The sequence below is a fragment of the Pan troglodytes genome, chromosome 16 (genome assembly GCF_028858775.2).
Source record: "Pan troglodytes isolate AG18354 chromosome 16, NHGRI_mPanTro3-v2.0_pri, whole genome shotgun sequence".
In the NCBI taxonomy this organism is placed as follows: domain Eukaryota; kingdom Metazoa; phylum Chordata; class Mammalia; order Primates; family Hominidae; genus Pan; species Pan troglodytes.
Window position 1 is genome coordinate 82891918 of NC_072414.2, and position 288358 is coordinate 83180275.

General features: G+C 41.8%; 1 protein-coding gene across 9 annotated transcripts; it reads left to right on the top strand.

Annotated features, from left to right (window-relative positions):
• The first annotated feature begins 9495 nt into the window (after positions 1–9495).
• On the top strand, positions 9496–211347 carry SV2B (synaptic vesicle glycoprotein 2B). Of its 9 annotated transcripts, none has more exons than XM_016927459.4 (14): positions 9523–10049; positions 38440–38527; positions 135570–136412; positions 161534–161714; positions 162084–162235; positions 168143–168276; positions 170034–170123; positions 176836–176946; positions 177809–177897; positions 178691–178855; positions 191747–191880; positions 194042–194242; positions 199550–199709; positions 202397–211347. In XM_016927459.4, the coding sequence occupies exons 3-14, from the start codon at positions 135962–135964 to the stop codon at positions 202578–202580; spliced, it is 2052 nt and encodes a 683-aa protein (XP_016782948.1). In that variant the 5' UTR covers positions 9523–10049; positions 38440–38527; positions 135570–135961; the 3' UTR covers positions 202581–211347. The 9 variants fall into 9 exon arrangements, with proteins under 9 accessions (XP_054523936.1, XP_016782948.1, XP_016782947.1 ...); XM_016927461.4 differs by lacking the exon at positions 9523–10049 and adding an exon at positions 10225–10782; XM_016927460.4 differs by lacking the exon at positions 9523–10049 and adding an exon at positions 11126–12004.
• The last annotated feature ends 77011 nt before the right edge of the window (positions 211348–288358 follow it).

The window sequence follows — 288358 nt, forward strand, 5'->3', positions numbered from 1 at the left end:
CTCGGCAGAAACTCTACAAGCCAGAAGAGAGTGGGGACCAATATTCAACATTCTTAAAGAAAAGAATTTTCAACCCAGAATTTCATATCCAGCCAAACTAAGCTTCATAAGTGAAGGAGAAATAAAATACTTTACAGACAAGCAAATGCTGAGAGATTTTGTCACCACCAGGCCTGCCCTAAAAGAGCTCCTGAAGGAAGCACTAAACATGGAAAGGAACAACCGGTACCAGCCACTGCAAAAACATGCCAAATTGTAAAGACCATCGAGGCTAGGAAGAAACTGCATCAACTAATGAGCAAAATAACCAGCTAACATCATAATGACAGGATCAAATTCACACATAACAATATTAACTTTAAATGTAAATGGGCTAAATGCTCCAATTAAAAGACACAGACTGGCAAATTGGGTAAAGAGTCAAGACCCATCAGCAGGCTGTATTCAGGAAACCCAGCTCACGGGCAGAGACACACATAGGCTCAAAATAAAGGGATGGAGGAAGATCTACCAAGCAAATGGAAAACAAAAAAAGGCAGGGGTTGCAATCCTAGTCTCTGATAAAACAGACTTTAAACCAACAAAGATCAAAAGAGACAAAGAAGGCCATTACATAATGGTAAAGGGATCAATTCAACAAGAAGAGATAACTATCCTAAATATATATGCACCCAATACAGGAGCACCCAGATTCATAAAGCAAGTCCTTAGTGACCTACAAAGAGACTTAGACTCCCACACAATAATAATGGGAGACTTTAACACCCCACTGTCAACATTAGACAGATCAACGAGACAGAAAGTAAACAAGGATACCCAGGAATTGAACTCAGCTCTGCACCAAGCAGACCTAATAGACATCTACAGAACTCTCCACCCTAAATCAACAGAATATACATTCTTTTCAGCACCACACCACACCTACTCCAAAATTGACCACATAGTTGGAAGTAAAGCACTCCTCAGCAAATGTAAAAGAACAGAAAATGTAACAAACTGTCTCTCAGACCACAGTGCAATCAAACTGGAACTCAGGATTAAGAAACTCACTCAAAACTGCTCAGCTACATGGAAACTGAACAACCTGCTCCTGAATGAATACTGGGTAAATAATGAAATGAAGGCAGAAATAAAGATGTTCTTTGAAACCAACGAGAACAAATACACAACATACCAGAATCTCTGGGACACATTCAAAGCAGTGTGTAGAGGGAAATTTATAGCACTAAATGCCCACAAGAGAAAGCAGGAAAGATCTAAAATTGACACCCTAACATCACAATTAAAAGAACTAGAAAAGCAAGAGCAAACGCATTCAAAAGCTAGCAGAAGGCAAGAAATAACTAAGATCAGAGCAGAACTGAAGGAAATAGAGATACAAAAAACCCTTCAAAAAATTAATGAATCCAGGAGCTGGTTTTTTGAAAAAGATCAACGAAATTGTTAGACCACTAGCAAGACTAATAAAGAAGAAAAGAGAGAAGAATCAAATAGATGCAATAAAAAATGATAAAGGGGATATCACCACCGATCCCACAGAAATACAAACTACCATAAGAGAATACTATAAACACCTCTACACAAATAAACTAGAAAATCTAGAAGAAATGGATAAATTCCTCAACACATACATCCTCCCAAGGCTAAACCAGGAAGAAGTTGAATCTCTGAATAGACCAATAACAGGATCTGAAATTGAGGCAATAATCAATAGCTTACCAACCAAAAAAAGTCCAGGACCAGATGGATTCACAGCCGAATTCTACCAGAGGTACAAAGAGGAGCTGGCACTAATCCTTCTGAAACTATTCCAATCAATAGAAAAAGAAGGAATCCTCCCTAACTCATTTTATGAGGCCAGCATCATCCTGATACCAAAGGCTGGCAGAGACACAACCAAAAAAGAGAATTTTAGACCAATATCCTTGATGAACATCGATGCAAAAATCCTCAATAAAATATTGGCAAACCTAATCCAGCAGCACATCAAAAAGCTTATCCACCATGATCAAGTGGGCTTCATCCCTGGGATGCAAGGCTGGTTCAACATACACAAATCAAGAAATGTAATCCAGCATATAAACAGAACCAAAGACAAAAACCACATGATTATCTCAATAGATGCAGAAAAGGCCTTTGACAAAATTCAACAACCCTTCATGCTAAAAACTCTCAATAAATTAGGTATTGATGGGATGTATCTCAAAATAATAAGAGCTATCTATGACAAACCCACAGCCAATATCATAGTGAATGGGCAAAAACTGGAAGCATTCCCTTTGAAAACTGGGACAAGACAGGGATGCCCTCTCTCACCACTCCTATTCAACATAGTGTTGGAAGTTCTGGCCAGGTCAATCAGGCAGGAGAAGGAAATCAAGGGTATTCAATTAGGAAAAGAGGAAGTCAAATTGTCCCTGTTTGCAGATGACATGATTGTATATCTAGAAAACCCCATCGTCTCAGCCCAAAATCTCCTCAAGCTGAAAAGCAACTTCAGCAAAGTCTCAGGACACAAAATCAATGTACAAAAATCACAAGCATTCTTATACACCAATAACAGACAAACAGAGCCAAATCATGAGTGAACTCCCATTCACAATTGTTTCAAAGAGAATAAAATACTTAGGAATCCAACTTACAAGGGATGTGATGGACCTCTTCAAGGAGAACTACAAACCACTGCTCAATGAAATAAAAGAGGATACAAACAAATGGAAGAACATTCCATGCTCATGGGTAGGAAGAATCAATATCATGAAAATGGCCATACTGCCCAAGGTAATTTATAGATTCAATGCCATCCCCATCAAGCTACCAATGACTTTCTTCACAGAATTGGAAAAAACTACTTTAAAGTTCATATGGAACCAAAAAAGAGCCCACATCACCAAGTCAATCCTAAGCCAAAAGAACAAAGCTGGAGGCATCACGCTACCTGACTTCAAACTATACTACAAGGCTACAGTAACCAAAACAGCATGGTACTGGTACCAAAACAGAGATATAGACTAATGGAACAGAACAGAGCCCTCAGAAATAATGCCGCATATCTACAACTATCTGATCTTTGACAAAACTGACAAAAACAAGCAATGGGGAAAGGATTCCCTATTTAATAAATGGTGCTGGGAAAACTGGCTAGCCATATAGAGAAAGCTGAAATTGGATCCCTTCCTTACGCCTTATACAAAAATTAATTCGAGATGGATTAAAGACTTAAATGTTAGACCTAAAACCATAAAAACCCTAGAAGAAAACCTAGGCAATGCCATTCAGGACATAGGCATGGGCAAGGACTTCATGTCTAAAACACCAAAAGCAATGGCAACAAAAGCAAAAATTGACACATGGGATCTAATTAAACGAAAGAGCTTCTGCACAGCAAAAGAAACTACCATCAGAGTGAACAGGCAACCTACAGAATGGGAGAAAATTTTTGCAATCTACTCATCTGACAAAGGGCTAATATCCAGAATCTACAATCAACTCAAACAAATTTACAAGAAAAAACCAAACAATCCCATCAAAAAGTTGGCGAAGGACATGAACAGGCACTTCTCAAAAGAAGACATTTATGCAGCCAAAAAACACATGAAAAAATGCTCATCATCACTAGCCATCAGAGAAATGCAAATCAAAACCACAATGAGATACCATCTCACACCAGTTAGAATGGCGATCATTAAAAAGTCAGGAAGCAACAGGTACTGGAGAGGATGTGATAGGAACACTTTTACACTGTTGGTGGGACTGTAAACTAGTTCAACCATTGTGGAAGTCAGTGTGGCGATTCCTCAAGGATCTAGAACTAGAAATACCATTTGACCCAGCCATCCCATTACTGGGTATATACCCAAAGGATTATAAATCATGCTGCTATAAAGACACATGCACACATACGTTTACTGTGGCACTATTCACAATAGCAAAGACTTGGAACCAACCTAAATGTCCACCAACGATAGACTGGATTAAGAAAATGTGGCACATATACACCATGGAATACTATGCAGCCATAAAAAATGATGAGTTCATGTCCTTTGTAGGGACATGGATGAAACTGGAAACCATCATTCCCAGCAAACTATCGCAAGGACAAAAAACCAAACACCGCATGTTCTCACTAATAGGTGGGAATTGAACAATGATAAGACATGGACACAGGAAGGGGAACATCACACACTGGGGACTGTTGTGGGGTGGGGGGAGGGGGGAGGGATAGCAGTAGGAGACATACCTAATGTTAAATGATGAGTTAATGGGTGCAGCACACCAACATGGCACAGGTATACATATGTAACAAACCTGCACATTGTGCACATGTACCCTAAAACTTAAAGTATAATAAAAAAAAATGTGATAGGGACACTAGAAGAAATATTACATGCTAATCTCTCTCAAGAACACAGACACAAAAATATTAAACTAAATATTATCAAATCAAATGCAATGATAATAAAAATATTACACCATGACAAAATGGGGTTTATTTGAGAAATGTAAGGTTGGTTTAACATTCAAAAGTCAGTCAAAGTAATTTGCTATATTAATCAAATGAAAGAAAAAAATACATATGGTCATCTCAGTAGATGCAAAAAAATGACAAAATTTAACACCCATTTATTATATGTTTCATAGCAATCTAACAGAAGAGGGAAGCTTTTAAATATAAAGATTAGAAGTATCTCCCCAAAATATGCCACTTTGGCATAAGGCTTATCTTGAGCTAAAGACAATTGGGGAAAAGCAGATACAAGAAAAACTCTCTGGCCTTTCCCTATTTTCCTAAAAGCAGGGCATACATATACATGAAAGTCTCCCCTCCACTCTCAACCAAGAACGCCAAAAGTAAATCACCAGATAGAAATGACTTTAGACCCTTATCAGCCTGGAGACAGCAGCAGAACATCTACATAACATGCTTAACTAGCATTTATCTACCATTAGTTTCCTGTATATTTGGCTTCCTACAGTTTCCTAAATTGTAGGAGACTCAAAGTCCTTTTCTTTTGTCTTGTCACTTCTCTAAAAATTTATTATTCTTTGTTGAAGATGTTGTATAAGATGGAGTTTGAAGCCATCTCTGTGAGAATTACTTATTTTCTGGGTATCCTCCAGGCATATGTAAGATATACATGTTAATAAACTTGTTTGGTTTTCTCTTGTTAATCTGTATTTTGTTTCAGAAGCCCCAGCCAAACATTTTAGAAGGGTAGAAGGGAACTTATTTTTCCTCCCCTATACACCTATGATTAGCATCATACTTATTAGTAAGAGTGCTTTCCCTCTGAAGTTATGACTAAGACATGCTGTTCATTATTACCACGTTTACAATTAACATCATACATAACCGTATGAAGATGCCCCATCCCCCAAATTTGAGAGTTAGACAATGATGCCCAGTGTCATCACTTTTATGAAAGGGCCTAGCTAGAGAAATAAGGCATGAAAAAGTTTATGTAGAAGATGTAACCATTGGAAAATAAAAAGTAAAATTGTCTTTAATCACATATATTCTGTACCTTAAAAATATCAAAGAATATATAAGCTTTTTTTGTTTTGTTTTGTTTTTGTTTTTTGAGATGGAGTCTTCCTCTGTTGCCAGGCTGGAGTGTCATGGTGCGATCTCAGCTCACTGCAACCTCCACCTCCCGGGTTCAAGTGATTCTCCTGCCTCAGCCTCCTGAGTAGCTGGGACTACAGGCATGTGCCGCCACACTCAGCTAATTTTTGTATTTTTAGTAGAGACGGGGTTTCACCATGTTGGCCAGGATGGTCTCAATCTCTTGACCTCGTGATCTGCCCACCTCGGCCTCCCCAAAGTGCTGGGATTACAGGTGTGAGCCACCGCGCCTGGCCTATACAAGCTGTAAAAATTAATAAGTGAATTTAGCAATTAAAAGGATATAAAATATAAGAACAATATATTGAAATAAGTTTTATTTTGATACTGATATAAGGTCAATCTAAAATTAATTATTTTTTGTATACTAGCAATAAGATTAAAAATGAAGTTATAGTACTATTTACAATAGAGTGAAAACATCAAAGATTTAAGCATGATACAACAAAACATAGGCAAGATCTATTCACTGAAATCTATAAAGTATTTCTGAGTGACATTAAAGAACACAAAATAAGTAGAGAGATATAAAATGTAAAATTATTGGGGGACAGTATTGCTAAGGTGTTCATTCTCACCAAATTGATCTATAGATATAAGGCAATGCCAATCAAAATCCCACCAGGGATTGTGTGCATAATTTGACAAGTTGATTCTAAAATTCTTGTGGAAAAGTTAAGGACCCGAAAGAACCAAGACAACTTGGAAGAAGAAAAAAGGTTGGCAAACATGATCAGATTTCTAGACTTATAATAAAGGTAACTAAGACAGTGTAGTGTTGGTGTAAGGACAGGTACACAGACCAGTGAAACAGAATGAAGAGTCTAGAAATAGATGCACATATAGATGGTCACTTGACTTATAACAAAGATGCTATTGCAAGCTAATTCATAAAGAATGGTCTTTTCCACAGTGGTTTTGGAGCAACTGCTATCTTGAAATAAAAGTAAAATTTCAGCCTACCTTATCCCATGCACAAATAGAAAATAAACTAAAATGTAAAGGGTAAAACAAAGGCTTGTAGAAGGAAAGAAACACCAGACAATAGATGCCCAACCCTGAGACAAAGAAAGATTTGTTAAACAAAACACACAAAAGCATTTGTCTTTTAATCACAAAAGAAAAAATTAATGTTGTGTGTCATTAAAATTAAGACAATAAAAATATAAGCCCCAAACATGGAGAAGATATTAAAATTACTATATCCAACCAAGGATTTATACCTAAAACAGAGAGAGTGCCTACAGATCAATAAGAAAAAGACAAAAAACCCAATAAATTGGTCAAAAGACTTGAAACTTTACAAAAGAATATCCAAATGGCCAATAAGCATAAGAAATTGCTCAACATTAGTAATCATCAAGAAATACACATTAAAACTATATCAAAGTTTTAACTTCAATGTAATTTACACTACACACAAGAATGGCTAAAATTAAAAGCACTGATAATGCCAAGTTATGGCAAAGAAATAGAACATCTGGAATTCTCAAATATTGCAGATGGGACTAGGACTGTAAACTGGCACAACCACTTTGGAAAACTGTTTGGTAGTACTGTATCTACTAAGGCAAAGTACTGTATCTATTTACTAAGGCAAAAACAGGCATTTACCTTGTGACCCAGCAACTCTATTCCTAGTTACATATTCAAAAGAAAAGAGCACATATGTCTATCAAATGTTCATAACAGGCTGTGTGCCATGGCTCACACCTGTAATCCTAGCACTTTGGAAGGCTGATGTGGGTGGATATCTGAGGTCAGGAGTTTGACACCAGCCTGGCCAACATTTCAAAACCCCGTCTCTACTAAAAATACAAAAATTATCCGGACTTGGTGGCATGTGCCTGTAATCCCAGCTACTTGGGAGGCTGAGGCAGGAGAATTGTTTGAATCTGGGAGGTGGAGGTTGCAGTGAGCTGAGATCATGCCACTGCACTCCAGCCTGGGCAACAGAGCGAGACTTCTTCTCAAAACAAAACAAAACAAAACAAAAACAAAAAAGAACAAAAAACAAGTTCATAGCAGCTTTATTCATCACAGCTAAAATCTGGAAGCAACTCAAATGTCCACTCATAGAAGAAGGGATAAATTGTGTTATATTCAGGCAATAGAATACCATACAGCAATAAGAAAAAAATGACCTACTGATATATGTAATGATATGGAAGAATCTCACAGACATTATTTTGAGTAAAAGAAGCCACACCCAAAAGAGTACATACTATATATATACTATATGACTCCATTCATGAGTAGTTCAAGAGCAGGTGATACTAATTGGTGCTGAAAAGGGTCAGAGTGGTGGTTACACCTAGGTGGAGGGTGACTGGTATTGCCCGGGAAAGAGCATAAAGAGACCCCTTGATGACAGGACTGTTTGCCACCTTAATCTGGATGGTGGCTATAGCAATAGATATTAAGCAGATACGATATTCTGGGTCCCTGTCCATATGAGGCAGACAACAGAGGCGTGCGTTCCTACAGCTTACATTCTCTTATGGAAGCCGGACAACAACTTTAGTAAGGCGTTGGGTGCTGTAGTAGAGGAACTAATGGTAGCTCTGGGCACATGGAGCAGGGAGAACTCAGGTATTTCGGGGATGAGGGAAGACTTCTTTGAGGAAGAGATGGCTCAGCTGAGAATGATAAGGCTTTAGGCAGAGGTAAGAGGAATGGGAGGAGGAGAACATTCCAAGCAGAGGGAACAGTATGTGCAAAGACCTAGAGGTGAAAGAGTGAGGCACGTCCAAGGAATTAGAAGTTCCATATGGCCAGAGTACAGGGGAAAAGATGAGGGTGGAGGGGTGAGGCTGTGGGGGTTAGCAAGTGTTTGCTTTCCAGCACTTAAATGTGATGTGTTAGGCTGGCGCTGTAGCGCGAGCCTGCATCCCAGCTTGGGAGGCTGAGGCAGGCGGATCACTTGAGCTCAGGAGTTCCAGACCAGCCTGGAGAACAGAGTGAGACTTCTACTCTACAAAAGGTTTAACAATTGGCCAGGAGTGGTGGCCCATGCCTGTAGTCCCAGCTACTTGAGAGGCTGAGGCAGGAGGATTGCTTGAGCTGGGGAGGTTGAGGCTGTGATCCAGCCACTGCACCACAGCTTGGGCAACAGAGCCAGACCCTGTCTCAAAAAAAAAAAAAAAAAAAAAAAAAATGGTTTCGGATTTTTCAAGGACACTGGGAAGCCATCACATGGTTTTAGGTAGGAAAGAGTCAAGATCAGATTTACATGTTGAGAAATGACTCCAGGAGCCTGAGAAGTTGAAGTCCTTGCGGGTGGTCCAGGTGCGAGTCGGCGGAGGCCCCAGCCAGGGAAGAGGCAGGGAGCTGGAGCGCAGGTCATTGACGGCAGCGAGAGTGGGGAGTCCAGCTGAAGACCTCATGATGGAGGATGTGCCCCATGGAGAAGAGGGGGAAGGCTCTTCCAGAACTGGCCTTCATTTTAGCCCTGTTAGGAAAGGAACGTAGCTTCGGATCCTAGAGGGGCCAGGCACCTGCAGTGTTGTGCTGTTTGAGTCCGCATCCGAATTTCCAGTGTCCTTTCCTTGCTCCTTACTTGCTCCTAGAAGGAGCCCTATGCTCCTAAAGAGTCTTTCGGTGCTAAGCCTTGGCAGTTTAGTTTGCTGAACTCTCGTCAGTGGAGTTAGCGGGTGGTGGTTTGGAAGGAGGGAGACAGAGGTGGAGGGCTTGTTTGAATGCACCAAGCCTTGCAGGCTTTCCTCCTCCCCGCGCTGGCCGGGTAGGTTCTTTTCAGCTCCTGATGAGGCAAACGAGAACAAAGCAGTCGAACAGCACCCATGATCGACGATACTTCGGGGGCGGCGTGATCAGAGGATTCCCCTTCCCGGGAACTTGCGTCTAGTCCTCTGACGCATCCTAGTTCGGAGTGGGTGGAAGGGCATGTGGAGTCCACAGCGCCCCCTCGCCCTAGGCGGGGTGGAGACAGCGAGACGACGCCCATGATCAGCTGGTTACAAAACTCGAGGAATAAGAAGTTTAATATTTATTGGTCTGCAAATCCGGAGACCTTGCGGCCTCACTGGTCCTCCTTCCCTCTGAGCTATCTCCACACCCAGCCTTCGATCAGAAGGAGATTTAGAAGCAGAGCTGCCCGCAGCGAATACTTTTCATGCCCGGGCCGGGAAGAAAGCGGGTTAGGATCTGATCCCGCTGAGTAGAGGACCCAGGAGCCTCCCGCCCCGAGTGCTCTGTAGTGCGGGGGCGCGCTGCGCGCTGCGCGCTGCGCCTGGGCGGCAGGCGGCGGCGGCGTGGGCGCGGTGATGCAGGTGTGACACCCGCCGGCGCCTGCCTCCGCCCGGATCGCCCAGCTCCGCGGTAGCCGGAGCTGCACGCGGGGCTGCCGGGGCGGACGCTGCTCTGCCTGCATCCGGAGGCGGCCGCCAGCGGATTTCCCACCCAGGTAGGGGACTGCGTTGCTCGCTGCGGTGCAACCGACCCAGCCGGGGCGCGGACCCCGCGTGCGCCAGGGCTCCCAGACTCGCCTGCCTGGGCTGAAATATACACGCTCGCACAGCTGAGTGCTGTTCATAGTAAATGGCACAAAAGACCGGAGAGTCTTGAAAAGCCGGCGCAGAAAAGCAAGGACTTGCCCGCTGCCTGGAGCTGTGCGCCTTTTTGAAAGCGGCCTCCCCAAGGGCTGTTTTAAAACCCTGTTTGAACTATTAGCGCCATAAGTAGTTTTGCAACTTATAAATGTCAGGCTGCTGGTATTTATAGCTCCGTTTCCATAAGCTTCCTAGCCGCTGCTTTTAGTTTCAGTTACATTCTAGTAGATAGATTTTGTTATTGTTGTTGGCTTGTTCTTAAAGAACAGAATTCAAACGTGCTTACACCTGGTGGCTCTTGGGGTTTGTGAGTGTGTATTTCTGTATGTGCAGGGCGCCCTCCGTGGGCGTGGGAGCCGTTTCTTAGGGACACAGAAGGATTTGTTTATGGACGGGTTTTAGCGCAAGGGAAAGAATGACTTGTTTTGCAGGGATGGGCTAGCAAATGCGTTTAGCCAGGGAGGAGCAAGGCACCGCTGTGTCTTCGGCAGACGGGTGGTAGAAATCTCTGCTGTCCAGGGTTCAGCAGGGCTGATGAAATACACTCCTTTATCCGGAAATTACAGATGCAAATTACTCCGTTTAAGGGTAACTTAACGTTGGTGTCTTGGGCTCTGATAAGAGCAGCCCCAGTGGGGTGGGGTGGGACGCTGGGGGATGCTTGCTGGCTTTCTAGCCCTTGGGGAGGTGAATGTGGGTGGCTTTGGGGCTCAGAGAGTGGCAGGTGAGGGGTAAGGAGGGTGCATGAGGGAGGACTGGGCACTGTAGTCGGCTCAGCGGTGGTTCTGGTCTATGCTGGTCTCCTCTGTGTTTCTGCTTCCTGCCCTTTCCAGAAGAGGTGACTTGTTCTGCTTGTTCCAGTTGGTGCAGTAGGTACAGGCTCGTTCTGCATCTTTCTTGAGTCAGCAAATACTTACTGGGCACTTAGTATTTGTCAGAGATGGGATTAGTCCTTGGGGATGCAGAGATGATGATAACAATGTCCTGGCTCCCTGAGGTTCACACCTGGTAGGGGGAGAAGCACTCGTAATCAGGAGGTGGATAAGTTCATGATGGTGTTGGAAAAGAGCAGTGAGAGCAGAGAGGAGGAGGAAATTGATAGTGGCAGTGATTAGTATAAAAATGAAGCCCTCATGGATTAGGCATGGCGTGGATTTCAGCAGGGACTGGGTCGCTCTCTTGGTTCTTCGGTCCGGGAGTGACCCACATGACTCTCCCACACCATTGCCATCACTGCCACTGGGTGGGCAGAGCTTTACAAGTCTCGGCTGGGCTGGTATTTGCAGTACGTGACTAGACCCCAGTAGACACAGGCTGACACCCAGAGAGGAGCACACGCAATACAAGTCAGACTTTTAATTTTTTCCTTTTTTAATGAATGGTTTTCCTGAATTCCAGGACTATGAAGGTTTTGAAGCAACACTTCACAAAGGCAGGGACTCTGGAAAATTCTGAGGGAGTTTCAGAGCAGATGAACTTCTGTCTGCTTCTCCCTGGGTCCCCGACCTATCTGTTCTTGTCCCAGCCCAGTTCGAAAGGAAAACTCTCCCTTGATTTTCCCTAAATGGGTGGAATAAGGGAAAACTAAAGCTGTTACTACCAGTCTTTTCTGGGAGATGAAAATCCAATCTCAAGGATGTTTCTTCCCGGACCAAAGCTGTGATGGGTGAAGAAAAATGATAGAATGAAAAGCTCTTGTGTTATGTATTTGCCAGAGATGTGTGTTACATGCGCCTACATCATCATTAAGGTATTTGAAAAGCAGCGTGCACTACAAGAAGCATGAGCGTGGATGCTCAAACAGACCTAGGTGAGTGTCTTGGGCAAGTTACTCAGCCCCTCTTTGAGCATTAGTTTCCTGATCTGTAAAATGGAGACAGTAATAGGATTCTTATAATAATTAAAGAAAAGATACTTTAAAATATTTACTCATTGTTACCCGATCATTATATATAACTTGCCTGGCACAAAGTAGGTGCTCAAGAAATGGCAGTTCATTCATTAAGTTCCTACTATGTGTCAGCCATTGCTCTATGTGTGGAGAATACAGACAAAAACAACCAAAAAAGCCCTCTCTCAAGGAGCTTAAATTAATGAGAGAGTGTGTGTATGTGTGTGTGTGTAAGATGATGGACAAATAAGTAAGTATAGAGTGTATCAGCTAATGAGACACTGTAATGGAGAAAAATAAAGCTGGCTGAGAGGACTGGGGAGTGCTGCCAGAGGGCAGGGTGGGGCTTGTTATTTATTTTTATACAGCTTGGCCAGGGAAGGCTTTTTGGTAAATGACATTTGACCAGACATCTGGGAAAGTGAGGGAGGAAGCCAGGGATTCTGGTAAATGACATTTGACCAGACATCTGGGGAAGTGAGGGAGGAAGCCAGGGGTTGCAGGCAGCACCTGCAAAACCCTGAGATAGGAGAGAGGTGTGTTCCCTAGAGACCCAGAAAGGAGGCCACGGAAGCTGCTGTTGAGTCAGACACCCAGGACAGCAGTAGGACCTGAGGTCATAGGGGCAACACGGCAGGTATTTGAGATATTGCCTCTTAGGATTCCTATTTGTCACTATGATGTATGTGCTGAGTTATTGTTTAAGGAACTGGATGAAATCCTAAACTCTGTGTTTAGAAGAAGGTTTGTTGGTAGATATAAGTACCTGTGGTCATTCAGAGCATAAACGAATGCAGGAAGCAGAAAGCATAGGTCTTTGCAAGGCAACAGGAAGCACAGGAATTAAGGACACTGTGGAACGCAACATTCAGATTTCTCCCATCCGGATGGAGGACTGTGTTTGTGCTTCTTTTGAATCTTAGTATTATGATTTTTTGTTTCCTTTCCCCCACACTAAAAGAAAAGGTCATCTTTAGCAAACAGGCCAGCAGTCCTTGCTAGATATTCTTTTTCCTTTGAGAATGAGAAGAGTTTCTATGATCATGAAAAAGTGTTGGGATCATCTGGAAATATGCTGACCTTCAGTGTACCATGAAATGCATTTACATAATATCATATGGCAAATTTATTTAAAGCCTCTATCTTATAGGCTTAACATAAAGATCAGTTTGCTGCTCTGCCCTTTGGAAACTTTATTCCTCTAGAGAAAACATGGTTTGGGCATTTGAGAGCCTCATCACTCAGCTGTCCTTGGTGCAGAAGGGCTACTGCAGTGTGTTCCATGGCCGGAAATGGGGCTGGATGCCTGAGAACCTAGTCAAAGTTTCTGTGAAATAGAATGAGGTGAGGCTGGGTCAAGGTCAGAGAGTCTGGCTGGGTGTCCCGGAGTCCACCTCAGAAGGCAACATTTACTTCTGTGAATTTCCCCCATCCAATATCTGGCTTTTAGTGTTGCTGCCTCAGAAACCTGATCTGTCTTTCCGGGCCACGTCACAGTGACCTTGTTCACCTGCATGCCAGCTTATTGATTTGCAGTGGTTGAGACACTGTGTGGCTTGGCTAGTGGGTCTTCTTCCTGCAGACCCCTGTCATGACAGCCAAATCACAAGGAGAAGGTCTCCTGAAGCACATTATTCAGAGCAAAGCAGCTTAGATGCGTACCCTAGGGACTGATTACATGCTTAAGGGCCAATCTTGCCAACGGGACTACAGACCAAACCACCCCTAAACTTAATGGCTTAAAACAACAGCCATTTCTTATTTTCTCACATGTCTCTTGGTTGGCTGGGTAGTTCTGCAGATCTGAGTTGTGCTTGCTTGATTTCAGCTGTGCTTGCTCATGTGATTTTGGTCTGCTGATGGAGTGTCTGAGGGCTGGCTGCTTTAGGATGGCCTCAGCTGGATGACTTGGCTCTGCTCCATGTGGTCACTCATCCTCCAGCAGGCTAGCCTGGCATGTTCACATGGTAGTGGCAGGAGGCCAAGAGAAAGTAAAAGATTGTATGGCCTCTTGAGGCCTAAGCTTATAACTGGCACTCCGTCACTTTATCTTTGTCTAATGACAAAATTAAGGCACAAGATAGCCCAGAGTGGAAAGTTAGGAAAACAGACTCCACTTCTAGATAGCAGGAGCTACATAGTCACATTGCAAAATGTATAGATACAGGGAGGGGAAGAATTGAGACATTTTGCAATCAATCAATCAATCAATCTACCATAGGGACCTGAATATTTATTTATTTATTTTTGAGATGGAGTTTCACTCTTGTTGCCCAGGCTGAGTGCAGTGGTGCGATCTCAGCTCACTGCAACCTCAGCCTCCCAGGTTCAAGCGATTCTTCTGCCTCAGCCTCCTGAGTAGCTGGGACTACAGGCGTGCACCACCATGCCCGGCTAATTTTGTATTTTTAGTAGAGATGGGGTTTCTCCATGTTGGTCAGGCTGGTCTCAAACTCCTGACCTCAGATGATCTGCCCGCCTCGGCCTCCCAAAGTGCTGGGATTACAGGCGTGAGCCACCACGCCTGACTGGGACCTGAACATTTAAAGTGCTATTGGCTAGATTTCCTTTTCTTCTGGACTCTGCTCGAATGGGCAGAGCCTGTACTTGCTCTTGTGACTGTCTCTTTTTCTGTGTTTCTGTGGTTGACCATCTAGAGAAGTATGTATCTTTAGATAATCATTCATTCACTAAATAAATATTTATTGAGTGGTCTCTATGTGCCAGGCATGTTATAGGAAGTAGACCCATCTCATGAAGCATTCATTCTAGTTGAGGGAGACAAATAATATGTAAGTAAATAATATATGTTTTATATCAGGTGATTAAGGAATGTTGAGCAGGGAAAGGAAGATGGGGGGTGCCTTGTTGTGTTGGAGTGGGAGGGTAGGGTAAAACGAAGTGTGGGTATTTTATGCAAGGTGGTCAGGGTGACATGAAGGAAGTGAAGGAGTGAGCCAGACAGTTATCTGGGGAAAGACATTTCCAGGTAGGGAGAACAGGTGCAAAGGCCCCGAGGCAACAGATAACTGGCATGTTCCAGGAACAGCAAGGTGGCTTATGTAGAAGGAACTGAATGAGACAGGGTGAGCGTGGGAGAAGAGATCAGAGAAGTAGCAGGGAGCCAGCTAATAGAAGGTCCTGTAGGGCCTTGTGTAGACTTTAGCCTTTATTTTGAGGAAAATGGGACACCACTGGAGAATTCTGAGCACAGGGTGCTATTAGCTGGTTTATGTTTTCCAAGGATCCCTTGAGCTTTAGAGCTTAGTGTAGACTCTTGGAGGATAAGGGTGGAAACAGGGAGATTAGTCAGGATGGTACTGCAGTGACCCAGGTGAGAGAGGGTGGTGGTTTGGACCAGGCTGGATAGTACTTAAAATGGTGAGAAGTTGTAATGCCAGCATTTTGGGAGGCCAAGGTGGGTGGATCACTTGAGCTCAGGAGTTTGAGACCAGCCTGGACAACATGGCAAAATCCCAACTCTACAAAAAATAAAAAAATTAGCCAGGTGTGGTGGCACATGCCTGTAGCCCTAGCTACTCGGGAGTCTGAGGTGGGAGGATCACCTGAGCCTGGGGAGGTCGAGGCTGCAGTGAGTCACGATAATGCCATTGTACTCCAGCCTGGAAAATGGATTGAGATCATGTCAAAAATAAATAAAAATAAAAAAAGATGGTGAGAAGTGGCTAAATTCATAAAGCAGGCAGGATGTGTGGATGAGTTAGATACTTAGAGTATGAGAAAAAGATGATGTAATTAATTTTGACCTAAGCAGCTGGATGGAGTAGCACTTTAGTGAGGTGGAGAGGAAACAGTGATGGGGTTTAATTGGATATCCAATAGGAGATGTTAAGTAGTTCATTGCATATGAGAGTCTAGAGTTCAGGGAAGAGTTTCAGGAAGGAGACATAGGTTTGAGCATCATTAGCATGTTATTTATTTTTCCATGAGCCAAGTCACTGCTGTATCACTAGTGCCCAGAATATTGTCTGGCACATTGTATATCCTCAATGGATATGTACTGAATGAGTGAATGGAACCACTTACTTACTAGAGTTGACTGCAAATCTTTGCTTTGGTGGATTTTGAAGTGTAACTCCTTGAAATTTCCTTTCTTTACAAGGTCTCATGGGAGCCTTATTGTGGATCTTATGCACTAAAAAGAGGCTTTAAATGTGAAGGCTCCAATCGCTTATATCATACGGAAAGCAACGTGTGGTGACAAGAAAGAAAGAGGAACAAGTGGAAACCAAAAAATAGCTCATATTTTCAAAAAATGAGAAAAGATCCTTTAGAGGGAGGTGGCTGAAATTCAGGGGTGTGATGTTCTTGGGTTATTATTGTACTGCTCTTAATTTAAGATGAGGCAGAAGCAAGGAAGAATCTTGAAAGGGGAGAATTTTATTTAAATCAATTTATGCCGAGTGTCACCAGCTTGCTTGCGAAACCCCACATCTACAGTAGCTTGCATAATGTGTTCCTGTTTATAAAAGGAAGAAATAGGGAATAGCCTTCATAGGAAAAGGGGAGGGCTGGAATGACTTCAGCCTCAGGCTGTGGGTGCTGTCCATTTTCTTCTCGTGGTGTGTCTGATTCTATATAAGTTTTGTTTGCAATGATGTTGGTGAAGGGAGTGAAACAAGAAAAAGCAGGTACTGCTATTGAAAGTGGTTGTGTGTGTGTGTGTGTGTGGGAGAGAGAGAGAGAGAGATGGAGAACGTGCCAGTGGTGGAGAAAAAGAACCAAATCCCAGAAGGAAGTGTGAGAAAGAGACACAAGCTGCCCTTCATTTTTACGTGTGGCTACTAGGCCTGACCACATGGGGCTAGGATGGAGCAGTGGGCTTTAGCATCAGACAGAACTGGGTTTGCACTCAGACTTCATTACTTTATTTATTTATTTATTTATTTATTTATTTATTTTTTTGAGATGGAGTATCCTTCTATCACCAGGCTGGAGTGTAGTGGCACAATCTCAGCTCACTGCAACCTTTGCCTCCTGGGTTCAAGCGATTCTCCTGCCTCAGCCTCCTGAGTAGCTGGGACTACAGGCGCATGCCACCACGCCCAGCTGATTTTTGTATTTTTAGTAGAGACGGGGTTTTACCATGTTGGCCAGGATGGTCTCGATCTCTTGACCTTGTTATCTGCCTGCCTTGGCCTCCCAAAGTGCTGGGATTACAGGCGTCAGCCACCGTGCCTCCTAACTTTCTGTTTTTTTTTTGAGACAGGGTCTCACTCTGTCAACCAGGCTGGAGTGCAGTGGCGTGAACTCAGCTCACTGCAGCCTTGACCTCCCGGGCTCAAGTGATCTTCCCATCTCAGCCTCCAAAGTAGCTGGGAATACAGGCATGCACCACCATGCCCGGCTAATTTTTAAATTTTTTTGTAGAGGTGGGATCTTGCTATGCTGCCGAGGCTGGTCTTGAACTCATGGGCTCAAGTGATTCTTCCACCTTAGTCCCCAAAGTGGTGGGATTATAGGTGTTAGTCACCATGCCCAGCCCAAGCTTCCTTACTTTCTAGCTGTGTAAACTTGAGCACATTATTTAATTTCCCTGAGCCTGGGTTTCCTCAGTTGTAAGGTGATGATGGTGGTGTGGTGTGGTGGTGGTGATGATGATGATGATAGTAATCATACCCAAGTGTTCTGCAGTCTCCTTCATGCTCCTGGACTTGGAACTATGTTGGTGTAAATATTGATTAAAGGATTACCATACCAGCTGAGGGACTTAAAGATTTTATGTGAAGGGAGAAATGAGAATTTGATGTTCACAGTGCCATTTAGAAGATTATTTGCATGGGGCCCATAATGTTCAAAATTAGACAAAGGGACAATAATAAAATGTCTAGCCTTATGGGCTAGACATTTCAAGGTGCCTCAGAGGAAAACTAACCTCCCTCCTCTGCAATAAGCCAATCTCCTTAGTTCAGTTCTGCAATGTCGCATAGTTTGTTGGAATTCCACAATGAAAATTTTGGAGTCATGTGTAGTATATAGATGCAGAAGCTTTCCTGTCTGATGCCTTTGTGGCTCCCACAGAATCCACTGCATGGTGTTCTTCTGGAAAGGTCTGTGGTTCTTCCTGTTCCAGGCACATAGTAGGCATACAATACGTATTTATTAGATACATGGTGAATAAATGCTGCTGTGGTTTCTCTGTTGGCTGTGGCTCTCCTGGTTGCTCCTCCCGGCCTGGGCAAGAGATCAGCAGGTAAGTGACAGTGATGAGCTAAGTCTTTGGCAGGTACTCAGCAGCTAATGTTACCCTCTCTCCACCACCCTCATGCCTTGGCTACCATTCTGACATCCCCTAGATCAAGAATCATATACTCAGCTTTCCCTTTAAGCCCCCAGTTAACATCGTCAGCAAAGCCAAAGCTCCCTTGCTGTCCTGACCTTTGATTACAGGTAACGCAACAGTGTCTCCTGACTTAGCAACAAAGACTCACACCATGGGTTCCCTGCTTCAGCTCCCACACAGAAGCCTGTGGTCCCATTAAGTCTTCCTGTTTTCTATACACACTTCTGCTCCACCCACCTCCTGTTCCCTTCAGTTGTTAGAGCTTGATTCTGTATGGGTTGGCAGGGGAGAGAGTAGCATTAATTTTCTTTTCACAAAAGTCAGTTGAAAATTCTCTCCTAACGGATGACTGTCTAGCCCCTCAGAACTGAACTTCTTCAGGAGGCAGATAGGCTACATCCTTCCTCCTGTGCCCATTTTACAGATGAGATATCTGAGGCGCAGAGAAAAGAAATGACAGGCAACAGTACCCTTGGAAAAGTGGATGCACAATCTCATTTGTTTCCTGCCAGCTCTGCATAGATGCAAGAGAAGGTAATTCTTCCAGACCGCTGGGGCCTTCTTGAATCATGGATGTCTGCATCCAGAAGCTGATTGTTGAATCACAGGTGTCTGGATTTGGAAGTTGACTGTTCAAACTGGGAGCTTGGTGCTGTTAAGTACTTCTTATGTCAACCCCAGGTGATATGTGTGTGGGCAGGAGCTCTAGGCTCCCAAAACTCACCTAGGTGTGATAGGTGTGATTTACAATTCTGTTTTCATGATCATTTCATGAGAGAAATCTGCAAATGAGCACTGCTAAGGAGATGGAACAGAACGCGTTAATGGATAAATGAGCTGTCTATCATTACTCCTGAGTGAGCGTGATTTGTTTTAATGAATATTTCACGGGCAGGTTCCTTTTCAGGTCCAGAATACGCTCAAGTCAATGAAGACCTTAATTGAACTGTAGGATCTTACAGTTTCAGAGCTCGAAGGGACCCTAGAAAGCGGGGAATCCAAACTTCTTATTATTCAAGGAAGGAAATAATTAAAAAAATTTTTTTGGTACATGTTCTTGCCCTGTTGCCCAGGCTGGAGTGTAGTGGCACAATCTTGGCTCACTGCAACCTCTGCCTCTTGGGCCCAAGCAATCCTCTCACCTCAGCCTCCCAAGTAGCTGGAATTATAGGCGTGTCCCACCATACCTGGCTAATTTTTTAATTTTTTGTAGAGACGAGGTCTCATTATATTGCCCAGGCTGGATTTCCCAAGCAGTCCTCCAGGCTTGGCCTCCCAAAGTGCTGGGATTACAGGCATGGACCACTGCATCCACCTCGGAAATAGCTTATTTGGGTGGATAAAAGAGCTGTCCGTCATTACTCACATTACAAATCACGCTCACTCGGGAGTAATGAGGGACAGCTCATTTATCCATTAACGTGTTCTGTTCCTTCTTCTTAGCAGTGTTCATTTGCATGTTTGTCTCATGAAATGACCATGAAAACAGAATTGTAATTTATAAGAAAAGAGGTTTAATTGGCTCCTGGATTCATATAGTAAGTTAATGATGGAGAGAGGGTCAAAGCTCAGGTCGGGGCTGTAGCAATGTTAAGTTTGTTATGAGAGGCCAAGAGAGAACAGGAAAACGGGGTGTGGGTCCCCTACACTGTCATGCTTAGAAACCCTCTGAAATGGCACAACTAGTTCTCCCAAGCAGGTGAGAGCCTGGTTAGGCCCCTCAACAGCCTCCTCTGATTGCTCAATCCTCTGGGATTTTCCCTGCCTGGCTCCCCGAGCCCAGGCCCAGTGAGGGTGGCTCCTGTGTTGCCTGCCATCCCGGCTCTATCGCACGCAGAATCTGACCGTGGCCTCTCGCCTGATCTGGGGTGCAGCAGATGGCGCCGAGGAATGGAGCCCAGCTGGCACGTGGGAGGCTCTGCGGGAGAGGAAGAGGCACCGTGGGGTGGCCTGCCCTAGGCAAAGTGCTGGGCCTGGGAGATGGGGCTGGAAAGGTCATGGGAATGTCGGGAGCCTCTGCCCTTGACCCTGGAGGGCTCAAGGAATTTAGTTCCACCCCTAGCACTATGACAAGTGACGAACACATCCCACACATGCCGGTGTAAGGGTCTGTGAATTAAATGCAGCCACTTTAATTTTTGTTTTTTAAAGCAAAGCATAAACATGAAGCTTTAAGGAAAGGAAAGCTATAGGGTAGCAATGTAAAGGCAGTAGCTTGAAACTAAAAGCAAAGAAGAGAAACTCAAATGGGACAATGGAGAGGTAGATGAGGAAGGGTATATGAAAACGGTGGGGTGCTGAGCCCGCTTCTCCTATTTCCCATGATGGATGAGGTCTTTTTTTTTTTTGGTGGCGCCGCCCACGTCTGTGGCAGAAAAGCTGTGCTGGGCTCCCACCCTCATATCACAGGAGTGGTGGCCGCCTGCTTCTTTGGTGGCTCAGCATGCAGCATCTTGGGGCACTACAGAGGGCTGTCAGAGGCCGGGCTAGTCCTATCAGGTTTCTCAGTTTTACCTGTGTCACTCCCAGGTTTATGTCTTGTTACTTTCGGCCCATTTCTTTAGACAAGCAAGGCCCCTGCTGGCTGGCTTGGCCTTCCAGTCAGTTCCTGGATTCTTGAGCAAACTCTTACTTTCTTGTGGTTCTTTGAGATGGTGCAGGGCAAAGAGCCCCAGAGCCTGTCTGCTTAGGGCTCTGCAGTAGGGGAGCTCATTAATTAATACTTAGAATACAAGGTGGGGAGGTACATGCTGAGAGAATTGGGGAGAGTGAGGCTGGAAGCCGTTGCTATTGCTGCATGAGGAAAGAAGACGGGGGGCCAGGCAAAGCTATTGGACAGGGGAGGGGATATTGTCTGATGAGCCTTGAAGGTTGGGCTGTTGTGGGGAGGATAGGGAATGGTTTCAGGAGAAGCATGTAGACCTGAAAATGCATGGTTGATTTTGGAACAATAGGGGTTTTGGTGTATTAGTCTGTTCTTTCATTGCTATAAAGAAATACCTGAGATTGGGTAATTTATAAGAAAAGAGTTTTAATTGGCTCATGGTTCTGCAGGGTATACAGGAAGCATGGTGGCATCTGGAGAGGCCTCAGGAAGCTTCCAATTATGGAAGAAGGCAAAGAGACAGCAGGCATGTCACATGGCAGAAGCAGGAGCAAGAGAGAGAGAGGGGAGGTGCCACACACTTTTAAGTGATTAGATCTCATGAGAACTCAGTCACTATTGCCAGGACAGCACCAAGGGGATGGTGCCAAACCATTCATGAGAAATGTACCCCCATGATCCTATTACCTTCCACCAGGCCCCACCTCCAACACTGAGGATTACATTTCAACATGAGATTTGGGCAGGGACACACATCCAAACTATGTCATCTGCTGTGGCCAAAACACGGGGTCTGAGGTGGTATTGGCTGGGGGTGGAGTGAGGGTTGGGTCGGGTGGGGATAGGGAGAAGGGGGATGGGGAGAAGTTTGGTGAGAAGTAGCAGGACGCCCACTAGAATCTCTTATGGGTTTAAATGTTGTCACCAGATGCGCCAAGGAGGAAGAAGCTCGAGAACCATGGTGATACAGAGGAGCTGGTTGTCTTGGCTCCTGAAATGCTCCTGCAAGTGGTGAGATCGCCGCTGACCTGTGCTTCAGCCACGATGTGTGGCCAGGTGTGAATTAAGCGGACCACAAGTTTGGTTTGGTCTTGGTCACAGATCTCCATCCAAATAGAGAAGCAGCCTTGGAAACTGTGATTGAAGTCTTGGAAATGCTCTGAGGCACAGAAAGATCCCAGAGGGCATGGAAAGCATTTAAGAAAGAAAAAGCTTTTAGGTTGTTGTTACCCAAAACAAATGGAGTGGAAAGTTCTGTTTGAAAAAGATGAGAGAGAAGCATGGGAATCAGGGAAGCAGGATTTGCCTGTATTTCTTGGGTAGTTACCTGGATTATATAGTTCTACCCATAACTCCTCAAAGACTCACTGATTAGGGGATTTTCCCGCTTTCTCTTTTTCCTCATCATTTTGGATACATTAAAGACATATTACAGACCATCACGAAAATAGGGCAAAGAAAAGGAAAACCTACTTATAATCCCCACCATTTATGTAGCATTTTGAATTCTACTCTTTCTCTTTTAGAGACAGGGTCTTGCTCTGCCACCCAGGCTGGATTACAGTGGTGCTGTCATGGCTCACTGCAGCCTCAAACTCCTGGGCTCAAGAGATCCTCCCACTGCAGCCTCCTGAGTAGCTGGGATGAAAAGGCAAACACCATCATTCCTGGCTAATTTTTATTAAATTAATTTTTTTCTTTTTTGAGAGATGGGGTCTCCCTATTTTGCCCAGACTAGTCCTGAATTCCTGGCCTGAAGCGGTCCTCTCACCTTGGCCTCTCCTAAAGCAGTGGGATTACAGCATGAGCCACTATGCCTGACCCAGATGTAATCATATTAAGTATGCAGTTTAGGAGCCTTTGGCAAAGACCAGTTGGCTTCATTTCCTCGTCCTCCTGGGCACATAGACTACATCTCCAGGCTTCCCTTGCAAGTGGGCGTGGCCATGTAACAGTTTTGTTGATGCGGTGAGAAAGGTGTGCTCTTCCAGGCTCCTTTTCATCTATTGGCTGCCCCTGCATGAGGCTGTCTCAAGTGCGAGAAATAAACTCTGCCTATGCTCAACTACACACATCTTAGAGTTTGTTTGTTGCAGTAGTTGAGCTGACTTTCACCCACACAGAAGCTGAAATTTCAATGAGCTATTTCTCATAAGCTTATGGGAACAAGTTGAGGATCCAGAGGCATGTTTCTTGATAACATAAAGATTAAAAGGTTATAGCTGGGCTGTTGGGTTGCCTGTAGCCTGGATGCTCTTTAATAGAGAAAACGACTGGGGTAAACATCCAGTTTTTTCCTGTGATGAATATACCAGGAGTATATACATCTGAAAAGGCTGAAGTTCAATATTTTCCCTTTTCTTCTCTCATTGTTTCTGACTTCTACAAAATAATAGGAATATGTTATAGAATCCCATATCATTTTTAAACCCAGAGGTTCTTTCTGATGCAGGTTGCATAGCCTCAGACAAGTTTAACTTCGCAGAGCCTCAATTTCCTGATCTTTAAAATAGTCGCAGTAAGGTCTATTTTCTGGGATTGTTGAGTCATTGAAGGAGATCATGTTTGTCAGTGCGTAGTAGGGTACATTGTGCACAATAGGTGCCTTCCCACTGGACTATAGATTCCCTGAGAGAAAGACTGTGCCACCTTGTCTACCACTGTAGCTCCAGTGTCTAACACAGTCCCTGGCACATAGTAGGTGCTCAATGGTTAATTATTTTCCAAACTTAAAGTGCCTTAAAGAGACCCCAGCTACTCGGGAGGCTGAGGCAGGAGAATGGTGCGAACCTAGGAGGCGGAGCTTGCAGTGAGCCGAGATCGCGCCACTGCACTCCAGCCTGGGCGACAGAGCAAGACTCCATCTCAAAAAAAAAACAAAAAAAAAAAAAAACAAAAAAAAAAAAAAAGGGAGAAACAATGTACCCTGGATTGGAGAACTGAGAAAGGTGTTAGAGGAACGTGGAGAGGGTCTGGACAGTCTAACACCTTAACCTTGAGGTGCTGGGAGGGTTAATCTATGAGTTCACCACAAGGGTGAGAGAACAAGAGTTTACACAAGAAGATGGGGAAACGTCCTATCTCTAATGTGTGTGCTTGGGATTGCTCTATATTTGGATGATAACTCTCTCATCTGAGGTTAATCCTCTTTGTCGGAGTCATCCAGCCAAGGGATTAACTGCTTTAAACTCCAGGCCTCGCTGGCCCTGACAATGTGAGCTTGGTGTTGCTGGCGCCCAGGGACCCAAGGGGTCCCGTTTTTATTGACTCAACACACAAGGTTCCTCTGTGGCTATTTAATCCCAGTCTCTTAATCCTATGGAGGAAGAGACTGAGGCCTAAGGGGGGAGGTAACTGTTTTCTTGCAGCAGCTTTATGATGAGAATCGCTGTTTCCAGCCTAGAGTTCTCTTCTGTGCTCTGTGCTAGGCTCCAGGGAAAGCTTCAGGAAAAGGGCCCTAGCTGAAAGAGCAGAAGAACGGGTCTCTGAGAGTGCTCGTGTATTGATAGAAATTCCATATTGTGTTCTGGGGAAGTTCCCACTCTGTCTGTCAAAAGCCCAGCCTGCTCCCTTGCTAATCAATGGGCTATTTGGAAACACGTCCCAGGGTCTGAGTCCTCCAGCCATTTTCTAGCTTTGTGTGCTCAGTTCATGATGCACAATCTAGGATGAGAGAGCCTAGCCCAACTGGGGTCACATGCCCATTCCTGAGGGCACCATCACTATGACTCCCAAGATGGCAGGTAGTGAGGAAAGGGGAGTTTCTTAAAGGAACACTGGAGAGTTGTTACTGAAAGAAGGGGACATAGGTCCTGAGCAGGCAAAGCCAACAGGTGTCCACTACACACGCTGAGCTGGCTTCTCTTGCTGAAATAAAGATTACAAAGTGCTACCTTTAAAGGAAAATTGGAGAGTTGTTGCTGAAAGAAGAGGACATGGGTCCTGAGCAGGTGAAACCCACAGACGTCCACCACACACACTGAGCTGGCTTCTCTTGCTGAAATAAAGATTACAAAGTGCTACCTTTGTTGGTGAGTGTTGACGACTTTGAAAGTGGGCTGTTTCTCCATCTCCCCTTCCTTTTTTTTTTGAAACAGAGTCTTGCTCTGTTACTCAGGTTGGAGTACAGTAGTGTGATCTTGGCTCACTGCAACCTCTGCCTCTCAGGCTCAAGTAATCCTCCCACCTCAGTCTCCTGAGTAGCTGGGACCACAGGCACCCACCATCATGCCTGGCTATTTTTTTTTTTTGTATTTTTAGTAGAGACAGGGTCTCGCCATGTTGCCCAGGCTGGTCTTGAACTCCTGAACTCAAGTGATCCACCCGCCTCAACCTCTCAAAGTGCTGGGATTACAGGTGTGAGCCACTGCGCCTGGCCTTCCTTATTTTTTTCTAAGGGGTTTCTAAGGGGTTCACATTTTTATAACTATCTCCTTGCTTGCCCTAGTCTTGCATTTTAAGAATTAAACTATGCAAAATTCAAAGATATAATTCTCCCTAAAATGCCTTTTACATTTATTTATTTATTCAGCAAATGTTTATTGACTTCTCATTGTATTAGGCATCAGAGTTAATGATAGGTAAGGAAAACGTGATCTCTGCCCTCAGGGTGTATAGTGTAGAAGTTTGTAAAGAAGCTTTGTTTCACATACACCTTAACAGAGTACATGCACACACATACACACACACATAAATATACATATATAATACATTATTATATGCTCCAGAATTTCTAGCTTGCTTATAATTTGAAGACCTTTAAGCCCAACTGCTGCTCATCAGAAGTCCTAACTTGGTTAAAGAAGGGGGTACATTGTTGAATCAAAATTATGAAGAACATTTTGCTAAAGAACATGACCTTGCATTCTCCCTGTGCATAGAACATCTTGGAAGTTGAAGAGTAAAAAATCCATCTCGGTGTCAAACTGCCTGCTACTCTGTTTTCCTAAAACCAGGAGGGAGTGGGTGGCCTTCATTTGTGCTGCTTCTGTTTGCAGGCTGTGAATGAGGACTGGCACCCCTGGCTGCTTTGCTGTTGTGTGTTGGTGTTTGAACACCGGTCAGCATATTGCTTTGCTATTGTCACATTATTTGTATAATCCCAGCAGCTGGCAATTGTGTAATAATTTTTGAGAGCCCCAGATATTTGCTTAGAGAGAATAAAAATAGGCAGAGAATGAGGTGTGCTCTGCATCCCGTGCAGAACGTTGTATGACTGCACTTCACAATGACAGGATTGTTTCTTGGTTAGAATTCCCCGTGGGACTTTCCCTACTCAAAGTTCAGAGAAGGGTCATGCATTCTGGAAGGGAAGCCTGTCTTATCCTCTTTGCATGCACTGACAGAGCTAGAAAAATTGCCTCAGCCCTTGCAGTCTCGTCAGGCTTGTACTGATAGGGAACTCATAAACGGCTGTATTAGTCTGTTCTCATACTGCTATGAAGAAATACCCAAGACTGGGTAACTTATAAAGAAAAAGAGGTTTAATGGATTCACAGTTCCATGTGGCTGGGGGAGCCTCACAATCAGGGAGGAAGGCAAAGGAAGAGCAAAGGCATGTCTTACATGGCAGCAGGCAAGAGACCATGTGCAGGGGAACTGCTCTTTATAAAACCATCATCTTGTGAGACTTATTCACTATGATGAGAAGAGCATGGGAAAAACCTGCCCCCATGATTCAGTTACCTCCCACCAGGTCCTTCCCATGACATGTGCGGATTATGAAAGCTACAATTCAAGATGAGATTTGGGTGGGGACACAGGCAAACGATATCAATAGTCACAATGGTTTTGAGCCTGAGGTCTGTACCAGTATGCAGACTTAGAAGAGCACAGAGCCACATCTTTGTCTCCTGCTTTTTGTTCCATGGTGGCAAGAGTATCGGTCTGGAGCTAGATTGCTGGGATTGAAGCTTGTCTCTTTCACTTACTAATTGTGCTAAAATTCTCTGCACCTCAGTTTCCTAACCTGTAAAACAAGGATAATATTAACGAGAATTCTATCTTACACACTTGTTAAAAGGAATGAATTAAAGGAGACAATACAGTGCTCAGCACAATGTTGGACATATAGCGAGGGTATTAATTAGCTGCTACTGTATAGCAATAATGCTGCCTAACAAATAGCCCTAATTATTGCAGTGGCTCATACAACAAACTATATTTATCTTACTTATGAGGTGGCCAGTCAACTGGGATTGGCTCTCCTTCATGCTGTAGGTCAAGTTCAGGTCTGCTCTAGGCGTCTCTCATCTCTCCACCAGATGCTACCAGCAGCTACCAGGGACATATTCTTCTCATTCTTCTCATGCCAAATGGCAGGAGGACATGAGGAATGTTAAACTGTCCTAGTACATTTAAAGCCTCTGCACTCATCATGTTTGCTAACATTTCATTGGCCAAGGCAAATGACATGGCCAAACCCAAACCCATGTCAGTAAAGTGCGAAAGTATACTCTTCTCACAGTAGAAGACATGGCAAAGTGACATGGCAAGAATGTGGATTATAATCATATTACATGGGAGAAAAGAACTGGGAGTAAAAATTTGATCTACCAAAGCAAGTTCCCTATGTAACAAGATGTTGAGTGGGACTTTTTTATTGCCCCGAATGGGCATTCAGATTGCAAAGCTAAAAATAAAGTCTTAGACACTCTATTTGTTAAATAACTGGAATTCCTCATGGCTTTCAAGAGGTATCAAAACTGGCTTTGGGACCCACAACTCTAAGCCCCTGGGTCTATGTAAGTAGAGGGATTAAAAAAAGTGGGTAGAATTTTTGAAATCTTGGCCTGTAACAAATACTAGCTTGAGGTGAAACACTTTTTGCTCCCCATAAAACCAAGAAAAGGGCCTCCAAGAGACTCCCTTATGGGGAGTGGAGATGCTTGCAAAAAGGGAGACAGGGTACCTTGCACCCTAGCTGGGTGTTTGCTGATCCATGGTTCTGGTGGAATGGAGTCTACTATTCAGGAGAGTGCTTTAGAGGGTTTGATGTGTGCCCTGGAGTTTGGGGCATAGAAGACATAGAGCCTGGTGCCTCTTCTAGTCTGGAAATTTTGGCAGGCAGCTGATTTAATGGAGTAGCCCATGCCAGCAAGAAAGATGGGTGGTAGTACAGTGCTAAGGGAAGAAAAGAACATTTTTTCCTTTGCATTCATTGAGGGCTTGGGAAGGTACAGAAAGCTCCACAGGAAGAAGCCTGATGTGTAGGGGAGGAGCAGGAGCCCCAGGGCTGTCCAGGCTCAATCACAAAAGGGGGAAATCTGCCTGGAGAAGAGGCTGGGTGTGTGGACAGCTGGAGGGTCTGAAGCGGGACCCAGCTGCCCCTTTCTGAGAGGCTCCCTACTGCCCAAGAGGGCCGAAGTGAGGCTGAACACTGTCTCAAGAAAACTGTATACACAGAAGCCACCACATCAGACAGCCCAGTCCAAACCAGAGCCATGCCAGGGAGGGACATCTCTCTGTCATCATCATCATAATAGCTCTTGCTGTGATTATGCCTCACTCATTCTTGTTTGAATGAACAAAATTAATCTGCCTCCTTCCTCCATTTCTGGTTCCTCTTCATAGCTTCTTGCCTCCTCTCATCGGCTCTGTGTGGAGACTTGCAATACTTTATATACTGGTGAATGAGCTGTCTCGGCTTGGAGGCAGGGCCTGTGGGGGTGGGCATCCTGGCTGATCCGCTTGGGGCTCCCGGCTTTTACTCCTAATCCTCAGCTTCTGTCTGGCCTGTAGCAGATGGAATCCTCTGCAGGATGCTTGGCCAGTTGCTCCACTTTTTAAAACAAGGCAGGGTCCAAAATACATAAATAAAATGCTGGCAGGGAGCATATCTTTGCAAGGAGCAAAGGGTTGGCATTTCTAAGGGAATAAGCTTTCCCCAACGGTAGGAGCTATCTTTTTAAGGATAAATCCTTTTCTAATTTGACAATCTTTTAGCTCTCAGGGAGATATTAAATAGCTCCAATGGATGAAGAAAGAAGTTAAGATTTCCTAAGGTACTTTGTCATTTGAGACGCGAGTACAGAGCTATGGCCAGCAATTCATTTGTTCTCATGCTTAGATCTGGGCCATTTGGTGACCTGCCTGAATTTAGCAAGTGACAAACCCCACTCCTGGCTCTGATTGTGTAAACTGATACAATACCCAGAGTGCGACTCGTTTCAAGCTTTGCGTTTGCCACAGATTTGGAAATTACCCAAATCTATTGCTGAAATTAGTGAATATTCAAGTTTCCATCCAGGTGGCTGGTTTCCTTATGCCTATTAACTTTTTCTTTCTGATTAGAAAGGTGGTATTTGCCATTGAATACAATTTGGAAAATAGGAAAACTTATAAATGATAGAGCTCTTCATTCATGCTGCCAAGTTGCATTGTAGAAAGCTTGTTCTAGTTAACCTGACAGCTAGCACTATGCATGTGCCCCTCAATGCATCTTTGTTTGCAATGAGTATTATCCTTAGAAGGAAAATAAAACATTGTCAATTTGTTAGGTGAGAAAATATTTTATTTTTCATTTATTTGATTGCTTATGAGATTGAGCACTTTTATTTATTGACTGATTGTATGTCCCCTTCTAAACATTGTTTTTCCATGCTGTATGTCCATTTTAAATTAAGCATTAGTGTTTTCCATATTTGTAAAAGCTCTGCATATATTGAAGATATTATTCTCCTTGTTACTCTCATGAGAAATACTTATAAGAAATATTCTCATAAGTGTTGCAGACATTTTCCAAAGCGATTTGCCTTTGATTTTGTATTTGTATGGTCTCCAGCCTGGGCACCAGAGCAAGGCTTTGTGTATTAGTCTGTTTTCACACTGCTGTAAAAGACTACCTGAGACTGGGAAATTTATGAAGAAAAGAGGTTTAATTGACTCACAGTTCCACAAGCTTAACAGGAAGCATGACTGGGAGGCCTCAGGAAACTTAAAATCATGGTGGAAGGTGAAGGGGAAGCAAGCACCTTCTTCCCATGGTGGCAGGAGAGAGAGAGTGAGGGAGGAAGTGCCACACACTTTTAAACCATCAGATCTTGTGAGAACACACTCACTATCATGAAAACAGCATGGGGAAATCTGCCTCCGTAATCTCATCACCTCCCACCAGGTCTCTCCCCCAATATTTGGGAATTATAATTCAACATGAGATTTGGGTGGGGACATGGAGCCAAACCATATTACTTTGTCTCTTAAAAATGCTTTGTATTTTAAAATAATAATAGAGGGCAGGCACGGTGGCTCACATGCCTGTAATCTCAGCAGTTTGGGAGGCTGAGGCAGGCAGATCCCTTGAGCCCGAAAGTTGGAAACCAGCCTGGGCAACAGGGTGAAACCCCATCTCTACAGAAAATACAAAAATTAGCCAGGTGTGGTGGCATGCACCTGTAGTCATAGCTACTTGGGAGGCTGAGGTGGGAGGATCACTTGAGGCTGGGAGACTGAGGTTGCAGTGAGCTGTGATCGTGCCACTGCTCCAGCCTGTGTGACAGAGTGAGAACCTGTCTCAAAAAAAAAAAAAAAAAAAGAAAAAGTAAAAGAAACATTTCACTTATAGAGAACTTAATACAATCTAGGCTTTGAGTTCTTTAAATTCAATATCTCATTTAATCCTTCCAGTTTTCTCAACATGATTCAGGTAGTAGATGGCAGAGCTGCAGCACCCACTCAAGACTTTCTGATTCTGAAGCCTGAACTGTTAACCTCTGCAGTCTATACAGTCATCCCCTCGCTTAAGATTTTTGCAAATTGTTTCCCATGGTTTAAGGTGGCAGAGAACTAGTCTTTTAACACGCAAATTTTTGGTCTTATGTTAGTAACTCGTTTCATTTTTTTTTTCTCTTTGAAATAAAAAAGTGTTAAGGTAAGGCTAACTTTGCTTGAAGTTTAGTGAGCACCGCTGATTTCGAGTCAAAGTTTTCTTCACCTCAGGCAAGTTTTTATCTAGTGCTATGGTTCTCAATCCTGGCTGTACTTTAGAATCAAGTGAGAAATTTATTAATTTTTTCCCCCTAACCCTCCTGAGAATACTTAAGCCAGAATCTCTAGGGATGGGAGTATAAATTGAATTTTTTAAAAATAAGCTGCCCAATGATCCTAATGTGCAGCCAAGACCCAGTGACAGAGCAAAGCTTCAATTATTATTACTGTTTCTATTGCTTTATTTTCCCATAATTCTTGGGTAGAATCTTGCTTCTTTTTCTTTCATGTCTATTATGTCATTATTTTTTACCTTTTTATATTTTTTTCTTTTCTGTCTGAAGGTAGACTTGACATTTGGGCAAACCGAGCAGGGCACCCATTAGCTGGAAGGGAAGAAAGCAGAGTTGGCTTAGAGATGAAAGCAAATAAGATCTGAACACCAGCTCTCTTGAACCACATGGGTGCTTATCTTGCCCAGGGAATTAATTCCTTTACACCACTCCTTTCCCCTTCGCACTCACCTGAAGAAACCATCTATTTATATATTAATAGTGTTTTTTTTTTTTTTTTTTTTGAGATGGAGTCTCGCTCTGTCACCCAGGCTGGAGTGCAGTGGCGCGATCTCGGCTCACTGCAAGCTCTGCCTTCTGGGTTCACGCCATTCTCCTGCCTCAGCCTCCCGAGTAGCTGGGACTACAGGTGCCTGCCACCACCCCCAGCTAATTTTTTGTATTTTTAGTAGAGACGGGGTTTCACCGTGTTAGCCAGGATGGTCTCGATCTCCTGACTTCATGATTCGCCTGCCTTGGCCTCCCAAAGTGCTGGGATTACAGGCGTGAGCCGCTGCGCCCGGCCCAATGGTGTTTTAAAAGTAATGCTTGCCTGTTGACTCCAGGAGTCTGACCCCAAAGACTGAACTCCCAATATGTGCTAAACCATCTCCCCTTTGGACTCCCACTATCTCAGCTACTAGAAATGTATTATCTCATCGATATATGTTCCATTAAAGCCAGGGGTGTCGTGGATGCAAGTACAATGAGTACAGAGTCAGATTCAGAGAAGGAGTTGATCAACGATATCCTCTCCCTCCTCCATCAAGAATTAAGTCATGCTGTACACAAATGGAGTCTCCAGACATCCTCCCTGGGGAAACAGTCTAGAAAGCAGGAATGGCTGGGGTTGATTTCCCTGTCTGAATAATTTTTAATGGCTCAGCTTTCTCCTGCTGGGTTGACTCTCTGATCCCTATGCCTTGTAAGCCATTTGGACACCACACCCTGCTTCTCCTTCGCTGCCAACATGCATGCTGCAGAGCAGACTCCCCCATCCTGGTTTCCTCTCCATCCTTTTTGCTGCTTCTAGTGACTGCTTTGTCTGAGTGATTTAACAAAACTGGACATCCCATTAAGATACTTTGCACCTGGGGCTCATCTTCCCCAACCATTTGTCTGTTCTTAGTCCTGTACTTTCCAAGACATCTATTGAAATAAGAGCTTGATCCTGGAGGATATTACATTAAATGAAATACGCCGGGCACAGAGAGACAAACACTGCCTGATCTCACTGATAAACGGAATCTAAAAAAGTTGAGCTCATCGAAGTAGAGAGTGGAATGGTAGTTACCAGGGGCTGGAGCGAGTGTGTTGGGGAGATCCTTGTTGGTCAAAGGATACTAAATTTCAGTTTGACAGGATTAATAAATTCAAGAGGTCTATTCTACAACCTGGTAGCTATAGTTAATAACAATGTATTGTATTCTTGAAAATCGCTGGTCAGGTGTGGTGACTCACGCCTGTAATCCCAACACTTTGGGAGGCTGAGGTGGGAGGATCACTTGAGCTCAGGAGTTTGAGACCAGCCTGGCCAACATGGCAAAACCCTGTTTCTACAAAACAAAGTACAAAAATTAGCTAAGCATGGTGGCGTGCACCTGTAGTCTCAGCTACTTGGGAGGCTGAGGTGGGAGGACCACTTGAGCCTCGGAGTTCATTAAAGCTGCAGTGAGCCATGTTCATACCACTGCATTGCAGCCTGGTAACAGAGCAAGACCTTGTCTCAAAAACAAAAAATTGCAAAGGGAGTAGATTTTGTGTTCTTATCATACACACATACACACACAAAAAGATAAGTCTGTGAGGTTTAGCTTGGTTTAGCCATTCCACGATGTATTCATATTTGAAAACAACATTTTATATATAACAAATAGACATAATTTTTATTTGTCAATTAAAAAAAAGAAATAAGAGCTTGAGGAAGATACAGTGTAGGTGGGCCATAAAACCACAGAGCCTGCACTTGGGTATCCCGGGAGAACTTAGGGAGACGGGATCTGGTTCCATTCATGCAGTAAAAACTCCAAAAGTGGTCCCTGTGCATACTGTGTGACTTATGGCACACAAATGGGGAGGTGTGCCTGAGGATTTGCATTTGCTGAAGGCCAGTTATTTGTCTAGCACTTTCTGAAGAGTAGACGTGAGGAGCGGTAGAGTTGTGATGCAGGTCTTCGGACTCCTCATGCACTACTCCTTTCTCTATTCTGGGCGTGTCTTCACTGAAGGTCTCCAGAGAGGAGCAAGGAGAGACTAATCGGGAACAGGCAGGATTTGCCAGTTTGGAAAAACCAGACAAGTGAACTCCAGGGGAGATGACCCTGGGCTCTAAGCACACTTGGTCTGTGTCCCAGGCATATCTATAAATTACTCCCTTACCTAGAAATCACCTGGCACTGTTGCCCAGAGAGGAGCCTTGAAGAGGTACCTAGAGAAAATATTCAGCTTGCAAGCTGCTAGTTCACAGACAGGCTTGAAATCCCTCAGAAAATACTTTGTCCGTGTCACCTTGTTGCACTCCTCATTATGGGAAAATCATCCTGGGTAGACAGCAAGGTGGGCAAACTGTTTTGGCTTGCTGGTACTGGTTTGCCATTCTTTTCTCACCACATTCATTAAATTATCAAAATTCTATAAGGATTTAAATGAATGTTCCAGCCTCAGGGCCCATCTGTTCACGCTATTTATTCCCTCGGGGAAGTCACGAATCTGTCATTTGCGATTTTAGTTTTTGTGTCTGCGGTGCCAGTGGTGTTTCCTTCTGTGAGGCACGACTTCCCAGGCAGGACTCTTGGGAGGATTGTGAAGCTAATGGCACCTCCTTCCTCAGGAAGTGAGACACCTGCAACCGAGTGTGAGGTGCAGCAGCCAAGAGCCAGTGAGGAAGAGAGCCTAGAGGGGGAAATGTGCATTCCTTACTTCACAAGACAGAATTTCAGGCCTGCAGAGGGATGGGGGACTTCCTTTAAGTCATCCTAAAACTTTCCACCATCCCCAAATGCCAAAAATACTTCTTCTCAAAGGAAGACTATTCATTTGCTGGGGCTGCTATAACAAAACACCAAGAAGCGGGTGATCTAAACAACAGAAATTTCTTTCTTTCAACAAATTTTTTTTTTTTTTTTGAGACAGAGTCTCACTCTGTCACCCAGGCTGGAGTGCAGTGGCACTATCTTGGCTCACTGCAACCTCCACCTCCTGGGTTCAAGCGATTCTTGAGCCTCAGCATCCCAAGTAACTGGGACTACAGGCATGAGCCACCACACCTGGCTAATTTTTGTATTTTTAGCAGAGACGGAATTTCACCATGTTGGCCAGGCTGGTCTCGAACTCCTGACTTCAAGTGATCCACCCGCCTCGGCCTCCCAAAGTGCTGATATTACAGGTGTGAGCCACTGCGCCCAGCCCAGAAATTTATTTCTGGTGGTTTTGAAGGCTGGAAGTCCAAGGTCAGGGTGTGGCCAGGGTTGGTTTCTACTCAGGCCCCTTTCCTTGGCTTGCAGATGGCTGCCTTCTTGCTACCTGTTCACATAGCCTTCCCTTGGTGCAAGCACCCTGGGGTCTCTGTGTATGTTCAGATTTTCTCTTCTTGTAGGGACACTAGTCAGATTGGATTAGGATCTACCCTAAAGGTCTCATTGTAACATAATTAACTCTTTTGAAAGGCTTTATCCAAATACAGTCACATTCTGAAGTTCTGGGGGTTAGGACTTCAGCACATGAATTTTGAGGGGACAGAATTCAGTGCCTAGCAGTACATGAGGGTATAAACACTTGTTGAGTTTCTATTCTGTGCCGGGTACTGCACTCATGACGTCACATGTTTTCTCATTTACTGAAAAGACTTTATAAATCATCCAACGGCGATCCCAGCTGGCCTTTGTATGATCATCATTCTGCAGTCAGTGCAAGGAGTGAGGCTTCCCTTAAGAACTTAGACATTTGGCCAGGCGCAGTGGCTCACGCCTGTAATCCAAGCACTTTGGGAGGCTGAGGCAGGAGGATCACTTGAGCCCAGGAGTTCAAGACCAGCTTTGGCAACATGGCAAAACCCTGTCACTACACAAAATACCAAAAAAATTAGCCAGTCATGGTGGTGCACGCCTGTAGTCCCAGCTACTTGGGAGGCTGAGGTGGGAGGAATGCTTGAGCCTGGAAGTTTGAGGCTGCAGTGAGCTGTGTTCTTGCCAGTGCCCTCTGGCCTGGGTGACAAAGTGAGACCCTGTCTCAAGGGGCAAAAAAAAAAAAAAAAAAAAAAAAAAAAAAATTCAGTCATTTAAAATTAGGGCATAAAGAGCAGAGTGAGAAAATAACGTCACCTTAAAGAGAGAAAAGGGTCCCCAACCCTACTGTACTTGAACCTAACTGAACTGAATATATTGGTAACAATAATGGTGGTGGTGATGATGATGATGATGATAGTTGATGTTTGTTGAGTGCTACTTTTGGCTGGGTGTGTGTTCTAAGTGCTTTAAATGGATTACTTAATAGTCACAAATCTAAAGAAAGAACACATCTAGCACTCTTAAGAGGGATTGGTCAGCTAAGTATGCAAAGAAAAAGGAGCCTCTCAGAAGGTGATGTTGGCACTGAGTTCCAAATACCACCTAAGAAAGACAGCATCTAGCTAACAAATTCAGGTATGAGGGTTCCTTTGGCAAGGCTGTGCCTACTGTGCACCTGAGGGCAGCAGGCTCTAAGATGGAGACCCAGAGCAGTGACTCATCTGCTTCTGCCTGTTCCAACTCTGTGTTCCTGAGCCTCCATCCAAATATGGGTTGACTTCCTGTGTTGGTCTGATAGGAGGTGCTGATCATGCCAAGATGAGGATTCTGTCTTACAGGTAGAGCTCTCCTTGCAGATAAGTAAAGTGACATTCTGGTTGATATATCCATCTGGAGATAATAGTGGGAGAGAGACCTGTGGCTGTAGGGTTGATGAGCCAGGTCTTTGGCTTGAGTTAGGGTAAGAGTCAGACCCTGGACTGGGATATTATATTTGTTTCCTATTGCTGCTGTACAGAAAAGAAAACTATAGACAAATACCTCCGATATATAGATACAAAAATCCTCAAGAAAAATACTAGCAAACAAAATCTAGCAACATAAGGAAGTGATTATACACCATGACCAAATGGCATTTATCCCAAGAATGCAAGTCTGGTTTAATGTTCAAAAGTCAATCAATGTAATATACCACATTAATGGAATAAAAGAAAAAACTTACACAGTCATTTTAATAGACAGAAAAACATTTGACAAAACCCAACACCTTTTCATAATAAAAATACTTAAACTAGAAATAGAAGGGAACTTCCTCAACCTGATAAAGGACACTTCTAAAAACCCCACAGTGAACAACATCATAGTTAATGGTGAAAGACTGAATGCTTTCCCTCCAAGTTTAGGAAAAAGACAAGGGTGTTCACTCTCACCACTTCATCATTATAGGACACATAGCATGGGCTTTGGAATGAAAGAACTTGGACTCAAATGATAGCTCCATCAATCACTAGCTGTGTAATTTTGGGCAAATTGCTTAACCTCTCTAAGCTTGGCTTAGTTTCTCCCTGTATACAATGGGATGATAATTATACCTACATTGCAGGTCTTTTTTTGAGGACTGAATGAATGTCAAGCTTCCAGCTCTGAGCTGGGCACAAGGTGGATATTCACAAAATGTTCTTTTTGCTTTCTTCCCTCTGGGATGCTTAGCTTCATCTTAGATAAAAGAGAAGGGTGTGGACAAGACAAGGTGGGGAGAGTGGGAGGCACATTTAAGCATTTTTGAGATACTCTAATTAACGGGCAGAGGCCAGGCTGGAAACAGATCAACTGTGCCCTTTGTGCGGCTGTTCCAGAACAAGCTCATTTTTGCCATGCCTTCTGCTTGGGACTGCCGGGAAGGCATCCTGTTCTCCAAGCCCCCGCACTGACGGCACTGTCCAGCCGCTCTTCTGTCCCTCAGCAGGAAGGCTCAGTAGGGGTTTAGAAAGCAGATTGTCCACACTGTCCTGATTTTGGGAAAGAAAAGCTCCTTCTATTGAACAAATAACCTTTTGGATGAGAAAGAAAAGAAATACTCCAGAGGCATGACAGTCACAGAAGGGGGCCAGGGACAGCCCAGAAGGTGTTTGTGTGTGCAGGGAGCTGAGATGCAGGGGGAAGTGTGGTGGGTGGAGGGCAGGAGGAGTGAGACATGTGGTCTCAGTGTTCTGCTGAGCTTTAGCATGCTGCCTCCATAGTGGAGTTAAGGTTTTAACTTGTGCATATTGGGGCATAGTAATAGTCCCAGGGGTTCGCCAGAATTTCTATGCTAATTTTGCAAAGCTATGCAGATTCAGGAGTAGTTCTTTGAGCTTTTCTTTTCTTTTTCTCATTATAAGCATTAAAGTGACATGCATTTTATGAACTGTGAGGAAACTTGGGATAAGGTCATGAAGAATGGCATTTGGTGCTCTGCAGAGAAAAACATCCCTCAGGTATTTGAACCTATTGCACTGGAGAAAAAGAGAAAAATATACCTGTGAAAGCTCTTATTATCATTGTCACGTTCATCCCAAGGACTCAAATTAAATCTGGGATTGTGCAGAAACTGTGTTTCCACCCTCTGGGGACAAATCCCATCACCAACTCAGCTCTTTGTGTAGCAGAGATTTTCAGTCCCTCCTGGGAGCTGTTTTCACCCTCTTCCACCAGTGAGTCATCCGCAGAGGCTGTTCTCCAAGAAGGTGGGATGGGAGAGCAGGAGGAGGTGTCAGAATGTGAAAGCTGTTCTGTTCTTTCCTTGACAATTATCTTTGCAGCTTGTTAGTAAGATTTTTCTTCAGAGTCAGAAAAAGTGAATGGACCAGGTACTCACCCAGGGTCTGATTCCACCCCGCAAGCCCTCACCTGGCTGAATATGAGATCCCTACATTGCTATTGGCGCTCAGAAAACAATATCCAAAAATGAAGGCCTCAGAAGCGAAAGTGTTTTTCTCCTCCCCGTCTGTCTCTCAGTCCCAGTCTCTCTCAAGGCTAGCCATAGAAACTAGAATCCTTCTTTCCCAGGGCAGATCATAGAAACCAGAATACTTTTTCCCCAAAGCCAGCCATAAAACCTAAAAATACTACTCTCACTTCCCTCTGCCTTTCTGTGTAAAACCTAGCCATAAAGAAATTATCTGACCAACCTTCTTTGACTATAGGTCCTAAGACTCTCAGTCCAGAGAGGGCCCTGCCCCACACCCAGAAGGAAGGAATGCTGCCCAGAGATGACCAGAGGAATCTATACAGGTAGGTCTTCTGGGTTTCCTCACTTAGTCATGAGCACTAGATCCTATCCTTTTTGTCCAATCATATTTCTCCATGGCTGTCTATACTTTGTTGAACCCATGCATAACAATGGCCAATTTCCCTTGTGTCTTTGGTTCTTCATTCTGAAGGCTCCCATGGATACACGTCAAATAAAGTTATATGCCTGCCTTCCAATTAATCTGCTTTTGTGAGTTGACTTTTTGGTGAAACTTCAGAGGGCCAGGGAGCCCTTGGCCCCTACATGGCCACGTGTAAGTCTTGTGTCCTGCTGCCTTTCAAACAGGAGTGAAATAATCCCAGTGACAGCGTATGTGTGAGATCCTTGGGATCAAGTCACTTCAACAAATATTTAACATGCCCTGGGGTAGGTACATGACACATTACAGAAATGAGTAGGTCAAAGATATCCAACCTTAAGAAAGTTAGAGTCAAGTGGGTTGAATACATGTGCATTTGCATGTATTTGCATTTCATAAATGAAATTTACCATTTCATAAGGTAAAGTGAAAGGAAGGCTTTGGCAAAGGTATACATAAAATGCAGGGTTGTGATGAAGGGGGAGAAATCAATTGTTCGGAGATGGAACTGGGGGAGGAGGGAGCATTGAGGCTGAGTCAAGTGCAATGGTGGGGATCAGCAAAGATGTAGTATGTCTTGGAAAAGCCCAGAACCGGAGTATGGCCCTAGTGCATGAATGAAGCTGCAAGGGTGGACAGAACCAAAACAGAAGGTCACATGTGCCCAGCACAGCACACTGGGCACAGACTAGGACTGCATCTGGTTGCCTCCAGATGGCTTTAGGGGCCATGCAGAGGACAGTGGTAGGCATGAGGGAGCCAGCGGAGGCTTCTTTGGAGGCGATCTGTTTGATGTGATACGGTCTGTGGATGGAGGCAGTATAACTTCGTGGCTTCTGGCCTGTGCCCTGGAGTTGGAGAGCCTGGATTAAAATCCCAGCCCTGCCACTTACTAACTGTGTGACCGTAAGTATGGTTTTCCTCAGCCTGTGTTTCCTCATCTGTAAAAGAGAGACAAGAAGAGTACTCACACGGGGATCTTGGGAGGGTTAAGTGAGATAATGCATGTAACACGCTTAGCTCAGTGCCTGGTCCTTGGCAAAGGCTCAGCAAAGGGAGCTGATATTAACAACCATTCCAAGGAGATGACCATCAACGCTAGGGGTGGATAAATTGGGAAGAGAGGGACGACAGGCCTGGGGCCACGTGGGCAGCTGTGGCCGGCATGCAGGTCAGGCGTGCCAAGGCCTGAACCTGAACAGTGGTAGGAGAAAGGAAAGGAGAGATGGATGAGATGATTCTTAATGCTGAGATGAAACGGCTAGGACTTGGCAAGTCTAGGAAGTGGGGCTGAGGAGAGTGAGAGGAGTGACACAGCTGAGGTTCCTAGGTTAGGGCAACTGGGAGAGAGGATGGGAGGAGTGTTGGAGGAATACTGAATTCCATATTGGGCTCTCTTGAGTGAACAGGCTCAGGAACCAATTGCAACTCAGGGACAAGGTCAGGGTTGGAGTTACGTGCTTGGCTAGGGCTGAAGCATCATGTGGCAGAAGTGGCTGAAATCATCCAGGGAGACAGAATAGAAGCAGAAGAGAAAAGTCTCATGCTAGAACCATAGAGAACATTTGCATTGAAAATGGAAGTGGAGGGTAAGGAACAGGGAATGAGAGAGAGAGAGAGAAGCAGCTGCATTTGGGGAGGAAGGAGAAGAGTCAGGAGAAAGCTGGTGTCAGAGATTCCAAAGCAGGAGGGGTCTGACCAAGTAGGTGTTCATGGAGGACAGGGACCAAGAGGAAGCTCCTGCGTGTCAGTCAGGATGTGGCTTGTGAGTCTTGCAGACATACTGCCTGCATGGAGGTGAGAAGAAGAGCTGCAGTCCTAGGGGCGAAGAGGGGAGCGTGTGGCGGTGCACGGTTCAGTGAGTCCTTCAAGATGTTCAGAGGTGAAAGCAAGGGGAGAACGTTGGCCAAGCTTGTAGGAAAGAGGATTAAAGGAAATGTCTTTAGGATGTGTGATATTTTAGTATTTTTACAGGGTAAAAAATGAGAGTGTGAGGAGAAGGAACTTGAAGATGCAAAAGGAGGAGATGGTTGATGGATCCAAGTTCAGGAACACATGGGAGGGTGTGGGGCTGAGAGCATTGGGGGGTTAGCCTTAGAAAAGGGTAGCTACGCTGTGGAGGGAGAGGAGGAGAAGGGAGTGGGTGAAGTTGGGAGACTTTCTGAGAGAAGGCTTTCAATGAACTAGCGAGTGAGGTCAGGAAGGGTTTTGGAGATGGGGGGAGATTCAGGGAAAAGATGTTTTCTTGTTTTTTTTTTTTTTTTGTTTTTGTTTTTTAAATAGAGACAAGGTCTCACTTTGTTGCCCAGGCTAGTCTTGAACTCCTGGGCTCATGCAATTCTCCTGCCCTGGCCTCCCAAAGTGTTGGGAGGTGTGAGCCACTGCACCCAGTCCAGGGAAAAGGTTTGGAACAGCCCTCATGGGGAATAAAACTAAGCACAACTAGGGGCATTGACAAGCAGGACTGGGGGTCAGTCGATTTGAACATCTGTATTGGGGGGGTTGGGCAGATAAGCACACATATATGTATACATATACACATATATGTTTGTGTGTGTATGTGTATATGTATATATTTTACTGTGAGTGTTTGGCAGCCTAAGTAATGGGCAAAAGAAAGTGGGTTTGCAGATTGGGTGCAGTGGCTCATGCCTGTAATCTCAGCACTTTGGGAGGTAAAGGCAGAAGGATTGCTTGAGGCCAGGAATTTGGCGTCAGCCTGGGCAACATAGTGAGACTCTATTGCTACAAAAAATTTGAAAAAAAACACGAAAAAGTGGCTGAGTGTGGTGGCTCATGCCTGTAATGCCAGCACTTTGGGAGGCCGAGGCAGGCGGATCACTTGAGGTCAGGAGTTTGAGACCAGCCTGGGCAGTACGGTGAAACCCCGTCTCTACTAAAAATACAAAAATTAGCTGGGTGCGGTGGCAGGTGCCTGTAATCCCAGCTACTCAGGAGGCTGAGACACAAGAATTGCTTGAACCTGGGAGGCAGAGGTTGCAGTGAGCCAAGACTGTGCCACTGTACTCCAGCCTGGGCCATAGAGTGAGACTCTGTCTCAAAAAACAAACAAATAAACAAACAAAACTTAGCCAAGTGTGGTGATGTCACCGGTAGAGGGTCATGACTGCAAGTTATTGAGGTTCTTGCTGTTTTGAACAAAGAATTGGACAAAAACGCCCAGCAAAGCAAAGAAAGAATGAAGCATCAAAAGAACGAAAGCAGGGATTTATTGAAAATGAAAGTACACTCCACAGTGTGGGCGCAGACCCCAGCAGCGGCTCAAGAGCCCAGCTACAGAATCGTCTCGGGTCCAAATACCCTCTAGAAGTTTCCCATTGGCTGCTTCATGGTCACCTCATGTAAATGAAGTAGTAGCCCACAATCAGTCTGATTGGTTGCAGAAAGCAGCCAACCAGAGGCTGAAGTGAAGTTACAAAGGTCACACACCTGTGCAAACATTGGTTGCAAAAACAATCAGGGGTTAGGGTGAAGTAAAGTTATACTTCTATGCAAATGAAGACTTGGCCTGCAATCAGTCTGATTGGTTGTGGACAGCAACCATTCAGAGGCTGGAGTGAAGTTACAAAGTTGCAAACGAAGACTGGACCCTCATTCAGTCTGATTTATTGCAGACAGCCAATTTTCCATCTGCTCTGCAGAAAAGGTCAAAGGGACCAGTAGCCTCTGGTCCTTTTGTTACTTAGGAGTGGAAAGTTAGGGTTTTCCTTTTGATTTAGTTCTAGGAAGTCGGTGTGAAACAGTTTAGGTTTTTTGCCTCCAGACCCTATTTCTCCTGCCTCAGTGGCACGTGCCTGTAGTCCCAGCTACTGGAGAGGCTGAGGTGGGAGGATCCGTTGAGCCCAGGAGTTTGAGGCTGCAGTGAGCTATAGTCGCACCACTGCACTCCAGCCTGGGCAACAGAGTGAGATCCTGTCTCTCAAAAAGAAAAAAAAAAGTGAGTTAATGTAGGGCTGAAAATTGTGCATGTCTCTGGTTCCTCATGGGAATTGGCGCCATTTCACTTAAGGCCAGTGCATAATAAGGGCTAAAAGACTAAAGACTATTGGGCATCTGTTGCGTGCCAGGCCTTGAGAGAAGTATGTTACCTCTGTTAGTTTATTTAATTCTGTAACACCCCCATGAGGGAGGCCACATCATTATTCACATTTTGCAGGCGGAGAAACTGAGGATCATAGAGATTAAGAGACTTCAATATGATCACAGCAAAGAATAAGCAGTGCAGGTGGAAACTGACACCAGTGCATTTGTAGGAATTAAGCATTTTCTCTTGCATCTGCTGCCCACAGCACAGACTGGGTCTCGGGGCTAATTAGACATGAAAAAACAGCATTTCCTGTTGGGGCTGATGCACTAGGAAGCAAAGGGTTTTGATGAAACAAACAAACAAACAAACAAAGAACAAAATTGAACTGCCATCCTCCTGTTTCACTACTCTGAGGCAATATGTGTGGGAACTTTTTCTTCCTTTTCCTTTTTTTTTTTTTTTGTTTTTTTTTTTGCTTGAGGTTCTCTGCTCAAATGCACTGGAATTGACAAATTCTAATGATAGCCTATTTTGGAGGGAGTGTTAAATTATTCAGAGGTAGGCACAAATAGCACATCTCTAGCTTCGACTTCCTGCTTGAACCTGCAGATGTCAATTTATTGAGCCCTGTGAGGGTCTGCAGAAAATGCCCGGGCCAGAGTGGGGACAGGCGGCAGGGCTTCCATCCACTGCCCAGGAGGCAGGTGCTCGCTGGCTGCTGTCTGGAGTCTGCAACTCCAAACTCTTTATACTTCCTGTCCCCAGGCAGCAGGGTCACTGGACACAGCTTGGCGCCATGGCAACAAAGTCCTTGACTGGGGCTTCTTCTGATTTCTCTTGTTCTCCCTTGCCTGGGTGTCAGTGAGCCTTCCAGGTACGCGATCCATGAGAAGCTGGAACTTCTGCAGTGCACTTATGGTGATCACATTTGGGGTTTTGCATACTCTGAGCTCGGAAACGTCCACATGCACATGAGGGCTTTTTGCAGAATGCTTAAAAAGTGAGGCATGTTGAGATATCTTAAAAGTAAGGTCCTCCTATGCCTCTTCACCACTTTCTTTCTTCTTTTTTTGAGATGGAGTCTTGCTCTGTCTCCCAGGCTGGAGTGCAGTGGCGTGATCTCGGCTCACTGCAACCTCTGCCTCCTGGGTTCAAGCAATTCTCCTGCTTCAGCCTCCCAAGTAGCTGGGATTACAGGTGTGCACCACCACGCCTGGCTAATTTTTGTATTTTTAGTAGAGATGGGTTTCACCATGTTGGCCAGGCTAGTCTCGAACTCCTGACCTCAGGTGATTCACCCACCTCCGCCTCCCAAAGTGCTGGGATTACAGGCGTGAGCCACAGGCCCGGCCTTCTCCACCACTTCCTTGTCATCACTCAACCTCTTCTTTCCCAGGGACCTCTTTGCATCTTCTGATAAGGATGTTGCTACAATTCAGAATCCATTCAAGACCGCTGGGATTCTAGGCCTTCCCTGTGGAAATACCTTGAGGGATGGACAGAGCCACAAAGTAGCTGCAACTAGGATGATTATTTAATTTAGGATCCAAACCTGCAAGAGAGTGAAAAGGGGGTGCTTTTTACAAATGACTCCAGGACACCCGGCGTGATCAGGCACTGTCTGGAGCAACCTGGGAAGGTGGCCACTCTGGAAAGAACACAGGCTCTGGAATGAAATGTTTTGCTTAACATTTAAGAACCTCAGCTTTTTCATCAGTTAAACTGACATCTACTTTTCATGGTCCTGTTGGAGTAACATATATGAAGTGCCAGGCACAATTCCTAACACATAAGTGTTCAATATTTATTAGCTCCTTTTCTTTAAAAAGCAAACAACCCCAATAAAAACAACAGCGACAACAAAAACTGCCCTGTACCAAAAAATCATTTCTGGGCTTCCAGCAGGTGGGATTGAGTCCCACCTATTTTCACAGCCTACCTCTTTCCCCAACCATTCGTTCTAATGCAGAGGTGGAATATTGCTTTCCCAGTCAACCATTTCCTTTTCTGCTCAGATGTTTCTGGTCTCTGTATAACAGTATTTCTCAACCTTTTTTTTTTTTTTTTTTTTTTTGAGACAGGGTCTTCCTCTGTTACCCAGGCTGGAGCACAGTACTGTGATCATTGCTCACTGCAGCCTAGACCTCCCCAGCTCACGTGATCCTCCCACCTCAGCCTCCCAAGTAGCTGGGACCCCTCTCCGCCATCATGAAATTCTAATACTACAGATATACCGTATATCTTTTTATGTACTGTGGCCCTTGAGAGGCCACAAACCATTGTGATATCTAAGATTGTTTTTCCTTCCCCTCAAAGAGCAGATTATCGCCCTTTTCAAAAACCAATTTTCATCCCGTTGGAGGCAATATCCACCCCTTTGAGAACGCTTGGCATTCAGCATGAATCTTTCACTCTTCCCACTTCACCTCAGATTCTCCCGTGTCGGGGGTGTCATACTTCTCAGTTGACAGCTACCTACATAGTGGTGAGGGGAAAAACCATGAAAAACAGTAAGAGGTACTTTTTGTTGAGCAAGTGCTTCATGGTACATTATCTCTGATCATCACAGCAATCTTGCAAGAAAATTTTCTTTCATGGATGAGAAAACTCAGGCTTGGAGGGGTAAGTCACCCATAACTGTGGGGTTGAATGTAAAACAGCGTCTGTCTGATATGAAAATCGAAACCATGACGCCATCCTGCCTGCTCATTCATAAAGGCCAGGGAAAGGTAATAGTAGAAGGAACCAGCATTTACTGAGCCGTTACTGTGTTTCTGAAACTCTGGTGCTTTACCTACTTACTTATTTCACATCTCTGCTTTGTGAAGTTCGGGGTATGTGCCTAGTTTTAGAGACAAAAGATGGGTTTGCAGTGATTATTTTTTCAAATTTCACATGGCTAGCAGTTCATGAAGGCTGAATTGTAACCCAGGTTTGCCTCTCCTAAAACTCCTCTCTGTTCATTACAAAACACAGCTCCTAGGAGGAAGTGCTGTTAGCCTTCACCTTGCAGGGGGGCAAGAGAACCACAGGATTGCAGCTTTCTCCCACTGCCTCTTCCCCAACACACACACTTGATTTTTTTTTGGCATGCGTAGATATGAAAATAATATAAAGTTAGATGTGAAGATAATATAAACCATAACATTCTGAAAATTTTGTGTACTTTACCACCTTCACAAAGTACTGCCTTCACAGACTCCTAGGGATCTGGGAATCCCAGATTAAATGCCACTGGTCTCTGATATGCCAAAGAGGGACCTGCTGGAGAGAACTTAGCAGGATGCCATTCAGGTGGGCATACTCAGATGCAGTGTAGCATAGCTATAAACCTCAGATTAGTCGGGAGAGAGCGGCCGACCTCAGCAGGTTGCTGGAAGGTTTGATGTAGGGTTGATGCATCTGACAGCCAGAATGTAAGGGGTCAGTTTGTGGGTGACTTACTCTCTAGGGGCCTTAGGTATATTCTTGGAGAGAGAACCTTTATTTACATGTGCCCGTCCAGCTAGTGGAGAACCAGTGGGAAGGCCCATGTGTCTCGGGTGCTTTGTCCCAGGGAGAGAACTGTGCGGTGGAGTAAGGCTCTTGACTCAGCTGTCTGCAAGCCCTTTACATCTTCATTTCATTACTGGCCTAATTTGCTGAGCCCTGACCTGACAGCCAGGTGGGGCCAACCATTCCATTCACACCCTGGAGCAAGGAAGCTCTAGGTTCCCCTAAGGCAGACTGCCTTTTTAGTTGTCAGCAGATCTGTCTCTTGGGAGCAGGAATGGGGTGGCTTCCTTCCCTCAGGGAGGAGGGGGTGGTGACAGCCGGGTTGACCAGCTCTCCTGCTGTGCCAAGAGGCATCTGAAGGCTGGCACATGGGATCCAGAGGTGGGTGGCAGTGATGAAACAAGAGGGCAAGCAGCTTTGGCAGGAGAAGCAAGAGGGCTCTGGGTAGCCAGCTTATTCCTGCTCTCCTGGTCAATGGCAACTTACCTTGACCGGGATTTTGGCAGATGAAGGAAAAACTATCTGCTCCTGAATGAAAATTTGATCCACGCAGAAGACAACCTGCAGGCAAAGCAAAAGCACTGGAATGTGATTTTTAGGGAAGAGTATGAACGATGCAACTTGTAAACCAGTTATTGGGGTGACTTGTAAGAAGCAGGCAGTCACTGAGCCTCAGTTTCCTCAGCTGGGAGGTGAGAGGGCCAGGTCACATAACCTCCAAGTCCCATGTATTTTTTCATGGTTGTTTAAATCTTTTAAATGGTTTTATTAAAAACTTAAATATGTCAGTGAAACGCTTCTCCAGTCTCCAACTACTAATCACCCCAGTTAATGAGTTGTTTAAGCCACCCTCATATTAGAGTCTACCCACCTCCATTGTTTTAAAAATTGTGTGATTCTAAATGTGAGATGGAAGATGAGGGTGGCTTCAAAGCATTTACCACAAAGCTATTATTTATTTTTAACTTACAATTAGATTTACAATGGATGAAGCAGTTAGCAAATCACTAGTGAGTAACTGTGTGTCAGGCATGAGGTGGAAGACAAATTACATGTATATTTACTTTCAGACTCAGAAATCTCACTTATTAGATTTTATTCCAAAACTACAGGACAAAACTAGGAAAATGTGAAATATATATATATATATATTTTTAATATATATGTATTTCATATATATATATACACACACACATTTGCACAGGTTATTAATTGTAGCCAACAGCATTAATTCATTGGAACACATCAAATATGTTTAACCTGTAGGTTTATAATGGTGCTCAGAATAGAACACCTCACTGGTCACTTTTGGAAGATACTAGGAAACCAACTTATTATTTTGAAAACTGGTAAATAAGAAGAGAGAATCAGGTGTTTACTTTGCCTTTCCAATACAAACTATATCTCAGGACAACCAAATGATAGATGAGGGGAATTTGCTCTTTATAGAAGTATTCCAGCTGACAAATGAAAAAACAGTGACAGAATTGGAATTCTGTAATCTGAATTACAGGGTCTAGGCAATAATTGCCAATGAGTGTTAACATCACATGAAGAAAGACAACAAGATTTTATATGTATCTTGATAGAAGTATCACAACACTACCTATGAAGTAGCCTTGATCCCAAAAACAAGACAAAAACAAAACCCAACAATAACAAAAACCAACCAAAGAAACCCTAACCTGAATCTGAGGTGGAGCATGTCCAATGGAGCTTTCTGCAATGATAGGAATGTTCTGTATCTGCACAGTCTAACGTAGTAGCCAGTAGTTACATGCATGTGTTGAGCACTTGAAATAAGACTAGTGTGACTGAGGAACTAAGTTTTAAATTTTGTTGAATTATAACTAATTTAAATTTAAATAGCCACATGTGGCTATTGGTTACTGTATTGGACAGCACAGTTCTAGATTGACCTATCAATTTATGGGAGACACAGGGGACAGAATAACATGTTGAATGACACCATAGGAATGCAAACAGCAAAACACATTCTATGAGAACTATAGTTGGCACTCTGCGTTCATGGATTCAACCAATAACAGATTGAAGATTTTTTTTAAAAAATGGATGGTTGCATCTGTACTAAATGGGTACAGACTTTTTTTCTTGTAATTATTCCCAAAACAATATAGTATAGCAAATATTTATATAGCATTTACATTGTATTGGGTATTATAAGTAATCTAAAGATGATTTAAAGTATACAGGAAGACCTGCATGCATGATATGCAAATACTATGTCATTTTATATAAGGGTCTTAAGCATCCATGGGTTTCGTTATCTGCAGGGAGTCCTAGAACCAATCCCTCATGGTTCCTGAGAGATGACTGTATAGGACAAACTATCTGGTTTCATCCACAAATAAGGCACAATGAATAAAAAAGAGATAGCTTGGGAAACATAAATTATTAAAGAAAGTGATATCAACCAATTATTAATACAAGGTATAGAGCGTCTATGGATTCTGTTTGAACAATTAAACCAGTGAAATTATGAGATGATTAGGGAAATGTGAACACTGATTGTATATTTAATGATGTTACAAAATTATCACTTTTTAGGTGTGATAATGGCATACTGATTATTTCAAAATAGAATCCTATTCTTTAAAAATTATGACTGATGTGCATATGGCTAAAATCATATGATGTTGGGCTGTGCTTCACAATCATCCAATGGTTGTGTGAAGGGAAGGTTGGAGAACTGGGTAGGGGTATAGATGATATGAGATTGGAATGAGTTGATAATTGTTCGAGTTAGCTGGTGGGTACATGGTAGTTCATTAAATTCTTCTCTCTCCTTTTGAACGTGCTTGCAAATTTCCACAATAAAATGTTAAAAAAAAAAAAGAAGTAAGGGAAACTTCCAAAGAACCTCTCTCTAACCCTAAATAACAACAGCCATAATATCAACAGCAGCAAAAATACCACCCTTGAGCTAAAACCAGAGCTGGGAAGTGGGGGCAGGGAGAGGTGTACAAGTAGCACCCAGAACAGAAAAGCAGGGTGAGGGCAAACACCGCTATCAATGCTGTAGTAAGGAGAGTAAGCCTTGGGCTAAGGGCACTAAGTTAAGCTGCAACCCCAGCTAAGGCGATCCCAGGTCTACAGTGTCCCTGGCTCTCAGAGAAGGCAAAAGCAAATTCTGTCTGAAAGAGAGCACCCTCCATTTAGGTATGTGGGATTCCTACGGATTAGGGTTAAGCAAATAGGAGCAAACATTAGGGTGACTGTAACAATTATCATCTAAACTGAGACACTTTTGAGGATGCAAGGAGGTACTAAGGTAATTAACAGGCATCAGTTGGTTGTAAAAGACATAAACTAAGATTGTCCTGGAGAAACCAAGCTATATGGTCCCTCTGGTAGCCAAGGAAGGGAGGAAGATCCGGCCACTGTGTTCCTAGAGTTTGGTGAGAGTGAGAGCCTGCGTCTCAGCCCAGATCATTTGGAAGTTGGGCTCATGCTCTAGGTCAATGATTCTCAAAGTGTGGTCCTTGGACCAGTAGCATCAGCATCACCTGGGAGCTTGCTAGAAATGCAGGCTCTTGGGTCCTGACCCAGACATAATAAATCAGAAACTCAGGGAATGGGCCCAGTAGGTGATTCTGATGCACCGAGTTTGAGAACCACTGGTGTAGGCAAACATTTCTGAGCTGTTGTCTATCCAGCTATTACCAAACATTCCGTGAGTATCACAATGCTCATTATTTTTCTTCAAAGTAATAGCAGCTAGGAACAAAGTTACATTTTCTCAAGCCTTAACATTTTAACAGTACCAGGTAATTCTATAAATAAAGTCTAATAAAAGTCATTCATCAATTATCCATTAAGAAGGATTTTAAAATAATAAAAATGCCTTTCAGCATTTTCTGTCTCAAAAGTCTAGTGCTTCTCCCAGAGGAGGAGAACAAAAATATCACCTTCTCAAAGGAAGCTTTAATTAGGTGTATATCTCTCCTGTGTGCCAATTCGTGGAGTTCCTCCAAATGAAGTTTCCACACACTTCTGGCTGCAACTGGCCCCTAGTTAGCACTAGCTCATTCATTAGGTCTGCTTCCATTTAACCCGAGGCCTGAGGAGTAGCCCATTGCTCTCCTCTTTGATCTCCTCCAACAGAGTGGAGAACATGTCTGATGGTCAGTTTTTCTTTCCACACTAGGCTTCCTGGACTAACCAGGACTGGGTGTGGGACATGTACTAGATACTTTTGTGGCTTAAAACACCACCTTCTACCAAAGGCATGCTTCTGTTTGTCTTGAAGAAGTTTCTGGCATGGCTCAGTGGCTGTTTATCACCTCTGTATTAAGGACAATAGGATGAGCCCCTGGTTGATTAGAGCCTTGCTGGGGGTTGATAAACACACACTGAGATAGAAGACTCTCTGTTTTCTTATGGCCACAGGCACCAAAGAGAAACCACACAGCCTCAGATGAACATATGTTAACACTAAGATTCTCCACACTTCCTCCAACTTCTTTTAAAATAGAACTGTTTTCATGATGGAAGCCAGAAGTGCTACAAGCACTCAGGTGGCAGGACTTATAGCTAAGAGTGGCATAGGACCACACTGTTTCTTAAACCCCACTTCTGGAACTGGCTACATTCTTTGGAGACCATTTTTTAAAAAGTAGCCCTTTCTTCCACCCCATTCCCACAGGATTTTCTTCAGTAGGTCTGCACTGAGGCCTGAGAAACTCCAATTTTGGAAGGGTTCTTAGGGGATTTCTGATGTACAGCTTGAGTTGGGAACTGCCGATGCTGAGTTAGAGCTATTCTAGCAAGGGCATGGAGTGTTTCCAGATTTTTGCTGGCATCATCTAGGGTGTCTTGCAGAGCAGGGCCTTGCTCTTCTTCAGGAAGACTTGGAGTTTTCAGGAGCATCTTAGTAGTTTAGCTTTCTAACCTGCTCCTAATCCAGGTGATAAGTGAGTTCATTGAGGTATCCTGGTCAAGGGTGCAGAGAGGTTCCCCTTTGAGGGCCAGCTCTGCCACTTACCATCTGTGAGACTTTGAGCAAGTTACCAAATTCCTGCGAGCTTTGCTTTGAATGTCTAAAGAGTGGTAAGGGTAATATCTACTTGAGAGGGCTCTTGTGAAGATTAAATGACAGAATATAAGTAAAATGCTTAGCCTATTGCCTGGCACACAGTGAATGCTTAATAAATCATTCATATTATTATTTTTTTCCTAAGGGTTCAAGCCAATAGAGTTGCCAAATAGTTTGGGTTTTGTTTTGTTTTTTTTTTTGGACAGAGGTCACATTTTGGCAACATCTTTTTCTGCTAATGGATATTACAGAAAGTTACATTCAGAGAGTTAGATGCTGTACCTGAAAGGGTGTATGTTTAAAAGACTGATACTGTCTGACAGGAATTGGCAGTAAAGAACACAGGGTCCCACAGTGGATCCTCAGAGCAAGGATCCTCAGAGCTCCTGAGCAGAGGCATGGCACAAAGAGAGCAGGGAGGCAGAGAGGTAAGATACACAGCTTTGCGGGAACTCATTTCAGCCTAGATGTTAGCTGGAGGCCCTGAACCCTAAGAGCTGGATATGATGGGATCACACTCCACTCTACACTCTGGAAAGGTCCAAGATTTCTTGCATTTCACAGGCATCTTCAAAAGTCCCCCTTGACTCTGACTTCTGCTGATTCTCAACCCCTGTTCCTGTTGCGTGCCCACAGCCTTGCTGTTCTCTCATCCTTCCCCTGTCTCCTCTCTTCTGTGCTTACTCTGTCCAGTTCACTTCAAATGAGGAACAATTTAATTACCTCTTTTGCTACCTTTTCACTTGCTAACTCATGCTGTCTGGGTGTCTGCTGCCTCAAGTGGCATTTCAAGATATTTTCCTGAACAAAGAGAACAACTTCCTGAAAAAAGTGGCAATGCTTGCTCTTAAGTAACCATTTATTTCCTATCTCCCTCCAAGCCTAAATATTTAAGTAATGAGATGCTGAGGAAATACAGGAATGCTCATGTAGGTGGTGTGTTAGCAATGGAGAGAACGACTAGATCAGGAGATATTTAAGAAATGGTAAGATCCTATGACAAATTGATCATAGAAGAAAAACAAACAGAAGGGGAAGGAAGGGAACTAACATTTATTGAATGCCTGTATCATAACAACAGCCCTATTCTATTAGTTTTATCCCAGCTTTCCAAGAAATGGAAATCAGAGGGGTCAAATAATGTGCCCAAGGCCACTCAGACAGTAAAAAGAAGGTCCAGGATCCAACCAAGGTGTGATTTAAAAACCTATATTCTTTGCATTGTATTCTTAATCACTTATACTTCTACCATAGAGGACAGTAGGGTCCATTCTAAACTGTGTTTAGTTCAACACTTATTTGAATTTAATTCAACAAGAAAATCATTTTTTATAAAAATAAAGTTTAGCATATACTCTTATATTTTTACAGCTTGCAATTTGAATCTTTGCATGCATCTTTCTTTCAACGGTTTTTTAGGTGCAAGTAGCAGAATCTGCTGCTGCTTCAGTGTAAATGAGGCTCCTCTTACTCACTTGTGACAGCACAGCCAGTGGCTGGGAGTTCGAGGGAGGCTGTTTCCCAACTGTTGGTGCTGTCCAGGGACAGACCGGGTGGGTCCACTCTCATGGGAGGTATTAATTAAGCAAAGACTGGAGGACGGCTTGGTTGGGGTGTTGCTGTGGGAATTTGGATTTGGATGGGAGGTACCCACATAGGGCTGTCCATAAGAACCGCTTGGGGGAAGGCATTTTCAAAATACAGATGCCTGGGTCCTATTAGAGACGATTCAGTATGTCTAGAATGGCTCAGAAGCCTTCCAAATATGTTCCCCAGTTGATTGTCATGCACACCCAGGTCTGGGAACCATTGAAACAGGTTGCCATTAACCCTTTTCCCATTTGCCCCGAGAAATGGGTGGCGCTTGCGGCGGCAGCATTTACCCTGAGATAAGTTTGTCACAAAATATCTCACTTTCATTGTTATTTTCACATTGCTCCAGTGTATTGACTTTGGAAACAAAAGACATCATTCTATCAATAGCATTCTGTTTTTAGTAGTGCTATTTCCATTTACAAAATATAGTAATTCTCGATCGCCGAAAGTGTCAAATCCCAGAAAACGTAGCATTCTTATGTGTGATGTTAACATCATTCTCGAACTGTTGTTGGGTGCAGACCCATTTGATGAATCCGGTTTTTCTGGAATAGATGATTCTGATGATTCAGACGATTCTGATGTTTGTTCTGTTTAGAAATAACTCCAAGAACAGTTTTTATATTTTATTTTCACATTGAAAATTGGTCAGATTTGCTTCAGCCTCGAAGAGCATGTTAATGCAAAATTAAATGAGCACTGGCAGTGAGCTGCACTGTTTTTTTCTAAATGGGTAAAGTGCCCTTCATCACTGGATTCTTTAGAGTCTGTCTTCTATTATGGGAGGGAGAGTCTTATAGCCTTTAAGACACAATGCTCTATTGATGTAGGCGGTGATAACTGGTCAAACATGATTCTGTTTCATTCTTGGAGAAGGTAGAATACTGAGCTCCTTTAAAATCTTTGGGTTATACATTCTCTTTGTAATGGAAAATGTTATTTACTCTAGTAGTACTTGTTGGTGATGCCACACATATTTTACTTTGAAGAAGCCAGATAATGTTTATACACCTGCAGGAACTAGCTAGAGGAATCAAGATGAGACTCCTAGCTGATATAAGTACTTACAAAAAAGCAGAAGGTTAAACACAGGACTGGAGTGGTTTGAGGAATGTAGCATTCTCAAATATACTTCTCCTTGGTGTGCTTGAAGCAGAAAAAGAAAACTCAAGGGATTTAGTAACAAATGTATATTTTCTGGACCTTGGGTAACATGCTGCCCAATATCTCTCCAGCTCTTGGGTTGAAACATTCATGATTTTTTTTTAAAAAAAGCATTTGCTTATTCTTCCCCAAATAGATGGATGCTAGTAATAAATAACGAAAAAATATCGAATGCCAGGAAAATGACATGCAATTTTTCCTTCCTCCTGCTATAATACTTTCTTAATAATTGATGTGTGCATCTTTTCTAGTGGTGAAAGACCTTTACTTAAAGAGAGCACATGTTCAAAGCTGAGAGACTTGCTGAGTTTGTGGCCAGCTCAGAGGCATTGACCACCAAACCATTTGCATTTCAACAGCGGGACAGCTCTCAGAAGAGGACGCAGGATAGAGACGCCATGCTTTCTCCACTTCTCTTACCTTATTCCATGGCACTCAGCCTTCCTTGGCAGCCAGCCTATTCCTCATTTTTAAGTAGGAGGGCTCTATAATTAACTCCAATCTATTTCTGCCGTGTTAATTAATGTGTGCATACAGAAGGTTGCTGTTTTCCTTAAGGTGTGATGAAGAGAACTGTTTTTTTTTTTTATGGAAGTCACTTAGAGCTTTAGCAGATGTAGCAATTCACTTTGAATAGCAAGACACAACAAATTCTTTTTTTAAACTTAATTTTTATTTTAAGTTCAGGGGTACATGTGCAGGTCTGTTATACAGGTAAACTTGTATCATGGGGGTTGTTGTACAGATTATTTCATCACCCAGGTTATTGAGCCTAGTACCCATTAGTTATTGTTCCTGATCCTCTGCCTCCTCCCACCCTCCATCCTCCAATAGACTCCAGTGTGTGCTTTCCCCCTCACCCATGTGTCCATGTGTTCTCATCAATTAGCTCTCACTTATAAGTGAGAATATGCAATATTTGGTTTTCTATTCCTGCATTAGTTTGCTAAGGATAAGGTTTCCAGCTCTATCCATGTTCCTGAAAAGGATATGACCCCATTCTTTTTTATGGCTGCATAGTATTCCATGGTATACATGTACCACATTTTCTTTATTCAGTCTACCATTGGTAGACATTTAGGTTGATTCCATGTCTTTGCTATTGTGAATAATGCTGCAATGAACATACATGTGCATATGTTTTTATAATAGAATGCTTTATATTCCTTTGGGTATATACCCAGTAATGAGATTGCTGGGTTGAATGGTATTCTTGTTTTTAGGTCTTTGAGGAATTGTCATACTGTCTTTCACAATGGTTTAAATAATTTACATTCCCATCAACAGTGTATAAGCATTCCTTTTTCTCTACAACCTCAGCAGTATCTGTTATTTTTTGACTCTTTAGTAATAGCCATTCTGACTGGTATGAGATGATATCTCATTGTGGTTTTGATTTGTATTTCTCTAATGATCAATGATGCTGAGCTTTTTTACACATGATTTTTGGCTGCATTTATGTCTTCTTTCGAAAAGTCTCTGTTGATGTCCTTTGCCCACTTTTTAATGACGTTGTTTTTTTCTTATAAATTTAAGTTCCTTATAGATGCTGGATATTAGACCTTAGTCAGATGGATAGTTTGCAAACATTTTCTCCCATTCTGTAGGTTGTCTGTTCATTCTGTTGATAGTTTCCTTTGCTGTGCAGAAGCTCTTTAGTTTAATAGGTGCCATTTGTCAACTTTTGCTTTTGTTGCCATTGCTTTTGGTGTCTTCATCATAGAATCTTTGCCCATTCCTTTGTCCAGACTGGTATTGCCTAGGTTGTCTTCCAGAGTTTTCTATAATTTTGAGGTTTACATTTACATCTTTAATACACCTTGAGTTAATTTTTGTATATGGTGTAAGGAAGGGATCCAGTTTCAATCTTCTGCATATGGCTAGCCAGTTATCCCAGCACCATTTATTGAATCCATTCCGCATTTCTTGTTTTTGTCACGTTTGTTGAAGATCAGATAGTTATAGGTGTGCGGTCTTATTTCTGGCTCTCTTTATGAACCAGTACCATGCTGTTTTGGTTACTGTAGCCTTGTAGTATGGTTTGAAGTTAGGTAGCATGATGCCTGTGGCTTTGTTCTTTTTGCTTAGGATTGACTTGGCTATTTGGGCTCTTTTTAAATTCTATATAAATTTAAAAAATTTTTCGAGTTTTGTGAAGAATGTCAACGGTAGTTTAATAGGAATAGCATTGAATCTATAAATTGCTTTGGGCAGTATGGCCATTTTAATGATATTGATTTTTCCTATCCATGAGGATAAAATGTTTTTTCATTTAGGTTTGTGTCATCTCTGATTTCTCTGAGTAGTATTTGTAGTTTTCCTTGTAGAGATCTTTCACCTCTCTAGTTAGGTATATTTTATTTTTTTGACACCACTAATTCTACTGGGTAAACTCTACCAGGGACTACAGTATAAAAAGTCATCCACAGACTCCCTCTGGGCTCTCTATGGGCAATGGAAAACAGTGAACAAAGTGGAAGGAACCTGTCCAATGACATTAGTCAGACCACAGTCTGAATCTGAACACCACACTATAGTGACTGTGTGATTTTTGGTAAGTCATTTCACCTCTCTGTGTCTTGTTTGCTCATTCATAAATGGCGCACAGAATGCCTCCTTTGATCAAGAGTGACTCATGCAATGTTTGCAAAGCTTCTGAGCCATATAACTCAATTCATGAGCCTACACGTTGGCTGTAAGCATTTATCCCATTAGACTAAGATCCTTGAGAGCAGAGATGATGTCTTATTTATGTCTCCAGTGCCTAGTAACAATAGGAACTCATATTTATTGAAAGACCAAAAAAATGAATTTGTCTTATTTGATTTTTAGCCTTAAACTCTTCACATGTCTGTGTCCCTAAAGGAATGTGAACGTATCAGCCAGAATTTCTCAACCCTGTTGGCAGAGTGTTGGCTTGCCAGTCCTCAAAGCCTACCACCTAGAATTACACTATCCCTTCCTGCATGGTCCTTCTGACCTGGGAGTCCTCTGGAGCTCCCTGAGATGTGGGGTGGATGCAAATCTCTGCAGAGATGCTGGTGTTCCAGCTTGCCCAGACGTGCCATGCAGCCACTCCCCTCTTGGGTCGTGTCATATCAGTGCCAGTGCCACAGACAAGCAGGCCATGAGGGACAGCAGGATTTTTTCCTGCTTTCAGAGACCTCTATCCATTCTTTGCTTCTGTGCTCCTTCCCCAGCCCAGGGGAATCTCTTTTTAGTCTGAGTGAGATCAACTTCCCTTTTCTGCTCTTTAAGGCACTCAGTCCATCCCTAGAATCTCTCTTTCCCGAAGGCCATAGGCTTTTGGAACACACAAGCCAGAAACAGTTTCAGGTAATTTATTTTCTGCTCTGCCTAAACCTCTGCTGGATATCAAACATGCAAGACTCATTACTTGCCTGAATCCGGGAAGGGAGAGTTAATATCTTAAAATATTATAGGTCTAGTGCCTAGGAGGAAACAATTAGATATTGGGGACTGGTCTTACCAGGGATGGCAGATGTTACAGGACTTTAGGGGATATTAATTCCTTATGATTGTAAGATGGTGAAACTCCAGGTATCATTGCAGCATTTAAGACAGGAAAAAGGATGGAAGAAACAACAGTTTTCTGTTTGTTCCCCACCCCGCACCCCCCCCACCTTTTTTTTTTTTTTGAGATGGAGTCTTGCTCTGTCGCCCAGGCTGGAGTGCAGTGGTGCAATCTCGGCTCACTGCAACTTCCGCCTCCCGGGTTCAAGCAATTCTTCTGCCTCAGCCTTCCAAGTAGCTGGGATGACAGGTGTGCGCCACCACACCTGGCTAATTTTTGTATTTTTAGTAGAGACGGGATTTCACCATGTTGGTCAGGCTGGTCTCAAACTCCTGACCTCATGATCTGCCTGCCTTGGCCTCCCAAAGTGCTGGGATTACAGACATAAGCCACTGTGCCTGGCCTGTTCCCTTTTAACAAGAAATGAAATAGCATTTTAGAGCCCCTCTGCCTCTCTGAGACTTTTAAAAATGTATCATTGACCAAGATTGGGTCACATAGCACAGGAAGCAGGAAAAGCCAACATTGGGTTTCCGGCCTCAATGTGGGGAGACAGCAAGTGAGAAGCGATGAGGCGTGCTGTTGGGTTAGCCCATCTTAGTCTGGGTTCCCCCAGAAGCAGATCCTGAAACAGGGCTTCAAAAGCAAGTGGTTTGTTTGAGTGTGAAGTAAAGCCTAGTAAAGCCATGGGAAAGTGAGATGAAAAGGAGAAGCCATGTATATAGCCTGGGTTCCCTGAAGAAACACAGTCAATAGGGAATATTTATATAAAATATACACATATATTATATATATGAAGAATTGATTCACATGATTTTGCAGGCTGAGAAATCCAAGATCTGCAGTTGGCAAGCTGGAGACCCAGGAGAGCTGATGGTGTAAGATCCAGTCTGAGTCCACATCTGAAGGCAGAAGACTGATGTCCCAGCTCAAAGACAGTCAGGCAGAGAGAATTCTTTCTTACCTAGCCTTTGTTGTATTCAGGCCTTCAATGAACTGGATAAATCCTACCCACATTGGGAGGGAGCCTTCTGCTTTACTCAGTCCACTAATTCAAATGTTAATCTCATCCAGAAACACCATCACAGACACATCCAGAATAATATTTAACCAAATGTCTGGGCACCCCATGGACTAATCGCATTGACCAGGACAGAGGGCATTTGTCAATTTGGCTACCAACGTGGGCAGCCAGCTCTTAATCCTGGTGGATTGACTTCAAGATCTATTGTAAAATATAGACTGGTCCTATCTCACTTTTACCAATCATTGGTTGAGGGCTGCTGGGGATTGAAATCCCTGTTACTCTGTCCTGCTCACGACCTGGCAGATGGGCTTTGGCCTGAGGATGCCTGCAGGCAAAGCAATGCAGGTGCTGGCCATCGGAAGTCTGAAGGTTGCTCTTTAGTAGTAAGATGAGGGGATAGGAGTGGGCACTGATGGTATCGGTGGCCCCAGCTGACAGGATCCACCCCACAGGGTATAGTAAAACAGTTGGGTGATCCGCAAATGCTTCTTGATCTTTTAAAAAATTAAAAGCTGGTGATTGATTCTAAGTCTCAGATGTTTTGACCTGTAGGACTTTATCTCAGAAGAGAAACTTGAGTTCTTAGGACATTTTCTGTGGGCACAACCTACCAAAGAAAGAATGAGGATCTTGTGAGGAGAATCTGAAGTAATTGAACTGTAGACTTTACAACCTGAATCACTGGGAGCCACGCTCTTAGTCTCTCCATCTTGGACATGGTTTGGCACTTAAAGGGAGGGCAGATCCCATTGTCTTATGTAGCTTTCAAATTCAACCTTGGCCAAGGTGGTGCTATCTGTTGTCCTCATGTGAGAAAACTGAGGCTCAGGGAAGGATTTGCCCAAGTCATCCAGCTGCAAACATCAGCATAGAACCCAGGGAAGCCTGACAATAAAACTGGTACCTGTTCCATGATACTTGCTGGTTCCCTCCCAAGAAGATGACCTTTCAAATGTGTCATAGAAATTAATAATGGTATAATTATATGCCACTTCTTGTGCTGACTCACATCCAGGCCAGTGGCAGAAAGTTCTTCTGATGGGTGTATGTAGCGCTGACCCTCTGATATCCTCTCTCTCTGTCTCTGTCTTTCTGTCTGTCTCTCTTTATTTATTTATTTTTTTGACAGAGTCTCACTCTGTCACCCAGGCTGGAGTGCAATGGCGCGATCTTGGCTACTGCAACCTCCACCTTCCAGGTTCAAGTGATTCTCCTGCCTCAGCCTCCCAAGCAGCTGGGATCCAGGTGCCCACCACCACGCCCAGCCAATTTTTTGTATTTTTTTTTAGAAGAGATGGTGTTTTGCCATGTTGGCCAGGCTGGTCTCGAACTCCTGACCTCAGGTGATCCACCCGCCTCGGCCTCCCAAAGTGCTGGGATTACAGACGTGAGCCACCACGCCCGGCTTCTGTCTGTCTCTCTATCACTCTTTGGTCAGGTGTATACAGCTGTTGGTAGGGTTTGGTGTCATATTCCTGAGTCAATCAAGTCAGCTCATGCTGGGCTGAACCATATTCTTGAGGTATTGATATTTCCTCCTGAATTATTAACTTTCAGGTAGCTGCTAATATCTGTGTTGGAAAAACATAAGTTGCAAATAAAACTTGGCTCTCTTTTGTCCTTCTGTTATTAAAATTAATACACACTTGGATTTGTTTGTGAATGCCCCTCTTCTTCTTTGGACTTGCTCCTGATCCCTAGCTCCTGCTGGGAGGAGGACCAGCTGTCCATATTTCTGCCCCAGTGTCTGCTTCCATAAGCAGATGGGTGGGCACAAATTGTAAGGAAACGAATTCCATCAGATTTTCTGTCCTGGGAATTTAGTTCTGAGGCTCTGAGAGACTGAAATAGTCATACTGTGGCAAATCATGCCACAAAATCATGTCTGAGCCTTAGATATGGGTGCAGAGGAGCTTCTAGTGAGCAGAGAGCAGGCAGATGCTTGTGAGGAAGCAGAGACAAGAGAACAGATGGCTCCATGGGGAAGGAGTTTTGAATTCTGCACCCCCACCCCTCTGCTCCTGGGCTAGACTTTCCTCCCCTTGCCTAGGAGACTCATATGATTATGATGAAAGAAACCCCCCTTACACGTGTAGCCTGGGAGGGGGCATGGGTTCCTTTTCATCCAGATGATCCTCAGTCAAGATGATTTAGGTGAGAGCCTGTGGGCCTTGACCATGGAGCTGCCTCACCATGAGCGTGGAGCTCTGCCCTGTGCTGAGATGGAAGACTAACAGTTAAGCACATGTGTGCACATTCAAGCCTGTGTGTCTATTCACAAAACTGATCAGGGCCAAAACTCCCCATTGAAACAAAACAAAAGCACAACCATCTGAAGAGAAAAACCATGTCATTAATGGTTACACAGAAAAATTGAGTCAAATTACCAGGTGGCTTCCATAGAAAAGTTAAACTGCAGCTTTATAATTTGGTCATAATATCCCCAGGGAGCCTGTTGTGATTTATTTGCTTGTTTATTTTAAAAGATAAACAGTACCACCAAAAGCCTGAATAACAAAAGTTAAATATAAACCACTTTAGCCTAATCAGCCCGAGACCACTAAGGACCAATCTACAGCCCAAGAAAGTCAGATTTATCGATCCATTTTCATGATGGAGGCTGCATGCCTGAAGGGCCATTGGACATCTCACCAAACACAGGGAAAGATAGAATTATTCTACAGTTTTCAAGAAGGCTAAAATTTAGGTAAAATGAAAATAAAGCTTAAAAGCAAAGCAGTGCTGGGTATAGAGGGGTCTGGACTGTAAATTGAACCCAGGCTCCCATTTCCTTGGAAATGACAAGGTTAAGGTAAATGTGAGTGTTTTCGTCAGAAACCCCTTATATGAAGCTTTGTATCTGGGCTGGAAATCAAAGCTGCTTCTCTGTGTCAAAGTGACTTAGGTCTTCCAGGCAAGAGTGAGATGGTTCATTCTTACTCATACAATTTCCAACAGTGAAGTTTCTGATAGTCACTGATTTTAGATATCAAGGCTTTTCAGGATGCAAGAAAACAGTAGTTACTCAAAGAAGGTTATTATGTGTGGTGTGTCCTTGGGAGAAATATCATTTCCTGGTATACTTTGCAAGTAGCTTTATCTATGTCTGTTATCCCAGCCTGATGAATGTCAGGACAAATGTTTATTTTGTCAATCTGAGTTAATTTTTACTCTTTTTTTTTTTTTTTTTTTTTTTTTTTTGCCAAAGAGTGAGCAGCAGCAAGATTTATTGCAAAGAGCAAAAGAACAAAGCTTCCACAGTGTGGAAGGGGACCCAAGCGGATTGCCCAGTTTTTACTCTTTAAAAAAATCGTTGAGGCTCTTTGCGAGAGAATGAGTCAATGTTCTTTGTTTTTTCAAGAACTTGTGAATAGATTTTTGTAAAACTTGTGAGAACTCACAGCTATTCTCTATGAACACACATGGTTAATGGTGTTTGGAGGAGCTGGGTGGGAGCTGCCAGCTTTGCTGATATCGCAGCTGGGATTTCCCAGCCTTGAGAGGTGGCATAACACAGGGCACTGTTCCCACCTTTGAGTCTCCTGGGCTTCACTTTCCTGATCTTTTTCCATATGAGGGAACAGGTATTATTATTTACTTAATTTTTAAGAAGTGAATTTACATCTTGTGCTTAAATAGATGCATTACAAAGTAAAGCTTTTAATCACTGCCATAACAGGAAAAACAGTATTGCTTTCATATATTCAAAGTAACCATAGGAAAGAAATTAAATGATACCTGGTATCACTTCTTTTTATCATCTATTGCTTGTCAAATTGTGTAAGATTGGCTTGTGTTACCTTTAAAAAAGGGAATGTGGGGTGAGGAAGATATTAGCAAAGGTCAGAAAGGAAACAGAAAGGAAAGAGGTTTTCTTTCTGAGCTTCCTTTCATCCCACAGCACGAACTAAGCCTTTCTCCATGATTAGAAAGATAAAAGAGTTAAAAAAGGAGACTTATACCATGTATCTTAGTCCATTTTGTACTGCCATAACAAAATACCTGAGACCGGGCAATTTACAAACAATAGAAATCTATTTCTCACAGTTCTGGAGGCTGAGGAGTCCGTGATCATGGTGTCAGCAGATTCGTGTCTGGAGGGGGAATCTCTGCCTCCTAGTTGGTGCCTTCCAAGATGGTGCTGGGTTCTCATGTGATGGAAATGGTGAACTCTGCCCTGACATGCAGAAGGGCTAAAGGGATGAATGCTGTGTCCTTATATGGCAGGAGAGATGGAGGGATCAGGCAGCTCTCTGAAGCCTCTTTTAGAAGAGCATTAATCCCATTCACAAGGTGGAGCCCTCGTGACTTACTTACTTCACCTCCACCTCTTAATACTATCACCTTAGGGGTTAAGTTCCAATGTATGACTTTTGGGGGGACAAATACATTCGAACCATAGCAGCAGGATTCACTATTGGAGCACCTCACATCATCTCTGGTGCCAGCGTGACTGTGTGTCCCACCCTTGGGAAACTAGCATTGCATCTCGGGAGCTCTGGCTGCTCGGTCACAGGCTCAGGATGGAATCAGGTGCCACCACGTTTTAGGTCTGTGACCTTGGGGCAGGCATTTAGCTTCCCCAAGGCTCAATTTCCCCGTCCCTCATGGGGATAGTAATTGTTATTACCTCTTATGATTGCTTTCAGGATTTAATGAGCTGATTCATGGAAAACTGTTAGCACCGTGTCTGTCATAGACAGTTTTCCACAGCTCTGAGCTAGGATGCTGAGATAAGCTTGTGTCATGCACCTGCCAAGGGCCGGTGCCTGGGTGGATTTTAGAGGTCACATCTGGGTCACAAAGGATGTCCATCCAAATGGACCAGGAGGGGGAAGTCAAGCTGACTGCTGAGGGTCAATTCCTATTGTGTCAAGTGGTAATAGTCAGGCTGGAGACAAGAGTCAAAGAATTATGTCAGGGCAGGGGCAGGGGCAGGGGCAGGGGACAATAACAGAACATCTGCCAAGAGTCAAGACACAGCCTCTCTGCAAATGTAGGCAGGCCATGCTGAGGTGTGCCTGAGGTTTCTCTAGTCTCCTGTGGTTTGAGGGGGGCATCCCAACTAAGGGAGACACAGCTTCTCTAATCCTAGCTCCCAAGAGACAGTTATAGGGCCACTGTTCTCATCTCTGGAAAAAGACTATAGAATAATGTAAAGAGACTCTTTTGTAAGGGTCTCTTTATGTTATTTTATAGTATAAATATTAATTTATAATATAAATTATTTTATATTAATATTATATTAATATTTGATATTAATTTATATTATAAAATTATATTATAAATTATAAATATAAATTATATTATAAAATTATATTATAAAATAATATAAAGATACTCTTTTATAGACCAGTTTAGGGCCCCTGGTCTCATCTCTGGAAAGAGACTATTTGGATGTCATGCATTCATCTTTTTGTAGGCCTACTATGTGCCGGATGCAGTGCCAGGCACTAGACATGGTAGCACAAAAACATGGTTGGCCAGGAAGGCTTAGGGTCAGGGGTCCAGGAGATACGAAGATTAAGTGACAGAAATGGAATATTAGACAGGCAGATTGTGGAAGGAGCAGGGAGGGACACAGGATGGGCAGAAGCCTGGACCCCACTTGGCTGTGTAGCGTCAGGTATTGATCTCAGCGTCTGTCCATATCCTCCTGCTGTGGGATGAATGTGACCTTATTTAGATACGGGGTTTTTGCAGACATAACCAAGTTAATTTGAGGTCATAGTGGATTAGAGTGGGCCCTATTCCAATGACTGGTGTCCTTATAAGAAAAGGAAAATTTGAATACAGAGACACACACAGAGGGAAGATGGCCACGTGATGACAGAAGTAGAGATTGGAGCAATGAAGCTGCAAGGTATGGGCTGTCCACAGGAAGAGGCAAGGCAAGATTGTTCCTTTGGAGGGAGATGGCCCTGCTGACATCTTGATTTTGACTTCTAGGGTCCAGAAATGTGAGAGAAGAAATTTCTGTTGTTTTAAGCCACCCAGGTTTGCAGTACCCAAGAGCATGGTTCCTTGGGGAGGTGCCTGTGAGCAGGATGACTGAGTAAACAAGTAAACTTGTTTACTGATGACTCAGTAAACGAGTGGACTGAGGTCTCTGCCTTTCTGTGCCTATTACTGATTTTTTGTTATTGATGAGTCCCTTTCCTCAAACTCCTGAATATCCTAAAGTACCGCTTCTGGCCCCATCCCTGGGACTCTGATTCTTCCCACTCATGGACAACTCTCCTTCCAGCTCCACCTTTCACTATCCAAGAGAAGCCATAGAAAATAGAAGGCAGGAGCCCTGGAGCAAAATGAGGAAAGGGAAGGGCGTGGTTAAGGTAGGAGGAGTAACCTGCAGGGGAGGAAGAAGGTGTAAGGAGTGGAATCCTTTTCTGCGGAGTCAAGAGCAGACCACTTGTGTTTCAGGATCCTATGCCAGTGAGTATTAACTGTAGATGGACGTGGTACTGACACACCAGTTCTTTCCCAGCTTAGCCATCTTCTCTGCCTGGTCACCAGCATGTGGCTTTAGAAACACTTCTTCTTGCTTAAATGCAGATTAAATAATTTTATTCAATGTTTACCTAGATCCTGGGGCAAGAAACCAGCATTCCTTGTATGGATTTTGCTTCCTGGCCTCTTCTGGACCCCAAGATGCAGGAGAGGACTTTCTGTCTCAGTCCATGGATCAGGGCATGTGGCCAGAGGTCTCATGTCTCATGACTGAGTGTTTTACCAGAGACCCGAGGGTCAGGGCTGGGGACTGATTTCTCTCTCCGCTGCTTGTTGCAGGAAGATGCCCTACTCCCTCACAATAGCCTTTATGAAAAGAAAAAAAACTGGTGAGTCAAATAGCATTTTATCTAAAGAGGAAGCTTAAAATAATCTGAGCCATTTGACAAAACTAGAAGGATCAGATCTCAGGTTTTTGATCTTATGTGGGTGGTCATTGTTCCAGACCGTTAAGATAGATAGTTGTCTGGACTCAGTGGAACCTCATGCATTTTAAGAGTCCCTGAAGCCCACGTGGCCACTCTGTAGACTTACATTTACCGTAACTCTCAACACCATATTCTCTCTTTCCAAGAAATCATGGGCCCAGACATTGATATTCTGATGAGCTGATATAGAAATAAATTTCAGGCAGAGGGGTTTGGTTGGAGAGAAGCAAGAAGGTCAAGCAGAAACAAGGAATGGAAAAGTGTTTTATGTTCATGTCAGAGGAGCTTCCAGATCACTCCAGGCTGGGGCTTGGGGATAAATGTCTCATAGGGACTTGACTTCAAGACCCAGGGACTTAGGAGTAGACATTTAGGAAAAGAAATGCCTCAGTAAGCTTGCATTCTCTGTGCCAAATTGTAAGGAAAGGGTATAGATAGCCTTCTTTCCTTCCTTCCCAAGAGTGGGACAAGAGGCCCAGTGTGACTCTACGGACTTCTTAGAGATGGGTTCTCTTGTGCAGGGCCACTTGATGAACATGTGCACCTCAAAAAGGCTAATAAGAGATTTGGGGAATTCCACTGTCAGAGGGGTGTGACTCAGCCAACTGAAAACATTTGAAGCACCAGATTAGTGAAAGCTCAGAAAAATCAAGCTCTAGCCTTACACAAAATGGCAGGTAGGAATCAGGAGCTGAAGCCAAGGGTATGGTAATGGGAGAAAGTCCAGCAGCCTGGGAGCAGGTTAGTGATGGGAAGCTGCACAGGAGAGACCCATGCTAATAGCTCTAGGCTGCCAGCCTTCATGGCCACTGGCCTGGCTTAAACATACAGGGTCAAGCATTCATCCCTTTCTGGAAATCTCTAGTTGAAAACAAACTCAGACAAATCATTTTCTATCAATTTAGAGTGAAAACCAAAATCCCCAGAGTAACTCAATATCACCTGCCTTGATCACTTCCTGGAAAACCTCCAGGGTGCAATATCTTTGCAACCCATTGTTCTCAGGCATAAACTTCTCTGGCTTATAAACCACATGGAGAACAATCTACCTCCTTTATGTGGGCTGCTAATTGCAATTTTTGTTTTTACGTAAAGTGTTGGGACAGATGCTTTATTCAGAAAGTAAAGCCTCAGATAAACAGATGTGTAGGCACAAGCTCATTGCTTGCTGCCCAGGGCTCTCTATAGCTGCATTTGACTCCCGGCTGTAGACTAAGTCAGTCAGGGAATGGTTAAGGCCCTGTGCGTATCAAACACTGAAATCATGGGAGCAGGTTAAAGAGGGGGAAGCTGAGCTTGGAAATGCAAAGTAGGATTTGGGAAGGATTTTTACCTTTTGCCCATTTCTACTCGTCAAAGTCTGCAGAACCTTCCGGGAAGCATGTCCTGGAGTGATTGGGAGTCAAATCACTTGGGATGCACAGGAAGGAATGGTTTCTGTCTTAGATAATCTCTATGAGGCTCCAAGAAAAAGGTGTGAAATCAAGGGAGGTGTCCTAGATCAACAGAAGGATGGGTTCAAAACCCCATGGGAGACCCAGCTGCTTTGTTCCTCTTTTTCCTTCTCTTCTCTACCTGCCCATCCCCCACAAGAGGAAATGTTAACATTTCCCTCATTTCTTCCTGGCTGTAGGATAATTTTGGCCAGAGTAACAATCTTAAAACATAGCCTTCTTTGTGATGCTCTCTCGATAAAAAATAATGAAACAAATGCTTTTGCTGCTTACAATATGTTAGGCACTGTTTTAAGCTCTTTGCACATTCTAAGTCATTTATTTCTCACAACAACACTGTGATGCAGATGCCATTATCATCCCCGTTTTAGAGAGGGAAGGGAGAACTGAGGCATAGGGAGGTTAATTAACTTGTACCAGGTCATAGCGCTAAGTGGCAGAGCCAGGATTTGAACCTAGAATCTAGATCAAGATCCGTGCTTTTTTCTCCACTCTGCCTATAGGACAAAGAACAAGTGTATTAGTCTGGCATTCAGTGTCTTCCACCACCTGAGCCCTGTCTACTTTGTCCTTTGTGTATACTTCAAAATACTCTGTGTGCCTCCCACAGACCAGGAGATTTCTTAGCTCCACCTAGAGAGTTCCCTCTGACCTTCTAGGTCTGTCTGGTTCCAGGAATGCAGGTGGGGAGCACTGGTTTTGGATTCAGGGGATTTGGTTGAGTCCCCATTTTGTTCTGACCTCTGTATGTCTATGGGCCTATGGGCTTCCCTCTCTTGTCCTCAGTTTGTTTACCTGTTGCTGTGATTTGGATATGGTTCGTTGGTCCTCACCAAAGCTCATGTTGAAATTTGACTCCCAATGTGATGGTGTTGGGAGATGGGGCCTAATGAGAGGTGTTTGGGTCAAGAAGGCTCTGCCCTTTTTGGGTGTCTTGGTGCTGTTGTCTCAATAATAAGTTCTCTCTCTCTGGCAAGACATGGGTTTCAGCACTTGTTCTTCCCCTTCCTAGATGTGTGACTTTGGGCAAGTTACTTAACGCTTTTCATCCAAATTTTATTCTCTAATCTGGGCTAGTGGGATTGCAAGGTGATGGGGGACCCTTGAATGATATGAATGAGGCAATATGTGGTTTTATTTATTTGTTTTGCAGAGAGCTCACTTTGGAGTAGCACAAACGAAGGATTAGAGGGGAACAATCCAGGAAGTGGAGTGACCAGTTAGGATGCTGTTGTAGACAGTGTACATGATGTGGCTTTGTAGTTAGTGACAAGAGTGCCTGTCTTGTTGGGCTAGTGGGGTAGGGGAGGGGGTGCTGATTAAGGCCTAGAGAAAGGGTGGCCTTTTCTTTTATTTTCCCTTTTCTCTTCTCTTCTCTTCTCTTCTCTTCTCTTCTCTTCTCTTCTCTTCTCTTCTCTTCTCTTCTCTCCTCTCCTCTCCTCTCCTCTCCTCTCCTCTCCTCTCCTCTTCTCTCTTCTCCTCTTTCTTCTCTCTCTCCCTCTCCCTGTCTCTCCCTCTTGCTCCCTGTCTCCTCCCTCCATTTGTTCTTTCCTCTCTTCCTTCTTTCTAAAAAATTTTCACAATGTTACCCCCAATCTCTAAGCTGTGTATCGTTGGAGCTGAGTCTCCTTAGAGAGGTAACTTTTCCAACCAGTTTGCCCTTTTGCAAATTTAGTTCAAGGTACTCTAATAAGGTTGTAGGCAGTCCTGGTTGTGCTAATGTAGGAAAGAATGAAATGAGGCTGCTTAAAGGCAATTTAGGCTTGGGAGACAGGGTGGCCGGGCGTGATGAGGCTGAGTAGATGAAAAGTAGCCCTTTTCATCAAGAGCACTAGAAATCAGTCTCCAAGAGCATGTTGAGGGGCTGCTGCCTTACTTTGCTTTAGAGAGCTCAGCTACTTTATCATTTTGACTTGATGCTGATTTGCCAAGCTCCCCACCACCTCAGCTTCTCTGTCCTGCAGCTTGGCTTCCTTTCTGGGCTTAGCAGAAGAGCCATGCTTAGCTCTTGGATATAATGTTCGGTCTTTTACAAATGATTTACTAGGTATTTGGAGATAGGGTTGGAAGTGAATCTCTGGATAGTCAGATTACCTACACAGTGAAGCTCTGCTCTACCCAAAAGGGGTTATTTTAAGCTTCACACAGTAGCTTAGCATTGGGAACTCTGTCTAGCCAAATAATTGCATTAACAATTTAGAGAAAAAATTATATAGCCAAGCCACTAGATAACAGAAGAGAATTTGCTAATATTCAGCAATGATTTTTGATAAAAACATGAAGTGAAATAAGAATAGAAGAATACTTCATAGAGAGGATTAAGAAACATTGGAAATCAATAGCAAGCATTACACTGAAAGATAGAAGACATTCCCATTCAAGTTCTGAATAAGGTATGAATACTTGTTATCATGGCATCATTTGACAAAATTTTGAAGTTTCCAACTAAATACGACCATGAAAATAAATGATTTGACTATAAATATATCCACTTATTATTTGTCAAATAAATAATTTAAAGCTGATTTAAATATGAAAAGAGAATAAAATTATCACTGTATGCTTCTTACATCATCTTATATCTGGATAATCTAAGTGTCTAAGTGAAAAATTATTATAACTAATTAGAAAATTTGTCTGGAAAAAAGATGAATACACAAAAATAATTTTCCCTTTTCCATTCTCAAAAATGATTTAGGAAATAAAATGAAATAAAAATTGACAAAACTACATACTACCAAGGGATAAATTATAAGAAATGTAATATCTACATGAAGGAAACTTTAAACTTTTACAGAAGGATTAAATGTTCCCAAAGTAATATATGAAAGGACATGCCATGTTCTTGGATGGAAGATTAACATCATAAATATAAAAATCCTTCCAAAACCAACCAAAATATTTAATATAATTCTGATAAGAATCATAATGTTATCTTTTTGGAAAGGTGGGGAGCTGACAATTTTATTTTAAATTTCATATCAGATAATAAATGTGTGAAAATGGCTGAGAAAATTTTGATAAAGAAGAATAACTAAATGATAATTACTGTACCAGATATTAAAATATAGCATAGGTTGGGCAGTGGCTCATGCCTGTAATCCCAGCACTTGGGAGACCAAGGCAGGCAGATCACTTGAGGCCAGGAGTTTGAGACCAGCCTAGCCAACATAGTGAAACCCCATCTCTACTAAAAATGCAAAAATTAGCTGAGCGTGGTGGTGCATGCCTATAGTCCCAGCTACTGGGGAGGCTGAGGCATGAGAATCACTTGAACTCAGGAGACAGAGGTTACAGTGAGCTGAGATCATGCCACTGCACTCCAGCCTGGGTGACAGAATGAGACTCTGTCTCATAAGTAAACAAATAAATAAAATAAAAATAAAACGTAGCATGAAACCACTATGATGAAAACAGACAAATAATCAGTGGACTTCAAGAGGGAGTCCCAAAATAGATCCAAGGATAAATAGAAAGTTAATGTGTGATAAAAGTACTAATTAAAATCAGTGGAGTTACTGTTATTCATTAAATAGTGATGAAAGGATTGATACACATTTAGAAAAAAAAATAGATCCCTACCTCAAACCTCATAAATAAAATAAATTTCAGATGCATTAATCATCAAAGAGTAGCCCAAACTGGAAATAATCTAAATGACTGTCAGCTGGTGAGTGAATAGACAAAATGTGGCTTATCCATATAGTGAAACACTGCTCAGCAACAAAAAGCACAGAACCACGGATGCATGCAGCCCCACGGATTAACCTCAAAACATATGCTAAATGAAAGAAGCTAAACACAAAAAATGACATATTGTATGATTCCATTTATACAAAGTCTCTAGAAAACACCAAACATATGGAGATGGGTGGTTTCTTGGGGGCTGGAAAGACAGCAGAAAGTGACTGCAAACAGGCATGATGGAAATTTTGGGGGTGATGCAAGTGTTCTAAAACTGGTTTATAGTGATGATTGTATAACTGTATAAATTTACTGAAATGTATCAAACCATAAAACTGAAATGGGTGAATTTTTTTGTATGTAAATTGTACCTTAATCAACTATTAAAAATGTTGAATAAAAAGGAAAAGTATACAATAAAATATTAGAGTGGCATATTGAAACATTTTCTTAAGCAAGTTGTGAAAAACAGGTCGTTAAGAAAAATATATATTTGACAACATAAGAATTTAAAAAATTGATGGTAAAAGATTTTAAAATGTAACAATGCAAGTGATAGTAATGCAAGTAAATAAAATGAATGCTTTTTGCTGCTTACAATGTATTAGGCACTGTTCTAAGCTCTTTGCACATTCTAAGTCATTTATTTCTCACAACAACACTAGGATGCAGATGCCATTATCATCCCCGTTTTAGGGAGGGAGGGGAGAACTGAGGCATAGGGAGGTTAATTAACTTGTACCAGGTCATAGCGCTAAGTGGCAGAGCCAGGATTTGAACCTAGAATCTAGATCAAGATCCATGCTTTTTTCTCCACTCTGCCTATAGGACAAAGAACAAGTGTGTTAATCTGGTATTCAGTGTCTTCCACCACCTGAGCCCTGTCTACTTTGTCCCCTGTGTATACTTCAAAGTATTCTGTGTGTCTCTCACAAAAGTATTTGCATCATTTATAAAAGACAAAGAGTGAATCTTTTCATTATGCAGAACCTCATAAAGATGACAGGAGGCAAAGAATCTAATCTCAAATTAGTCAGGGTATCCACAGATGACAATACAAGTGAACAGTAAAATGCAAACATTTTCTTAGATAGCTGCAGAAATGAAGATTTAAGCAATGAATTACCTTTTTTTGGGGGCACAGTTTCTAATATCTGATAATACATGCTGTGAAGGTGTGAGGAAATGAGCAGTCTGTTTAGAGGAGTATAAATCAATTCAGTTTTTTTTGGAGATTGACTGGATAATAATAGCTATTAAAAAGAAAAATGTGTATGTCTTTAGTAAAATAATCCCTCTTCTAGTAATCTTTCTTCCAGAAAATACCACAGATACAGTAAGGCAATTGCATAAAGATGTTTGTTGATGGGTTGTTTGACAATAACAAGAAGTAGGAGCCAGATGAATTTCTGTAAAGAGGAATATGTTTGAATATATTTTGCTACATCAAAATAATAGCAAAAAATATAATATTATGCAAAAGAAGTAGGAACACTTATTTTCATTGGCTTGGAAAGCTGTATGTTATTGTATTAGCTTTTTATTCTTGTGTAACAAATTAACACAAATTTAGAAACATAAAATAACACCTAATCATTAACCTATGTCTCTGTAGCTCAGACATCTGGCATGGAAGTGGACTGGATTCTCTGCTCAGGGCATCACCAAGCTAAAGTCAAAGCATCAGTTGGACTGAGTTCTTATCTGGAAGCTCTGAGGGAAAAATCAGGTTCCAATCTCATTCTTCTTGTTGGCAGAATTCAGCTCCTTGTGGTTGGAGGCCGAAGTTCCCATTTCATTGCTGGTTGTCAACTAGGGACTGCTTTTTTTGTTTTGTTTTGTTTTTATTATACTTTAAGTTCTACGGTATATGTGCACAATGTGCAGGTTTGTTACATATGTATACATGTGCCATGTTTGTGTGCTGCACCCATTAACTCATCATTTACATTAGGTATATCTCCTAATGCTATCCCTCCCCCCTCCCCCCACCCCACGACAGTCTTCTGTGTGTGATGTTCCCCACCCTGTGTCCAAGTGTTCTCATTGTTCAATTCCCACCTATGAGTGAGAACATGTGGTGTTTAGTTTTCTGTCCTTGCAATAATTTGCTCAGAATGATGGTTTCCAGCTTCATCCGTGTCCCTACAAAGTACATGAACTCATCCTTTTTTATGGCTGCATAGTATTCCATGGTGTATATGTGCCACATTTTCTTAATCCAGTCTATCATTGATGGACATTTTGGGTTGTTTCCAAGTCTTTGCTATTGTGAATAGTGCTCAATAAACATACGTGTTCATGTGTCTTTATAGCAGCATGATTTGTAACCCTTTGGGTATGTACCCAGTAGTGGGATGGCTGGGTCAAATGGTATTTCTAGTTCTAGATCCCTGAGGAATCGCCACACTGATTTCCACAATGGTTGAACTAGTTTACAGTCCCACCAACAGTGTAAAAGTGTTCCTATTTCTCCACATCCTCTCCAGTACCTGTTGTTTCCTGACTTTTTAATGATCGCCATTCTAACTGGTGTGAGATGGTATCTCATTGTGGTTTTGATTTGCATTTCTCTGATGGCCAGTGATGATGAGCATTTTTTCATGTGTCTTTTGGCTGCATAAATGTCTTCTTTTGAGAAGTGTCTGTTCATATCCTTCGCCCACTTGTTGATGGGGTTGTTTGATTTATTCTTGTAAATTTGTTTAAGTTATTTGTAGATTCTGCACATTAGCCCTTGTCAGATGGGTAGATTGTAAAAATTTTCTCCCATTCTGTAGGTTGCCTGTTCACTCTGATGGTAGTTTCTTTTGCTGTGCAGAAGCTCTTTCGTTTAATTAGATCCCATTAGTCAATTTTGGCTTTTGTTGCCATTGCTTTTGGTGTTTTAGTCATGAAGTCCTCGCCCATACCTATGTCCTGAATGGTATTGCCTAGGTTTTCTTCTAGGGTTTTTATGGTTTTAGGTCTAACATTTAAGTCTTTAATCCATCTTGAATTAATTTTTGTATAAGGTGTAAGGAAGGGATCCAGTTTCAGCTTTCTACGCATGGCTAGCCAGTTTTTCCCAGCACCATTTATTAAATAGGGAATCCTTTCCCCATTGCTTGTTTTTATCAGGTTTTTCAAAGATCAGATGGTTGTAGATGTGTGGTATTATTTCTGAGGGCCCTGTTCTGTTTCATTGGTCTATATCTCTGTTTTGGTACTAGTAGAATCAATATCGTGAAAATGGCCATACTGCCCAAGGTAATTTATAGATTCAATGCCATCCCCATCAAGCTACCAATGACTTTCTTTACAGAATTGGAAAAAACTACTTTAAAGTTTATGTGGAACCAAAAAAGAGCCCGCATTGCCAAGACAACACTAAGCAAAAAGAACAAAGCAGGAGGCATCATGCTACCTGACTTCAAACTATACTACAAGGCTACGGGACTGCTTTCAGCTCCTTGAGGCCACTGGTATTCCTTGTCACATGTCTACTTCTACCTTTAAGCCAGAATAGTGTGTCAAATCCTTCTTATGCTTTGAATCTGTGAATTCCTCTGTCTCTGACCTCTACACCCAAATTTAAAGAGTTTATGTAATTGTCTTCCTATTTTTAGTGGAACTTATTTGGGACCTTAACTATATCTGCAGAATTTCTTTACATTAACATCTGGATTCATGTTTGATTGAATAAGTGGGAGAAAGTATACGTACACTAGGGTCTAGGGATATTGAAGACTATATAAGAATTCTGCCTACCATAATGATATACCACAAATGTAAAAGCTATTCATAGATCAAAAGATTGAGCATTAATCCATTAAAACATTTTATATTTCTATATAGATGAGTATGTTTACACACATATAGATATACTGACATTAATATGTATGGGGCTGGACAGTGGAGAGCCATGCAAGACCATTCAAGGGCACGCTGTTAAAAGTGGTTATTTCTGTGATTGGGATTGGATAGGACAGAGGGGACTTGTACTTTTCCTTATGTTTTTACTTTTCTAAACATTACAAAATTATGGGTGTTTATCTGTTTGTGTTTTTTAGTACAGCAGCCCTTCATATCTTTGGCGTCTGCATCTGTGGATTCATGCAACCGTGGATCAAAAAAATTTTTTTTAGGCTGGACATGGTGGCTCTTGCCTGTAATCCCAACACTTTGGGAGAGAGAGGTGGGTGGATCACCTGAGGTCAGGAGTTTGAGACCAGCCTGACCAATATGTTGAAACCCCATCTCTACTAAAAATACAAAAATTAGCCAGGTGTGGTGGCGGGCCCCTGTAATCCCAGCTACCTGGAAGGCTAGAGAATCACTTGAACCCAGGCGGTAGAGGTTGCAGTGAGCCAAGATCGCATCATTGCACTCTAGCCTGGGTGACAAGAGCGAGACTCTGTCTCAAAAAAAAATTATTTTTTTAAAGGATGGTTGTATCAGTATTGAACATGTACAGGCTTTTTTCTTGTCATTACTCCCTAAACAATACAGTATAACAACAATTTACATAGCACTTATATTGTATGAGTTATTATAAGTAATGCAGATGATTTAAAGTATATGGCAGGCTGTGCATAGGTTATATATAAATATTACACCATTTAATATAAAGAACTTGAGCATCTGTGGATTTTGGTATCCACGGAGGGGGTCCTAGAACTAATCCTCTATGAATTCTGAGGAATGACTATATTTGAGCCCTTAAGGTCTCTGACATCACTGTAGGAGACAGACCTGAGGGAGGAAAGTGATCTATCTTCATAGACTTACATTGTCTTCCATTTTCTTCTGCTTATAGCCCAAGTCACAGCACCACTTCTTCCAAATTTCAACAGTCATACATATTTTAAAGAATTCGAGGAGAAAAATAGTCAATTATGTTTATCCAGATATTACCATTTCCAAGTTTTTTCCAGTGTTATTTCCTTTCTACTTGAATAACTTCATTTGTTGTCTCTTTTAGATCAGAACTGCTGAAAACAAATTCTCTTTGTTTTTCTTTATCTGTAAATATCTTTATTTTGCCTTCAGTCTTGAAGGATGTTTTCACTGAACATAGAATTCTGGGTAGACAATCCTTTTCTTTCAGCCCTTAAAAAGGTTCCATTGTTTTCTGGCTTCCATGATTTCTTGTGAGAAATCTGCAGTCATTTGAATTGTAGTTCCCTTAATATCAGCAGTTCTTAACTTCAGCATTATTGACATTTTGGGTTAGATATTCTTTGTTGTGAGGCTCGTGTCCTGTAGGATGTATAGTAGTATCCTTAGCATATTAGGTACCAATAGCAGTCTACTCCCAATGTGAGAAAAATTAAAAAGTTGGAAACATCTGATCTTGTCAGATGTCTCTGGGGAGGCAATACCAACCTGGTTGAGAAACACTGCCATGCAATATGTAATTACACTGCATATAATGGTTAATTTAAAAATATTTTAAATATAATTATATATATCTTAGTTTTTCCACAGTTTGATTATAATGTGTCTGGTCATAGTTTTCTTTGAGTTTATCCTATTTGAGTTTCACTAAACTTCTTGAATATGTAAATTTATGACCTATAATAAATTTGAAGAGTATTTACTCATTTGTTAAAATTGTTAAAAAATTTTTTCAGCACCTATCTTTTTCTCCTCCTCTTTAGAGACCCTGATAGCATGAATTTTAGAACTTTTGATATAGTTCCATAGGTCCTGAATCTGTATGACTTTTTTCTCAATTTTTATATCCTCTATTATTCAGATTAGATACTTTTAATTGACCTATTTTCAAGTTCATCAGCTCTTTCCTGAGTCATGTTTATTCCTCTGTTGAATCCATACAGGGAGTTTATAATTTCAGTTATTGTAATTTTTAGTTTTTTTGTATAGTTTTTCTTTTCCTTTTTTTTTTTTTTTTGAGACGGAGTCTTGTTCTGTTGCCCAGGCTGGAGTGCAGTGGTGCGATCTCGGCTCACTGCAAACTCCGCCTCCTGGGTTCATGCCATTCTCCTGCCTCAGCCTCCCAAGTAGCTGGGACTACAGGCGCCTGCCACCATGCCTGGCTATTTTTTTGTATTTTTAGTAGAGACAGGGTTTCACCGTGTTATCCAGGATGGTCTTGATCTCCTGACCTCGTGATCCGCCCTCCTTGGCCTCCCAAAGTGCTGGGATTACAGGCGTGAGCACCCGGCCGTATAGTTTTTATTTCTGTGCTGAGAATTTCTTTTAATTAATTTAAGGAGTGTTTGCCATTATTTCATGGAATATGGTTACAGTAGTTTTTTTAAGGTCTTTGTCTGATAATCTCAACATCTGGTCATTTTGGGATTGGTATCTGCTGTCTTTTCCCTTGAGAGTTAATTATATTTTCCCAGTTTTTTGGTTTGGGTAATTTTAAATTGTGTATTAGTTTCTCATTACTGATGTAACAAATTACCACAAACTCTTGGTTTAAGGCAAATTTATTCTTATAGTTTTGTTGATCAGAATTATAAAATGAAGATGTTGGCAGGCCTGCATTTCTTCTGGAGACTTTAAGAGAGAATACCTTTCTTGTCTTTTCCATATTTAGAGGTGCCTGCATTCCTTTTGTGTGGCCCCTTTCTCCATCTGCAAAACACATCACTTCAACCTTTGGTTTTGTCTTCACACTTCTTTTTTGTCTGATTCTGATCCTCCTGCTGCTCTTATAGAAGGGCCCTGTGATTACACTTGGCTCACTTATACAATCCAGGAAATCTGCAATTCTCAACATTCTTAACTTCATCACATTTGCAAAATCCCTTTTACCATGCAAGGTAACATATTCATGGGTTCTGGGGATTAAGAATTAGACATCTTTGCAGGGGTTATTATTTATCCTACCACAAATTACGTTCTATAGATTTTGAATATTACGTTGCAAGAATCTAAGTTCTGTTAAAATCCTATGAAGAATGTTCATTTTTTTTTTTTGAAAGTGGGTAATCAACTCAGTAAGTAAGGTTCAGATGACAAGGGCTGACCTACCTCCTGTAGGCTCTGGATCCAATGGAAATTTAATTTTCACGGCCTTTGTGGTGCTATTTGGTTTCATCCCCAGATGTGCCACTCGGGGTCAGTCTATAATCTGGGGGATGGTGTCTAGTATAGTTCAGTTCCCCGAGGTTTTGCTATACTGCTTTGAGTTGATTCTGTATATACACAGCTTGGGCATGAACTAGGATTTCATACCTAGATTTAGAAGGTAGTTTTTGCCACGCCTTTCAATTTGTGATTGCCCTCACAGTGTCTGGCTCCCAGAGTCCCTTTTTCTTGGTTTTCTGATAGAAATCTGAAGTTTAGCCTCCCTGCACAGTTCCACACTTTTTGTGAATGGGTCTACCTTTGGGCAAAATGGTGAGATACGAGAGAGAGAGAGAGAGAGAGAGAGAGAGAGAAAAGAAATTTCTCACACACTCTTCAGACCAAAGAGGCCAATTTCTCTGGCCAATGAGTAGGATTTTCTCTGAGTTGTGGGTGCCCTTGTGGCTGGTATTCCTGCAGCTGCTGGGGGAGTGCTGGTTCATGCCTGGGACTTGCCTTGAGACAAGGCCAGCAGAGGAAAAAGGGGGAAAAAGGGAATACCTCCCACATCCTATGTTCCACAGGGGTCCCCCTTTCCAGTCTTCTGGCTAGAAAAAGAAAGTTTCTCTTGGAGATTTTTCCATCTGTGCCTGCTGTGTAGTTCTGGGATGTGAGCCACCCTAGAGTCTAAGCTGGGAGAATTGAAAAAAGATTAAACCAGGAAACTCACTGCTGTATTGGTTGTTCTTTGAGTTGTAATTTTCCACCCCAGCATGCCTGCTATTACTTATTTTTTAGAATCCTCTCATACAGTTGCTTTATCTAAATTGTCCAGAGATTTTAGTTCTAATCAGTGGGAGAGAAAGAATAGAGTGTACTCATTCTATCTTTTCCAGAACCAGAAGTCCCAGGTACATTATTGATAATAGAAATGATGGCAAGGATGCAGCTTTTGATATTACAGTGAAACACATCATCAGTCTTGTCCATGGTGATTCTTCTTATCTGCAGAGAGAACCTATAGTGAATTCCCCTAGTTAGTCCGGGGGCAGATGATTTAAATTTTTTTAATGACCCCTGTAGATATTTATTACTCATTTGATGTCTGAGGTTACATTTGATGATGAGGAGGTTACTTTGTTTTTCTGCATATGAAGTAGTAATAATCACTGTCATCTCATTCTGTTTCTCCTCCTCCTCCTCCTCATGATCGGTTACTGCGTGGTTACTATGCTCCAGGGACCATGCTGAGGGTTTTAGATACATTATATCTCTGAAGTAGCCTCATCAGTGTATGCTTTGCAAAAGTTCCAGGCTTAGGCTTGTGCAATAATGTCTTCTTTAAGAACCTGGGCTAGGTCTATTTCACTCTCCTGCATGTAGCCAGCATGTTTCAGTACTTGGTCTGCAGTAGATGCTCAGTAAACATCTGTCCAGTGAACGAATGAATGAAAGACAGCCCCCCATCCCCCACCCCCACCCTGTTTTGTAGGCTATTTAAGGAGAACTTAGTAATATGTACCTGCTTCTCCTTCCTAACTGCAGCTGAGCTAGGAGACCCTTTCACAGGAAAACACCAGTTTTGCTATTCATCTACTCACTTGACAAGTATGTGCACCAGGCAGCATTCTGGCTGCTAGGGATGCTGTGGGGAAAAGCAGGCGAGATCCTAGCCCATGGAGCTGACATTCTAATGTGTGAGTCAGACAAGAAACAAGTAACTGATCAATGAACGAAATAATTTCAGGTGGTGATAAGTGACATGGAGAAATGAAATAGGGTAATGGGTAGCGGCGGAAGGGTGTGGGGCTACTTTAGCTAGGAAGGTTATGGTTATGGGGGATTCTTGAAAGAGACCCCAGTTGAGCTGAGATATGAGAAAGAACCAGTCAGACATTCATTTAGCAGCCTGGAAATTTTTTCTTGCTTAACATCCCTGTTGTTTTCACTGGGAAAATCAGCGGTGCAAATAAGACTGCAAAAGCAATGTTTAAAATTGACTGAAGAGAATCAATTACTTTCCGATGGTTGAAGGGGACTTAGACACCATCCAGTGATTTATTTTAGCCCAGGGTTTTTATTTTTTGCTCGTTTTAAGTCATCAAAGGTTTAAAACAATTTTTTAAAATTACTGTTATTTAATTTGTCTTTGTAGGTCCGTATTTTTTAAAGACCTTGACCACCAAAATTTTTTAATTAAGTAGATTTCTTATGAGACTGCAGTGTCAGTGCATGGGTTGGTATAATTCCAGTCAAAAGACAGACACCCGAATGTTTTTAGATTACCTCCGCAGTCTTATTAGAGAGATATATGCTGATTTGTTGGATTTTTTTGTTTTTTTGAGATGGAGTCTCACTCTGTCACCCAGGCTGGAGTGCAGTGGCACAATCTCAGCTCACTGCAACCTCCACCTCCCAGGTTCAAGTGATTCTTCTGCCTCAGCCTCCCGAGTAGCCGGAACTATAGGCATGTGCCACCACACCCAGCCAATTTTTGTATCTTTAATAGAGACAGAGTTTTACCATGTTGGCCAGGCTGCTCTTGAACTCCTGACCTCAGGTGATCTGCCGCCTCAGCCTCTCAAAGTACTGGGATTACAGGCATGAGCCACTGTGCCCAGCCTGATTTGTTAGATTTTTAAAATTAAAAAGAACATTATACAAACTTGGTTTAAAAATACATTAAAAATATCTGACTGTCCCTGCCCTGAGGTCAGTGATTTTCCTCTTAGATTCACCATTGTAATTTCAGAAACTAGAACAGTGCTTGGCATCAGGCAAGTACTTAATATTGTTCAAATGAATAAATGCTTCTACGGAAATTTTTCCTGATCTAATGGAATAATAAAGCTTTAATTAAAATCAATAAGAGTTGATTTGTATTTAGGTTTTTTTTTTAGGTGGCTGACTGTGAAGTTTCAATAACGTGTATCTTGGAATAAACAGGGTTTGTGAGCTCCCAAATAAATATTATTCCATCCCTTCTTCATTGTGGACTCACTCTGTGCCAGGTGCCATTGCACATTTAAGTCTTCGCAGCAGCTCTGTCCATTTTGCAGATGAGGAAACTACGGCTCAGAGAGATGAAGTCTTGACGTCACACAGCTGGTTAGTGGCAAAACCAGAATATGGATCTCGATCAGTCTGTCTCTGAAACCTGTGCTCTTAACTATTATGCTATGGAAAAGGCAGGGAAGCATGGGGGTCATGGTGTCGGGGTCCCTGGAACTGGGCTCTGAAACATAGCTCTGCTGTGTGATCTTAGACAAGTGGCTAGACCTCTCTGTACCTCAGTTTTATCATCTCTAAGATGAAGCTATGAATACTACTTACCTAATGGAGTTAAGATTATTAAACCAGTTAATTTATGTAAAACGTACAGTAACTACTTCATAAGACTAGTTAACTATTTCTGAGCACAAAGCATTTGGCTGTTTGATATTGTGAGTTGGTGGCACATGTGTCTTGACTGGCTGGGCCAGGCTGCCTCTCTGCTGCTGCGGTGGCTCTGGTGACAGCCACACTCAGTGCAATAGACTGCAGTGGACGTCACTTTATGCTCCCCTGGTCTATTGGTTTGGGTCGTGTGTCATGTTGGCAGCTAATTTTCTCAGAGCGGTTGGTTGGAATGGGTCTCAGAGACCGTGCCTACAGTCATAAAACATACAGACCCAGCGAAAATGGTCATCATCTCTCCTCGTGATTAGTATGGATTGCTGTGGCTTTATTGATCGGCAACAATCGCTTGCTCTCACAAAAACCCCTATGCCTAGCCCACACAGACCAGTTTTGCTGTTTTGTGCTGTTTTCTTTTGGCATTTTGACAAAGTTGGTGAATTAACAATGTTCCATGGAGTGTTTGAAAGTGGTTGGCTGTTGGTGGATCTATCTTGCTCCATGACTGAAGACATCATCTCCCACCCCTCCTTTATCCACCCCCTCTTCACACCATCTGTAGAATCATCCTTCTGAAACAGCAATCCGTATCACTCTGTTGGATAAAAACCTTTAGTGATAAGCAGATTTTTGGGGGTGATAGAAATGTTGATTATCATCATTGTGGTGGGGGTTAAGTGTATTTGTACATTTTGTCAAAACACATCAACTCTACGCTAAAAATTGGTATATGTAAGTTATGCCTCAGTAAAATAAAAACAATCAGTAGAGGAGAAAAGCCTGAACTCCCTCCCTGGGCATTCAGAGCTCTTCTCGGCTTGGCCACAGCCTATCTTTCCAGCCTCTTCTCCTCCCCCTCTGCATCCCTGTCCCTTGCACTGTAGCCCACAGCTTTCCCTGCCTGTGCTATCTCTGCTTATAAGCTGAAACATTTGCATGTGCTTTTCTCTCTGCCAGGAAAGCCCTCCTCACCCTTCCCAGTGTGGACACTTCCCTCTCTCTTCCCTTCAAGGTATCCTATGTGTCAGGCTCTGTGCTAGGCATGGGGCCTACTAAGATACAGAAGACACAGCTCAGCCTCTGAGGATCACTAAGCAAACCCATCCCCTCCCTGGATACAGCATTTTGGTCCCACTATGTCTTCTTCTTCTTCTTCTGGCATATGGGATCCTCAGAACAGAGGGTACAGAGGGAGGCACGAATGAGGAGGGCTGGGTGCAGGCAGGCTGATGTGAGACCCCCACAGCCTCTCTGTGTCTCCTTCCAGGAAGTCTCCTGTCCTCCCCCAACACATAGAAGCAGAGAGCAGAGCAGGTCAAGTTTCCACTCTGGAGACAGCTTCTTTAGGTTCCCAGCTCTTGTCCTGATAGCTGTGTGACTTTGGGAAAGTTGCCGAACCTCTCTGCACTCTGGCTTCATATCTGGAAGATGGTGAGAACAATAATTCCACCCCAAAGGATTCAGTGAATTAATATATGTAAAGTACTAAAAACAGTATCTGGCTCATCATAAAGGTTATATAAATATTGCTATTATTGTTCTTGCCTGCCAAGTACACCGAGATGAGTAAGAGCCTGGCTTTCAGGGGCATTTTTTTTTTCTAGTGGAAAAGTCCAGACAATACACAGGTGGATAAATCAATAGCAAGAGGATACCACACTGTGATAAGTGCTTTGAAAGATACAAAGAGGAGACTGCGCTAGGGAGAAATTATTTTGGAGGAAAGGAGGCACTTTTTGGTTGGTGTGATGAGGAGTGGGCCTCTGTGAGGAGGAGAAATTTAGACAAAAGGCCAAGAGCTGAGAAGGAGGGAGGCATATAGAGGCCATTGGAAGAGGATTCCAGGGAGAGAAAGCATGGCAACATGCCCTAAGGAGGTACGAGCGCGGTGTGTCTGAACAGAGAGAAGCCGATAAAGCTGGAGTAGAGGAGGGCAAGGAGAGTGCAGGAGAAGGAGTTGTGGGACTGCAGGGGCTTGGCCACCAGTGCGTGGTACGAGCTGTGTCAAGGAGCTGGGATTTGATTCTTGCTGCGTTGGAAGCCACTGGAGAGGCTTAGGCAGGGTCTGATCTTACCAGGTTGTTTAATGCTCTCAGTTCTAGTTAAAGCCAAACCAGGAGCACTGCCTTCTGGGTTGTTCTCTGCAAAGGCTTGTCATAGATTGTATCATGATACTACTTCCCTCAGTAGAGTGGCCCACCCAGGGCCACTGTCCTGCCCTGTCCTCAGTCCTCCCAGCCTGCTTCTTTGCCTTCAACCCATCCAAACTTACCTATCCTATGTCCACACCTCATGACTTTCCTAAGTGGTTGCCCAATTCCAACCAGGGAGAAATGTTCCCAGTCTGTTCCAAATGACTGGAAGTTCTTCAACAGAAAGCCTCACAGAAGAAATGCAGGAAAGAATAGGTGAATATTTCAACATCAGAATCAAAGTCATCTTGTAAACCAGCTGGAGAAAATGTTGGGCAAAAGGACCGTTCCTTTTGGTGCTCTCAGATCTTGCCATCCTCTGACGTGCAAGTCTCTTCCTCTGGTTATCTTTTCAGTACTTTGATGCCTTTTTCTTATCTGTCTGAGGGTTTCCATTTCATCCTTGGGATTTTGGGTTTCAGTGCATGTTGAGGACCACTGCAACAGTCCTCAAATCAAGCCAGCCAGTGTCTATGTGAGAAAATATACTCATTCATCATTTTCTGCATTTATTTTGCAACTGATTGCATGGGCCTTCTGACCACTTGTCTGAAAAGTCTAATACCAAACAGGTTTCTGAAGAGCCAGTGGAACATTGCAGAGACACAGCCTTTAGCAACTCCAATTCTGAAATGAGCAAATGACTGATGACGTGCAATAGAACATGAAAAATAGAAGGTTCTCTGGTTAAGAAAGTTTGACTTGACAAACAGAGAAACCTGGCTTTGATTCTCAGCTTCACTCTCTTTGTGGATTTAGACAAAATTACTTAAGTTCTTTGTGCTTCATTGGGGTTGGTAATTAGACTTTGCCATTACCATTGTGATAGTCCTGCGTGTGATAGTTATGTAAACTGTTTGAGAGTGCTTAGTAGGTATTCTATACATTTTAGTTCCATTCCTGGTTGGAAATTGAATGTTGAATGCTGTGTTATCCTTTGTTTAGGGAGAAAAAAAAGGCTTGATTTAAAACAGGCATTACTTCTCTAAGTTCCTGCACTGTCCCATCCTACCTTCCATTATCTTTGTGATTAAATAATATTCATCATTAGGTGGGATCCAGCATGCAGGAAGCTCCTGGCTAGCTCAGGCAGTTTACACTTTGGAGAAGCGCCCGTGGAGGGAATTTTAATTCAAGAACAAATGGAATCTAGTGTAGTGATAGTAAAAGAAAAGCTTTTTCTACAATAGCCCTCCAAATTTGTGACATTTCTATGTAGCTCATTAAAAGACGGTTCAGGCCACTCCTGGATGGGCCAGTTTCTTAGCATTGAGCCTTCTGAGCCTGGTGGCATTCCCAGTGGGATTCCGCTGGAGGGACAGACACTGAGCAGAGAGAAGGTGAGTTCAGACCCCGTTGTCTTGATCTGGGGTCGGGGAGACTTCTATTCTGAGGGTCATAGAAGAGATGCCAAGGGGAGATGGATCGCCATGAAGTTCGTCAAGAGCATGGATGGGTGGAAGCCTTTCTATCAGCCCTGCAGCTATGTCGCTATATGGGAGCACATCTCAGACACACAAATATATAGTGTCCTGTTCTGGTATAAATGAAGCAGTCTGGAAAAGAGTAACTTTCCAACAAAGTGTTTGTCAGAGCAAATGTAATCTGCCTGCCTTTGTCACCTTTTCCCCACTAATAAAAAAATGAAAATTTTATCTCATTGATGTGTCACAAGCTGATCTATTGGGTGTTTTAAGGGAAAGTAAAGAGAAGACTTTCTTTTTTCTTTTTTTTTTTTTGAGATGGAGTCTTGCTGTGTAGCCCAGGCTGGAGTGCAAGGGCACGATCTCGGCTTACTGCAACCTCCGCCTCCTGGGTTCCAGTGATTCTCCTGCCTCAGCCTCCCGAGTAGCTGGGACTACAGGCATGTGCCATCATGCCCAGATAATTTTTTGTATTTTTAGTAGAGACGGGGTTTCACTGTGTCAGTCAGGATGGTCTCGATCTCCTGACCTCGTGATCCGCCAGCCTCGGCCTCCCAAAGTGCTGGGATTACAGGTGTGAGCCAGGGCACCCAGCCCGAGATGACTTTCTTATTTCCCAGTGAAATAATTTGGTTCCATAAAATCTTATACCTAGAAACGTGTTAAGTATTTTAAAAGAAGACAGTGCAAAATTTCTCCTTGTCCTTTAGACTCGTGCTCTTAAAAATGCCTATCATGTAAATACACATATATATACATATATGTGACTATCTATTATAGATCTAATCTAATCTTGATATGTACTGCACAGAGACATACAATTCAGTTTGAACTAAAATCTTTCGGGTTTGAAGAGACCAGATGCTGTGAATTTTCTTTTTTTTCCCCATATATGATTTTATTATTTATTATTATTCTTTTTTTTATTATTATTATACTTTAAGTTTTAGGGTACATGTGCACAATATGCAGGTTAGTTACATATGTATACATGTGCCATGCTGGTGTGCTGCACCCATTAACTTGTCATTTAGCATTAGGTATATCTCCTAATGCTATCCCTCCCCCCTCCCCCAACCCCACAACAGTCCCCAGAGTGTGATGTTCCCCTTCCTGTGTCCATGTGTTCTCATTGTTCAATTCCCATCTATGAGTGAGAACATGTGGTGTTTGGTTTTTTGTCCTTGTGATAGTTTGCTGAGAATGATGATTTCTGATTTCACCCATGTCCCTACAAAGGACATGAACTCATCATTTTTATGGCTGCATAGTATTCCATGGCGTATATGTGCCACATTTTCTTAATCCAGTCTATCATTGTTGGACATTTGGGTTGGTTCCAAGTCTTTGCTATAGTGAATAGTGCCGCAATAAACATACGTGTTCATGTGTCTTTATAGCAGCATGATTTATAGTCCTTTGGGTATATACTCAGTAATTGGATGGCTGGGTCAAATGGTATTTCTAGTTCTAGATCCCTGAGGAATCGCCACACTGACTTCCACAATGGTTGAACTAGTTTACAGTCCCACCAACAGTGTAAAAGTGTTCCTATTTCTCCACATCCTCTCCAGCACCTGTTGTTTCCTGACTTTTTAATGATCGCCATTCTAACTGGTGTGAGATGTTATCTCATTGTGGTTTTGATTTGCATTTCTCTGATGGCCAGTGATGATGAGCATTTTTTCATGTGTCTTTTGGCTGCATAAATGTCTTCTTTTGAGAAGTGTCTGTTCATATCCTTTGCCCACTTTTTGATGGGGTTGTTTGTTTTTTTCTTGTAAATTTGAGTTCATTGTAGATTCTGGATATTAGCCCTTTGTCAGATGAGTAGGTTGCAAAAATTTTCTCCCATTCTGTAGGTTGCCTATTCACTCTGACGGTAGTTTCTTTTGCTGTGCAGAAGCTCTTTAGTTTAATTAGATCCCATTTGTCAATTTTGGCTTTTGTTGCTGTTGCTTTTGGTGTTTTAGACATGAAGTCCTTGCCCATGCCTATGTCCTGAATGGTAATGCCTAGGTTTTCTTCTAGGGTTTTTATGGTTTTAGGTCTAACATTTAAGTCTTTAATCCATCTTGAATTAATTTTTGTATAAGGTGTAAGGAAGGGATCCAGTTTCAGCTTTCTACATATGGCTAGCCTGTTTTCCCAGCACCATTTATTAAATAGGGAATCCTTTCCCCATTGCTTGTTTTTGTCAGTTTTGTCAAAGATCAGATAGTTGTAGATATGTGGCATTATTTCTGAGGGTTCTGTTCTGTTCCATTAGTCTATATCTCTGTTTTGGTACCAGTACCATGCTGTTTTGGTTACTGTAGCCTTGTAGTATAGTTTGAAGTCAGGTAGCGTGATGCCTCCAGCTTTGTTCTTTTGGCTTAGGATTGACTTGGCGATGTGGGCTCTTTTTTGGTTCCATATGAACTTTAAAGTAGTTTTTTCCAATTCTGTGAAGAAAGTCATTGGTAGCTTGATGGGGATGGCATTGAATCTATAAATTACCTTGGGCAGTATGGCCATTTTCACGATATTTATTCTTCCTACCCATGAGCATGGAATGTTCTTCCATTTGTTTGTATCCTCTTTTATTTCATTGAGCAGTGGTTTGTAGTTCTCCTTGAAGAGGTCCTTCACGTCCCTTGTAAGTTGGATTCCTAAGTATTTTATTCTCTTTGAAGCAATTGTGAATGGGAGTTCACTCATGATTTGGCTCTATGTTTGTCTGTTATTGGTGTATAAGAATGCTTGTGATTTTTGTACATTGATTTTGTATCCTGAGACTTTGCTGAAGTTGCTTATCAGCTTAAGGAGATTTTGGGCTGAGACAATGGGGTTTTCTAGATATACAATCATGTCATCTGCAAACAGGGACAATTTGACTTCCTCTTTTCCTAATTGAATGCCCTTTATTTCCTTCTGCTGCCTAATTGCCCTGGGCAGAACTTCCAACACTATGTTGAATAGGAATGGTGAGAGAGGGCATCCCTGTCTTGTGCCAGTTTTCAAAGGGAATGCTTCCAGTTTTTGCCCATTAACTATGATATTGGCTGTGGGTTTGTCATAGATAGCTCTTATTATTTTGAGATACATCCCATCAATACCTAATTTATTGAGAGTTTTTAGCATGAAGGGTTGTTGAATTTTGTCAAAGGCCTTTTCTGCATCTATTGAGATAATCATGTGGTTTTTGTCTTTGGTTCTGTTTATATGCTGGATTACATTTATTGATTTGTGTATGTTGAACCAGCCTTGCATCCCAGGGATGAAGCCCACTTGATCATGATGGATAAGCTTTTTGATGTGCTGCTGGATTCGGTTTGCCAGTATTTTATTGAGGATTTTTGCATCAATGTTCATCAAGGATATTGGTCTAAAATTCTCTTTTTTGGTTGTGTCTCTGCCAGCCTTTGGTATCAGGATGATGCTGGCCTCATAAAATGAGTTAGGGAGGATTCCCTCTTTTTCTATTGATTGGAATAGTTTCAGAAGGAATGGTACCAGTTCCTCCTTGCACCTCTGGTAGAATTCGGATGTGAATCCATCTGGTCCTGGGCTCTTTTTGGTTGGTAAGCTATTGATTATTGCCACAATTTCAGATCCTGTTATTGGTCAATTCAGAGATTCAACTTCTTCCTGGTTTAGTCTTGGGAGAGTGTATGTGTCGAGGAATTTATCCATTTCTTCTAGATTTTCTAGTTTATTTGTGTAGAGGTGTTTGTAGTATTCTCTGGTGGTAGTTTGTATTTCTGTGGGATCAGTGGTGATATCCCCTTTATCATTTTTTATTGCGTCTATTTGATTCTTCTCTCTTTTTTTCTTTATTAGTCTTGCTAGCGGTCTATCAATTTTGTTGATCCTTTCAAAAAACCAGCTCCTGGATTCATTAATTTTTTGAAGGGTTTTTTGTATCTCTATTTCCTTCAGTTCTGCTCTGATCTTAGTTATTTCTTGCCTTCTGCTAGCTTTTGAATGTGTTTGCTCTTGCTTTTCTAGTTCTTTTAATTGTGATGTTAGGGTGTCAGTTTTGATCTTTCCTGCTTTCTCTTGTGGGCATTTAGCGCTGTAAATTTCCCTCTACACACTGCTTTGAATGTGTCCCAGAGATTCTGGTATGTTGTGTCTTTGTTCTCGTTGGTTTCAAAGAACATCTTTATTTCTGCCTTCATTTCGTTATGTACCCAGTAGTCATTCAGGAGCAGGTTGTTCAGTTTGCATGTAGTTGAGCAGTTTTGAGTGAGTTTCTTAATCCTGAGTTCTAGTTTGATTGCACTGTGGTCTGAGAGACAGTTTGTTATAATTTCTGTTCTTTTACATTTGCTGAGGAGAGCTTTACTTCCACCTATGTGGTCAATTTTGGAATAGGTGTGGTGTGGTGCTGAAAAAAATGTATATTCTGTTGATTTAGGGTGGAGAGTTCTGTAGATGTCTATTAGGTCCGCTTGGTGCGGAGCTGAGTTCAATTCCTGGGTATCCTTGTTGACTTTCTGTCTCGTTGATCTGTCTAACGTTGACAGTGGGGTGTTAAAGTCTCCCATTATTGTTGTGTGGGAGTCTAAGTCTCTTTGTAGGTCACTAAGGACTTGCTTTATGAATCTGGGTGCTCCTGTATTGGGTGCATATATATTTAGGATAGTTAGCTCTTCTTGTTGAATTGATCCCTTTACCATTATGTAATGGCATTCTTTGTCTCTTTTGATCTTTGTTGGTTTAAAGTCTGTTTTATCAGAGACTAGGATTGCAACCCCTGCCTTTTTTTGTTTTCCATTTGCTTGGTAGATCTTCCTCCATCCTTTTATTTTGAGCCTATGTGTCTCTCTGCCCGTGAGATGGGTTTCCTGAATACAGCACAGTGATGGGTCTTGACTCTTTATCCAATTTGCCAGTCTGTGTCTTTTAATTGGAGCATTTAGTCCATTTACATTTAAAGTTAATATTGTTATGTGTGAATTTGATCCTGTCATTATGATGTTAGCTGGTTATTTTGCTCATTAGTTGATGAAGTTTCTTCCTAGTCTCGATGGTCTTTACATTTTGGCATGTTTTTGCAGTGGCTGGTACTGGTTGTTCCTTTCCATGTTTAGTGCTTCCTTCAGGAGCTCTTTTAGGGCAGGCCTGGTGGTGACAAAATCTCTCAGCATTTGCTTGTCTGTAAAGTATTTTTATTTCTCCTTCACTTATGAAGCTTAGTTTGGCTGGATATGAAATTTTGGGTTGAAAATTCTTTTCTTTAAGAATGTTGAATATTGGCCCCCACTCTCTTCTGGCTTGTAGAGTTTCTGCCGAGAGATCAGCTGTTAGTCTGATGGGCTTCCCTTTGTGGGTAACCCGACCTTTCTCTCTGGCTGCCCTTAGCATTTTTTCCTTCATTTCAACTTTGGTGAATCTGACAATTATGTGTCTTGGAGTTGCTCTTCTCGAGGAGTGTCTTTGTGGCGTTCTCTGTATTTCCTGAATCTGAATGTTGGCCTGCCTTGCTAGGTTGGGGAAGTTTTCCCAGATAATATCCTGCAGAGTGTTTTCCAACTTGGTTCCATTCTCCCCGTCACTTTCAGGTAACCAATCAGATGTAGATTTGGTCTTTTCACATAGTCCCATATTTCTTGGAGGCTTTGTTTCTTTTTATTCTTTTTTCTCTAAACTTCCCTTCTCGCTTCATTTCATTCATTTCATCTTCCATCGCTGGAACCCTTGCTTCCAGTTGATCGCATCAGCTCCTGAGGCTTCTGCATTCTTCACGTAGTTCTCGAGCCTTGGCTTTCAGCTCCATCAGCTCCTTTAAGCACTTCTCTGTATTGGTTATTCTAGTTATACATTCATCTAAATTTTTTTCAAAGTTTTCAACTGCTTTGCCTTTGGTTTGAATTTCCTCCTGTAGCTCTGAGTAGTTTGATCGTCTGAAGCCTTCTTCTCTCAACTTGTCAAAGTCATTCTCTGTCCAGCTTTGTTCCGTTGCTGGTGAGGAACTGCGTTCCTTTGGAGGAGGAGAGGCGCTCTGCTTTTTAGAGTTTCCAGTTTTTCTGCTCTGTTTTTTCCCCATCTTTGTGGTTTTATCTACTTTTGGTCTTTGATGATGGTGATGTACAGATGGGTTTTTGGTGTGGATGTCCTTTCTGTTTGTTAGTTTTCCTTCTAACAGACAGGACCCTCAGCTGCAGGTCTGTTGGAGTTTGCTAGAGGTCCACTCCAGATCCTGTTTGCCTGGGTATCAGCAGCAGTGTCTGCAGAACAGCGGATTTTTGTGAACTGCAAATGCTGCTGTCTGATTGTTTCTCTGGACGTTTTGTCTCAGAGGAGTACCCGGCCATGTGAGGTGTCAGTCTGCCCCTACTGGGGGTGCCTCCCAGTTAGGCTGCTCAGGGGTCAGGGGTCAGGGACCCACTTGAAGAGGCAGTCTGCCCGTTCTCAGATCTCCAGCTGCGTGCTGGGAGAACCACTGCTCTCTTCAAAGCTGTCAGACAGGGTCATTTAAGTCTGCAGAGGTTACTGCTGTCTTTTTGTTTTGCCGTGAATTTTCTTACATTACTTTGCAAACACCCCCAATACAGATTCAACCATGACTCCTACATGAAAGAAGTGACATGTGACAACCTCCTTACTCAGAGTCATATAAGAACACTATTTCTTACTATCCTAAAATTTTTTGACAAACGTTTTTGTTTTCAGCTTATTATCTGTAAATAATGACTCACTCAGTTAACCAATTAGATAAACAGTGGCCAAATGGAATAATCAGTTTGACAACCATCATGAGGCTGTCAATTTTCTGAGTAAGGAGGTCATCACATGTCACTTCTTTCATGTAGGAGTCATGGTTGAATCTGTATTGGGGGTATTTGCAAAGTAATATAAGAAAATTCACGGCATCTGGTCTCTTCAAACCAGAAAGATTTTAGTTCAAACTGAATTGTATGTCTATGTGCAGTATATATCTAGATTAGATTAGATATAGATAGATAGGTAGACACATATATGTATATATGTATTTACATGTTAGGCATTTTTAAGAGCCTAAGTCTAAAGGATGAGGAGACATTTTGCACTTCTTTTGTTTTAAAATACACATTTCTAGGTGTAAGATTGTATAGAACCACATTATCACTGGCCTTCTGATAAAAAGTGCATTCAAAGTAAAAAAACATACTAGCACTTCAAAATAAATGCAAGTAGGAGAGACAAGGCTTATATGAAACAGAAGAGAAATGCTTTTCCTATGATTAATTTAAATCAAGGATCAGTTCAAGCAAGAAGTGCTCTCCTTTTCAGAAACCTCTCAAGGCTGGACATGTGACCGTCCATCTAACCGTCATTATGTTTGAACACCTGCTTTGCTTCAGGCCCTGCACTAAATTTAGAGCCTCATGTTGTGGCTGGCACATAGCAAGTTCTCAGTTAGCATTTGTTGAATGCACGCATGCATGAATAACTAAAGAAAAGGTAGCTCAAAAAGCTCAAAATCTAGATGTTCCTATTTTCAGTCTCTGAAATAAGATTATGCACCTGAATAGGGTTCCAATGACAATGATAGTTCTGATGATACTACTTAGGGCAAGTTCCTGAGCTTGATTCTCTTGAAGGCCAGTCACCTGTGGTTGTTCTGAGCCCCACACTTTACCAGGAGCCCACACAGCCATCTCTCAAACACGTGCCACTGACCACAAGGGCATCTACGATGGGTCAGCATGAAGTCATAGCTGGAAGAAACTATTCCAAGAGTCTGTTCTTATGGCAGAAGTCAGCAGCACCTCTCTGAGTCCTTCATTATAGGAACCTCATCAAAATTTTCTTTTCTCTACCATTTAAAAAAATGCCATTCATTATAAGAAAGAAGTTCGTAATTCTGCTGGATATTAATTAATCATAAACCAAACTCAAATGCATGTAGATGTACACACAACTGCCAAGTTTGGAAAGTACTAGAGAGCCGTCATTCATCTGTATACCCATAGGCTTTAAGATTTGCACTCCCTCTTCATCTTCACAGCCTCTTTTGAGTACCTGTTATGTGCCAGGAGCCAAGACAGGGCTGGAGAGACTCAGTTCAGATCCTGTGCTCATGGAGTGCATATTCTAAGGAAGAGACAGACATTAAAAATATGTAGTCCTATACAATCAAAGGAGAAGGCATCATTTGGATTGATTAACATGGGGACTTAACGTTGTCTGGGGTCTAGAAAGATTTACTTGAGGAGTTGGCTTTTGAGTTGAGAGCTGAAGGATGAAAAATGAAAAATAGCTATGATTACCATGGAATCTAGATTACATACAAATTAGGATTAAATTATCCACATAAATGTGGGGAAAGTTGGTCTTCTCTTGGATTACCCAGATACTTCCCTTTGACTTTCTATTGTATACTGTTGAAATATGAAGTAGAGAATCAAAATGATTGACCAATTGACCAGAAAATATTTTTCCTTAATTACATAGACACTTCCTAAAGAAATAGTTCAGATATGAACTGTCTAGATAACTGGTTCTCTGCTTCAGTTGCATTTACATCTAGTTTTGATATCCAGCCTAAGCTGCACAACTTTTTATGAGTCCAAACTTTGAGACCTATTTCTCCAAAACTGCACATGACACAGTAGGTGCCATCATAGGTTATTTTCATGTTTATAAGATGTCATCTTGCCTTCCCCATAGCCTAAGTTTCCCTGTTGAATTGGTTTTATTGAGCTTCACAGTCATTTTGCTATGTATTTGCCCAGGCATTCATCAAGATGACAAAGGAAATAAAAACCCCAGTCTCAAAGCTGTATGAATGTCAATGAGCAAACAGATCAAAGAAGTAAACAAGCCAGATCCACATTCACTTGTGATTAGCAGGAAAACAGAGGGAGAGGAAACTGACTATTTGCCAAGGACAGGATGGAACATAAATTGAATTTTCCTCCTGGCTTTTGAAAATGTTGTCATTATCATCTGCTCATCGTTTCTACATGTCTTATTTTCACAACTTGCTTGACACCCCAAATAATTGCCTGGGGACAAAAAAACTGCAATATCATCAGGAGTTATTTAATTGCTAGTATTGTTAAGAAAACACTGTATCCACCTTCATCTTCTATGAAGTGCTTAGAACAGCTAACTGTCACAATATTGTGAATTCAGTGCATGAGAGAGACTTGAAGAATACATTTCTTATTCATCTCTGTTGCCCCAGTACCTAGCATAGAACCTGGCACAAAGTCCCATTAAATAGAGTCCCCTAAAACCCTTGCAGCATAAAAGCAACTTTTTGGCAAGCAGCCTTGCCAAAGTGCCCATTCTCATTAAGAAAGGTAATTCACTGAGTGGAAGTTCATGGGCTCTGGAGTCAGACAGATGAGATTTTGAATTCTGACCTCTATTTACCAGATTTTGAATTCTGATCTCTTTAGGCATATAGTAACTTCTCAATCAATGTTATCTATCAATACCTTACCTGGGCACCATAAATTGGATGTCAGATTTTGTGAGATTTGATGAATAATTGTCAGTTGTTTCTTGGGGAAAAATTGGGCTTTGGTTAATGCGCTCTAAAATATCCCCTCTTTAAAGAATCTTCCCCAAGGCCCTGCCATTGGAGCCTCTGCTGCCTTTCGATTCATCACTGTGGTACCTTTCTATTCCCCAGTTTCTTTCTTCTTTAGCTTGTTTTTTTCCATTGCTTGCCAGCTGCTTCTTCCTTTGTGATCTTGAAAAATGCTTACTCATGACTTCTCTGTTACTTCAAAGCCATATGTTTCATTTTATCATTGGCATTTTACTTATTTATCTGACCTTCACCACTTTATTCAGAATTCAAGCCATCAGATGCAATTGACCTTCATCTTTTCAAATGCTGGTTTAAAAACTCTGAGTCAAAATGTCACCATGGTTGTCTTAAGTTTTCTCAGGATATTTTGCATAAATGTACACAGGCAGATATACATGTATACCTAGTGTACTAATGATAGTATAATGAAATTATTATGAATCTACTCCAAATGAGATAATTATTCATAAAAGTTTGTTTCATTTTTAAAGAGACACACTATTGAAAACTACTCCATTCTGTCACTGGAACTTTCTTCTGAAACAGATGTTCTGTCTATCCGATTGAATATCAGTTAAAGGACTTTTTCTTTTTTCAGACAGTCTTGTTTTGTTGCTCAGGCTGGAGTGCAGTGGTGCAATCATGGCTCACTGCAGCCTTGACCTCCCTGGGCTCAGTGGAGCCCACCTCAGCGTCCGAAGTAGCTGGGACTACAGGCACATGCCACCACACCCAGCTAATCCAATTAAAGGATATTTAAGGAAAAAAATGAACCTCTTCAAAATCAAATTTATTTTGATATTTAATTCACAAAGATGTGCAGCATATTTTTGTGCTTCTTTTTGTATCTATTTGCATTTTTGCATGTAGTTATTTTGACATGATATGGATGACATTTTCCTTCCTTCCATTTAAATAATAATTGTGCACTGTTATCTACTTAATTTGTAAGGTATCCCGCTGTCCCCATCACATTGATGAGAAGGGTCCTGGTCTCGTTGTCCGGAACTCATAGCTATATTAGAAGATTGTATGTTTTCTTCATTAAAGCACATGGGGAGGAATGGAAGGGAGATGTTTCTGGCCTCTCACACCCATATGTCAGTGTCCTTTGGGGGTTTCCTGGAGAAAATAGTACTGGACATTTGTAATGGTCACATTACTGGAACTGAAAAAGTGACATGATGGGGATTAGGATGATGATAATGGCTGGCATTTGTTCAACCACCACCTTATAAACTCTTTGAACTCTTGCAGTACCTTGCAAGGCAGATTGTGTGATCTTCTTTGTCCAAATCAAGGAACTTAAAGCACAGGAGAGTTCAGTAACTTGCTCAAGGTCATGTTGTTGTGGACTAACTCCTGGTCCCAAGCTCCACATCACTACACCACTCCATGAGGCTAACACTGGTTTTGTCATCCATGTGTCCTGACATTGCAGTGAGTTATGACCAGATCTTCTTCTAAGATGGGCTCTCGTTTGTCCCAGGCTGTCCCCCAGACCCCTGCTTCTTCTCTCTTCTGTCTTCATCACAACATACAGGAGGATTCTTTATGGACTATTACACAATGGTATTATTCTTCTCTGAATAGGGGTGTGAATTTTGGCAAGGAATTACCTACTTACTTTCTCCTAACAAAAAAAGGCCTGGCCTATCTGGATATTTATCGGTGAGATACAGAATGAAAGAAGGCTGAGATGGATTTATTTTACACCCAAAGCTGGTAACTTCAGGGCCTCTGGAGAACTATTTGGCAGCTCAATGTCATAAACATTTTATTTTATATTAATGAAATGAACTATACAGTTTAAATTTATATTTTGCTATACGTGAGATAAACCACTGAGCAAAAATTATATATAAAACATAGTGAATTGGCATCGTGATAAATAGAAAAAGCATTATACATGGAGTGGGACAAAGCTAGTTTTGAAGCCTAGTCCACAATTTACTAGCTGTGTGTCCTTTAGCAAGTCACTTGACCTCTCTGAGATTTGGTTTTCTAATTTTTAAGAGGAGGTCATTATACCTACTAACAAGGTAGTTATCAACAATTTGTAGGGTTACATGAACAAAAGTTATTAAGCAAGTTTTGGAAATGTGAAAAGATCCTAGGTACTTAATGAACTTTAAAAAATACACTTATAAATGGAAGCTAAATAATGTGTACTTATGGACACAGCATAGAATAAGAGATGCTGGAGACTCAGAAGGCTGTGGGGGGTGAGGAGGTTGAGCGGTGAGAAATTATGTAATGAGTACAATGTACACTATTTGGGTAATGGTTACACTAAAAGCTCAGACTTTACCACTGTACAATATATCCATGTATCAAAACTGCACTTGTACCCCAATGTATACAAATAAAATAAATTAATAAATTAAACAAGTAAGAGAATGCTTACATTTTTCTTAAGCATTTTATTTAGAAGCATGTATCAAGCAAATACACAAAAGAAATTTATTTTCAGAGCCTAATTATCTTTTAAAAGTACACTTTTTGTTTTCACTATAAGGAGACTATTGAACATGCTCCATTCTTATCAATGCAGGAGAAGTCCTGAGTCATGCACAAGGCATACTTTTAAGAAAAACTGGCAGGCAATAACATTTCACGGGTGCTCATTCCTGGATGTGTGAACACTGCATTTAAAAAAAGTTTATTGGCATTACATTTTGTGACATATTGTTGGAGGTGAATAATTTATCTGGTGTGACTGCCTGAGGAAATATTTCTCCATATTTGCAAGTGGATTCTTCTTTCTCATTACTAAGTAGATTTATTGCATGAGTAAAATGAATTCTATAATGCTCTTAAATGTTTCTCAGTAAGAGATGAATTTCAGAGTCTCACATTTAATCGATAATTTTTTACGTGGCAGCAGAATAAGAGAACATTCCAACCAGCTTGCTCACCAGCATGTGAAAGTAGCAGGTAAAGGTCACTGTCCAATGTGCTGAAAGCTGCTCCTGCTTATGAAATCAGTGGCTCTGGGTTAGTTTTCTGGAAGTCACCCCATTCTAATATATAATGCAACATTTTAAAGTACTTCAGCACAGTAAATCTTCTTGTGGCTTGTAGGATAACATCTGTCAAGTGCTACTTGATGCCTTAGACAAATAGTGACAATCTTCAATTCATTCAATTTTATGTTTATTTTTTAAAATTGTGGCAACATATACCATTGTTTTCCTTGCTGCAATGATAAGTAGATTTGTATAATTTTTATTGAGTTAAATCATAATTAACTGAATATTTTTCTATATTCATTTACTAGGAAGCAGCACTTGGGATTTGTGGTTTTTCAGATGCTGACTATATTTCTTTTAAGCATGGTGTTTTGGTCCTTTTGAAGAAAGAACTGAACCACATAATTGAAATAGGCTAGCTTTGATTCATTTTATTTGGGTTTAATTTCAAGTACAATGCCATAATAAACAAAATAAGAATTATAATGAAACTATCTTGTACTCAAAATATCCAAATATGTATTACTAAGAAATTTGGTACTAAAAGCCAAACATATTGTATTGACTATACATTATTTTTCATTTAATTATTTTTCTTTCATTTTATCCATAAGTTTTTCTATAGTCACCTTATTTTAAAATGAATAATTATAGGAAAATATACCAAGAGGTATAACTGGAGATCCACAATACAACCTGCCTTCTACCAAGGCCTAAAAAGAACCCAAGAAGGGGTCTGTCTGTAGAATATGTGCTTACCCTCTCCAGTCCAGAGAACTTGGAAGACAAAAGAATGTTCCTTATTTTTATTTATTTATTTATTTATTTATTTATTTATTTATTTTGAGACAGAGTCTTGCTCTGTTGCCCAGGCTGGAGTGCAGTGGCGAGATCTCAGCTCACTGCAAGCTCCACTTCCCGGGTTCACGCCATTCTCCTGCCTCAGCTTCCCAAGTAGCTGGGACTACAGGCGCCCGCCACCACGCCTGGCTAATTTTTTTTGTATTTTTAGTAGAGACGGGGTTTCATCGTGTTAGCCAGGATGGTCTCGATCTCCTGACCTCGTGATCCACCCACCTCGGCCTCCCAAAGTGCTGGGATTACAGGCGTGAGCCACCACTCCCGGCCTGAATGTTCCTTATTTTGAACATGAATATGTCATTTGAATAGTGTAGGTTACTTAGGGCCTGCTTTTTTTGAAAAAGATTAATCTGAACGCTCTTATTTTTATGCCCCATCAACTATTACAGGTTTTCTTTATTATTGTTCTCATGACCTAGTAGCTTCTAATACTAAGTTCTTGAGGATATATGTACATCCTATTTTCTCTCTTATTTTTATTAATTTATTTATTTTTGAGATGGAGTTTTGCTCTTGTCATCCAGGCAGGAGTGCAGTGGTGCGATCTCAGCTCACTGCAACCTCCGCCTCTCAGGTTCAGGTGATTCTCTAGCCTCGGCCTCCCAAATAGCTGGGATTACAGGTGCACACCACTATGCCTGGCTAATTTTTGTATTTTTAGTAGAGACGGGTTGTGCCATGTTGGTCAGGCGGGTCTCAAAATCCTGACTTCAGGTGATCCACCTACCTTGGCCTCTCAAAGTGCTGGGATTACAGGAATGAGCACGGCTGTACATCCTATTTTCTACCTCAGTTTTTTTTCTCCAAATGTCATTTTTTTTCCACCTCTTACTTTTTTATAGACTACATTTTGTTCATGGCACACTGTCATAATTGGTCCTTGGAAAAATGTCCTGTATTTTGTGTTATTCTAGTCATTTTTTCCTCTCACCTCCGTCCCCATTTACCTCCTTTCATAGGCATCCATTCCAACATGTTTAGTAAGTCCACTTATGTATATTCATAAAATATATATATTGTTTTATTTTTATGTATTTTATATACATAGATGGCATTGCACCGTGGTTTTGTTTCTTCCTTTTTCACACAGTGCTATTTTAAAAGATCTACCCATGTTTATTTATATATGTATATATGTAGTTCAATACTTCTGACATTATAAAAATGTCAATTTTCTCCAAAGTACCTTAGCACTACAATCTAATTATAAGAAAATCCCTTCTTTATCATGTTATCATCTCACACATAAATTTGGTAAGTCTTTCCATATGTTCAAGCCTTTTAAAAGCATTCTTTGAAAGTGTTTTAGATTTTCTCTGGAAAGGGCTTGTTCACTCCTTTTAGAAAAATTCCAGCCGGGCACAGTGTCTCACACCTGTAATCCTAGCACTTTGGGAGGCCGAGGCGGATGGATCACGAGGTCAGGAGATCGAGACCATCCTGGCTAACACAGTGAAACCCTATCTCTACTAAAAATACAATAAATTAGTTGGGTGTAATGGCAGGCGCCTGTAGTCCTAGCTACTCAGGAGGCTGAGGCAGGAGAATGGCATGAACCCGGGAGGCGGAGCTGGCAGTGAGCTGAGATTGCGCCACTGCACTCCAGCCTGGGTGACAGAGCGAGACTCCATCTCAAAAAAAAGAAAGAAAGAAAGAAAGAAAAATTCCTTGATATTTTAAAGATTTTATTGCTATTTTGTTTTATCTTATTTCATATTATATTTTCTTGTTGGTTATTGCTGATAAAGAGAAATGCTATTTTTAAAAATTTTATTATTATTATGCTTTAAGTTTTAGGGTACATGTGCACAACGTGCAGGTTTGTTACATATGTATACATGTGCCATGTTGGTGTGCTGTGATTTACGTTCATCTTTTATCTATCTACCTTGGATTATTACATCTATATGTATGATCTATGTAAGTGGTCATATCATTCATCAATAGTGATCATTATACCTTTTCATTTTCAGTGTTTTCTTTTTTTTCCCTTTATTTCTTTTTCTTGCATAATTGTCTTCTTGAGGACCTCCAGTACTATGTTTTATAGTTGTGGTAAAAGTGCACATTATTTTTTTGTTCATGATCGTAAAGTGAATGCACGGAAAATTCCCCCATTCAGCATGATGTTTGCAGTAGGATTTTGGTAATCAGTATTTATCTGTAGTCATAAATACTTATTTGGAGTGCCTTCTATTTCATTCTGTTCTAAGTATCTTTAAATTTTCATTTTTGTTTCTTCTTTCTGCCAAAGGCAGAATATTTCTTAGTTTTCAGACATATGTTGTAGGTTTCTGATGTTCCCGTTTTATGGTCAGAGACAAAATCTCTATGAAGCTTCTGGTACATTGTAGGATTTTGCAAATGTTGCATATGTTGTCAATACACCTATGCACGCAAACTTTTTTTTAGTTCTTCTGTAACGTGACTTTTCTTTTAGTCTTCTTTATGTTTTTTAGAGAAGGAAATATTGCAATCTCCAGCTACAATGGTTGATTTATCTACTTCTCTCTGTAGTTTTATCAATGCTGCTTTGTGTATTTGGATATTATATTATTTAGAGGATTTTGTGCATGATCATTATAGTTTCTTGATCTAGTGTTTTGTCTACCTTTATTTATCATACCTCTGTCCTTATGATAATTTTTACCTTAAATTCTATTTAGTCTGATATTAAGATGGTTACCCTGGTGGTTTTTTTGGTGGTTTTTTTTTTTTTTTTTTTTTTTGACAGAGTCTTGCTCTTGTTGCCCAGGCTGGAGTGCAATGGTGCAATTTGGGCTCACTGCAACCTCCGCCTCCCGGGTTCAAGCGATTCTTCTGTCTCAGCCTCCTGAGTAGCTGGGATTACAGGCACTGGCCACCACACCCAGCTAATTTTTGTATTTTTAGTTTCAATTGACAAAAACTCCCTCTTTGATCAAACTTTGTACAGGCTCCTAGTAATCTTCTTCTCAATTAGGTCTTGCCTTTGGCCTGCTGAGCCCAGTTCTAGCAAAGAATCCTACTGAGATAGTTTAGAGAGAACCCTTCCACCCCGATACATCATCAAGTTATTAATCCCCCCCACCTTCATATCGAAGTACTTGCCTAACCTTTAGCAAGAATCTTGTTAAGCCAGTTTAGCAAAAATCTCTCTACTCTTGATACCTAACTAAGTTCCTCTCAGTAATTTTCTACCCACTGACCCCCTTGTCTGCTTCTTGGCTGTAAATCCCAAGTTGTCTCGCTGCTTTTGGAGTTGAACTCAGCTCTGTATTGAAGTCTCTCTCCCCTACTGCGGTAGCTCAAATACAATTTATCTTGCCATTTGAAACAAATGTCTGGTGCAAAATTTTTCTCCTGCATAACCTCTCCATGTACTACTTTTGTTTTAAATACATCTCTTATAGGCAACATTTTGCTGGATATTTTTCAAAATACAACTTGAGAATCTCATCTTTTAATCAGTTAGTTTGATTTTTTATATTAACTAGTTATTACATTAGTATGTATTACTCTATCTCATTTTCTTTTTGAAAAACATTTTGCACATCTTTTATAAAGATTTTTCTCTGTCTTCCTATTTTCCACTGGATACGTTAAATTTTATTTTATAAGTTTTAAAGTTTGAGTTTTATTTTTCTGGCGGTTACCCTTAGATTCCAGATCTTCCACCAAAGTGAATATATTAGCGTGTTCTTACCTCATGCTGGTCTCTCTGTCTCCTGCCCACTATCATATTAGTATTGATCTTTAGTTCTAGGATTTTATACATTTTTAAAAGTCATTGCTTATTTAAAAAATAAACCTTGTTAACATATTTATTCACTTTTCCTTCCATGCCTAGCAGGAAGGAATTTATTTTCTCTTTTTGTGGCACTATTTGTCCTAAAAATTATTTTCAAAGTGTGTCTTTGTGTAATAAGCCCAGGCCTTGAATGACTAAAAGAATTTTCATTTCACTCTCGCATTTGATTATAAATTTGGCTGACATACAATTCTATGCTTTCTTGAATTCAGTTCCTCTCTAGGATTTCTGTTCCTTTCTCTAACTCTTTGTCAATAGGACTTCTTGAGTCTAATGTTTCTGTCATGAGGTCTGAGGTCAGTCTTGGAAGTGACTTTGGCCTCTTTAAACTTCAGGTTCGTCATGTGTAAATTGAGATAATATCAATATGGGTTTCACAAGGGATGTGATGAGAAATTAATGAAGTAGTGTGTGAAACAATGTGATATTCTTGATGTGTTTATGAACAACAGTCTCTGAGTTGCTCCTAATATGGCTTTAAAATGGCTAACATAATTCTTCCCTTTAAAAAAGGGTGGAGAAGAAAAGGAGAAGGCGGGTGACATTTTCTTTTATTTCACAAGGTAAAGGGAATTCACTCCAATTTTTCCCATTTTACAAAATCACAGAGTTTTGCTCGCAGTGGACAGATGAATGACTTTCAGTAACTTCTTTTTACGATGCAGACCTTAGGGACTGACACGTGACTCATAGCTTGAAACCAAGCTGTGCTATTTTTCCAGGCACCTGCTGTGCAGGCTCCTGAGGCTGGCCTGGATGGATGCAGTACATTGGCTTGGGCAGTTCAAACCAGTCATTTGCAGGCTGTGTTTGCTCTCATACTATGGATTATTTTTCCAATGTTTCCTCTCTGAAATGGAAAAAAGAGACACAAATCTATCTACTCATTTGTTTTCTGTCTGTTAATCCACAGTGGTCCCTTCGACTCAGTTCAGCATTTGTCTCTTGGGCATCTATCTTTGTTTGCTCAATATTGTTCCCGGTTCAGCTCTTGGAAGTCAATGAGTCAGGGATTCAGGAGAGGTGAGCCTGAGATGGCAGCAAGATGTAAGGGAGCCTCTGCAAGTGTCGCAGGAGGAGAAGGAGACGACCTGCTTAGGGGATGTTTACCACACCTGCCTGTTGCTCCAGCACATAGTAGTACGTCAACAGTTGTTGAAAAATGTACCTGTTGGCCGATGTTGGCCTGTGTGGTTAGCCTCTTATTTCCAGTGAAGCAGTGTTAACTTTGCTTTGCCCTGACATTGCCCAAGTTGGATATTTAAAAAAAAACAAAAACAAAAACAAAAACAAAATCAGAGCCAGGGAACCCCCTTTGGATGATCCAGACCGTCTGTGCTTCCTTCTCTTTCTTGGAGCAGAGCAGATGGTGACTTCACTTGCCAGACCTAATCGAGAGGCAGATCTCAGAGTGGGCCCACACCATGCATTTTAAAAAATTTGAAGGCCTTTGAAGACATCCAAGTATGTGAGAGAAGCACAAGGACATTCTGCCATTCTGAAAGCAGCTTTCATCTTCTCAAAGTTGTCTCATATTCTCATTCTAGAAAGCACTCAGCTTTCATATCTGTCCATTTATATTAACATGAGGACTAATTTTCAAGTGAAGTGCTTATAAAATAAGCACAAAAGAGATCACTGGAATGGACTTAAATGATATAAATATGTTTATTGTCTCAGGGACAGCAGTCCAGAAAAAGTTTATATTATTTTTTCCTACATATTCCATCATGTTTTGGTATGCCAAATCTAAGTTGTAACCATAAAGGCTCAACGTTTTTATCCTCTTTTTGTAGGGCAAATGTGGAAATTGCAAACCTGTTTCTGTTTGCTAGGTAATCACCAGGGTATAGAGTTTTTTTGTTTGTTTGTTTGTTTGTTTTTTTTAATAGGAACCTGGCCAGGGCACTGGGATGATGGATTCGATGGTCAGGGAGGAGGGAATTGAATTTATGCAGCATCAGCTGGGATCAGTCAAGGGCAGCTGTGATTAGTGTCCTAGGGGACCTAGAGAGAAGAAGACAGTATTTCAGCTGAGCAGAAAGAGTAGGACAGGCAGAGAAGCAGGGAGCTCTGGCTCAGTGACTTGAGGGGTGATGGGTAGAGCATTGGGCATAGCATAACCTGTAGCTTCTCCCTCGGCTCTGCCCTGTAAAGGTGTGACTTTGGGCCAGCCTGCTCATGCCTCTGGACCTCAGGAGCTTTATTTCCTTTCAGATAATGTTAGAATTATGCCTTTGGGCATAACTGGGTTGCTTCCAGTTTGGAGCAATGATGAATCAAGCTACTGTGAACATTCTTGTATATGTCTTTTGGTGGCCATATGCACTCTTTTCTCTTGGGTAAATACCCAGGAGTGGATTTGCAGAGCCTTAGATATACGTATGTTTAGATTACCTCGTCCTCTCTCTGAAACTTTCTGGAAAATTGTAGAAATGAATTTCTGATAAATTCAGATGAAGTGCCTTGGGGCTCTGGAGAATGCGTTAGACAAGGATTCATTCATTCAGGAAACCCATCAGGGATGCAGGCATGAAAGAGAGAAATTCGTTACTCTGGGACAACTCACTGACTTCAAGCGAGGTTGCATCTTTGGGTTTAGGTCCTGATGCTGTTACTCCTTGTGGTGGGCTGTACTACTTGATGTCCTCCTCTGTGGAAGGATCATGGAGGATTCTTCTTCCCCACCTGAATTCAAGTGTGGCAGTGTGGCTAGGGTTGACCAATGAAGTGAATGTGAAACGGCCTGTGTCTATGTGGTTGTGTCTAAGAATCAGCACATAGTTGGTCACGTCCTCATTTCCTCGGCCATGATGACTGGCAATATTCAGGATCAGAATGAAGATGAAGGCATGGAGCAGGGCCTGGGAGGCCCACAGTGGATATATAGTCCAAAGGAGAAACAAACTCTTACTTGTTTTAAGTCACTGACATAGGGGCTCCTTGTTACCGCAGCATAACCTAGCCTGCCCTGGCTGATTCGGTAACTACTAGCCATGGATCTCTGAGCATGTCATGTAAACTATTGTTTTTTTTTGAGATGGGGTCCCCCTCTGTTACCCAGGCTGGGGTGCAGTGGTGGAATCTTGGCTCACTGCAGCCTTGACCTCCCAGGCTCAAGCGATTCTCCCACCTCAGCCTCCCGATTATATGGGACCACAGGCACACACCACCATGCCCAGCTAATTTTTTGTAACTGTTTGTAGAGACAAGGTATCGCTGTGTTGCCCACACTGGTCTTGAACTTCTGGCCTCAAGTGATCACCCCACCTCAGCCTCCCAAAGTGCTGGGATTACAGTTGTGAGCCACTGTGCCTAGCTACATAAATTATTTGACCCATAGCTACGTAACTTATAAAATGGGGAGATGAGCATTTTACCTGGGTTGATGCAACTTCCTAGGGTTGTTGCGAGGAATAAGCAACACATTGTGAAATTGCTTTGAAAATGAAGCTTGGTTTCTATTATGGCAGCATGGTGTAACCTAATTAATGAGTGGCTGAAGGTTCAGGCTCTAGGGTTAAGCAGCTGAGCCATTTACTCAGCGTGTGATTTTGGGTACATTACTTAAACCCTCTAAGTTCCCTCAATGCCAAAATGTAAATAGTGGTAGTATCCACCTTATAGGTTGGTGAGCCAGTTAGATATGCAAAAGTACAGCTAACATAGCACAGAGCCTGACACATAGCAAGTCCTACATGAAACTTGCCTGGCATAATTGCCATCATTGTGTTGTTATTGCTATCTATGTACATTTTTCATCAGCATCAGGATGAGAGAACCTAGGGAAAGGCTGGGGTTCTGCAATTCTATTCTACTGCATCTAGAACAAAATATGTCTATTTCTTTAAAAAAATTCTGCAGGCAGGAAAAAATGTCCATACAAGGTAAAGTGTTTAAGTGCTTTAGGCTTTGTTTATAATAATTTATTAAAGATTGGCTGCTAAAAGAGTCTTCTTTCAAAAATAAATCAATAGCTCACACAGGCCAAGATGCTGAAATCCTCTTCTTCTTGCTAGAAATTAGTCATGGAAGAAAATCACATTTGATGTGTTTGCGGAACATTTATTCACTCCACTATGCTCAGGGCAAGGCACGGGGATATAATAATTTATGAAAACAACAAGGTGCTCTGTGTCTAGAGGGCGAGAGGGGCTCCTGTCTACACAATTAAAATAAGATGCCGTTAAGTGCTACTGCATTGCAGAGTTACATGGAAAAGGTGACAGGAACATAAATGTAGGAGTGATGTATTATGTCTACGTGGGTCCTGGCCAAGGCCTTGGAGAGGAAGTGACATCTGAATTAGATTTTATAGGCTAATTGGACACCCCTTGGATATGCAGGGCCCAGCACTATGAAGGGAAGGCAGAGACTGGGAGGCCGGTTGTGGGATATGGCTGGCTATAAGATGGAAAGAGTGGCTGAGCTGGTTGGGAGGGCCCTTGACGCCATGTTAGGAAATCCGACCTTGATTCTTCAGGCAAGATTAAAGGCAGGTGGATTCAGCACATAATGCCCTGGATAAACACCCAAAGACAGAGAGGAAGAAAAATCAACAGTTATGAATTATCCTCTATTTATATGTGAAGCAAATTTTTTGCTTGCTGAACAGGATGTGCCTACATAGGTTTGTTGGGGTGAAATTGCAGTAAAATGAGTGATAGCCCTTTGGGCCTGCTAATGAGTAAAAGCGTCACTGTGAGGTGAGCCTAAAGGGGAGGCCTGGGGTTCTAGCCAAGCAGGGAGATCAGGCAGGTGATAATCATGATGGCTGCTATTCACATGGTGCCAGCAAGATGCTGGGACCTGTGACAGACACTTCACAAACAGCACTGCTACAGGGGGAAGTTTATACCCACTTCCAGGGCCACGGGGATTTTGCTCCTCTGTTGCTCCGCCTGCCGGCTGTGGCAGCCTTTAGCCCATAGATGCCGATCTTTGATGTCAGAAAGACCTGTCTGCCCTGTTTCAGATGTGAGGCTGGCCTTATCAAATTACCGTACTTCTCAGAGAATCAATACCCATTAACAAAAAGAAATGCTGTGATCATTGTTTTGTTTTTGTGTTTTTTTTTTGTTTTTTGTTTTGTTTTGTTTTGTTTTGAGACAGAGTTTCATTCTTGTTGCCCAGGCTGGAGTGCAATGGCATGATCTCAGCTCACCGCAACCTCTGCTTCCTGGGTTCAAGCAATCCTCCTGCCTCAGCCTCCCAAGTAGCTGGGATTACAGGGGTCCGCCACCACACCTGTTTTTATATTTTTTGTAGAGATGGGGTTTCTCCATGTTGGTCAGGCTGGTCTCAAACTCCCGACTTCAGGTCATCCACCTGCCTCGGCCTCCCAAAGTGCTGGGATTACAGGCGTGAGCCACCACACCCAGCCATCATTGTTTTTAATAGAAGAAAAAAAAAAACCAAACCAAACCAAACAAAACAAAACAAAATCACTGTAAAGACAAGAATGGATAAGTAAGGAGAGTTATCCCCAGGAATGCTATATAGCAGTTGAGCTAAATTAATTACAACTCCATACATGTTACAGCAAAATCTCTAAAATATAATGTTGTGCTAAAAAGCAAGGATACTTGCTATATAAAGTTTAAAAAATATGCAGCCAGGCCCGGTGGCCCACGCCTATAATCCCAGCACTTTGGGAGGCCGAGGTGGGTGGATCGCCTGAGGTCAGGAGTTCAAGATCAGCTTGGCCAACATGGTGAAAACCCATCTCTACAAAAAATACAAAAATTAGCCAGGCATGGTGGGGGACCCGTGTAATCCCAGCTACTTGGGAGGCTGAAGCAGGAGAATCTCTTGAACCTGGGAGGCTGGAGGTTACAGTGAACCGAGATCGTGCCATTACACTACAGCCCGGGCAACAGAGCGAGAGTCCATCTCAAAACAAACAAACAAAAATACACAAAACCTGTTGGATGAACACATTACTATGTAGGAAAATATAACTGGTGAATCTCTGGCGAGGAAAAGAAAGGAGCCAGATGAAAAAGTCTGCCCCGGTGCTTCAATTTTTATCTGTAGTGTTTCCTTTGTTTTGAGAGCAAAAGGCCGAGGAAGCCAATGTTAAGATTAGATAAAGCTGGGCAGTGAGCTCACGGTGGTTCATTATGTCAATCACTTTCTCTTCAAATTTCTGTATTTGAAATATTTCTCAATATACTAACATTTTAAAAGAAAATGCTTTCATCAAGGCACCAAGGCCTATTAAAACAAAGCCATTACCTTCGGCACTGAATGGATTTTTCTCATTGCTTTTTCTTCTCAGTGACAGCTTTTGGTTTTCAGCCAAGAAGCACGTGTATGTGTGTGTGTGTGTGTGTGTGTGTGTGTGTAGGTGTGTGTTTGGAGGTCTCCTGGAGGCAAATGAGCACATTTGTTAAAATGGAGTATTACGTTTGTACCAGAAACCTAAAAGCATATTTTATTTAAATGAGATGCAGAATATATTACCTTAATGAGTAAAAGGGTTTCTGCTTTGGATAACTGGGCCCAGGCCACAAAAAATGAGAAGGGGAATGGGAGGGGTGACCCTAGATGATACGGAGAAAGCAATAATCTGGCCGTGGTGCTCTTGCCCAGGGAGAATGGCTGGAGACCTTAATGATAATTGTTAAAGCTATGTGGAGAACTTGGCCTCGACCCAGAGTCCTGTTGCTGTATGCATGCAGCTGATCTGGGGGCAGGGCCGTAAACAACAGCAACTCTGGGCTTCTAGGAGATGCCTCTTTAGGACTGGCAGAATCTCCTGTGTGTGGTTTTGCATGCACATTTGAAGTTCGAAACAGCATATTCAGTATTATCGAATATTATAAAATTTATTTTGAATATAAATACTTAAAACTTAAAAAGTCTACTCATTTATTTTTTAGAGATGGGGTATCCTTATGTTGCCCAGGCTGTACTGGAACTCCTAGGCTTGAACTCCTGGACTCAAGCAATCCTCCTGCCACAGTCTCCTGAGTAGATGGGATTATAGGTGTGTGCTACTATGCCCAGCTCTATAAACACTTAAAAAAATCATGTAAACTATAGAGAGTAAACCTCAATAAGTCTTAGGGGGAGAATTTTTGGAAAATACTGTTTGACTTTTGACTGTACCCATCACTCTCTGGGGGAAGGATGAAAATTCGGGAGTGACTGGCAGTGAGGTTTGTGTAAGGGGCCAGACCCAGGTTTAACAGGTAGAGTAACAATCCTCCAGGCCAGTGTGCTCTGGGGACCAGAATCTTGGTGGTGATAATGAGGGGGACAGGTGGCAAACAACACGAGGTCTTCTTTCTCCCTGAGAGCCACCTGCCTGGAGTGGGAGAGAATGGGTCGTGGGTTTCTGTTTGTTAAATGCCGCTTTGCTAAAACACAGTGCCTCTGGGCAGATGTTAGGCCCTTGGGCATCTTGGGGCAGGGCAAATGCTTTGAGAATCCCAGTTGTGGGCAGTGGTGCTCCTTTGCGTTTTTTCCCAGGCCTGTCGCCGTTGAAGCAGAATCACAGGTAGTAGGAGCTGAGGGGGACCATCAGGAGACTGAGGTTTCAGTGCCCAGGTGGGGTGGGGAAGCCAGGAAATGGAACAGAGGCTTAATGGAAATTTTTGGACGCACACAGCGGGGATGAGGACTTGGAGGGTTATTCTGGGCTGAAGGCTATTAATCTCAGGCCTGTGTGATGATGACGAGGCAGCAAACATACCGCTGTTGGGGCAGCGCGGCCACCTGGCTAGTTAAGTGCACTTCCCACAGCCTGGGGGCTGTGTGAGGCTGGGCCTGCAGGCTGAGGGTCTTCATATGGACTGCCCCGCAGAGAGGCAAGCTCCTACAGCTCAGGGCCTGGCTTTCTTCTGAACTATCTGTTACCACTGCTTAATACTTTCCATATTTATATAGCTAAGGTGCATTAAATGGTCCAGGAAATGCTTTGATCCCACATACATTCAAGCCTCTCCTATTGCATTCAAGCCTTTTCTATTCCTATTGTTCTGATATTTGATAATTTACCAAAAGGCAAGGTTTCCACTGAGGGAATCTGATGCTTTAATTTTGAGTTTGGTCTTTGTGGACCATTTCACTGAGATCAAGCAGGTTTGTTCTGCCAGAATAAGGTTTTTGACCTTTGAAATGTTATTTCTCCAGCAAAATTGCTAGGAACAGTAAGGTACAGAGAGTTTAGGGATATTGATTGGGCCATATGGCCTTGAAACATGTTCAAATATAATTAGAAGGGAGACAAATGCCATATCCCTGTTGATTACTTTTTGAATGCATTTACCTGGGGGATCAGAAAGGAAACTAGAGGGGTGTCCACTGGGGCCACTGAGTGGTGGCTGTAAAGAGTCCCAGTATGTCAATATGGGTCTTACGTGGTTGTGGTCAGTGGTAGCAGACCTGGCCCAACTCAGTGAAGACAGGTGCATGAGAAGGTCAGATGGTGCTACTGGGGTTTATTCATTTTGAATAAATAAACTGAAAGCCGGCTTGGCATGGTGGCTTACAGCTGTAATTCCAACTTTGGGAGGCCAAGACAAGAGGTCCGCTTGAGTCCAGGAGTTTGAGACCAGACGGGGCAGCATCTCTATCAAAAATTAAAAAAAATTAGTCAGGCATGGTGGTGCATGCCTGTAGTTCCAGCTACTCAGGAGCCTGAGGTGGGAGGAAGGCTTGAGCCCAAGAGTTCAAGACTGCAGTGAGCCATGATCGTGCCTCTGCACTCCAGCCTCGGTGATGGAGAACCTGTCTCTGAAAAAAGAAAAAGAAAAGAAAACAAAACAAAACTGAAAGCTATTCTCCATCTCTTTGTACACATCCTGGATTTCACAGTATCTGAAAGGATTAATACATGTGTCATAAGATAACCATTTTATGTTTGGCTTTTGCTGCATTATTGGCTATACTTTCAGTAAAATGGACATGCTATTCCCTTTATCTTGAATGTTCCCCCACCCTCTCAACTTCCTTGGCCACCTGACTCCCTCCTTTCAAACTCAAGCTTGGGTTTTGTCTTCTCTGGGAAGCAAGTGTCCAGTCCAGTGAATCACACCCTTTTTGGGTGCCTCTTTGTACTATGTACAAATCCTCAAGTGTTACATCCATTGGGAACCTCATTGGAATTTTAAAATGCTAAAATGGTGCTGATTGCATGGGAGCCACTGTTCTAGATACTTTTACATGTATTTACTCATTGAAGCCTCATAACGACCTGATAAGGTCAGTACAGATGTTCTCCCTACATCACAGATGAGAATGATGAAGCCCAGAGAAGTACAGTGTCTTTCCCAAGGTCACACAGTTAATAGCGTCAGAGCTGAGACTCACCTCTGGGTAGCCTGGCTGTGGAATGTCTTTTCATAAGCCGTGTGCAGTGCCATTTCTCCCTGAACTCTGTTGCCTATAACAGCTAACTTCCATGACTCCCTATCTCCTGATCCCACCCCGTCTTCAGCCAAAGCTGCTCTTCCCACAGGCCTTTTCATCTCAGTTCATGGCAAATCCATCCTTCCAACTGCTCAGGCCCCAAATCTGGGAGTCACCCTTGACTTTTCCTTTGTTGCTGTCACACCTTTTATCGGATCCATCTGCAAATCCAGATAGCTCTACCTGCAGCATAGATCTGACAGTTTCCACCACTCCCATCACTAACCATCTTGGTCTAAGCCACTGCCATGTATGGCCTGAGTTATAATAAGAGACTCCTATTTGGCCTCCCTGCCTCTTTCCTTGTCCCTAGCCTCCCACTGTCCAACCCCATCAAATCTATTCTCAACATAGCAGCCAGGTGATCCTTTTAAAATTTTCCAGACCATGTCACCTCTGTTCAGTGTCTTTCACTGTTTCTGACTTTGTGCTTGCCCCCTTTACTCAACGTAGTCTTTCTTCAAATATCTGCGTGGCTCACTCCCTGCTTCTTTCTCTTCTTTACTCAAATGTCACCTATCATGAGATCTCTCCTCACTTCCCCACATAAAATAGCCCCATCCCTGCCCCCGTCACCTCTGGTCTTCCCTAACCTGCTTAAATTTCTGCCTAGCACTCATATGAGATATGCATTTACTTGTTTATTTGTATATTTCCTTATTTCCTGCCCTCTCTCCACTAGAAGGTTAGCTCTATGAGGTCAGGGACTTTGTGTTCTTTGTCCACTACTGTTTCTGCAGTGCTAAGATTAGTGCTTAGCACATAGTAGATGCTCAGTAAATATTTGAAGAATGAATGAAAAACATTAGTGAATGAGTTGAACACTCACTCTGTATTAGTCACTATTATGTTTATTTACCAACATCGTGTCTTCTTATTTTCACAAGATCTCCTAAGACCACCTGGGTGTCTTGGGAAAAATGATTGATCTCTGTTTAGCCTCAGTTTCTTTATCTGTAAAATGAAGATAATAATACTTACCTCTAAGAGTAAATACCTATAAAAAGCTGAGAACAGTGGCTGGCACATGGTACCTGTGCTACCTGGGTTCCCTGGGAAGCAGAGGGAGATTAGCGCACTGGATTCATGCTCTGGGGATCAACACCTGTGTGTGGGGGTGGGGTGGTGATGAAAGAAACAGGACTGGCCAGAGAGAGAGAAGTGGAGCTACAGTCTCAACACTCTAGGGAGTGCTGAAGCCGGAAAGGTTGTAGAGTTGTCCTGAGTTGGGTCAATGGGCCTGGCCTTTTTATCCCCACAGTAATTAGTCATTGGCTTCAGGCTGCTCTGGGAAGAGGTGTGATCTTGGGTAAGGCAAACCCTCTCTTTACTCTCAGGCAATCCCTAGGAAGGACTGACTACCACTCACACTCCCAGCAGCTGGGGAGTGAGGGCTCCAGCCCTAAGGGTGTGTTTGTGGGGCTGGGTAGATATCACAGTAGCCACCAGAGTAAACTTTTTGTAAATGCTTAGGATGACAGTCTTATTACTGCATTATTTAATCCAGCAGTTAGTTGCCTGCCTAAGAACCTCTAGTGAGTCTAGTGCCCATTGAATACAGAACAAATGCCATCCTTTGAGAGTCTTTGCTTTCCTGTAAAGATTTAGGATTGGACTTGAGCTACAAGCCTTTCTCCTTGCGGACTTCCCCAGGTAGGGGCCTGGCCTGGCTGTCCAACTGCGTAGTCACCCCTGAGGTGTCCACAGGTTCTATGCCATCCCCTGTGGTCAAGGTGATTCAGAACCAAATGGGGCAAGCCTTTGGAACAGTCGAGGTCAGCAGGCATGAGCCTGGTACCGCTGAAATGAAAAGGTAGGGATTCCCTCTCCACCTGGAATCCTACCATTAGAATCCTGTTATGTATTGAAGCATTTTAAAAAGCATCAAGAATGTTCTATTTAAATGCAAATAACTGTAAAAGTTAACAGCTTAAGCCTTTGTGATGAAATGCCTTTATATCTTTATTCAAACACTATTAAGTTTCTATTTTAAAGTTTTCTAAATGTGGCAATCTTGTTACGGTTTAGCTTGGGTTTCATCTGCTTTGAGTGAAAATAAAAATAATCTGGATTCCTTCATCTGGGCATTTTCTTTGAGAAGAATGGAGGGTACAGTAGAGAAAGCTCTGGAATATGGAGACCTGGAGTCTAGTGTGAGGTCTGTCCTAACAAACGGTGGACTTTTGTCAAGTTCCTGCGTGTTAAATCTGTAAACAAAAGACCATGAGATCTGTGGAGGAAGGGAGAGCTACTGTCTCTCTCTCTCTCTCTCCTCCCCTCTCCCCCTCTCTCTCTCTCTCTCTCTGCACAGCCTTTAGTACAAGTTAAAGTGCTTTCAGAAGACCAAAGGGAGAAAATCTGGCTTAAATAGGAAACCTTCTAGCCTAGGTTCTCCATCAGGTCCATTTATGCAAATGAAGGATTCAAACTTGTTCAGTTCTGATCAGTCGAAATAATTGAGCCCTGGTTGGGTGGTTTCCAGGCCCCAAAAGATATTTCTTTTGTCAGATATTTCTTTCAAACTGCTAGTGGGCTGGGGATGGGAGGCTTCCAACTGCAGTTTACCCTGGCTCTGGTAGGGCGAGCGGGACTGCTCCCTCTGACCCTGCTATGTCCACCCGGTTCGCTTTTAAATTGAGAGCATCTCTATTAGCCACAGGGAGTCCATCTGGTCTGGAGAGCTTGGGGTCTTAATTTACAGTTTTATTTTACAAATCCAAATTAATTAAAATTTAACTCAGTTCCTTGGTTGCACTAGTCACATTTCAAGTTGTCAATAGCCAACTGCGGCTAGTGCTACTGTAATAGGCAGTGTAGAAACTTCTACTAGATAGCACATGAAGATGATGCCTTTATTTCTTTGTTTAGAATAAAATTTAACCCACATTTGTAATGAGTTGAGAGTTGATAATAGTAGGTAGTTTTTTTTTGAGATTTACACACATCCACCAGTGCTTATCTGGCCACTTATTTCTTTTCTTCTTCTTCTTTTTTTTTTTTTGAGACAGAATCTCATTCTGTTGTCTATACTAGAGCATAGTAGCTTGGTCACAGCTCACTGTAGCCTTGAACCTCCTGGGCTCAAGTGATCCTCCCACCTCAGCCTCCTTAGTAGCTGAGACTACAGACATGAGTCACCATGCCCGGCTAATTTTTAAATTTTTTGTAGAGATGAAGTCTTGCTATGTTGCCCAGACTGGGCTCAACCTCCTGGGCCAAGTAATCCGCTCACCTCGCCTCCCAAAGTGCTGGGATTACAAGTGTGAGCCAATGCACCTGGCCCACGTACTTTCTTCTATTTCTTACCACCACCTTGTGAGCTAATTTTTACAGATGGGAAAACTGAGACTGAGAGAGCGTAGAAAACAGGTTGAAAGACCTAACTTGCATGAGGTCTTTGCTTGCATTCAAATCCAGGTTGGTCTGATGCTGAAGCCTGAGCTGCTGTTTTTGTTTTCTGAAATAAGCATGTGCTAAAAGATTACAGACTCACTGTTGTTTAGAAAGAAGTTTATCCATCCTTATTTCTGCTGCTCTTTTTCCTCTTTTGTCTCATTTTCTTCTAGAAAGCTTTGTTGACTTGGTAAAATGCACGTGATTCCTTTCTCTAGTGTCAACCTAAAATAACCAAAAAGCTCAGGATCCAGTTAAAAGAGTTTATTCAAGCATGAAGTGTGAGGGCCGACATCAGGGAAGCAGAGCTACAGCAAAGAATGGTGATCAGTGCTCCCAGTGTGGGGAAAAATGAGGACCATTTATCTAGGCAAAAATGGAGGTGCTGAATAGGATAACATTTCTTTTTTTTTTTTTTTTTTTTTTAAGACAGGGTCTCACTCTGTTGCCCAGGCTGGAGTACAGTGGTGATCTCGGTACACTGCAGCCTCTGCCTCCTGAGTTCAAGTGATTTTCCTGCCTCAGCCACCTGAGTAGCTGGGATTACAGGTGTGCACCACCATGCCCGGCTAATATTTGTATTTTTAGTAGAGGTGGGGTTTCATCATGTTGGCCAGACTGGTCTCGAACTCTTGATATCAAGTGATCCACCCACCTCGGCCTCCCAAAGTGCTTGGATTACAGGTGTGAGCCACCATGCCCTGCCCAGGATAACAACATTTTCATACAAAGTCTAATGTAGATGTAAGATTTGATTGGCTACTATTGGTTATACTCTAAAGGGATTGCTTAACATTTTATTGCAAAGAGTCAAAAATCAGAAGGGTGTCTATCTCCAATATCATTTAGTCTAGGTTTGAATAAAGAATAGAGAGTTCAGTTAATGTATAAAATCTCAACCCAAAGGTCAGAAAGCAGCAGTCACGCACTGGAGGAGAAAACAGCTGTGTTATGTGAGTCAGTTTCCAGGGCTTAACTTTTCCCCTTGGCATGATACATATGGGAGGTCCTGAAATTTTAGTGTCTTTTTACACCAGAAACAACTACTGTTTTTGTTGTGGTGGTGGTGGTTGTGGGTGGTTGTTTGTTTTTGAGACAGGGTCTTCCTCTATTGCCCTGGCTGGAGTACAGTGGTGCAATCCTAGCTCACTGCTGCCTTGAAATCCTGGGCTCAAGCAATCCTCCTGCCTCACCCTTCTGAGTAGCTGGGACTACAGGCACATGCCACCATGCCTGGCTATGTTTTTTTTTTTTTTTTTTTTTTCAGATACAGGTTCTCTTTGTGTAGCCCAGGCTGTTCTTGAACTCCTGGGCTCAAGTGATCCACCTGCCTTGGCCTCCCAAAGTGCTGGGATTACAGGCGTGAGCCACCGTGCCCGGCCGATGACTACTGTATTTAGTTAAGGAAGCTCCCCCTTCCAGCAGGTTCTCCATGTATATAGCCATATGTATGGCATTGTCATACATGGGTGATGTGCTCATCCACATGGGGCTGCTCTTCAAAGGCCTGACTGTGGTTTCTATTTTGAATTTCAGTTCAGTAAAAGTCAGAACCCTCTTCAGGAATTTCTTTGGATTAGAATCAGATTAAAAACTTGCAGTTTGCTTGGGACTTGAGGAAGCCCATCCATCTGGGGACGTTGTGGGCAATGCCTGCTTGGAAGCTAATAGTCATAAAAATGTTTTGAATGAGTGGGGTTTGGGGTGGGTGTCCATTGAAAGGATAATGGAGTTATCTTCTGGTTTGTTAGCTGGTATACTCATAGGATATAAATGTTCGACCTAGTACCTGTTATGTTTTCTCTTGACTTGATTATATTATATGACATAAAAGAGCACATTTAAATTTCAGGTGTTTAGGAGGGGAAATGTGTCCCCTGATCAACAGAGAAGTTTGAAGGCTGATGTTCGATGTTAGGATCTTTTATTTGGACACATCATCCCAAATAGAAAAGCAGATTGATGCAACCCTAAGTATATGCATTTTCCAGAGAGGCTTGAGAGAGTGAGAAGGGAGAGTTTTGGTTGAGACTGAGGGCAAGATGATACCTCCATGAAAGATGTGAAATGTGATTGTGAGCAATTTCCTTAAAAAAAATTTTTTTTTGAGTCACCCAGGCTGGAGTGCAGAAGCATGAGATCCTAGCTCTCACTGCAGTCTTCCCGGGCTCCAGTGATCCTCCCTCCTCAGCCTCCCAAATAGCTGGGACTACAGGCACACGCCATCATGCCTGGCCTTTTTTTTTTTTTTTTTTTTGAGAGACGGGGTCTCACCATGTTGCTCAGGTTGATCTTGAACTTCTGAGTTCAAGCGATCCTCTTACCTTGGCCTCCCAAAGTGCTGGGATTACAGGTGTGAGTCACTGTGCCTGGTCTTAAAACAATGTTTTTTTTCTGTCAGATATCTAAAAAGGTGGGACTGAAGAATACCTTTGTGGTAGGCATTCTTGTGTTAAGAGCAAAAAACTGGCTCAGGAAGGACTCTTTCTAATTCCTATACCTGAAAAAGGCCTGTGTGTGTGGTCTGTGTGGTCCCCACCAAGGAAACAATTTGTTCGCCTGCATACCAAGGGTCAATTTATCGGGGGGAATATCCACCAAGTCTGTTTGGTCAGCTTGATGTTGTAGGGAAGAAAAATAATTTCTTTTCCTCACCTATCACAAGGTTCATGGCTGACACCCCATAACCAAAGACAGAATAACAAAATAAAAGCATACCAACTTATTTAACGTAAGTTTTATGTGACACAGGAACCTTCAGAAATCATGACCCAGAGAAACAAGGGAATCTGTGTATTTTTATGGACAGTCATGCAGAAGTATGATTGGAGGGCAAAAGAGCATGCTCTATTGGTAATAAACTGGGGAGGAACTTAACAAGGCCTGTTCAGTTTCTTCTTGACATCCTGTGTGACAATTCTCCCTCTCAGGTATAGGGCAGGACACGTGTCACAGGAGGGCCTTCAGGGGAGAAGTGAGGAAGAAGGTCAGAGTGACTTTCCCAGGTTTTATCGCCTGCATCAGGGAAGAAGAGGCAAGTGGAATTCTAGTGTCTGTGGCCCACTTCAGGGGAGAAGGGGGTCAGAGAAGGCAGAGAGACCTTCCTACTTCTGCTGTTTTCTCAATTTCCAAGGTGCCATATTTTTGGGTAACATTTTCTGCACCGCATCAATATCGACAGTCTCACTGCATCTGTGATCTCAGTGGAAACAGCTGGAGCTTTCACGATGTAGTAGAAACCTAGCGGTGTCTGAGCAGCTGGTTTCAAATTCCCCAGCAGATACCACTAAGCCCTCTGCATTTTGCAAAAACTTGTGTGTCTATACCTCTATTTATATGCACAACAGCTTGCAAATAACCTCTTTTTTCTTATATCTCTAGGGGGAATCGTTGCTTTGTGTTTTATGATGAAGAGAAAAGTGTTTTCCCCCCACCCTTGAAAATAAAACAACATGATGTTAGTTGATTTCAGAGGTGAAAGTTGCTAAAGATCATTTTGCTGATGACATTTTCATATTCATGGAACACAGAAAACATCATGTATTTGGTTTCAAGACTCTGGATGACAGCAGCAGGCAGCTCTGGGGGTGGACCCTGGATGATGCCTGATGCAGGAATTGTCCTTCATGCAGCATGTTGCAGTGATGTGCCATCTGTTTCTAGGATGAGTCTAGTAGCTGTTGAAGAGCCTACAACAATATTCCTGCCAGGTCTTCTAAAAAATTCATCTTTCCCCCTCCTTGTATATGACAACCCTCTATGTAAGAAAGCAATTTAGCAATAGGAGGGCAATGAAGATGCATCTTTTAAAAAAATGATCTTCTCCCTGTCACCCAGCTGGGTGGCTCACTCACACTCATCTCCTTCTTCTGCTCCATTCAGGACTCCAAAACATAACAGTGTTGGAGTTCATTTCAGTATCCACGGACAGTTTAAATGATGCCACAATGGACTATGTGGGTTTCCACTATTCTTGGCTTCAGTTGTGCAGGAATGCAATCTTCTTCTTTTTCTTTGGTAATAATTTATTTATTATGTACCTGTCAGTGCCAGGTCCTGCTTCCTGCTACATAGGTGACAGAAGAGTCAGAGATAGACTCTGTCCTCAAGTTGCTTACCAGTTAGCCATCAGTTACAATGAGTGACTGTGGCAGTACTGTTTTTTTTTGTTTCTGTTTTTGAGACAGAGTCTTGCTCTGTTGCCCAGGCTGGAGTGCAGTGGCGTGATCTGAGTTCAATGCAACCTCTGCCTCCCAGGTTCAAGTGATCCTCCTGCCTCAGCCTCCCAACTAGCTGGGATTAGAGGCATGTGCCACCATGCCCAGCTAATTTTTGTATTTTTAGTAGAGACAGGGTTTCACTTCACCATGCTGGCCAGGCTGGTCTTGAACTCCTGACCTCAGGTGATGCCCCCACCTCGGCCTCCCAAAGTGTTTGGATTACAGGTGTGAGCCACTGCGCCTGGCTGGCAGTGCTAGTTTTGATGGCTTAAGCAGAGTTTTCGAGTGTTGACGTTATTTGAAATCTTTCCTTGCCAAATATGTAGGAGTAATTTGAGTAGGAAAGCCAAACAGTTGAAAAGTCATGTTGAGGAATTTCATCACACTATTAGCTGAGCTTGTCAGGTGCCAGACTGAGATAATATGTGATATTCTGTAATATATGGGGAAGCCCAGATATGACTGCAGAGACAGCCAGGTAGAGACCTGCGTTTGAATCTAGCTCTGCCTCTCTCCGGGGGTATGACCTTGGGCAAATCTCTTGGCCTTTCTCAGCTCCTGTTACCTAAACCCAAATTCTCAGGTCTTTGAGAGAATTAAATGAGATCGTGAGTGAGACGCTCCTGACATAAACTACAAGTTCATTAAAGGTTTTCTTCCTTTCCCCTTATCTTTCTTCGTTACTCCAGGATTTGGAGCAGAGCCCAGAACTGCACAAAACACTAGGCTTTAGCACTAAATATGTTTGCATTCCTGGCAACACATTACCCTTTTCTAATTACAAAGTTTATAATTTGCCTAAGCTGAATTGGGGAAGAGGATGGGGAGACGGAGGGGGACTCATTATAGAGCAGGGATCTGTTGGAGTGAGGCTTGTGAGTGTCCAGGCGGGAGAGAACCACAGGGCCAGTGACACCCGGGGGCTGAGTCTATGGCAGGATAATTAGGAGGTGGAGATAGGAATTGGAACACAGTGAGGTGAATTTAAACAAAAATTATTATTTCGGGTAACTAGATGGGACTGCAAGATAATCTATGAGGCCACTACTGATAATTTCCCCAATGAGAAATGATGGGGAGGTTTCCAGAGGCTGGGAGAGCTGTAGACTGATAGTCTATGAGGTGGAGCCGTAACTGGGCAGCAGGGACCGGGGTCCCGAACCAATCAGGAGGTGGTAAGTAGTTCGGTCTAAGCTGCGGAGAGTACAGATGGCAGGCAATCCTAGAGGACAGGGAATTTCCACGGCTGGGTTATTGCAAGGCTAGACTGCAGCAAAGGGCAGGGTAGTTTCAAGAAAGGCTAAAGTCAGAGCAGAGGCAAATTGAGACATAAAGAGGTGGTTTTTCTAGCCTGCCAGCTGCTCTCAGACTTGCATCTGAGGTGTGTTGGGGAATGATCCCGGATCCTCCTTGATATCATCCCTTCTAGCCTGCCCATCTCCCAGCCTTCCTTAACCTCGGTAACTCCTACATCTGTATCCACAAAGTTTCTTGAGTCTTTTAGGAAGAGATCAAATTTCCAGCCAGTGTCCCCTATTGGAGCAATGCATCTCCTCAGTTTCATGCCAGCTTTGAGTTTTTACTGGTTTTGATATACCTCCAAAGGTTCAAACGAACCAGAAGCTAGAGAATATCTTATGTGTGAAGAGAGAGCCCTTTCTTTATAGAAAGTCTACTGTTCTTAGGCTTATTAAAATATCTGTTCACTGGACTGTACGGGACATGAGGGCAGGAGCTTGTTTTATTCTCCTGGGTGCTCCCAGCGCCTGGCATAGGCCCTCCAGGCAGAAGGTGCCCCTGAAGTGTTGGAGGAATCAATGCCTGCCATTGATGAAGACAGTGAAGTAAGGCCACACCCCTAGGGAGGGACGACCAGAAAAGGAGAAAATGAACTTGGAGAGGTGGGCAGGGTGTCATTCAGCAAGGGTCCTGTGTGGCCAAATCAACGGCAGTAGTTTTGAAGCCGCTGAGAGAGTTTAGGCCATGAGGTGGGGGCTGATGGTGTCAGGGAACTGAGGTGAGAGCTGTGCTAAGGCAGTGCCAGTGGAATGGAGTGAAGGGCTCATTCCCAGAACTTCCTTCCTTGCTAGTCTCAGAATTTAAAAGCTAGAAGTGTCAGCAGGCAGAGTTTGTCAATCTCATGAGAAGGGGATCATGGGTGTGTGGCCTTCTCTTTGATGACTCATTTGATGATAGCCATGGCAGTCTTCAGGATCACACTCAATTCTGCCATTGGCTTAGTGGCTTAAACTCTTCTTCTTCTCCTTCTTCTTCCGTCTTCTTCCTCCTCTTCCTCTTCCTCCGCTGCTGCTGCTGCTGCTGCTTCTTCTTCCTTTTTTTTTTTTTTTGTTGGAGTCTCGCTCTGTCACCCAGGCTGGAGTATAGTGGCGCAGTCTCGGCTCACTGCAACCTCTGCCTCCCGGGTTCAAGCAATTCTTCTGCCTCAGCCTCCTGAGTAGCTGGAATTACAGGTGCCCACCACCACACCCAGCTAATTTTTATATTTTTAGTAGAGACAGGGTTTCACCATATTGGCCAGGCTGGTCTCAAACTCCTGACCTCGTAATCCACCCGCCTCAGCCTCCCAAAGTGCTGGGATTACAGGCATGAGCCACCGCACCTGGGCTTTTTTTTTTTTTTTTTTGAGTTGGAGGTCTCACTGTGTTGCCCAAGCTGGTCTCAAACTCCTGGCCTCTAGAGATCCTCCCGCATCAGCCTCCCAAAGTGCAGGGATTATAGGCGTGTGCCACTGCACCCAGATGTTCAGTATTTTTAAACTAGACTTTCAGCCAGAAGAATTATTTTTGAATCAACTCTATTGTGAGAAAAAAAAATGCATGTTGAAATGCCCACCAGGTTATAACATCTCTTCTTTGCTCTGGGAGATTGAAGTGCATCAGAAATATGACCTGTTTCTAGATGCTCTCTTAGATAAACCTATGTTGTGTGCCATGAGCCTCCAGGTAGATTTGTGCAACAGCAGAGGCTTCCATTTCAATAGCTCTGACTTTTCTTTCCAAAGAAATATTGCTTCTCAGGAAAAACAAAAGCAAGAATGAAAACTCTCCAGAAAACTTGCTCTCTTTCTTCCTTGGGCTTACCCCAAATCTATCTCTGTGGGCTTCACTTTTCAAGTTTTAGGTGTCAATTAGCTGGCCCTCTGTTGTTACTGAAGCTCCTTTCCAACCTGGCCCTACCTTCCTTCCTACCTATGTCTGCTGCCTTCCCACTAAAGTCCCTGTGTGCTCCTGCTAGAGTCACTGGCCCCCATGTGAGTCCCATCATTAGGTAACTTGACAGGACTCAAGTTTGCTAAGATTCACTGTTTAATTCTGCCAGTCTTAGCATTTACTTAGGGCACACGTGTTCCTGCGTCATCATACAGGGATATGTTCAGTTGTTGCTTACAGTAAGTGCTCTTTGTTGGGTGTATTTAATGGCAAGGTAAAGTGGAATTGTAGAGGGATGTTCTGGTAGAGAATAAAGGAAGCTGGCTGGGCACGGTGGCTCACGCCTGTAGTCCCAGCACTTTGGGAGGCCGAGGTAGGAGAATCGCTTGAGCCCAGGAGTTTGAGACCAGCCTGGGAAACACAGTGAGACCCTGTCTCTATAAAAAAATTTTAAAAAAATAAGAAAAAGAAAAAAATATTTTAAAAAAGAAAGTGACTTTAAAAAGAGAGGCTGAGCATGGTGGCTCATGTCTGTAATCCCAGCACTATGGTAGGCTGAGGCAAGTGGATCACTTGAGGCCAGGAGTTTGAGACCAGCCTGGCCAACATGGTGAAACCCTGTCTCTACTAAAAAAAAAAAAAAAAAAAAAAAACGAAAATTAGCTGGGCGTGGTGGCTCACACCTGTAATGCCAGCTACTTTGGAGGCTGAGGCAAGAGAATCACTTGAACCTGGGAGATGGAGGTTGCAGTGAACTGAGATCGTGCCACTGCACTCCAGCCTGGGTGGTGGAGTGAGACCCTGTCTCAGAAAAATAAATAAACAAAAATAAAAAATAAGAAAGAGAGAGAATAGAGGAAGTCAGGATGCCAAGGCTGGGCTCTAAGTTGGCTTCCCAATAGGACCAATAGACTCATGGGCACATTTAACTTTTCCTCAAGCTGGTGTTACTTTCCAGTGAGATACCTATCTGGCAATGGGAGATGCAGTTAGGGTGTAGCAGAGGCAGTTTGGTATAGGAGGTGAGTTTGAATCCTGACTCTTGAACTTACTAGCTGTGTGACCTTGGCAAGTGACTTAACCTCTCTGAGCCTTAGTTATCTGTGGAATACAAAGGTAAAGGTATGTATCTCCTTGTGTTGTGAAGTTGAAATGAGATGATAAATTTAAAGTGCTCAACTCAGAAAGTGCTACTTTCTCTCCACCTCGAAGGCAGCACTTCCTGTCTGGGTGGTCTTTGCCAAATGTCCATAATTCATCTGTAAAAATTTTTACCATGTCCCTGGCAAAGATCATATACCACCTCCTGTACTCCTCTTACTTAATTTTAAAAATTCAGGTCATTTTTACTAACTGACTACATTCATTTAGTAAAGATACTATACCACTCCTGTAAATATAGGGTTACTATAAAAAAAGACAGTAAAAATAATATAGTGTTATGTTATTGATGGTAGCCAGATACTATTCCCTTTAAAGGCTCCGAACCTGAGTCTTGTTTTCATTTCATTCAAAAGGATAATTAACAAGTTAGCAAGGAAGTGGTAGAGCTGTGCTGGCCCCCAAAAGGAGGCTTTTTCCTTGACAATCAAAAGGGATTGAAAGAACCCTGAAAATGGAATCACCATTTCTCTATGTGATTCAATGTTATTGAATGGTATGTTCAAACACCTTTTGAAGTCATGTCAGATACCATCAAAGGTAGCATCTTCCACTTTGGGAAACACTTAACTTGGAAATCAGTCATATGGGAACAAAATATCAGCTCATGACTACTGGGAAGTGGTCCGGTTCCGGATCTCTAGAGGAGGGAGCTGGCATGGACTGGTGGAGTGGGGTAGTGGTGACCCCAGCCTGGGGATGGGGATTCAGGGCAGGGTTCCAGCAGAGTGGAAGTGCTAAAAAACCAGAGGGTCTCACCCAAGAAGGCCTCAGATTTGCTGCTTGTGGAGTGAGGTTAAGGGTCTTGTTGTCCTTTAGAGTGTGGTATGCATCTCTGCAGGAATTAGGAAATACCTAGAAAGGCATATCTGTGTGTGTGTTTATATAACAATAGCTATTTTTATTGAGCGCTTTCTTGGTGATGGACACTGTGCCAAACATTTCGAAAATGTTAACTCATTTAATTCTCATAACAACGCAATGAATAGGAATCCTTATTATCCTCATTTCACACATGAAGAAACTGAAGCTTAAGGTTCAGAAACCTGCTCTGATTCACAGAACTTGCGAATGGCAGAGCTGGTATCTGTAAAGAAATGCAGTGGGCAAGAATTCGCTTTACAACAGCCACTGTATGGCAAGAAATATCATTAACAATTGTTTTCCCGATGAAATCAAATCGAAGTAGGATTGGCAAGCTGCCCATAATTGGTCTTTGTTAGGGCTTCCTTCCCCATTCCACTGGCTCACTTATTTAAGTGGTCCCCAAACAGCTGTGGGGGGTGTGCTTGACTCCTTAGTCCATGGCTATAGCCACAGTGGTTCTCCTCGTTCTTTCTGCTCCTCAATGCTGCCTTCAGGAGCAAGCCTTCTGCCATCTGCCAGGCAGTTCTGTTTTGGATAAACTACAAGAGACGCTGCTCAGTGATTCTTGATTCTGTTTACCAGTCGTACTGCAGGCTGGGACCATTGTTGCTGACCCCAGGGCTGCAGGGTAAACGGCCTTCGCAGGCATCCCATAGCTATCCCACATCCGGAGCGCTGCCTGCAGGAGGGACAGGTTCTGTCTCCTCTCGGAGAGCTCACATTCCTTCGTCCAGGAGTCTTTGTCCTTGTGGTTGGGCATCTCCACAAGTCCAAGCACCAGCCCCTCATCCCCTTCCCTACCAGCTTAGCTCCTGCAAAGAGCTAATTAACTCTCTGGAGGCTTGGGTGAGGTCTTCTTTGGCCTTGCACTTGAATCACAATGAAACTGTTTCCTGGGGTAAGAACTTAGGCCAGAGGTTCTTGACTTTGAGTGAGCACAAAAATTACCTTGGGAGCTGGGAGATAAAGTGGATTTCCCTCCTCCTTCTGTTTTAGCAGTTTTGGAATGGGAGCCAGGCGTCTGCATTTAGCTAACACCAGGTGATTCTCTCCTGCAGGTGGTTTAAGGATCACACTAGAAAACAAATACGGGTTAGGTTTTGGAACACAGAGGAACAGAGAGAGAGAGAAAATACACTTTTCAGGGGGGAATTGGCAAACATTAACATCTTAACTGATCATCCTGCCAGAAATATTTGCATAGTATAAATACATATTCATATAATATTATGGATACTATTAGTATAACCATAAATACATGATCTACCTAGCATTTTTACCTGGTATTATAGTGTCATCATTTTCTCTTTTTTTCTTAAAAAGTCATTCAAAAACATGTTTCTTATATTCCCATAAGATTTAGCTGTATAAATATCTTAATATTTATTTACCTAACCCTTGTTATGTGACGTATGGCTTGTTTTCAAGGGTTGATGTAATAAATAATGTTTTGACGAACATACTTCTCCATAAATTATTGTTCTGCATTCGTATTTAAAACTAAAAACCATTATGAAAATTCAGACTAAGTCTGATGTTACTTTGAAGTATTTGGTGTTAAAGTATTTGTTTTTTTCTCCAGCAAAAAAATTCGCAGGGTTTGGTTCTTATTTCATAACCAATTGTTTCTCCCACCTTGAAAACTAGCTTTCTGTTTTAACAAAATAGAAAATAGATGGATGATTCAGCTTAGAAGAAAGAAGTATTTTTAATATAATACTCATGAACCAACACTGTTGTAAGTGGGGCGAGTGCAGCAATTGTTGGAAGCCTCAAAGAACACTGTCTCCCATGCCAGCCAAATAAGCCCTGGTATTTTCAGCCCACGGGTTGATGTAATCTACCCCAGAAACATCAAGCAGGGTATTTCAGGAAGCATCACAGGTGGTTAAAACATATTTTATGGTCAGAAAGTTGATAACAAGTAACTCAAGCAGTCAGTCGGTAGAACCACTGCACCCCCAGCAATCTTAGCTGGGAACTTGTGGATGTAAATAGAAGGACTACAGGCAAGTGAGAAAGTAAATGGCTCTGTGTGTGTCCAAAGAACTGAACTTTTAATTTAACTTGTACATTTTCTTTCTTTTCTTTTTTTTTGTTTTGTTTTTTGAGATGGAGTCTTGCTGTGTTGCCCAGGCTGGAGTGCAATGGTGTGATCTCGGCTCACGGCAACCTCCACCTCCCGGGTTCAAGTGATTCTCCTGCCTCAGCCTCCTGAGTAGCTGAGACTACAGGCATGTGCCACTAAAAATTTTTATTTTTAGTAGAGACGGGGTTTCTCCATGTTGGTGAGGCTGGTCTCGAACTTCCAACCTCAGGTGATCTGCCCGCCTCAGCCTCCCAAAGTGCTAGCCACTGTACCTGGCAATTTAACTTGTATTTTTTTTTTTTTTTTTAACAAAAGTAAAGCATAGCATTAAACCAGTTCATCTATTTATTCAAGGCAGGGCCATTCTGTCTCATGGGCCATTTTCAACATCAGCAAGGCACTGAATAACTACCTTTTTTTTTTTTTTTTTTTTTTTTGAGACCTAGCCTCGCTCTGTTGCCCAGGCTGGAATACAGTGGCACGATCTCAGCTCACTGCAACCTCTGCCTCCCAGGTTCAAGTGATTCTCCTGCCTCAGCACCCTGAATAGCTGGGATTACAGGCGTGTGCCACCACGCTCGGCTAATTAGTGGGGATGGGGTTTTGCCATGTTGGCCAGGCTGGCCTTGAACTCCTGACCTCAAATGATCCGCCCGCCTCAGCATCCCAAAGTGCTGGGATTCCAGGTGTGAGCCACCACACCTGGTCCTGAATAACTATTAACTGTTTTCATTAAGCAAACATTTTTTGAGAATCTTCTATGTTCAAGACTCTGTTTGGTTTTGGTGATTCAAAGATAAGTAAAATTCAGTGCTTTATCTATCTTGGACCTGCCCACAATCTCCTGGCAGAGAGAAACACATAAACAAAGAGACACCAATAATTCCAGTATAATATGATAATAGAAATGCGTGTGCAATGCTATGGGACCTCTTGGAGTAATTCTAAATGTTTGGGGGGAGGGGGGAGGGATAGCATTAGGAGATATATCTAATGTAAGTGACGAGTTAATGGGTGCAGCACACCAACATGGCACATGTATACATATGTAACAAACCTGCATGTTGTGCACATGTACCCTAGAACTTAAAGTATAATAGTAATAAAAAAGAATAAACAGCCACCAAATTGCCAAAACAAATGGCTAATCAGTTTGTAAATGTTGTTCTTAACTCGAAAGAGACATTATCCTGTCATATTCTAACATAATAATAATTCTGTTATTATATATTACTTAGATGCTTCAAAGCATTTTCACAGATACATGAGAAAATATTGAGTCAGGTGGCTAGACACGGTCTTAGAAATCGTCCAGAACAGTCCCTCGCTTGAGAGGTGAGGAGCTGAGAACCCCAGAAGGTGAGTGACTTCATTCATGCTCCCTCAATGCCTTTATGGCAGGGATGGGACTATGATTCAGGTCCTGTCTTCAGTAGTCCAGTGGACTTTCTCTAACACAAAACACTCTATTTTGTACGGAGTCCCATGCCCTCACTCAGTACTCACTATTGCTATGACCATCTCAATTAGGATGGGAACTAAAGTAAAAGCTATTCGTTCTTATCGTTGCCAGGATAGTGGCTGAGACCCCTATAACAAAAGACAGATTAACAAGAGGAAAGCACACACATTTATTTAATATAAGTTTTATGTGACATGAGAGCCTTCAGAAATGAAGACTCTCCAAAAAAACAGGAGAACTGTTTATTGTTCTGGACAGTTGTGCAGCAATATGATTGGAGGACAAAAGGGCATGGTCTCATGAGAATGAGCTGGGGGAATTTACCAAGGCCTGTCTGCTCAGTTTCATCTCTGTGTCCCTGTGTCTTCAGAGATAAGGATATTCTTTTCCTTTAGGTATAGGGTGGGCACCTCTGGAATGAAGATTTTATGACCTACTTTAGAGGAAAGTCAGAACACATTTTTACAATCTGCTTCAGGGGAGAAGGGGAAGGGGAAGGACAGAAAGCCCCTCCTGCTTCTGCTGTTTTCTCAAATGCCAAGGTGCCAAATTTTGGGGGAGTGTGTCTGGAACCTCACCCCTTTCCACAAAGCTGACACATATGAATATCTCATTAGTACCCGTCTGAGTGTGTTGACTCTTCTCTTTCTTTATATAAAATAGAATTACAATAAGGTTCTCAAATAACATTTTCTCAGGCTTTGTCCCTATAATGCCTCAGTGTCTACCAAATTCCTGCCAAATAGTTCCAGGAGTACCCAAGGGTATCCAGTCCTTCTAAGCATGGGATGTCTGCCATTTTCTTCTTCTGCCCTGACTCACTGGGGTGAATCTCTTGCCAAAGCTGACTGCAAGTGAAGTCACAGATGCTACTGACTCCTGCTAAAGGGACCACCAGATGTGCTCAGCTCTCTATGGGTGGGCCCTGAGGATACTGGTATCTTGGCTAAGGGGACCATCTTTTGTTATTGTTCAAACCAGAGTTGCTATATTTTGGGCTTTCTTTCTTTCTTTCTTTCTTTCTTTTTTTTTTGATACATGGTCTTTCTCTGTCACCCTGGCTGGAGTGCAGTGGCATGCTCACAGCTCACTGCAACCTCCGCCTCCCGGGTTCAAGCCACTCAAGCCATCCTCCCTGCCTCAGCCTCCCTAGTAGCTGGCACTACAGGTGTGCACCATCACACCCAGCTAATTTTTGTACGATTTTCAGAGATGGGCTTTCTCCATGTTGCCCAGGCTTGTCTCAAACTCCTGGTCTCAGGTGATCCACCCAACTTGGCCTCCCAAAGTGCTGAGAGTACAGACATGAGCCACTGCACCTGGGCACATTCTGGGCTCTTGATACACCATCAAGATTGGACAGAGCCTGGTGAAGAGGTTCAGAATTATCCTTCCTTTCAGCAGTAATCCACCGGGCTTATGACCAAGATGTGCTCTGCAATTCTCTCTTCCAATAGGAAGCTCTTGGTCCCTCATGCAAATAGACTCCAGGATGCTTGCCAAATGGGTTTTTAAGACATGACAAAATCCTGGGATGAATGGAGCTTAGATTCTAGTGAACAAAAATCTTTATTTAGAGCAGCCTATATTCTATGGATGTTAATGAGGATTCCAAGGAAAAAGAAGCCCATGAGAGTGGGAAACACTGATTTTAATAGGTTAAATATTTTTTGGGGGTGGGGCAGCAGCTTTATTGAGGTATATTTTATATACCATAAAATCCACTCATTGTAAGTGTTCAATTTGATGATTTTTAGTAAATTCATAGAATTGTACAATCATCACTATAATCCAGTTTTTGAACATTCCCATCAACACCCTCCCCACGCCCCTGAATTTCCTCAAGTTCACTTACAATCATTCCCCACTGTCACCCACAGCTCTGGGCAACCACTAATCTACTTTCTGTCTATGGATTTGCATATTCTGGATATTTCATCTAAATGGAATCATACAACACGTAGTCTTTTGTGTTTAGCTTCTTTCATTTGACATAATGTTCACCCAGGTTGTAGTTTGTATCAGTAATTTGTTTCTTTTTTATTGCTAATCAGTGTTTCATTGCACTGCACTTGGTTTATCCATTCATCAGCTGGTGGACATTTGTACTGTTCCCAGTTTGGGGCAATTATAATGTTGCTATTAACATTTGTGTCCAAGTCTTTGTGTGGGCATATATTTTTATTTATCTTGGGTAGATTCTCAGAACGGAACTGCTGGGTTATTTGGTAAGTGTATGTTTGACATTTTAAGAAACTGACAAACTAGCTTCCAAAGGCTATTTTACATGCCCACTGTCAGTTTCTGAGGGTTCCAGTTCATCACATTCTAGCCAACACTTGCTATTGTCTGTCTGTTGATTAGAGCTATTCTAATGGATGTGTAGTGATATCTTACTGTGGGGTCTAGCAGGTTTTTGTTCAGGTCTTCTCATAGCCTTTAATATAGCAATGTGCATTGTGCATTTCTGAAAGAGAATAGTGAATAGAAGATTCAGTGTTTCCCAAACTTACTTGCTCTTGGAATTCTATTTTTCACTGAAAGGATAATATTAAAGGCCTAATGCTCTACAGAACAGATTTTGGGAAGCATTACATCATTAGATTATCATATTTTTAACTTTGTTCTCTGTGATATTTAGTAATAAGCAAGAGTTTGCTGCACAATGATTTTGAGTCATGTAGCATAGATGCGGAGGCTAATAGAATGTAAAAGTTAAAGGAGGATGCTTAAGAGGTTAGCAGCATGGGAGGTAGTTGTTTTTATGAGGAACTCAATATTAGTTTGTTTTTCTCTGTGTGTGGTTTCCTAGCCCAGCCCTGATGGGCCCCAAATCTCATGGGGCATGAGGCTAGGCTCAAGCTTAGAACTTGGCTACATTTTAATTGTCAATACTTAGATAATAATCATAATTTTTGTTTTTCATGTTTATTATTTTATTTTATTTTATTTTTTTGAGACAGGGGTCTCTCTCTTTCACCCAGGCTGGAGTGCAGTGACATGATCTTGGCTCACTGCAACCTCCGCCTCCTGGGATCAAGTGATCTTCCTTCCTCTGCCTCCTGAGGAGCTGGGATTACGGGTGTGTGCAACCATGCCTGGCTGACTTTTTGTATTTTTTTTGTAGAGACAGGGTTTCACCATGTTGCTCAGGCTGGTCTCAAACTCCTGGAATCAAGCAATCCTCCCACCTCAGCCTCCTAAAATACTGGGATTACAGGTGTGAGCCCTCATGCCCAGACAATAATTATGATGACAACAACAATAATAGCTATTAGATCGGATTTAAATTGATCACATCTGTACCAGACACTGTGCTGAGCACTCTTCATGGATGATCTCAACTGAATTCTCACAATGACCCTACTATAACCATTTTACAGATGAGGAAACTGGGGCACAGAGCAGTTAGTAGCTTGCATGCAGGTAGTAGATGTGGCAGAGTCAGGATTGGAACCTGGACCGTCTAAGACCAGAGTCACTGTTGTACATCCCATAATCATACCAAAAAGGTGGATCAGCCTGAAAAAATATTTTTTTTTTAAATCTTAATTACACAGGAATTATAGGATGCTGGAAAGGTTTCCAGTCCAGAATTTGGCTCCTTAGGGTCATCATTGTTCTAGTCACTCTCGGCCTTTCCTTCTCACCTGATAGGAAATGCACCACTTGTTCTCCTGTGGGAGTCCCCTTGTGTCTGTCCTTCCAGCCCCGTGGCCACCACCTTTGTCCAGGCCTCACCTCACCTCTGGACTATTACCAAGCATGCGCGCACGCGCACACACACACACACACACACACACACACACACACACACGTGCATACATGAAAGCTTCTACCTGGTTTCATTGCCGTTAGATTTTTAATTAAAAACCAGGAGCACATCCCCATCAGGAGGATCTTTCCAGAGCCCTGCCCTGCTGCACTGCACTGCTGTGTCCAGTTTAACAACCTTCACTGGCTCTCTTTTCTCAAAGAAAATTTCAAACCCTGAGCAGGGTATTCAGACTGAATTCTGTTTCCTTCCGCATCATGTCTCCCATAACCTCCCACTCTTGGATCAACTGCTGTAGGCCACCTGGTCTCTTCATTCTGCCAAGACAAGCAAAGCCATCCTGCCTCCATGCCTCTGCATAGCCTTGTCCTCCAGCCTGCCGTGCCTTCCTCTCCATTGTTTGTTTCTCTGAGCCCTTTCCTGCCTTTGGACGTCCCCACTACCTCTAGGATACTATTTCAGCAGATCCCAGCCCCTAGGATCCCTCCTTCCTTTGGAACCCCTTGGAGAACAAATGTTTGTGGCCCTGTGTCGTCTATCTAAGTTCTTCAGCCTCAGTCTTATTTTCTGTAAAATGGGCGCAATAATAGTCCCACCTCATACGGTCGTTGTGCAGGTTAAAAGATGTAAAGCACATGGTAAACTTAGCACAGTAGCTGGCACGAAGCCTCAAGGCAAGTATTCAATAAATGAAAGATACTATTATTAATAATCAAGATTGTAATTTTTATTACCACACGATGCTTTGTGTTGTTTTAATCTAACTCTCTCATGAGGGGTAGATCTTCTGAGAATGGGGATCAAGTCATGTCATAGTCCTGTAATGCCTTCAGCATCAAGATCCCAGGACATGTTTGTTGAAGATGGGTGAGCAAACCCTAACCAAAGAGTTGGAAACTCAGTGTCAATGTGAGCTCTGCCAGCGACTCTGCGTGTGACCTTGACTTATCTTCTTGGCGTCTTAGTTTCTTTCACTCTGTATCATCCCTAACATTCTGTTTTGAACGTGGATTTCAAAGCCAAGCCCTGATATTGATTCTCTGTGTTAATTTGGGCACGTTTTTCAATCTTCTTAGTCCTCAGTTTCTTAATCTGTGAAACGGAGAGAACAATCTTGTTTTACCATTGGCCGTAAGAATAAATGAGGTATTGCTTATAAAATGCTCACCTTAGTACTCAATTCAGTTGCACTTGTGGTTGTTTTATCATAGCTGTTTGATATTGTTATTTGATAAACACTAGGCCTGTTAAATGTATTCGTTTCCTGGGTCTGTCATAAAAAATACTACCAGTTGGATGGTTTGAACCACCGAAATTTATTTGTGTCATAGTTCTGGAGCTTAGATGTTCAGAATCAGGGTGTCAACACAGTTGACTCCTTCTGAGAGCTGTGAGAGAGAATCTGTTGCAGGTTGGGAAGCCTTAGGCTTGTAGATGGCATTTGTCTTGGGTCTTCACGTTGTCTTCCTTTTGAGCATGTCTGTCTTTGTGTCCTTTTGTGAAGACATCAGTCATATTGGATTAGGACCCATCTGAATGATCTCATCTTAACTTGATTACCTCTGGAAAGACTCTATTTCCAAATAAGATCACATTTTGAGGTGCCGGCAGTCAGAACTTCAACATACCTTCACGCTATAGGGACACAATTCAGCCAGTACCATTGAAAATGATTAATAGTTGTATTTCTTAAATGAAATAGAAATGAACACTCACTGGACAGTGATTCCCCTTTACTCCACTGCACTTGACATTCACAGCAGTTCTTTTAACTGAATCAGGTGAGTGGAGTTAGTTTTGATGAAGATCGTCTTCTTTCTGCAAAGCAGCTCCCAGAACCTTTGCCCTGGCTGGTGAGTCCCACAAGTGCTTTTGGAATTGCAAGTCTATCATTTCTGGTTCACGACGTTGTTATAGGGCCCCCAGGATGGAAATAACACACCAGATCTCAGTCAGGTGGCGTTCTTTCCATGTTTTTATAGCGCTCTGCTAACTCTCCTGCTGTTTACATGTGTCTTATATTCCGCCGGTGGTCCCTAAATAGATGTAATAAAAACAGATTTAGAATGTTAATCTGACATGGTTCAGGCCAACATGGTCTAATAGAAATTTATTTACTGGAGATGGTGAAAAATCGGAAAGAGTAGAGTGCGAATCATTTCTTAGTAAGTATTTCTTGCTGGCTTCTTTGGCACTGTTTCTCAAAGTGCAGTCCTGGATTCCCTGTGTTGTTTGTGGAAAATGCAGATTGCAGGGCCCTGCCCCATCCTGCAGATTCAGTGTCTTTCAGGGAGGGGTCCTGGAATTGGCATTTCTGTTGAGCTGCCCATGTTCTGAGTGGTGCTTCACCCTGTAATGTTTGAGAACCACTGGTTTCCGTCCTCTCAGAAGGAAATGCATTGTGTTGTCTGAGTCAGATGGGTTTCAGTGCTGGAGTCTGTCCAGGGCTGAAGACCAGGAGGGCCAGGAAGCAGGTGTGGGGCAGAGCGCCCAGGGATGGGCTGTGGGCAGAGGGAGGAGTCAGGTAGCCATGGTGAGGACAAATGTATCCAATCCTTTGTGAGGTGACATCTGCCGAGCATGCTGAAAGGACAGTGGATTTCAGGTGTGACAGGGAGGCCTGTAAAGGTTGATGGGGTCTGTACTGTGGGCAGGTGGTTTGACCTGGGGCGTGAGTCTCTGGTAGCCTCAATGTGTGAGGTCCGAGCATTATCCCTATCAGAGGGTCCAGCAGCTGGGAGCACTGGGGTGGGGTAGGGGGTGTAGGAGGGGCTGACGCCTAGCCCTGAGGGGCTACTCGGTGAGGTGGGGCCTCAGAGCCACTTGGAGAGAGCTGTGGGCAAATCTGGATTTCTGAGCTTGAAGCAGCCCTTCTTCATTACACTCTGGGAATCTGTATTTTTAAAGCTCCCCAGGTGATTTAATGTGACAGTCCCTCGGGATAGCATTTGGGAAGTATGAGGACATTGGAACGAGCTGGCTTTGGGACCAGTGACCTGGTCCTAATGCTGTGACCTTGATCGCATTACTAACCCACTCGGAGACAGTTTGATTATCTCTCAAATGAAGATACAGATGATTTTTTTTCTTTCTTTTTTTGCTGTTGTGGGAATTACAGATAAGAGATGTGATACACTCAGCACATTTTCTGGCACACAGTAGGCCACAATAAATGGTGGCCCCAAGCCTTGTGAAACCTGAGATTCTAGGCACAATGAGAATCCATTGGGCAAAGGAGTCAACAGAGGGACTCTGATTGGAATTGGGATATAGGATGAGATCTTGGCTCTAGACAACATTGCCTCCTGGTGTCCAGAATTGGAACTAGGGGGGAAAAAAAGAAGCAACATTCATGTCAAGGCTTAAATAGTATTTACCCGTGCAGACCAGGCACGATTCTAAGTGCTTTATGCACAACCTTATGAATTAAGTACTATTGTTATCCCATTTTATACAGGAGAAAATTGAGGCTTGGAAAGATGCGTGTATGGTCACATGGACCATCGTGCAGCAGAATTGAGTTTCAGACCCAGGTCATCTGGCTGTATCCTCAGCCCCCTGTTCCTGCCTGTTTAAGGCTCATATGAGGACAGAGTGGCCTTTGAACCACAATGCTGAGTCTCAAAAGTAAGCTGGGATTCAAGAAAAATGTTTCCGGCTATTTTTTTTGCCATACATTTCTAGATGTTAAATCGTACAGCCACTTCATGACAAAGTTAGAAAAGCGGCATTTTCGTAGCAGAAACAGCTATAATAACCTCCACTATTGCCAAAGGCTTGATAAGTTCTAACAGAAAATCCATGATACAAAATTGTCTTAGAGTATAAATCCCTTGACCACTTTATATTTCATTCTTGCATAAGATTTTTATTTTATTTTATTTTATTTTTTATTATTATACTTTAAGTTCTAGGGTACATGTGCACAACGTGCAGGTTCGTTACATATGTATACATGTGCCATGCTGGTTTGCTGCACCCATTTCATGGGTCAATTAGAGCTTCAAAGGGCGTCTCTGACCACGGTTCCTTCTCCCTTAGCCTCCACTTTCACTGATTCAATCCTCATTCAGTTGATAGAAATTTGAATGTCTGATAAGATTTCTCCCACCTTACACATGAGGCGTTGGCATTACCAAATATATTGGCTTAATTCTGAGAGTATTTTGTTAGAATTTCAACCTTTGTAAATTCTTCTCTATCCCTTCTCTCTGTTCTCAGAGCATAACCTTCGGTGGCAGGACAAATCAGGCCAGCACGCAGTCTGCCAAGTCCTGCTCGCTCCCTGTCAAGAAAAACAGCTGGATCCATTTCTAATCAACACTTTCCAACACAACACTTCTGAGTCTCTGAAGGAGACCAGAGCTTGAAACTTTCCAGACTTCCAACAGACATCGAGTGCAAAAGGATATTTAGGTTGTCTTTGCACAAATCTGGTTGATTTGAGAGATAAAGGGGGGAGAAAACGAGTGTGACTTTCACCTAAGAAGTCACATGAACATATTTCACATTTGAACTACATAATGAATGATGGTTATTGAAATAGCCCAAACCTCTACCACAGAGCGAGGGATATAGCTCAAAAGGCAACCAGGCAGTCACAGAACCAAGGAATGGATGACTACAAGTATCAGGACAATTATGGGGGCTATGCTGCCAGTGATGCCTATTACCGTGGCAATGAGTCCAACCCAGAAGAAGATGCACAGAGTGATGTCACCGAAGGCCATGATGAGGAAGACGAGATCTATGAGGGCGAGTACCAGGGTATCCCTCACCCAGATGATGTCAAGGCCAAGCAGGCCAAGATGGCGCCCTCCAGAATGGACAGCCTTCGGGGCCAGACAGACCTGATGGCTGAGAGGCTGGAAGATGAGGAGCAGTTGGCCCACCAGTACGAGACCATCATGGATGAGTGTGGCCATGGCCGCTTCCAGTGGATCCTCTTTTTCGTCTTGGGTTTGGCCCTGATGGCCGATGGGGTGGAAGTGTTCGTGGTGAGTTTTGCCCTGCCCAGTGCAGAGAAGGACATGTGTCTGTCCAGTTCCAAAAAAGGAATGCTAGGTAAGTGGAAATTTCCAATGATCCCTCCAATGAAAGGGAAGGAGAAGTAAAATTTATCTAGTATCTGTCACTATTAGGCACTTTAAATATATCACAATGTACCCATTTTGCTGTTAAGGAATTTTTGTCTTAGAGAAATCTATTGATTGGCTTAAGTTTGCACAGCTAATAAGTATTGGAGCTTAGGTTTCTATTGAGGTCTATCTGACTTCTGAGCTCTTAGTTTGCTTTCCAGATCTTGTTGCCTCCTTGAGAGTCAGATTTCTTTCTTCTTCATGTTAAACCTTCTTCGATGTCCAAATGACAAATACATTTTGGGAGTGGCAAATGTGGGAGTGGCAAATTAAACCTTCTTCCATGTCCAAATGACAAATACATTTGGGAAGAGATCTCTGGCTGGTCTCTTCCACTTGGTCCTTCTCTCTGTGTCTTTCCAGAGTCTGATGGTGTCTGTTCCTGGTTTCTCATGTACATAAATGTTAGTAGGCTGAATGCCCACATACCCTGGGGATGAATGGTGGGCTTAAGCACACCCGTGGAGTCCCTGCAGGCTGTTGGGAACTATGCTGTGAAGCACAGATGGATTCTGCAGGATAGAGGACCAGCTTTGCAAATCAATTAAGAGATCAGCACCATCAGAGCCAAGCATCAGCATCAGGCTGAGGCAGAGAGGATTTGTGAAATTAGAGAGAGGGTGTGCACAAATGGTGTGATGTGGAAAAGATTCATCATCATATGGACAAGCATTTGTCTTTAGTCACCAAATGTCCTGAAAAATGTATCTACCCTCTAAATTTAGAGTCCATGAAATTAATTGTGCAGCAAACATGTAGTTATGAGAACTAACTATAAGTCAAATTCTCATTCAAGACCAGGACATGCTTATGACCCTCAAGAGCTCAAAATCTATCTAGCAATTCAGCTCCTTCATTCAACAAATATTTTTTATTGGTTTACCTTATGCTAGACTCTGTGCTCAGGATCTGGGAAGAAAATAGCTTTTGTCTCTCAAATAATTTGCATGTAGTTGAACAAACAGACATTAACAAACACAGAGAATTATTTGGTTACGGTAGGGACAGTCTCTATGAAATACCTGGTGCAATTCAGGTCCCCGATACTTGCTATAGAGCAAGAGCTAGCAAACAGTTCTGTAAAGACCCAGATAGTAAATATTGTAGACTTTGCAGACCCAGATGGTCTCTGTCACAATCACTCTACTCTGTCACTGTAGCACAATAGCAGCTTTGAACAACACGTAAACAAATGGGCTATGTTCCAATTAGACTTTATTTACAAAAAATGGTCAGTGGGCCAGATTTAGCCTGCGGGCTGCAGTTTGCAATCCCCTGATTTAGGGCCACTGTAAATAAAATTGAGATATAAAATAAAGAACCTCTGCATAAAAAATTGTCCCTGGGGGCTCTTAAAAATGATTTTACACGTTTGTGTTTAACTAAAGGGCCATTTAAAATGATTAGAACTGTGTCAGATATAACCATGAGGGCACCAAGAGAGACAGAGTATATGCAAACAGAAGAAAGGGCTTGAGAAGCAAAGATATCACCTGGAGTTTTTAAACACCAACATAATTTTAGTGTAGTTCTTTTTCATATTAAAAAATTCTGCTACCTGCTTTTAAGTATAAATAGTAGATTTTTTTTTCAAAGGACAAAACCAAGCAACCAACAACCGACCAACAAAAACCAAAAACCCCAAACAAAACAAAACCATCTCCAACTGATGTAAACATTTCTGAGACATTAATTTGTTTTGCAGTATTCCCAACTGAAACCCTGGGTCCCTGTGAGTCCAAATTGGCAATGTCGGTAATGATTTCATGGCCTGCTGGTCTCTCTGGCACCGTGGTGCCTGGCAGCCTCATTAACAGGGCTGCAGTATGGTTGCAGCTCTTGCTGGCTCCTGGGGCAAATGCTGGGAGTTGCGGGAACGTGGTCTTAATCTGAGAGTCCAGGTTTTTGTAATTTTGCTTTTAGTGTCTGCCCAGAAGATGCGGTGACTCCACCCAAGTGGAGAAGGCAGACCCTCTGAACATAGATGGACTTCCTGTGCACTCGTGGGAACCTCTTTGTGGTCAAGAAAATGAGTGTCTAAATGGATCCGGGGGCTGGATGATTTGAGGATTTCATGAGGCCAGAATTTCCACACGCTGTCACATGGAATCTTCAGAGTCACCATGTCGGTTAGATGATCTTTGTCCTTCAGTGTGAACATGCAGAGACAGATTCAGAGAGTTTTATCTAAGGTCACATAGCTCGTAAGTGTTGAGCAGGGGTTTGACCGAAGGTCTATTTGATTTCAAAGTCTATGCCCATTCTGCCACACCATACTGCCTTTCTCTCACGCCTCATTTGTGGGAAGGAGGTCATGCCATGCACAGGCTGCTCTCTGTGTCATCAAGCACCTCATAGATTACTTGGAACACCAGACTGCTTCCAACAGAAAGGGAACATGGTATGCTGATAATGATGTGGGCACTGGAGTCCAACCTCTAGGGTTTGGCAGCTGGGTATGTCCTACATGTCATCGATCTGCCAGTGACCTTGGGCAAGTTATGACTCCTCCAATTCTCGGTGTTTCCATCTGTAGAATAAGAGCAGTAATGCAGTGCTGTGAGGACTAAATGAGATAATGCAGGTGTAAAGCAACCAGCGCTTGTTGCCCTCTCAACAATGATTAGTTCTCGTTACTTTATATTCTGCCATTCTCCCGTCTGGCATTTGCAGTGAGCTATAGCTTCAGTGAGATGATGAAGCAACGTGGCCCTGGAGCCAGTTGCTTGGATTTGAATCCTTGCTGTGCCAGTTCTTAGTAGTGTGGTTTTGGGAAATTGCCTGGCTTCTCTGTGCCTTGGTTTCCTTGTTTGCAAAATGGAGATAATAATAGTATCTACTTCATAGGATTATTTTGAGGACTAAATGAGGTTAATCCATTTAACATGACTAAAACAGTACCTGCCCCTAATCAGTGCTCAAGACATCTTGGTTATTATTATTGTCGATTGTGGTTGTTCTTATTACTAAATTGATTGCTTGATAATGACTCAGGAACAGATTTTCTCAGGTGAGACTGCAAATTTCTTTCAGCCAATGTTTTTTATGGTAGACTTCTAAGGTCAAGCTATCCTGCCTCAGCTGGCGAAAAGGCTGTTTATGTTTGAGTGCTGCTAACTCAGTTCTGTCTTTCCCCATCCTCTCTCTGTTTTAAAAAGAAACTCTCTGGTTGGGTGTGGTGGCCCATGCCTGTAATCCCAGTGCTTTGGGAGGCTGAGGTGGGACGATCACTTGAGCCCAGGAGTCTGAGATCAGCCTGGGCAACATGGTGAAACCCGTGTCTACAAAATACAAAAGAAATTAGCCAGATGTGGTGGTGCATGCCTGTAGTTCCAGCTACTTGAGAGGCTGAGGTGGGAGGATTGCTTGGGCCCAGGAGACAGAGGTTGCAGTGAGCTGTCATTGTGCCACTGTACTCCAGCCCGGATGAAAGAGTGACACCTTGTCTCATTAAAAAAAAAAAAAAAAAAAAAAAGAAAAGAAAAAGAAAGTCGCTGAAAGTGATGTCTTTACGCTTGTCTCCTACTTGATGGCCCAGGAAAGGAATTCAGTAAGAGAAATCTCCACTCCCAAATTCAAGTGTCAAATCATAGGATATTTTGTTATTTTTTTCCTGGAAATGAATGAATCCATTTGGAAAATAAAGAAATATCCGTTGGCCAGGTGACAAAAATATCTGGGTGCTGCTGTCCTATTTTTCTGAGCTTTTAGAAAGATGAATGTTTGCTTCTCTTGAGCGTTATGTTTTATTGGATCTTCATCTAGAACTGTCTCACTTGGGGAAGAAAAAGATCTGTGAGTATATTGTTAACATTGAAGGCTCAACCCTGCTTAGTGTCCAGGAGTTGGTCTCCTTCAACTCTCAATGAAGGAGAAGGCATTCATTTGTTAATTAAACTCTTCACCCATTCTTTTAAAAAATGGTTGAACATTACCACACGCCTGGTACTCCTCTGGTTTATAGCAATACAAGGAGACAAAGTCCTGGCACTCAATGAGTTTTATTCTAATGGCGGAAATAGAGGTCACACAGAGATGTTAAACACAAACACCACAACATAATCATGCAATGCAACATTCAGCCTTCTCACTTTTATTCAGATAGGAAGGAAACAAAGACAGTGTAAAGGGATAGAGCTTGAGGTTGATGGGGTGGGGGGCGTTCTAGAGTTAGGTGATTTGTTTTTGCAATTGCTCTATTAACGATTGTGTGACCTTGGGCCAATCTGAAGTCTTTCTTCTGAGATTCCACAGTTTTTGGTGGTTGATGAGTGAATCCACATGTATTTTAACCTTTCATGTGATAATTATGCATTTTCTGGGTATGTAAAAAAAAATCACCCGAAGAAATGACTAAACTTAGGAAGCTCAGGGCTATGTGGCAAGGTAAGCCCTTTGGTTCTTACAAATGACATCACTGACAACGGATTGCCATGTTTAGGAGTGCGGACTTGATTCCACTGGTAGTGGAGAGCTGTTTAATGGGGAGCTATGAAATATGCCTTTGAGGAAGGAGGTGATAAGATGGGGCCTGTGGTTTAGGGTGATCACTCTGCCCCAGTGATTTTGGTACTGAGAGTGCTTCTAGAGGAGCGGAATTTTGAGGATGAGTTTTCTGAATTGGTTCTGGGGTTTCTGGAATTGGCTTTCTAATCTGATTAGATTTAAAGATACTTTATTTTTTGAGTGTGGGAGCCTTGTCTCCCTGGAGCTATTACTATTAAATGGCAAAAACTGCAATTACTTTTGCACCAACCTATAGGATGACAATATTGGCGACACGTAAGGCAAACCAACCCCATCCTTTTCTGCCTGCATTTGATAAGTTGACACCAATTTTTCACAACTGCAAATAAGCACCTCAACCTGGAACTGTGGGCTATTCCCTACCTTCATGCCTATAATAGTGAGCTTCACTTTCAGGCAAGAGTTCCGTGTTTTGCCTGCAGAGTTTTCATTTCTTGGAAGGATCCAGTGACTTGTGTATTTTATTGGCTGTTAGTTTCTTGCCGTCTGCAGTGAAAAGACTCTGGGAGTTATACCTTTCAGAAAGTGATTTAGAATCTAACAGTTGACCCCTGGGGCATGGTGTCTGTGCCAGCCATACGGAGGACACAGAGCAATGTCAGATGGGGCAGATTCATTAGAATAAATTGTGAGCTGAATTTTCATAGCAGCTCAGAGATAGATATATTACTCTGCTGTCGTGAAAGATTATCCTGTGATTGTTTTATATGCAAATTCTAGCCGAGCATCAGGGCATAATATTTGATTTATGAGCCGTGTTTTCTTTAGGCCTAAATTCGTTGTCAGTTCCTGAAAGGAGGAGCCACTCTGTGTCTCAGAAGGGGGTGGCATGGAGGGGGGTCACTTCTGTGGCACAAAATATGTCCTCAGTGACCAAGTATTTACCTACTTACTCATGATGGTGAAATCCACCACTGGGAATGTCCATGTATTTCTTTCTGTGTTTGATTTATATCAGTTGTTCTTATTTATACTGTTTAGATCATGTAATTCTTCAGGATAGACTGATTACTTGATGCTCTTGTGAAAACAAAAAGCATCAGAAGAAATAGAATAGACTTAAAATGAACGGCTCCCTTAGCAGACGTACACGGATTGCTGTGTTTAGGAGTGTGGAGTTAATTCCACCGGCAATGGAGAGCTGTTTAATGGGGAGCTATGAAATATGCCTTTGAGGAAGGAGGTGATAAGATGGGGCCTGTGGTTTAGGGTGATCACTCTGCCCCAGTGATTTTGGTACTGAGAGTGCTTCTAGAGGAGCGGAATTTTGAGGATGAGTTTTCTGAATTGGTTCTGGGGTTTCTGGAATTGGCTCTCTAATCTGATTAGATTTAAAGAGTTTATTTTTTGAGTGTGACATATTGTTATAGCAGTGGTTCCTTTTGAATTTTTCACGTTTAAAATAGAATTTCAACTTTTATTTTAGATTCAGTGGGTACACGTGCAGGTTTGTTACATAGATATATTGTATGATGCTGAGGTTTGGGATACAAATGATCCCATCATCCAGGTAGTGAGCAAAGAACCTAACTGTTTTTCAGTCCTTTCTCCTCTCCAGTAGTCCCCAGTGTCTATTATTCCCATCTGTATGTCACGAATACCCAATATTTAGCGCTCACTTATAAGTGACAATATGCAGTGTTTAGTTTTCTACTCCTGCATTAATTTGCTTAGGATTATGGCCTCCAGTTGCATCCATGTTGTTGTAAAGAACATATGATTTTGTTCTTTTTTATGGCTGTGTAGTATTCCATGGTGTATATGCACCACCTTTTCTTTATCCAATCCCCTGTTGATGGGCACTTATGTTGATTCCACGTTAAAGACCCTTTTGACTCTATTTCTAGGAGTAAAGAGAGCACTGATAGTCCATGTTGTGACGTGGCAATGAAGATACATAAAATATCACTAGATACATCTAATCAAATCCTTATAATAGGCAAGAATCTGAGTGACCAAGTACATGATACCTTCAAACATTTTTGTCAAACTAATGAGTATAAAGACTTTGGCTGTTAGCACTAATGTTACTGGACAAAGTGGGGGAAAGAAATGAACAAGCCCAAGGATTCAAATTCCCAGTTCAAATGCTGCATAAAGGATTTGAAAGCTTCTGTGTTTCCCTTGAAAGAGATCCTTATCTCCTGAGATTGCTGAAAACCAAACCCAGAATCTCATTCTGTGAGTGGCTGAATTACAGTGAAAATTGAATTCCCAGCCTTGCAGGGTGTCTTCTGTTAAAGTGAGAACATTGACTGGGAAGGAATGAGATCCTGAAAGTCAGCATGGGGATGTGTGGGAAGACTGATGAAATTGGGAACACTGAGCCCCTACATTCTGATGAGTCTTCTTTGCCATTATAAGCATCCTCTCTGCCCCCGTTCAGAGGAGATGAACTTTGCATTGACTGAGGAGTCTGTAATTGCCTCTCCTGAGGCAGTTGCCTTGCAAGACTTGCTGATTCTCGTCAGGACCCACCCCCTCCACCCCTCTTTGCTTCTAGACCTGTAACTAGAGTCAAGTCCCATCAGGCCTCTAAAGGTGAGGCACAACATGTGGACCATGAAGAGGTGGTTACACTCCAAAAGAATGACTTGATTTTTCTGGAAAGTATATGTAGGAATGGATATTAAGGGTGTGGGATACTGGTGGAAGAAACATAAAGTTGGGTCAGGCTAAATTTATTGATTTGGGCCCACTAAGCAGAAATTCTGCATTTAATGTTGCAGCTTGTAGGGCTGGAAAAAACTCTACTATTTGTTTCATTGGTTGGCTGAAATGTAGACCAAAATGTGGCCCATAGTAAACGAAGTCGAAATGCCAGACCTATGTTGGTTTATGTTAGAGGAAGAGATTGATAGGTCTAGGAATATTTGCATGTTAGAGCGGATTTTTCATTTCAGATCTACTCACCCTCACTTGGAGGGTTCAGAGGACACATCTTTTACCATGACTATGTGAGTTTTTTGAGGGGATCCTCAGTGTTCTTAAAGAGATCTGTGATTACTGTGCTCTCTGGAACAGACCTTACAGTGTGGACTGTAGTCATGGAGTTGCAACACCTAAATGCAGTGGGAATAATTGGATCCCAGGGTGCAAGGGCCAAGTGGTGGCACTCAGTCACCAAAGGCAAGGGGAGTGTGGTTATTGTAGTGGACAGCAGAGGCAAAGCAGAAATCAGAACAGTCTGACCTATGTAGACCTGTGGTACTGGCTAGTTCATTGTGGCATTTTTAGAAATGAAATAAATAGGAAGTCTACTAAACTCTTACTTGATCTGGATAAGAGTAAACTTCTAGGTCAAGTGAACAGAAGTCTCATGAAATATAGAAACAGAGCATCACGGCTTCTCGGTCAATTCCCAGACTTGAGCCAGTATACAGACCCAGAAACCCTTGAATGAAAGGGAGGCTGAATCTCCTTGAGGAGGGACCCCAGTACACTGCCAAAAATTTATACCATTAATCTTTCTCTCAGTGTTCCCCAAAGAGACCTGTGGGCTTTTACTAGGTGACTGTGCATTGGGGAAAGGAAAATAGTCAGACCTTTTGAAGATACTTGCTCTGAACTGACACTAATTCCAAGAGACTGAAAACGTCACTGTGGCCCATCAGTCAGAGTAGGAGCTTATGGTGGTTAGGTGATCAATGGAGTTTTAGCTCAGGTCCATCTCACAGCGGGTCCTCAAACTTGTTCTGTGGTTTTTCCCCCAGTTCAGGAATGCATAATTAGAACAGACATCCCGAGCAACTAGCAGAATCACCACATTGGTGAAGAAAGGATCATTGAGGAGAGAGACTGGAGGTGGGAGAACCCATAGAATGTTATTGGGGTAAGAAATACGCAATTCCTAAACTAGTCTTTAGAGGTAATAGTAGAAGCCATTTGAGTGTTTTGAAAAATTGAGGTTTTTATGTAGGCCTTAAAAACACTTCTGCTATAAGCACCATTATTTTCTTGTACAATTTATGCAAGGAAGAAAACCCTTCTTAACATCAAGAGATTTACATTTTTACACAGTGGGTTGCGTTTATTATAATACAGTCAGTGAATTCATAGTCAGAGGGTTGACTATTACAAAGCTTATGAGTAAATTCACTTTTCTGTAACTAACACACAATGAATAGAAAGAAGTTTTTCTACAGTCAACCAACCAACCAACCACCTAGCCAGCCAACCAAAAAGCAAGCTCCGTACTCTCAAGATTAAGAGCAATTTCACAATTAAACCACTGGGGGTTAAAAAAAAAATCTCTCGAGGAGAAGGTCTTGCACACAAAACACTCATTTTATCATATGAGATACAGATTCAGTATGGATTTAGCTTTGAATGTGACACTTTCCCCACTTGTCTACTGCTATTTTTTGTGCCTTTCAGCTTATTCCAACATCAAAGGAGAGAGCCTACTACCAGTCTCAAAAGCACTTGTGTCAACAACTTTAAATTATTAACTCCTTGTTGAAACTTACAGTTTCTGAGTTATTGGATTTTGATCAAGATTTAATCAAAGATATGTGGAGCTTGTGTAGATTTTAGTTTTACTGGGAATAAACAGCAATGTCTGGAAAGAGAGGGAGATGCAGAGATAGAGAGGGGGAGAGAGAGAAGACAGGGCAGTAGAGGATGGTTCTTAGCTCCCAAGGATGTTGGGAAAATTAAATGAAATTACCCCTGCTAACTGCCCTAACTACTTTGCTCAGGATCTGCACACAGTAGGTGCTTAGTCAGTACTCATCCTGCTCCCCTGATCCAACTGCAAAACCTGATGTTTTAGCTTCTCAGTTGTTTCAACATTGATTAAAGCAAGGATGTCTCAGAACATTCTGTCCACTTTGCCTGCAGAATATCTCCCTTGGCAATGTCACCTTCAAAGACTTTAATGAGTTGTTTTTCCTCCACAGTTAAGTGCACCCTTCTGGAAGACCTGGCAAATGAAAGATGTTTAGTAACTACCAATTTGCTAATTATCAGAATAAACATATGTTATTTATTTGTATTGATTCACCTATATTTATGCTTATATTTGCTTCCACAATGGAAAACTTCACCAAGAATAAAAAAGACTCATAAGACCCTTGACCCACATGTTGGAAAATATGATCTTCCAGACCACAGAAAGCACAACAGAAATGAATGAGAGGAATTCTTAAGTAAATTGGCATATTTACTGAGAATGGAGGTGGAAGTTGCAGAGTTGGGAGTGGGCTGGAAATATATAAAGATCATTCCCTGTACAAGTATATGTAAGCTTTTGACCTTGGTGGCCCAATGAAGAGGGTTTAGAGATGGATCTTTTATAGAATCATAAAGGACTTTATTCTGGTTATCTACTATTGCATATCAAACAAGCAAGCAAACATATACTCCCCATAGAACCAAAACCTCCATGCCATTTACTTTGCTTATAAATCTGCAGTCTGGGCAGACACCTGGCCCCTATTCCACTTGACATTACCTGGGGCAGCTGGAAGGTGGGGGCTAGAATCATCGGAGGGCTCACCCACACAAATATCTGGTACCCAGACTGGAAGACGCAGATGGCTGGGGCTTCTTTTGAGCATCTGTCTCTATCTCCATATGATCTTTAAATGTGATCTTTCCAACATGGCAGCTCCAGGGTAGCTGGATTTTTTTTTTTTTAACCTGTTGGCTTGGAAAGAGATCTTGAGAGAGAAAGACAAGCAGAAGCCTTTTGTGACTTTGCCTCAGAAGTCAAGCATGTTATTTCCTTGAATTCTATTTGTTGAGATAGTAATAAAGACCAGTTCAATTTCAAAAAGAAGAAATAGACTCCATCTTCTAATGGAGGAAATGACAAGGTTCTGGAGAGCATGTGAAACCAGAAATATTGCTGAGCTATGTTTGTGCAGTATGGGCAGTTCCTGACTTTCTTTAGAATGAGTCCTCTGTGTGGCCCCTCTCAAAGTCATGCCCTATTGACATGTTGGGCTGGACAATTCCATGTTCTGAGGGGCTGTCCTTTCCATTGTAGGATGCTTAGCAGCATCCCTGGCCTCTACCCACTAGATGCCTGTAGCACCCTGCTCCCAGTTGTGACCAAAAACATCTCCAGGTATTGCTAAATGTCCCCTGGGGAGCAAAATCACTTCCAGTTGACAACCACTGCACTAGATGAATGTCCTTAATCCTAACTGCCCAATAGAATCACCTGAGGAGCTGCTGATAAAAAGCACAGGCTGTGCTTTGGAATAACTAAGCCAGAATGTCTATGGATGAGTCATGGGCATGTACATTTTTTAATAGCTCCATAGTGACAGTATTGTACAGCCAGAGTAGAGAGCCACGTAGTTTATACAAAGACTGCGTATCAGTAGGAGCTGCTGAGATGTCAGGGTTTTTGCTTAAGACAAAGACTGTATATCAGTAGGAGCTGCTGAGATGTCAGGGTTTTTGCTTATCGAGCTGTATTAAAAAGTAGGAACGATCCCCACATGGCTTTCTTCCTGTATTTGCGATGATGTTTGGAATATTTGCACATATCTTCGGTAGCATGAAAAAATGGAACTGCATTAAAAAATCTTGTACAGTGCTTTACAGATTTTCAATGGTTTTCCTAATCGCTCTTATTTGGTCTTTAAATCACTCTGTGAGATGAGTAGAGTGATAGTCTGTATTTATGCAATGAGGGGAGTGTTGCCCAGAGACCTTAAGGCATGAGTGCTGGACCCCAGTTCCTAATGTGATTTTCCTGTCCTGTGTTGCCACTCATTGTTACAATGGGTTCCCTCATATGAATGAAGTTGAAAGGTTTATTTTCTCCCATACAGACTTCTTCATAGAAAGCAAAAGAAACTGATACGAATAAATCAGTTGTTTCCCACTGTCTTATATAACCTGTTCCTTTTTTTTCTAATTTAAAATCAAATTATAATAATTATACTACTATCACCAGTACCAAGAGTTATAATTTGATAAGCTCTTTCTTTGCATCCATTTTGTACTAGGTATCTTATATTATACCATTTCTAACCTTTATAATGACCTGAAAGACAAACATGATTTTCACTGTTTAACAGATGAGAAAACATAGGCTCTAAGAGGGTAAAGTAACTTGGAAAAACTAGTCAGTGACAGATCTAGGATTTCAAAAATCCAGTTATATCTGACTTCAAAGTCTGTTGCTTCTCCTTTATCTTGCTCTCCCACCCCTGGAAGACTTTTCCAGGTGCGCATTACACATATAACCTTAAACAACTTTTATGCAAAATGCGTGACTCCAATAAGATGCAAGTCTGAGGTAGGCATTGGCCTCTCAGGGTGCTGGAGTCAGTGCCAGCCCATCTCTGTAGGCAAGAGAGGGATGTTGTTTGTGTCTCAGCCAGTGGGTGTAAAATCAGCACCGAGCTGATTTCATTGGAAGGGGAAACTGCAGGGGTCTGCAGTGATCCCTGAGGCTAGACTGTCAGCCTAGAATAGGCTGCCAGAGAGCTGAGCGGTGACATTGCCATCCTTTGTGTCAGGGGCCCAAGAGATGATCCGTCACTAAGTATGGAGCAGAGCAACAGAGCACAAAGAATTTCCCGCATCCCTTCCGCCAGCAACCCCGTCAGACAGACAACACTCGGGTCCTCGGTGGAGCTCATGACTGCCAGCTAAAATGACTCTTTCAGGCCAGTGGGTGTAAAATTCCTCTTTATTTTGTAAATCTTAACCAGGACTAGCTCAGATGAACTGATTTTCACTTTGCAAAGGATTGATTTTAATTTCAGAGAAGAAACCTGGAAAGTCACAAATATTAGCAGGGATGGAAGAAAGGGGGTGTGATAGAAGGTCCTGGAAATGTAATAGCCTTTGAAATGCCCCATGGGGTCCACTGAACAGGCTGGATGTGAACGTCCTCTTCTCCGTGTGGGCTGGCCTGGCTGCTTGAATGTGTGGAGTGTACGCTTTCTGTTTCACCACTGGAGATTTTGCTGACTCAGAGGCATTCATCAATCTCTGCTGGGGATGTGCAGAAAATAGTCCAAAGAAGTTTTGTCCTTGCCGTGTCCTCTCTGCCTCACCTCTCTGTGGGTCCCAGAAAAGGAAGTCTTGTGCTCGAAAGGAGACATGATAACAGATTATAAGGTATAAGGCATGAATTACAAAATTATAGTACCATCTAATATTAGAAATGAAAGAAAGGAAGGAGACCTCCTAGCATGCCCTTCGTTTCTGACTTGAAGAAACTGAGCCCCAAGGAGAAAGTGACTTGGTCAAGGTCATATACTCTCAGACCAGAATCTGGGACTCCTGACTATTGGCACAGAATTCTTCCCCCTGTGCCAAGTTGTCTTGCTGTTTGCTTGTAAGAGATGATTATTTAAACCAATCAGATAGAGTCTTTCATTAGTATGGTTTCTTTTTTAGGAGGCAGCATGTGTACAGGGTGCATTTGGCTTCTGGTAACAATAGCTTTGAATCATAAAGATACTCATTATTTATTGATCAAGAATTTTCAAAGTAGGTGGTACCAGAGTTGGTTCGATGACTCGCTGATGTCAGGGCATGAGGTTGGCATGTCTGCGATTCTCTTTACTTTCCATGGTGGTCACAAGATAGCCACCATAGCTCTAATCTAAGTCCCCCGATAATGGCTTTCCAATCATCTGGCAGGTGTCCACCAAGTCTTATGGCTTGCCTGGATTAATCACTGGCAAGAAAAATTGGATGAAGATGACCGTGTTAAATGAACTATGATTGATCCCTTAGGGTTGAGTGTGTCTGAGGAGGCAATCTCTCTGAACACGTTTAATACCTGAACAAAAGCCCGGGTTCCCTTAGCAAGGAAGAAGAGGGAAAAGGGCTGTTGGGAACGTGACCAACAGAGTCTATTGCAGGCATAAGGTTTTTAAAGGTAGGCTGTTTGACTTCATATCTTGGCTACATCACTAACCCTATCATCTTACACAAGTAACTTAACCTCCCTAACCTTGGTTTCTTAATGTGTGATATTAAAATACTATTAGTACCTGCCTACAGAAGCATTGTGAGGATTAAATAAGATAAAGCCCATAAAGGGCTCATCACAGTTCCTGGCACACAGTAAGGATCCAGTAAATATGAGCTGGTATTTGTATATTTTTAACTTTTCACTTTATTCAGTAGCTCCTTAAAGAGTCAACTTACTCACGGGCTTGTTTACTGATGAACAAGAGGTGTTAGTCCCTCCAGTCCTGTCATGGAGCCAACATTTTAATAAAGAAAAAGACTAAAAAACCCCCAAAAACCAAGATGGCTCTCTCTGACCTCCATTTTTCCACTGGCAAGAGTAAAGAAGATTCTAGAATTCAATGTATTCTTGGTAAGCTTCCCAGCATTTTTTCTCCCCAGTACTACCAGCCTTGCCACCAAGATCAGGACTAATTTCATTATGCTCTTTATCCCTGTATGTCAATCACCGTGAGAGGTTCATGTCTGCCAGGACACCCCTTACCACCCACATTTGCATTCCCGTATGGCACTGTACATGCCTCCGTTCCCCTATGTTTCCCCCTTCTCCTCTGAGGATGTTAATTAGCCCTGCAGCCTCAGATGAGTGCTCTTGGCCCCGTCACAGCCTCCACTCTTGTACCATTGCTCTTTGTTGCTCCCCCTGGACATTTCCAGGCCATTCTCCCTCTCTCCTGACTAAAAGATCTCATATTCGAATCTCTTGTCATCAGAGAGTATCACTTACTACACATTCTTGTTGCAGTCATCCACTGACTGGGCCATGTGCTCTCATTCCTGGAGAATTTTAGTTCTAGGTTCATCACGGTCACATTCCAACCATCTTTCTATTATTGTCCTTGGAGATTTTAACAAGTGATTTCCATTATCCTGGTCTGTCGTTTCCTTAAAGTCCTCTCCAATCTTTAGACTTTTAATCTCTTATTACCCCCTTGTTCTCACCACATTCCTCACTGAGCTTAATGTCCATGTCCATAATCACAGTCACTTTCTGTGCACATCACCAGCTTCCTTGCACCTCTCTTACTCTGCTGTGTTCCCCACCCCTGGTTGCATCCGACTTTTCCTCCATCTGTCCCTAAACCCCGTTGCTGCACCTGGGTGGTCAGGAACACAGAACATACAATGTTGCCCACTGGCCTCACTAAATTCATGATGCAGAGCCTCCAGAGGATCCTTTGTGCTGCCAGCCATCATCCTTCATTTCCCTCATCCCTTCACTCTCTCCTCGATGGTTATTTTGTGTCTTATCCACTATTTTCCAATTTCCAGCATCTCTTCCTCATCTTCACTCTCAGATTAATAAACTCAGTTCCTCCTGAACTGAGAACAACAGAAGTAACCGGAGAAGAACTTCCATAGCCCCTGTTATCACACCTACCTTCCTCGCTGCCGCTGTGCTGACCCCGTATTCTTGTGACAGTGGAGGAGGTGTAAGGCTCACTGGTCTCCCTGTATCTCATCCCCTCTCACCTCCCCAGAACATCACTTTTGTAATCCTTTTTCTCATCATTTTGTAACTCCTCCTCATCAATATTTATCTCTCTATGGAATCATTCCCACCAGCACACCACACATTTCTTCAGTCTTGATCCCACACACATCTTTTCTATTCCCTTTCCAGTAAAATTCACTGAACCCAGTTCCTCACTTTCTGTTCTCACTTGAACCCACTTTCAGTAGAATGAATGAGTGAGGATGTTTCATCTTTAAGCAGGAGTTAATCCTCGCCTCTTCAGAAAGCTGTTCTTGTCTAGATCACTCTTGGCCTCCACTTGCTCAGTTCAGCAGTCAGCTGTCATCCTCAGCTTATTCACCTGTTCACAGCAACTCTAACGGTTAGTCACTCTCTCCTCCTTGATGCGCTTTCTTTATTGGACATCTAAGCTACCTCTGTCTCCTCGTTTTCCAGCTGCCCATTGGCTGCTCCTTCTTGTTCTCCATCACTGGTCTCTCTTCATATTCCTGGCCTTTAAATGTTGGAATGTCTCAGTGCTCAGTCCTTGAATCTCTTGTGTATTGCCACTCACTTCTTTGGGGATCGTGTTCGTTGTCTGCTTTCATTACCACCTTTCCTCTGGATGCCACCTTTAAAATGCATCCAGAATCCAGCCACTTCTTACCACTTTCCTCTACCTACCAACCTGGCCCAAGTCATCAGCGTCATTCACTTGAAATACATGTGGTGGCCTGCGAACTGATCTTTACGATTCCACCTGTTGGAGGGAGAGGCTATTGAGGATGGATGGTCAGGGAAGGCCTCTTTGAGATTTCGCCTGAAATATGAGAAGGAGCCAGCCATGCGAAGATCTGAACAAAGAACATTCTAGATAGAGGAAAGAGCAGTGTGAAGACTCTGAGGTGGGAGAGAGCATAGGACATCAGTATCCAGGGGTTGCTTAATACTTGATAAAAGGGTGAAAAGCAGAATAAGAGTAACCGTCATAGGATGAAGAGATTTGACCCAGGAGTTACCTATTATTTTTTTTAAATACGAATACTCACTTTCTGAACATGCTATTAAAGGCTGCACAAATCTCTGTCACACAGGGTTCTCAAATAGTAGGTGAAACTACTGTTTGGCTAGTAGTGTTTTGAAACTCAGAGATTTTATTTAGCAATCTAGATTTCTGGTTCTTTTTGAAACTGTAGGAATAGGGTCTATCTTCTGTAACACAGCAGTTGGCTGAAGTTAGGTGGTGGCTGCTCCCTTTAGACGGGCATGTATTTCTCAGTCCCCACACTCCCTATTAGGGATGTCTGGAAGTATCACCCATTTGTATAACCTGCCTGGGCCCTGTTGGCGTCTGCTTTTGCCCTCTTATGAGACCCCTGGACTATTCCTATATCTCATCAGACACAATATTCCACCCTCTAGCAATGACCACAACTTGGTCTTAAGTGAAATGGCAGAGGCATCACTGAGCCTCATTGGGTTATGATCCTATCTGAGATGCCCACAGTGCCCAGGAGAGCTATCAGAGGTGTCATACCTCCACTGGCCCAGGTGACACCTCCTCTTACCCGTCTCACCTGGAGTCATTCTGGGTTGGAGGCACCAAAAGGGAAGCTGCATTTCTGCAACATCTCTAGTGTGGTGGTATGTGAGCAAGGCAATTTCAGGGTTCTTGAAGTATCCTCAGGGAATCCTTCTTAATGCCTCTTCTTTTTAGCCTGAGAGAAGTTTAAGGAAAGTGACAGATACCTCTTTGCCCCAAGGCTAAGGTGAGCCCCAGTCAGAAACCTCACTGTTGTCTTAAATCCTTTCTATTGCAGCTGCTTCCACTGTGGCTGTGGATATGTCTCTACTCACCAAAGACACAGCCAGGAACCTGGGGTCTGGGTCTCCTCATTGCTCACTGCTTGGCCCAGAATGTTGTCTCATGGTTTCATCTTGGTTATCCATCTCCTGCGATGATAAAGTCTCTAGGCTGCCAGGCAAAGTCTTTAGTTTCCCCTGTATATGGTTGGAGAGAGAAGTTCTTCGTGATTTAATAAAGAATTAAATCTGTCCTTAAATCCAATGCTGCTGAAGCAAGGGGCTTCTGTCTCTCAGACTCCCTGATCTGCCTGTAGACCCTCACCTCTGGGCCTATTGGACACATTCAGAACCTAGAACTTCCAGGAGGGGCGGTTCTGCTCTTCTGCTGTGCTGTGGCTCGCCCTGAGCTGAGGGGCCAGGGCAAGTGAGAATGTTGCATCCTCAGGCAGAGTGACAAATGCCTCACCCCAACCCTGCTGTCCTTGAAGAGTATTAGTGTATCTTTCTTCATGGGCTATGTCATAATCTGGGGCATTGGCGACTCACTCAACTATAATCCTAGGTTCTTTCATCAGATATTGGGAAAGTTTATTTATACTTTAATAATTGTGGTCAGAGAGGAAATCTCTTAACCTCAGTTTCCTCATCTGTTAAATGAAGCCATTAATACCTCCCTCACCAGGTTGGAATGACAAATTGAAATTATTATACATGTGATCTATCACAGTGTCTTACATATGGCAGGAGATCAACAAATGCTAATTCTTTTGTCCCTTCATTTCTCCTCTACACACTTGTATCCAAATATCTTATGTGACATTTAGGAAAGAATTCCAACTACCAAGAGAATGGACAAGTTAACCCACTTCTGAAGATTCATTCACTTGAGTTTACTGGACCCATAAAAGACTAGAAAAGTCGAACATGGTGATTCTAGATTGGTTTCCACTAGACGACATGTTAAAGCCAAACCTTTTTGACCCAAAAGAAAGTGTTTACTCATCCAGAAGTTTCCAAGCGTCCAGATGCCACATAAACAAAGCACCTGGCTGACTTACCCAATGCATCTTATTTCATAGGGTGTGCAGATGGATACCCTGACGTTCCTCCATGATTTGATATCAAAGTGAGAGTTCTTTGTGGGATTCCCATATATGTTAAAACATTGATCACATTTACCACTTTGAGGAACTGTGAATCCCATGCCCTAGTCCAAGAGAATACTACCCTTCAAGGGGGGTATATTTGGTTGAATAATAAATAAATGGAATGGAAATGACAGGAATTACTTTTTAGAGATGTTATTATAGATGCAATGGAAATGGTTTAGTTGGAAGATGCTGATTTTTATTCCTGCAAAGCATATGCATACAGTCAATAAATATTTGAGTCACTGCAGGAAAAAGCAGCTCATAATCCTCTCAGGATAATGAATGCATTTAATTTCTACATGCTCAAGCAAGAAAAAGGTTAGAAGTGGTTTATTTGTCTTTGGTTAATTGCTAAATAAAGAAGCTCACCCACGCAGGGCCTCTTCTTTCTTGTCACCACGGTAAGCCAGTGCGGTCTGATGGTATATCTTATCTTGCTGCCTCTGGTGTGGAGAGGAAATCTTCTGTCTGTGTGAAAAGCATCTCTAAAGCTGAAAAGAGGTTTCTGATATCTGCCAGCTCTCTAGAAGGATATTTGGCATTGTGTCTCAAGAGGCACAAACTTGTTGATCTCCTTCGATCTCATGATTCAATTTCTTGGAATCTATTCTGAGCAAATAACTAGAAACACCAACAAAGACATATGCATAAAATATTCTTTGCTGAGTTGTTTATTAAGTGAAAAGCTAGACTATGAAGCTTTCGAGACAGAAAGATTTCTATCGTGTAAATACAGTATGTAGTTATACACGTACCAATACAAATACAAAAATAAAGCCTGCTGACAACAGCTGTCTCTGAGTGGTGGTATGATGAATAGATTATTGCTTTACCTTTTATACATTTTGGGGGGTGTTCCTCAGATTTTCTTACAGTGAATAGGAATTACTTTTAGATTATTTTATTTATTGAACAAATATTAATGGAGTACCTACTATGCGTACATCTCTGTGCTAGAGACACAGTGTCGAACTCTCCTCAAGCAAAATCAACATGGTCCCTTCGTCCGGGAGTTTACAGTCACAGGAGTTTGGCAAATATCAAACAAATAAATATATAATATCAAATAGAGACATGTGATACAAAGGAAAAGCAATGGTATGCTGCCAAAAGACTATCAGGGACGACTGAAGTTTGGAACAGGAACCAACAAACTGTGGTCTACAAACCTATGACCAATTTTTTTTTTAAACATTTTTAAAGGGTTGTAAATTTAGGAATAATAATATGATGTGACAGAGACCATAGAAGATTGGCAAAGTACATTTTACAAGTAAAATATCTATGCTCTGTCCCTTTATAGAAAAAGTTGGTGGAGCCTTAGTTTGGAACATCAGGGATGCCTTTCTAAGGAGATGACATTTAATGTGGGAACTGAAGAAATAGGAGTTAGCCAAAAAAAAAAAAAAAAAAAAATTCCCCCCTTCAAAGTCTTGTTAGAGGAAACTTCGAAAATATTTTTCAAAAAAAGCTTTTTATTGGAAGCTGGCTTCTTCTCCAGGTAAGGAGAGAGGAAGGTTTATTTAAAGGGCATACTACTAAAAATAAGTTTCCTCTGCTATTCTCTATCCTTTTTTCCTCATATTCCTTTAGTATATGACTGGCTTGTTTTTAAAATATCACCATCTTATTTTTATTTTTCTAATCCTGTGGCTTTCCAAGGTCCTAGACAACTTTAAGCTGTACTGCTAATAACATCAATAGCAGCTTTTATTAAATGTGCATTTACCTTGGTGCCAGGCATTTTGCTAGATACTTTAAATCCACTCCCCTATATAACCCTAACAACTCTGCAAAGATGGGCACCGAATTTTACAAAGATGTAATAGTGGTCAGAGAGGCTGAATGGGCTGCCCACAGGCATGCTGTGGTAGTCATGGAGCCAGGACCATGGCCCAGATGTCTCAGTCTCAGAACTGGGCTCTTTCTTGCATGGTGCCTGTCACTGCAGGCTCCTCCCTCTTCCAAGGAGGGGTATTCTATTTCTTTTGTTGTGTTACCACCAATTAAAAGTCTTTTCCACTCCACCACATCGCTCCTCCTTTCAACCTCCTCCTCCTCCTCCTCCTCCTCCTCCTCCTCCTTCTTCTTCTCCTCTTCCTCCTCCTCTTCCTCCTCTGCTCTGCAAGTAGCAATCCTGGTTTTCAATTTCCTCAAAAATCTCAGTATATTAAGGGATCATTTCCCTAATATGCCACCGAGCTTGTTGAGTGAAATTGAGGGAAGATTGAATTTCTGGCTTTCTAACTAGTTCCTTATCTGCTTCACACTAAGGTAATTTTTGATAACTCCACTGCACTCTAATTTTCCAAATGTATTTTTAAAATTTCTTTTGCTAAAGACAGATTTTAAATGAGTCTAATAACATAGCCATTCCAGAGACATTGTTAATTTTGTATTTCCCTTCCCTGGTGATAGGCTCATTTTTCCTTCATTCTTCCTTTTCCTAGACTTCAAAGACAGCATTTGAGAAGCTCTTCTTATTCTCTCTGGTACCTCCATGACCTTGGACAGTGAGGTTTAGTAGTGAAAGCACAAGGCCTGGAGCCAGGAGACCAGAAATGCAGTGCCAGCAGGTCCTCGGCCAGCATTGAGGTTCTGGGCAAGTTATTGACCCTTTCTGGGGCTCAGCCTCCTCGTCTGGTAAAACTAAGGGGTTGGATTCAACGTCTAACTTGTAAAGTTTTTCAATTTGTCTAGGTGTCTAGATCAGTCATGGGATAGTCAGGAGACAAATCATACCAGTTACTTGAAAAGAGAGATTTTAATGTAAAAATTATTAACAGGATGGGTGAAACGCTTTTGAAAAGTTTCGCTGAGGTAGCAAATGCAGGGAGAAGCTACCTCCCCTGGGGCTTGGAGAATAAAGGAAAGAGATTGGAATGATTATAACTTAGAATCTTGAAAAGGGGTTCCATAAAGCTGCAACTCAGCTCTCTGAAGAGAGGCCCTGGCTGGCAGTTGCTGGTGTTGGAGAGGAGAATGAAGTGCAATGTGGCCTCTGCTAATTGGATGCAGCTGCTATCTAGAAAGGACTTGCTGCAGTCAGGCTGAAACCTACAGGAACAGAAAGGACAGGTCCTTTCTTCTTTCCCCAGCCCTGAAGCCTCCCTCTAGCGCCCTCTATTGGCAGAGCCTCGTAGAGAGTGGCTGGCAAAACTGACCGGGATTTGTGGACCAAGTAAGGTCTAGAAGGGTGGCTTTGGAGCTGAGGGACAATAATTTCATAACTGCACAGTGTTCATTGCTAAGATTGCAAACTGGTAGGTTAGAAGCCACTTTTTTGTTAAGGATATCTTTATTATTATTATTCGATTCTTTTTAAAGTCATTTATCATAGTTGTACATATTTTGGAGCACCTGTGATATTTTGATCCACGTGTACAATGTCATAAAGATCCTTGTCACGCCTGTAATCCCAGCACTTTGGGAGGCCGAGGTGGGCGGATCACGAGGTCAGGAGATCAAGACCATCCTGGCTAACACGGTGAAACCCCGTCTCTACTAAAAATACAAAAAATTAGCCGGGCGTGGTGGTGGGCGCCTGTAGTCCCAGCTACTAGGGAGGCTGAGGCAGGAGGATGGCGTGAACCCGGGAGGGGGAGCTTGCAGTGAGCCGAGATCGCGCCACTACACTCCAGCCTGGGTGACAGAGCATCTAAAAAACAAAAAACAAACAAACAAAAAAATGCCTTGTATGGCCTTAAGTAGTTTAATCAAACATTTGTGTCTGAGTTTATGTTTTTAATCTGCATATCTTCTTCCTTGGAAATCCACAGTACTTCATCTTTCATTATTTACATTTTTAAAAAATTAATTTAAAATTAATGAATGGGAAGGCAACTTGGAGATCATCTCTAGTTCAGTAATCGGTTTATAAATCAGGTGATTAATACCCTCAGAAAGTGAGAGGTTTTGCTCCCAAATCATACAACTAGTGAATGAGATCTTTGGGTTCCAAGGCCTGGATTCTCATCATTATTTACTGTTTACAGGAGGACAGATGTGCTCTAGCCTCTTGCTACTCAAAGTGTGGTCCCCAGACCAGCAGCACTGGCCTCAGCTGGCAGCTTGTTAGAGATGCAGAATCTCAGGTCCCATCTCAGGCCTGCTGAATCAGTATATGATTTTAACAAGATCCCCAGGTGATTTATGTGCACAGTAAAGTTTGAGAAGTGCTGAAGATAGCTTTATTGAAGTAAAAGAAAAAATAGACTTTTATTGGATGCTAGTGTTTTTCTCTAGGGTGGACTCAGGGTGTGGGGTGTAGAGACTAGTTCTCAGCAAATCTCTGGACCACTCCTCTAAGTCTTTTTTCCCTCTCCCTGCTTTCAGTTTATGGGCCCATACACATACATGCAAACACCCATGTGCACACACACAATCACACATGCATGCATCCATACATCTACGTTTTCACACACACACACACACACACACACACACGTTTATGATCTGGCTTCTGTCCTACCTTCCAGCCTGAACCCTCACCAGATTCCCCTACATAAACTATGCTCTACTCACGCTAGGCTACTTACAAGAAGTTGCCCAAACATATCAGACTTTCTTTTTGCCTCAGTCACCAAATGGAAATCAGACTAAATTCTGTTTGTCTTTCAAGAACAGCTCAATGTCTTTGTCTTGGAAGCCTTCCCACATTGAGTGAATTATATCCAAGGTTTGCTCTTCTTCTGGGGTTTAATAATACCTGACAGATACCTTTATTGAGCACCTTTTTTCTCACTCATAGATAATCATACATTTTATTGTTTATCTCCTTGAAAGGATGGAACCATTCCTCACTTGACAAGCAATACTGGGGGTGAGCAGATGAAGAAAGAATGAACTAATGTAAAGCAAAGGAATCTAACAAATGCTTATCTGTAAAGAGCAGCAAAGTGTAATAGTTAAAGGATCGAGTTGGTTTTTTGAAAAGATAAACAAAACTGACAGACTTTTCGCTAGACTAAGGAAAAAAGAAGGCTCAAATAAAATTAGAAATGAAATGAAAGAGAAGACATTACAACTGATACCACAGAAATATGAAGGATCACAGGAGATTATTATGAAAAATTGCACACAACCAGTTGTGTAATCTGGAAGAAATGCATACATTCCTAGAAACATGCAATCCACCAACACTCAATTATGAAGAAATAGAAAATCTTAACAAACCATTAATGACTAAAGAGATTGAATTACTAACCAAAAACCTCTCGACGAAGAAAAGCCTAGGACCTGCTGGCTTCACTGTTGAATTCTACCACACATTTAAAGAATAACTAATGCCAACCTTTCTCAAACTCTTCCAGAAAATTGAAGGTGAAGGAATATTTACAAACTCATTTTACAAATCCAGCATTACTCTGATACCAAAGCCAGAGAAGAACACTACAAGGAAAGAAAATTACAGGTCAATATTCCTGATGGACACAGATGCAATAGTCTTCTACAAAATACTAGCAAATTAAATTCGACAGCACATTAAAAGGATCATACACCATGATCAAGTGAGATTTGTCCTTGGCATGAATGGATGTTTAAAGATATGCAAATCAATAAATGTGATACACCACATTAACATAATAATGGATAAAAATCATATGATCATCTTAATAGATGCAGAAAAAGCATTTGACAAAATTCAGCATCCTTTCGTGATAAAAATTCTCAACAAATTAGGTATAGAAGGCCACATATGGCAAGCCCACAACTGACAATCATAATCAATAATGAAAAGCTGAAAGGTTTACCCCTAATATCAGCAACAAGACAAGAATGCCCACTCTTGCCACTTCTATTCAACATAGAGCAATTAGGCAAGAAAAAGAAATAAAAGTCATCCAAATCAGAAATGAAGAAGTAAAATGGTTTCTGCAGATGGCATCTTATACATAGAAAACCCTAAAGACTCCACCAAAAAATTGTTAGAACAAATAAACAAATTCAGTAAAGGTGTAAAATAAGAAACCAACATGAAAAATAGTAATGTTTCTATATGCTAACAATGAAGTATCTGAAAACAAAATCTAGGAAACAATCTCATTTACAATAACATTAAAACATACTTAGGAATGAATTTAATCAAAGAAATGAAAGGTCTTTATACTGAAAACTATAAGACATTGATGAAGAAATGGAAGAAGACACAAATAGATGGAAAGATATCCCATGTTTATGAATAGAAAGAATTAATATTGTTAAAGTATCTATACTGCCCAAAGTAACCTACAGATTCAATGCCGTCCCTATCAAACTTCCAATGGCATTTTTCATAGAAATAGGAAAAACATCCTAAAATTCATATAGAACCACAAAAGATTTGGATAGGCAAAGCAGTCGAGCCAAAAGAACAAAGCTGATAGCACCACACTACTTGCTTTCAAATATACTACAAAACGGTAGTAATTTAAAACAATGGTAGTGGCATAAACACAGACATATAGACCAATGGAACAGAATAGAGAGCTTAGAAATAAATTCACACATTTATGGCCAATTGATTTCCAACAAAAGTGCCAAGAACACACAATAGGGGAAAAACAGTCTCTTCAATAAATTGCGTTGAGAAAACTGGATATTACATGCAGAAGAATGAAACTGGACCCTTATCTCACACCATATACAAATATACTACATTTCCTTAAGGCTAGACATTGGTTGTAGCTTGAAGAAAGGTCCTTCTTGGATGGTAATAACATAGCCGGCCTTGCTGGCAATTGCTGTTTTTCACTTCTACCATGTTCTTCCTTCCTAATATCCACTTTGCCACACTTTACCCTGGAAATTCTCTCCTTAAACATAATCCACCAGTTGAGGGCTTTTGCAACACAAAGACTTTCCTTGCTTAAAAAATTACAGCATTTCCCTTGTCTGCAGATTATGTACCTAAATGACTGGTCTTACAGCCATCTCAGTTTTGGTTGATCTGTGTTAGTCTGTGTATATGTGAGGCCATTTTTAAGATAAAATTTGTAAAAAGTCATATTTGTATAGCACTTCCAATTTGCCACAAATATCACATTCCACCATTTTGTGTCTATGACACAGAAATTCTAGGATAAATAAAAATGAACATTGTATTTTGTAAACATTATATAGTCTTAATCTTTTGTCTTTTCTCTCTATTCTCTCCTCTCCTCCCCCTCATTGCAGGGATGATAGTCTACTTGGGAATGATGGCGGGCGCCTTCATCCTGGGAGGCCTGGCTGATAAGCTGGGAAGGAAGCGAGTCCTCAGCATGTCTCTGGCCGTCAATGCCTCCTTCGCCTCCCTCTCTTCCTTCGTGCAGGGATATGGAGCCTTCCTCTTCTGCCGACTCATCTCAGGCATCGGGTATGTTCTTAGGGAGGTGGAGCTGGACCATCCCAGACCAATGGCCCATCCATTCTGGTATTCTAGCTCCAAGAGGTAACTCTAGAAACCCTTGGACTGACTGAGTTTTTGTTTGACTTTCAGGATACTATATTAAAGTTGAACCTTAGAAAGAGTTAGGGTTAGGATTAGCCTCTGAAGTCAGCATGCAATGTCAAAATAATCCAAGACTGCCTCCCACATGTAGAGAGGAACTACCTGGCCGGTCTCTCAGATTCACTGGGTCCTTTCACCACAGAACCTAAGGTGGGGTATAGGCAACTTGGTTTCTACTATGACCATTTTTAGTGTATGACTTGATTCTTTCTCTCTGGCATTTTTCCTTTGCAGTATTGGGGGTGCTCTACCGATTGTTTTTGCCTATTTTTCTGAATTCTTGTCTCGGGAGAAGCGAGGAGAACACCTCAGTTGGCTGGGCATCTTCTGGATGACTGGGGGCCTGTACGCATCTGCCATGGCCTGGAGCATCATCCCACACTATGGTGAGTCATGGCTCCAAACAGCCTAGGGGGCCCTGTTTCTATGGCTCCTGCACCCAAACAATAGTTCCTGTCCTCAGCCTTATTCCATGTACTCGCGCACAGTTCCCGTACGTGACCTTGATCTTTCTTAACAACTTCTAACATTGCAGACACGTTGTTAATTTCAATTCAATGTCTTTTTTGAAAAATATGTCCTGTTCTCCCTCTTTTCCTCCTTCCTTCCCTTCCTTCATTCTTCCCTTTCTCCTTCCCTCTCTCCCTTTCTTGTTTCCTTACTTTTATTTGAAATAATTTCAACCTTCATCTCCAGCTCTCCTCCCCCTGAGCAACTTAGGCTTTGGTAACCTGATTTAATAGATGACAGGTATGTGACAAAAGCCAAGAGAAGTTGGTGACTTGCTCAAGGCCATGTCCCTGGCATGTGGTGGAGTGGGGGCTGGAGTCCTGATGTCCCCTCAGGGGCAGTAGGCTGGTACTCTTTCTGCCCTAGTACCTGCTGTCACTCTTGTTTGGCTGTGACAGTGCAGCAGCCCTTATAGACAAGGTCATGGTTTCAGCCGGGACAATTTTATTTTCCTGGATAATTGTAAACACTATTCTCTGGACAGACACCTGGCAACATCAACTTTTACTACTGGTTTCATCAAGAGCAATGTAGGGAGAAGGCAGCAATTTTGACTTTGATTCTGCTTTTGGAGTATACTTAGTAATACTATCATCATCATTCAAAATCATTTTTGGTAAATCACTGATTATGAGTATAGGTTTAGCAGTGATTTAGAATCCTCAGACCCCGAGGGGGTAGCAGACAGCTGCCCCTGAAGCTGACCGATAGTTTACCACCTATTTATTGTCTTGTTTTAAATATGACCCTCTCTGCTGTGCTTTCTCAGCTAATGGAGGCTGCATGTATATCTTTTTAAGAACAAGCTTTGGTTTAGACAGTACCTACTGTATTAGTTAAGGTGTTGGACACTGGGTACATTACCTTGACAAGCTGATCAACCCTGAAATCTCAGTGTTTTAACACAGTGAAAGCTTCTCCCTTATGTGAGGTCCGGCTGGCATTTCTAATCTGCAGGTGGCTCCGCTCCATCAGTGATTCTGGAGTTTAGATTCCTTCCATTGTGTCATTCTGTCATCTTCAACATACAGCTTACAAGGTCTCCGGTTTGGGGAAAGAGAATGGGCAGTTGTAGGTTGGCTGAAGGCCAGGAAGTAGAACACACTCACCATTTCCGCTCACATTCCAGTGGCCCCCAATCTGTAACATGCCCACACTCTTCTGCAAGGGACACTGGGTAACAGTCTAGCTGTGTGCCCACAAAGTAGAGGAAGTGGGTTTGGGAACACCATGTTGTCTTTGCCATATCTAGTACTTGAAAATCCACTGGATTTTATATCAGAAACAGAAAAAATATGAAAAGGAATAGTGAAATAAAGAGTTGAAGAGTTTTCCAGCCAATTCTGTCATTCTAGTTCTCCATAATTTTAGATACAAAATTGTATTACTGCTACTATCAGGTTCTGCAAGATATCCCTCACTCAAATGCACACTTTAATTGCCCTTGTACTATGTACTATGCTGTTGATTATATGGTTTTGAGGCATTGCTTTCCTTTTTCTTTTTTTCCTCGCAATTCTTGATATAATATCATTTTCTCTGTTAGCTGGTCCAAATGTTTGAATACTAAGGGACTATTTTCACTTCTTTTTTTTTTTTTTTTTTTTTTTTTCTGAGACAGAGTCTTGTTCTATCACCCAGGCTGGAGTGCAGTAGCATGATCTCAGTTTACTGCAACCTCTGCCTCCCAGGTTCAAGCAATACTCGTGTCTCAGACACCCAAGTAGCTGGGATTACAGGTGTGTGCCACCACACCCAGCTAATTTTTGTATTTTTAGTAGAGTCGGGGTTTCACCATGTTGGCCAGGCTGGTCTCCAACGCCTGACCTCAAGTGATCCACCCGCCTCAGCTTCCCAAAGTGCTGGGATTACAGACGTGAGCCACAGTGCCCGGCTTATTTTCACATTTAAATGAAGTGATTGAAAAACCTTTTATGGAGGGAAGCAACTGAAATCTAAATAAAAGCTGAATCCAAATAGTGGTGCTGTGTGATATGGGACAAGTCAATCCATCTTTTCAGCCTTGGTTCTTTTACCTATAAAATGGAGGGGAGAAGTGACACAAAAAGAATCAGCTCTAGATACATCTGCCAGCCCGAACCTTTGGCAATTCTTGAGGTGCACAGAGGAATGAATGTTGAGAAAAATTCCAAGATAATTCTAGTACTCAGGCCAGCTTCCCTCCTGGAAGCATTAGCAATACGAGGCTCTCTGTTTGCAGACTGCTTGTTTCATGGGGAAAGCCCACCCTCACACTTGACCAATGAAAAAGGGTCTTTGATTTCCCTCTGATTGGATCAGCCTTGGTCATGTGTCCACCTCAGCCAACCACTATACACCAAGAGATGCAGGTCCGGAAGGGTTTAGATCCACTTCCTTCCCCATCCCTGGAGCTAGGGGTAGGGTCATTCCCACCCAAACCACAGGTGTGCAACACAGTGGTGAAGAAAAGGCAGGAGGATGTTGTGAGGGAAGCTGGCAACCCACCTCTTTTTTTCACTTCACAAACACACACACTTAAACAGACACACACACTATTGTCTAAGTGTCTGACTTCTAGGAAAGCAATAAAAGAATTCAGGTTGGGGACATGTTGACCAACATAGATGGGATGTCCGTGGCTGAGGGGCCCCATGGTAATTGTCTGACCACTGCAGGCTGACAGCAGGGCTTGTGGTTAAGTATTTTACCCCAGATGAGATTATTATTCTAAATTAAGTAACTCAGGAATGGAAAACTAAACATCGTATGTTCTCACTCATAAGTAGGAGCTAAGCTATGAGGATGCAAAGGCATGAGAATGACACAAGGGACTTTGGGGACTCGGGGAAAGGGTGGGAAGGGGGTGAGGTATAAAAGACTACAAATTGTGTGCAGTGCATACTGCTTGGGTGATGGGTGTACCAAAATCTCACAAATCACCACTAGAGAACTTACTCATGTAACCAAACACCACCTGTTCCCCAATAACCTATGGAAATAAAAAATTAAAAAAAATTATTTTACCCCAAATGGACAGGACTTTTCCCTATGTGTATGCCTGTATGATATCTGTGACTTTTATATTCCATTTTAAAATAGAAGCCTCTTGGATGATCAGGCTTAATTGAAACAGGCGTTCACTTGGGGGAAATCCATCCTAGAAATATGGTAGGCTAGAATCACAGTGTAACAAGAGCCATTATTTATCTTAAGCCTCAGATGTTTTGTCCGCAGTGAACCAGACATTTGATGGTATTTTCCAATGTGCCTAATGCATTAATCTTCTAACAAATGCAAGTGTAGCTTTAGAGAAGAGACTGATATTTGTGTGTACAGCTTGTGTAACCTGTTTAATTGATTTTGCAAGAATGAAGTAAAGGGAAGTCTTGGCACCAGGAATTTGAGTGATTGGCTCACTGAGAAAGAAAATTACAAAGCTCAGAATGTTTTCCTGTGAACTCACGGGTAAAGCTCAGAAAAAAAAAAATGGATATATTATGGAAGATTAATTCCCATTGTAGTCAGCATTACCAGCTGTTTGTGAAATCCTGACAGAGAAAAGTAGGGCAAGCTAGAAGATCAGCAAACAGAACAATCCCTTCCTGCAAATTAATATTGTTCCAAATATTTGGAAGCAGTTTGCCATTTAATTTTATTTAATTTAGGGCCCTGAAGATGCGCCTAATGAATGTGATAAATGCAGATTACTGAAATCACCATAAAAGCCATAGACGCGTGAAGGAATAATGGATTTTGTATAATTTGTGCATATTATCATAAAGAAAAAGATCTTTTTGAAGCAGAATACTTTATAAACATGACTGCTTCTGCCCCTCTTCCCTGGTTATCCATCTGAGTTTGACTGCTGTGTGGTTTCGATCACCTTTACTTCTAATGATGCCAGAGTAGTTTTTGCACGTGAGCTGAGAACGTGTAAATATTGCTATGGTTTTATCTTCCTCTTTCTAGTGTTACTCCCAGGAGAAAGGAAAGGCTTTTTAATTAAAATTAAAATGAACGAACAAACCTCAGTGAGATGATAAGAGACCAAGCTGTGCAAAAAGAGATTTGATTCTGATTGAGTGTATGGGATAAGGTTTGTGTTCAGTTGCTGTGGCCAAAGGTGTGCAAGGGACCACAGTCCCACATTTCCACACCGGGATTCCCTCTACCTAGTCTTTTAATTGTACAAATAGAGTAGAAAATGTCTGCAGGAACAGCAGATAATTGGTTAGGAGTCTGCTGCGAGTAGAACAAGTTGAACCACAACGGGGAGTAATAAAAATTCAAGGCAAGCTGTTTGCCACTGGAGTTGGCCATATGTTATATTTCTAAGTAAATGAAATAGAAGTTTTATATCCAAATAACTATTGCCCTCTAAACTTTATAAATTGATATATTTATTTACATAGTCTTGTCTTTCACAAATACCATTTGAATTGTCTTCAGAAATACTTTATGGCATGAGAAAACCAGTCTATTTTATAACCTCGGCTCTATTTTTTAAAAATTCTTTTGCTGATCTTTGCTGATATTTATCTATTTTATTCAACATCCTTGGCACTAAATGTCATGGAGCTATTTCTTAAAAAAATCAATGTACTCTCAAAGCAGGTGAAGTATGATGGGTTGCTAGGAGCGTTCACACATGACAAATCTATGGAGGTATCATTACCTGTATTCTACAGCTGCGAAAACCCACCAGTGCAGTTCGATGGGATCAGACCAGAATTTGAACTCTGATCTCTGTGACTGCAAAAGTCTAGGCTCTTTCCACTGTATTACTTAAAAGAGGGAAGTTTGCTACCCATGAGGATATTCAAAACAATGCTTGAATGTAATTTCTGAATATGGGTTTTAGCAATGCTTTGAATAATGATGATTGAATAGGAGCTAGTTATCTTCCCATTTCAATGATGATGGGATGCATTGGAATGTAGAAGTTCAGTCCCTCATTTAAAAAAATTGTGTAGCCGTATAACAGCTTACAGTGTTTTTCAAAATGTGGTCCTGAACCCTTTGCGCTGGAATCACCTGGAGCTGGCATTGCCCTTTGACGTTGGAAAGAGGGATCACCAATAGAAGCCCTGGGTCGTATGAGGCCCTGCTCTGGCCTTCCTCTGGCTGCACCCCTTCCCATAAGGCAAGGCATCTCTGAGGCCTTGACCCCCATCCCCATCTTCATCCAGATTATGCTCTGGGTGCTCAGGACCCAGGAATTCCCATAGACTCAAGAAATCAAGACAGGAGTGCCCATTCTCATCACAGTGGTGTGTCCACGCATGTCTGCATGAGGTCCCTTATTTGGAAGGAGGAGGTGGGGGATTGAAAAGGGGATGTGGCATATGTGGGTGTAAATTCTGGGCCTGGACTTCTAGCTTGTTGCTTGTCAAGGCAGGCAAATAGAATATGTTTCATTTAACAATCTGCCATCTTAAAATATAATGATTCTGTAGAGATACGGGCTACTACTTCTGTTTGTACTCTTATCCAAGGCTCTGTAAATGTCAGGCCAGGCCTGGACCTGGGGATTTGTCAGAATGCAGAATTCCTGGGGATTTGTCAGAATGCAGAATTTGCAATGTGAGAAATATCATTTTGCAGATTTGTCAAGATGCAGCTCCTATCCCAGGCTTATGACTCAGAAGCTTCGGAGGCACAGCTGAGGAGTCTGCATTTTAACCACCTCCCCGGGTGACTCTCTTGTGCCCTGAAGTTTGTGAGCCAGGGCTTCAGAGTCACTCTTCCGTAGAGGGAAAGATCATGTCCCAGAAATCCTTTGACTGACTGCTCCTTTGCAGGCTGGGGCTTCAGCATGGGGACCAATTACCACTTCCATAGCTGGAGAGTGTTTGTCATCGTCTGTGCTCTGCCCTGCACCGTGTCCATGGTGGCCCTGAAGTTCATGCCAGAGAGCCCAAGGTTTCTGCTAGAGGTGAGTCAGTGCTTTTCCACCAGGGGGAGAGCGACAAAACAGCCACAGGAACCCAGCCTCGCTTCCTTCTCTCAGCTCCTAGTCCCACGTCCTCTGCTGCTTATGTGTTGCAAACTCTCCCCGGGTCGGCTGACCTCACTCATCATTACATCTGGCACCTGCCGGCTGTGATGGTGGCAGGTCATGGATTCACGGACTGCAAATGCTGGATGGTTCAAGAGCTTGTGGAGCCCAGAGCAGGAGCTCTTTCCCAAGGCTGTGCAGTGGTGGAAGGGCAGCTCCTGAGCTGCCTCACGGCACCCACTGTCCCCCGAGGTCCTGATTAGGAAGTTTTTTAGCCTGGGCTACACAGGGAGACCTCATCTCTACAAAAATAAAAAAAAAAAAATTAGTTGAGCGATTTGGTGCGTGCATGCCTGTGGTCCCATCTACTTGGGAGGCTGAGGTGGGAGGACTGCTTGGGCCCCAGAGATCAAGGCTGGAGACAGCCATGGTTGTGTCACTGCACTCCGGTCTGGGTAACAAAGAGACACCCTGTCTCAAAAAAATAAAAATATAAATAAATAAATAAAGGAAGCTCTTTAGAGCTGCTGGTTTTCCGTGTTTGGCACTGAGAGCTATGATACAGCTCGTTGCTGCTCCTAAGCACTTCAGGTCTCTTAGCTACACAGGGTCCCCAGCCACCAGACAGCTGCATCTGTGTCCTGAGAAATGAGTCCCATGAGCCTTCCAACAGCAGGGGAACCTCCTGCTTGCAGAAGTCAGACAGTGCAGGAGCAGGCAGAGGGGCAACAGGACCTTGAGGCTCTTCCAGCCCCAATCTGCAGAGTCCACCTATCTGCCTCCTTCCTAAGCCATGTGCAGAGTGATCCTCCATGTCCAATGTCCGTGTTCACCCCTTTGATCAGGAGGCAGATGCAACAGGGAGTTTTGTACCCTTGGTTGGATATGAGTGTCCTAGGGCTGCTGTAGCAAAATGCCACAAACCGAGTGACTTAAAAGGACAAATTTGTCTCACAGTTTCAGAGGCTTGAAGTCCCAAATCAAAGCAGCAGCAAGGTCATGCTCCCTCAGAAAACTGTACGGGAGACTCCTTCCTTGCCTCTTCCAGATTCTGGTGGTTTGCGGCAATTTTGACCATTCCTTGGCTTGCAGCTGCAACACTCCAGTCGTGGCCTTCATCGTCACATGGTGTCCTCCCTGATGCCTCTGTGTCTCCATATGGATGTCTTCCTATAAGGGCAGCAGTTATATCGAAACAAGGCTCCACCTACTCCAGAATGTCGTAATCTTAATTTAGCTAATTGCACCTGCCACAACCCTATTTCCAAATAAAGTCACTCTCTGTGGTACTTGGGATTAGCACTTCACCATATCTTTTTTTGGGGGGACACAATTCAACCTGTAACATGTTGCTTCTTCGCCTTATCTCATCAGTGACGAACGTGCTTCCCACACCACAGTCCATTCAACCTTATAACTGTGATTAGTTACTCAGAGTGTATAATGATGATACTACCTAGCATTTACATCTTGAAAGCACAACCTTATTATCCTTGTAAGAATGGCTGGGGATGGAAGCTTGTCCTGGTCTTTCACAGGTCCTAGATGGTAATGAGTCCATGTGCAATTGCCTCAGACCTGCTAGGAATGCTCGTATCAACATTTCCATTGAGTTTGTAGGATTTTCCACCCCTAATGAACAGAAGGCATAGTCAGCAATGAATTTTTCCTGTGTCTTTCCTTGGTTTCATCAGATGGGCAAACATGATGAAGCCTGGATGATTCTCAAGCAAGTCCATGACACCAACATGAGAGCTAAGGGGACCCCAGAGAAAGTGTTCACGGTGAGTGTGGGGTTGCCTGCCAATAAGAAGGGGGTTCTCCTCTTCACTGCTTTGGTTTGCTAAAAAGTAATTTAAGCACATAACAGAAAATTCGTCAAAAGGAGAACAAAGACTCTGATATTGCTGTTACTTTATAATAATTATTCTTCACATTTTGATGGATATCCTTTGAGGTTTTTCCTTAGGTTGCTAGTTGTTTTTAAAAATGGTGCCAGGTGCGGTGGCTCATGCCTGTAATCCCAGCACTTTGGAAGGCTGTATTAGTCCATTTTCATGCTGCTGATAAAGACATACCCGAGACTGGGAAGAAAAAGAGGTTTAATTGGACTTACAGTTCCGCATGGCTGGGGAGGCCTCAGAATCATGGCGGGAGGCGAAAGGCACTTCTTACATGGTGGTGGCAAGAGAAAATGAGGAATTTGCAAAAGCAGAAACCCCTGATAAACCCATCAGATCTCGTGAGACTTATTCACTACCATGAGAACAGTATGGGTGAAACCACCCCCATGAGTAAAATTATCTCCCATCATGTCCCTCCCACAACATGTGGGAATTATGGGAGTACAGTTCAAGATGAGATTTGTGTGGGAACGCAGAGCCACACCACATCAGAGGCCGAGGCTGGCAGATCACTTGAAGCCAGGGGTTCAAGACCAGCCTGGCCAACATGGCAAAACCCATCTCTACTAAAAATACAAAAAAATCAGCTGGGCATGGTGGCGGGTGCCTAAAATCCCAGCTACTCAGGAGGCTGAGGCAGGAGAATTGCTTGAACCCAGGATGCAGAGGTTGCAGTGAGCTGAGATGGTGCCACTGCACTCCAGCCTGGGCAACAGAGCAGGACTGTGTCTGAAAAAAAAAAAGATAACAGAAATAAACAGATTTCTCTGGGGATAAGCATATATATGTATATTTATGTGTACATATTATTTAATAGTATAGCACTCATTATTGTTTTATACGCTGTCTCCTAGTATTCATAATCATCATTTTAATAAACAGTAATGTTACAAACATTAACACGGTTTTCCTAACATGTCTCTAATGTTAGAAGCTTGTTTATCCAGTTTTACTACCTTGTTCCTGTAAATATTAGTGCAATGAACCTTCTTGTGCACATAGTTCCTTCCCCTTCATGTTCTAGGATTGTGCTGGCTCAGAGAGCTTGGATATTTTTATAGCTCTTGAGATACATTGCCAAATCATAATACATTTCAACTGGGTTGTACCGATCTACAATGCCACAGGCAATAGAGGACCCATTTCTTTACACCCTTACCATCATTGGCTATTAGTCTGAATTTTGTTTCTTGCCAGTTTTAAAAGCAAACAAAAACAAACAAACAAAAACCAAAACAAAATGGTAAATGGTAGTTTCTATGAAGATGGCCTGATAGTTACAGAGATGCTGTCTTCCTGCCTGCCATGCTCTGATGAACCAGGAGGCTATAGGCATCTTTGTGCACCTGTTTTTATAACTTCCCCTACTTCAAATCCATTTTCTCAAGGAAACCATCCTGGAGTAACTCCTACCTAACTTTGATTCACTGCTTTTATTTTTTAGCTTCCATAATTTCAGTCTCAAGTAAACCATTTACCCTTGTTAACCTGTTGCTTCAAACGTCTGCTTTTCAGGCAGGATCACACGGTGGCTGAGGACCTGTATTCAAAGTATCAAATCCCAGTTTTGACACTTTCTAGCTGTGTGGCCTTGGGCAAGGTACTCTCTGTGCCTCATTTTTCTCATGGAGAAAAGAGGGATAATCATATCTATATATGTGGCTATTGTAAGGATTAAGTAAAACACCAAAAAACAAAAACAAAAACAAACAAAAACAAAAACCGGTGCCTGGCTTGGAGTAAGTGCTACACAGACGTTAACCATTATTTAAATTATTATGACATTTTTTCATAAATTAACTCAAGTTATAAATTTTATGGAAAATTCCTCAATGGGATATTTTCTCAATTCTAATGCTTCTAAAATATCTGAAATATGGGACCAATGCTTTTCCTGCAATTTTTTTAAAACTTCTATTTTAGGTTCGGGGTACGTGTGCAGGTTGTTATAGAGGTGAACGTGTGTCACAGGGGTTTGTTGTACAGATATTTTGTCACCCAGGTATTAAGCCCAGCACCCAATAGTTATCTCTTCTGCCCCCTTCCTCCTCCCACCCTCCACCCCCAAGTAGACCCCAGTGTTGGTTGTTCCCTTCTTTGTGTTCACAAGTTCTCATCATTTGGCTCCCACTTATAAGGGAGACCATGTACTGCAAACATTTATTAAGAAGCACAATGAATAGAAATGCTCCCAATGAAAGATGTTAAGGGTCACAGTGAGTCTCCCGATCTTCCATCCCCGCCGACTCTGTGATGGCCTGTAGTGCTCCCGCTGTGCTGCGGGTGTGGAAGCCACACATGGGTGAGGCTTCTGGGTGTACTTGGCTCAGTCCTGCCACCCTGCCCCTGCTGCCTCGTTCCATGGCCAGAGGAAGTCTAAGTTTCTCTCCGAGCTCCTGCTTATTTCTGGAAGATGTTTCCATGGTCTTCTGTCTCTGCCTCCAGTCTCTGACTCCACATTGGCTGGATTGGTTTTTGCACTGCATCAACCTGGCCTGAAACACGGGCACACACAAGCACATCCACAAAGACACGGAGACACACATAGACATAGGCACACATACAGAGACACACAGACACAGGGACACACGGACACACATGAACACAGACACACAGACACAGAGACACACAGACACAGGGACACACGGACACACATGAACACAGACACACAGACACAGAGACACATAGACACAGAGACACACAGACACAGAGACACATGGACACACATGAACACAGACACACAGACACAGAGACACACAGACACAGGAACACACGGACACACAGAGGCACACATACAGACACACATGAAGACAGACACACAGACACATTAAGACAGACACAGATGCAGAGACACACAGACACAGGAACACAAACACAGAAACACACAGACACACATTAAGACAGACACACAGACACAGGAACATACGGACACACAGGGACAAACACATACAGATACACATTAAAACAGACATGTAGACGCAGAGACACACAGACACACATTAAGACAGACACACAGACACAGAGACACACACAGACACAGACACAGACACATATTAAGGCAGACACACAGACACAGAGACACACAGACACAGGAACACAAACACAGAAACACACAGACGCACATTAAGACAAACACACAGACACAGGCACACACAGACACACATTAAGACAGACACACAGACACATTAAGACAGACACAGATGCAGAGACACACAGACACAGGAACACAAACACAGAAACACAGACACACATTAAGACAGACACACAGACACAGGAACACAGGGACACACATGAACGCAGACACACAGACACAGGAACACACAGACACACAGAGGCACACATACAGACACACATGAAGACAGACACACAGACACATTAAGACAGACACAGATGCAGACACACACAGACACAGGAACACAAACACAGAAACACAGACACACATTAAGACAGACACACAGACACAGGAACATACGGACGCACAGGGACACACACACACAGATACACATTAAAACAGACATGTAGACGCAGAGACACACAGACACACATTAAGACAGACACACAGACGCAGAGACACACACAGACACAGACACATATTAAGGCAGACACACAGACACAGAGACACACAGACACAGGAACACAAACACAGAAACACACAGACGCACATTAAGACAAACACACAGACAGAGGCACACGCAGACACACAGAGACACACATTAAGACAGACACACAGACACAGACATCACTCATACCAAGCGTTTGGGTTGAATGGACTTCCCGAACATTTGTGAACAGAGGAATTACATCGCAGAGTGCAGCCTTCTCCTTCCTTTCTCCCTGCCCCTCCTCCCTTTCAGTCTCTCCACCTCCTTTCCTCTGCCTTCTCTCTATTCTTCTCCCTTTCGAATAAAACAGTTTCTCCTTGCTTATGCATAGTAGGTTACTAGTGTTTTAAATCTGAGAGTGTCTTTCTGGGATTTCCCCATGCCTCGAGCAGTTATTAACAGATTTATTTCAAATGCACACAGACTGTCCCAGGAGCAGTCCTGCTGGATAATTCCTTCCCACCCTGTTCTGCCTGTCTGCCCTTGCCTGTCCCAGGCACGCTGTCAGCTCCTCCCCACTTGTGTCTTACTCTAGGGCATCTCGTACAGAAGGTTCCACGCAGTGGTGCTTAGCCAGGTGTTTCCTAACTTTGCTTCTGGAAGGACTCCTTCTACACCAACCAAACAGGCCCCACTGGGAGCCCCATTTTTGGAGAAGTGATCCCACATTCTCTCCTGACGATGCATTCTACTGTGTGAAGAGAGAAACTCTGGCACATTAAAATTTTAGAGAGTTTATTTATGGAGACAGTGATTCATCAGTCAGGTAGCTCACACTGGAAGTGGGTCAGGGCTTTCCCTAAGGAGCACGAGGGAGAGGCTTTTATAGGTCGAACATGGAAGCAGAGCAGAGAAAGCATTTGCTGGGTTAGAGTTTGGGCCATTGCCTCATTTGGATTATTCCAGTGGGAAGTTCAAGATAATATAGCCAGTGCCCACTCAGCCAACTGGGATTGGCTGAGCTTGTTTCATTTTCTTTAAAGTTCTGAGTTAGGTTTCTGCTTGATGATGTGGGAACCCAGGGCATTAGAGCCACCTCCGTTGAGTGGCCTCCCATTTAGTTATTTTAACAGATATAACTGCCTAATGCTGAAGAATGAGATCTTAGCCAGGAAATAAATAAAAATGCCAATTTTCAGACACAAAAGCCTTTTACAACAGGATCAGAGTTCCTCATTTTCGGGGTGGGAGTGCACCCGGAGGAAGGATGTGCAGGCAGAAATCAATGTGCGGAGAGTTACAAAATGTTGGAGGTGGTCTTATCCCAGCATGCGTGCCAGTTACTAAGCTCTGAGGCATAACTTCTGCTTTTAGTTTTAACCCAACAGGAAGAAGGACTTAAAAAGGTTATGGGCTCAGTATTCTATACTGACTTGATGATTATATTAATGATGTAGAAGTAAATGGCTGGATGGGCCAGAAAAAGAAATGAAAAAAGAGAGACAACCAGAAAGTGGTAACTGACCTTAGAGAGCCAGCCTGTGGTTGGCGGTCAGGGGCAGGTACTCAGCCCAGCTTGAAGGTGTTACCTGTTTAACTCCTGTGTGTGCCCCATCAGCAGACGTGCTCATAGATGTATGCAGTGGCCTGGAGGGAGAGCTTAGGGCAGTCAGACTCTTAGTTGATGCCCATGCCGTGAGCTCTAGGTTTTACCAGCCCTGTTGGCTGCCTCACAAACTCACAGTGAAACCTTTGGAAGGAGAAGGAGTTGAAGCATTCGGCTGAGAACCCACGATCTGCAGGGCTGGGGTAACACAGGCCATATTCTAATTTAGACTGAATCATAGACAATTGTTCTAATGAATCGTAAATTAGAGTGAGTAATTATGCTTGAAGTTGTCAACACACTCACTCCCTAATCCCAAAGGAAGACTGTTATTTTCCCCAAGGAGCAAAGAAAGGAAAAATTGACATTTGAGAGGATATCTTAAGGCTTTGGGGTGTGGTTTTTAAGGTGCTTCCTGAGTTGATGTTAACTTCCTCTGTAGCCTCCTTTTTGTCTGTAGCTGGGGGTCATAACATCCATGAAGGTACTGAATAGCTTGAAGCCCAGCTCCAGCCAAGAGTTCAGCTGCAGAGCCTGCTTTGTGAGTTCTGAAGCTTCTCTGTCTGACGTCAGGCGGAAGATCATTTGCAAAGGCTGCATAGCTGGGAGTGGCCAGATGAGTCCAGGAGGCTCACAGTGTGGTCACGTCCTTGACATTTCTGGGAAGAGAGCCTATGCCTTTAGCAGATTCTCAAATTCTCCCAAAAGCTTAGGAACCACTGTTTTGGCTGGGCGCAGTGGCTCACGCCTGTAATCCCAGCACCGTGGGAGGCCAAGGCGGGTGGATCACGAGGCCAGGAGATGGAGACCATCCTGGCCAACATGGTGAAACCCTGTCTCTATTAAAAAATACAAAAAAATTAGCTGGGCGTGGTGGCGCAGGCCTGTAGTCCCAGCTACTCGGGAGGCTGAGGCAGGAGAATCGTTTGAACCTGGGAGGCGGAGGTTGCAGTGAGCCGAGATCGTGCCACTGCACTCCAGCCTGGCAACAGAGACTCTGTCTCAAAAAACAAAACCAAACAAAAACAAACAAATAAAAAACCAAAAAACCCCACTGTTTTTAGGGTTTAAAAAACAATAGCCAAGCTGTCTTAGACCTAGCCCTCGGGAAATGATGAGTCCGTTGTCCACTTTCCAGGGACTGCTTTCTCCCCACGGATTGCCCAGTCGCATCTGTATTTCCCTTCTGCTGTCTCCTCATATCCTCAGTCCTTTGGCTGAAGAAAGAGATGGAGACACTCTGTGGCTCGTCTTTATCCCTAGATGAAAAGTTTATTGGAGGAGGTGATGGAAACAGTTTTTGAATTTTTTTTGAGTGTGCTCTTTGAGAAACCGCAGACTCCTCTAGTCCTAAATCAGTTTAAATAGTTACATTAAACTACACATTGAAAACTCTGACACAAAGTGGGGTTCAAATTCTCTATATCCTATTTTTACTTTTCAGGTTTCCAACATCAAAACTCCCAAGCAAATGGATGAATTCATTGAGATCCAAAGTTCAACAGGAACCTGGTACCAGCGCTGGCTGGTCAGATTCAAGACCATTTTCAAGCAGGTATGATTGGGAACTTACTTTGGATGAGAATGTGTCTCTATGGGAGTCTCTTACCTTAGTGGATGAAAAATGCAGCTCCTGAACATCCCCACCAACCTGGGCCAGCGTGATGGAGAGGAAGCAACCCTGGAGGGGGGCGTTTGGGCTCCAGCCCACGTCTGCCTCTAGCTTGCTGTGTGCCCTGGAGCTGAAAACTCTCTAAATCTTAGTTTCTTTTCTTTGTTCTTCCTTCCCAAGGCAGGGATTTTGAATGTAGGTAAAATGTCTAGTCTGAGTAAACATTATTCTCTCTAGCAAATTTTAAAATAATCACATGGAGGAAGAAGTGAGTAAAATAAATGACCCCTTGAGGCTTGTTCTTGATTTCCAAGAAACATTTTTCTAAAAGGGCAATGCCATTTCTCTGGAGCACTGGCTCCTCCAAGTAGGGAACCAGTCAGCTATTGAGCACTGAGGCAGCCAGACAGCCAGCGTCTATTGGGACTGGTTGGCCTTCATGGTGTATGGTCAGTAAATGTTTGCAATATCCCCCTTGCCCACAGGCAGGGCATAGAACTCAGTAGTCAAGGTTACTCAGTGCCTTGAAGTCCTAACTCAGTGTGCTTTCAATCACATTCATGGAATGTTGTGCTCCCGGGGAAAATCCTATTGGACTGTTAGAGTATGAGGCCAGCCAGTAGGAAGAGAAGAGGCTTTCCTTGTTATTTGGACAGTTTTGCTGCCTCTAGGAGACAGTGGGGTACCGGTTCTCTCCATGAGTTCCTAGGCAACTTATTAGAATATCTCAGTAATGAGCTCTTTGTGGGAGAAACAAAGTCACACATTGCTTTCTTTAACAATCCTTCTCTGGTATGGGTTGTAGGTCTGGGATAATGCCCTGTACTGTGTGATGGGGCCCTACAGAATGAATACACTGATTCTGGCCGTGGTTTGGTTTGCCATGGCATTAAGGTAAGTTCTGTCTTACTTAAATTTTGTAATTCCCTGTGCCTCAGTGGCCTCCTTTACACATTGAGGATTACAGTGAGTTCTGACTTAGAATTTGTATCAGGTAGGATGCTTTGGTTGCAAGTAACAGAAAACCAACTCTAGTGGCTTCTACAAAGAAGAAACTTTTTTTTTTTTTTTTTTGAGACAGAGTCTTGCTCTGCACCCAGGCTGGAGTGCAGTGGCATGGGCTTGGCTCACTGCAGCCTGTGCCTCCTGGGTTCAAGCTATTCTCCTGCCTCACCTCCCCAGTTGCTGGGACTACAGATGTGTGCCACCACACCTGGATAATTTTTGTATTTTTAGTAGAGATGGGGTTTTGCCATCTTGGCCAGGATGGTCTTGAATTCCTGACCTCAAGTGATCTGCCTTCCTTGGCCTCCCAAAGTGCTGGGATTACAGGTGTGAGCCACCACATCCAGCCAGTGGGGATGTCTTTAGTGTTTCCCTATTCACTAAGATTCTGGCTGAGACATGTATATTTTACGTGTTAAGGAGGTGTCCCTCAACCCCTAATCTATTGGTGTTTGTATCAGGAAAAATTTTCTTTTAAATCAAATGCCTTTTCAGCATTTATGGAGGTGGTCATATTTTTCCCCTTGTATTTATTAATATGAGGATTTATATTGTCAGATTTTCTAATAATGAACCAAATTAATGTATTTTCAATGAGTTTGATCTGCATCAAGAATGTAGACCCTGATCATGAAAGAATGAATCCTGTTGTTGTTGCAACTTTCTGCCTTCTCCACTCCAGTTACTATGGACTGACAGTTTGGTTTCCTGATATGATCCGCTATTTTCAAGATGAAGAATACAAGTCTAAAATGAAGGTATTTTTTGGTGAGCATGTGTACGGCGCCACAATCAACTTCACGATGGAAAATCAGATCCACCAACATGGGAAACTTGTGAATGATAAGTGAGTGATCACGGGCTTCTCTCACATCAGGGTGACAGTTGTGGGGACTGTTCTTGGGAGGGAGCTGGAGGGAAGATAAGAATCAAATATGGCCGGGAATTAGCGCCAAGGCTGGTGTCATCATCACAACCTGTCATGGCTGCCAGAGACTCCATAGCTCCCCTAGTGGCTGTGTCTGTGTTGTGCTGGCTCCCCGACACCCTAATCTCCTGGCGAGAGCTATTTCATGCAAGGATGGAGACATTTGACTGAGGATGGTCAGTTGGACCATTTTTCCAAGCGATGTCCCATTAAGAGTGGCTGCCCAGAGAAAGGGCCTAGGGCTCTTACTGCTAAGATTCCCGAACTAGTCCAAAGCCTGGGTGTTGAGCTTTTACTTTGACCCTAGAAGCTTTTCCATGCCAGGACAAATAAAGCCCTGTTGTTATTCTTTCACCTAATATTACTTTGGAGGGTTGATCAGTATGGTCCACAGTCAGCTAGGAGTGTTTTTTAGAGGGAAAAAAAAAAAATCAGTGGAGGATTAGAAAAGTCCTGTTCACATCTTTGTGGGGCTGCTTCCTCAATCCATTTTACTCCTCCTCCTCCTGGTCCTGGGACAAATGAGATGGGCCATCCGCCCTGCTGTGCTTTAGGAATGCCTCTTTGAAACTGTCCTCTGAAACCCTCAAGATGGATCAGGGCAGGACCTTAATCATGCTTACCCAAGCCCACATTATTCACTAAACTGAATAATGTGAATTACCCCTCTGCTGTGTCCCTTCTTGAACTGTACTTAGCAAGCTCATCAGGTTGTGAATGGTAAGTAAATGGGTGGCCATGAGCTATACAGCGGCACTGAAATACCATGGCCCAGATAGTTCAATGTCAGTCACATTAACTGCCCCATATTTACCACTTCAATACAAAATTAACACCACGAATTCTCACCTCTGGTGAATGTTCTATCTCCCCCTGTCTGCACCCACATATGCGTCTGGTGTCTCAGTAAAGTCCCTACCTGTAGTGACTCCTGGCCACTTTAGGAAAGGAATGCCTGGGTGAAGCCCAGGAAGGATACCTCTTTCAGTTTATTCTATATTGTTCTTACAGGCTAGACTTCAGCTAAGGCTTCCTGTTATTTAAGGTGAGAAAGTGTGCAATAAAAAAGAGAATATTATTTCTACCAATATCAGACCTTTGGGAAGGAAGGTTTTGGACTAAGTATCATTGACATGGGTTCAGATTTTCAGAATTTTTAAATTGCTGAAGCCCAGTTGCAGACATCTCCATACTCATATACCCATGCATCCATACATCCCCTGCAGAGACAGTTCAGAGTCATTATCCTCTGCCCAGAGTGACCACTCCAGGGATGGCAGCTCCAATGCTCGTGGTGGTGGAAGGCAGTTCCCCCAAGATGTTTCATTGTCTGAGCTCTTTAGTATGTCAGGAGGTCTTGTGTTGACATTGCCAAGGAAGAAATGTCACCCTTGCTTTATTAGGATACTTTGGAAATATTGAAAACTAAGGGACATTATGGATGACTAGATGTCACCCATGGGGTGACACCATTCGTTGCAGAGATGAATTCCCTAAAGGAGACCTCATTTCGGAAGTTCCCAAGGTTTAGTGATACATTATTTTGATACAAGTAATACTAATGGTAGCAGTGACAATGATAATAATGCCAATGATAGTCACTGTAGCAGGCAATGTTAATGAGCATTGCTGTGTGCCAGGTGCTACCTTAAGTGCCTTACGTAGATATCTCACAAAACTCCAGGGAACAAGAAATATGCTTTCTCTTTTGCAAGTGGGGAAACAGAAGCTTAGAGAGGTTAAGTATCTTGCTCAAGATCACACAGCTAATATACATAGAAATATCTATCTCCCAACCCATGCACTTGGACTCCAGATCTTGTACTCTTGACAACTACAAATATTTTCTCATTGGGAAACTCTTCTTTCCTACAGAGGCGCTGTTTTACATGATACTTTCTACATGAAAGTCAATACAACGCAGAGTCCTTGTGATTTGTAACAAGCAGGTTTTGCAGTTCTGACACTTAGCTAGGCAGAAAGTGGAGACTTTTGATCCACTCTGTCATTTTAACTTTGCTCAGCTTCTCCGGGCTTTCAGCAAACTGCTGGGTGGGAGTGAGGAGGAAACAGGGGCTGAAGAAAGCAGTGTTGAATCCTGTGGATGATGGGGGGACGGTGAATCCTGTGGCTGATGGGCGGACAGTGAATCCTGTGGATGATGGGAGGACGGTGAGTCCTGTGGATGATGGGAGGACGGTGAGTCCTGTGGATGATGGGGGGACGGTGAATCCTGTGGATGATGGGCGGACGGTGAATCTTGTGGATGATGGGAGGACGGTGAGTCCTGTGGATGATGGGAGGACGGTGAGTCCTGTGGATGATGGGAGGACGGTGAGTCCTGTGGATAATCGGAGGACGGTGAGTCCTGTGGATGATGGGCGGACGGTGAATCTTGTGGATGATGGGAGGACGGTGAGTCCTGTGGATGATGTTGTGGATGCTGAATCCTGTGGATGATGTTGTGGATGCTGAATCCTGTGGATGATGTTGTGGACGGTGAATCTTGTGGATGATGGGTGGACGGTGAATCCTGTGGATGATGGGTGGACGGTGAATCCTGTGGATGATGGGTAATGAATTTTGTGGATTCAGGACCCCCTGAGGAACATTATGGATGACTAGATGCCTCTCCCCACCCCACGGGGTGACACCATTCCCTGCAGAGATGAATTCTTTTAAGGAGACCTCATTTCTGAAGTTCCCAATGTTTAGCGGATATATCATTGTGATATGAGTAATAATATTGATAGTAGTGACAATGAAAATGCTAATCATGGTAACTATAGCAGCCAATGTTATTGCCAAGGTCTGGGAATGTATAGGTGTGCCAAGGATTGTCTTGGAGTGGATTGTCTTCACACATTTTCTACCATGTTTCTATGCTTCAAATGTACATAGATGCTTTTGTATGATTATGAAAATATAAATTTCTTCAAAAGTTGTAATGAGTTCATTGTAACTTTCATCATACGGTATATGTTTTTTAACCAACAGACACTAAACCTATACCCACTATTATTTGAAGCCCATAATTCCCCCACTCCCTCCCCAGCAACTTGCTTGAATAAAAAGGGTATTTTTCTCCTTGACTGGTTAGGAACCTTTGAAAGTGATCTAAGGAATGAAAGGAGCCTGGCTTCTTTTCTTGAGTTATGCTGCCATCTGCTGGTCGTGAGCTGGAAAACAGCTCATCTTTGAAAACCCCAACCCTCTTCTGAGCGCCTCCATGAATACACGCGTGTTCTTTGGCTTCCTTGGGGGCATTTCTTCTATCCTTACCAGTATTCCTCCTTTGACTTTATTCATACTTGGCTGATTTAAGGTTTCGATGGAAATTATTTTGTTGAGTATCACGCATGGTGGAAAATTATTTTTTTGTAAACAGGACTTCACCCACAGAAGTTTTTGACAAAGGAAATTCTATTGAAACCTCAGTTTCATCCTGCAGTAAAACCAATCTCTTTGCCCCCAAGAAGAAACAAAAGTGCCAAGGTTAGTTTTGGTCTGCTCCCAAAGCATCATCTGCAGCCTTCTAGTGCCTTTTTGGGGATCTGGGGGCTCTGAGTACCCATGAAGCTTTTGCTTCAAAACCTGTGAGTTTTTGGAAAGTGCAAGAAAGGCAAAAGAATAAGTTCATGTTTTAAACCCTGAGCCAAAATGTCAGGCCAGGCTTCCTTTATTGTTAGCTAAAAACAGATAGAATTTCTAACCAGAATATGTATTAACTAAGTAATTAATTAACTAACTTACCTTCTCTTCCTGGGAAGACATTTCTGCTTGGTAGGGCTTTCTTCTTTGAGGGTTAGGAGCAGGAGAGCATTATCTTATTTAAACCTTTCTGCACATCAGGGAGAGATGCCTGATTTCTGTCTGTGATAGGTCGTGACCCAGGAAGTAATGTCTTACTCCTGGCGGTTCCTCAAAGCTGATGCTGTGTTCTTACTCAGGTAGGAACGTGTAACTGCTCACTCAGATGATTTGCCAATGAAGGATGGGAGAAAAGCTCTCTTGAGTTCTTAGTAAAGGTCAGAGGTGAATAGCTCAGTATGAAAATGAAGTTCACAAGATTTAGCTCTAAAATGAGGCCGGTAGGATAGCAGGGGGCAGGAAGAGCAGAGAGAGGAAGAAAGCACACACACACAATAGAACAGAGGTTGCTGTCACGCATCACACTGAAATGTTACACGCCAAGGCTCCTTTGGGGAGGGGGAATAAATGAGCATATTCGTCTTTTTTTTTTTTTTTGATGGAGTCTCACTCTGTCTCCCAGTCTGGAATGCATTGGCATGATCTCAGCTCACTACAGTCTCCGCCTCCCAGGTTCAAGCGATTCTCCTGTGTCAGCCTCCTGAGTAGCTGGGATTACAGGCGCGTGCCACCATGCCCGGCTAATATTTGTACTTTTAGTAGAGATGGGGTTTTGCCATGTTTGCCAGGCTGGTCTCGAACTCCTGACCTCAAGTGATCCGCCCCCCTCGGCCTCCCAAAATGTTGGGATTACAGTCATGAGCCACCACGCCTGGCTCCAAATAAGAATATTCTTCAACTGCAGTGGGACTAAATTTCAGTAGAGTAAAGCTCCTCGAAGATGCCAGTGGTGGGCCAGGTCAATGCAGCTTCTGGTTTCTTGATCCCAGAAAGTTGCCAAGGCTGGGTTCTAGCTTTGATTGTTTAATAACAAGCTGAGCCATCCTAGGCAAATCTGTGACCTGTCTAAGCCTAGGATTCCACATCAGAATGTGATAATATTGATGTAGAATGTATATCATATTTCAGAGTTGATAACATTTCTCAGCCAAGTTTTGTAGCTTACTCCAGGTCCTGCATGGTTCTTGTGGAGCATCTTCTTGGATAGTTTGTACTTTGGCTGCTGAAAATTGGATTCCTCTTCCCCTGTCAAACATGTGCACATGTTGTAGCAAATAAATAAGACCTCTATTGAGTTTTGGATATTTGTTTTGTCTCTGAGCTCTCTGATAGTTCTGTTTTTCTCTTGTTATATAATCCTATCATCTGCAAATAACTAGTTCTTTGGCTCCTTTCCTCTCTTTTTTTCCATTATAAAACATTTCAAATATGCAGAGAAGAGAGAATAATATAAGCAGCCCTATTCAGAGCACCTAGCTTTATAAAATCATAAACTATGTTTACTCCAGATGTCAAAATTGATGAAGCATTACTCACAGTATTACTCTTTTTGATAATATTCTTCTCCCTCGCCGGAGGTCATGATCACCATTGTCATAAGTTTGGTGCTTTACATTCACGCAGTTTTTACACTTTTTGCATATACATGTGTATCATAAACATTGTACAGCAGTCTTTTGAATGTTTCAAAATTTAGATAAAACCATATTATATTACATGTATAGATATATAATTATTATAAATTATGCAACTTGTTTTTTGTGTAGAATTATGATTTTGAGAATACTCTGTTGGGGGAGAAAGCTATATAACTCAATTTCATTTAATTCAAATTTTTATATGCATATTTCATAATGTATCCATCTGTTCTCCTTTTGAAGGACATTTAAGTAGTTAATAAACTTTTCTTGCTATTACAAATAAAGCTGCAAAAAGTGTTGTCAGGAAGGAATTTTTCTAGGCTATGTACCTAGAAGAGGAATTGCTGGGTGAAAGGCTGGAAACATTGTTCTCCAAAGGGATTGCATTAATTTGCACTCTCACCAGTAGTATACGGTGTATATTTAGCTTATACTGTTCTTGTTCAACTTTGGTATCATTGTTATGTCCTCTCTTTCTTTTCCTTAAAGGAAATTATATAAGATAGGGATTGTTAATTTTTTGAAGGTTTGGTAAAACCAGCCTCTATAACCAAGTGAGCCTGCCATCTATGGAGACAATACATTTAGATGACCAATTCATTTTGTAATGGTATTTGTATATTCAGGTGTGGTAGTTCTTGTTTTGAAAAATTATATTTTAAAAGTTTTACAATTTATCAGCATAAAAGTATTCATCGTCTTTTCTTAGGATATTTAAAATCTGTTGGATCTGTAATTATAAGTCCTCCTTTTTTGTACTAATACAATTTCCATTAATATTCACTCTTCATCTCACCAGCTATTTAGAAGTGCATTTTAAGTGTCAAAATACCGTTAAATATTGATCATTTATATATACTTGTGCTATGACTGGATGATGCAGTCTGTATGATTTTTATTCTTAGAAATCAAAATGTGTTAGGACTTTGTTTTTGTTGTTGTTAGGTGTATACATATTTATAACCATTATATGTTACGGGTGTATCGAAACCTTTGTCATTATGTAATGTACCCTTAATCCCTGATAGTAGTCTTTGTTCTAAGTTTACTATCTGATATTATCTAAATCTTCAGCATCTTTCTGATCAGTGTTTGTATAATTTTTTCCATTTTTTTGCTTTCAATCTATGTATATTTTTATAATTAAGTGAATTTCTTGTGATTAATATATAGTTAGGTCTTCCTTTCTCCACCTAAACTGACTCTCTTTATTTTTAAATCCGTGTGTATAGAACATTTATACTTATTGTAATTATTTATATGGTTGAATTATAGCCTATCATCTTGCTGGCTATTTTCTATTTGTTTTGCATGTTTTTTGTTTTTTCTTTTCTCCCACCCTCTTTTAGATTATTTTCATAATTCCATTTTACATTCACTATTGGTATATTATTTATTCCTCTTTGTAAAAAATTTAGTGGTGTCTTAGCGCTTACAATATACATCTTTAATTAATCATAATGTGCCTTCAAGTATTATTCTGTTACTTCACTTTTAGTGTAAGAGCCTTACAACAGAACACTCATTTCTTCTCTCCTGTTTTATGTGATTGTTGTCATACATACTTGTTTTACATATGCTATAAACACGTGATATATTGCTACTATTTTTGCTTTACCCAGTGAACTATCTTTTAGAATGATTAAAAATAAAAGAAAAATAGGCTGGACATAGTGGCTCACCACTGTAATCCTAGCACTTTGGGAGGCCAAGGTGGGCGGAATGCCTGAGCTCAGGAGTTCGAGACCAGCTTGGGCAACATGGTAAAACCTTGTCTCTACTAAAAATACAAAAAATTAGTCAGGCATGGTGTTGCATGCCTGAGGTCCCAGCTACTTGGGAGGCTGAGGCACGAGAATTACTTGAACCTGGAAGGTGAAGGTTGCAGTGAGCTGAGATACCACCACTGCACTCCAGCCTGGGTGACAGAGTGAGACTCTGTCTCCAAAAAAAGAGGAAAATGTATTTAACCATTTCTAGAGATCTTCATTTCTTTGTGAACATCCAAGTTTCAAATGTAGATAGGTATTATATTTCTTATGCCTGAAGAACTTCCCTTTATTATTTCTTGTGGTGAAATTATGATGGCAATACATTTTCTCAGTATTTGTTTGTCTGAAAGATCTGTTTCTTCTTCAATTTTGAAAATATTTTTGCTGGGTATAAAATCTGGGTGGACAGTTTTTTTTTTTTCCAGTTAGAAATTTAAAGCTTTCACCCTGTTGTCTTTTGGCTTGCATACTTTCTGATGAGAAGTCTGCTGTATTCTTATCTTTATTTATTAATTTTTTTGTATGTAACATGATTTTTTTTCTTTTGCTCCCTTCAAGATTTTCCCTTTATATTTGATATTCAGCTATTTGAATATCATGTGCTTAGGTGTACCGCCACCTCCTCATCTTCCTTCTCCTCCTTCTTCTTGGGATTTACTCTATTGAGGTTCTATAAGTTTTATGAACTTATGGTTTGATTGGTTTCATTACTTTAGGAAAATCCTTTGCCTTTGTCTTTCCAAATACTTCTTCTTTCTCTTATCTTTCTTGAATTCCAATTGCACCTATGTTAGATTGTTTGATATTTTCCCATAGCTCTTAGATGTTTTTCTCTATTTCTTCCCTTATTTTTCTCTTTATGTCTCAATTTTGGTAATATTTTTTGAGTTATCTATAATTCCAGTAATCCTTTGTTTTTGCCATGATGAGCCTAATAATGAGTCTATCAAAGACATTCTTAATATCTGTTACATTATTTAAAACAATTCTAGCGTTTCTTTCTGAATCTTATAGCTTGCATCTTTTTGCTGGAATTTCTCAACTGCTCATGCGTGTTAACCATTTTTTCCTTTAAGGCTTTAATATGTTAATAATAATTATATTAAATTCCCTGCCTGATAGTTCCAGTATTTATATTATTATTATTATTATTATTATTTGAGACAGAGTTTTGCTCTTGTTGCCCAGACTGGAGCGCAATGGCATGATCTCAGCTCACCGCAACCTCTGCCTCCCAGGTTCAAGTGATTTTGCTGCCTCAGCCTCCTGAATAAGTGGGATTACAGGCATGCGCCACCATACCTGGCTAATTTTTTGTATTTTTAGTAGAGACGGGGTTTCTCCATGTAGGTCAGGCTAGTCTCAAACTCCTGACATCAGGTGATCTGCCCACCTTGGCCTCCCAACTGAGTATTATTTTTTAAGTGATTATGTCTTGATATGATGCTGTTTTACTCTTGCTTCTTTGTATGTCTTGTAATGTTGGGTTGCAAGTCAGATGTTTTGTATGACAGTAGGGACTAAAAATGTGTACACCTCTTTTGCTAGGTTTTAACAGTATGTGGGGAGGTTAAGAAAATCTAGGCTGTAGTTGAGCTTGGTTTGGATTTTGTTTTAGCTATGGTTACCTTAGAAACTTTTTGAAACTTCCTTTTTTATTGAGGAATAATTTATGTACAATAAATTTACCCCTTTTAGTATACAGCACTGTGAGTTTTGACAAAGGCATGCAGTCATGTAACCATCAACACAAGCAAGATACAGGACAATTCCATTACCTCCTGGATTTCCCCATGCCATTTTGTGGTCAGCCCTTTCTCCATCCCCAGTCCTTGGCAGCCAATGATCTTCTTTATGTTACTTACATGGAATTATACAATAGGAAGCCTTTTGAATTTGCTTCTTTTACTTAGCATAATGCATTTGGAATTTATCCATGTTATTTCATTTTTAGTAGTTTATTTTTACTGTGGAGTAGTATTCCATGATTTGAATGAATTACTGTATTTTGTTTATCCATTTACCTGTTGAAGGGATCTTTGAATTGTTTCCAGATTTTGGCATGGCTAAATTAGTGTTTGACTTAGAATGTTTTGAACTATATTTATATATGAATTTGTTCTACTCTTTTTCTCTTGCTAATTTAATGTTTATATCTTTATTATTTCCCTTTTTGTTCTATGTTCTATGCTTCAGTTATCGTTCCTAAAGGCAGTAAATGTGCTAGGATCTTTGTAAAGGAGACAGAATGAGGTATCGTGATTTCACTACTCAGGTATCTTTGAGTGTAAGAAAAGAAAGAGAGGGGAAGTTGGATTTTATTGCCAGACTCACTGAGGCACAAGAATGTATGTCCTTGCGCTATTTGATTGACGTTGGCACCAGGATTTCCCATCATGAACATTTTCTGATTCTTCATGAAATAATATTTCAATATTTGAGGAAGTAAGATGGCCATCTCCTAAGTCTACTCTTTTATTTCTTTCTTGGGGCTACACACAGTAAAAGTACGCCCCGTTTATGGAACCATGCTAGAGCTGCAAAAAGAGCCATCTTCTCAACACCCCTATTTTATAGATTTTTTTAAATGCGGGCTTCGAGAGGAGAAGAAAATTGTTTGAGGGCTCCTGGTGGTTAAGTTCTGAAAGTTAGACTCTTCATTTTTTGGAGGGTGGCATCACAGGTTGGGTGAAGGCCTGACCCCTACACCTGGAGAATGTAAGAAGTTACACAGATATTCAGGCAAGAATTTGTTTCCTCTTTTCTTTAAGCAAATTAGGCCCAAGTACATATTTTCTGAAGAGATCCTCTTATTTGTCTTTTGATTTACCTCAGATTAGGACCTGATCTAAGGTAATATGTGAGAGGCCGGGGTGCCTGTTCTTAAGAACTCTATTTCATTTCATGGTGGCCAGAGAGCTTATTAAAATATTTATGTGTGTGAACTTTGGGGAGCCGTAGCCTTTATTTATTTTATCCTTAAATGACGATGTAATTTATGTGAAAGAGAATTCTCTGCTTTCAAAAAAGGCAATTGAAGAGTATATATGACATGCATCTGTGTCTGCACATGCTTTTCCCTCTGTCTGGAATACATGTCCTTATCTTTGCTTAGAGAGCTTTCACTCTTCCCTCAGGGTGAGTCACCTCATACTTTACCCAACTGGATCACAAGTGTCCCCTTAGAAGTGGTTTTATAGCATACCTCTATCTTGATAATCATCACACTAAATTTTAATGGCTGGTTTTCTTGTGTATCTCTTTAATTAGACTGAATTTCTTTAGGGTGATGCCCTCAAGCCTAACACATGTTGAATGTGACTTTGGTGTAGCTTAAATCACTTGCTGGACTAACCATTGGGCCTGAAGGCAACTGAAACAAAGTGTATGTAATGACAATTTTGTCATGGACCTTGGATTGCCAATGGCTTCTGTTGCCTTAAAGGAAAAGCTTACAAAGTACTGTTGCTAACATTTCTTTCATCTTTTGAACTCTCCTGAATCAAGAATCTTGGGTAGGCCAATTCAGTATATAGGCTGGAGATCGGAGGAGATGATTTATGTAAAGCGTCATAAAATATGTGTTGGCCCTTTCTCCTTTTATCTCTTCCCTTATAACTCTGGCTTTTTCTAACTGACTTGGAGAGACATTTTAAGGGCTGCCTGCGTCAGACCCATTTATGATTTATGGCTCTGCCTTCTCAGCCACCCTGGGAAGAATATTAAAATATCACCCAAGGCTACATCAGCAGCCTATTACTATATTAAAGAGAAGGATATATTAAGAAAAGCAAAGGCCTGCAACAGTCTCCAGGAATAGCTCTCTTAAGTAAACACGTCTAGCTTATACATTTTGACATCAGAGGCATCTTCTTGTAACAAAAGACTCACCAATTAGTTTTCCCATGGAAACCTGAAGAATTTAGTGATAGCTTTTGGAGGCCCCTGTTTAAAAGTCTGTAGCAAATTTGGCCCTAAGAAAAATTTCTCAAAATAGTTTGTTTTTCTAGACCAATGATTCTCAAATTTCTTTAAGTATAATAATCTGGTCTCTGCCATTGGTGATTCTGGTTCAAGAGGTGTAGGCTGGAATTTAGGAAATGACATCTTTAATAATAACCTCAAGTTTATTCTGATGCAAGTGGTCTGGGGTCCTGCTTTTGGTGAACACTTGCCCGGGACTTCTTGTGTGGGGTCTTTTAGCAGAAGCTAATAATTGGCAGCTGTAGGTTAAGGTTCTGAGCAGGACACGATAGAGCATGAAGGATAAGGGTCACTGGCCATTGTAGGTGGTCATGGAGTGAATTATTTGGTGGCCCTTTTGAAAAGGAACAATGGCCATCAGCACCCTATGCTATCTCTGTCATGCCGATTTCCACTGTATTGTAGTTGCCTATTTGCTTGCACTTTTTTCCAGTTAGACTGGAGAGCAGGGACCATGACTTTCCTCTCTATACTCATAGCACCTAGTACCATGCTCAGTGTTTGCAGAAGACTAAATATGTAAGTGAATGAATAGATGAATGAAAGGATGTGTTGTAATTATTTGCAAACGAAGACATATTTAAAGGCTTCCAGCCTAAAAGTTTGACCAAGCTTGTTAAATATAGCCAACAGAGGAAGATGGTAATGTATGTGAGATACATTTTTAAATGTTGCATTGTTCTTTCCTATTAAATATGCAGGAGTTGGAGAGGTGCAGTGACTCCCACATGTGGCTGCGCCTCAGAATCGTCTAGGTGCCTTATTGTCTTTTTAACTGAGTTTTAAAAAAAAGTGAACAAATAATACATACACTTGGCATAAAGTGAAAATTAAGTGTATTATTCCTCACTTCCATTGTGCCTCCCTGGAAACAACCATTTCTATCAGTTTCTTGTGTAGCTCTCCAGATATATTTGGAAGCATATGTATCCATACCCTTTCTTACCTTAATGAGCCTGTCTTATAAACTCTATGTTGCATCTTGATTTTTTAACTTAACAATATATCTTAAAGATTATTCCTTATTAACATATATAGATCTACCTCATTTACTACGATGGCTACATGGCATTCCATTATATGGCATCTATTACATATGTATGTATGTAGTAATCCATCGTTGTTACAAGCAGTGTTGCAATGAAGATCAGTGAATGTATCTCTGAATACATGGGCAAGTATGTGTAGGATAAATTCCTAGAGGTGGTATTCCTAGGTCAAAGAGAACGTGCATTTCAAATTTTGCAAAATTGCTCCCCAAAGAGGCTGCATGGATTATATTCTACCAATAGTATGAATGAAAGGCCTATTTCCCCACATCTTTGTTGGGACAATTTTTTAAAAAATGAAGATTCTCAGACCTTCACAATTCTATGGCTTCCAAAACTTCTAGGACCACTCCAGGGACCTGCATGTTTTAAAAATGTCTCAGAAAGTGAGATGTTATTAATATTTAAATTTCACACTATTTCACATTTCTGTGATTCTGACTTAGAAGGTCCGTGGACCTGCCTTTGAAAACCACCAGGTTGGTGCATAGCACTCCGTATGCACCTACGCTAGACGCTGGCTTCCAGGTCCTGAAGCCCTTCCCCACTAATAAACAAACAGCTAAGAAGTGGGGAAGTGGTCTGGGTTGAAAATAATGCTCTGGCACCTTTTGCTTGCAGATCTCCTTTTTCTGCCTTGCTGTGTTTTCCATTTTGGTCTTAAGTCTCTTTTTTTCTCAGATGAATCACTCAAGGGTCAACCTCTTCCCACAGGTTCACAAGAATGTACTTTAAACATGTACTCTTTGAGGACACATTCTTTGACGAGTGCTATTTTGAAGATGTAACATCAACAGATACCTACTTCAAAAATTGTACCATTGAATCAACCATCTTTTACAACACAGGTAGGTAAGAACATTGACAGATTGAATAGAATGTAACAGGAGACAACTTGTGTTGTCCAAGAATCAAAATGGTCGGGCATAAACTTCAGGAGTAGGAAAGTATTCATAGATACAAATGCCAAGCCTTGGTGGGGAAATGGATTTTAGCTCCAGGCATGGCACAAATTAGGTGCACAGCCTTTGCTAAGGCATTTAATGTATCTGTGTCTCAGTTTTATCACAAATGAAATGGAAACAAAAGTTGTAGCCAAATGTCCTCATCTCGGTGAGGCTGATGCTATACACGAAGGGTCTTTGGTATGAACAAAGGATGACACAAATAACAACTGGCATTCCAGGAGGGCTGCATTTTATGCACGGAATGCATTCTTGAAGACCTTGCACAATTTGAAACTTGCAAAATGCAAGACTCATGTTCTCACGATAATAAATGGAAAGGGAAAATTACATCTGTTCACGTTTTTTGCATAAAGTGAAATAAAAAGACTATTTTAAAATCATACTATTTCAGATTTCTGTGATTTAAAAAGTCCCAAAATTCTACCACTACACCACTTCTTGTTACTTTTACTACCCTCATCATAAATTAATAACATACCAAGTGAAGTCGGGGTATAAGGAAACCAACTGAGCTTCATTAGGGGGCTTTACCTACATTGTCTCAAGGGAGAAATGTACTATTTTTTTTTAATCCTTCTCTTATAGCTAAGGAAACTGAGTTAAAGAAATCAAGACTTAAGCAACTTGCTCAAGGCCATGGTTAGCAAGTGGAAGGAGTTTGGATTCATTCCTCAGTTGTTTGGCTCTGAAGCCTGCAATCTTTCCACAGAACTACTTGCATTATGTCCAGATCTATGCTTTATTCTTGGCATCAGCAGCAAGGGATAGTTTATATAAGAACATCTTTTTCCTCTATGATATCAGCCTCAAGAGCTTCAAGATCTGGTCTCTAAATATTCTGGAGTCTCTTAATAATTCATTCTGGCACTAACCTTCCTGAATTTCCTTTTAGACTGATCTTGAAACAATAATGAGTTCCAGAAGTTTAATAAGTGTCATTAGAAACTGGCATATTGTTTTATGATTTCAAGTTTGAATGATGCCTCCTCATTTGAATACTCTTACCATGGAGATTCTTGCAAACATGTGTAGTCAGGAAATGTCAGAGCTGGGAGAAGCAGTGGAGATGATCAGGTGCACTCTTCCAATTTTGTAGATTTTGTAGGTAGAGCCTCAGGGAGGTTAAAGAGGGTCAACAGCAGGGCTAGCTCCCCAAACGCAGGTTTCTAGGGAGCCTGTTTAGTACTTTTTCTGTCAGAACAGCTGATCTTAGAAGGTGTCAGAAGACTTGCAAACTGGTTCCAATGCAAATGGCTTTTATTTTTTAAGAATGTTCAGGTTTTGGCACAGACTACAGCATGGGCTCTGGAGTGATCGGCTCCATCTGGAACCAACTCTCTTGTGTTCTGCTCCTCTATGCCAGGTAGCCTCCAAGGAGAGGCCTAGCTGCCGTGGCCCTCAGTGTCTCAGTGTCACCTGATTGGTACAAACAGGACTGTTATCCAGCTGGAGAGATGATTTTTTTTTTTTTTTAAAGGCAAGGTCTCCCTCTTTTGCCCAGGCTGGAATGCAGTGGCATAACCATGGCTCAATGTAGCCTTGACCTCCTGGGCTCAAGTGATCCTCCTGCCTCAGGTGCCAGAGTAGCTGGGACTACAGGCACACACCACCCCACCTAGCTAATTTAAAAGAAAAATTTATTTATTTATTTTTTTGTAGAGATAAGGTCTCACTGTGTTGCCCAGGCTGGTCCTGAACTCCTGAGCTCAAGTGATCCTCCTACCTCGGCCTCCTAAAGTGCTGGGATTACAGATGTGAGCCACTACACCTGGCTGAGAGGATGCATTTTGAAGTCTCTCAATGTTAGTTTAATTTCCCCTTGCTTTTAGGAACTTGAACAGGTCATTACATTTTTGGAAGTTTCTCTACTCATCCATACCTTGATGACATGGCCACATATTACCTTGACTTTGAGGCTGTCTGACTGGCAAAGGCTGGCACAGCCTGCCTACAGGAGGGGGCAGACTTCATCCCTGCCTCTGCCTTTCTCTCTCCAGCTCCCTTCCACTTACATGAACCGAAGGTTTCCTTCTCTCCCCAGACCTCTACGAGCATAAGTTCATCAACTGTCGGTTTATCAACTCCACCTTCCTGGAGCAGAAGGAGGGCTGCCACATGGACTTGGAGCAAGATAATGACTTCCTGATTTACCTCGTCAGCTTCCTGGGCAGCCTGTCTGTCTTACCCGGGAACATCATTTCTGCCCTGCTCATGGATAGAATTGGAAGGCTCAAGATGATTGGTGAGTTGCCAGCAGGGTCATTCCTGGGTTCCAACGCGCTGGGGTAGTGACTTTCAAGTGTATTAAACAGGGAAATTTTCCCTTTTATTAAATAATTCTTGCACAACCAACCCAACAAGTAAGATTGCACCCAGGGCTATAGAGCCAAGGATGTGTGCCTACAGAAGACTCCAGGGCTCCTGGGAAATAGTCAAGAATCTTTGGTCTAGGCGAGGGACTTTTGTTCATTTCCTGACAGAAATTCTGTGACAGTCATTTAATCTATTAGCACTTCAATAAGGGTAGTAATAATATCCACCCTGCCCCTTCATCAGATTATTGTCAGAAAAATATATAAAATGCTCCTGGGTGATGGTTTGATGTTTGAAGATAAATTGTATTACTTTTATTATTTAATAGCAATACCACTTTAGGCTTTGGAGTTGGACAGAGTCATGTTGAAATCCTATCACCGAAAGGCTGTTTGACCTTGAATGTGTTCCTTTACTTCTCTGGGCCTCAGTTTCCTTATTTATACGAGAATGATTTTCCACATCTAGCTGGTAGGGTTTTGTGAGAATTGAACATAAGGCACCTGTAACACTTGGCACATCGTCGGTTCTCAAAAATGGTAGCTATATTCATGTATGCCTTGCCTCATTCCATTGGGACTTGCAGCAATTTATTACAGAAACACATGCCATGAATGGTAAACAAGAAGCAAAATGTACAGATTGAGGACCGGGGAAATGTACATTAGAATATGAGTCAAGGCCAGGGGTGGGGAAGTGGACAACACATTATTAATAAACATGCCATTAGGGACCTGCCTTAGGGATGTCGTTGATTAGGAAAGTTAATACGAAGCTTCCTAGCAGCAACGTGCAAAAGGAAACACAATAAATCATAAAGTCATTTTGTTGGAGAAGAGAAAATTGATCAGGTCTTCATGGGAAGGAATTCTTTTCCTGGCATTTGGCTCATACTGAATATCACTATTATAAATAGTAGCATGCATATTCAGCGTGGTAAGCGTGAGAACTGCCTGTGACTTCAGCTTTTTAATCTTGTGGTGAGGGTGGAGTCATCTCTTAGGTATGGCAGACTTCATGCTCTCCTCTATTAGAGGCAGTGCCTGGGTAGTCCTGAGGCCCTATGGGGGAAGGGACAATGGCTTACTCGTCCATAACCCCCGTGTCCAGCGCAGTGCCTGCAGTAGAGTTGACACTCAGCAATGCTGCTGAACTGATCAGAACGGATGAAGATGGCCTCTTTCCTAGGTTAGCCCCAAACACCAAGCTTTCAGCAGAAGACACTACAGGTTGGCATCTTAAAAAAACTTTGGCTGGGAGTCAGGTGGCTCCGTCTCTGCCAAGATTAGCTTTATGTGTGGACCCACGTTCCTTTACTTCTTTGAGCTTCCATTTTCATTGTTAAAATAATACCTCTGTTTGCCTCAGTGAGATAAGGGGTGTGAGAGCAGACATGTGACACTTCTGCCATTTGTCACCAGCCTTATGAGTCCCAGAGTTTACCAGTGGAGTCTCTGGTCTGTTCATGAAGCAGCTGAGGAGGTTCTGGGGGAGGCAGGGTTATAAGGCTGGGGTGGGTGCCCATGTCAACGAGAACAGCCCACCACCTAAGGACCTGCCACATGCCCCCTCACAGAAGTGGGGTGGGGGTGTGGCTGGGCACAGGGGCAGGCGGGACGGTGAGACAACAGACATCCTTTCCCTCACCACTGAAGCCCTTCGTATCATCGTGAATACATCCCAGATCAAAACAATTCCTATAATGCTAAATAAAGGCATGCTCTCGAATGAGAGATCTAGAACTAATATTTAATCATTCTTTATAGCCTACTCTCTTGTGAATGTCTCTGTTTTGTTTCTGAGCTAGAGGCAAGCTTGTTAAGAGCTGAGACAGGACCTTCTTTGTCTCTCTACCCTTCAATCTTTAGTAAAAGGCCTACATGCAGTGGGTCGGCTGTGACATTGGCAAGTGCACGGTAAAGACAAGGTGCTCAGTTAATACCTATTCCACTAGGATATGGGATGTGGCGGAACCACTTTGAAATAGCCCTATCCCCACCTCTCAGACCAACCCCACTAGAAAATCTGCAAGCACATTTTTGTTCTGCTTAATCTGCTGGGCTCTTTGTAGTGTGCAAGTCATTTCTTGTTATCAGCGGAGTAGAAGTTTTCCTGATTAGGCTGCTAGCCACTCATTTATTCATCCAATAACATTTATTTATGCAGTAGTTATTCTCTCAAGGCTGTGTGGGAGGCAATGGGAATGCAACAGTAATTGAGACAGACAGTATCCCTGTGCTTAAGGCGCAAATCATCTATTGAGAGAGGCAGACTTCGACTAGAAATTTCATTTACCTAAACACTATGACATGCTTATTGTTATTGAATATTATTATTATTGAATATTATGAATATTGAACATATGTTCAATATTAACACATTGAACCCTCACAATAACCCTATGAGGTAGGCGCCATTTTAATCAACATTTTAGAGATGGGGACAGTGAGACAGCTCACAGAAAGGTGAAGCAACTCACTTACGGTCACACAGGTAGTAAATAAGCCGGCATTTGCACCCAGGCCTCCCAATTACCAGAGGAATAAGAATTATGGAAGTGGAAGTACACTGGGCCCTGGGGACTTATAGCAGGAACACCTAACAGAGTTGAAGGATCAGGGAAGGCCTCCCTGACTATTAGCTGATGTGTCAGATCATCATGTTTTGTGGTTATGAAGTGTTTGCCAGCATTTACTGTAAGCCAAGCCCCATGGCTGGCCCCTCTGAGGGATGCATGCATGTAGAGGGTATTGTCCACAGAGCACTTGGGGGTCCTGTAGATGCCAGTTTCCCCTGTTCTAGTTCTCTCCTAGCTTTTGGAAAAAGGTTACCAGGCACCTGCTCACAGCCCTACCACTTCCCAAAGTGGGCAGAATCCAGTTGGACAGTTATCATTTCCTAGTTCATCAGCAAGGATTGGCACTAGTCTTGCAGCCCCAGGTCTGAGGGTGACACTCCGGGCTGAGGACCATCCCTGGGGAGCTGTTTCTTATTGAGGCCAGGTCAGCCTCTGGCTTCTTGACAACTGGAAAACCTTCCTCCTGCAGGGTCCTGGTGCCTGGTGGGGCACTCGTGCCCTGTGTCCCGGTTGGTTGTTTGAGACCTGCTTCCTTCCCACCTTTCTGCTCACCCTATTTCCACCTCATCGCCAGTCACTTTTCTAGTCTGCAACCTGTTTTGCCATGTTCTGCATCCACCTTGGACTTGGAGCTTGCATCTCAAGGTCCTCCGGGCTGAACTTACTGGAATTGGGCAGCATTTGACAGTCTTCTTTGGATGGGATCTCCTATCAGCTCTATAAGGGCTGTGCTGCTTATTTTCTGTTCACTCCCATCCCCACCCCAGAGTTCTGAGCTGCACTTCTCCGCCCTGCTGGGAGCCCTGCGAGGCTAACCTCATGGACTGCATACTTAGATTCCTGGAGGGGAAAAGGGATTCACCCCAGATAGTTCTAGTGAGGAAACTTTACTCATAGAGCTTTTAGAGCTGTGGACAGGGTTATGGAAACAAATAAGGCAGCTGAGGCACCCAGACACTAGCAAAAGTGAGAAGCAGTCACCACCTCTATGGCTGTGAGGACAAGGGGGGATAATTGCACTCACAGAGCTCCATGGGGGCTGGAGCCGTGGAGCAAGAGCTACCTGGGAGGAACTGGGGTCTTGGAGGGATGCAGACATTGCCAGAAAAGGCCTTCTACCCCAGGGGAGGAGTTGGGGAGAGGTACTCCAGCCACCTTCCCCTCCCAACTGATAGGAAAGTCCATGGGGTTAGCGTGTAGAGGGTATGTACAGAGCACATATACAGAGTACAGAGGGTAGCGCAGGGCTGAGAAGGGCAAGTCAGATCTCTGGGGTGAGGATTCGGGTAAATGGGGAATAGCATCGCCTTTCTTCAGGTTTCCCTTCAATAGCCCATGTATAGGTGTGTTCTCACCAGGTTATAAGCTCCATGAGAATGGATTTTTTAAAAAAATTATTTTTTTATTTTTAATGGATAAATTATAATTGTATATTTTGATGGGGTACAATGTGATATTTTCATGCATATATACGATGTGGAATGATTAAGTCAAGCTAATTAACATATCCATCACCACACATATATATGTTTTGTGGTGAGAATATTTGAAATTTACTCTCTTAGCAATTTTGAAATATACAATACATTGTTAGTAACTGTAGTCACCGTGCTGTGTAGTAGATCTCGAAAAGTGAGATGATGCAGATGTTTCTGTGCCTGGTTTACCCCACGGACTGTATCTAGCATCCTGCCTTCCAGGTTCATCCATGTTGTCATAAATGGCAGAATTCCTTTCTTTTCTTTTCCTTCCTCTCTCTCTCTTTCTCTCTTCTTTCTTTCTCTCTCTCTCTCTCTCCTTCCTTCCTTCCTTCTTTTTCTCTTTCTTCTTTTTTTGACAGTGTCTTGCTCTGTCACCCAGGCTGGAGTACAGTGGCGCCATCTCGGCTCACTGCAACCTCTGCCTCCCAGCTTCAAATAATTCTCGTGCCTCAGCCTCCCAAGTAGCTGGGATTACAGGTGTGCACCACCGGGTCTGGCTACTTTTTGTCTTTTTCGTAGAGACAGTGTTTCATCATGTTGGTCAGGCTGGTCTCGAACTCCTGACCTCAAGTGATCCACCTACCTTGGCCTCCCAAAGTGCTGGGATTACAGGCCAGAATTCCTTTCTTTTTGATGTCTGAGTAGTATCCCATTGTGTATGTAAACCACATTTTCTTTATCCACTCATCTGTTGATGGCCACTTAGGTTGATTCCATATTTTGACTATTGTGAATATTGCTACATTGAACAAGAAGCACAGATCTCTTTGACATCCTGGTTTCAAATCAAGACTGAGGTTTTTGTTTTTGTTTTTTGGCCAATACTGATGTAGCTCAAGCACCTAGAACAATGTCTGGTACATAATAGATTCTCAACAAATGCCCCTATCTGCCCCGTCCCATCACTCTGAGCTGGGCACCACCTTAGAGTGGTGACTGCAGAATCCTTCCTAAGTCTGGTGATCTGACCCACGCAGAGGGCTCTAATGCCATGTCTGGGGTGCCTCATGAGGATTCCAGCTGTGTTCTCTCTGTGTGGAGGATGAACCTAATACTTCAGGCAGCCTTGGCTTCAGGTGTACCAGTGAGGGTGGGAGATGGGGCAAGAACTGTGAGTGACAGCCATGTGCAAGACACAGGCCTCATGTTTCTTTTTGCCCTTGAACTCCCTCTGCAGGTGGCTCTATGCTAATCTCTGCAGTCTGCTGCTTCTTCCTGTTTTTTGGCAACAGTGAGTCTGCAATGATCGGCTGGCAGTGCCTGTTCTGTGGGACAAGCATTGCAGCCTGGAATGCTCTGGATGTGATCACAGTGGAGCTGTATCCCACCAACCAGAGGTCAGTTCTTCCCCAGGCTTTCCTCAGGGACTTGTTTGGGCTTCTTTGGCCAGAAGTCTACCTGCTCCCTAAATCTCATGCTGTGCATGGCCATCGTGGTCTTTCTGCTGTTCCGTGAAACAAACATCTCTTATGTTGAACTTCTCCTGCATGGTGGATGGCATAGACCTGAAAGTTGGTAGGCTAGGGCTTGGATAGGGTGGGAAAGATGGCAAGAAGCAAAGGATGGGAGCAAACTATGTCCAGGAGAAGGAAATAAGAGTGAAAAGTTGGTAAAACCATATGTGTCTTGTAATCCACAAGAGAGAACAGACCTTCAAGGGGAGATAAGGCAAAAAAGTGAAGAGCTGGAATAGCACAGGGTGGGGGCAAGGAGAGAAATAAAGGTCGGGAGGCAGCATGAAGTCCAGGGAATCTGCAGAGAATGTGGCAGGGAGGCCCAGGGGTTACTTTTATTTTGCACAGGTCGTATATGGAAAGAGGCCTTGTTTAAAGGCATAGGATCAAGGCCATTACTTAGTAATTGTTTTTCTTCGTGGAGGGGAATTGTAAAGTTTAAAGGAGAAGATAAGAGGCCCTGTGGTCAAAAAGGAATGTGAAGTGGTAAGGAAGGTGGGTAAATGAATTTCTGCAAAAACCTTAATGATATTTCCAAAATTGGCGACAGAGGTATTGGGATATAGATAACTAAGGAAGAGCACAACATGTCATATTTGGAGCCCCTCTCATTTGAATCAAAGAACTGCTAAGTTTTACACAAAATAACAGGAGGACAAATGATTATTATTTGAATATGATGTGATTTTACATCTAGGAAACCTAAGAGAATTAACTTATGAGACCACTATAGACAAAAAGACAATGTGGTCAGGTGGTCAGTAATAAAATGAAATTATGTATAGGTTTTAAAATATATTGAAAAAGTTAAAGATGCAATTGAAATCCATTTAATAACAGCAGATGTCATAAAATAATTAGGGATCAACTTGACAAGTGAAACACTCAAATGAAGAAAACCATAAAGCTTTACTAAGAGATATAAAAAAAGACACATAAGAGAAGATAAATATATGCCAACTCAGTGATTTGAGAGGCCGAGGCAAAAGGATTGCTTGAAGGCTGGAGTTCAAGATCAGCCTGGGCAATACAGTGAGACCCCTATCTCTACAGAATATATTAGACAATTAGCCAGGCATAGTGGCATGTGCCTGTAGTCCTAGCTGCTCAGGAGGCTGAGGGGGAGAGCTGCTAGAGCCCCGGGGTTTCAAGGTTACAGTGAGCTAGGATCACAACACTGCACACCAACCTGGGTGACAGAGACAGACCCTGTCTCAGAAAATGTATATATTTATGGATTATATATTTATATATAATTATGATAATACATATAATTAATAACATATAATTAGTATACATTATTATATATAAATATATATATTTAAAAGACAAGATATACCTAATTTTGGATAAGAAGATTCAATCTTACAAAAACGTCAAATTTTATTTAGTTTTTTTTCTAACATAAAAGAATTCATTCAAAATTCAACAAGTTTTTTTTCCCCCTCTGGGAACTTGAAAAAAGTTTATTTAAAAAAGGACATATGTTAAAAGATCCAAGAAAATACAAAAACAAAGATACTAAGACAAACAAAAAAGACTGGGTTGGTGAATATAAAGCTACAGTGTGGTACAGTTATAGACAAAAATGAAAGAAGAGTTTTAAGAACAAAAATATACCCACATCCTTAATAAACTTGTGGTATGAGAAAGAAATGCTTTATTTCATTTGGGGAGAGGTAGCATTGGGAATATTGCCTCTGCATACAGATGGGGTCATGAAAGAATAAATGATTAGTAATAGTTCTCACTGGAAAGTGTGATTGAAAGATCATAATTAGGATTAGGTTTTGCTGTTGCTGACAGCAACCTCAGGTAACTGTGGTCTTAAGAAGGTTAAGCATTGCATTTTTCTTTCCTGAAAAAGTCTAGAGTGGGTGGTGCAGGCTCTTTCTATCTCATTGTTTTTCCTTGCATGGACTCATCATGGTCCAAAATGAAACCATCTGTGTTCCATCATGAAGCAGGATAGAAGGAAAAGAATGAAGGGGAACAGAGCAAAAGGCCCACCCGCAACGTCTCTTACGGAAGCTTCTTGGGAACTGCTGCCACTTGCACTTAATCCCATTGGCCAAAACTAAGTCACATGGCCATGCTCAGCAGCAAATCAGTCTGGGAAATGTAGTCCTACATTTGGGGAAATGCTGTTTGTGGGCAACTGGCAGTCTCTGCTTCAGGAGGGTTGAGAGTGTTAAAAGGGGGAACACTTACACTTTCTGCTTTGTATACTTCTTCATCCTTTCAAGATTTCCATAGTAAGCATGTAGTACCTATAAAAATTTTTAAAATAGATATCTTTGAAAAAAAACAAAATAGAAAAACACTTGAAGAAAATACTTCAAAATGTTAATAGAGGTGATTGTCTCTCGGTGAAGAGGTTAGATATCCATGCATCTTTATATTATTCTGTATTTCCAAATTTGACTACAATGAGAATGTGTTATTTTTATATTTAGGAAAAAAAACTCCCTTGCACCCTCTTCCCCCTGCAATAAGGAAAAGAAAGAGCCCAGTCCTGTTCATCTAATGTGGTTCAGAATGTCAGAATTATTTCCATTCCTCTTTTACAGAGCAACAGCCTTCGGCATTCTCAATGGATTATGCAAATTTGGCGCCATCCTGGGAAACACCATCTTTGCTTCTTTTGTTGGGATAACCAAAGTGGTCCCCATCCTTCTGGCTGCTGCTTCTCTGGTTGGGGGTGGCCTGATTGCCCTTCGACTGCCAGAGACTCGAGAACAGGTCCTGATGTGAACAACCTATGGGAAAAGGAAAGGTCGAGAGAATCTTGTCCAGGACCCTGAAATGCATCCACACTTCCTGCCTATCACGGTCCGGAGGACACCTTGGATAGCACGGGAGGAGAAGTTGACTTTGTGCCCCCTAGTTTAGGACCCACTTCAGCTGTCAATATGTTTGTAACTCAGGTGACTGATTTGGGGGTGCCCTGAGCCACCCTTAGAATCACAGAGCTGCGTGTTTAACTTCAGGTCTTCCCAGTCCAAGGCAGGGAGAGGATTCTCCAGTGAGTGCACACACTATGCGAGGAGCAAGCATTTCTCTAAGTCAAGTGCAAGGACTTAACTTGCATTTCAAAAGGAATTAGAGGGTCAGAAACACCCAAGCTCCTCCAGAAAGCTCCTTGGAGCCCAACAACTTAACAAATCAACTTGGCTGGAAGTTAGAGTCATTATATGAAGATTGGGCTTGAAGTACAGGATACATATATTTTTGCATTTAAAAGTATCACCTATCATATTTTCCACTCGAAAATTGACATAGTAGCATTGAGGATACTCTGATCTAGAAAGCCAAGTATTTGAGCAACATCTATAGAGATCTACTTTTCTCCTATGTCTCCTAGGCTTTCCATGATAATTAGGTAATACATTTAAGAAGGATATTTATTTCTGTTTTGCTCTATTCAAAGAAACGGAATGGGATATTTATTCTGTAAACTAAGTTTGTATATAACTTTATTTGGGTTTAATTTCCACAACTGGTATCTGCAAATATTGCCAGCATTTTAGCCATATTTTGGGAGAACTTGGTGTTTGAGGTCCCAGGAAATGAGGTCTGATCAAATGAAATGCAAGCACAATTTCTTACAGCCATTTAACTTTCTGTTGGGAAGATGAATTAACAAACTCACATTGTGCAGTCCGCTTAATCCAGGCACTTTTCTTTGTGCAGGTGTAGTGAGTAGTTACTTCTCTCCCTTACACAGATGACTTGTGAAACTCAAGCTCACCATCTTCAGTGCTGGCATTTTACTTTGCCACTACCCAAAAACAACGTGAGATGTGTTCAGTGGCCTCTGGTACTCTTTGCAGGCAAGAATCAAACAACATGGAGACTGAGGGAGGGATGGGGAAGTGTAGCCACAGTTCTTCCAAATGTAAATACTTTTTGTTTGTTCTAGTGGTAAAATGCAAATGCAATCCATATTTGTTAGGATGGTCAGGTCTCATGAGAAATCTATGCTATGTGTCCAGAGCTTTTGAAACAGAGTCCATTGGAGTGGGAGTTAGGGAGTGTAGTGGATGCCAAATATGTTTTTCTTCAGTGCTTAAGAGAACTGTTTGCTGAAGTCCAGCTTTGAACATAAACAGGGGTGTGGGTTGGGGGAGGAGCTTAGGACAAACCTCTCTGATGAAGGTCAGCAATAGACTGAAGTCTTGACTGCATGGAAGAGGAAAAACATCAGAACTGTCTGACAATGGAGGGGACAGTGAGCTACGCACAACTGCCAGCGGAGGTGAACTTGCACCTGCCCAGGCCGGATGAACATCAGCCTGCAAGAACTAGTTGTTTGAGTTGATTTGCAGTGCTCTCAATGGGCAAGTGCCACATTTTCCCTGGCAGAGATCTCCAAAAATTTCAAACAGAATAATAATGGCTGTGTCGAGTGTTTTCTCAGTATTGGAGAAATGCTTAGGTCCTATGACAGCTTCGGGACATCTTTCTGTAATTTTCCTCAATTAACGGGTTGGTAGGGGTAAATCTTATGACACCTTTCCACCGTCGATTTGAGATCAGTTTTAATGGTTAAAATGTTTACTCTCCTTCTGTCAACCCTCACCTTTTTATTGACACCCCTCCCTTTTTTTCTGTACAGGGAGAGAAGACATATCGACTCTGACTGGACACCCTGATTCCTCCAAATATATATACCACTGTGTATTAATCTTTCTCTCAGTGTTTTATAGGAGTACTAACATATTGCTCTGTCAATAATGAAAGGCTCGATGTAATATAGCTTAATTTACTTTCCATATGAATACAGTGGCTAGGTTCATAAAAGAGAATTGTGTGAGTCTGGGATTACCACATCTAAAACATTATTCTTTAATGCGATAATACAATTCATTGAGCAGCTACCACTTAAAACATTTGCAGGACAGTTAGAGCCTGCATTTCTAGTTAAGATGGACCTTGTAAATTTAAAATTGGATTAACTTTTGAGTGCTGGGGTGGCTGCAATAATTTGGGGGCTAACTCTATTTGGTTTCCAAGATCTCACTTCTGCATCATCTTTATCGCTCTTTAAACCAGCCACCTAGCCAATCAAGGGCAATTCCCATCTCATCCATCACTCAGGTCTTTGTAAAGGGTGCAGCCAAGCTCTGCAGACTTTTCTCATGAAGGAATGTCTAGCCTGAGTACCTGGCTACTTCTTAAATGCTGTCACTCCTGCTGAGATAAATGCGTCTTTAAAAATAGTCTCTGTGGCAGGTCACTGGGGGACAATGTACAGCATTCTGGCCATCCACTTCTTTTTCACTTCATGTTCTACCCCAAGAGACTCCCGATGTCGGCTGTGGAGGGTTAAAGGGATGAGGCTTTCCTTTGTTTAGCAAATCTGTTCACAGTTCTTGATGATGTATTTTATGATGCCCAGCTTGGAAATAGTTGCTTTCCATAGTCTCAACTGTATTGTGTCATCTCCTGATGCTGATTTTTGATCTTTTGTTTTATTAAAAATAATTAGTGAAAGAGGTGTGCCTATCTGTGAAGTTTGTAGTACATTATGCTGAGGTCATGTAACAAGTAAACCCCAACCCAGCATTCCCTCCTACCTTGTGTTAGTTCATTAAAACTAAATAATAAAAATAACTGTAAGAAAACCTTAAGAACTGGGGTTAGAGATTATTTTCAGGCACTAAGGTCTCTTCTGTATTCCTAAATTGACTGAATCAGCTGGGAGAAACATCGAGAATCGCTTCCTTCAACTTTTATTTTGCAACATGGGGACCTTGAGAGGTTAGACGATGTGGCCCAGGTTACATGTCATGTGAGGAGTGGGTGAGAAGACCTAAGGTGATGCTCTCATGACAGTTCTGGGGAAGCCTGCAGTTTGGGGAATGGGACAATGTGACAAATACTCGCCATTCCCTGAGACCATTCATTGACTATTCCCTTGATGGCTTTACTAGAATGAGAGGAAGCATCAGTTTAAACATAAAAAGATTAGTATTTATCCATCCATTTATTCATTCAGCAAATCCTTATTGAGCCCTGACCATGAGCCAGTCTCTGTGCCAAGCCCTGGGGACACAGTGATGAAAAAACTGGCCACAGTTTCTGCCTCCTGCCTCATTCCACTTGCAGTGAGTGGATATTAAATTGGCCATAAACACCGAGTACGATGACCTTACAATCCGCAAAATGCACCTTTCATGTGTAAAAGGATTGCTACTACTTTACTTGTCAGCTGTGGATTTCCAAATGTGGTGGCTCCCTCTTATTTTTTTTTTCTTTGAGGAGTGTACCAATTTTTTATCTTTATAAACCAGGTAAGGGAAATGATGCACTTGCCCATTTTCTACAGACCTAATCGATTTTTACCTAATCAGTTTTACAGAAAGGGTTACATGGAAGAAGAGATAGGGGCCAGGAATGCAAGAGGGACATTGGTGAGTGGGGTAAGAATCCCCGTAGCCCTGGGAAAGGTGTCTCCACTTCCACATCTGGCTTTTCTAGGGGGCATCTGTGCTAACTGACCTGGGATTATGTTGGATGGCATATGACTGCAAATTCAAAGAAACCGATTTATAATAAGTTTATAGTAAGTTAAAGGTTTGTTTTACTCTCATGTGAAGGGAATCTGGAGGAAGGAAAGCCAGGGCTGGAGTGGCTGCCTTTGATCATGGGAGCACACTCCTTCTGCCTGATCATTGGGAGCACACTCCTTCTGCCTGATCATTGGGAGCACACTCCTTCTGCCTGATCATTGGGAGCACACTCCTTCTGCCTGATCATTGGGAGCACACTCCTTCTGCCTGATCATTGGGAGCACACTGCTTCTGCCTGATCATTGGGCGCACACTCCTTCTGCCTGATCGTTGGGAGCACACTCCTTCTGCCTGATCGTTGGGAGCATGCTCCTTCTGCCTGATTGTTGGGAGCATGCTCCTTCTGCCTGATTGTTGGGAGCACACTCCTGCCTGATCATGGGCGCACGCTCCTTCTGCCTGATCATTGGGCGCACGCTCCTTCTGCCTGATCATTGGGCGCACACTCCTTCTGCCTGATCATGGGAGCACACTCCTTCTGCCTGATCATGGGAGCACACTCCTTCTGCCTGATCGTTGGGAGCACACTCTTTCTGCCTGATCGTTGGGAGCACACTCCTTCTGCCTGATCATTGGGAGCACACTCCTTCTGCCTGATCATGGGCACACTCTCCTTCTGCCTGATCATGGGCACATGCTCCTTCTGCCCGATCGTTGGGAGCACGCTCCTTCTGCCCGATCGTTGGGAGCACGCTCATTCTGCCTGATCGTTGGGAGCATGCTCCTTCTGCCTGATCGTTGGGCGCACGCTCCTTCTGCCTGATCGTTGGGCGCACGCTCCTTCTGCCTTCAGACTCCTTGATTTTTAGTGCAGTTTCCATCACTGAGGCTGCCTCATGGGCTGAGATGGCTGTTGAAGCACTGATCCTCGCATCCACAATTCAGGCAGGAAGCAGAAGGAAGGGCAATGGGCAAAGGGGCTGTGCCTTGCAGCCGAGCCAGCCTCCCTTTGCTGCAGAGGAGGCAGGGAAATGCGGTATTTACTGGGAACATTGCCGCCCCTCCTCCAAATTGAGGGTCTTGGCTCAAAGGACAAAAGCCAGAAAGGATAGGTGGATCAGTGCTTCTTAAACTTTTGCGTGCATCAGAATCACCCAGAAAGATGTTAAAACTCACTCTTCAAGGCCCCATCCCCAGAGATTCGGATTCTGGGGATTTGGAATCTGGGGTGGAGTCTGAAGAATCTGCATTTTTTAACAAACTCCCAGGTGACATAGATGGCGTCAATTCTCAAGCAATATTTTGAGTAGCACTGACACTCTTCCAATAGGTGGTACTTTGACTTGTCAGGGAAGTTCTATTGCTCTGATAACTTAAAACCAACCCAACCAGAAGCTCACAAAAACTAGCAGCCTGTGAAAAATGATCACCATTTTCCTAGAGCTCCGAGACAACTAGTGGTAGTGCAACAGTAACCCAAAAATGTCAATGAAAATATTTCCTTCCCCAGAAACTGCTTGGTTTCACTCAGGTCCTGTCCTTATGGGCCTGTGTCTGGTTGCAGGGCTTGACGTATTTCGGAAGCTCAGCAGAGGTTGAACCCTTTCCCCTGGGGGTTGGTGATCTTTGTTTTGGCCATTTCCACCTGGTGAAGATTTTCATAGACAAATATGCTTGTGGCATCCTGTAATTCATTGTGCCTTATGAGGGACCTCTGATTCTATAAGCTTCCCCCTAGCTAGGGATGCACGGGGGTGATCAAGACATGACTAGATGTGAACCTGACCTGCTGACAGTCCACCTGAACTTGCCTGGAAATGTCTCTCGAAAAGGATGAAAAGCCTCCTCCTTTAGACAAGGAAGACAGAGTGGGGTAAATTTCTCTACATAGATCTCATTCGAAAACAAATTTACAGAATGCAGAATGGCTACTGTGTGTCTTGTGCTATGCTAGGTCTCTCTCTCTCTAAGTGGACTCTCACCCTGTCCAAAACATTGTGCTTTTGCATGTAGCTGTGTCACATTTAGGCCCAGCTCTAAGAACCGTTTGGAAATAAATCACATAGAGCCTTTGATTGTGAGGCAGGCTTAAAGTACATTTTGTTTGATTTGCAGAGGCATGGTGAGGAATTTATATGCATGGCTGTTGTGGCAGCAGCGAGATTTCCAAAAAGATGAATGATGAAATGAAACAGACTGAAGCTATCTCACAAATGTTAAATGGAGAAATAAAAGTTGTTGTAGTCATTGCTAATTACAGAATGAGCAAGAGATTTATTTAGCAGGACCATACTAGGCCCCTAGAAGGTTCAGTTTATGAGCTGGAGCACAAGGATTTACTGTCATTTCACCTGAAAACACACATTTAGCTGTCCATTTACCTTTAATCCTACAGGCTTAAAATACTTTAAAATTTCAGAGACCATTAATATGTATTCCTTTAGGAAGCAAAGGTCTTTCAGAAGCTGTCCTCTACCAAAGTTAATGTGGTCACCACATTTGATGATTTTGCTAGGTAGGGAGGTTTATTTAATCACAGCTACTGTCACTCAGGAGGATGAGTCATTTAAAAACGGTGGCCCTGTCCTCCACTTCTTACCTACCATATATAATCTCAGTAATTCAGATTTCTCTAAATCAGCATTAGTGATCATTTCAATAGGGTATGAACAAAAGGCCTATAAAAATAGCTTTCCAGTTCGCCACCAAAAATGCAAAAATGACAAGTATGTGAGGTAACGCATGAGCTAAATAGCTTGATTTAGTCACTCTAAAATGTGGGTGTGTATATATACATACATATATATACACACACACATTATGTTATACACCATAAATATATAGAAATTTTACTTGTCAATTAAAACTATAAATAAAGTGGCTTTCCAGAAAAATTAGATATTGGACTCTATCACAAAGGAATTGCATAAAAATACTTACAAACATAACTATAAGCAATTGATGAGCAAATTACAAATGACTGTTTTTTATTAAAACATTCCTCCAAAAGAACGGCAAAGCAAATTCCATAGACACCCAAAATACTGAAAGTGACAAAACAATACTTCTTTAAAATGTATTTTATGATCTATTTATTGATATTCTAATGGTTTTAAGAAGGATAATTTTCCAAAACCTAAATGCTACACATTTTACAGTGGAAATATCAACCTTATCATGAGCTAAAGATTTGCAATCAGAACATTGGTAGAGTGCATTGCTGAGTTATAACAAGTGTCTCAGGACGAGGATATTTGGTAGGTATCCTTAAATATATAGACGCTTACCAGTAGGTTTAATAGAAGATTTCTGAAAGGTAGCCCAACTTTTTATTTCATTATTTTTATTTTTATTTTTTTGAGACAGAGTCTCACTCTGTCATCTAGGCTGGAGTGCAGTGGTGCAATCTTGGCTTGCTGCAATCTCCAGCTCCCAGGTTCAAGCGATTCTCCCACCTCAGCCTCCCAAGTAGCTGGGATTACAGGCATGCGCCACCATGCCTGGCTAATTTTTGTATTTTTAGTAGAGACGGGGTTTCGCCATGTTGGCCAGGCTCGTCTCGAACTCCTGGCCTTAAGTGATCTGCCCGCCTCAGCCTCCCAAAGTGCTGGGATTACAAATGTGAGCCACTATGCCTGGTCCCAACTTCTTAAAATTAAATTTTGGGGAAGTTCATGGAGATATTTTTGACATGTAAAAATAGAAAAAAAACCATCCATAGTGTGTGCATATATACACACAAGTTTTGGTTTAATATACTTGCCGTGCACTAGTCAGTTTCGATTCAGGTTACATAAGGGATAAAATATAAAAAGACATTTTAAAGTTTGAAATATGTGCTAAGTACTTAGAGATTTGGCAGTTTTGCCACATTTCAAATGGGCCAAACATTAAAATAACTTATCCATGAATTTCAGGTTTCAAGGAAGGAGGAATATCTGACTATTTTTGTGTGTGTGTGAGATTTGGTTTCCGCTTTTTGGTCCATCTGAATCCTGGAAGTCCCCAACTCTACCAGACCAAAAGGGTGTCTCTATTTTTTGTTGTTACTTCTCTGTTCTTGATGTAATGAGTGAAGTAGATGAAGGAGATTAAGGTGCAGGGAAGGGCTCTTAGAAGTTTAATGTTTCAGCTTTCCATAGTCATTCAGACTTGTGAATCTTCTTCCTCTTCTACTTCAAAGTAGCCAAAACTTGGAAAGTTCAAATTAATCTCTGGGCTCCAAAGAGCAATTCTGAAGGATTAACAGGTTTCATTCTCTCCGGTGGGAGGTGGCCTAGACAGGTGCCGGTTTTGGGGAGAGGTGAGAGTACCCAGATGTGGGTGACTATTTCCTGTTCTTCCCTGAAAGTCAGGCCAGTGGTCTCGAATCATTCCCACAGCAACTGCTACAAAAGTGACTATCTTAATCCTTTGGCTAGATGGGATACTTCTTCTACCTTTTCAGAGCTGAGCTGTTGAGTAGTAATGTCCGCTACAACAACACCCTCCCGGAATGGTGGTTCCTAAGAGCAAAGTCAGTTAATACAATTTCTCCAGGTATCCAGCTATCTCCAGGTGTGCGGTCCTGTGAAGCACTCTAAGAACTGTAAAAAATATTTCATAGGTATAGAAGGCATTTGTAATACTGTTGGTTCAAATGTGCTGACATGTAGCCAGTAGAGGAAGATGTTTCTTTGGAAGCCTGCCATCTTTCTGTAACCCACCTTCAACCTGAGATGATTAAGATTCATTACATTTCCCAGTCCCATGTCATATTGACCAGTCCTGTGGTCCTATGGCTAAGCGGAGGACACGGCCACAAGCTGTGAGTCATGAAAAGGAGGGTGCAGGTGATAGGCAAAGGGACCCATTAGCCAGTTTACAATGACTGGCAACTGACCAGATAGAGCTTACCGTATGTCCATGTAGAGTTGCTCATATTAGTCTGTAAATAATTCTATGCATAGTGAATGCAGCTTCTGAATTATTAAACCGATGCTATAAATGTGAACTGACAAAACCCACTTTTGGTCTCTCTTCATATTTTTCGTGGTTTCATTTCTCTCTCCCTTCAGATGTTTTTCCATCTGACTGTCACTGGATAGTGGAATTGCTCTGATTACCAATGCCTTTTTTGTTCTTTGGTACATTAAAATAGTAGTAACAGTTGATCTGGTGATTGGTGAATACAGTTTAATCTTTAATACCTTGTGATCCAGATATTTAACAAACACACATGAAATTTACTGAATGACAAGAACTGTGATAAAGACTTTTAAAGCCTATCCCCTTTAACCTTCATAATAACCTAATGAGTAAGTGTTATTTTCTTCCCTTTAGAAGTGGGGAAACTGGAACACAGGAAAGTCACTTGTCAAAGGCCAAATAGCTACAGACTGAGTATTCCTTATCCCAAATGCTTGGGACCACAAGTGTTCTGGATTTCTGGTTTTAAAAGATTTTGGGATATTGGCATTATACCTACCAGCTGAGCATCCCAAGTCTGCACATTTGATATCTAAAATGCTCCAATGAGCTTTTCCTTGGAGTACACGTTGGCGCTCAAAAAGTTTTCAGTTTGGGAGCATTTCGGATTTTTGACTTTTGGATTTGGATTTGGAATGCTCAACCTGTTTTCAGAGTCAGAGCCAAGTTCTGAATGCTCATCACCTGGCATATAGTATGGTATAATCACCCCACCAAACTTCTTCCAAAAGAAGCCAGGGTCATCTGCTGCAGATGTTTCTGGGCCACTAGGCCAATATTAACCAAATTATTATAGACACCATCTTAATGTAGAGGATCCCACAAGACTGTGACCTAATAACACCCTCATTTTCCCTATGCATTGTGACTAACACAGTATTTGATACGTAGTAGGTCTCAATAGATGATGAATAGACCGATGAATGAGCACATGAGTTGAATGGTGAGGAGCAAGTGAAGTGTCATATGTAAAAGAGTTAATTCTCAGATTGATTCAAATGCGGACTTAACACTGCAGCTGTAACTCTGGGTCCGGGTCTTGGTGGCTCCTGCTTTGCTGAGCTTTAAAACTTTAGTAACCTGATGATGGAGAGATCTGGGGGGTGCAGAGGAGGGACCTGGTTCTGGAGTGGTGATGCTGGTTGTCAGAGGGCTGAGGGTGGTGGCCTTTTGCTAACTGGTATGGAAGCATTTCAGTATTTTAACAAGTATGGAAGTAGCTATGTGAATTTGCCAAATAGAAACCTTGGAGGCCCGGTGCAGTGGTTCACACCTGTAATCCCAGCATTTTGGGAAGCCAAGGCAGGTGGATCACTTGAGGTCAGGAGTTCGAGACCAGTCTGGCCAACATCGTGAAACCCCATCTCTTCTAAAAATACAAAACTTAGCTGGGTGTGGTGGCACATGCCTGTGATCCCAGCTACTTGGGAGGCTAAGGCAGGAGAATCTCATGAACCTGGGAGGTGGAGGTTGCAGTGAGCTGAGATGGTATGTGAGTCTTGGTTGGACACAAGAAAATGCACTCCAGCCTGGGTGACACAGTGAGACTCTGTCTCAAAAAAAAAAAAAAAAAAGAAAGAAACCTTAGAAGCCACAAGAGGTCAGCTCCAGTGCAATATCCTCACCTTATGATGTTTTCCAAGCTCCTACCAAGACTGCTGAGACACATCACTAATTGAAAAACTTTGTGGAGTTCGGTTTTGTTTCAACCAGGTATACTTTTTTGCTTTATTCCCATATCAACACTAGAGGGCAGTAGCTACCTTGAAGATGTAAACCAGGCTTCTCCAAGGTTGGTGAGCCCTCTCTCCCCGCCTTTGCCAAGGGGAATGAACGGCTTTTGCGAAGCATGAGTATTGCCCCTCTGCTGTTTACGATGGGTCTGAATGTGGAGATGATTCCAGAAGGCATTTGCTGGAGGGCCTGGGATATCCTTTAACCGTTGATAATATGCTCTTATCTGAAAGATGGAAACTTTCCCATCAACTTTAGAGGAATTGTGGATTCAGCAATCATTTATTAAACATGGGGATGGGGACACCCTTCACCATCTTAGCAGACGACTGGCTTTTAACCCATGCTTATTTAATTAGGACTTCACCATTTACTGTTGCTAGTTAATTTTATATAGGCAAAAACCTCTTGGTGTCCCCTGGGAATCTGTAAGGACAATGTGCTATGAACGAGAATTCAGAAGGGAGTGTTGGTTTGTGTATTCACAAGGTGTCTACTCAAAGATTGAACTCTTCCATATGTGGGGTGAAAGTTCCTGGCATTAACTATATTAAATAGTCACTGTCCTAGCTGAGCTCAGGGGAGCAGATGTTTTCAGCACAGGATACATGCAAAGGCAGTAAAATGTACTAGGAGAAGTTCAGTTTGGAAGCCCTGAAGTTCTTGACTCCATCCTTCACTTCTGAGATCTAGGGAAAGGCTGTGAGAGCCTGTGCTGGTTGCTTAACCTCATTTTCCTTATCTTTAAAACAGAAGCGGCAGACACAATGGCTGTAGGGTCTCTCCAAGTTTTGATTTCTACAGTAAGAACAATATCACTTGGGAATGCATATAAAGCAAGACACAGAAATAGAATTTCCTGTATGTGAGTCTTGGTTGGTCACAAGAAAGGGAGTGCATGCCCTGTGAGCTCTGTTTCGTTTGGAGACACCTGACAGGGTGCACCGTGCTTTGATTACTCCTCGCCAGTGGTTTCCACAGAGGGAGCGAGAGGCAGGTGATCTGCCAGTGTAATATGAAAGGCAATCTAGGCTCAAGCCTAGCTTAAAGGAAAAAGGAAAAGGAGGTATCCACAGGGAAAATGGGGTTAGTTTTATATTCAAATCTTATCTGAGATGCCAACAAAGTAATGACAGAAAACTGCATGTAGCTACATCAGTGGAGGCTAAAAGAAGATAATCAGAGATACTAGGAAGCAACCTACTGCAGGAGGAGAGAGAGAGGGGGAGGGAGGGAGAGAGAGGAAGAGGGAGAGAGAGAAAGGGGAGAGAGAGAGAGACAGAGAAAGAGATGAAGAGAGAGAGTGGGAAGGAAGGACAGAGAGAAAAAAGAGGGAGAGAGAAAAAGAGAAAGGAGAGAGAGAGAGGGAGAGAAAGAGGAAGGGAGAAAGAGAGATGGAGAGAGAGAGAAAAAAATGAGAGAAAGAAGGAGAGAGGGAGGGAGAAGAAGGGAGAGGGAGAGAAAAAGAGAGGGAGAGAGAGAAAAGAGAAAGGGAGAAAGAGAGGGAAGGAGAGAGAGAAAGGGAGGAGGAAGGACAGGGGAGAGGCAGAGAGGAGAGAAGGAGAGAGGGAGAGAGAGGGGGGGATGGGGGAGACGGGGACACTGGTAGAGGGGAGGGGGAGAGGGGGAGGGGGAGAGGGAGAGGGAGATTGACTCATGGTTGGAAGGTCCTGGGTTTAAATCCTGGCTCCACATGGGTAAGCGTGGGCAGGTGAGGGAGCTCCCTGAGCCTCTTTTTTTCTCACCTGTTGTTCATAAACGTGAGTTGCCTCTCCTGTCCTTCTTTTTCCTTGAATCTATAGTTCTAAGGAAAAAAAAGTGTTTCATGTTTCTTGCATTCAATAAAACTTTTTCCCCTGGAGCTGAATAAGTAGAAAAGGCACCAGAAAGCGTAGGGAAAGAACGAGGGTACTCTAAGTCTGGCTTGAAGGGACTGGACCATTTCCAGAGTGTTCCACAGCTAAACATGAGCACACAGAGAAAGCAGACCAGAAAAGACAGACGGATGAGGGACCTGGAAATTATCTTCATGTGAGTCCTGGTGTGTTTCCTGAAATGGACCTTCCTGGCATTTGTTTGCATGACAGAATTCTTTTTCGCTGGAGTGGAACAGACACCAAATAGCAATGGTGATGATGTGGAAGGATCACCTTCACGTGACCTTGTGGAGGGTAGTTATATCAATGTGGTGAACCAGGGCAGGTAGAAGAACATGGAAAAAACACATGCAAATGTTTGTCACTCTTTGTGAACTTTCAGAAATAACCAGGTGAAACTCCTAATGGAATTAGAAATCCTTTATGAATAGCCAGGGAAAAACACTAGGAAGCACAGCTGATTCCTGTAAGTGAGACCTAGTTTCTAGGAGACCACACGCTACGCAAAGAATGAAGGAAATTGGAATTTCTTCCATGGAATAGAGATGTAGGGAGACTGAGTGAAGTTTAGCAGAAATCATGCCTCTTTCAAAATTTTGTTTTTCAGGTCTCATTGAGTCTGAGTTAATATGTGAGACACCAATAGGCTGGTTTAGAATTACATGTCTTCATGATTTCATCTTTATGTATTTACTTTTTGGGGTTGCCTCATATTAAAGAACTTCAACTTCATCATTTTGTTAAAGAAACTTCAGCAAGCAAAAACATAGACTATCCACTAATCTTGCATAAAAAATCAATATTGCATTTGCATCGACTTCTCAGATCTAATTTACACTGCATATAGAGTATCCCCCAGTGAAGCTTAGCCCAAAGGAAAGAAGGTAAAGAGAAGAGGAAGAGAATGACTTAGATGAGGAGGACAGAAGAACACAGAAGGGGAGGAGGCCACATCATGGATCAAGGCCAGGTCAGAAGGGGACAGCTGGTGGTACACACAGAAGCAAGAGGAAGGTCATCACCAGAAATTCTAGGACTGCAGAAGGAGGGTGTGTTTAGAGATTCTGATTTCTCCAACGGGGGAGGCAGAAAAAGTCCAGAATCTTAAATAATGGGCTTGGGTCAGCCTCATGCATTCCATCAGGTCAGAGGGAGACAGGGTGTGTGCCTGAGGATCCAGGCAGAGTTTCAGGTGGTATAAATCAAGCCCAGTTGATAGTAGTTGGAGAAGATTCTAGAGAAGGAAATAGGAAATTGCATCCCTGTGTCAGAAATGGGCAGTCAGGTCTTTACTACTATACCCTCAAGAAATGACTGTGAATTTCAGGATGGCGTCTTCCTATGCTCTGCCCTACCCATTACTTACTCTCCTGCAGGGTATTAGATACTTCCTGTGCACCACCCCATGTGCTCTTGGCTTTGCCTCTTATTTAAATGGCTGCAGCTGTGGCAGTCAATCTACACAGGCTTTGACAAGCTTCCTGCAGCGTGGGCCTCAGGGATTTTTGACACACAGCATGGCACGCCCAAAGACGTGCTCAATACTCACAAATGCTCAGCTGTGAAGTGGAGGGGAGCTTATGTCTCTTGGGGGACCCCTGGACCAATGAGGGGCAGGAGCTGATCAATAAATGCCTTCCTTCCCTTTCTTACTCGGGAGACTTGGCTGTGACTTCTCAGGTGATTCCATGAGATGTAAGTGGCCCCAGAGTGAGGGCCCATTGGAGAATGCAAATGCATCCTGGTATTGGCTTTCTTTCCTTCCTGCTCTCTCTGTCCTCAGCCCTGCTGCCTGGAATCACCCTTTCAAAGAAACTTACTCTCACATAAGCCTCTATCTCAGGCTCTACTCTGGGTAACCCAGGCTAGAAAAACAGACCAAGAGAGTAAGAAGGAGATGGAGATGTCTTCCTTGGAGGGCTTCTTGAATTCAGCAAGTCGCTGCAGGAAACAGGGGCTTCTCAGAAAACATGGTGAGACTTTCCCCATCCTTTGCTTTGGAGGGTGGTGAGTACCTGGGGCAGGTACTTCTCTGGCTAATGATACTCCTTTTATAGGAGACATTTTTTCTGCTCTTCAGAGATCATTTCACATAAAAGTCAGACTTTGGGATTTAAAGTCCTACTCTCTTTTCTAGACCAATGACTCCCTATTTCTCCATGGCTTCATTTTAAGACCCAGTGTGCACATTTGCCCACTGACTTGGTCTCCTGCCCCTGAATGTGGATCTATTCTTTAATATCCCCCTGAAATCAGTCTCCTGCGAGCTGGCTGCCCCAAGCCAGGTGTGGCCTGACTGATGCAAATACAGGGGAATTCTTGCCTCTGGTAGTTTGAGATTCAGTTCTTGGTCAGTTAATGGGGACCCGGATTGTAGAATGTCTTTGCTTTCAGGAAATTCAATGACTGTGTTGGAAGCACTAATTACCTGCCTTAAAAACCAACATTATTAGCCAAGAATAATTATTACTGCAAGGAAAAGGAAAACAATCAGGAAGGAACACATCTTTAAGGCCACTTTAAATTTCAACTCACCTTCTAGCAGAGGGGGAAAGGTGCAAATCCTTATTCTCCTGTCTATTAAAAAGAAAGTCTTCAACTGTAAGCAATCTGCCACTGAATCCCATTTATATTTTTTTACCTTTGGTGTGAATAGCAATTAGATGTAGTGACAAAAACACAACATGTGGAGGTTCATACAACTTTGGTATTTGTTATTTTAAGTTCTTTTTCAGGATATAAACGATTGGAGTTTGAGTGAAGTTATGGTTGGTGGATGAAGCATGTGAAGTTTGTGTGTGTGTGTGTGTGTGTGTGTGTGTGTGGTGGGGGGTAGCATAGAGAGGCTTCATGGTTACTATGGCTACACCACACAACTCCCCTGGCAACTTGAACAGGGTGTAAGGGCAACAAGCAGGGGGAGTTGGAAAAGCATACAAATGAAATCAGAGGGGTTTACAAAATCCCAAACTGGAAGACTGTATTTCCTTAAATACCTCTACCATCTGGGCACATTCTCTTTTAAGATTCTGTACTCCAGATGCATTTTTGTCAAACAAAGCAGAGTTATCTTTAGTAATATAAAATTAAGGGAGCAATGGCTGAGTGTAACAATTCTAAAGAAACCTTGGGATCGGCCATACAGTGATGCCTGATTTAGCTGGCATTGTTGGGTCTCGGTGCTACATAAATAAAATAACCCCTGTAATGGGAGCTACCTTGTTGAACCAGGATGGATGGGTGGGTCCGTGGGAAGATTCTCTTCATCATTCTCCTTTAATCTGCCTCCAACGCTGCACCTGCCACATCTCTTCTAGGTCTGCCTTGGCCCTGAAGCCCACCAGACTCTGTGGGGAGATAAAAGGAAGGAGGTGAGGATGGAGGGTGACGTTGACGACTCTAATTCTTTCTGATTTGCACTCTCCTCTCTCCTTCCACACAGGCCTAGCTCTTGGGTAATCGGATGGAGGAGAGGATGGAAGCAAGTGAAACTTCCCCCTACCTTCCGGCCACAACAGCCAGATAATCTCTTGCTTATGTGACATACAGTTTGTGGTTAATTCACTGCTGACCCCTCTTTGTCTATGGCTCCATCCTTTTTTCAACTCAACAGAGACTGCTGTTTTTCTCTGTTTTTAAAAACTTAATTTAAAAAAGTTTTGTGGAGGTAAAATCCACATAACATAAAATGAACCATGTGAAAGGACAGGTTGAGTATTCCCTTGTTTGAAACACTTGGGACAAGAAGTGTTTCAGATTTTGGATGTTTTTGGATTTTAGAACGTTTGTATGTATACAATGAGATACCTTGGGGATGCGACCCAAGTCTAAACATGGGATTCATTTATATTTAATATACACCCTATACGCATAGCCTAAATGTAATTTTACATAATACTTTAAACAATTTTATGCAGAAAATTAAGTTCGTGGTAAGTACTTTACGTGCAGAGTTTTCCACCTCTGGTGTCAAGGTAGCACTCAAAAAGCTTCAGATTTTGGAGCATTTCAGATTTTGAATTTTTGAATTAGGGATGCTCACCCTGCATAGACTTCACTTGCGTTTGGTACGTTCTCTGTGTTGCACAATAATCATCTCTATTTCATTCCAGAACATTTTTACCACCTCAAAAGGAAACCTGGTACCACTGAGCCATCACTCCCCACTTCCCCCCTCCTCCGCCCCGGCCAACTACCAAAACTTTTAATTGTAGTATAAAATACATGCAGAACAATGCACAGGTCATATGTGTGCAGCTCCATGACTTTCCACAGGTGGTCGCACCCGGGGTCCCCTGAGCTCAGATCAAGATGGAATCTTAACAGCTCCTCCTGTGGCCCCTCTCACTTCTAACCCGACTACCAGAGAAGCCACTATCCTAATCATGGATTGTGTGTGTGTTTTTGAGCTTTCAACACATGGGCTCCAACCTTATCTTCTCCTTTGAATCTGGCTTCATATCTTCATCAGTATGTTTGTATGGTTGTGGTTTGCTTATTCTCTTCATATCTTCATCAATATGTATGTAGTAGGATTGTGTTTTGCTTATTCTCATTACTGTATTGTATTTCCTTGGGCAAATTTACTCCAATTCATTTGCTGGGTGAATATACTTCACTTTACTTATCCATTCTATTGTTTTGTGGTGCCTAGTTTCCCTCTTTAGGACTGCAGGACAAATTCCCTTGCTGCCTCAGCGGAGGAGAGCTGCTTGCCCAGGGTCAAAATCCTTTGCTGGGCAGCCCACATCCAATGCTGATTGACATGTGGGGCATGAAGGTCTAGCCCCACCACCCTAACTTGGGACAACTAGGAAGCGCTATCCCAGATTCAGAGCTCTCCCGTGGGGTCAGCTGAGGCCATGATGACCTGCATTGCAGCCCACCCAACTTCTCTCTGCCCAATTCTACTCTCTTCCCTCCCTCCACGGGTGACGATTCTGAGAGTTCTTTAATTAATGTCCTGCACATGAGCACTGCTTTCTGGGTAGCAGTGGGGCTTTGGATCATTTGTAATTTTTTGCTTTCACAAAGTGGTGCTGCTATGAACATTCTGGTGCAGGTGTTCTGGTGAAGATGTGTGTGCATTTCAGTGGGGTATGTATCTCAGAGTGGAGCTGCTAGGTTTCAGAATTAGCACTCACTCGGCTTTAATAGATAGTGCCAAACAAAGTAAAGTGGTTGTACCAATTTACCTTCTTGTCAGGAGTTCTAGTTGTTTCACATCCTCACCAACATTTAGTTCTCTTTTATATGTTAGCTAGTATAATAGGGGTGTCATGATATTTCAATCAATGCGTTTTTTTGTTTGTTTGTTTTTGTTTTTGAGATTGAACCTCTCTCTTGTCACCGAAGCTTGAATGCAGTGGCACGATCATGGCTGCCTGCAACTGCCTCCTCCTGGATTTGAGTGATTCTCTTGATTCAGCCTCCCTAGTAGTTGGGATTACAGGTGTGCGCCACCACGCCCACCTACTTTTTGTATTTTTAGTAGAGACAAGGTTCAGCTATATTGGCCAGGCTGGTCTCAAACTCTTGACCTCAAGCCATCCACCCACCTCGCAATGTGTTGGGATTACAGGCTTGAGCCACTGTGCCCCGCCTTTAATGTGGTTTTAATTTGCACTTGCGTTGCAGCCTATATACTTTTTAGGCACCTCTCTTGAGCCATTGGGCAGATGCCCCTTCTTTAAAGACTATATATTTTTTAACAGCAGCTTTGGGCCCACAGCAAAATTAAGAGGAAGTATAGAGATTTCTCATATAACCCCTGCTCCTACATCTGCACAGCCTCCCCCCATTATCAACATCCCCCAACAGAGTGGCACATTGACACATCAGTATCACCCGAAGTCCACGGCTTACATCAGCGTTTTCTCTTGGTGTTGTACATCCTATGGGTTTGGACAGATGTGTAATGACATGTATCCATTATTATAATAGCATGCAGAGTATTTTCACTGTCCTGAAAATCCTCCTTGGTCTGCAGACACTATGATGATCACATCCCCCTTTATCCAAGACAGGCATAAATTTTCTTGTGTAGCATTGGGACAAACATTTATTAATTTTATTTTTTATTTAGGAAAAATATAAATGTAATTTACCATAATTATCATTCTAAGTATATAGTTCCATGGTAATAAATACACTTATATTCTTTTTTTCCCCTTCATTCCCCCAAGATATTTATTAATTTTAATACCTTTCTATCTACTGGGTACAGGTAAGACCAGTATTGCTTTAAAGTGGACTGGTAATATTGTTGGCTTGTTAAATTGTGGCAGCTCCCTGTAGAAAGAAGTAGCTGAAGAGCCTGGGCGCGGTGGTTCACGCCTGTAATCCCAACACTTTGGGAGGCCGAGGCAGGCAGATCATGAGGTCAGGAGATCGAGACCATCCTGGCTAACATGGCGAAACCCTGTCTCTACTAAAAATACAAAAAATTAGCCAGGTGTGGTGGTGGGCGCCTGTAGGCCCAGCTACTCGGGTGGCTGGGGCAGGAGAATGGCGTGAACCCGAGAGGCAGAGCTTGCAGTGAGCCGAGATTCTGCCACTGCACTCCAGCCTGGGTGACAGAGCAAGACTCCATCTCAAAAAAAAAAAAAAAAAGAAGTAGCTGAAGAGTAACAGGAACCCCTGGGGTATGCTATCCTAGAGCAAGAGAGGTATGGCTAGTACTAGAAAGGGGCCTGGGGCCAGGGGAGAGGGTAAAGATACCAGAAGAAGTTAGCTGAGGTAGAAGAAAGTCAAGGGTGATGTAAGAAAAAGAACATAAGTATACATAGAAATAGCTGTAGATCTAAGCCCTGCTGCTAATCAGCTTGAGCCACTGACTTTAGACCTCAGTTTCTACATCTATAAATTAGCAGATTTGGTATAAAAAATTTAGATTGTTTGCTTCTCATTTTACATTTTTATTGATTACAAAAGTTATATAAAACTAGTAATTGGAGTTCCACTTCTGGCATGACAGCGTAAGGAACTCCAGTGACCTGCTCACCAGTGAAGCAGATGAAAATCATTAAAAAAACAAAAAACAAGCAAACAGAAGTCTCTATAAATGGTCCTAAAGGCAAATGAAAAGAAAAATATCTTCAAGCAAGTCTATGAATATTCAGCAGGAAAGGAGAGAGTCTGTGGTATCTGCCCCAAGACCGCGTCCTTCCTCTCCCCTCCCAGCTCAGTGAGGCTCTTTTCCTCATCCCTCCTACTCAGCTGAGTATAGAGATTCCACTCCAGATGGCTGTGCCCAAGAACACAGGGTTCTCTCTTCCCCCAGCTCCCACTGCTTTCTTCCTGGGAGGAGCAGGATATCAGCATTTCTCATCTTGCCCTCAGCTACCTGTTGCCGAGGCTTAGTTCCAGGCCAATGCCAGTGAGAGGTGAGGGCTCCCTTATTCTGCTCAGCCTGTGCTATGCAACAGAGGAGGTTGAAAATACTAGGGCCCCGATCACTCTTGTCCCACCACAGCTTGTGGGGTGATGGTTCCATATCAGAAGCGGTAAGCCAAGAAGACCCCAGTCTGATATCACACCCTTGACCCCCCAACTCCACTGATCACTCAGCTAGAGCAGAAGGAAGTTTGTCATCATCCTCACCTCCAGCTCCAGAGCTGTCTCAGGGATTTTGCCTGGGGGAGAAGCAGGCCATACAACAGGTAGCTCCTAATCTCTTCCCAAAGGAACTGACTTCATTTACAATAGAGAGTGGAGAAGTTCAAACCTAAGGGCCTTCTCTGGTGAAAGGCAATTGATTCATGAGTCTAGGTCTTAGGACAATACTGTCTACATGGTAGGCCAGCTTGTCTGCAGGAGAGAACTGGAGAATAAAACAGATGGGAGAAATCCTGTTGGGATCAGAACAAATCTTAAACATGAACCTCAGGAACTGTGTCTCTAAAGGAGTCATAATTTGATTGGATTAATTTATAAAGAAATTTATGCCCCGGGGAATTGTTGAAAACAACAGAATGATCAGCAGGCAATTAGCAGAGTTAAACAGCTAGGAGTCAATGGGGAAAGAAAGAGAACTGAACCAATACGGTTCATCCCACTCAGGGTGACTGTGGCCATACCCAAATCTGTACCTCCCTAAGGAGCAACATCAGAGGCTTAACACTATGGAGTAGGGGTAGGGAGTAGGGGGTGGGAGAAATAGACTTCACTAAAATCTAATCACTGAAAAATAAACAAGCAAATAACAAACACACGTCTTAGACGGGAACGCCAGTACCCAGCACTGCTACAATGTATTATCTAAAATGTTCAGTCTCAAAAAAATATTGTAAGCCATGTAAAGAAACAGCATACACTGGAGCAAAGAAGGCAATAGAAACTGCTCGTGAGAATAACCAGATACCATATTCAGTAACAAAATACTTTAAGATAGCCATTATACAAATACGTTCACAGAACTAAAGAAAACTGTGATTAAGGAAGGTAGGATGACAATGTGGCATCAAATAGAGAATGTTAACAAACAGAAATTACAAAACAGAACCAAATGGAAATTCTGGGGTTGAAAATTACATAACTGAAATAAAACATTTACCAGAGTGGCTCAACAGTGGATTTGAAGTAGTGAGAAAAAAAATTTAAAAACTTGAAAATAGATTGATAGAGGCTATGCAAGATGAAGAACAGAGGGAAAAAAGAATGAAGAAAAATGAACAGAACCTCAGAAAAAAAATGTGGGAGACCATCAAATACATCAACATAGACATAATGGGGGTATCAGAAAGAAAGGAGAGAGAGAAAGGAGGAGAATAAATATTTAGAGAAACAATGGTTGGCCGGGTGCAGTGGCTCACACCTGTAACCCCAGCACTTCGGGAGGCCGAGGCGGGCAGATCACGAGGTCAGGAGGTCGAGACCATCCTGGCTAACACGGTGAAACCTGTCTCTACTGAAAATACAAAAAATTAGCTGGGCATGGTGGTGGGCACCTGCAGTCCCAGCTACTTGGGAGGCTGAGGCAGGAGAATGGCGTGAACCCAGGGGGTGGAGCTTGCAGTGAGCCGAGATGGCGCCACTGCACTCCAGCCTGGGTGACAGAGTGAGACTCTGTCTCAAAAAAATAAAAAGAAACAATGGTTGAAAAGTTTTATATAAAATTGTTGTAACAGTGAAACAACATAAAGATTTATAAAGTAAATGCTCATAAACTCTCACCCAGGACTGTGGTCTTCACCCACTATGAGGCAACCAATGTCACAGTTGGTGTGTATTCTTTCATACTTTCCTCTATGTTCATGCAAAACTAAGCAAATATACATATACATATTTAGTTTTTATATATAAAATAGATACATGATATTCTGTTGTTTGGATGCATTGCAATTTATTTAGCTATTTCCCTATTTTACCATTTTCCTGCCAGATTTTCAACAACTGTGATTCTGTTTATCTAACAGAAGCCATTATTATGTTAAATTTATTCTCAACCACATTCAGCCTGATTTTTGAAGACCACAGCAAGACTTGTATTGGAACATGTTTAATAGACTTTACTGTCATTTGTAGGGCATGGACCAGCCTAATTTGAATATTTAGGTGTGGGAGGTTATAGTGGGAAAGCAAGAAGCATGAAAAAGACTAACTTGTTCAATATGTCATTTGGTTCAGCCTGATTGCCCGTATACCAAGTGTGATTTTGAAAAAGTTTTAGACTTTGATTGTATTACCCAGAAAAATAGACTATGAATTTTGAGGTCTGGGTTCGACTTCTAACTTAGTCACTTTTCAGTTAACCTTGGCCAGAACCTAGTGCTAGGTGGTAACCAATCACAAAATTTCAGTGGCATACAACAGTAAGGACTAGTTTATCTCACGTGTCGGTGGGGCAGCCTCGGGGTTTGTTGGGTGTGGGATAGATTGATCTAGGCATGGCTCAGTGGGGGTGGCTCTGTTTTGTGTGTCTTTTTGGGACCAGAAGGCTAGACTGGTGATGGCAGAGGCGCAAGAGAGCAAGTCCAACTGCAAAAGCACATTCTAAGCCTCTGTTTGCATCCCATCTGCTAACATCCCATCAGCCAAAACAAGACACATAGCTAAACCCATAGTCAAAGGGGCACTGCAAATTTACATGGCAAAGAGTATAGACAGATGATCCTATTACTGGGGAGGAAGGAAAGATTTGGAACCATATCACAGTCTACTGTAGTCAACTACTAGCAAGTTATTTAGTGTTATGTGAAGGAAGGAGATGATACTATCTAACTTTGTAATTTTGTTGTGAGGGTTAATTGCAATATTTCATGTACCTCCCTTGACATGTCATACATAATCAATGGCTATCAATTTTCTTCCTTTACAAAAGCTATAATGGATATTATAATTCTTTTATGTTCGAAATCTTATACGATGTTGGCCAAACTGATAACATTTAAAAGTGTGAAATAATTAAAAAATTCTTTTTCTAACATACGAGTAAAATAATGGATTTTTTCCTATTGTGTTCCTACTAGGTTCCACTTGCAAAAATATTTTTGCATAGTTGAATCCAGAGTATATGGCCATTCTGAATACTGCTATTTTAAATTTTCTTATGTCAAAACATTATCTGAAGCTGCTACACTCCTTTCCCATGAATCCCTTCTTGTGGTTGTATGATAGTTTGTCATTTGTTGGACCATAATGAGGCAAACTATTTCAGGGAGAGGTCTCAAGGCCTCCGGGCTGGGCATTCATTACCTGAGCTGGTGTCCTGTTGGTTTTAGAGCATTGGCACCTGCTGAGTGATTGTGGCAAGGATCTTAGGGTGCAGGGCTCTTGAGCTCCTATAAATCCTCCCTTCCCTGAGAAGACAAGCTAGCATACTGGAAAAGCAATAAAGTCCTCCATGTTATATTAGTGTGACTGCTGCCCGTGGGAGGACAAACAAAGCCATCTGCAGGTGCTGTCAGTGTCAATAACACATGACAGCAGGCTTCAACCCCACTGAGCTGATTTGGTGGTCTAAAATATGTGGCCACACATAGGACTGCATCTGTGGCTTTGTATATTGGTTGAAGGTGCTACCAAAGCTCATTTGTTAAATTTTTAAAAAGCAGGTGAAACGGACCTAGAATTGGTTTAATGAAGATGTGGCTCGCGAGGGCAATGAGCAGCAGGTGGGCTCTGCTCTCTGGGCAGGGTTAGTCCAGTTAAGGAAAGCTTTGTCAGCAAGCTGTTGATCTCTTTGGGGCCCAGATGGCAACCCACTGTTGCCGAGACTAGTTCCATGGCTAGACTCAAAAGGATCCATCATGTCAAACTAGGAGTTCAGTTCAGCCAGGAAAAAAACACAAAACTTCTTTTGCTTAGGATTGTCTAATAAAACATTTGCTCGTGGGTTGCCCAGGGCCCTCTGCCTGCGAGACTGGCTCACTGTGCACTCTATTCTCTGCCACATAATAACCAACCCTCCGGAAGTGGTTATATCATGTTTTGGGTTTGCCCAGAAATGTTTTGTTCAGAAGAGTCTCAGAGAATGGCCTCAGGATTCATCACGTTTTTCTTGAACCTCTTTCTATTCTCCTTTGAAACGTCTCTCTATTCCATCTCTGTGCCTCATTCTGCACACTCAGCAAGGGGTCCCCGCAGGGATGGATGGATGGTGCAGTAGTGAAGAGCATGGGCTGAAGAGCCAGGCTGCCTGGGCTTGACACTTTAGCCACTCAGATGTTGTCACCTTGGCAAGTCGCTTAACCTCTTGGTGTATTCATTTCCTCACCTTTAATATGGGGATAATAATGGCACCTACCTCATAGTATTGTTTCAATAATTAATGGATTATGTAAAGTGGTTGGAGGAGTTCCTGGCAAGTGGTGTTATGTAAGATGACTACTACTATCTTGAGATCTTAATGAACATCAATTAAATGAGATGATGCATCTGACATTCTGTCATAGAGAGGACACTGAATTATAAATATTATCACCACTAATAATGGTAATAGGCCAGGCACGGTGGCTCATGCCTGTAATCCTAGCACTCTGGGAGGCCAAGGTGCGTGGATTGCCTGAGGTCGGGAGTTTGAGACCAGCCTGACCAACATGGAGAAACCCTGTCTCTGCTAAAAAAATACAAAATTAGCCAAGCATGTTGGCGCATGCCTGTAATCCCAGCTACTCGGGAGGCTGAGACAGGAGAATCGCTTGAACCTAGGAGGCAGAGGTTGTGGTGAGCTGAGATCATGCCATTGCACTCCAGCCTGGGCAACAAGAGTGAAACTCCATCTCAAAAAAAAAAAGTTAATAATAAGATATTCAAGTTTTATCTCTTCTTGGATAAGATGTCTGAATGTTAACAGGGACTTATTGCAAAGAAAACCTGAATCTGCCTTTTCTCCAACTGAGTTTGGCTCTATAGAGGAAAGTGTTCTATGGTCACATAAGTTTGGAAAATGGTGCTTGGTTGTTTGCATATGAGCGTGTGTGTGTGTGTGTGTGTGTATGTGCATGTGTGTGTTTCTAATACATATTCAGATCTTTGAAATATTTTCCCTCAAAACCCAATTTGGAAAAGTTTTTCCATGACCTGTTGAATGGGAGTGGGAATTTCAGATGAGGAGAATCGTTGGAGGAAGTGGAGTTCTGAACCCTTCTCAAGTAATGGTAATCAAGAAACTGCCCTTCTCACCTCCAAGGGAAGTAATGGGAATTTATTAATATCTCCCCTGTGCCAGACATTGATCTTGGTGCTTCAAATGCATTATCTCTAATAAAAATATGTTAATAGCTACCATTTTTTGAGCACCTGGAATGTGCCAGGCATTTTATGTAATTTATCTCTAACATCCATAACATTTTAGCAGAGTAGGTATTATTATTCCTATCTTCAAGGTGAGGAATTGAGGTTCTGTAATATGTCACATGGCAAGTATTTGGAGCCCAAGTTCAAGCTCAGGTCTGGAGGCTTCAAAGCATCTCTTTGTGAAACCATGATGGGGGAATTTGGCATTCTCAGCAGCACTTAAGAAGATTAGGGAATGAAGGGGAAAAGCAATGATAAGAATAGCAGACGTTCACATTCACGTCGCAATATAGAAAGTGCTTCCCAATGCAGTTTCTCATTTGATTCCAAGAGTGTGCACTCTGGGCCCCACCTCCCTCCAGTCTCTGCTTCCACAGTTCCCTTAGTGGGAGGCTCTTTCCAAGGAGCCTGGTCTGCTCCTCTGAACTCACTTGGCTCTCATGATTTCTTGCCTTTTCTCACATTCACCCCTTCTCATAGTTAACTTGATGAGTCTTCCAAGTTCCAGTTTGCCTTCCCTGAGCAGCTCATCCTAGCTCCCCTAGACAGAATTGATTGTTCCTTCTTTACACTGCAGAATTTTATTCAAACTCATTTGTTGCAGATTGAGTTACAATCGCATGTTGGAAGATTGAATGGGTGAGCACAAAGTAGCATCTTTCAGCTAGGTCAGGTAGGCATTAGTCCTCTCTTGTTTTGGTTTTTAAATGAGATTAGTAAAGCTTAGATTCGGTGACCTGTCCAAGGTCATACAAGTGGTCAGTGGTACAGCTGGGCCTTCAGACTTGATTTTAGCAACCAGGGACCCAAGGATGCCAACCCAGGATTGTAGTCATAAAACTTAAATGCTCATAAACTCATTTCCCAGTCTCTTCCCTGAAGGAACACACTTTTTAAGCCGGGATTGATTAGCTTAACAAGAGAACTCTTATAGAATGAATGCAAAAAGCATCTATAACCTCCTATTTATATGTGTCTTAGTTTTCAAACCACCCTCTACCCACTTCCCTAGTTATGTCAAGAAGGTCAGATGGTGATAAGACTTTTTCCAACTTACTGAGATAAGCAAGTGTGTTTTCTAGGGGATCTTTAAATAAAAGGAATGCTCCCACTACAAACATCTCACCCTCTCCCGTCCCTCTCCCCATCTGCATGTGGATACTTTCTTTGGAGAGTCTCACTCCCTCTAATGACTCTGTGGGAAATTTTGCACTTTCACACCCAAGAGGCTAATTAAAATAAATCAATTAAAGTCAGACTGGTGAAAGCAGTGATCCAACAAAGGGGAATAAATGAGCAAAGGATGTTTATCATAATGGAAGCTGGAAGGCGAATATTGCCTAAACACTCATTTACAGGCCGGGGGACTGACAGCCAGCTCCTGATTTAGGAGGCCTTGATGAGGCTACAGCTTCAGCGCTCCTGCATTTTTCTCAAGAGTTTCCTTCTGCAGGCTGGAATCAGTCAGGGCAGAGAGATAGCACATATCAGCCAGAGCAGATGGCCTGCCCTGTTTTCCCTTTGAAAGTTGGAATCTGAAGCTATATTAGTGCCAGGCTTAATATTAATTATAACCATGACCTGCCTGGCTAGACTTCCTGATTATTTTTGGTAAATTTTCCTTGGAGATAAGGAGGAAACCATTAAACTCAGATTATGGTTTGCCAGTTCTAGGAAGCACCTATTAGGACATTTAACACTGCTCTAGACAAGAAGAAAATAGCCCAACCTTGGGCACGTAAATGAATGACACACTGCCATTCCTGAGAGCAGCTCCAAGATCGGCCCAATGGATCTTCCTCATCTATCACTCTCTAACCCTGGAGGCTTGCCTTCTGATTGCTTTATCAAGATAGTGGAAATGTGGGTTAAGAATCCTTAAGAAGATCTGAAAAGAAGCTTTGTCTTTTTTATTCATCTTTTTTCCTCCTTGTCTTAGGCCCCCTGCCCCCACTCTCTCTTAGATCAAGGTTGTTTATTACAGTCTGCATGCCCTCTGGCGACAGGGCAGGACTCGAATTTGAAGAACTCATTGAAAACTGAGATTTTCAGTTTTTATTTTTACTCCTGAAGCCAGAATCTCAGCGCTGAACTGGGGAACGATCCCTGTTATATACCTGGGCTAAACCTTTTTCATTAATTTCTCTTCCTACTACTATGAATCTTATGTAAGATTCAGACTTTGATCTCCTGCAGTTTCACAAATGTTCGTTTTTTTTGTCTTTTTTTTTTTGAGAACTTAACACTCTTGGTTATTATATCTCAGATGAATACTTTTATGTCTGTATTTTCTACTTGTTATTTTAAAACCTAAGTCCATTAGAGAGTTGGGAGTGTAGCCTCAATTATACCTTAATGATTGATGACCTTCGGAGTAGTTGCCTTGGGTATACATGCTATTATTTAGAATAATTTAGGTTCAAGTGGAAGAAAATAACACTAGTTAAGCATAAGGGAGATTTATTTTACAGATACTAGCGTGTCTCACAGAACCCAAGAACACAAGTATCAGTTCTCAGGACTCTTGGGAACAGGAACTGAGTTCTCAGAATTGACTTTCTATTTCTTTTATCTCTGATTCTGTCTGCATAGCAACATCTTTCTTCCCCTTCTCTGAGTGTAAAGGTTTCCTCCATCTCTCTAGTCAACGTCACAGAAGACAAAAATACAGTCTGAGTTTCCCATCCTACAGTAAGCTACTCAGGAGTGACTTTTTTTCTTGGTTCTAGTTCCAAGATTACTCTGCCAGCACTCTGGTCGGCCTACCTTGGGACAGGTGCCCAACTCATAGGGCTCACTTGGCATCAATACAGATGGAGGTGGGTCTCAGATAGGGGTGTTCAGAAGATGAAAATTAGGCAAAGAAAGAAGAAACTTGTCCCTATGTTTATAAACCATTCACTAAGCAAATTCATTAGTTTTGCTAATTAAGTCAATTCATTTTCCCAGGAAGTGATGAGTTGTAGATTTTTAGTCTATGAGTTATTAGCCTCTATTATTAATTGGATTTAATTACTTAAAGAAATCAATTCCTTTATTGATGAAGGATTGATTTAGAAACATCTATTTACATTGTTCTTTCCCTCAAGCAAGTTATAATAAGAGCAAACATGTAAAGGGCTTACTGTGTGTAGTAGGCACGGTTCTATGTTGTGTGTATATGTGTGTGTATGTGTGTATATATGTGTGTGTATACTCATTCTGGTCCTCAAAACAGAAAAATGAGGCATAGGGAATTTGAAAATTTTCCCATGGACAAGAGGTAATTAGTGGTGGACCTTGGATTTGGATCTATATAAAGAAACTGGGGATTGGAGGTGTATTCAAATTAACAGCTAATAGAATAATGCAGTGCAGAATGTGGTATAATGACTGTATTTTAATCTGTCCTAGAATTTGGAGATGTCTAGAAGCCACATGAACTAGTCTCATTCCTTCATGGTTACTTTATTTTTTTAACGAAATTAGTAGTCTTAACACAGTTGATCACTATTGTGCTACAATCCCAAAGAAAATAGTTTACATTTTACCAGATAACTATTTATGGTGGCCTGCTTGGAAGTGACTATAAGGGGATGAATATTTCCTGTTCATTTTATAGATGGAAAAAGTAAAGATAAAGCCTTGAGAACCAGAATGCTCACGAGGCAGAATGCTGCAGCTACGTAATGCCAGGCCCTGTGTTTTCAGAATATATTAAAATTTTGCATTTTGTATTGCTTCATGTCAATATCCAAGTCATCTCAGTTTTCTCATTTCCATGATAGGTATAAATATATTTCTGTCTCTACTGAAAATAGAAGCTGTTGAGGATAAAACGCATATAAATTAAAAAGCATTTTTATAGATAAAAAATGCTATGGAATGTTCAATGCTATTATCTTCACCATTGATTTTATCATAAGATCTACCCTCCCGTATGTTGGAATAGTCTTCTGACATAGGATTTTATTGCTAGGAGGGTCCTTAGAGGTCATTTATTCCAAAGGCTCATTTTACAGATGAACACACTGAGGCCCAGGGAGGCCTATGTGACTTACAAAAAAGTCACACATGACCAAAAAAAGAAAAAAGTTCTCCAATATTAGACTTGTCTAAGGGTAAACATCTCATGGAGTGGCTCCTTTGAAATGTGTGCTCAAAATCAGGCTGAGGCTTTTGTCTATTTCACATATAATGTCTCCTCTGGTATTTGACATCACAAATGAAAGCACAAGGCCAGATGCTTAATGGCTTCTAAATGGAGGCTATTAAACGATAAGCAAGTTTTTGCCATCTTTTCTGTGGGTCATTGTGTCTTCTCCAAAGTCATTGTATTTTTGTTGTTTGTTAGCTTATTTCCAAACTGGGAATTATGAAACTGATTTTTAAAGCATTAGAATGACTTATGGAAAACTATAATATAGCATTTCGAGATTTTTCAGGGATTATGCTCTACCTTACATTTCCATTTGGTATGCAATTAAATGTCCATAACTAGAATATTTCTAGTCAGCTTTTAGCACAACATAAAGCTGTAAATGCAAAGAACAAGGTTATTCCTGGGCAAATAGTCATTGAGAGTCTGCTTTTCTTTCCTTCTTTAATAAACAGAACTTATGAGATTATAAATAAAATTTATATTTATTGTAGAAAAATTTTAAAAATGTTTCAAAAGTAGGAAAAAGAATAAAAATACATAATCTCACCTCAGAGACCGTCTTCTTTATTATTTCAGTGTATTTCATTCCACTCTTTTTATTTTTTACATTTTTATGGTGATAAAAGTATATAAAACAGATATGTAGGCCTAACATGTAGTAATAATGCTTAACGAATATTACTAAACAAAATGCCTGTGTTCACACCAATTTCTTACTCATTCAGGTCAGGAAATACAACATTATAGGCACCCCAGAAAACACCTAAGTGGTCACAACCTCCTCCCTTCCCCTTCAGTAATTTTTTTTTTTTTTAGTTTTAGTTTTTTTAGTTTCTTTGTATAGTGTTACTACTGTTACATGTATCTTTAAACCACACACACACACACACACTCACACACGAGTTTCTCCTATTATTAACATCTCATATTAGTATGGTACATTTGTTACAATTAATAAACTAATATTGGTACATTATTATTAACAAAAATCTACAGTTTATTCAAATTTATTGCAAGTTTTACCTAAAGTCCTTTTTTCTCCACCAGGATCCCATTCAGGATTCCACACTGCATTTAGCCATTATTGTCTTTCTAGACTCCTCTTGGCTATGATTGTTTTTCAGACTCTCTTTGTTTTTGGTGGCCTCGACAGTTTTGAGGAGTACTGATCAGAAGATTCGTAGGATGCCTTTTTATTGAAATCTATTTAATGGTTTCCCTCAGGATTAAACTGGCCTTACAGTTATTTTGGAGGAATATCACAGAGACAAAGTGCCATTTTCACCTGATCATCTAAAGGGTACGTACCATCAGCATGATTTATGATGTTGATGCTGACCTTGATCTCTAGGCTGAGGTAGTGTCTGCCAGGTTTTTCTGCTGTAAAGTTTCTGTTTTCCTCCTCTCCATGCGTACTCTTTGGTAGAAAGTCACTATAAACAGACCACACTTAAAACGTGAGGAGTTATGTTCCCCTCCTTGAGGAAAGATTGTCTACGTAAATTATTTAGACTCCTTCTGCATGGAAGATTTACCTTTTGTTTCCCATTTAATTAATTTATTCAATTATGTATTTATAGATACATCAATTATGTATTTATGGACTCATGAATATTATGTGTGTTTATTTTTGGTTTTAATATAATACTACTTAATTTTGTTGCTTAAATTTTTTCCATTTGGCCACTGGGAGCTCTTTCAGTTACCTCCTGTGCCCCTTTGATATACTCATTTCAATGTATATGTGGGATTTAAAAAATTTATTTGTATTTTCATTTTTTTTGTGGGTACATAGTAGGCATGTATATTTACAAGGTGCATGAGATATTTTAATAAGGCATACAATATATAATCATCACATCAGGGTAAATGGGGTATCCATCACCTCAAGCATTTATCCTTTCTTGGTGTTACAAACAATCCAATTATACTATTTTAGTTATTTAAAAATGTACAATAAATTAATGTTGACTGTAGTCACCCTGTTGTGCTAGCAAATACTAGTCTTACTCATTTTATCTGACTATAATTTTGTATCCATTAACCATCCCTAATTTCCCTACACAACTGCTACTCTTCCCAGCCTCTGGTAACTATCCTTCTACTCTCTATCTCCATGAGTCCAATTGTTCTCATTTTTAGCTCCCACAAATCAGTGAGAACATGCAAAGTTTGTCTTTCGATGCCTGCCTTATTTCACTTAACAATGACCTCCAGTTCCATCCATGCTGTTGCAAATGACAGGATCTCATTCTTTTTATGGCTGAATAGTACTCCGTTGTGTATATGTACCACGTTTTCTTCATCCATTCGTCTGAAAATGGACACTTAGGTTGCTTCCAAACCTTGACTATCGTGAATAGTTGCTACAATAAACATGTGAGTGCAGATATGTCTTTGATATATTAATTTCCTTTCTTGGGGGTATATACCTAGCAGTAGAATTCCTGGATCATTTGATAGTTCTAGTTTTAGTTTTTTAGGAACCTCTAAACTGTTTTCTACAGTAGTTGTACTAGTTTACATTCCCACCAACAATGTACCAGGGCTCCCTTTTCTCCTCATCTTCACCAGCATTTATTATTTCCTGTCTTTTGGATAAAAGCCATTTTAACTGGGGTGAAATGATATTTTCACCCCAGTTTTGATTTGCATTTCTCTGTTTATCAATGGTGCTGCACACCTTTTCACATACCAGCTTGACAATTGTATGTCTTCTTTTCAGAAATGTCTATTCAGATCTTTTGCCCATTTTTGAATCGGATTATTCAATTTTTTTCCTGTTAAGTTGTTTGAGCTCCTTATATATCCTGGTTATTAATCCTTTGTCAGATGGATAGTTTGCAAATATATTCTCCCATTCCATGGGTTGTTTTTGACTTTGTTGATTCTTTTCTTGGCTGTGCAAAAGCTTTTTAACTTGATGTGATCCTATCAGTCCATTTTTGCTTTGGTTGCCTGTGCTTGTGGGGTATTACTCAAGAAATCTTTGTTCAGTTTAATGTCCTGGAGAGTTTCTCCAATGTTTTCTTCTAGTAGCTTCATAGTTTGAGGTCTTAGATTTAAGTCTTTAATTCATTTTGATTTGTTTCATATATGCAAGAGATAGAGTCCAGTTTCATTATTCTGCATATGAATACCCAGTTTTCACAGCACAATTTTTGAAGAGACTGTTATTTCCCTAATATATATTCTTGGCACCTTTGTTGAAAATGGGTTCACTGTAGATGTATGGATTTGTTTCTGGATTCTCTCTTCTATTCTATTGGTCTATCGCGTCTGTTTTTTTAATGCCAGTATCAGTCTGTTTTGGTTGCTATATCACTGTAGTATAATTTGAAGTTAGGTAATGTGATTTTTCTAGTGTTGTACTTCTTGATTGGGATAGCTGTGGCTCTTCTGGGTCTTCTGTGGTTCCATATATATTATAGGATTTTTATTCTGTTTCTGTGAATAATGTCATTGGTGTTTTGATAGGGATTGAATTGAATCTGTACATCGTTTTGGGTAGCATGAACATTTTAACAATACTGATTCTTCTAATCCATGAACATGGAATATTTTTCCATTCTTTTGTGTCCTCTTTGAGTTCTTTCATAAATGTTTTACAGTTTTCATTGTAGAGATCTTACTTCTTTGGCTAAATTTATGCATAAATATTTTATTTTGTTTGTGGCTCTTGTAAATTAGATTACTTTCTTGATTTATTTTTCAGATTGTTTGCTGTTGGCATATAGTAATGCAACATGTTTTTGTGTTGATTTCATATCTTGCAACTTTACTGAATTTGTCAGTTCTAGTAGGTGTTTGGTGGTGTCCTTAGGTTTTTTCAAATGTAAGATTATACCATCTGCAAACAAGGATATTTGGCTTTTTAAAAAAATTTCCTTTTTTAATCTTTTTTAAAAAGATGTTACCTTTTCTTAGGATTACTTGCACTCTGCTTTGGGGCTCAGTAAAATCTCTCTCAAGGAGTTAATCTGTCTCTCCTTTTAAATGTTTATTTTTGGTTTAGGGGTACATGTGCAGGCTTGTTTTATAGGTAAACTTGTGTTATGGGGGTTTGTTGTAAAGATTATTTTATGACCCAAGTACTAAGCCTAGTTCTCAATAGTTATTCTTTCTGCTTCTGTCACCCTCCACCCTCCACCCTCCACCCTCCACCCTCAGGTAGGCCTTAGTGTCTGGTGTTCCCCTCTTTGTGTCCATGTGTTCTCATCATTTAGCTCACACTTATAAATGAGAACATGTGCTGTTTGGTTTAGTTTGACTTCCTGTCTTTTTATTTGGATGCCCTTTATTTCTTTCTCTTGCCTGAGTGCTCTGGCCAGGACTTCCAATATTATGTTGAATAGGAATGGTGAGAGAGGGCATCCTTGTCTTATGCTGGTTTTCAAGGGGAATGCTTCCAGCTTTTCCCCATTGAGTATAATGTTTGGGTTTGTCATAGATGGCTCTTATTATTTTGATGTATGTTTCTTCACCACCTAGTTTCTTCAGAGTTTTTAACAGAAAGGAATGCTGAATTTTATTGAAAGCCTCTTCTGCATCTATTGAGATGATCATGTGTTTTTTGTCTGTAGCTCTCAAACAAGGATAACTTCACTTCTTCTTTTCCAGTTTGAATGCCCTTTGTTTGTCTTGTCTGATTGCTCCAGCTAGAACTTCCAGTAGTATATTGAATAACAGTGGTGAAAGTGAGCATCCTTGTCTTGTTCTAGATCTTAGAAGAAAGGCATTCAGTTTTTGTCCATTCAGTATGATACTAGTTGTATATCTGTCATTTATGGCTTTTATTATGCTGATGTATGTTTCTTCTATAGCTAGATTTTAAGTTTTTTTTAATCATGAAGGGATGTTGAATTTTATCAAATACTTTTTCTGCATCAGTAGAAATGATTTTACAGTTTTTGTCCTTCATTCTGTTGATATGATGTAGCACATTGGTTGATTTGCATATGTTGAACCATCCTTGCATCCCCGGGGTAAATCCCACTTGGTCATGATGAAAGATCTGTTTAATGTGTTGTCAAATTCAGTTTGCTAGTATTTTGTTGAGGATTTTTTGCCTCACTATTCAACAGGGTTATTAGCCTGTAATTTGTTTTATGAGTCTTTGTCTGGTCTTGGTATCAGAGTAATAGTGGCCTCATAAGATTAGTTTGGAAGTATTCACTCATCCTCTGTTTTTCAAAATAGTTTAAGTAGGGTTGGTATTAGTTTTTCTTTAAATGTTTGGTAAAATTCAGCAGTGAAGCCATCGGTTTCCAAGCTTTTCTTTGCTGGGAGACTTTTCATTATGGTGTTGATCTCATAACTTGTTATTGGTCTGTCAGGTTTTGAATTTCTCCATGGTTCAATCCTAGTAGGTTGTATGTGTCTAGAAATTTATTCATTTCTTCAAAGTTTTCCAATTTATTGGCAAATTGTTGCTCATAGTAGCCTCTGATGATCCTTTGAATTTCCGTAGTATCAATTGGAATGTCTCCTTTTTCAAATCTGATTTTATTTATGTGGATTGTCTCTCTTCTTTTCTTAGTTTGGCTAAAGGCTTGTCATTTTTTTTTAAGAAACAGCTTTTAATTTCATTTTTTTTTGTATTGTTTTCTTTTGTTTGTTCCAATTTCATTTGTTTTGCTCTGATTTTCAATATTTTGCTTTTTACTAAGTTTGCTCTTACTTTTCTAGTCCCTTAAGATGCATTATTAGGTTTTTTATTTAAAGTTTTTCTACTTTTTTGATGTAGGCACTTATTGCTATAAACTTTTCTCTTCATACTGCTTTCACCATATCCCATAAATTTTGGTATGTTGTGTTTCCATTATCATTTGTTTCAAGAAGGTGTTGATTTTATTTCTAATTTATTCATCGATCCACTGTTCATTCAAGTGCACACTGTTTAATTTCCATGTGTTAGTATAGTTTCCAAAATTCTCTGGTTATTGATTTCTAATTTTATTTTCTTGTGGTCAGAGAAGATATTTGATAGAATTTCAGGTTTTTTTTTTAAATTTGGATTTCATTGAGCTTTTCAAAACAGCTATTTTGAATTATCTTTCTGAAAGTTCACATATCTCTGTATTTTTGTATCTTTGTTTGATGAAGTCATGTTCTCCTGGATTGTCTTGGTGCTTATGGATGCTTGCGGGTGTCTGGGCATTGAAAAGGTGGGTATTTATCATAGTCTTTGCAGTCTGGACTTGTTTGTACTCATCCTTCTCAGGAAGACTTTCTAGGTATTTGAAGGGACTTAAGTGTTGTGGTCTAAGTCTTTGGTTACCACAGCTGTATTTATTTTAGGGGGCACACTAAGCTACCCAGTAATACTGTGGCTTTTGCAGACTCATAGAGGTACTGCCTTGGTGGTCTCGGATAAGACCCAGGAGAATTCCCTGGATTACCAGACAGAATCTCTTGTTCTTTCCCCTTACTTTCTTTGAAACAAATGGAGTCTCTTTCTTTGTGATGAGCTGCCAGAAGCTGCAGGAGGAGTGACACATGCACCCCTATGGCCACCACTGTGCTGGGTCATACCCAAAGCCAGCACAACACTGGGTTACACCCAAGGCCTGCAGTGACCACTGCCTGGCTACTGCCTATGCACACTCAAGGCCCAAGGGTTCTACAATCATCACGTGGCAAATCCAGCCAGGCTTGTGTCCTTCCCTTCATGGCCACAAGTTTCCCTCAGTCCCAGTTGGGTCCAGAGATACCATCTGAGAGCCAGGTCCTGGAGTCGAGAACCTGAGGAATCTACCTGGTGCTTTTTCCTATTGTGGCTCAGCTTGGCACCAAAGCCACAAGATACTTTTCCACTCTTCCCTCCTCTTTCCTCAAGCAGGAGTCTCTCTCCATGGCAACCACTGTCCAGGCCAATGGCAAGTACTGCCTGGGTACCACGGATGTTGACTCAAGGCCAAGGGAAGGGCACTTCAGTCAGCTTGAGGTAAATGTTGCCAGTGCTGAATCTCTCCCTTCAGGGCAGTGGGCTCCCTTCTGGCCAAGGGAAGGTCCAGAAATGCCATCCAGGAACCAAGGCCTGGAACTGGGGACCCCAGGAGTCCACTTGGTGCTCTATCCCACTGTGGTCAAGCTGGTGCCCAAGCTGTAAGACAAAGTCCCCTTTACCCTTTTCACTCCTTTCCTCTAGCAGAAGGGGTCTCTCTCCATAACCACCACAACTGGGAACGTTCTGGGTCATATCTGAGGCCAGCACCGCTCTGAGTCTCACCCAAGGCCCAGAACAAGTACTGCTTGGGTATCACTGCTGATTATCCAGGGCCCAAGGGCTCTTTAGTCAGCAGGTGATGAATCCTGCTCAGACTGGTTTCTTCCCTTCAAGGCAGCAGGTTCCATTCTGGTCCAGGGTTTGTCTAAAAATGTTGTCTGGGAGCTAGGGCCTGGAATATGGGCCCCAGAACTCTGCCTGGTACCCTATCCTACTGTGGCTGACCTGGTATCCAAGTTGTAAGACAAATTCCTCTTTATTCTCCCCTGTGGTCTCCTCAAGCAAGAGTCTTTCCTGGAGCTGTGAGCTGTGCTGCCTAGGATTGGGGGAAGGGTGACACGAGCACTCCTCCAGCTTCCCCACCTGGTGTCTCACTAGGTCAGGTACCCTCCAAGTTCACTGGCTCTGAGCCCAGCACAGCATCAGGACTTGCTCAGGAATTACAGACCTTGTGACCTAGACTGCTATTCAAATTTATTTAGGACCCCAGAGCACTTTAACCTGTGATGGAGGGGTTGCCAGAACTCAGGTTTCAACTGCTGGGATGGATGATTTGCCTCTGGCTGCGGCTGGTCTAAATGCTCCCTCTGTGGGTGCTGGCTGAGTTCGGCCTGGAGTTCTGCTGTAACTGCACAGCACTGAGTTCCAAGTTCCAATACAAAGTCTCATAGCCACTGTGCTTTCCCTCTCCAAAGTACACAGATTCTCTGTCCACACCATGTGGTCACTGCTGGGGGATAGGGGAGGGGTGTGTAGGTGATTGCTTTTCCTACCCTTTTCATAAGATGTTAATATGATTTCTTTAATATCAAGCTGATATTATGTTAAAACCAGGTATGGTTTTCCTAAATATGATATTAAAACCAGGTACAGGGATTACTCACCTGATTTTTGGTTCTTATGAAGATTTGTTTGTGTGTGGATAATTGTTCAGTTTGGTGTTCTTTCAGCGGGGACAGTTGCTGGAGGCTTCTATTCTGCCATCTTGCTCCACTTCCTCTGTCTGATTTTTTTAAGGCACTTCCTTACTTTCTGGCACTGCAAAATACTCCAAGTTCATCTTGCATATTTCCTGTCTCAATCCTAGAATCAGCCATTACCTCAAGTAGTGCTGGTTTCTTTTTTTTTTCTTTTTTCTTTTTGGAGAGTGGTATTGGAAATCAAGATTATGGATCTAGGTATGCTTATTGTTTCTTTTAGGCCTGTTTAGCTGACAGAGCAAAGAAATATGTGTATATGTGAACTGGTATACACATATCTATAAATATCAATACTGTGTAACCACAGATATCTATATTAAGCTTCACATGAATTCTTATTAATGTTCCCAACTTTAATTCATCACCACATCAATCATTCTAGCCTCCACCCTTGCCTATTTGTAAGTTCCCGCTGCAACAATGAGGAGCCTGGCTCCTACCATCTGCCATCTGTTTACTTAATTGTTCAATTTCTGTTTACATGTATAGCAGTACCAGAATTGTTAACTTAGACAATAGATTTTTCTTTTAGGTTTTTTTTTTTTCTTGACTGTGTCGGTAGTAACCATAGAAATGACTACATGCATACCTAACATAAAAAAATCAAAGTTTAATACATTTTTTTACTCCATGATACACCTTAGAATATTTCAATATCAGTTATCCCTTGCCCATATTACTGTTATATGGTGTTATAACTCTTCATGTATGCATGTTTGTGTGTATGCATGTGTGTGTGTGTGTTTCACTAGGCATTAAGTTTATATTTACAGATATGTGTATAACTTTCCTTGCTCTCCATTCCCTTTTAAGTCTCAGCTGTCTATCTCGGATCATTTCCTTTTGCTTGAATGGTATCTTTTAGAATTTCCTTCAGTGAGGGTCTTTTGGTCATGAATTTCAATTTTGGCTTGTTTGAAGAGTTTTTATTACATTGTCATTTTTGAAAAATAATTTTACCAGGTATGGAATCTTAGGTTTGTACTAATCGAAAATAGCTTTCTACTGTCTTCTGGCTTTCATTGTTGTTGTTGAAGTCAGTTATCTATTCACTGCTGTACTTTGAGGGAACTCTATCTTTATTTCTTTCTATACATTTCTTGGTTTTGGTTATTTTTTGGTCACATATTTGATATGCATATAGATGTGGATTTATTATTATTTATCCTACTTGAATTTTCAGAGCCTGCTTATATGTATTGGTTTCATGTATCAGTTCTGAAAAAAATCTCAGATGCTATTTATTCCATTTTTTCTTTCTTCTCCTTCTGGGAATCTAATCACTTTAGGCTTTATATCTCTCTTATCTGTCTTTGTATTATATCTGGAAAATGTCATCTTCTCTTTTAATCTGTCTTCAGTTATGTTAAATCTGCTGTCCAATGTAACCACTGAGCTCTTAAATACTTTTATTATATATTTTATATCCAAATTTTCTGTTTGTTTTTTTCAAATCTACCATATTACTCTTTATTGTTTCCTACTACCATTGAATATTTTCAAGCTTGCCTTTTATCTCTGTAGACATAATAATTACGGTTGTTTTATAATTAATGTGTAATTTAGCTGTCTATTTCTTCTGCTTGTTTTCTTTCATGTTGTCTTTCTTCTTTATGCGCTTGACAACTTGCTTGTCATTGCCCTTGAAAATTATTTGTTCAGATTCCCTGAGGTCAAGGATGATTGTGCCTTCTGGCTTCCCTCCAGAGTGCCTCAGAAGCTTGAGGCTTCCTGGCCTACTCCAGCCTATGCATGCCTGTGATGTAGGGGTACAGGAGATGGGTTTTGGTGTGGTTTGCCCCTATTTTTAGGGGTCATGTTTAATGAGAAAGGACTCCTGTAATTATCCCCTCTTTGGGCAGGTTTTGGGCCCGACCTTCTGCACTCTTGTTCTGTGAAGCCTTGGGCCCAGAGTCCAAACAGTTGGTATTGGCGAATAGCCTCATGGAAAATGCTGCAGTCGTCACAGCTGTGAGAATGCATTGTATAATATTTGTATTCTGATATTTTTCTGTTAACACTATAACTTAATTGCTTTACATATATTCTGTATCCTGATATCTTCCTGTTATTATTAGATTATTTTCTAGTGTTATCAAAAGCTATTTTTTATCTTCAGATGCTTTCAATCACATTAGTAACTTGAACGAATTGTTTTCAACACAATTATCTGCTATCAGTAAATCCCGATTATCTTTTTAGCTCCTTTTTGATAGACAAATTAGAATATTAAAAATCGCAAAATTTCAAGTTAGAAATGAAGACTAGAAAATGAAATACCATAACTATCATAGGCAAGTAACAACAACAACAAAAAACTGCAATAGTATGTCAATTTCAGGTAAGACTAGTGAAGAAGAGAAATAGATAGGAAGAGTGTTAAGGTCTGCCTAGGTCAGTACCCGGGTTCTGATTTCTGCACTGCCCTTTGTATTCTAGCTAGTAACTTCTGCTTATTTTCTCTTGCGAGACTAAAGCTAGCACTCATCAGGGAATAATTCCTGCTCTAATAAGAAACATATATAACTCCCCTGGCCAGTCCTCCTTCACTTCTAAAAGGAGTGTAAATTGCTACAGCTATTCTGAAGATCAATTTGACAATATTTAGTGCAATTAAGTGTGCATATGCCCTGCAACCCAGCAATTTTACTTTTGAATAGTGTTTCCAGAGACACTCTTACACCAGCAGAGAAATACATGTATATGAGAATGTTTGTAGAGCGAAAACCTGGAGGAAGCCCAACTGTTCATCCCTAGAAGAATGGATAAATAAAATATGACATGTGTGTATACCAGAATGCCTTATAGCAGCCAGGAGGAGTGAAACAGATCTACAAATAGCAACATCTCAAATACATCATGTTAAATGACAAAAAGGAAGAAACAGAATAATATCCATAGCTATAGCTTTATCATCATCGGTTGCTCCTAACAAACCATCCCAAAAATATTGGTTTAGAGTAATTGTTTATTAGCACAATAGTTTGGGCTGGGCAAAGCAAAGCAGTTCTGCTGGTCTCTTCTGGGCTCACTTGTGCCCCTGAGGTTGGTTGGCACTTAAAACAATGGTCCCTGGGTATTCTAATATGGCTTACCCACCCAACTAGCTATTGCTTCTGGTTATTCATGTCTGGGAGGGCTTCATACCTGCAGCAACTAACAGGCTAGCTTGGCCTTTCTCACACAGTGGCGGAAAAGTTGTCAGCAGTGAAAGAGAGAAAGCTCCAATGTACAAAATATTATTGTTTTCTTGGACTATGTTTGCTAATGTTCCTTTGTCCAGAGCAAGTTCTGCGCCAAGCCTGGAGCCAGTGACAAAGGGTGTGTGAGCATCTAATGCGGTGCGTGGTTAGTTGGTTGCAGCAATCTACTACAATAGCATGATACTTTTTATGAGTTGCATTTTGTCCCTTCCCTGCAAACTCATGTTAAATCCCTAACCCTTAGTACCTCAGGATGTAACCATATTTGGAGATGAAGTCTTTAAAAAAGTAATTAAGTTAAAATGAGGACTTTAAGGTGGAGTAAACATTGAATTTTTATCTAGCACGACTGGTATCCTTATGAGAAAAGGAAATTTGAATATACAGAGAAACACCAGGGGTGTGCATGGGTAGAAAAAAGACTATGTGAGGATGGAGTGAGAAGGCAGCCATTTCTGAACCAAGGAGAGGGGTCTCAGGAGACATCAACGCTGACAACACCTTGATCTTGGGCTCCCAGCCTCCAGAACTGTGGCAAAGTATATTTCTGTTGTTTAAGCCATTCAGTCTGTGGTATTTTGTTACGGCAGCTCCAGCAAACTAATATAATGCTATTTATGTAAATTTAAAAAGTTCAGGCCTGGCGCGGTGGCTCACACCAGTAATCCCAGCACTTTGGGAGACCGAGGCAGGTGGGTCACAAGGTCAGGAGTTCGAGACCAGCCTGACCAACATGGTGAAACCCCATCTCTACTAAAAAAATATGAAAATTAGCCAGGCATGGTGGCATGTGCTTGTAATCCCAGCTACTCGGGAGGCTGAAGCAGGAGAATTGCTTGAACCCAGGAGGTGGAGGTTGCAGTGAGCCGACATTGTGCCACTGCACTCCAGCCTGGGCAGCAGAGTGAGACTCCGTCTCAAAAAAAAAAAAAAAAGTTCACCCACAAGCCATACTATGTATTTTCCATAGATACAAAGGTAATTGAATAAACATATGTGTATATGAGAAGCATGCAAACATGAGGGTGAAGGTGCTTATGAGAGGGAGAGAATGGGATTGGAGTGAGAAATAAAGTGGAAAATTAGAAAGAGGGCCATGGATGGACAGATGATAAGAGTATACCATGTACTGAGCAAGGTGACCAATTCAAATCTGTGTACCTGAGTTCTAAAAACAGGATAAAGTAAAATAAAAATAATCTCTTCTGGCTGAGGCAGAGTTGGTTTCCTTACCAGTATAAGATCAATTTTTAAAACCTAATATTATTGAATACTCCTGTATGATAGACTCTCTTATATCCTTTAACCTTTTACAGGAGATACCATTGCTCCCATTTATAGGAGAGGAAACTGAGGCAAAGGTAACTTAAACACACTTGCCGCAGGTGCATAGTGAGTAAGCGGCTGGGCAGATGATTGAGCTCCAATCTGACTGCTTCCCAGCCTGGGCCTTGGCAGTTTCATCTGATCATCCCTTACTTAGCCACTTGTGTCTCTTCAGTTGCTTAGGCCTGCTCTTTGAGTCTGGAATCAGACACACCCTTGCCTGTGGTTGCTGGTCATGTTTCTCAGTCATTGCTTTTGTCACTCTGTCTTGTTTTCTGCTGTTTGCCTAGTTCTCATTTGCAGCCTAGTTCTTCCTAGGTGCAGGCCTGGCTCCTCCAACTTGCTTCTTCCTCTCATGGTAGGCTCCAAGGTTGTACTCGTAACAAGGCATGAAAAGGTCAAGAAGGCTGAGAGCAGAAGAGCATAGCCAAGAGTAGGCAGAAAGAGGCATAGGATCAAGCCTTGACTTCCTCATTTGTGGGCACTTTGAAATGCAGGTGGCCATATTTCAAATATAATACCTAGTGAGAACTGATTGTTAAGTACAGAACAATTTTACAAGTCGGTTACCAGTAGTTTGAAATTGGCCCTGGTTGGGGTGTTTACACCACAGAAACTGGTAAATGTGGCAAATCAGGACTTGTATTTTGGAGAGTTGGTTTATCAGAACACCAATGAATAGAATATCCACCGGCTATAAAAATGCATTTACGTTAAAGGACATAAAACAAGTGTCCCATGTTGTGGAGTGAGAAGACCGGAGCTCACATCAAAAACTTTACAACATTCTTGCCAAGTGATAAAGAGCAAATTATTTTATTTTACCCTAGCTTTGGTTACCTTAGCTTTTAAAGAGGAATAATAATACCTACCTCACTGAAATGCTGTGGAAATTTTAAAAATACATGAAAAAATTGAGCATTGTGCACAAAATAAGCACTTGAAAAATATTAGCTGAATTTGCCCAAGGAGCAAAGTATCGTTAATAAACCCACCCACAATGCTTTCAGGAAATGCAAATAATCATAATATTTATGAATGTTTACCATATGCCAGATATTGTCTTTTTCATGTGTTGGTTTCCTTCAACTTTTTTAGGTAGGCACTATTCTTTGTCAGCATTTCAAAGAGCATAAAATGCACAGAGCTATTTGTTGACAGGGGTTGGGTCTGTCAGATTTCAAAGTCAGTCCTCTTAACCATCCATGCTACTGGTAAAGGGTGATAAATGCTAAATGACCATAATGCATGCAATAAACACTATTACATGTGGTATGGGCGTCTGCCTTGTTCAATTAGGTGTGAGGTCATCTGGAAAACAGCACCCTTTGTATCAATTAATGTGGAATGAGAGCTCTGTCGACCCCTCAGGGGCTGCCTGGTATTTTGCCAGAAAGTGTGCCATAAATCGTGGGTCATGTTTTATGCAGGGCAGTCACTTTTCTTTTTCCATCCTGTGGGTATTAGAGTCTTACTGGAAGAGTTTCTAACAGTCTTCAGCTAAACCAACTCAAAGCCCAATTCTCATTCTAAGATCTTATTAACAGACCTTTGATATGGCAACGATACTCCACTATTAGAGCCCGGGCCAGTTCCTTTAAAGAATGTATAGTAAAGTTACTGATTTCATCCCAATCACCTTACTTAATCAATTATGCTGTTTCTAGGCCATTAGAAGATCTCAATTTAAAAAATCTATCCATGCTGCATTTCAAATATGAGCGAATATATTTTTTCTCTTCTGATATTTTCCCTTCTATCTGGTGTCCTGCAGAGCAGAGGTAATGCAAGACGCTTCCTCTTTTTCTTTCATGGAAAAGAAACCTGGAAAATGAATTTTATTTCATTACCACTTATGTTTATTTATTCAGCAGCTAATTTATTCCTGTTAGAAGAGATGCATCTCTTTTTTCCTTCCTTCTCTTCCCTCCACCCCTCTCTTCCTTCTCTTTCTTTGCTCCTTCCTTCTGTCTTACCTACATTTTTTCCTTCCTTCCTCTCCTCCTTTCCTTCTTTTTCTTTCCCTCTTTCTCTCCCTCTTTCTTGCCTTAATTCTTTCTTTCTCTTGCCTTTATAAAATGACTTAAATAATAGATCATGGTAAGGCACTGTCTGAGAAACTTCACTAATTTTGGGGAAATTGCCAAAGCAACTCTCATTCTACCGAGAATAAAACAACTAAAACAACTTTAAAAATCCGTTTCTACCGCAGAGTTTATCAGATGTTGAGAGGAAACTTGACATGAAAGTAGAGTCTTAAAATAACCTAGTTACTGAATAGTGTTTCCAAATCACCTTTTACGTGTGTAACTCAGGCAATTCTGGGAGTTCTTTCTTTGGTGCTTCTCTGTGTGTGTGTGTGTGTTGTGCACACATACACTCCTGAGAGGTTCTGAGGACTGATTTAAAATGTCTGAGAAGCACTTGAAGAACCAAGAGGTGATTTTAAGGAGAACCATAATTTATTTTTCTTTTTAAAGAACGTTCAAAAGAATTGAGAGGGTGAGGAAGGAGGCTGGAGCACAATTCTAATTAGAGAGAGAGAGACAGACTCTATAACCCCCCAGCTGCAGGAGAATGAATGTGAGCTTTGGGGTGGAGCAAGCATGGGGCTGGAGTGGGAAGATGTGGAAGTATTTGCCACTCCTCAAGGGATGACACCATATCCCTTTTTCTTGAGGTTTTCTTTGTTCTTGCTGTTGTTGGTTTCATGTGATAATTCATGACACATGGAGAATAAGCCATGGTTTGACTCTTTTTTCATTAGAGTAGGAAACTTTATTATAGTAAATGCTGAGTTAAGAGTCTGGTCATTGGAGAAACTGGAATCCTGGTTTTACCTCTTGCTAGCTGTGCAAATCCAGGCAAATTATTAACCTTACGAGCCTCAGTCTCTGCATCTGGGAAATGAGACCGCTCGGTATCTACATATGGAGATTAAATAAAATGATGCCCCAAAATTCCTTTGTACAAGTACCAGACACTAAAGAAGGGCTTAATAAATGTGAGTTGTCTATTTTATTTTAATAATTTTTATAAATTTTTTAAAAATTTTTTAATTTAATTTAATTTAATTTTATTTTTTTGAGACAGAGTCTTGCTCTGTCATCCAGGCTGGAGTGCAGTGGCACAACCTTGGCTCACTGCAACCTCCACCTTGCAGGTTCAAGCGATTTCTCCTCCCTCAGCCTCCCAAGTAGCTGGGACTACAGGCATGTGCCATCATGCCTGGCTAATTTTTTTTTTTTTGTATTTGTAGTAGAGACAGGGTTTTGCCATTTTGGCCAGGCTGGTCTTGACCTCCTGACCTCAGGTGATCCATCCTCCTTGGCCCCCCAAAATGCTGAGATTACAGGAGTGAGCCACTGTGCCTGGCCATTTTTTTAAAAATTATGATATACCAGTTTTTTTCAGGTTTTTGCTCGGATATGTTTTCAGAGAGCCTTTTCCTGGCTGTAAAGACAGAACTTAGGCAATGCTGACTGCATGCCTTCATTGGAGCTCAAAACATGTTGCTTTGCAATTTGTCTGTTTTCCTGTCTTTTTTCAGTATCCTGAATTCTCTTGACCAGGGGGAATGTTGGGAGTATTGTTCATATTGGTATGTGACTGACAAATACCTAGCCCAATATCTATGCATATTGTTTCTATTATTGTTCATATTGGTATGTGACTGACAAATACCTAGCCCAATATCTACACATATTGTTTCTATTTGTTCCTGAGACATTTACTGAGTGCTTGCCATGACCAGATGTTGTGCTAGAACCAGGCACATAATGGCGTACAGACCCTATCTTTTTTAAGAAGCTCACAGTCTAGTGAGGGATATGGATAAACAGCCAATAAAAATATAGTGTAATAAAAGAGAAGTTTACCTACTTTTTTATACTTAGAAGAGGTCAGAGAAGGCTTCCTGGAAGAAAAACTAATATTTAAAACAATGCATGTGTATCTGTGAGAACTTGGGGGGGTACTTCTTTAAGTTTTTCCAAAAACAGAACCTGAGAAAAGGATTTGGGTATAAGTAATTTATTTGGGAGGTGCTCCCAGGAGGCAGAATTAAGAGAGTGAGGAGAGAGAGGGAGGAAAGGAAGAAAAGCCAGGAAAAGGTGCATTGTTGAACTGGGTACTTCTTTTGGCAAATGGGAAGTAGAGCACCCTTTAAATTTTCCCTTTGAAGCCCCAGAGACTGGGGCATTTATCTACTTGACTGACTCCTCTATTGGAGGAGAGTTACTTCCAGAGGCATTAACCCTCTTACGTTCCTGGCTCTGCACAGAGGCTGAGCAGGCTGCCTCGGCTTCAGAAACCATTTAAGGCAGAAAGTGGAGGAAAGTGTGTGAAAGGAAAGAGGATGCAGTGGGAACTGTCCAGCAGAGCTTTGGCTGAAATCACTTCAAGCTGACCATGTACAATACTGAGGGCCTTGGCCATCTCCCCATTAAGTTAAAAAAATAAAGTGCCTTGCCCCTAAAACTCATGGACAGACTTCCTGGATTCAAGACATCTTAAGAGCTATGAAAACCATCTTAGAAATGCCTGCAGACTCCCACAACTGCCTATTGTCAGGGCTCAGTGTGGTTTCCTTCTGTAATTACATAACAATTATAATTGGGAAATAAAGCATCAGTAACATAAATGTGTAATATATTCATTGAATGTGTTTCATTAAAACATTTTCAGAATAAATTCTAGGACTTTGAAACTAAAATGTGTTTTATATTCTCTCAAATCCTGATTTATCTCTGCCTCTTACCATGCCTTATCAATCATCAGCCCCCTAAGGAAGCAACTGATATTGCTTCCTGAAAAAATAACCACTGTTTTCTTATCAGGAGAACAAGTAGTCTAAGGGAAAAAGAAGAATAGAATGCATATAAGTTATCTGAAGCATGCACAGTTGATGGCCACAGTTTCCTCCTGGAGATGTGGAGGCAAGGAAGTGTACCTCTAAGATCCCTACCGCTTAGGTTTCAGAAGAGATTGAACAGAATCCTGAGCTCCAGAAATAATTATTTCCAAAAGAATGGCTAGCTTTTTTTTTTTTTTTAGATGGAGTCCCTCTCTGTCGCCCAGGCTGGAGTCAATGGTGCGATCTCGGTTCACTGCAACCTCTGCCTCCCGGGTTCAAGTGATTCTCCTGCCTCAGCCTCCTGAGTAGCTGGGATTACAGGCATGTGCTACCACACCCAGCTGCTTTTTTTGCATTTTTAGTAGAGATAGGGTTTTGCCATTTTGGCCAGGCTGATCTTGAACTCCTGGCCTCAGGTCATCTGCCTGCTTCTGCCTCCCAAAGTGCTGGGATTATAGGCGTGAGCCACCACCCCCGGCCTATTCCTGTTAAGGCTTATAAACTTCCCCCAATATGAATCTTCTGTTCAAACTACTTTATCCATAAGAATTGTGATTCTCTTGTGTGGTAGAAAGTGCCTGTGTTTTGGTGACAGACAAACCTCCACATTCTGGCTCTGTTAATTTCAAGCTCCTTGACCTCAGGCTAGACATTTAATCTCTTTGAGTCTGCATTTCCTCATCCTCAAAGAGGGAAAGGGAAATAATACCTATTTTACAGTTTCGTTGCAAGGATTAAATGAGGTGATATCCGTTAAACGCCGGTTGAAGGTCAATATTTACTAATGTCAGTTCCTTCCTTCTTCCCTTAGCTAAGGGGTCATGAAGCAGTGCTGGATTCCCTCTGCAAGCTGAGTCCACATCCTTTGGGGATAGCTCTCACCTATAGTATAGTCATCATGGTGGAGTCTCCAAAGCTTTGAGAAGCAGGCATAAATTCATTTTATTTATTTACTGGGTTTTAAAAGTTATCTTACTTGCTAGACAATTTATTATTTGCATATTAGACTTTCATTAGTTAAACGTTCAATGGACTGTCCTCTCTTAAAATAAATAGAATATGGGGCTGGGTGCAGTGGCCCATGCATGTAATTGCAGCAATTTGGGAGGCCGAGGTGGGTGGATCACCTGAGGTCAGGAGTTTGAGACCAGCCTGGCCAACATGGCGAAACCCTGTCTCTATTAAAAATACAAAAATTAGCCGGGTGTGATAGGGCGTGCCTGTAATCCCAGGTACTCAGGAGGTTGAGGCAGGAGAATTGCGTGAACCTGGGAGGCAGAGGTTGCAGTGAGCTGAGATTGTGCCACTGCACTCCAGCCTGGACAACAAAGCAAGACTCTGTCTTAAAAAAAAATTAAAAAAAAGACTGGAAATGATTGGAAACAGATCCTCCTAATGGTCACCCAGAAAAAAAGGAAACAAAGGCTACGGACACACAATTGATGGAAAATAAAAGCCAAATGGTCAATAAATACATGAAACGATACTCAATTTTATGAGGAATCATGCAAGTGAAAATAAATATGAGATATCATTTGAAATCCATCAATTTGCAAAAGCATATATAAGACTGACCATATTGACAGACTGTGAGGCAGTAGAGCAATGGAGTTCCCCATGCAGTGCTGGTGGGTGTGCAAATCGCTCTGTCAGCTGGAGAGCAGTTAGGCAGTGTGTGGAAAGTTGGAGGCAGACCCAGCCTTTCACTGAGCAGTCATGATTTTAGGTACACACTCTGGAGAAACTCACATGTGTCCAAGGACATCTGTGAGCCTGTTGCTAGCAACACAAAACCAAGGGAGGGGCAATCTAAATGTCCAGCAAGAAACTTGGTTCAATATATTTTAGTTCTTTTTCAAGCTAGAATACTGTTCAAATGTTAAAAGAATGAGCTATAACAACATGTATCAGCACAAAAAATCTCTAAGATGTACTGTTTTATTAAAAGCACGTCACATCATTTTCATGTGTATACACAAATCCAAGGATGTTCATGGATGTTTACTGCACCAGTATTACAGTTGTGCAGAATTGGAGGCAACTTAAATATCTGCCAACAGGAGAATTGATCCATAATTGTGGCAGATTCATAACACGGATTCTTGAATGGCAGCTGAATTAAATTAGGACCGTTAACATCCATACGGATAAATGTCAAATGCAGAAAGAAATATGTACATTTTAAAAAAGTTAAGAGGATGCAAAATAATACTAGGTGTTGTTTAGCATATATATATGTATTTATATTAATGATATCTATCTATCTGTGTGACTAAATGATAAGGAGAAACATCGGTGGGTAAAACCAACATGGACTCTTTGTCTTGGAGAATGTAGAAAGGGAAGGGAATATAATGGGTTAGGACAGAAGCGTTTTACCTATCTGAAATATTTCTTAATGAAAAATGGAAAATAAGGGTTCTAATGTGAGAGAAATATGACTCTTCCAATTTAGATAGCATTTTATTTATAAAATAAAATTACCGTTTAAAAAGTAAATTTTCTTATGTTTTTCCTTCCATTAGCTACAAGATCTAGGCAAGAAATGGCAAACCTGGTGTTTCTTCACCTTGGACTTTTCTCAGTATCTCTGTGCCTGTTTCAGTCATGAGCAAAGTTCAATGACAAACCAAGGAAACGGGACAAGCCGGTCTGGAGACTGATGCTCCTAACAGCTGCCAGCACACGTACCTCTCCTGTCTGCTCCAATCACTGGATTCTCATTTCCCCATAAGCCCCTTCGCCTCCGTGACTCTGTGATCTCCACAATCGCTAGTGAAGGCTAGGACAACAACAAGTTTTTATCATCATATTCACCCCTGCCAACAAAGCTGAATGGTGCCCAATTCTTTGAAACTTTCCTTTAGTCCTTGCCGCTGTGATGAATGAGCCTTCTCATCATGTGCTTTGTTTTAAGCTACCACAGATCCAAACGCTAGTCTCTGCAGATGAGAAAAGACAGGGGCAAATACATTTACTTTAGGAGGTTGTTCACAGTCCATAAAACATTCAGTTGAAAAAGGATTTTTTTTTTTTCAGACAGAGTCTCACTCTGTCACCCAGGCTGGAGTGCAGTGGCACAATCTCGGCTCACTGCAACCTCCACCTCTTGGGTTCAAGCGATTCTTCTGCCTCAGCCTCCTGAATAGCTGGGATTACAGGTGCCTGCCACCACGCCTGGCTAATTTTTGTATTTTCTCTTCAAATCAAAATTAATAGCAGAAGAGGAAGATGAGAAGTTGGGTACACTCTTTAAAGAGGCTCCTCGGATAAGGATTTAGGATTCAAAACTCTGTGCCGCTGGTGTTTTTTCAAAACAGTAGACTTCCTTTTCTTAAATTATTCTTTGTTTTTGCTTTCTTAAATTATTTCACCATTTTTCCCCTCTAAAAAATAAGAATTGAAAAAAGTGGGAAGAAAAGAGTCAAGAATAAGGGGAGTATGTCACATTGCATGCCTATATCAAAACATCTCATGTACCCCATGAATATGTATACCTGCTATGTACCCACAAAAATAAAAGTAAAATAAAATATAAAGAAAACAGGAGTGGAAGTAGAAATAAAACAAGAGGGAGAAATTAATTACCAACTTGGGAGAAAATAGAAACCATGTGTAGAAGCAAGTTTCATGTTTGCCTTACTTGGTTTTCTTCTGTGGGAACAAGACAAATGGAAAAGTTCCAGAGAATTCACCCTGGAAGTGAACTTTCCCATCTTCTCTGAAAACTTACCTACAAATGGCTTTTACAGCCTTTTCCTGAGAATGCAGAGATCAGTACTCCCAGAGGTAAGACCACATTAGCAATGGAAGGGTGGGGGAAGTCACAGTGTTTAAAAAGTCCTTCTCCTTGCGATAGTTTGCTGAGAATGATGGTTTCCAGCTTCATCCATGTCCCTACAAAGGACATGAACTCATCATTTTTTATGGCTGCATAGTATTCCATGATGTATGTGTGCCACATTTTCTTAATCCAGTCTATCATCATTGGACATTTGGGTTGGTCCTGCACGTTGTGCACATGTACCCTAAAGCTTAAAGTATAATAATAATAAAATGAAATTAAAAAAAAAGAAAAAGTCCTTCTCTTACATTGATAACATTTCAGTCCATTCTTAACTCTGCTTTTGCTTAGTCGGTGAGGCTTTGGTTCTATGACCATAGGTAAATGTCCCCTCCAACCCCTTGCCTTCTGTTTGTAACATTTGTTCTCCAGCTGTTAGTGACAGAATCTTGCTTTAACAGGAAGCATGGGGTAGGGCAGGAATTTCTCATCACACTGAGGGTGCATATCTTGTGTGCACGTGTGCAGAAGTATGTGCTTTGTTTGCTTCTGAGATTTTTGAGGGTGAGCATATGATCAAAAGCCAGACATAAAAGTGTTAAGTGAGTTGCCTGTGATTTTGAGTTATCTCATGTCAGCTTTCCTTTCTCAAGGTACTGAAAGAAGACACGTTTCACTGCTTTCTAAAGAACTTCTGACTGGGCATGAAGGAGTGAACCAACAGATCAGGAAATTGCCAGTCTTCAAAAGGCCTCATTGCCAGTGGAAAGAGGAGAAACAGAAAAAAATGACCCTGCAGAAAGCAAATGCTCTGATGATTCATGCATTATTTGCAATTTTTTTGAATAACAGCTAAAAACTAAACACTACTTGAGGCTGGGAATTTCTCTGGGGGAAAGAATAAAGAGTTATTTCCCTCTCAGGACAACACCTAATATTTGCACAGCACAGTAAAGTAATTTTCACAAGTATTATTTTGTTTGTGCATTTTCATCCTCAGGCTGAATTAAGCCTCAGTTTTCATTTTTGATTGAGTCTGTCTTTGCTGACAGAAATTTTCTGGGTGACCCAGACAGTCCTCAGTATGAGATAATGTGATGGAGGATGCAGTGAATCAATCACGTCTCTGCTGGAATTGCTTTCTGGAGACTTTGAGATGTCAGGGTTGAAATGTCACACAGGAGGTCACTGGGCTGGTAGATAACTGGAGATATGACTCCATGAAGGGGTTGCTTATCCATGTTCCAAGCATATCTGGCTTCTTTTGAGAGGTAAATAGGGATGGATGAAGAGGGGGAGAGTTAGTCCTGAATTTGTACCCTGGCTCTGCCACTTACCAGCTCTACTGCTCTTGCTAGGGAGATCATGTTAACATATTAACACCAATAATAATCACTGAAGGTTATGAGTCCTATAAAGTAAGTAGCATTCGCCCTATTTTATAGAAGAGGATACAGCATCAGAAAAGTTAATTGCTTTCCCTAAGTTCCCTGGGCACATTTATTTTTTTATTTTTATTTTTTCATTATACTTTAAGTTCTGGGGTACATGTGCACAACATGCAGGTTTGTTACACATGTATACATGTGCCATGTTGGTGTGCTGCACCCATTAACTCATCATTTACATTAGGTATTTCTCCTAATGCTTCCCACCCACCTCCCCCACCTCATGACAGGCCCCGGTGTATAATGTTCCCCACCCTGTGTTCAAATGTTCTCATTGTTCAATTCCCACCTATGAGTGAGAATATGTGGTGTTTGTTTTTCTGTCCTTGTGATAGTTTGCTCAGAATGATGGTTTGCAGCTTCATCCATGTCCCTACAAAGGACATGAACTCATCCTTTTTTATGGCTGCATAGTATTCCATGGTGTTTATGTGCCACATTTTCTTAATCCAGTCTATCACTGATGGACATCTGGGTTGCTTCCAAGTCTTTGCTATGGTGATTAGTGCTGCAATAAACATACGTGTGCATGTGTCTTTATAGCAGCATGATTTATAATCCTTTGGGTATATACCCAGTAATGGGATTGCTGGGTCAAACGGTATTTCTAGTTCTAGATCCTTGAGGAATCTTCGACAGTGGTTGAACTAGTTTACAGTCCCACCAACAGTGTAAAAGTGTTCCTATTTCTCCACATCCTCTGCATCACCTGTTGTTTGCTGGCTTTTTAATGATCGCCATTCTAACTGGTGTGAGATGGTATCTCATTGTGGTTTTGATTTGCATTTCTCTGACGGACGGTGATGATGAGCATTTTTTCGCGTGTCTGTTGGCTGCATAAATGTCTTCTTTTGAGAAGTGTTTGTTCATATACTTCGCCCACTTTTTATGGGGTTGTTTGATTTATTCTTGTAAATTTATTTAAGTTCTTTGTAGATTCTGGATATTAGCCCTTTGTCAGATGGGTAGATTGTAAAAATTTTCTCTCATTCTGTAGGTTGCCTGTTCACTCTGATGGTGGTTTCTTTCGCTGTGCAGAAGCTCTTTAGTTTAATTAGATCCCGTTTGTATATTTTGGCTTTTGTTACCATTGCTTTTGGTGTTTTAGTCATGAAGTCCTTGTCCCTGGGCACATTTATTACCTGAATGCAAACTCAGGCTTTGTGATGCCACACCCTGTGAGTACTCCATCACATCATCACTGTCTTCCCCAAATGGGTGTGGCCATATAATTGGACGCAAGAGAGACCCATTGTTAAGGAATGTCAGCCACATCAAGAAGTGGTTTGAGCTCCCAGCATACTGCCCACAGGTAAAGCTCACAAGTATTCTGCTGAGTGGTTTGCATAACTAAAAAAGACTGGGTGATAGTGCTTTGATGTTGGCCAATAACAACAAGACCCTTCTGTTCTCTTTTGTCCTATATTCTCTCTCAAATTCTGTGCTCTGATTAGTGGCTGAATCTCTTGTTTCTACCAAATGATTTAATTCATGTAAACAAGCATATTTTTATGTAGCATTGCCTCTGCCTCTGAAAACTTAGGGAAGTAACATCGTTCCAATTATTGGTTAAAAAAAGGGAGAGCAGAGCCATCTTCCATAAGATTATTGGAGAGATTACTGTGACAATGTGTTTATAGTGCTTAACACAGTGCTGGGACAGAATAGCACCTGTTTTCAGTCATAACTATTATTAGTGCAGTTTGAAACTAGCTGTGCTTGCAAGTACATCACTTGGCCTCAAACCTTCACAACTAGCTGCCAATGTATCTGCAGCAACACCCAGCTCCAATGCACACAATTTCTAAAGTGTCTGACGTCAGGGTTTTGGATGTGATGATTGCTCACTTCTTTCTCTTTCTCAGAATGGTCTCTCCTTTCTTTTCCCATGACTACTGGCATTTTTAAGATAAACTAATTTAAAAATGCAAAGCACTCTTGTCTCAAAAGCACCATAAGTATAAAACAATAATGTCAGACTCATCTTGGGAACCTTATCATACCCTCTCTAAAGCCAAATATCTGCTTATTCAGGTCCAACCTCCACTGAGAGGCAATGAGAGTTAAGCCCCATGCCCATGTCTCTGGGCCTGTTCAATCTTAGAACTTCCTCCCTGTGATTCCCAGGGCAGACAGTGCTTAATTAATTCTAATGAACATGGAACAGTCAGCCCCTTCTTGTCCCTGAGATGTGGCCCGGGGGGTTAATCTCCCATCTCCTAGTTAATCGCCTTCATCCTCAGGCTGAGTTAAGCCTCAATTTTCATTTTTGATTGAGTCTGTCTTTGCTGACAGAAGTTTTCTGGGTGACCCAGCAAGTCCTCAGTATGAGATAATATGATGGAAGATGCAGTGAATCCATGTCTCTGCTGGACTTTTGGAGACTTTGAGATGTCAGGGTTGAAATATCACAGGAAGTCACTGGGCAGGTAGATAACTGAAGAAATGGCTTCATGAAAGCATTGCTTATCTCTATTCCAAACATATTTGGCTCCTTTTGAGAGGTAAATAAGGATGGAGGAAGAGGAGGAGAGTTAGTCCTGAATTTGTACCCTGGCTCTGCCCCTCACTAGCTCTGCTGCTCTTGCTAGGGAGATCACGTTAACATATTAACACCGATAATAATCACTGAAGGTTATGAGTCTTTTATATCCTTACTACCCAAAATGTGGTCCTTGGGCCAGCAGCATCAGTGTTTCCTGGATGCTTGCAAGAAATGTAGACTCTTAGGCCACACTCCAAATTACTTAGAGATTCTGATTAAATGAACAAGAATATGCATTTAATCGAATTCTCTGAGTAATTTGTATGCTCTGGACAGTTTGAGAAGCACTTGCAATTATCTCATTTCTTCCTCATTATGATAGTAAAGATACTCATTTTGTAAACTCTGTCTCCTGGTAATACTAATCACTACCCTGCTTTACATGGAAGGAAACTGAGGCTCAGAGAGGTCAAATGGCTTGCTCAATATCATACAACCAGAAAGAGGGTTTGAAGCTAGGCTCCCGCCAAAGCGGATGCTTTTAACCACCATGCAGTTGGGAGACTTAAATAAGATGCTAAGTATCTATCACTCAGCAGAGTACGTGGCCCACCATAGATGGATGATATATGCTTATAACCTTCTCTGTTCCTTCTCTTCTCTTTCTCTGTTCTGGTTATTTTGAGACTTCCAGATGTTCCCTTGCCATGGCATATATGTTGGTCCACCCTAGATAGGATGGGACCTGCCTAAATTCCTGGCTCCCCCTTGACTACTGCAGTGGTTCTTGATTGTGCCTTGGAGGGAGTGATGTCTGTTTTCCCTCGGCATCCTGGAATGTCTCCTGGAGGGTGTTGCTGGCCCCTCTTCTCCTTCATCTCCACTGCAAAGAACTTGATAATGTTTGCTTCTGGCCATGAAGCCTGGATGGAAAGCAATTCCCTGATAGGCTGGCTGGCATCTTGTTCCCTTCCTCTTGACAGGTATCATGGGTTTTCCTAGGGCAGGCATGGGATGAGTTCAGGATTTTCACCCCTTATTCCTTTTGGTCCAGGGAGTTGCATAAATGGACTAGTCTTTGGCGGGGTCGGGATGGGGGGCAGGACTTGTGGTTTTACAATTTTTTTTTTGAAAAATAAAGGATTCTGATTTATAGATACATTATTTCTAAAAAGGATGAGCACATTTATAGTTAACCAGCTTCTATGGTTTTGGTTTCTCAGTAATGAGAATGTTAAATCATACAGGACAGGAGAATGGTAGAAGGATTTAAAGAGAGAAACATGGAATCTGGATTAAATGAACAAGAGTATAATTGAGTTCCATGATCCCATCATTTCTAGATTCAATTTTTCAACCAGATGTATCTTAGATCTTATTAGGTGTTCCTTAGAAGACAGACCAGATATAGAGCCTGTGACATTCACACCACCTAGTCAAACCTTATCTCAGGCTTTCAACATCAGTATATGGTGAGGAAATTGCTTTGGGACAAGATGGAAAACTTCGGGGCAGCTGGGTGAAGACCATAGTGAATCAGATTATTGAAGTAACTTCTCTCATTTGATTATTATCCTTGGCAATGAGTTTAGGGAACTGATGACAAGTGGATTTGTGAGTATATTTTGGGAAAGAAGCCTGAAATCAGCAGAAGAAAGGAGAATGTACATACATCTTGGAGAGCCTACTGGCCATAACAGAAAATATGTTAGTTATTTATTGTTGCATAACAAATCACCTCAAAAACTAAGTGACTTAAACATCAACAAATGCTGATTATGACACAGTTTCTGTGTGTCAGGAATTCAGGAGTGATTTAGCTTAGTGGTTCAGGAGTGATTTAGCTGGGTGGTTCTGGCTCGGGGTCTGTCACAGAGTTACAGTCAAGATGTTGGCAGGGACTGCAATCTCTGAAGGTTTAAATGGGATTTCTAATGGGACTGGAGGATCCATTGCTGACTCATGTAGCCGGAAAGGTGGTACTGTCTCTTGGCAAGATGTCTCTGTTCCCTGGACACTGAAGAGCCCTTTGGAGTGTCTCGAGTGTCCTCACAACCGTATGTCTGCCTTCCCTCAAAGCACATCTTTCAAGGGAGTAAGACAACTAGCCTCAGAAGTCACACATTGTCATTGCCACAATATCCTGTTGGTTATACAAGTCAGCCCAATTCAGTGTGAGAGGAAATTACACAAGAGTGTGAATACTGGCAGGTTGGGGCCACTGGGGCCATCTTTGAGGCTGGATATCACAAAATATGATATATAATCATCTAGGGACTGGGGCAAGTGGGGCATTCTGGGTTCCTAACATTCTCCTTAATTGTGTAATCTTAGATCATTTGGAATCTCTTGGTCTCAGCTTCTTAACCTCTAAAGACATTAGAATGATCTCAAATACTCTAAAGCTATGGGCTTTTGGTATGATGGAAAGACAGAAAATTTGCAGCCTGAGGACCTCAATTTGAAGTCCAACTCCCTCTCACTTGCTGGAAGGTCTAAGGCAAGTCACCCCTGGCTCTGAAGAATGGATTTGCGATCTGCAAAGTGGGGATGGTCTTGAGGATTAAAAGAGATAATGGATGTGGAAGTGTTTTAAAAGTCTAAGTTCCACGCACTTGTAAGATGTTTTATTTCCTCATAAAAAAGCTGAACTAGAGGAAGCCAGAAGGCAGTATCATTATCATGAAAATAAAATTACCTTCTACTCTTCAATGCATGATGAGCCCTGGAAACAGGCTCTTCTATCTGCCAGGCTAGGCTGTGATCTTTTGAGCTATGCCAGGTGGTTATTATAATAAAACTAAAAGCCACATTATTTCACATGTATGCTTTACAACTTATAAAGAGCTTTTACTGATATTATGTTATTTAGGCCTCATTTTTTTGCCAGTATAAAATACCTTGTTTATGAAAGTACTTTTTCAACTAGTGTTTTTTAGAAATGTGAATGTATGATCTTAGAAAATTCATGCTGATTGTTATTTTTAGGGTTGCTTATCACCCTCACCCATGAAGCAGCTAAAGTCGTTCAAGTGGGTTTCCTCCTTATCTTTTAACATATGAGGAATTTGCATCTCAGAAAAGTTAAGTGGCTTATCAAAGACTCAGAGCCACTCAGGATGAATCTGTAAAGGCACATTTATGTCTGTGGCTATTTTTTTTAATGTTAAAACTGTGATTTAAACCACTGAGATGGAAATGACAATCAAACTAATCAAAAGTATTATTATTATTAAATTCTATGAATCCATCTTATGTTCTTTCCTCATGCCAAGGACTGGAGTCATAAAGATGCAGAAAATGTGGTTTCTAACCTTGTGTAGACCACTCGCTGGTGGAGATGGTGGATCAGGCTAGACATGCAGGTAAATAATTTCAATGTAGTGTGATATGTCTCACTGTAGAAGTTTATTAAAAAGTATGTGCTGTGGGGAAAAAACTGGTGACCAAAACATGATCTTCTGATTAAGGTTGTAAGAAAGGGGAGGGGGTCTTAAGCTGTATGCTAGAGGCAGGAGGGGAGTTGCTGAGTAGATGAAGATGAAGGACATTGCACAGTGTGGGGAGCGGAGCTTCAGGAGGCTTGCTTACCAAGTGATGGGCACGCGGAGGCTAGGTGTGAATGCCCTGGTATGCATATCACAACTATTGTGACTTTGTTCTATGAATGACAGAGAAATATTGGTGTATTAAAAATACGTTTTTGTCTGATTATATAAGTACAGTCATCCCTCAGTATCTGTGGGGGATTGGTTCCAAGCCTCTCACGAATGCCAAAATCCATGGATCTCAAGTCCCTGATATAAATGGCACAGTATCTGCATGTAACCTACGTACATCCTCCCTTATGCTTTAAATCATCTCTAGATTACTTATAATACTTAATACAGTATAAATGCTACGGAAATAGTTGTTATACTGTATTGTTTAGGGAATAATGACAAGAATACTATACATGATCTGTATACACGCAATATTTTTGAATATTTTCTATTCATAGTTAAATCCACAGTGCAGAACCCACAGATGTGGAGGGCCAATTGTATTTAGAAGGCTTTTGAACAGGGAGATGGCATGAAGACAGTTATAAATACATTTAGAAAATAGGCAGGAATGAGGTGATGAGTTTGTAGGAGACTAAGGAGGTGGGTCAGGCTGGAATGAAAGGGAGTTTGGTGTTGCCTCACACTGGGAGGTAAGTGGACTTGTAGCCTTTGCACAGTAATGTGCTGTAGTTCAGGGGCCAGCAAATGTTTTCTGTTAAGGGATAGATGGTAAAAATTTTAGGCTTTATGGGCCATATGGTCCCTGTAGCAATTACTTAGCTCTGCTGTTGTAGCAATGTATCAACAAATGAGTGGGGCTGTGTTCCAATAAATCTTTATTTATAGATACCACATTTTGATTTCATATAATTTTCACATATCATGGAATGTTATTCTTCTTTTGAATTTTTCAGTCATTTGATAATGGTCAAATTGTTTTCCATTTGTGAGCCTTCCCAAAACAGGCATGGAACCTATTTTACCCACAGACCATAGTTTGCTGACCCCTCTGGTAGCTTCTGGAAATCCCATTGCCATTTCTACCTGCATCAACTTGGCAAATTAACACACACCAGTCGTAGTAAATGGAAACGTCACAGAGCAGACTCCTGCCACACAGCATTCTTCTCCAGGCCACATCTAGAATTGAAACATACTCATAAATAGCAAAACTTAAAGTGTGAGCAAGGGGAGGCTGGTGTGCCTGCTCAGGTCATTTTCCACTACCGGCTTTTGAGATTCTGTGGGCAAGTCAGGACCTTGCTGAATTCCTGACCAAGATTGTTCTCACATGCCTCTGCCCTGGCCATCCAAGGCTGGCTGCGCCGTGACTGCTGTCAGGCCAATGGTTGAAATAACTTGTCTCCAAAGGAAGACAAACCTGCATGCTTCTTGGATGAATCTGACACCACACTTAGGTGAACGGTTTAAAGTCAAATGTTCTAAAGACAAATCTGGGACTTTTGTTTATGCATGCTAATGGATATTCACAGAAACATACGGAGTACTTGCATTATGTCATTGACAAAACTCATTGAATTACTGATAGCCTTGGCTGGGCATGGTGGCTCACGCTTGTAATCTCAGAACTTTGGGAGGCCAAGGAGGGCAGATCACCTGAGGTCAGGAGTTCAAGACCAGGCTGGCCAACACGACGAAACCCCGTCTCTACTAAAAATACAAAAGAAATTAGCCAGGTGTGGTGGTGTGCTTCTGTAACCCTAGCTACTCAGGAGGCTGAGGCAGAAGAATCACTTGAACCCAGGAGGTGGAGGTTGCAGTGAGCCAAGATGGCACCACTGCACTACAGCCTGGGCAACAGAGCGAGACTTCATCTCAAAAAAAAAAAAACAAAAAACTCATAGCCTTATTTCATAGGTGAGAGGAAGGGTTCCATTTACAATCCCATAATTAATGGATAGGAGAAGTTGGAGCTCACATCCAGATCGTTTGACTTCATTTATCTTTCTCCCACCCCACCTAGCTTTGTATATGGTACATTTTGAATGGGGATGGGGAGGCCTAGGTAAGGAAGGGAGGATAAATGGAGCACCCAGGAGACTGCCTTTTCCAGAGGAGAATGGCACAGATGTATTTTTTCAGTCTCCTAAGAAGTGAGATCAGCTTCCTTAATCTAGTTTTATTTCCTGACAGCCTCCACTCTCCTCCCTGCTCTTGCCTCTTCTCTCCATCTCTCTTGCTACCTTCTACCAGCAGGTGGAAGCAATTATTGCTATGCCCAGGCCAAGAGACATGAAAGCAAACAATATCTTAGCAAATATGATTTTAAAACACAATAATCTAAGCATTTGAACCTCAGCAAACATGCAGCTAATACAGATTCTGTTTTGTATCAGTTATATTTTTGGCAAAAAGCAAAGGACAGAACTAAGAGTATTTCATGATTTTCCAGTGAGCCATAAGGAAATCCCTGGTTTACTTATAATTAGGATGGTGAAAACCAAGTAGGAACAATCATGAAAATTCTCCAATTCTACCTCTGTCATCCTCCTTTCTAAACCATCCATGTTCCTCCAAAGACTATCAGGGAGTGTGTGCCTGTGTGATTCTCTTCTAGTCACTGGGGCAGGTTGGCTGGACAGCTTTGTGAATGAATGATCCACAACCACATTATAAGCTGGTTATACTAAGAATGGTATCCTGGAAACCAAAACTGTTTCTCAGATTTTCTCAGATCGGCGCAGAATTGGGTGATTTTTCTCCCCCACTCTCTCTTTTTGCCTTCAGCCACCCCTAATAAATACAACCTAATTCCCTAACACCTTTCCTTTCTCTCACCCAACATACAGCATGGGGCCCATTGTTTTCCCCTGAGATGCCTAGATGGGGGCTGCCCTTGTATGCACTGTTGCCCCCCCTTACCATGTTTATATAGGGATTAGCTCTTTTTTACAGTCTGTAGACACACATGCATTTATATGTAGTCTAGATTTTCATGATGATTCTGAAGGTCGAAGGAAGAGGGAATTTACATTGTGTACGGGAGCAAATTTCTCAAATCCCTTTGAACATATTCTCTTTCTCCCTTACCCTTCCTCCTTCACCTGCCCTTTCTCTGACCCTCCCCATGCGTACTTTATTTCTTTGCCCTTCATCTCACTTCTGAATCATCCTCAGGTCACTTGATCTCTCAACCCTTTCTGATGAGCAGTTTGGCTGGAGGATTTCAGAATCCTCCAGCTACCAACACCCACCCTCCTTAGAGAGTTGCTGGAAATTTTAGTAACAAAAATTTGCCCTGTCACATTTAGGACACTTGCTTTCTTATCTTTGTTCTATCATTTATAGGCTGTGTGAAATTACACAAAACACTTTATGTCTTGGAACCAGTTTCCTTTCTGTAGAATGTAGCTAACCTCTATTCTGTGATCACAAGGATGATCAAAATAAAAAATAATCACAGCTAATATGTGTGGTATACCAACCATGTACCAGGGACCTCGTCAAGTGCTTTCTGCACGTGGTTCCATTTATATTTGTCACCCCTACTTCACAGACTACTAAATTGAGTGTCTGAGCTGCTAAGTCACCTGCCCAAGGTTATTTGGCCAGTAAGCAACAGAATGAGGATCAGCATTTGAGATATGAATATTCTATACACAAAAGGTACGATTACAGAGAAACTAGAGTGGTATTGGCCCAGATAAGGGTTCATGCCTATTTGCTTATAGAACAGGTGGAGCTACATTAAATGCTTTTAGGACAATGCATTTAATGTCCTAAATTAAACAATGTTTGAATTTCCCAAAAAACCCAGAATAACTCAAAATTACTCATTATCTTGGCCTTATTGGTATTTGACTCTGCTATGAATGCAATATATCTCACAGAAGCGTGACAGTCTAGTACGGTGGTTTTGGAAAAAGGCTAGGATTCAGGAGCAGGTTTAAGCAACTTAAGCTTTCTCAGCTTCCATTTTCTCATCTGTACTTTCATAATGCTGATTTTTAAAAGCACCTATGTGGAAAGTAAAGGTTCAATGAAACAGCACAAATGAAGTGTTTAACATTTGGTCTGGCATGTAGCAGTTGCTCAACACATCTTGTTTATTAATGATAACCACAATGATAATAATGAAGTAATAATGAATTTATATAATATTATTGTGAAAGTTCAAATGAGTTTTGATCTTGCCCCTCTCCTCTGTTCAGTGGCTGCATGGTTTTTATGATCTACCTTGTATGGCTTAATGTTGGCAGGTGGGAGATTTTGATAGACATATGATAGAATCGAGAGCCCCTAAGACTTGTATTTTAGTCACAGAAATGTATTAGTTCCTCGTGTTGTGAGCTTGAGCATGTTACTTTGTCTAAGTTAACCTTACTTGTAAAAATCATGAATATACCTGCCCTTTCTCCTCCCCTCAACCTCTCCACACCCAGTGAGAGGTCCCGTTGATAGTGTATATGAAGGGGCTTTACAGACTCTGGAGTGCTGTATACATGCTATTTTTTTCTCTCTTTCAATTGTAGTGGTGTTTTCCCATTCCCCTTGAATGACCCAACATCACACTCCTGGTAAAATAAATGCATTTGTGCATTAACATTTGGCAAGTAATGGGAGTCACATTTGCAATAAATGTTTTCCCTTGAACAGCCAAGTGAGCCACTGCGAGCTGCACAGTAGCAGTGACATTTACAATAATCAGTTTAGAAGAGCAATTGCCACCTTGACTATTTTACTAGTATGGAGTGCTGGAGACTATTGAGGGTGATTAGATCAGCAAACCAGCAGTTTAGTAGAGCCATCAGAGAAGAGGCTGAAAATAAATGAATATCTGAGATCCTGAATTTCCAATCAGATCAAGAAAGAGAAGCATAAAAGAATAGGTCCCATTTATTTGGGGGAGAACCATACACCAGTTTGTATGGAGGTTTCATTTTCTAGGAACCTTTTCTAGTGCTTTCAACAACATTGTGATATAAGTAGGACTCTTCCCCATTTTACAGATGAGGAAACTGAGGCTCAGAGGTTTAAGTCACCAGTCTGCATCTCCTTACATTCTGTTTTTCAGAGAATGGTGCCCTCACCTATCCAGTGACACAAGCCAAAGTCCTGTGAGTGAGCTCTGGTTTAATCACTTCCTCTCACTTCTCACATCCAATTTACCATTCAGGCCTGCTGGTTTTAGTTCTTAAATATCATTTAGCTTCTGTTTTCTCTTTCCATTGAAATTCTCATTGCAGCCCTTGCATGGATTGTCTCCTGACCTGTGTGCCTGTGTCCGTGTTGTTCACCAGTCTGTCCTCCACATAGGTCAGACCATGCCCCACAGCTCCCAATCCTCCTTAGAATGAGGACAAACCTCCTCACCGTGGTCACCTTTCCATTTTTCTGACCTCACTGTGTGCCCCTCTTCCATGCTCTGCACTGCAAAGACTCAGAGTCTTGTACTGGCCAAGGTCAAGATCCCCCTGCACCACACCTTTGCCTGGGATGCCATATCCTCATTACTTTACCCACTTACTGCCCACTTGTGCTTCTGATCTCAGCCCCAGCTGCCCTTCCTAGGGGAAGCCGTTCCTGGCCTTTGTAACTGGCGCAAAGCCTTCTCTTGGGTGCTGTCAACGTTCCAGGGACCTGGCCGTACAACACTTGTACCAGTCAATCCTTTACATTAACTTGAGTAATAGATGTTAGTGTCTGGCTCTGCCTCCCAAGAGTGATGCCAGGAAAGGTAAGGCCTTATCTGTTTGCATTCCTACAGTCTAGTGTGCTCAGTAAAATATTGTTTAATGAGAATGAATTGGACATGGCAGCATGGCTAGAAAGTGATGGATTTTGGATTTAAACATACTTCTTTCTGGTTCTAGAGACTTTGCTGTTAACACCATTCACTTTTGGGCAGTGCCATTTCAGCAGTAGGACTGATAAGGGTACTTTATACTAAGATCAAACATATTTTGGATCCATCAGATGAAGTTTGATAAAAATGGGTTATTAAGAACCCACTGATAAGCAGAGCTGCCTGACCAAGATTTCCACATTTTGCATCAAAGAGAAGTGTAATGAAAGTGCATCTACCTGGGCTGATGGGAGTGGGCGGAGGGCTAGAGAGTGAAGTAAGAAGGGCTACTTCTATAATGCCCTTGACCCTGCCTTTCTCTGTTCTTCACTCTGGCTGAAACTGAACACTCTGAATGCATTCAGATAATGATAAATTATCTCCATCAGACAGTGTGTGTGTGTGTTGGGTCATGTACAAGAGAGGCAGCTTCTGTGAATAAATGAAGCCCTGTAATTAAGGAATGTGTAGAAAATTACAAGGATGCACTGGTACTTTGTCCTTAGTACTCCTCCCTAAGGCCACATTTCCTAGAACTGGCTTGTATTTGCCACTGACACTACTAGCAGCAGGATGGAAGGGAGGAAGAGAGAGGCCAGGTGTTGCAATACTTAGCGCCTAATTTCAGCTCTGCTGCAAACTAAAAAACTAACCAACTTTGGTTAACTCCCTAACCTCTTTGAGCCTCCGTTTCCTCATCTGAAAAATCAGTAATGGTTTGAATTCCTTTAAAATCTGACATTCTATTATCTCTCTCTCTCCACTGTGGAAACACTGGAATCTATTTTTCTTTTATCATCTCTGGTGGACGTTATTACTTCTGCATTACAAAGGTGCCCTTTCCACTCTAAATAAGCCCTCAAAGAAATTAAGTCTGTAATCATTTCCACCTGGTAAGTGAAAAGGCACGAGAAAAGAGCTAGTTGTCAGTAGCTCTGCGGATGGCAACAAATTAATTCAATGGAATGGGATCCGTGCAAACACGTGCATATATAGCCATAATTTGCCTTTCATTTTCCTTTGCAACTCAGAAGAAAGTGAATAATTTCCAATGAGGCTCTCATTTGAACATATTAAAAAAACATGTCATTGGCAAAAGGCGTATTTGGTTGCTTGATTACCATATATCTCCGAGTATGCAGAACAGTTATTTTTCAGTTGGGAGTAATTAGCTGAGTAGAGAGCTGCACAATCTTGGGGGCAGAAAAATCTTTGTATGTCTTATCATGGCATGGAGAAAGCAAAGTGAAAGGGCGGAGCATAGGAGGTCATTAAATAACTAGATAAGGGATCAGCGGCATTCCCTCTGGTTAGGAATGAGGTGAGGCCCTAAAGCAATGGCAGCAAAATTGTGGGTGGGAATGTGTTTGTAGGGTCTAGTTAGTTTACCCAAGAAAAGTGCAAAAGAGAAAGGGCTAAAAAGATGTAGATTGTAGAATTCATGGCTTCATTTGCTCTTCTGCCTTCGAAACCTTTTTGCTACGACTCTGTCATTTTCTCAGCTTGTCTAAGGCCACCTTGGCTTATCAACTGTGAGGGAAAGTTGTTTAAACTCTCTAAGCCTCCTTTTTTTTTCCACTGGTACACTTAGGGGCACTAATTCCTGATTTTTCTGCTTGAGTTACTGTTGTTCAGAACCCATAATTGTTTGCGTATGTGCCTTATAAGACGTGTCACCTAACGCACATTGTGGCAACCTCAGGTGTAGGAGTTAGGACATCTGTGTGCCTGGATTTGGCTGTTACTAACTAGATGGAGTGGGGAGGAAGGGCAGAGGAGACCATTGTAGGCTTTTTCTAGATTCTTTTTTTTCTCCAGAAAATGACATTGCTCTTATATTTGAAGACAACTACCTGCCTAGGCATATGGAAATTCTAAGGTTGCCAGAGCTTTGCATTGATTCTGGGGCAGCGTTTCAAGATTGCTGGAGCAGTATCATCGTTCTACTTCATAGATTTCAGTCAACAAGCTGGTCATGGCCTCCTCAGTGTGCCAGAATCTTATAGATGGTGGGCGTCAGTGGGCTGGAATCACAGTTTCCATCTCTTAGGCTGGGCAGTCCCATGGGGGCAATGGTAAAAATTTAATTGGAACATATATCAGAAGTAACGAGAAATCCATCTCTTTAAACTCTTCCTAGGAGATTTCCTGGAGATTTATAGAAGACACTTCATTGATCAAATGACTCTGATGTTTCCCTCCCACTGGAAGCAATTCAGGTCACCAGGCCACTTTTAACCATTGTGATCCCCTTTCTTCGTAACCTCTGCTCATAGAATTTATTTATGGCATAGCATATACTATTTAACTTAATATTCTGATTAGCGGAGCTAGCAAACACACAGCATCAATATAAACTGCAGTCTCGTAACAGAATTCCTTTAAAAATCTTCTAATTTTTCTTTAAAAACATTGATGTTTTTGTAACTTACTTCATCTTTAGGAATATTAACATTTTATAATGCTGGAAAAATTATTTGAATTTCTTTTCACTTAAAACCTATAGCTTTTATTTATTCCAGCTTTCACAAATATTTTATTTTCCCACTATAGAAAAATTGAGTTTAGAGATAAACGTGAAGAAAAAGTCACCCATAGCTCCACCCAAAAGTCAACAACTCCTAATATCTTGGTCTAGTTTTCATTCTTTTTGCTATGTTTCATATGGTTTCATCATCATATGTCATAAATAACTGTATATATACACATGAGTTTTAAGATAATACATTTTGTATTTTCATAAATGAAATACATATTTAATATGGTGTGATTAGGACATATAGAGAAATATAAAAAGGAAAATTAAAGTCATTTAAAATCTTACCAGAGATAATAACCATAAACATTTTGATGTATTTTCTCAGAATATTCTTTCCTATGCCTTTTATATTTTTCTTTATTATTAAATATTTCAAGCATATAGAAAAGACAGAAAATAATATAAGAAACACCCATATATTCACCATGAAAAATTTTAAAATATTGATATTTTCCTACATACATTTCAGATTCTTTACTTTTTGTTGTCCCTTGCCTTCCCCCTCATTTTTTTCTGGCAAAACAAAGCATTATAGATACAGTTGCAGCTTCCTATGCTCGATTTTATCTTTCTAAAATTTATTCATATTGAAACATCTACCTCTGGTCTATTTACTTTCCCTGCTGAATAATACTTTACCATATGGAAATACCATGATGTACAATTACAAGCAATAGTGCCATATACATTCCTGTATAGGCTTCTTGGGAAGAACCCCTCTTACTATGTTCTTAGAAGTGGGATTGCTAAACTGTAGGGTAGGCTTGTCTTCATTTTCACTATAATTGCCAATTATTTGAAGTAGTTGTAACAATTTGTATTCCCACAAGCAATACTGGGAAGCTTGTTTCGTGTTTGGCTTCACTTGGTATCATGAGGCTTTTACATTTTTTTTGCCAATCATATGAGTGTAAATTGCTATCTTTTAGTTTATATAGTGCACATACTTTATTACTGGGGACACATGTAACCTTTCTTTCTAATGCACAGCTATCATGGATTTGTTTTCAATGTGACTCATTTATTAAGTACTGAAAATTGCAAGGCTTCCTGAAGTTGCTAATCAGGGCTGCAGACAGATTTGATGCTTTAGATCCACGTTCTCTAACTCTGCCTCTCTGGTGTCAGTATTTCTTTCTTCTAGTTTTAGTGGTTCCCCTTTTCAGGGACTAGGAACATTCTGGCTGTAGAAATCTGTTGCAGTAATGGGAAGGATTTTTACTAAAACAACTCAATTGTTTTCTTACCTAGTAATTATGCAGACTTTAAAATCTATTTAAGAAAATCACTCAAGTTATATACAAAAACATACACTACCAAAGCACATACAAAGTGCAAGTTTTCTTTCATCCTTCTCCTCTTCCTTCTCCAATAAATAACCACATGTAGAGAGCCTCTCCTTTTTCCTTTGTATTTGTGTTTATGCACAAATGCAATGAATATTCTTGAACATGTTTCCTTGGTCCCATGAGCAGAAGGTGAATGTGATTTTTTAACTTAATTTTATCTATCAACATCAGCACAGTATTCTATAATGTGGAAGTATGAGAACTAATCTAACTCTTCTAATAACGGACATTTAGGTTGCTTCTAGTTTTTCATCATTTTAAGCAATGTTGTGGAAAACATTCTTGTTAATGTCTTTGGACATCAGTGTGAAAATTGTCTTAGGAAATATTTGTAGAAATGCTATTTACATGCTATTTTTTGCCTACTTTATTAATTTTTATTTAAAACATTTTAAAGTACCTTAGGAATTGGTGACTTCTAAGTAGGTGTAGGACACAGTACCTAGATTCTCTGAGCTTTGTGTTCTGTATAAAGTGGAGGAAGTGACAGTAACTACCTGATAGGGTAATTTTGAGGATTAAATGAGATACTGTGTACAAAGTCCATAGCATGGGTTTGGATCACAGTAGAGACTAGAAAGTTCCCTTATGCCTCCTCTTAGTCTGCCCGCAACCCCAATATACCCTTGGATATTTTTCCAGCTCAGATTTTAGAATTTGATAGAAGTGGAATCATATTGTGATCACTCCATGGTATAAGGTTTTTTTCAGTCAAGAAAAGGTTTTTGATATTCAACCATGTTGTTGCACATGTCAATAGTAATTCACTTCTTTCTCCTCCTACCTCAGCTCTTAGAGAAGGAATAGTGTAAAAAACAGGGAAATAAAACAATATATTTCCACTTATAACAGGTTTTGGTCTAGAGCTGGCATTGTTCTCAAATATCTCTAACAGGTTCCCTTGGAAAGAAGAATTTATTTTCTATCCAGCACATAACCGGAAACATAAAGAGGCAAAAGCCCTCCCAGTCTGCTGTGTGAAAAGCATCATGTTGACTGTATTTCTCAAATGGTAAACGCAGGCAAAGGGGCAGCTCTCAATCCTTATTTTCTCACTATCAGCCCCACCACTCCTATTTTTTCATCTGGGAAAAATAATGATGATTGTAATAACAATAGAAAAACAATAACAAGGACAGTAGAAAAGGTTATTGAATGCACTGGCTGTGGCAGGGAGCAATTAGAAATGTTTTGTTTTTTCCCTTTACTTCTTCAAAGTTGCTAAGTGGACTCATTCTTACCCACCCATTGGATAGAATCTTTGACATTTCATATTTCACTGAGTAATTTAAGCTGTTAAGAAATCCTGTCTAGTTAACACAGGAAAAGAAAACCAAACACCGCATGTTCTCACTCATAAGCGGGAGTTAACAATGAGAACACATGGACACAGGGAGGGGAACAACACACACTGGGGCCAGTCACGGGGTGGAGGATGAGGGGAGGGAGAACATTAGAACAAATAGCTAATTCATGTGGGGCTTAAAACCTAGATGATGGGTTGATAGGTGCAGCAAACCACCATGGCACACATAGACCTGTATAACAAACCTACACATTCTGCACCTGTATCCTGGAACTTAAAGTAAAAAAAAAAAAAAAAAAAAAAAAAATCCTGTCTAGTTTAATTTCAAAATTCAAAAATCTCATCCAATTTAAAACTTCACCCTTCCTTGCATATTTTAATACATAAAATAACAACAAAAGATAATGAAAAGAGGTATAGGTTGAGCATCCCTAATCTATAAAACCTGAAATCCCAAATGCTCCAAAATCTGACATCCGTCCACATGGATGGCTGAGATAGTGACATGTGTGCTTTCTGATGGTTCAATGTGTACAAACTTTGTTTCATGCACAAAATTGTTAAAAATATTATGTAATGTTTCATTCGGCCTACGTGTATGAGGTGTATATAAACATAAGTGAATTTTGTGTTTAGACTTTAGTTCTAACCTTAAGAGATCTCTTTATGTATATGTAAATGTTCCAAAATCTGAAAAAATTCAAAATCCAAAACACTTCTTGTCCCAAGGAATTCAGGTAAGCGATATTCAACGAGTATACCTAAAAAGTCAATGGATAAAATTCCAAAAACATTTAAATTGTCCAAAAAGCATCAGGAGAAAAGGAACAGGACAAAAAGTGGGGAGGGAGGGGGGTGTAAACAGAAAACAAATAAAATGGTAAAACAAATAATTAAATGGTAAGCCTAAATCCAATTACATCATTCAACTACTGCTAAATCTATATTTAATAACATTAAATGTTAATGAATCATACCACATACTCCACTTGAAGTGCAGGGATGGCCAGAATTGATTTAAAAAACCGCAAGACCCAATTATGTGCTGTATATAAAATACACACTTTAAATAGAAAAAAGACAAATATAGGTAGGTCTAAATAAGTACATTTAATTTCTTTTCTTTTTTTTTTTTTTTTTTTTGAGACTGTGTCTTGCTCTGTCTCCCAGGCTGGAGTACAATGGCACAATCTCTGCTCACTGCAACCTCCACCTCCCCGGTTCAAGCAATTCTCCTGCCTCAGCCTCTGGAGTAGCTAGGATTACAGGCACCCACCACCACGCCCAGCTAATTGTTGTATTTTTAGTAGAGACAGGGTTTCACCATCTTGGCCAGGCTGGTCTTGAACTCCTACCTCAAGTGATCTGCCTGCTTCAGCCTCCCAAAGTGCTGGGATTACAGGTGTGAGCCACTGCACCCAGCCCTAAATAAGTACACTTAAAAAGACACACTACACAAACCGTCAGTAATGGAAGTCTGAAGTAGCTATATTAATATCAAATAAAATATGCTATAAGTCAAAGAGTATTGCCAAAGATAAAGAGAGACATTTCATGATAACAGTAGACTCATTTCATGAGGAAGACAGATTAAAAAAAAATTAAGTACGTAAAATCAGAGCTTCAATTTGCATAAAACAAAAATAGAACTAAAGGGATAAATAGACAATCCACAATTTTTATTGGTGATTTTAATACCCATGTCTCAAGCAATTGATAGATAAGCTAGACAAAATCTTAGTAAAGATGCAGATGATCTGAACAACACTATCCACCATCTTGAACGAACCTATGGAAGATTACACCCAATAACTGCAGAATACTTATACGTTTCAAGTACATACAGTGTTCACCAGGGTAGGTCATATGCTAGGTTATTAAAAAAAGACTCAATCAATTAAATCAAATTGAATTCATGCAGTATGTATTCCCTGACCACAATAGGATTAAACTAGAAATGAATAATAAGAGGTCTAGGAAAGCCCCAAGTATTTGGAGATTAAATATAATCCACAAGCCCAAGAAGAAATCACAGGTTTGAATAGAAAATATTTTACTCCGAGGGATAATCAAAATACAACATGTCAACACTCGTGAATTACAGCCATGGTAGTGCCCAGAGGGAAATATAGCTGTACATGCTTATACTGCAGTAGAAAAAAAGAGAAAGGTCTAAAATCAATGACCTAAAGGTCCACCTAAAGAAGATTGAAAAAAAAAAAAACCAAAAAAACAAAACGAACAAAAAAAAACAAAGCAAAGAAAACTTCAAGGAAGTAGTAAGAAGGAAGCAATGAAGATAAAAGTGCAGGGATCAACCAAATTGAAGACAGACAAAATAATAGAGAAAATTAACAAGGCAAAAAAGTTGGCTCTTTGGAAAGATCAACACTTAATAAACCTCTAGCTACTCTGATCATGAAAAAAAGAGAGAAAATAGAAATTATCAATATCAAAGTGAAAGAGAGAAGTGAAATTATCACTACAGATCCTATAGACATTGGGCTGGGCATGGTGGCTCACGCCTGTAATCCCAGCACTGTGGGAGGCCGAGGCGGATGGATCACCTGAGGTCAGGAGTTTCAGACCAGCCTGACCAACATGGAGAATCCCTGTCTCTACTAAAAATACAAAATTAGCTGGGGGTGGTGGCACATGCCTGTACTCCTAGCTACTTGAGAGGCTGAGGCAGGAGAATTGCTTGAACCCAGGAGGCAGAGGCTGTGGTGTGCAGACATCACACCATCGCACTCCAGCCTGGGCAACAAGAGCGAAACTCTGTCTCAAAACAAAACAAAACAACAATAACAACAAAAACACCATTCAGAAGGGGAAAAGATTTGAGGAGCCACTTTGCAAAGCTAATATACAGGTGGGACAAAATGTTCCATATCAATAAGCATCAAGGAAATGCAAATTAAAACCACAGTGAGATACCACTACTCACCCAACAAAATAACTAAGTTTGGAAAGACTAAACACCAAATGTTGGCAAGAATATGGCACAATTGTAACTCTCCTATATTGCTAAATGGGAATATAAAATAGTACAACCACTTTGCCAAATTTCTGGAATTTTCTTACATAACTAATATACATCTCATCAATAATAAATTTTCCTGTTAGGCATTTACCCCAAATTAGTGAAAATACATGTTAATAAAAATACTTATAGAAGAACACAATAGCTTTATTCATAATAATCAAAAGTTGGAAATTCTCCTGGTGACCATAAATAGAAGATCAGATAGCAAACTATGGTAATTCATACCGTGAAATACTACTCAGCAATAAAAATGCAAGAGTTATTGATATGTGCAACCACGTGGATAAATATAAAAATCATTTTGCGGACTGAAAGAATCCTTATATATAGGGTTATCATAATATGATTCCATTTATGTGGAATTTCTAAAGTTGGCAAACAGTCTACACTGGAAAAAATCTAAGGGTATAGAGGTGGAGATTGACTGAAATAGGTCATGAGGAGACTTTCTGAGGTTGCATTAGTCCGTTTTTCCATTGCGGATGAAGACATACCTGATACTGGGTACTTTATAAAGAAAAATAGGTTTAATGGATTCACAGTTCCACGTGGCTGGGGAGGCCTCACAATCATGGCAGAAAGAAAAAGGCACATCTTACATGGTGGCAAACAAGAGAGAAATGAGAAACAAGCAAAAGAGCTTTCCCTTTATAAAATCATCAGCTCTTGTGAGACTTATTCACTACCACAAGAACAGTATGGGGGAAACTGCCCACATGATTCAATTCTCTTCCACTGGGTTCCTCCCACAACACTTGGGAATTCTGCGAGCTACAATTCAAGATGAGATTTGGGTGAGGACACAGCCAAACTGTATCAGAGATTATGGTAATGTTCTTTATTTGATACAGTTTTGGGTTACACAAATGTACATTTTTGTCAAAATTCAGCAAATACATACTTAAAAGTTTTCATTTCATCATTTGTAAATTTTACACCAAAAGGAAAAAAAAATACCAAATTCTAGTTAATGCATGTTGAGTTATTGATGTCTGTAATTTACTTTGAAATGCCTAAAAACTAAGATGAATTAGTGGATGGATAGAGAGATGGATCTATGGCTAGACATGAGATAAAACAAGAATACAAGTTGGTGAAGATATAGTTGTTCACTGTAAAGTTTTTTCAACTTTGCTGTATGTTCGTAAATGGTCATAATAAAGTATCAGCAAAAAAAACCCCTCATCCTTCCTCCTGTTTGTGACAGCCCCAGCTTGAAAAACCCACAGTGGGAGGGGAGAGGAGGCCAGTGTATTTGGCTTCTGATTGTCCACCCCCTACTCCTTAGCAGTGGTTTCTGGCCCTTCTAGGGCTGGCTAGGAGGCAGGGAGAAAGGAGAGATAGAGGAACAGATAGGTCTTAATGAATTGTTCAGTTGTATTATGGCCTCACATTTTGGGTGCAGACATGCAGTTGTTGGCCGTTTCTTGTGGGTTCCTCAAATATTCCCCTGGTAGAGATCTCTGACAGCAGGTCACTACCTCAGGCAATACATTTTCTGGGCGGCCACTAAGAGCCCTCCTACCATCTGCCTCTGGTGGTCCGGGGCAGCCTCTTCCTGCTGAAGTTGCCTCACCCCTGGCAGGAAGCTTTTTTGGTCAGAGTCTTCCTTCAAATCGATGGCTCATTCTCTATTATGCAGTTCATATTTGGCCCATAGAAAACATGCACACACCTTCGCTTGGTTTCATGTGAAGTATGTTCCACTCCCAATTCCAATCTCTTCTGTCACCCCCATTATTCCAACTCGGCCACAGCCTTTTGCCTTTGGACTTTATTCAGATGTAATTGCAGCTCCCGAGTTCTTCAAGCTTCAGGGACGTGGGCCAATCTGTCTGAATGATTAATTTGAAGTTCCTGTTCATGCAGCTCATTTGCTTTAAAATGAAGGAAAAGCATTTTCCCATCCATGAGAATTGGGTAAGGAGGGAGTTCATACAGCACACAACCCTTCGAAGAAGTACTCAGTGTAATCTTCCAATGAAACTTTAGTCTTAGTCAGTGTGGCGATTCCTCAGGGATCGAGAACTAGAAATACCATTTGACCCAGCAATGCCATTACTGGGTATATACCCAAAGGATTATAAATCATGCTGCTATAAAGATACATGCACACGTATGTTTATTGCGGCACTATTCACAATAGCAAAGACCTGGAACCAACCCAAATGTACAACAATGATAGACTGGATTAAGAAAATGTGGTACATATACACCATGGAATACTATGCAGCCATAAAAAATGATGAGTTCATGTCCTTTGTAGGGACATGGATGAAGCTGGAAACCATCATTCTGAGCAAACTATCGCAAGGACAAAAAACCAAACACTGCATGTTCTCACTCATAGGTGGGAATTGAACAATGAGAACACATGGACACAGGAAGGGGAACATCACACACCGGGGCCTGTTGTGGGGTGGGGGGAGGGGGGAGGGATAGCATTAGGAGATATACCTAATGTTAAATGACGAGTTACTGGGTGCAGCACACCAACATGGCACATGTATACATATGTAACAGACCTGCACGTTGTGCACATGTACCCTAGAACCTAAAGTATAATAAAAAAAATAAAGAAATTTTAGTCCTGTCCTATAAAAGTTGGAGGTATCTAATAATCTATTCTGGCAAAACTGGTTTTTGCCCACATCCTTTGCAAGTTTTGCACACAAGGTCTAGAACCTGACTGTAAATGAGAGGATTCTTGACAACTACTGTTTGGCACTTGATCTTTGGCTCCAATGCCAAACTTGGAGAAGACAGCAAGTTTCCATTGTCCTGTAACAATAGCTAATCTGTGCTTCCCTTTGCTGTCTCGAGTATAGTATAACATTTATGAGGTACCGATGCTTGCAGAAAAGTGTTTTAGAAGTGGAAGTCAGAGTCCTACTGTGGAAAGGAGGCTGAGAGAACCGCAAATCCTACTCCTTCCCTTCCCGGAGGAGACTCAGATTTGTGATGTGGTTTCCTTGGGGAAACATGAGTAAGTAGCAGAAGAGATCAACTAAACTCTGGCTCACTGCTCAGAAATCAGCCTTTTTTCCCCCCCAGACGGAGTCTTGCTCTGTCGCCCAGAGCTGGAGTGCAATGGCACAATCTTGCCTCACTGCAACCTCCGCCTCCTGGGTTCAAGCGATTCTCCTGCCTCAGCCTCCCCAGTAGCTGGGACTACAGGCATGCGCCACCACGCCTGGCTAATTTTGGTATTTTCAGTAGAGATAGGGTTTCACCATGTTGGCCAGGCTGGTCCCAAACTCCTGACCTCTTGATCTGCCAGCCTTGGCTTCCCAGAGTGCTGGGATTACAGGCGTGAACCACGGCGCCCAGCTAGAAATTAGCTTTTTATAACCTCCCCTCTGCCTGGGAAATAAGAATTAAAACAGTACTTTTCCTCCCACTTTTTTTTTTTAAACTAGATGAGCCTGTGTTCCATTGCTGCACGTGGTGAGCCTTTGAACTGAGAGTGGCTGAGCGCAGAGTAACCCTGGTAGCACCCCTGGGCCACCTGAAACTGATCGTGCTGTCTTCTTTGGAGTGGCTGCCCCTTTAAAAGAAGACTTAACCCGGGGGCCTTTATCTGGCTCTGTGATTCAGCTGGAAAGAGACCTGAGCAAGGCGGGGGTAGGGTTGCAGAGCAAAGGGGCGGTTTGTCCTACAGCCTAAAGAAGACAGAACCATGATGAAGCGGCATAGTTCGTCTGCCTGATACCTGAGGTGCGTTGCCTCATGCCAAGGAAATCAAGGACATGGACACGCATGGAGTGAGGGTAAGAGTGGAGGTTTAATATTGCAAAAGAAAGAGAAAAGAGAACAGCTCTCTCTCCTGCAGAGAGAGAGAGGGGCTCCTGAGTGTGTCTTCTGGTTTTGTGGTGAAGTGCACGGGGTTTTATAGACTGGCTTGAGGAGGCGGTGTCTGATTTACATAGGGCCCAAAGATTGTTTGGACCGGGTGAGACGTTTACATAGCACTGGAAGAAGCTGGCCACCCCACCCTAATCTTATTATTATGCAAATGGATTTTCTATTTGGCCTGTGCCACGTTGTCTGCTCCTTACTGTACGTGGGGTTGATAAACCATCCTGGCCAACATGGTGAAACCCCGTTTCTACTTAAATATAAAAAAATTAGCCAGGCGTGGTGGCGGGCGCCTGTAGGAGGCTGAGGCAGGTGAATTGCTTGCACTCGGGAGGCAGAGATTGCAGTGAGCCGAGATAGCACCACTGCACTCCAGCCTGGCGACAGAGCGAGACTCCTGTCTCACAGAAGAAAAAAAAAAAAAAAAAAAGGGAAGATGGAGTCGCCATGTTGAACATATCTAGTCCCTAGGTAGCCTTCTCCTATTGTCACACCTGCGGGCATTCACCCGTGCAAGCTTCCAGCTTGCTTGTCCATGTCTGCAGCTCGATTTTACAGGCTGTTCTTTGTCAGAAAAAAAATGATTTTGGGGCTGCTTTTTATTAAGAGGGAAACCTCACCAAGGACTTTCTTACCCTCACTATCTGCCTAAATATTTTCTTTTTAACTCCTATATCAGTGGGACTTCTGGATTACAGTTGAATAACTAGTTGTGGCTGATCATGAACTCTGCCCCCACTAAATAGTGGAATGTTTTTATTTTCTATATTTCAAGGACGGTCTCTCTGCTCCTTGTCCCTCTTCCGAAGAGCAGGGTGGAAACTGTATTTAGAACACTTGCTGGGCGCAGTGGCTCACGCCTGTAATCCTAGCAATTTAAGAGGCTAATATGGGAGGATTGCTTGAGGCCAGGAGCTTGAGACCAGTCTGAGCAACATAGCAAGACCCCATCTCTAAAAATAAAATAAAATAAAATAAAATAACAATTAGCCAGGTGTGGGGGTGCACACCTGTTGGCCTGTTGTCGTAGCTGCTCCCACAAAGCCAAGACAGGAGGGTCACTTGAGCTCAGGAGTTTGAGGCTGCAGTGAGCCACGATCATGCCACTGCACTCCAGCCTGGGTGACTCCATCTCTTAAAAAACCAACAAACAAAAAGCCCACTTCCTATCCGGGATGGGAACTGGTAGAGCCTTGTAGCAGTGAGTGACCCAGAGGCAGAGCAGCCATTCGGCCACGGCTTTAATGGTGCAATTTGAACCTCGTGTTTGTCCTGCTGACCAAGGCTGTGGCTGTCTTAGGGTCCTCCATGTGGTCTGGCCTTGGAGGAAAAGGAACTGTTACATATTCAACACTTCCTGTGTGTGGAGCCCAAGATAAGAACTTTATGTTTGTTATTTCGTTTCAGCTTCATGACAGCGTTCTGATACTGTATTTCCCTTTCACAGATGAGAGAAAGGCTAAGTAGCTTGCACAGAAACACACAAGTCAGAGGTAGGAGGGCCATGTTCTTTAACCAGTTTGTAAGTAGACGTCTTCCTAAGAACCTAGAGCTGACGGCATAGTGTTGACCTCGTGGCTAAGCTAATCAAATTGACATTTAATGAAAAGCAATAGATTGTCTCCTGTAGCCTCAGGAAGAGCCACTTGACTGTAGATAATTAGTGACAGAAATGCCTCTGTCAAAGGAATATGTGATCAGAATTCATGGGCAGCAATGGGACATAGGAATGTGGGAATGAGAGGTTTGAGCTCCAGGGGTACTGGAGAGGGCTTCTCCCCCAGCACTCCCTGACTCTGGAATGCTGCTGCCTCTTAAATATGGATGCAATCCCACTCTGTTGTTTTGTACTGCCCCATGCCCCAAATCTCTCTTTTGGTGGACTGTATCCTCCAATAACTTCTTCAAGCAAGGATACACTGAAGCAAATTGTTCTGAAACATGACGTTATTCTTTATTACACTTACGTGACTGGTTGGGCATAAAATTTTAGATTGGAAGTAATTTCCCTTTCAAATTTTGAACATATGACTCCATTATGTTCTGGCTTCTGGTAGTGCTGTTGAGAAGCCTAAAATCAGTCTAATTTTTGATTCTTTGTAAGTATTATTTTTTTAAAAAACTTTTCGGAAAACTTTGGGGAGCTTTTCCTTCTTTGTTATATATTCCAAATTTTCAAGACGATGTGCCTTGGTGTGGGTTTGTTTTCATGTGTTTCAACCCAGGAAGTTATGTGGTTCAACTTGAGACATTTTCTTTTTTCTTTTTTTTTTTTAACTTTTATTTAAGTTCAGGGGTGCAAGTGCAGGTTTGTTATGTGGGTAAACTCGTCATGGGAGTTTGTTGTACAGATTATTTCATTACTCAGGTATTAAGCCTAGTACCCATTAGTTGTTTTTCCTGATCCTCTTCCTCCTCCCAGTCCTCACTCTCCGAAAGGGCCCAGTGTGTGTTGTTACCCCACCTGCCATGTGTCCCTGTGTTCTCATCATTTAGCTCTCACTTATAAGTGAGAACATCTGGTATTTGGATTTTTTGTTCCTGCATTAGTTTGCTAAGGATAATAGCCTCCAGCTCCATCCATGTCCCTGAAAAGGACATGATCTCTTTCTTTTTTATGGCTGCATAATATTCCTTGGTGTATAGGTACCACACTTTCTTTATCCAGTCTACCATTGATAGGCATTTAGGTTGACTCCATATCTTTGCTGTTGTGGATAGTGCTGCAGTGAATGTATGCACGCACATGTCTTTATAACAGAATGATTTATATTCCTTTGGGTATATACCCAATAACCCATTACTGGGTTTGCTGAGTCAAATGGTGTTTCTCTCTTTAGGTCTTTGAGGAATCACCACACTATCTTTCACAATGGCAGAAGTAATTTGCACTCCCAAATACAGTGTATAAGTGTTCTTTTTTCTCCACAACCTCGCCAGCATGTGTTGTTTTTGACTTTTTAATAATAGTCATTCTGACTGGTGTGAGATGGTATCTCATTGCGGTTTTGATTTGCATTTCTGTAATGATCAGTGATGTTGAGCTTTTTTCATATGATTGTTGGTTGCATATATGTCTTCTTTTGAAAAGTGTGTGTTCATGTCCTTTGCCCACTTATTTATGGGGTTGTTTGTTTTCCTCTTATAAATTTAATTTCCTTATAGATGCTGGATATTCGACCTTTGTGGGATACACAGTTTGCAAAAATTTTCTCCCATGTTGTAGGTTGTCTGTTTACTCTGTTGATAGTTTCTTTTGCTGTGCAGAAGATTTTCAGTTTCACTTGACCCCGTTTGTCAATTTTTGCTTTTGTTGCCACTGCTTTTGGCATCTTCATCATGAAATATTTGCCTGTGCTTATGTCCTGAATGGCATTGCCTCAGGTGTCTTCCAGGGTTTTTATCATTTTATAGTTTTAAGTCTTTAATCTAACTTGAGTTAATTTTTGTATATGGTGTAAGGAAGGGGTGTAGTTTCAATCTTTTGCATATGGCTAGCCAGTTATCCCAGCACCGTTTACTAAATAGGGAGATTTCTTTCCCCATTGCTTGTTTTTGTTAAGTTTGCCAAAGATTCTGACTGGTGTGAGATGGTATCTCATTGTGGTTTTGATTTGCATTTCTCTAATGGTCAGTGATGCTGAGCTTTTTTCATATCATTGTTGGTTGCATACATGTCTTTGGGTTTTACATTTAAGTCTTTAAGATAGTTGTAGATGTGTGGTCTTATTTCTAGGTCCTCTTTTCTGTTACATTAGTCTATGTGTTTGTTTGTGTACCAGTACCATGCTGTTTTGGTTACTGTAGCCCTGTAGTATAGTTTAAAGTCCGATGCTTCCAGCTTTGCTCTTTTTGCTTATGATTGCCTTGGCTGTTTGGGCTCTTTTTTGGTTCCATATTAATTTTTTAAAAACTGGTTTTCTGAAATAATTAATAAAACTCATAATCTATTTCTTAAAAATTTTCAAGAACTCAAACAAAATCTTGACTGTTTTTGGAGTTTGCTCGTTGAAGGATTTTTTAAAATTTATTTACTTCCCAGTAACTGGTCTATTAAAATCTCATTGGTTAAAAAAAAATAGACTTGTAGCTAGACTAATAAAGGAGAAAGAGAGAACATTCAAATAAACACAATCAGAAACAATAAGGGCGATATTATCACTGACCCCACAGAAATACAAACAACCATCAGAGAATATTATGAACAACACTGTGCACATAAACTAGAATATCTAGAAGAAATTGATAAATTCTGGGTCACATCCACCCTCCTTGGGATGCAAGGTTGGTTCAACATATGCAAATCAATAAATGTGATTCATCACATAAACAGAGCTAAAGAAAAAAACCCACATGATTATCTTAATGGACGCAGCAAAGGCTTTTGATAAAATTCAACATCCATTCATGTTAAAAACTCTCAATAAACTGGATATTGAAGGAACATACCTCAAAATAATAAAAGTCATATGTGACAAACCCACAGCCAACATCATACTGAATGGACAAAAGCTGCAAGCATTCCCCCTTGGAAACTGGCATAAGACAAAGATGCCCTCTCTCCCACTCCCACATTAGCTTTGAGGTTTGTTTGTTTGTTTGTTTTTTGCTCTTGGTTTTCTAGTTCTTTTAGTAGTGATGTTGGGTTGTTAACCTGAGATCTCACTTTTTGATGTGGACATTTAGTACTATAAATTTCTCTCTTAACACTGCTTTATTAGCTGCATCCCAGAAACTCTGGTAAGTTGTATCTTTGTTCTCATTAGTTCCAAAGAACTTGAACTTCTTGATTTCTGCCTTAATTTCATTATTTACCCGGAGCCATTCAGGAGCAAGTTATTCAATTTCCATGTAATTGCATGGTTTTGAATGAATTTCTTAGTCCTGATTTCAAATGTGATTGCATTTGCTTTGTGACGTAACATATCTTGTATCCTTGAGAATGATCCATGCGCTGAGTAGAAGAATTTATATTCTTCAGCCATTGGATGAAATGTTCCTTGAATATCTATTAGTTCCATTTGGTCTATAGCGCAGATTAAATTTGATGTTTCTTTGTTGATTTTCTGTCTGGAAGATCTGTCCAATGCTGAAAGGTGGGTGTTGAAATCTCCAGCTGTTATTGTGTTAGGCTTTTTCTCTCTCTCTCCTTTGGTGCATATGTCTGTTCTTATTTCTCTCTCTTTCTGTCTCTGTCTCTGTTTCTATCTCCAGAATTCTGATCATTTTCGTGTTGAACCTCTTTTAATTTTCTTCTGTGTTTCAACTTTTTTCTTTTAGCTCTATTTCTGGAGGGCATAAGGGTCATCTACTCAACTTTGTCTTAGCATGCTAATGAGAATTTTTTAACAAGTTTCGCTGTCATATTTTCAACTTCTAAGAGCTTTCTTATTCTTTAAATTGGGTTCTTGTTTCATGAAAATGGTAACTGCTTTTTATCTCTTTGAGAACACTCATATGGGTTTCTGAAGGTCTTATCTCCTAGTATAGTCCTTTCCATTCAGGCTGCTTTTATTTGTCTGCTTGCTCTGGTCTCTGCCATTCATGTTAGAAGCTTTGCTCAGATGCCTGGTGACCCTTAGCTGTCAGTTTCTGTTAAAAAAAAGAAATGGAGCACTGAAAAGCTAAAAGCTGATGGAAGCTCTCTGATTGTAAGCTTCCTTGGAAGGTGATCTTGCTGGGTCTGAGTTTTTCACTTGGGCTGGAGAGATTCTCTCCAGAGAAGAATCATCTTACCTTCTTCTGATCAAGTGTCTGCCACCCTCATTGGAACCAAGTGGTAGGAAAACCTGGAGGATCTCAGTATTCAGTGTGTACATTTAAGCACTTGGTGTCTGGAGAGCTCCTGCCTAGAGACACCATAGTTTACCCTGTAGAGAGGAAACCTCCAGCCTGCTGCCACCGTGGGATGCAGTCACCCAGTCTAGGGAGAGGATCTGGGATCTACCTACTACTTAAATAGAATTCAACCCTGTTTTCATGCTTACGTTTGCTTCTGCCTCCCGAGGTAAATTATGCTGCCAACTCTTGAACTTTTGGGGATCCTGGTTGCCTTCCTACTGCTGGCTTGGGGTTCAGCATCCCTGGGTCTGCCTGTCAGGTGCCACTCAGATTCTGCTTTCCAGTTTCCTAAATGCTGAAGGTATTGTCCTTTCTTTTCTTCTTATCTTTATTGGTTTATTTATTTATTTCTAATAATCTCATGTTCATGTGGTTTAATGATGGAGTGAAGGTATACGCATTTATTCAACCAAACATCTTAGCGGAAGTCTATGAATTTATCTTAGAGTAAAATCTTAATCATTCCATGTTTCAATTAATCAGAATGTTATATATGCATTCTGATTTGGGGGTGATGTGGGGGAGGAGAGAGAGAGAGTGTCAGCCAGAGCGACCCAGAGAGAGGATTCTGTGACAAACAAATCTGTGGCTCTGTGTACTTGGAAGTCAATAGGAATTTAGCCCTGTTTCCTGTCTAAAAAGCAGTGATGTCCAGAAAATGGATCCTGAACTAGTCTAAGAATCCTTGAGGCAATGGGGCAGATCCAGTTGTGTTCAATTTTTAGTCTTTAGGCTGAAAGGGGAAATACCGTAAAGCACATTTTAAAAACACATTTCTGAAAGCGGCGTTTTCTGATTCGCCCTCAAATAATTGGATGTGGAAGGTAGCCATGCATCTTTGGCTAACTCAGCATTCGTTGCTATATTCAGTGAGTTCATCTCTATATTCATGTCCTTTCTCTCCAGCTTAATATTAAAAATTTAAAAGTGAGGAAGGTAGAATAGTTGAAATAAAAGAAACAGATCACCCATAACCTGCCTCTTCTCCCTCCCACCCGAAGACAACCATTGTTAACATTTTGCTGTATTCTCTTCCTGTCCTTTTTTTCCAGGCACCTTTATTCAAAGATGTTTTTGACCCTAAAATTCTTGTAGACAATGAATAAGTTGTCAGAGAAAAACTCCCACTCTCCACACACTCCAGACTCCCCAGCTTGAGGTGATTGACTTGGGAATCCCCTATCTTAACTTTATAGTGTTGATATGATGTCTTTTATCTGGGTATTCTGAGGTGTTCTCTCCTTATCACACTCTCCTTCATTCCCTTCCTCCCTGCCCCCCCCCCACACTCTCTCTCTCTCACACACACACACACGTACGCTCAGACACACATGCACATACACATGTACACACACACATATGCACACACACATATGCACAAACAAGCAATGGGTCAGAGAAGGCCATGTAGAAAACCATTATTACTCTCCAAAAGGAAGGACACCCACACTTTTACAATGGACAAATAGCAGCTCCGTTTTTGTGAAAAATGAATTTTCTGTTAGGCCTGGAAAGAAACTAAAAAGTGTTTCTCTCTCTGTCCAATTGGAACTTGTGTGTGTGCACACGCCCGTGTGACCGAAAGAGCGAGGGAGAGAGGGAGGGAGAGAAGAAGGGACGGAAGAAGGGAGGGAGAGAGAGAGATTAAAGGGCAAATGTACTGTGGCAAGCTCATCCTGACTGAGCGAGGAGCAGGCAGCTGTGGTGCTGAGATAGGAGCTTGGAATGCTCCATGGTGCCAAGACTGTCATAAACGGCTCCTGGGGTCTGAAAAAACGACAGCAGGATTCAGCGTTCCTCTGACAACCACTCAGAAAATAAAATGTGAGGAAGTAGGAGGAAGGGACGATGTGGGGACAGCCATCACAATGCTCCCTGCGACTCCATGGATGCCTAGAAATGCTGGTCACTTAAAGGGCACAGGTGAGGGGAGGTTGGACAGGTGGCAGTAGTGCTGCCAAGCCACATAGCCTGCTCTCCCAATGGTGAATGTTCTTGCGTAAATAGTGGAGAAGATAGTCACCTAGTTCACATAGGCCCCCTAGTTCACATAGGCCCCCCTTGTCCTAGACATACATTTTAATTTTCTCAGGTGATCACTTGCTTGATTGTCTGTGTAAAAGATCAGCAATGCTTTTTCTGTAAAGGTCTAGGTAGTAAATATTTTAGGCTTGGCGGCCCATATGGTCTGTGTCACAGCTACTCAACTCTGCTGTTGAGCTGTGAAAACAGCCATATAAATACATAATAAAGGAGTGGGGCTGAGCTCCAAAGTAACTTTATGAGCACTGAAAAATTGCATTTTATATAATTTTTACATGTCCCCAAATATTATTATTCTTTTGAGTTCTTTCAACCATGTAAAAATGTAAAAATCATTCTTGGCTCATAAGCTGTATAATAAGAGACCACAGGCTGGAACTGGTGCATGGGCCATGGTTGCCCAAACCCTGTGTCCAAACTATGGCATTGTAGAGGCAGAAGGGATCTCTGACCCTCTCTGTCTTTTTTCTCTTTCCTTCTCTTCAGTTTCCCATTGTGCTGATTTGGAAACCAGAATCAAAAGCTCAGGGAAGTGAAAGGTTTCTGACTTAACCCGTTAGTGGCAGTGTTAGGAAAAAAACACAAGTCTCAAGGAGCACTTGTTACAGCCCAGACCAAGAGTAAAGGCTGCTTTCGTGACTGCAGAGGGCATGCCATCCTGTGGTACACTAGCTTCTTAGGGTTACACTGAATCTGAAACTTACTTCTTTTTAAACTCTTTCTGTTCTATGCTTCTTCGATGCATAATTTGTTAATTTTTGCCGGTTACTCTGCTTAACACAACTGGGATATAGCGATAAGCCACGTTCAACCCTGCCCTCTAGCAACTAATTTCTTCAGGGTCTGATTTTGATAATCCAGACAAATCTACTTATGTGTAGTTTTACCCTTAAAAATAAAATCCAGTACACTTATGTCAGTTATAATAATAAGAAGAATTTGGAGGAAATCCATTCTTGCAGCAAGAAGGCAAAAGAGAGTAAAGAGTAAATGTCGAAGTCACCCTCTTACTGTGTGTTGGGGTTAAAACAAGACTATTATTTTAAATGAATACATAGAAATTTTGCTACCAAGCGAGTACAATTTCTAATAGGAGATACATCGATTCCTCTGATTCCAGGCATTTCTGGAAGTGTCCTTACTACCTACATTACTTCCTTCTGTAACGCTCTACTGGTCAAGTCTTTATCTTTTGTGGTTGGATTTCTGCTTTTGGAAATTACAACCTGCTTTTCAAGTCGCATTTTGTAAATTAGTTGAGGTGTCTTGCTGAGTGATAGTGTTTGAGCCAAAAACTTCGTGAAAAGCACGTTATGAACTGGTGAGTTGACATGGCAAAGATCCCAATTGTTGGACTGAGGCAGAGAGGTAGAAAGAACACAGACTTTAAGGTCTGACAGATAGAAGTGTAGCTCCCACCTCCACCACATATTAGATATGTGATGTTAAAAGAGATATTATACCAATTTGAGCCTCAGTTTTCCTATCTGTAAAAAGAAGATGTTAATCCTTTCCTTGCACTGTTGTTGTAAGGATTAGAGATGACATAAATAAAAATGTTTCCAGCGTGCTAGATATTCAACATACATTGGATACACTTATGCCAGTTCACTGCAAAGGATAGTATACAGGAGTAAGAATTTTTTTTTTCAAAATAGCCTTTTTTTGGGATTAACTCTGAAGCAGTGTTAAATCAATGAATCAAGATATTTTTCACTTCTGTTGAAGTATGTGCCTTCTTACGTTTGGTAATGTTGGAATTTTCCACGGAAGAAGTTGACACTTCACTTCTGAATCATACCAGAAATACCATGTTTCAACGTTAGTTACTATTTGCTTTTTTAAAAAGTGTCATTTGTCTAGCTTCCCTTGAAAGATCAGCTAAATGTCACATTATCCCTGCTTCTGCTAATCTTT

What these genes read in the sequence shown, in the direction of transcription:
- SV2B (XM_016927459.4), top strand. Translation starts at nt 135,962, where the DNA reads ATGGATGACTACAAGTATCAGGACAATTATGGGGGCTATGCTGCCAGT. An exon ending in GCCCAAGGTTTCTGCTAGAG is followed by an intron (nt 168,277 to 170,033) that starts GTGAGTCAGTGC and finishes TGGTTTCATCAG; the next exon opens with ATGGGCAAACATGATGAAGC. An exon ending in CTGTATCCCACCAACCAGAG is followed by an intron (nt 199,710 to 202,396) that starts GTCAGTTCTTCC and finishes CCTCTTTTACAG; the next exon opens with AGCAACAGCCTTCGGCATTC.